Raw genomic sequence first — 288358 nt, 5'->3', positions numbered from 1 at the left:
TCTGTTGAGAAGACCCAGAGGCTGAAATGAGGATCATTAAAGAAAAGCAGTTTAGGTGGGCAGGATGAATTTGAGAAAAAGCTGGGATGCAAAAGGAATGGGCAGCTTCACCTCCCACCATTTTCACTGTTCAAAGGGCAGCCTTCAGTGACTGATCTTAAGGTGTTGTTTTTTAAGATAATACAGTGGTGCCTCGCAAGACAAAAAGAATTCGTTCCGCGAGTCTTTTCGTCTTGCGATGTTTTTCGTCTTGCGAAGCACGGCCCGTCGCAACTGCGCCTCTTCAAGCGGCTTTAAAAAAAAAAAGCGCAAGACGTTTTCGTCTTGCGAAGCAAGCCCATAGGGAAATTCGTCTAGCGAAGCAACGCAAAAACGCAAAACCCTTTCGTCTAGCAAGTTTTTCGCCTTGCGAGGCATTCGTCTTGCGGGGCACCACTGTAATAATAATAAAGCCCCAATAAATTAGTAAACCCCTTTTGTTTGTCCTGTATAAAGACTAGCTTGGCCTGAAGGCTTGCTAATTGTGCATCATATTGCATATTATTTTAATCACTCCTTTACCATTGCTGTTACAACTGATTTCCAATATTTTGCTGTGGGTCTCCCCCCCTCCCCCGGTCTGGGTATTTGGCTCTCAGTTAACTCTTAATCTTGTTCCATTGCATATAACCTCTCCGAAGCGTACACAATGTCAAAACATTGCTGGGCAGCCAATATTCTGAGCTCTAATTAAAAAGAACTTTGTGGAAGAAAAAGTCAAAAATGAGTTCCTGGATGCCCTAGTGCATTCCCCTTGATGCTTCATGTCAGGTCTTTTCAAATTATTGCGGTGTGCTTTTTGGAAAAGGAACCAGTGCTAATTGTGTTTATAGCTCTCATTTTGGTCCTAACCATGGGAAATTAATGTGCTCAAATACACTATAAAAAGTTATACTAATATTATGGTGCAATTGACAGGCAGCTCTGTATTCCAGTACCATCAAAATGGTACTTCAAAAGAAAACTTGTGCATTGTAACAAAAACACCAATTATAATTTATTTAGCTCATTAAGAGTTCAAAGGGCTTCACATACTTTATCTTGTTGGCATCTTTGCCAGAGTCTTTTTGTCTCTGAAAGACTGGCTTGCCTAAGTTGACAGCAAATAGAACTATAATACAGTGGTACCTCAGGTTACATATGCTTCAGGTTACATACACTTCAGGTTACAGACTAAGCTAACCCAGAAATAGTGCTTCAGGTTAAGAACTTTGCTTCAGGATGAGAACAGAAATTGTGCTCCGGCAGCGCGGCAGCAGCAGGAGGCCCCATTAGCTAAAGTGGTGCTTCAGGTTAAGAACAATTTCAGGTTAAGAACAGACCTCCAGAACGAATTAAGTACTTAACCTGAGGTACCCATCTAATACTTGAAAGGCACACAGCCTAACCACCAAAACTCACCTCAACGGCACCCTCCACTTACCTGAGACATTGTCTGTGGCTTTTTTGGACATGTCTCCAACTCTCTCATAGGTCTGTACCATGTTGAAATGCATGGGTTCAGTCTTTGTCATCTTCAGTGAAAATGGGTTTCAGATAGCACAGCTAAGAACTAGCTGAGCTGCAAACCAGTCAAGGCAGACAATATGGTGCTAGCGTGATAATGATCTGGCTTGGTGCAAGAAAATTCATTAGAGCCTTCGCCATCAAGTCATCAATGGTCTTGAATTGGTAAGGACAGGAGCAAACCCAGCAAATTTTGCTACGCAGTTCACCAACTGCCGTGTGCATACAAATGAACACAACACACAAAAATACATTACATTACTGAAAATTATTTCCAAAAATGTGTACATAAGTCAAAAGTGTGTGTAAAAATGTGTTTATTAGGAGAAATTTGCAACAAAGCACTGATGAATTTCCATGAGGATTTTTTTAAAAAGTAACAATAATCACAAATTGCTGCAAAATTTGTAGAACTGAATTTAAGATAGGAAGAATCAGAAACCAGGAGAGCCAAAATGGACAGCTCCTTCCATACCTACCACGTGAGAATCTGTCACCAGAATAAGGGGTTGTCTAATAGTAATATATTAAATATATATCGGATCAGTCTCATGACCCCTCTCCTCCAAACAAGAACCTGCTCAAGTGGAGAAGGCCTTGAGCGGCATTCCCCAACCTGGTGTCCTTCCAGATATTCTTGGACTCCCAGCTCAAGGTCAGGGGTGGTGGAATTCGGAATCCAAAATATTTGGAGGACACCAGGTTAAGGAAGGCTTGCTTAGAAGAACACGAAAAATTAATGGATAATAATAATAATAATAATAATAATAATAATAATAATAATAATAATAATAATAATTTATTTATTTATACCCCACCCATCCGGCTGGGCCTCCCCAGCCACTCTGGGCGGCTTCCATGGAAACCAAAAATACCGTAAAATATCACACATTAAAAACTTCCCTGAACAGGGCTGCCTTAAGATGTCTTCTGAATGTCAGGTAGTTGTTTATCGCTTTGACATCTGATGGGAGGGCGTTCCACAGGGCGGGCGCCACTACTGAGAAGGCCCTCTGCCTGGTTCCCTGTAGCTTTGCTTCTCGCAATGAGGGAACCGCCAGAAGGCCCTTGCCGCTGGACCTCAGCGTTCGGGCAGAACAATGGGGTTAGAGACGCTCCTTCAGATATACTGGACCAAGGCCGTTTAGGGCTTTAAAGGTCAGCACCAACACTTTGAATTGTGATTGGAAACGTACTGGGAGCCAATGTAGGTCTTTCAAGACCGGTGTTATATGGTCTCGGCGGCCGCCCCCAGTCACCAGTCTAGCTGCTGCATTCTGGATTAGTTGTAGTTTCCGAGTCACCTTCAAAGGTAGCCCCACGTAGAGCGCGTTGCAGTAGTCCAAGCGGGAGATAACCAGAGTGGGGTCCATTTGTTGCTCCATTTAGAACATCCCATTGAAATATTCCCACAGTCCTTACTCCTCCTAATGAATAGCGTTAGAAGGTTTGCTTATATGTCCACAAAAGGGAGATCTTTCATTAGATCTCATTATTGTTACTACGTATACTTTAGTGTATACAGTGACGCAGATGGGAATAGTGGAGGAATAATATCCAGCCCTGTAAAAGGCCTTTTCAAGTTGTAGAATGTAAAGCCCCTGCCAAAATCCATAAACCATGGCTGTTTCTTCTGGACTAAAACAGCCCTGTTTATACAAGGTGCGATTAGAGAGTGGTACCATACACCGCAGTATAAACAGCTTCATAAATACCGGCTGTATTATTAGGATTAAACAAAGTAGACCATATGCAAATCAGCGCATACTTTGATTCTGGGGAAGCGTACATCTGAGATAAAGGACCAAAATTGGTTGATAAAGAAAGAAAGAAAGAAGAGAGAGAGAGAGAGAGAGAGAGAGAGAGAGAGAAAGAAAGAAAGAAAGAAAGAAAGAAAGAAAGAAAGAAAGAAAGAAAGAAAGAGAGAGAGAGAGAGAGAGAAAGAAAGAATCAGTTCTGGGGAAAGGTGCAGAAGGGAAGTGGATGATATTTCTCTGAGGGCCAGAAAGAAGACAGCTGTTCATCGCTGCCCAGTGTGCATTTGGGGTGAGGGGTAAAGATTTAAGCACACCATGTTTTTCTCCCTGGATAGGTTAATATAAAAATCCCTCTCATCAGTGCCATGTTTCAGTTAATATTACAGCAACTAACTAAACATAACCTAAGTGCTTTATGGTGTTTGTAGAAGACTGAAAAATGACTTCTTCGCTGGCACTGTAGTACTTTATAGCCCTTTGTTTATTGCCTCTGGAGATGACTGAACACCGCACAATCCAGTTGATGGCTATTTTCCCACATAAACAGGATTCAGCGAGGGCTAGCAATAGATATTGCGAAACCCAGTATGTTGCTGAAATCACTTAGATCTTAAAGGGAAGATTAATGGATCTAACTTAGTCATGTTCATCAATTTCAGTGGATCTACTTTGAGCAAAATTTCACTAAAAGCAAAGATTTCTATGGAGTCTGTGCCAAATCCAGATGGAAAGCACAACAACATGGCTGAATCCAAATTGTGTGCAAATCTCTGACTGGATTTCTATGTAAGGAACATGTCTCCTTCCTTTTGCAGCCCCTGCTCTGGAGCATGAGGGTACCCTCTAATACATTGGTGGAATACAAGAGGAAGGGGAATACACAAAAATCCCCTTATCCCCTCTTCTGCCAGTGGAATCCCCACTAGAGCCAATCCAAATCCAAAGTGTTGGACCAATGCATTATGTATATAGTTCTATCCTAAGTGTTTCACATGTATTATCTCAGGAATATTTGCAACACAAGCCAAGCAATGGCCCAATACATCTGAGAACTAATTTCTCCATGTTGGCGACTGGTATGCTTGAACACACACACACCTTGCATGTAGAAAACTAGTATGTGATGGCATATGTGAGTTGCAGTCACCTGGGGGGCACCAGGTTGCAGAAGGATTCTTTTATAGGAAGATCACCATTTCATTTTCAATCCAGAATGTGAGTCAAGAACAGAAATCAAAATCTCTGTTTCCTTTAATCACATGCCAGGTAGATTCAGAATCCCTTTAGAAGTGGCACACCAGGGACCATGAGGGAGCCACACTTGTTTGCTTCCTAATTGTGCAGCAAAATGAGTAAGACAAAGATTCACACATCTTCCCACCCCTGGGGGAAATGGCGAGCCTTTCCTAGAAAGACTAAAGGTAAAGGTAAAGGGACCCCTGACCAGTAGGTCCAGTCGCGGACGACTCTGGGGTTGTGGTGCTCATTTCGCTTTATTGGCCGAGGGAGCCGAGGTACAGCTTCTGGGTCACATGACCAACATGACTATGCTGCTTCTGGCGAACCAGAGCAGTGCACGGAAATGCCGTTTACCTTCCCGCCAGAGCGGTACCTATTTATCTACTTGCACTTGACGTGCTTGCGAACTGCTAGGTTGGCAGAAGCTGGGACTGAGCAATGGGAGCTCACCCCGTCGCGGGGATTCAAACCCCCGACCTTCTGATCAGCAAGCCCTAGGCTCTGTGGTTTAAACCACAGCACCACCCACGTCCCAAGGTTAGAAAGATTAGCTAAGTGATATTAGTTGGGGGGGGGTGTACTCTGCTTGCCTTGATTCAGATTAGGACTGAATCAAGTAGAGAAGAAACAGAATCAGCACAACATATTATTGTTTTTGTCTTATTGCTACCCCCTGGGTCACCAACACCCTTGGCCTAGTGCTCGTCCAGGATGCTTCCAAACTGTCACTACTTTTAGGCGGCATTCAGTCACATCCCAGCAAGTTCAGGTTGAACAATTACAGGTGATTGGAAGGACTTGAGCAGCAAAGCCATTTCCTCAGAAGATCCGACTTTTTGAGACGTGGCAAGTGGCAGGAAAATGTGCTGCAAAGTGGGAGGGTGCCTGCTTTGATGCAATGTCATCTAACTTCCCCACAAGCTAATAAGAAGAAATGCACATTAAACAGTAAGCATGGTCTAATCTCCCTCCAAATAAGTCTGAATGAATGCTCAGTAAGCAAGCAAGTGTTCCCCTTTCCCTGTATTCCAGGTTTCAGGGAGGGTGAGGAAGGATAAACAGAGGAGGAAGAGTGAGAAATAGAAATAGGAAAGAAGGAGTCCAGCCTCTGGCTTGGCCTTCCTGTTCTTCTCCTGCCATCAATGAAGCAGCATCAGCAGCCAATGGTGGGGTACCAGCCAGCCAGGAAGAGAAAACTTCTCCAGCTTGGATTTAAATCTGAGCCGGAGAAGAACTGGGAATTGTGTGATGCTCATTTCACTTGTAAGGCAAACATAATAAATTTCTGCGGATTGTAATCCAAGGCAAGGAATTATGAAGCTCAGCCATATCCCTAGAGTTCATCTCCTGCCGTTAAAACCTTGGCCAGTTGATTTCTCTGGATCAAGCATAACAGCAGGCCAGGAGAAGCTGGCTTTCTTGTTTTACTGTTTTGATCAGATGACAGCCCTTGGTAGTTGTTGAAAACACCCTAATGGCTGCCTTTTGCTTACGTTACTCTATAAATCACCACATATACTGATGAGAACAGCATCAATTTAAACAGGAAATTCACAAATTAAGTTTTGCTTAGGGTGGGTTGTCTTTTTAAAAAATAAATGAATGGGTGGGGCAGAGACGACTCTCACATGGATCCAAGAGCCTTGTCTGCAACCCGTATTGTTGAAGAGCATGCACCAGAAGGCTTTGCATTTCTCATGCAAGCAATAAATCTTTCCCTTTCTCGAAATCTATGTTTTCTCTAATGTTGAAAGGTGTAGTCAAGAAAAAACCTGCATTCTGCAACCTTCCCTTGCTTAACCGGAGGAATTATATCCTGATCTCTTTCCTGATGCAAAATGTTAACCTTTGCCAAGTACATTATATAGTAATTAAAGGCAGGCCTAGATCCTTTATCAATCAAGATTTCAAAAGATATTATAGAGGACAGATGCTATTTCAAGCTAAGATGAAAGCTTTGCATTATCGTGGTCACAATTTATGCGCTCTAAGGTTCTATAAGCACAGTTAAACACAAGGAGGCTTTTTTAAAAAAGAAAAAGAAAAAGTGGAGTTGTTTGAAAAAGGAGAACTTGTTCCCTGCTTGCAATTAGTAGGTGAAAAGCCAGCAAAAGAATTTCACCAGTGCATGCCTCTTTGAAAAGGGACCTTACATGTGCACTTGATAGGTCCAGAAGTGAATTGAAGCGTCCCTCAGAGAGGATGAAGAGTAGCTGCCATTGAAAAATGATCATTATTTCTCTAGGGACTGAATTGCTCTTAAAACTTACTTAAAAACTGAATGACAAATAGGAAGCAGCAGTCAGAAATCCAGATTTAAGAGAAGAAAAACAAGCAACTCAGACTGCATGACCTTTTAATTTAAACCAAAAATAAACGAAGGACAAAAGAATACTCTTCAGCTACAAAACAAACTTTGGTTTTTTTTTTTTGGGGGGGGGAATAGAAACCAGTTGGTTACAATGTTCTGAAAGAAAGTGGTAATCCTTGCATTTCTAGCTATTTAATTAATAAAATACCATGGAAAGTGACTCTAGAAAAGGAACTTTCATTTAATTACTGGCTTTTCAGAAGAGTTGACAGTGTTATGTAGCCCAGTTTTTATAACTGCTTCTTAAACATGGCATTTGCCTTCATTCTAATGACCTCCAGACTGGGGGGCAATTTCTGCTGGGAGGCCATAGTGATGTTTTTAAAATCCCTTATATAATTGAAAGTTTCATTGGCTCGTTTGTTGTAAAATAATGGTCATGGACACAACAAAAGAACTTTATTTCTTACTGTGCATCCCTATGCATGTCTACTAAGGTGTAAACTCCATTGAGTTTAATGGGACTTACTCCCAGGTAAGGGAGCACACAATGACTGTTATCTGCTAAGGCAATCAAAGCCACTACAGTTATAAGATCTGAAAGAGTGTTGTGTAAGAAGAGAAGTTTGTTTGAATTCTGGTTTAGAGAAAATGAGCTACAGAACACGTGAGAGCTATGAAGCACTTTGGGTTTTCTCTGTGCTCTGGAAACTTCCAGATGGGATTGATTGTTGCAACATGTTCCACAAAGGGCTGCCCACGAAGACGATCCAGAACTTACAATTCCCATCATCCCTGACCATTGGTCCTGCTAGCTAGGGATGATGGGAGTTGTAGTTCAGAAACAACTAGAGGTCCAAGTTTGGAAAACTCTGCTCTATAGCATCGTCCCTGAACTCTCACTGCTCAGTGTAGCGGGAACATTGAGAGCAGGGAAAACCAGTGTGACCCTGCTCTGCCCCCGAATGTGTTTTCAGCCAAAATTATTTCCAACCATTTGAAAATGGTTTGAATCAGTTGTGGCATACATATCTCATGCCTGGAAAGATGCCTTTTGTTTATACAGCCAGCATAGTGGATAGATGTGACTGAAAGGATGTTTTTTTTAAAAAAAAACAACAACAACACCAATTTTAAAATTTATTTTTATCATTGTATGAAAACACTTATGTAATGTTACATGGTGTCAGAGCTGCTTCAAGATCCTAGCTCACAGAGGATCACGCTAGCCAGCGGTCATTAAGTAAAAGTCTTTATTGAATTACAGTTTCCATTCTCACGCTGCTGTCTGCAACTCTACGTCTACTAGCTAGATCGGCGAGGCTCCGTCTGAGTCTCCGCCCCGTGCGCACCAACTTAATATCCTAGCCTTGCTCCACCTTTTCCTCCTGACTGTCCTCCTCTGGGTCCCTCTACCCCCCGGGGCTTCTTCCTTCCGGGATTCTTCTGACGCTGACCCGGACCCTTCTGCCTCCTTGCGCCGGGCTTTAGGACCTGGTTCCCTTTCGGGGCTGCTCACTGCGCCGCCTTCCTCTGCATTTGAACTAGGCGCGCGCGCCCAACCTTCCACTTTCCTCTTAACCGTTTCTTCGCTCCCCGATGGAGGTGTGGCCACTCCTGACTCCTGCCCTCCCTCCTGTGGTGAGCTGCCAGCGCTTCCCCCCTGGCTCCTTTCCTCTTCCCTGCTTCCTGGCGGTGACGCTGGTCCCGATTTCCAGCTGCTCCCCCCTGAGTCTCCTCTGGCTCTATCTTCCTGGGGTGCCTCCCTAGACTCCCCCCTTGCCCTGGCCACTGGTGCTCCTTTCTGTGAATCCTCTGATTCACTGGAAAGACTGGGAGATCTCGGGTCGTCGTCATCACTCATCCTTTCCTCTGTCTCCTCCCCTTCGCTCTCTGTTTCCTCCCTTGCCCGTGCCTCTGCACCTAAACCCCTGACATCCATCCCCCCCTCGAAGCCCCCCAGTCCCCCCTCCCCTCCTTCCGGTGCTGGAGCTGGGGGCTGCTGTTGCAAAGGGACGAACGTCGGATATCGGTCGCTTCCCGTGGCAGGCCTCCATCGGAACTCTTCCGGGTCTTCCTCTCTGCTCTCGTTGACGACAGTCACCTCCTCTTCCATCTCTGTGCCGCCGTGCTCGAAACCAGGGTCGTCCCCGAAAATGTCCATGTCCGTCTCTCCCGCACTTCCTCCAGGCGGCGTTGCTCGGCCGGAACAGTCCAGCCACTTCCTGCGGAACTGCTCCTCCGGCCTATCGTCCCACCAATACGAGGGTTCTGAGACAGATCCCGAGGGTGACCCCTCCGGGGAACGGACGTCTCGTGTTGGTTCCTCGTCCGAGTCGAACCCCCTGAACGTGCTGTCCGAAAGCGTGGGCGTGAAAAGCCAGTCGTCGAAAAAGTCTGCTGGCATAGGTCTATGTGGGAAGAGGGCATGAAACTCGTCTTTGAGCAGAGGTTCGTCTAAAGCGTAGCCCGGCACCCAGCTGTTCGCACTGGCCGGGGTGCCCTCCCTGGCGAGAAAGTATTCTACTCCCTCTTCCCCCCATCTGGAGTCCAAAATCTCCGTGACTTCGTTGATGCGCTCCTCCTGTGCCACTCCCGCGTGCCCCGTTCCTTCTCTGAGCGGACTCGGCGCCGTTCCGGGTTCCTGGAACCTGTGCGGTGCCTTGTAGGGAGTGAGCACCGATCTGTGGAACACCGGATGCATTCTGGAACCCTCCGGAAGCGCCAGCCTGAAAGCCACCGGGTTGACCTGCTCTTCGACTTGGTATGGCCCCAGTTGTTTATGCCCTAGTTTCTTCTTGGCCAACGACCTGGCCGGCACTGCGTGGGCTGCTAACCAGACCCAGTCTCCCACGTGGAGCTCTTCGCCAACCCTTCTGTGTTTGTCCGCTTGTACCTTGTATGCGTGTTTAGCCAGCTCCAGGTGGCGCCGCAGCTGATCGTGGACTTCCTGCAGCTCCGACGCGAACGCATCTGCTGACTGCGGCTCCCCTTCTCCCCTGCATTCCAGTCCCGGGAAGGTTCTAGGGTGCCGCCCGTTGTTGGCGAAGAACGGCGTGACGCCCGTGGACACGTGCTTCGTGTTGTTGTAGGCAAACTCTGCAAGCGGCAGGTAATCCACCCACGTCGCAGGCTGTTGGTTTGCATAACATCTCAGGTACTGCTGCATGATGGCATTGGCTCGCTCCGCTTGCCCGTTGGTCTGCGGGTGTCTCGCCGACGCCAGATTGATCTTGACGTTTAGGAAGCCCATCAGCTTCTGCCAGAAGTTCGAGATGAACTGCCGCCCGCGGTCGGACAGAATAGACCGTGGCAGACCGTGAACCTTGAACACGTGGTCTATGAACAGTTTGGCGGTTTGCTCTGCCGTGGCCACCTTAGCACACGGAATGAAATGCGCCATCTTGGAGAACAGGTCCACAACCACCAACACTGCCGTCTTGCCCCTTGAGCTGGGCAGATCCGTGACAAAGTCCAGAGCCACCCTTTCCCAAGGTTCGACCGGAGTTTGCAGCGGCTCCAACAGTCCAGCCGGCGGTTTGTGCACCGGCTTTGCCCTCTGGCAGGTGTCACACCTCGCCACGTAGTCTGCGACCTCCCCTCTCATTCCAGGCCACCAGAAATCCCTGGCTACTAATTCCACCGTCTTCTCCTTGCCAAAGTGCCCGGCCGTGGGTGCGTCGTGCAGCTGCTGTAGCACCTTGGCTCGAAGTTCGTCACCCGGCACGTAGATGGCCCCTTTACGGATGAGCAATCCATCTCGTAGCTGGAAACCGTCGGCCGCTGCCTTGCCCCCTCGCACCTCTGCCATCTTCGTTTGTGCGAAGGAGTCCCCCTGCAACGCTCGCCGCACCGCCTCTAGGTCCACGGTCGCCGCGGCGCACGCCCACACTGTCGGTGCAAAGATGTGCATGGCGGCCGCTGGTGTTGCGTCCTCCAGATACTGTGGCTTGCGGGAGAGAGCGTCTGCCATGATGTTGGTGTCCCCCGGGACATACTCTATTCGGAAGTCGAAGTCCGCAAAGAACTCAGCCCAACGTATCTGCCTCTGGTTCAGGAACTGTGCCGTGCGCCAGTGTTCCAGATTCTTGTGGTCCGTGCAAACCTGCACCGTGTGCTTGGCGCCGATCAGAAAGTGCCTCCACGCCTTGAACGCTGCATGAATGGCCAGCAACTCCCTGTCCCATATGGTGTAGTTCTGCTCGGACTTGCTGAGCTTCCTGGAGTAAAACGCTCCCGGCCGCCACACGCCCTGCGGGTCCTTCTGCAGCAGGACCGCCCCCACTGCTCTGTCCGAAGCGTCTGTCTCCACCCTCATCGGCATGCTGGGGTTGACATGAAGCAACTGCTCTTCCGACGCGAAGAGACGCTTGAGGGCCTGAAAGGACTGCTCCGCCTGCTCTGTCCAGATGAACTTCTTCTTCTTGGAGCTAAGGGTGTCAGTGATGGCCGCCGTCTGCATCGCGAAGACCTTGATAAACTTGCGATAGAAGTTCGCAAAGCCGACAAACCGTTGGACCTCCTTCCGGTTGCGTGGGCTCTTCCAATCCAACACTGCTCGAACCTTGGCGCTGTCCATGGCGAGCCCCTTGTCAGACAGCTTGTAGCCCAGAAAATCCACCTCCGGCACGTCAAATTGGCACTTCTCCAGCTTGGCGTAGAGCCTGTGTTGCTTTAGCCTGCCCAGCACTTCCTTGACGTGCTTGTCATGTTCTTGCTGCGACTCCGAAAAGATCAGGATGTCATCCAAGAAACAGACGCACGTCTTGTAGAGAAGTCCCGCCAACACGTGATGCATAAATGCTTGAAAAACGTGAGCGCCATTTTGCAGTCCAAAAGGCATAACTCTGTATTCGTAGGTACCCAGTGGCGTGAACATGGCTGTCTTCCACTCATCACCCTCCCGCATGCGAATGAGGTTGTACGCCCCCCGCAGGTCCAACTTGGTGAACACCTTTCCCTTCCGTACCTTCGCCAGGAGGTCGTCGATGCGGGGCATGGGGAAGTCCGACGGCTTGGTCACACTGTTCAAAATCCTGTAATCCACTACGAGTCTTTTTTGGGGCGTGTCTCGCTTCTTAACAAAGAATACAGGACTGCCCCCCGCTGCCTTAGACTCCCGGATGAAACCGCGCTCCAAATTATGATCGATGAAGTCTTTGAGTTCCTGCAGTTCGTCCTCAGACATGGAATACAGCTTCCCTTTAGGCAGCGCCGCCCCCGGCAGCAGGTCGATTTTGCAGTCATATGGTCTGTGAGGGGGTAGCCTGTCCGCCTCCTTCTCGCAGAAAACTTCCAGAAATTCTGCGTACTTGTGGGGAATCGCTTGCAGCGTGCCTAGCAGCAGCTGTGACTCCTCTTCCTCTCCTTCCTGCCTGGGTACGATGCAGTGTTCAGCACAAAAGGAAGAGCCGAAGACCAGCTGCCTCTGGAACCAAGCCATCGTTGGGCTGTGCTTGTCCAGCCAACTCATGCCCAATACAATGGGCGTGTCAGACAGTTGAGTGACGTTGAAGCTGATGACTTCCCTGTGATTCCCAAGTCGCATCACCATTGGTGGCGTCTGCTTCACCACTTGCCCCCCTAGCAGCTCCCTGCCATCCACCGTGACAACCTGCAGGGGCAGTGTGGCCGGCAGCAACTGCACAGCGTGCCTGTCGACAAATTCCTGCCCTATAAAGTCCGCGTTGCTGCCGGAGTCGATGGTGATTGGCACGTCCATGGTGATTCCATTGGGCAGCTGGAGAGATGCTGTGAGCCTCACTACTGGTTTGGGCGGGAGGGGGTTCACTGGCTGTAAAATTTCTGGGGACTGCGTCACTAACACGTCTGGCTGGGCCCCAGTGCCTCTTCCTCCAGCCAGACATCGTCGTTTCCCTGCTGTGGTCCTCCCTGCTGCGTTGCTGCAGTCACCATTGCTGAGGCTGCAGTAAGCTTGTGGGGCCTCTGGGGACACTCTTTCGCCATATGCCCTGGCTGCTCACAGACGTAACACTTCCTGGTCCCTCTAGGAGGCTTCGCCTTCACTGCTGCCGGTGCTAGGGCTCTGGTTGCTGACTGAGCCCTTGCACCTCCAACCTCCATAGGTTCGGCTCCTCCTCCTGGCGGAGGCGTGGATTGCGCCCGCGCTGCTTCTCTGGGAAAGAAGGAGGGGCCCCCGGCTGGTTCGCGCCCTCCACGTCCTTCGTCCTTGCTCCACGGACGTCCTTCCAGCCTCACCCCCACTGCCAGTGCCCTCTGAACGACCTCCTGGGTGGTTCGGGGTCTCTCCCCCCTCGCTATCTCATCTTTAATCGAGTTGTGCAGTCCCTCCCAAAAGAGGTCTCTTACAGGAGCCGAATCTCTGTCCCATTCCAGGGCGCTGACCAAGGCGAAAAAGCGGGCATGATACTGTCTGACGCTGGCCCTCCCTTGTCTCAGCCCATGCACCTCCTTCCGTGCAAGATCAATGTCAATACTTGATAAGAAACACCCATCCATCGCTTTAATAAAGGCATCCGCATTCTGGAGCGCCGGATCGTTATCTCTCCATAAATTGCGCAACCATGCTTTCGCCTCCCCATGCAGATGGGACATGATGAACCCCACTCTCTCCTGTTCATCTCTAAAGTCTTTATGCAACAGTTGCAGTGCGCACAGTACGTCGGCTCTAAAGTTGGGATACTGTTGCAGGTTCCCATCGAAGTGAGAGAGCAGCCCGCCTGTCCGTCTCGCCAACCCAATTCCCTCCTGCCTGGGTGTTTGCTTTGCCAGTACGTCTAACCTGACCTGGAGATCCCTGCAGGCGGCAGCTGCCTCGTCCTCTCTCTTCCTGGATGCGAGAACCTCGGCGTTCAGTTGTGCCACTGCTTTTCTGAGGTCCTCTATCTGCTGCTCAGCCGTCATGTCTCCTGCCGTTCGTGAGCTCGCTAGTGGGCGCCTGTTTCTCTCCCCTCCTCAAGGCTGCAGATGCCCACAATGTAGAGACGGAGCCTACTGTCAAAGCTGCTTCAAGATCCTAGCTCACAGAGGATCACGCTAGCCAGCGGTCATTAAGTAAAAGTCTTTATTGAATTACAGTTTCCATTCTCACGCTGCTGTCTGCAACTCTACGTCTACTAGCTAGATCGGCGAGGCTCCGTCTGAGTCTCCGCCCCGTGCGCACCAACTTAATATCCTAGCCTTGCTCCACCTTTTCCTCCTGACTGTCCTCCTCTGGGTCCCTCTACCCCCCGGGGCTTCTTCCTTCCGGGATTCTTCTGACGCTGACCCGGACCCTTCTGCCTCCTTGCGCCGGGCTTTAGGACCTGGTTCCCTTTCGGGGCTGCTCACTGCGCCGCCTTCCTCTGCATTTGAACTAGGCGCGCGCGCCCAACCTTCCACTTTCCTCTTAACCGTTTCTTCGCTCCCCGATGGAGGTGTGGCCACTCCTGACTCCTGCCCTCCCTCCTGTGGTGAGCTGCCAGCGCTTCCCCCCTGGCTCCTTTCCTCTTCCCTGCTTCCTGGCGGTGACGCTGGTCCCGATTTCCAGCTGCTCCCCCCTGAGTCTCCTCTGGCTCTATCTTCCTGGGGTGCCTCCCTAGACTCCCCCCTTGCCCTGGCCACTGGTGCTCCTTTCTGTGAATCCTCTGATTCACTGGAAAGACTGGGAGATCTCGGGTCGTCGTCATCACTCATCCTTTCCTCTGTCTCCTCCCCTTCGCTCTCTGTTTCCTCCCTTGCCCGTGCCTCTGCACCTAAACCCCTGACACATGGTAACATTACAATTATTCCTAATGGATTTTAGCAGTGCCAGAATAAGTGCTACCATGGACTCGGGCAATGTGCTAGCAAGTGAAATGTCTCATGTCTGCAGCAAAAGCAGATGCCCATACACATTGTGATGCTCATCTGGGAAAAGGGACGGAGGTGGCGCTGTGGTCTAAACCACTGAGCCGCTTGAAGGTTGACGGTTCGAATCCCTGCGACGGGGTGAGCTCCCGTTGTTCTGTCCCGGCTCCTGCCAACCTAGCAGTCTGAAAACACACCAAAAGTGCAAGTAGATAAATAGGTACCGCTGTGGTGGGAAGGTAAACGGCATTTCCATGTGCTCTGGTTTCCATCAAGGGTGTTCTGTTGCGCCAGAAGCAGTTTAGTCCTGCTGGCCACATGACCTGGAAAGATGTCTGTGGTCAAACGCCAGCTCTCTCGGCCTGAAAGCAAGATGAGCGCCGCAACCCCATAGTCGCCTTTGACTGGACTTAAGTGTCCAGGGGTCCTTTACCTTTTTTTTTTTTAAAAAAAACCTACCTTATCTGGGCCTCATATGTATCTGCTGATGTGACTGGGAAAACACTCTTTGCATGAAACACATAGCATATATTGGTCAATATACTTGACACCACCCTCACTTTTCCCGTTGTTCTAATTTTGTTTTCCACTTCTGTTTTATATTTAAACAAGGGTGTTGTGACTCCTTGATGTATTTATCATGGCATAATGCCACAATAGGCATCTTGGTTTTTAATGAATCACATTACTCTTTGGTCTTTTGTTATTAACAGACTGACACAGCTACACCTCTGTAATTTGTTCTGTTCTTAATTGTTGATGTTCATATTCCTCTGTCCTTTGTAAAAAAAAAAAACCAAAAAAAACTTATTGATATCATGACTTTGCCAGGAATATCTCTCCAGGAATGTGTTCAGCCACACCAGTGCTTGAAATGGTGGCAAGGCTTTTTTTGCTGAAGGAAACAAAGAAGAAAACCGTTCTCCCAACTCATAGATAATCCAACAATCATTTTTTAAATTCACCTGCAGTCTTGGGGAGACATTTCCCCCTGGGACACCCATAAGCTTATGAAATTTGCCTGAACTGGAACAGTGCTAGCTCTGCTGCACACCAGAATGATTAAAAGCTATACCTAAAATGTAGTAGCTTTATATCAATACTCTATATTTCACACCATGTTTGTAAACGACACAGAGACAATTATTGTCTTATGTGCTCTGGGGAATATCTGTTTCATGGCTATAGTCAAGGCTGGCTCTATTTATGGTTTTGTACCACTGCTGTTGCTGCTTCTTGTTGCTGCTGCTAAAATCATTTTTATCCAACTTCGTTTGTAGATCCTTCCTGACCATGTTCCTGTTGCCTACATTAGCAGAACAGCTTTCTGCAGGGTCCACACAGGAACAGCCACAGTGAAGCTCAAGTAACATAACAATTGGCCCACAATGAATTGCTATTGAAAGGCAAAAACAGCTCTTTCAGGCTGTGGCTTTCCATGAATAGAAGCCCTGTCCAATGTCTGTCTTCTGGATCATGGTCTTAGGCTCTGTTCCAACCATTTACTCATCAAGCCACACCCTTTCAAATGGGACCATGTGCTATCAGTGACAACTCCTGCCCTGTTTGTCATCCATGCAGCTTTCAAATGTTCAAAAACATTTCAGATGTTTAAAGCCCACATGTTCTCATTCGTAGAGCAAAGCTGTCTAAACGCCTGGTGCCATAAGCCTTAGATTACAAGACCTTTCAAGGAGCTATTCTATCCATCTAGCATCTTCCCTCGCAGATCAGCGCAGACAGCCCAGACCGCAGTGGGCCACATACTTTCAAAAGATGCTTGCGGAGCAAATAGCTCCAGACGACTCACTGTGGTACCCATTAACATAATGTTCAAGGTCCACATCAGTTAGCGGGTCTTGCTTGACAGCTCCCCCTTGTGAGGTTCAGAAGTGCCATTATCCTCATTTTCCACCAAGGCGAGTCATAAGTGGTTTCGCTAAAGGTCATACAAGAAGATTGCTAGCAAAGAAGGTAATTGGAAATTTGTTCTCCATACCCCCAGGCTGAAAACGTAGCTATTAGTCTCTTCCTCCACCTGTCAGTTTGTTCTACCAAAGGTATGGGTGAAACCCATGCCTTTGTTTCTATAGATATTTATGCCTTTCCATGTACTGGCAATGAATATTTGGGACATCTACAAAGCAATATTGTACATTGTCTATATGGGTGTAAGGCCCAGTGAGCTCAATTTATTCCCAAGTAAATGCGGGTGGTGCTGTGGGTTAAACCACAGAGCCTAGGACTTGCTAATCAGAAGGTCGGCGGTTCGAATCCCTGCGACGGGGTGAGCTCCTGTTGCTCGGTCCCTGCTCCTGCCAACCTAGCAGTTCGAAAGCACATCAAAGTGCAAGTAGATAAATAGGTACCGCTCTGGCAGGAAGGTAAATGGCATTTCCGTGCACTGCTCTGGTTCGCCAGAAGTGGCTTAGTCATGCTGGCCACATGACCCAGAAGCTGTACGCCAGCTCCCTCGGCCAATAAAGCGAGATGAGCGCCGCAACCCCAGAGTCGGCCACAACTGGACCTTTACCTTTTCAAATGTGTGTGAGACTTCCACTTTAGTTGCAAAAATGGAGCTAAATTGCTTTTGAACATCACTGCATACCACCCAGAGCTGGCTTAGTTGTGATTCAGGCCTGCCATTTAAACATACAAGTCTCTACACAGTATAATACAGAGCTAGCAGTGAAAATCTAGGCATGAGTTCAGTGAGACTAATTTCTTGTAATGGTATATAGGGTTGCAGCCTTAGCATTGTATCCAAATATGTTCTACTCAGTGTAGACCCATTGAAATGAATGGACCTAAGGATGTCGTGTCCAGGGAATCTAGCCTGAGTATGGCTAACATGGACTACAACCCATAGTCTTTGCTTAAAACCACATTTACATAATAGTAATAAGACCTGTAATAATTAATTTGCTTTTTGCTTTCTTTGTACTCTTCATTGTTGTAATTTTGGAAATGGCCTCGAAATTGACAACAAACAGTGTAGTGTATAGAGGAGTACAATAAATAAAATGAACTGTTACAATAGTTTCAGGGATGAACAGCTACTGAAGCAAACTGTGCATCATCTTACAAGTTCAGTAACTGCAGATCCAATGTGAATTTTCTTAAGGCTGCTGCCTGTTTGTGCCACATCTGCCACACTGACTATGGCATTTTCACATCAGGGATGGAAAATTAGGGATATTTGCGGCATCCTTAATGTAGCGTTCTTTAAACATCTCATTACTGCACTTAAGAATTAGTACCTTCAGTACTTTCACATTACATTCAATGTACACTGTGCCAAATGCTATGCAAGTTTTGCTATATGCTAAATATTATGGCTTCTGGTTCATTAACATGTTTTCTGTGAATTTAAAAGCTAGAGAAGGAAATTACGGCCTCCATCTCTAGAGACAATGGAGCCAACAAAGAACTACAAAGATTAATTCTAGCCAGAAGTCTTTCACCTTCACAAGAATATGCATCAGGTTCAGTGAGTTGAGTGACAACATGCTTAATGTATTGTAACGAGAGGCTAATTTTTCAAAAATTATATTTGGAGCATGAGGTCAAAGCAGCAGAGCAATGTCAATGAAAATGCCACAATGGTGACATCACATCCAGAATACTAAAGATTACCACCTACTGACATCCCTAAGGCAGGGGCTGAAGAGTAAACTTCACAGATTTAGTACCAAGTTCATGTTACAGAATGCAACCATATGTCGGAAATTCAGAATATTGTCAATGGAGAACCAATATATACAGAGCACTAGAGCTTCATCTGACAGACAAGATGCAAATAATTATACTTCATATTCTTATACACACTTTGCTAACAAATAACCTCTTGGAAGGCAAAATAGATTCCCCCCTGAATCTATAAAGAACACTTAAACAGGCATATTTCCCCCCTCTTAAGTCTTACAAGAATGTATTTCTTAGAAACAGAGTGAGAAAGAAAAATGTAATTGACTTTAATTGCTCTAAGCTTAGCATGAAGCTTATTGTTTACCTGAAAAAGCAAAGATAATTATTTGTGGCCAAAAAACTGCTGACAGTAAATTAAATGCATGCATATTCCAAGTACCTAAGGGGACAAAGAATTACTCTATTCTTTCTCTCTCTCTCACGCACACACACAAATACTTGACCTAGGGATTACATTCAAAAATTGGGGTCAAATGTGCACCAGCTGAGTTAATTTATAAAGGCCTTGTTTGTCAGAAGGTAGAGTAAGAAATCCAAGAAACCAATAAAAAGGAAAGAAACTCATCTTGGAAAAATCCCAGAGTGGTTACAATAGCTTCAGGTGTAAACAACAGCTGCTAAAGCAAGATAGAACACCACTTCTTTGACCTACGAACGCAACTTAAATGGGAAATGGAATAAACACATTTTAGATCATTTTGGGCTCACTTAAAAACTCTAGTGTGAAATTTCTTAATGAAACCGAAATGTAATGGGTTTTACATGCCATTACTGCAGTTGCCAAAGATGTTCTCTGACAGCTGTTTTTGCTGCTGCTTGTGAACAGTCAATCAAGACACATGTACAAGGGGCGGGGGGAGGGAATGATGAGAATTTCCAAATGGACATGTTACTGCAGAAATAAATTTCTGTTACAGCATCAACAAGTAACCCAATGTGCTATCCTCAAAACGCCTATATTTTGCAGTGCAAGCCTGGAACTTAGAACTCTTCCTGGGCAGTTGCTACAGTCATCCTATGTGAGCTTTGAGCTCAAATTGGCCCTTTGTGTAAATACGCTTTGCATCCATCTTGTGATGAGGCTGCTCAACACCTCAATGCAAACTGTAGGAGGCCCCATGCCTCAATGCAGAGGAGAACTGAGATGTTGACCTTTCTTCCCACATGACATACGGAAACAGCTACTGATCATTTGAGTTCAGCAAAGAGTGCTTAGGGTGAGTTGCAAGGACACATGTATATAGAAACATTTGCTGTGACAGGAGAAAACCACTTCATTGATTCACAAGACCCAGGAGGCTTATCTGACCTAAATAGCCCTTTAAATCAGGCTTCCTCAAACTCAGCCCTCCAGGTGTTTTTGGCCTACAACTCCCATGATCCCTAGCTAGCAGGACCAGTGGTCAGGGATGATGGGAACTGTAGTCTCAAAACATCTGGAGGGCCAAGGTTGAGGAAGCCTGCTTTAAATGTTCAGGGTGATGAAGATGAAAATGTTTCAGGTCATCCAATTGAGGACAGCACAGAATAGGGCAACACCTGCAATGGGCAGAGAGGCAGCTAAAAGTTCACTGGGAAAATGCACTCGTGGATGTTCTATGTTTATGATAATATTTTAGTTTCTTGCTAATTGTGCTGTTTTGAATGTGCATTTTATATTTGGCTTCCTTCAGTAATTAAAAAAAAGTTAATTTTTTTAAACTTTGCAATGTTAAATGTGCATTCTGCAGTTGACCTCATTTACTTTGTTTTTAATTTGAGTTTATTAAAAGATTTTCATGGTTAACAAAGGTACCTAAGTTTATCTCCTTTGTAATGTTTTATTTTGAAATCTTTAATCTTTTAGTTTCCTGATATTTATGCTGCTTTGAATGTATAATTTATATTTGACTTTTGTCTGCCATGTCTTATTCTGGATTGTTTTATCTGATGGTTTAATGTGGGTTGCAAACTGCTTTCAGATCCCCCCCCCTTAATAATATAAATCAGTATCAGAATGAATTATAATAAAAATCCCTTCCTTTCATTTCCCACCTTTCTTCCTGCGCAGAACTCAATGTGGTGTGCAAATGGATCCATGATGCATAAGTATTGAAGTACTGACCAAGCCCAATTGACAAAGAGGAGGTAAAATATCTAGCTATTGTAATTGATTTTACTACAGAGTAATTAGTCATGGAAGTGTTCTGGACTTAGACCAAACTGGTGCCCAACAGCTGCATAGTTGAAGAAGAATTGCTAAACCAAATGGTCAACTGTCTCCACGGTGCCATAACATTCAACCACCTGGGCTGTGAGACCTGGAAGTCCTGCTCCCTGCCTTGCAGGCCTTTTCTCACCTGACCTTGACTGTCTCCAGCTACAAAAGCTGAGGCCGCTGAAGAGGCCAGAGGCCAGAGGCCAAGCTTGTATCCCACCCCCCAGGAGGGGTTTCCTTGAGTTCACTGCTGTGTGGGTTTTTTACAACCACGTTGCAAACAACAGGAAGTCTTGGGCCTCAGTTCCATCTCTACTTCCTCCAATCTTCAGCCCCACCTCAGTTTAATTTGAACCACATGACCCCTGGTGATCTGAGACATTTGGTGAACCATTTCATTTGGAAGACTTTGAATCCTGCCATCTCATCAGTAAAATAAGTTATATTTCTTATTCACTCATCATCATTAGCCATATGGATAATTATCGTAAGCCTTTACAATTTGGGGGATATTCTGAGAAAATAGGAGACTAAGGCCAATGAGGTTTGGTGAGGCTTTGTGGGAGGCAGATGTGACCGACAGAGTCTAGCAATGAAGCCGAGCTCTCCTCCTTATTAAACGGCACTATGGTATGTCCTCAATCACGATGCAACAAATTGATTTCCAAATGCCGTTACAATGATTCTTTGGAAATGCATGCTCCAAACTGCGGTGCTCCACGCTTGCCAGTTAATCAGAACGAGACCCTTTGATCCCGATGTTCCTTCTCTTAAACGCAGCAAATAACGAACCTGTCATATGAGCCCGTAGCCTGATCGGTAAAGCCGCAAGACCATTCCATATGTTTCTGGCATACCCCAGAGATAGTTATGATGAATGGCTTTTTTACAGCATTATTGAAGCCAGACTTCATTTTGTCAAATCCACAGCAGACATCGTAGATTTTCTTTTGTGTGAGCAGTATCAATTAAACTCCTTATGTTCCTCATCAGCTATAATTTTATCAAAACTCATTGTATTTTTCCAAGTTACTCTGCAGTTGGTGCCCACAAATCCTACTGCAGATGGTAAGTGAGAGAAGAGACTGCCTCATTCCAAGACTTTCCAAGGTCCTGGTGTACTTCTTAATTTGAACCACCAAGTTAAATGTATAAAAAAATGACTGTGAAGCTCTTTGACACTCAAGCCGTAGCTTGAAACAGAGGAGAGTTAGTTTGTACTTAAACAGTTTCAGTTGTCTGTTTTCAATGCTGGAACTAGGCAGCACCATGGAGTTAGGAGGCTTATCTCATACTGCCAGACACATGGTGCAACATCATCATGTATAACATCTCTTTGTAGGAACCAAATTGCAAGTTGCGTTGACTGCACAACAGGTAAATAGGCTCCCTCGCCCGTTAATTAATTTCTGGCATTGCAGAGCCTTATCTGGAAGGGAGGGGGACTTATTTACATCAGTGGGAATCTCCCCCCTGTAAGGTTCCTAACCAAGTAAGAGATGGTGATTTATGGTCCAATCACAGCAGGGGGAGTGAAAGGCAATATTCTGCTCTGTGCAGCCTTCACAGGAAGAACCGCCACCCTCTGTGCTGGCAATTAATTAAAGAAAAGGAGAATGCACAGTTGCATGCTATAGACTAAGCAAGCGTCTAGTGTGACCCCTTCATTTCCTTGCCTATCACAGCGAGTAAGCAGGGAAGTGGAGCGGCACTGGGAAAATTCTGAGCATGGTGACACTGAGTCGTAGTCAACCAAGTCAGAGCAGCAGGCTCAATGAAATCAATGGACTTGGCTACCTGGGATCTACTCTGAGTATGACTTGGCTGGATACAACACAATGGTAGGGCTCAAGTCAGCCATCTCTTGAAATCAACCATTAGCACCTGGCTTGGACCTGGAGGCAAAGCACTCTGGGTAGTGGATGGGGCACACAGGAGATCCATGTACAGATGTGGAAGCTATGGTCAATCCCTGCTTCTGGGCTGTATGATTGTAGAGGTTGAAATACACATTTGTTGCATGTGCAATGTTATTCTTAGAATTATTCCCCATCGTTGCCAGGGGCCAGAATTAGAATTATTCCCCATTGTTGCCAGGGGCCAGAAAGTTGCTTGGGTGAAGCCAGCTTCAGTCAGCAGGTCACCAGCTCACAATTAGCAGACAATTAAGGAAGGACTAAGGTTGAAGGTGGAGTTTTTCTACAACCAGCTTTGCACAGTTCACAACTACTGAGGTGTGCAGCTTTACACCTTCTGTGGCTCTGGTGTGATGCAGATTGATTAAAAATTGTGGGGACAAAACTCAAATTCTAACAATTGTGCTATATAACGAGGGACACATTTTCTGGCCTTAAACCCTGTTTAAAAAAAAGGCAAAGTACCCCTGACAGTTAAGTCCAGTTGCAAACAATTCTGGGGTTGCAGCGCTCATCTCGCTTTACTGGCCGAGGGAGCTGACCTTTGTCTGCAGACAGTTTTTTCAGGTCATGTGGCCAGCATGACTAAGCTGCTTCTGGTGCAACGGAACACCGAAACCAGAGCAGTGTATGGAAACACGGTTTACCTTCCCACCGGAGCAGTACCTATTTATCTACTTGCACTTTGATGTCCTTTCGAACTGCTAGGTTGGGAGGAGCAGGGACCGAGCAACGGGAGCACACCCCGTCACGGGGATTCGAACCACCAACCTTCCGATCGGCAAGCTTTAGGCTCAGTGGTTTACAAACCCCGTCTAAATAAGTTGTGTCATTGGGTGGATGGAGGTGGAGAGATTTTGTTGACTGCCTAATCCTCCATGTATCACACCAGACTAGTGCACAGCCATTCGGAAAAGCTACTGAAGATTCAAGATCGTACCCTAAGTGACTGTAGCATAACCTCAAAAAGTTACGAGGGTTTGGGGAGTGGAAATTGGTCATAACTTTGCAAAGCTCTCTCCCAGACCTTCTCCGGATTCGTATCTGCGAGGTTCTACTGTAATTCCCATTGTTCTCCCCGCTATGAAAACTGAGAAAAGGCAAATAAAACCCTCACACCTGCATTGTTGAATTGAGCTGTCTTTTGTGAGAAACCAGGGGGAGGACAGACAGCAGCTGTAAAGCTGGAAGCCTCCCCTTCAATTACACAATAAATTAAAGGAAACGCCAGAAAGGGGAGGCAGACAGCACCATTCAAGAGGCACACTTGAGACAAGACAATTCACGAATAAAGATGTTCGGTTCACATCTAAAGCGGGGGGAACTTAACACCTAGGGTAAAGGAAGGAAGTCGTCAGATTCATTCCACCCACTATTACTTATTCCTTCAAAATTGCAGGTTTTGTGTTAAAAGGATTTTCTTTAAAACACACACACAGAGAGAGAGAGAAAGAGAGCAGTCTTAGTTGATCTCAGACAGGGTGGGGCAAGAATTGCAGCAGCTGAATACGTGATTACAGAAGCGCCAGGCAAACTATCCCACAAGCCATTGTAATGTCCCAGACAGTTATTTGCTCCTGGAAATATAACTATTATCCAAGACACCCTAAATTAATTCTGCCCACATTCTCATAGCATTTCTTAGGGATTCTTAATATCTAGGATCATTTGGCTAAAACAAGATGTAGATTTGTGTGTGTGTGTGTGTGTGAACGGATGTTTGAAATTCAAGAAAGCAGATTAAGTCTGTCTTGATTCAAAGCTGTCAAGAAGGGCAAAAAGCAAGAATGGTGGTGGCTAGGAAGGTGCGGTTCAATGAGGAAAGATCAGAATGCATCCTGGCGGATGGAAAGAAGAGTGGGCATACACACATTTCCTTTGGCCTCCTCATTAACTTCAGTTCAAACCTCAAAACTGCCATTCTTCCTCTACTCCAGCCTTTCTCAATTGCCAGCTGTTTTGCCACCATCCCTGAGGGTCATCTAGTCCAATCCCCTGCAATGCAGGTATAATAATAATATTATAATAATTTATTATTTATCGCCCACCCATCTGGCTGGGTTTCCCCAACCACTCTGGACAGCTCCATCCCTTTCGGTGTGAGACAAGGTCTAAGAGCTACCTTTGAGAGAGGACACTGAGAGAGGACACTGCCTTTTATTTTCTGTTCCTTTTTCAGTTTCTGTTTTTATTTGGATTAGTTTCTTTTGTCTTATTGTATCAAGAAGAAGCTTTCATAAAATCATATCTATCTATCATCTATCTATCATCTATCTATATCTATCATCTATCTATCTATCTATCTATCTATCTATCTATCTATCTATCTATCTATCATCTATCTATCTATCTATCATCTATCTATCTACCGGTATCTACCGGTATCTACCGGTATCTATCTATCTATCTATCTATCTATCTATCTATCTATCTATCTATCTATCATCTATCTATCATCTATCTATCTATCTATCTATCTATCTATCTATCTATCTATCATCTATCTATCTATCTATCATCCATCCATCTATCTATCTATCTATCTATCTATCTATCTATCTATCATCTATCATTATCTATCATCTAACTATCTATCTATCTATCTATCTATCTATCTATCTATCTATCTATCTATCTAATCTATCATCTATCTACCATCTATCTATCCCAGAGTAGGTTTAAGAAGGATGGTTATGTTGGCTATCTACCGACACTGGAATTTCAGCTGTAAGACCAAGCGACACTCACTCTGGTGAGCATTTATACATTTTTTGAATTTACTGCGCCTTCTTGCATGACTAAGGTTTCGGCGTACACAGACCCTAAATTCACAACATATTCTCACTCTACCTAAGCCCCCTCTTTTGTCAGATTCCTTGCCCCCAGCCAACGCACAGAGTATCTGTTTCCTATTTCTTGACACCAGAGTCCTTCTCACCATCTGACACACATCATAAGGTTTATGCATGCGCATTAGACGGAGTCACACTTCTCACATCACAGGTCTGATGATCACATTGTGCGGCATGTCATCCCGAACATGCAGCTGAATCAGCAACGCTTCCGCTAAAGGAAGCTTATCAAAGGATTTCATTCTTCAAACACAGGATGATGATGCCGTGCATCACGAAAACTAATCTTTACAATGTTATGAGGAGTAATTTTCCTTATAATCCTTGTCAAGACAGAAGAATACAATGAGGTGTTAAGGGATATAAACAGGGCGATTTGGAGCATTTAGAGCAATACACAATATGATTTGAAGTTCTGCCTTGTTTTAGAGGTGAAAAACCTTGGAGTCAATTCTTTGGGAAGGTTTTGAGCACACAGCAAATCATCACCAAACACTGTATCTTCTCTAACTTTGAGTTTCTGATCAACCCATTGACCCCTTTCTTTACTTGACTAGAGAGTGGTCGAAGGGAGGAATATGTTTCACAGTGTTTCTGTGCCTTGAAGTAAAGCGATGTAATATAATGTGAAAATAACATTGGGGGAAAGTTTCATACACCATAAAAACTGCTCACAAAGACCCAATTCAAATGCTAACAAAATAAGGATTTTATTTGTAAGAAGCAACCCAGTGTGCTTTGGCCTGCTGTTATTAAAGACCTCCTTCAAGGGTAAAAATGAAAGAAAGAAATAATCAGCCTACAGAGACCCCTGTTAACTGCATCTCACATTAACGGCAAATGGAGCTGATCTGCTTCTTCCAGGCTAACAGGTATAGCAGAGCATATTTATCATTTGGGCTCTTCGCTGCTCCAAATTTTGCAATATAGTTTCTTGGCACAGAAAAAAAAGTAACATTATAAAATAAGGTGGTTCTTTGCTGTGGAACTACAGCTTCTTCTTAAGCTGGCGAGATGGTGTGTTGTGGATCGAGGGCCCGACCCCGCTATGTGAAATAAATACACAAGGACACGTGATATAAGGTTAATGGGCAAGAAAAGGCCACAACTTTATTGATTACAGCAGTGAAAAGGTATTGGCTTAGGCATTGGATGACTATAGGTGGTGGGTTTATTCAACAGTAGGTGGAGTCTGTTGATGCTCATCCAACTATAGGCTCACCCCCTGATGTCACCGAGGGTCGTGCCATGGCCTCCCGCCAAGCAGGCATCGGACGGAATACACGACCGCCAGATTCCTTTAACAGAATAACCCACGGTAGATAGCATAGGCGATGGCCACACCTAGCCCTTGACACAGCACAACACATGAATCCAATGCCTAACCTACCCACCAATACCACAAAAGCTGTGACGATTGCTACGAGGTAGGCGAAACAACCAAAAGGCCTAATGCCAAATGGAAAAATTCCTACCAGGCCCCCCAGCCAACCAGGGCGACCAACCTAAGGTCCATAGCAAGGCCAAAAACCTATACCCTGAGCTAAATGGGAGTGGAGGGTGGGTGACTCGCTGAGGGACGACGATGAATGAGGAGGAGGCGGAGCTGGCACCACAGCATTAAGCTGCTACACACGCCCCCCGGAGGCACCTGGTTGGCCACCTCCGGTGGGGGTGGGCGCCAGCCAGGTAGGAGGGGAGGGGGCTAATGCCCCCTACCAGGGGCGGAGCTCGGTCTCCCGCCCACAACCACTCCCCTCTCTTCCAGGGAGGAGAGTCTTTAAAGGAATCTGAAAGCAGAGAATATAAAAAGAACTGTATTATATAACATACATGAAGCTACTAACAGCTACAGTTCTGAGCAGTAAGTTGTTGCAATACTTATTTCTTAGCACATCAGGAAAGAGGTAGCCCAAAGGTTGATCTGAGATGTGATACTGGGTGGAATTAAATTGCTTGGAGTTACCTAGGCTCAGAATGCCATTCGAACTGGGCTCTCAAGCACATTTGCAGCAGCAACATGGCAACACAGTACCCATCACAACCATAACACAGCAAAGCTCTATGCCTGGCAGAGGGATGGCCAATGGGGTGCTCACAGGTGTTGCTGAATGGCAATTGCCACAGTCCTCCTGACCATTAGCCAGGCTGGCTGGCACTGATGGGAGCTGGAGTTAAACAATCCCTTATTGGCCATCCCTGGTTTAGCAGATGAGAACACCATCAGTGAGAACATGAAGGTGTGATGATGTACAGGTAAAGAATCATAGAATCATAGAATCATACAAGAGTTGGAAGAGACCACAAGGGCCATCGAGTCCAACCCCCTGCCAAGCAGGAAACACCATCAGAGCACTCCTGACATATGGTTGTCAAGCCTCTGCTTAAAGACCTCCAAAGTAGGAGACTCCACCACACTCCTTGGCAGCAAATTCCACTGTCAAACAGCTCTTACTGTCAGGAAGTTCTTCCTAATGTTTAGGTGGAATCTTCTTTCTTGTAGTTTGGATCCATTGCTCTGTGTCCGCTTCTCTGGAGCAGCAGAAAACAACCTTTCTCCCTCCTCTATGTGACATCCTTTTATATATTTGAACATGGCTATCATATCACCCCTTAACCTCCTCTTCTCCAGGCTAAACATGCCCAGCTCCCTTAGCCGTTCCTCATAAGGCATCGTTTCCAGGCCTTTGACCATTTTGGTTGCCCTCCTCTGGACACGTTCCAGTTTGTCAGTGTCCTTCTTGAACTGTGGTGCCCAGAACCAGAATTGCAGCCTGCTCAGCAACATGCTCAAATGGGACCCATGGTAGGAACCAAGCGGGAAAACGAATAGCTCAGTAAGTTGCCACTTTGGACCATTGGCTGCAATATTCTCATGTGTTGCAAAGAGGTTTCTGTTTTGGAAAATCGAACACAAGGAATGTTACATACAGTAATTTATGGGCAGTTGCCACAACGAAGCAGAACAAGTGAAAAAGAATTGAAAACCCCATCTATATCCAACAGTGTTGTTAAGCCTTACTTTTTCCCCCAACATGAGTGCAACACAATGAAGCATGACCAATTCATGCTGTTTACCAAAAAATAAAATAAAATAAAATAAGTACAGTACTGTATTAGGAACATAGGAAAGAAAGAAATATCCCCAATGGGAAGCTTTGTAATCCCCAGTCATAGCCCAGCGCATCCCATTTATTCAATTCAGAAGCCAAAATAAATAAATCAAGAGTCAGATTGTCAATTGTTATAAATCTGTAACAGCTTTATCCCAAGTTGTGTCACTATTTTTAAAGCTATTCTTTATATTTAATGTTCTAGTTATTCATGGTTCTACTATAATTGCTGCAAAACATTTTATGCTTTTCTGTTGCTGGCATATGTTTCAGTTTTCAGTAAAAGTCCCCCATTGAAAATATCAAGTTTTGGCTTAAATGAGAATAGTTTCTTTTATACAGTGGAAGCAGCAGGTGACCCTTGTGCTCTTTGTTAAACCAAACAAGTTACCGGTACTTCTTATCGAAGTCTCCATGCAAATTGCTGACCAGCTTGCTCCGTCTTGTCTTCTCAGACTAGGCTATTGCAAAAGGCTGTCAAGGGACATGGATGTGGATATACCCAGGTGCTTAACACCTAAATCATGGGTCAACAACCTTTTTCAGCAGGGGGCTGGTCCACCAACCCTCAGACCATGTGGTTGGCCAGACTATATTTTTTTGGGGGGGGGGGGAATGAATTCCTATGCCCCACAAATAACCCAGAGATGCATTTTAAATTTTTTGCACCATAACACTCACTTTTTTCCTCCTAGAAAGTAAGGGGAAATGTCTGTGCGTGTTATGGAGCGAATGCCTATGGGTGGCGGGGAGGATCTGTTGCAGTCGTGAGCAGAGGATCCATGGTTCCCCTTCCTTCCTTCCTCCGTGGTTACAAAGCATGGATCCACATGGATCCTCAGGATTTTTGCATTGGGCTACTCCAAACTCACTGTCAGATCACATGTCTGTGGCCACAGCATGAACCACAAAAATCATATATCCACTATTTCGTTTAGAATATTTTTTTCTTGTTTTCCTCCTCTAAAAACTACGTGCGTGTTATGGTCGGGTGCGTGTTACAGAGCGAAAAATATGGTAAAAGCACACATCCTACTCATGTAAAAACACCAGGCAGGCCCCACAAATAACCCAGAGGTGCATTTTAAATAAAAGGACACATTCTACTTATGTAAAAATACGCTGATTCCCGGACCGTCCGTGGGCCGGATTGAGAAGGTGAATGGGCTGCATCCGGCCCGCAGGCCTACCCCTGACCTAACTGCTGCTTCATTGCTGGCAGAATGCATGGGAAATACAGCTCAATTCCATTTCCCAGTGGCAAAGAGAGCCCTCATCTTTCCAGTTGCAGATAGGTAGCCGTGTTGGTCTGCCATAGTCAAAATAAAAAAAATCCTTCCAGTAGCACCTTAAAGACCAACTAAGTTAGTTCTTGGTATGAGCTTTCGTGTGCATGCACACTTCTTCAGATACACTGAAACAGAAGTTGCCAGATCCTTCTAAAGAAGTGTGCATGCACACGAAAGCTCATACCAAGAACTAACTTAGTTGGTCTTTAAGGTGCTACTGGAAGGAATTTTTTTATTACCTCATCTTTCCAGTTTGGGAAAGTGGTGGCTGGTGGCACGGCTAACTGGCTAGAGAGTGGGCAACTGTCAGGTATAGGGCTAATGCAGCAATTAGCCATTCTAAACTGGGCACAAACTTGGTTGCATGTGTTTCTGGGTCCAGGCGGGGGGGGGGGGGGCTGGATGGGAACAACCACCAAGAACAAGACAAAAAAAATCTAGAGGTGTGTGACACTATTCCAGGGCATACCCTGAAGGCACAGGCTGTAGCAATCCTAACTATATCCGATTCCTTCCTGTTAGTAGGCTCTAAAGATTTTTCCAGCTTTTTTCGAATTTTACAATTCTGAAAATATTGAGGGTTCCCCCCGACCTTGTATTTGATCTCAGTCTGTTCTGTTGCATATTAGTGAGTAGATTTTTGCAGCTACAAATGTCTTTTACAGAAGACATAACTTTGATATTTAAAAAGGGTTATAACCATGAGTAACTCATTCTACCACAACAGTCAATGGCTGAATCTTAGGTTTGACTAAGTAAAACTTCATGAAGTTCAGAAGAGGTTGGGTGGACAGTTGTTTTGTGATGGTTGGTTCTTGCCTTCTTAAGATGCTAAAGAAAAATTGCTAACAGCTTTGAAACATGTTGAATTGTCTTTTTCAATGATAAGCCTACCATCAGGACATAAACAGAAAGTGAAGTTGCTATTCTACTATTCATGAGCTACATGTGTGGCTCTTAATGCTATGAAGAATGTAGGAGACAACATTCTGCTACTCTGTCTACTAACATATTTTACGTCACAACATATTTTATCTGACAAAAGTAGTAGACCTTTGTCTACTACTTTGGTTTTATAGGTTGGGGGGGGCCCCTAAACCCTAGAAATTAATAAATGGTAGGGTTTTCATTATTTAGGATATGAAGGGAATATACTGTATTTTTCGCCCCATAGGACGCACCGGCCCATAGCACGCACCAAGTTTTTTGGGGGGGAAATAAAGAAAAAAAATTATTTCCCCCCCCCCAGGCGCTTCCGGGGCGGCAGCAGGGAGAAGTGCTCTTCTCCCCACCGCCAGCCTTCAGACCAGGTCCAGAGACAGCGGGAAGATGCGCTGCGCCTCCCCGCTGTCCCCCGATCTTGCAGGGCTGGCGGCGGGGAGAAGCACGCATTTCCCCGCCGTCAGCCTCCAAACCACATCGGGAGACAGCGGGATGGCGGTGTTCCGCCTCCCCGCTGTCCCCCGACCTTGTGGGGCTGGCGCTGGGGCTCTCCTGAAGCCTGGAGAGCGAGAGGGGTCGGTGTGCACCGACCCCTCTCACTCTCCAGGCTTCAGCGACAGCCTGCATTTGCCCCATAGGATGCACACACATTTCCCCTTCATTTTGGAGGGGGAAAAGTGCGTCCTATAGGGCGAAAAATACGGTCCAAAGTTTTGCAATTGTTTTGCAGCATTTTGCAGTGAAAACCCCACATTTTGCAGTCCCCATCAAACCAAGGAATTGCTCAGTAATTGCAGGAGCATAATGTGTGATGAGTGAATGTTTTCAACAATCTGGGGAATGCGTGAGCTTTAAAAGCTTTAAGATTAAAACACCATTTATAAATTGTAATATGTGGTAAAACAGAATCTTTGGCTAAGGCTGGTCATCCTTTGTCAAATGTCTCAAACAGACCTTTTGATGACATCCATTAAGGAGTGATTTAAATTTTAAAGGCAGCAAGATTTAAATATTGTCATCTTTACAGAGCTAAGAGGAACTCAATCTATGTATTTCCTGAATGCCTTCAGGAGATGTTTTAGTGACAGTGTGGAAACTGGGATCAAGAAAGTTCTTCATGGAAGGTCACCTGTAGGATTTGAATTATGTCAAGAAAAATGGAGAAGGGGCTACTACCAAGAATGTGAATTTATCAAATAGATTTTCGTCTTGCTTAGCGGTTATGCAACCAGTGTGATATATGCATTGAAAAACAAAGTTGAGGAAGAGTAAGTCTCGTATGGCCCCACCCCACATTGGATAAGGCATTTACCCACTTTGGAGTACGTGACAAAATGTGGAAGTATCGATACAAAAACTTTGCACAGCAATAGAAAACTCTGGCATTAACTTGGAACCACAGCTTTAAGTATTCCTTGATGTGCTTCCTACAAAACGATTGCCAGACTTTGAGTTGCAATTACTCAGTTTGTGGCGCACAGCAAAACAAGAACTTTCACTGCAAAATACTGCAAAACTGTTGCCAGACTTTGGCACTGGCTTGGAGGAGATTCCAAATTTTGGGGTCCAAAGTTAACGTTAAGTACGGACCCATGTTTGATGTCCACACCTCTCTTTCTGCCTCCAACTGACCACAGAGGGGCTTATGAAGAATTATGTTGCCCTGAGGGGAGGGCAACCCTTTCAGAAAAAAGGATTTCCACTCCAGGTGTCTTTTTGTTTTTGTTTTATTGTTACTGATGTGCATTGCTACAAAAACCACTTTGTGAGGTTTACCTGAAAAGAAGCACACCTTTGGTGGCATAGGGAGGGCTGTGTGGTTCGTCCCAAGTGTCATCATTGAGGGGGGTGAACGCAGGGCCTGGCTGGCAGTGCGCCTGAGCCACACGTCTCTCCTGGGGAGCAACGTGGGGTTTGTGGACTCCGTGGAGGTTCTGCGCAGTTGCTCTGCCCCGGCTTGCCCCACCCCTGGGTGCAGGGCATTTGTGCCGCCCCGGGCACCTGAGCAGATAGCTACGCCGCAGCACACCTTTACATGGGAAGTAATAGTACCACTGTATTCTGCTCTGGTCAGACCTCACCTGGAGTACTGTGTCCAGTTCTGGGCACCACAGTTCAAGAAGGACACTGACAAACTGGAACGTGTCCAGAGGAGGGCAACCAAAATGGTCAAAGGCCTGGAAACGATGCCTTATGAGGAACGGCTAAGGGAGCTGGGCATGTTTAGCCTGGAGAAGAGGAGGTTAAGGGGTGATATGATAGCCATGTTCAAATATATAAAAGGATGTCACATGGAGGAGGGAGAAAGGTTGTTTTCTGCTGCTCCAGAGAAGCGGACACGGAGCAATGGATCCAAACTACAAGAAAGAAGATTCCACCTAAACATTAGGAAGAACTTCCTGACAGTAAGAGCTGTTCGACAGTGGAATTTGCTGCCAAGGAGTGTGGTGGAGTCTCCTACTTTGGAGGTCTTTAAGCAGAGGCTTGACAGCCATATGTCAGGAGTGCTCTGATGGTGTTTCCTGCTTGGCAGGGGGTTGGACTCGATGGCCCTTGTGGTCTCTTCCAACTCTATGATTCTATGATTCTATGATTCTATGAGTACAGATAGAAGCAGCCAAAACAGTGGAATAAATGCATAAGTCATTCTATCCAATCATCGATTCAGTGGAACAAATTGGCTCCACACAGCTGTTCGCTCATTCATACACCTCCAAATGCATCATCAAGAAGCATCTCCCAGGCCCCATGATGCCAACTTCTAGCTGCTTGTATTACACAGAGTTGCCGAAAGCGCAAAGGAACTCTGCATGGATTGCCTTACTGCAGGCTGCTGCAAGGCTTCAGAGCAGCATGTGAGAAGTCAATGTGTGCCAATATCAGCACACGTTTTCTGTGTGAATTTTGGCATGCATTGTGAGCAAAATCTGTGGCACCAGAGACCCTTGTGAGAATCGGCTCCCTCTCTAATTGGCATTAGCTTCTCAAGTGCCCAGTCGTTGCAGGTCAAAGTGCACTAGGCATGCTAGTTACGATGATAAAAGGAAGCTACAAGAAATGCAGGCTGTCACATGGGATGCTGGGAAATGTAGTCCTCACAAAGGCATGTAATAATATAGTCACTTTGACAGTTTTAGCACAATACGCAGAAATTTGCAGCCGATTCCTTGGATGTAGTCAGAGTTTGTTGACACTAAGAAGAGGGAATCAGGCTTTCATCAAAATGCTGATAGAAACATTAATGGTGTTTCTGGTCCTGTTCCAAATAGTTCAAAATTTGGTTTGGATGCCCCAGATGTTGGCAGTACGTTTTTGCATCTACAATATCCTCTTTTCAAAAGAAAAAATTAAAAAGTCCCCTTTCAAAATATCCATGCCTGCAGCAACATGCTAAATAGCCATTTTCAAGAGAGCTTACAAATTCAAACGATATATTGGAGGCACTTTGTTCAATTCTGTAAATATCTCCTTGATGGCTGGTTTAGGTTTTTTTACTCAGGTGACAGAAGCACCAAGATTCCTTTCTCCAATCTAAGAATCCCCTAAATGAAACCCCATTTGCCCAGCCGTCCGACTTCAAGACTACAGCAGCTGGCAGACTAGTATTTTTATTCCCATTTGAACTGACCTTCATACAGATGGATATTTCATGTCCGGTTAGGTACAGACCTTATTGCAATACATAGAGCATAACTTGCGATCCTCTGCTGCCCTTGCATAAAGGTAAACGTAAAGGGACCCCTGACCCAGTCGTGACTGACTCTGGGGTTGCGGCGCTCATCCCGCTTTATTGGCCAAGGGAGCCGGTGTACAGCTTCCGGGTCATGCGGCCAGCATGACTAAGCTGCTTCTGGCGAACCAGAGCAGTGCATGGAAATGGCATTTACCTTCCCGCCAGAGCGGTACCTATTTATCTACTTGAACTTTGATGTCCTTTCGAACTGCTAGGTTGGCAGGAGCAGGGACCAAGCAACGGGAGCTCACCCCGTCGTGGGGATTCGAACCGCGACCTTTTGATCGGCAAGTCCTAGGATCTGTGGCTTAACCCACAGTGCCACCCGCGTCCATAATACAATGCCTTAAAAAGGCTAGCATATTATAGGACTACAGCAGTGCAAGGCTGATACTTCCAGAAAACTCCTATGAAGGCAATCCTATGATTCTTTTGGCATATATTGGGTTTATCCACCCTTGAGACTCAGCATGCTGTTCCTCCCCCTGCCCTGTTCATGGACATTTGGTTGCCAGGAATGATGTCATGCTCTTCATCTCATATCTCACAATAACACTTTCCGAGAGTAAACCTTAATCTCTTAAATCCAGCATACAGTGGCTGTCCAAACAGAATAGGTCTCTCTCTCCTTCTCTCCTTTAATAAAAACCAGGTGATAAATTAAGTGTTTCTGATAAATGAGGGCCCCTGTAGTTCTGAAGACCCAGGCCAACGAGGGAGAAAGAAATATTTAAACCAGACATAATCAGTTTCGAATGAAATAAACTCTCTGTCAGAAGGACACCCCTAACTCTGACTGCGTGCTGCCAATATTTTATCTATAGAGCAGGCATAGGCAAACGCGGCCCTCCTGATGTTTTGGGACTACAACTCCCATCATTACTCGCTAACAGGATCAGTGGTCAGGGATGATGGGAATTGTAGTCTCAAAACATCTGGAGGGCCGAGTTTGCCTATGGCTGCTATAGAGCTTAGGAGGTGGGGGATTAATAACTTTTCTGCCATATGAAAAGGAATCCTGGGTAATATATTTTCCCTTCTCTATCTTGACAGCTATTGGGGGGGGGGGAATTGCTGGCATTTTTGCCACCATTGAAGGTAGCTGTATATTGTAGCAAAGGAAAGTTGCTGTCCCTGCTTAGCCCTTGCTCGTTGCTGGTCCTTGTCCTTTCTCTCTCAAGAAGCCAGGAAGTGCATGTCAATAAACGGTGCCAGAAGTAAGCGGCACAGATCCAGGACTTCAAGAAGACATTCACGTGAGAGTGTGGGAAGAGCCAGAGGTGGCCAAGGCCTGGTAGAAAGCAGGTCATTGGAGTGACCTTGGTCCAGTCACTGCCTCTCAGCCTAACCCACCTCACAAGGTTGCTGTTGTGACGTATCTGAAGAAGTGTGCATGCACACGAAAGCTCATACCAAGAACTAACTTAGTTGGTCTTTAAGATGCTACTGGAAGGAATTTTTTTATTTCCACCTCACAAGGTTGCTGTTGTGATGTTCAAATTAGGAGGAGAACCATATTATAGGCCACCTTGAGCTCCTTGGGGGGTGGAAGGGATATGAAAGAAAGAAAGAAAGAAAGAAAGAAAGAAAGAAAGAAAGAAAGAAAGAAAGAAAGAAAGAAAGAAAGAAAGAAAGACCCCCCCCCAAAGCATCTCCAAAAACTAAAATAAAAACTGCCTCAAAATAGGAACTAAACAATTTAATCCCTGTTTTGCAAACAATAGTCATTAATATCTAAGGCAACACGATGACCAAATACAATGATACATTGCTTCTTTCAGAGACATGCATAGTCTTCAAAGACTTTCAGAGACTTATAAGACTTATGTTTATTTGGTTTTATGTTTTCAAGAGAATCCATTAAGAGTGCATTTTTAGTGACTTTCAGAGATTCATAAGTTTTCCGTTTATGTGATTTCATATATTCCATATTATATAAAGGGTGTATATTGATATCGTATTGCCTTGGATATTACTTACTCAAAATACGAAATGTCACTGGTAAACAGAGATGTACTATTTGGAGATATTTGTTTCTAATATTATTTGGTGTTAAAATGCTTAGTGTTATAAGTGTTTCCTTCCAGTATAAGCAGTGACTGCGCTGGGATTTTTTTTTTTTGGTCAGGATCAGAGTTAGGGACAAATAATTAAACTCTTCCCTTATTTGAAAGGCAATTGTAATCAACAGATTACGCTAGTAGGACTGCAAGAAGTTTTGTAAGGACTGTGTGAAATATTGCAGAGAAAAGCATGAAGAGAATTATTAGTGAAGGACTATTAAAAGTAACGTGGGTGGCACTGTGGGTAAAACCACAGTGCCTAGGACTTGCCGATCGTATGGTCGGCGGTTCGAATCCCCGCAGCGGGGTGAGCTCCCATCTTTCGGTCCCAGCTCCTGCCCACCTAGCAGTTCGAAAGCACCCCTAAGTGCAAGTAGATAAATAGGTACCGCTTTATAGCAGGAAGGTAAACGGCATTCCGTGAGCTGCGCTGGCTCGCCAGAGCAGCTATGTCACGCTGGCCACGTGACCCGGAAGTGTCTGCGGACGGCCCCGGCTCCCGGCCTCTAGAGTGAGATGAGCGCACAACCCTAGAGTCTGACAAGACTGGCCCGTACGGGCAGGGGTACCTTTACCTTTATTTTATTAAAAGTAATAGTGAAAATAATGAAGTGCAGATTAAGTGATAAAGACTGAAAAATCTTCAGATGTGGTTGATGGAAGTCCAAAACATTGTACAAGATAAGAAAATATATTGTATGTTTTTTGGAAACTTTATGTAAAAATTAATAATAATATATTTTTTAAAAATAATAATAATTAAACTCTTCACTGCCTGCTGCAATCCCCACCCCCCTCGGGACCCACCGCTGCTTCTATTGACATACAAAAGAAGCATATTAATGCAAAAGCACATGTACTGCTAAGTTAAATCTGGCCCACAGGAAGCTATATCATACCTATTTAGGCCACTGGACTATTTAGTTCAATGTACTTTACATTATAGGCTCTACACTGGAGGTGACCCTCTCTATCTAGCCCTCACTGGGCCTGCTCTGGGCTGTGGTCAAAGTGTTTTTGCCTGGCTACAGGTTAGGCTGAGAGGCAATCTTGGTCCCCTATTGAAAGTTCCAGCACCAAGAGGAGAAGAGGAAAAAACACAACAAGAAAACAATATTCACACATTTAACATCAATAGCATTACATTCTATGAATAGACTTTGAATTTAAATAATGTTTGCTATTATAACCCAAGCTGCCAATATCCAGAAATAGGAAAAGGAAATAAGAAAAGGAAAAGGAAATAATGTACTTGATATGTGGAATATAGTTAATAGGAGGAAGGTATTTAATGAACTGCTTTGTTAATTTATAGGTTTATAATCTGTGGTTCAAGAAGATCATGTTCATTTGTTCTCTTAAAAGTACAAAAGGATTATAACTAACCCTCTTCTGTCTGTTGTTCCAAAGTTCTTTAAACATTGCCCAATGTTTGGAAGTGCCTTTTAAAACCTCACACATCTGCATGGTAGTCCTGTCTGCCATTCGTCCTACAGCTCTCCATCCAGACAATGTCTGCTGCCAAATGAGTTTGAGCTGCAACTATCATGTCATATTTCCTTTCTCCTTATTCATCTTTCCCTTACCAACCCAACTAGTTTCCCAAGGCAGGTTACAAAAGTAACGGCAAGCCAAGTACCATTTAAAACCAATAACCACATTTCCATCACCTCGAAACCCCACTCAAAAACCTCCCAGCGAGACAGAAATGACACATGCCAGATCTATGGCCAGATTGAACCTTCCAGTCAACTTCTGAAAATCCTCCTGGAAAAGAAGAGTTCTGATGCACAACTCAGTCCCAGCAAGCAACTGCAGAGTAAATGGATCCAGAAGGCAGCAGGTGGAGAAGAGCCATTGGAAATGTGTACAAGCTGAAGAGAAAGCAGATTTGTGGGAGAGATTCTTGGTGGATGGGTTAGTACAAAGTGCATCTGAGTGTTCCTATTGTCACCTAGGAGATGTTGGACAATATGTATTCCTTTTTAGATCTCCACATTTCCACATCTGTGTTTTGGTTTGTTTCCAAAGTCCTCATGAAAAATTATCATTATATCAGTACGTTTAGCTCACACATTTTGCCTAATATACCCAATTCGGTTAAGAAAAAATGAGAACATTGCTAGGATCTAGCTAATGTGCAAAATATCTGTGCAGATAAACCCATCTTCGCAAAAGAAATCTGTTATTGTGGGCAATGTTCCTAAATATGTGATGTCACTTTTACTAAGATGGAAATATCTGCAGAATAGGAATGTCTGGAACGTTCCTTATTAATCAAAGCTATTATGACTTTGGAAGATAGCATAAGATGTGGTCTAGTATCTTTACTATAGCCAGGAAGAACTTTACAGGCTGATCTTCCCAAGAACTGGAAAACAGCTCTAGGGCTTTTATTTCCATCAAATTAAGTTTTCCATACTTTCATGTTCCTTTCTTCACAAATGTGAAAGAGATTGAAAAGTGTTTTCTTACTCACGGGGCCCAAGTTAGGGTTGGAATTGGAAAGGGTTCCATTTCAATCAGGTACAAGATCATGAAAACAGCACCATAGACCAGCATTTGGAAACAGCATATTTGAAGATGATGTAATCAAGTTCAGTGTGATGTCTATATACAGTGATTTTAGGCGATTTATGTTAGGAATCCAGGAGCACGATAGACTGATTATATTCAGATGGTTTGCTTTAAGTTCTGTAAAAGCTGTTCCAAAATTAAGTATCCCAAGTCAAGATTGGTTTATGATGAGCGTAGGCTCTCACATATTTCAAAAGCTATGATTTTCTCACTTTTTTACTTTATGATATTTTTACAGACCTGTTTGCAGAAGACTCCATGGATAATATATCTAGTTTGTAGAACTCTAACCCCACATCTTGACTGCAACATCCAGCAATGGTTTGCATGTGCTATCAGGCCATCACAGATTTTAACATAACTTCAAAATGCAAAGCTTTTTACTGAATTCAGTTCATACATTCAGCTGCTTATAATCAAGTGCACAATGATGAAGTAATGAAAAACCACGTAATGTGTATGCATTTGTGAATGAATGTGAATCTTGCCAGTAATGCAAATGCTAACTCAAAAATTGTTGCCCCAAATAGTCCCTTATGAACTTCCTAGTCAAAAATAAAAAGTATTAAATTAATATAAAAGACAGAACACATTATCCAGATCTCAGAGGTGTGTGTTTTTTTTATTACAGTGGTACCTCGGGTTACATACGCTTCAGGTTACATACGCTTCAGGTTACACACTCCACTAAGCCAGAAATAGTGCTTCAGGTTAAGAACTTTGCTTCAGGATAAGAACAGAAATTGGGCTCCGGCGGTGCAGCGGCCCCATTAGCTAAAGTGGTGCTTCAACTTAAGAACAGTTTCAGGTTAAGTATGGACCTCCGGAAGGAATTAAGTATTTAACCCGAGGTACCACTGTATTAGCCTCATAATTTCAATTGGCAATAGAAACTGCTAAATCATACAATTCAAGGCAATGTGTGGTGTGTGTGTGTTTTTCACATAGGGAGATGTGGGAGATAATTGTTTTGCTTTGAATTTTAATGCGACCCTATCTATTTGCAATTCCCAAAACAATATGCAGGACAAAATGCAGTTGTCCTTCAAATTGTGCAGCTTTCAGACTCTTGTGGGGCAACTCTCCAACACAAAAAATATACAAAGATGCGTCCATTAGTGGAGTGTCTACAAAATGTGCATATAATACTGAAGAAAACATATGGAATGTAGGTGTATATTAGGAGATGTGTGCACTAAAATATTGACAATTTTTAATTTGTCCTTTTTTTAAGTGCTAGTTGATACAGAAATATGGTAAGCTGAATGTAAGGTTAGAAAAAAGAAAACTGAGAGAAACCGGAATTGATATCTACCCCTAGTTTCACATATTCACCCCTGCTTTAGTTTTCCGAGAATAAGTCAATCTATAGGCGGTAGCTATATGGTGCTTTGTTGGGTCTAAATAAATGCATAATGATCCCCCAGGCCAGATGCCTGCTGGAATAGCTTGCCATTCCCTCTTCAAAGCAGTGGCCTCAGATTTACCTGGCGAACAGGTAAATGGGGCCTGGACTGTCAGAGTCCCGGCTTGAGCTGCAGCACCAGGCGTCTGAGTGACTCTCTGTCCAGAATTGGCTGTTAAAGTGAAATAATTGAGAAGCGTACTTATGACCTCTATTTCACAGTGTAAATCTGTTGTTCATTTGTACTAAGTAAGTACTCTTTTTTATCATCATAAATTTCTCTTTGCATTAAGCATCCTTCTTTTCACGTCTTTTGGAGAGGAGCCCAGAAGGTATGTTCCATATTTGGTTTTGGCACTTTGGTCATCTTCCCCAGTGACTCAAAAAGAATAACACTAACAGACCAAGGGTCTGGCAGATGGTTATACTTTCTGGACAAATTATTTATTTGAACTTTAAAACACTCAGTTCTTATTGCTTTAAAAAAAAACACACCACCACCCAACCCTACATTTTAAGACTTCATTAATCAACAAGAAGCAACCAGTCTACAACTAGAATAATTAATTGATTAATATGCTCATTTCAAGCAAGACTGTGAACAATCAATATGTTCATGGTGGGAATGGCAAGAAGATGCAACTTTAGCCAAATGTCTGCCATATGTATTAGGGTTCGTATGCCTTCCCTGAAAGTAGGACTGGCCATTGGAGATGGGAGATAAAGCTCTCAAAGCAAAATGGGCATGAGCTCCTTGTATAGGTTTTCCCTCCCCCTTTTCAAAGACTCATGGGACAGCTTTTCCCCATCAGCCTATCACACAGACAAGATACTGGGCAAAAACCTGCCCAGTATTTTGCTATGGGCCCTAGCGCTGCTGGGTAAAGGCATCCCACACTTATTGGGCAAGGAATGAGGCTTACGAGGGCAAAATTCCACTAATTTTTGGGTGGATTGAAGCAGTCATTAGGAGATCTCCTTTTGCAACTTAAATGATGGAAGTTTATCAGATTTACCAGCTTACAAATAAAAAGCAGCAAGTGTCTTTATGCAAAGAGGTATGATTGATGAAACTTCAAGCCACAGTCTAAATAAGCTTGAACTGGGCACCTCATATATGCCCAACATTTCCTTTATGCCTTAGAGAGTCTGAACAAGTTGAAGGAAGGCCTTGAATGGCCAGAGTGTCTAAAGTTCAAATCCTGATAGCCTTAGTTACACAAAAGCGCCTCAGCTACTCTAGATTACAGATGCAAAACATTCTAAACAAGATGAATGATTGCAAAACACATCAGGTGGTCTTCATTTGAAGGCATTTAGTGGACGTCTTGAGGAATTGGAGTCAACAATGGAACGAATTGAGGAATATCATCAAAAAGACCACCTGACTGGGTCTTGCATTGTGGTAACATACCTATCCTTTATCTCAATGAGCTACAGAGGGCAAAGTGGGTTGTTAGTGGCCAGGTAAATTTGACAGAAACATACTGCATCTAGTTATTGCCTTTCAGTGTTCCAGCTTATAAACACTTTCCTGTTTTTAAAGACAAGTACTGTTTAAAGTTCTTGTCTCTTAATGAAGTAGACGTTGTTTTTCTTGGTATCTGCCGAGATACAATTCCACATTTCCTAAGCGCTGCTCCCACTTCTAAGGCTTCAATATTTTAATGTGACTTTATTATTTTCATAAGCATGAGCCTCGCTGTGTGTCTGGCTATATTTTATAATCCATTAGCATGCCAGCTGGCTGAGGGAATCAGATAAACGATACTTGCCTTAAACCGCATAAATGTATGTCTTCCATCTTTTTGCCCCAATCCTTCTCCTTTCCCATTTAGTGTGGGGTGAAGTTTCAAAAGGGTTAAACTGAGCTTTCAGTCCAGCAATTTCCAGCTAGGCTTCTTGCCTCTTCTTTGGAAGAATTACAACCCTTTTGCCACATCTAATGGCCATTCTATGGGAAAGTCATGAAAACCTCATTGTAAATAAATAAAATGGCTTAAGTATGCTAGAGAGAGGTTTCTTATAAGCAAACAGTTCCAGTCTTCTGGTTCTCTCTAAGAAACCTCTTCCTGCCCTTTTTAGCTGCCAGCATGCGGCGTTCCTAAAGAGAAAATGATGACCAATAAACACTTTCTTGCCAGGAATCACTGGAGGGCACAATTGTCTTCCCTTGTTCCAAGGAAAGCTCACAAAGCGAGGGATCTACCACACACACTGTGCCAAAGTAACGCCCTTCGTCGTTTGGGAAGGATATCCCTCAGACAGAAAATATAAAAGCAGTTGAAACGAGATTTCATGGACCTCAATTCCCACAGCCTATTCTGGGCAACAAGCTTGATTACCCTTATAAAACATTCTGCACTAAATAGCTAAGACACTTTTTGTTTTGTTTTGTTTTAAAACCCAACACTTTTTACTTCTGTGTGATTTAGAAAGAAGAAGAAATCAGTTTTTTCAAGAGATGTTTGGATGAAGCTGGACAGCTTTTCAATCAATTTTCCACCATAGCAAGAAAGGCCATTGTTGCCTTCTTCTTTGTTGCTGTCCATAGTTCTCTCATTGATGCACTTACTGCGTCAATTTTCTGAGATGAAAAGAAAGAGAAACGTTTGAATTGAAACCGATGTAGCAGAACAAGGGGCACGATAAAAATTACAAATTAATTTATGAGAGAGAGCTACATAAAAACCGTTAAAGTCACATTAGATTGCATTCTTAATTCAAATACAGATATCCCTTTCCTGATCAAAAATGACACCACCTGAAAGCAACATTGATTGATGGGGAAGTGAAAGCTTTCAAAGATCTCTCATCTCTCATATCTATCTATCATCTATCTATCTATCTATCTATCTATCTATCTATCTATCTATCTATCATCTATCTATCTATCACTAAGAACACAGCACAAGAACCTGAGCAGATCCCTCCTGGGTCAGGCCAATGGCCCATTTTAGGCAGCATCCTGCTTTCACAGTGGCCAGAACAAACACAAACCCCTGTGTTGCAAAATGTGACAATCTACAAAAATGCAAACGCAACACGCTGGCTAATAACTGTTAGTAAATATATAATTGGTATGGTGTCATTCAAAATATACAAATAAGCCACTTAAAAATAATATATATATCATACAACACATCTCACAAAATATACAAGTACCTGCAAGTTGTTATATGTATCAGAGTCAAACAAAGGTTGAAACAACCAATGAATAGCGAGGAACGCCAAACAGTTTCTCAAAGGAAGACATCTCTCCGAAGTCTCAAAGGAAGACGTTTCTCCAGTCTCAAAAGGACAGTGTATCCGGAATAGTTCAACTGTTTCAGAATAAAGTCTTCATCAGCAAATAATTATCTTCTTTTTAAATATATTTTTTATTAAGTTTTCCATATTTTATTACATTTCAGTATCAAAAAATAACTTAAGACATTGCTTAAATAAAGCATCAACCTCCTTCCTTCCCTCTAACAGACTTCCATATCTCATTACCAATTTCTCCATATTCCTAAATTCACTTTTTTTAACTTAAATCAATCTTTTAACAATCACCTACAGTACTTATAAGTAAATCAGCTCCTTAATTCCCCATTACCAAACATTTCAACTTAAACCTACAAACGGATTCAACTGTTTGAAATTTCCTTTCATACAGAGTATAAATTTGCCCCAGTCCTTTTGGAACAAATCATCACAGCGATTCCGAATCTTCCCCGTCAGCTTTGCCAGCTCCACGTATTCGGCCATCTTTACTTTACTTCATCAGCAAATAATTATCAATGAAATATACATACTAGTGAAGATCATAGTAGTGGATCAGTGCACTTCCTTTGAGACTTGTGTGAGACGTGATATATATATTATTTTGAAGTGGCTTACTCATATATTTTGAATGACATCATACCGATTATATATTTACTAACAGTTATTAGCCAGCGTGTTGCGTTCACAGTGGCCAAGCAGATACCTGAGGGAAGCTCCTGAACAGGACCCTGGCACAGCGGCGTAGCGTGAGTTGTCAGCACCCGGGGCAACGCAAGTAATTTGCGCCCCCTAACCCGGGGCAAGGCAAGTAATTTGCGCCCCCCCAACCCCTAACCTGCGAGTTGCCGCGCAAACAACGCTGCTTGCCCGGAGGAGGATGGAGGCAGAAGCAGCCGCCGCCTGTGGCTGGGCCGAGGGGATGGCGGCGGCGGCAGGGTGCAGAGGCTGCCCGTGCCCGGCCAGGCATCGGTGGCGGCGTCGGCGCTGCTGCAGCGGCTGCTCCTCCTGCGAGCAGTGAGCGGAGCGCAGCCACAGCGACGGCGGGGGGCGCGCGCGCTAGGGCGCAAGGCTGGCGGTGGCGGCGGGGAGCCCAGCGGAGGAAGGAACTTGTCCCTTCCCTCTGGACTCGCGCCCCCCCCAGATGTTGCGCCCGGTGCGGTCGGCATCCCTGGCACCCCCCACGCTACGCCACTGCCCTGGCACAAGAAGCTTCTGCCCACCTGCTATTCCCAACATCCAACTGTGGAGGGAGAATATGCCAGGCAGTCAGGGGCAGCCTTATCCCCCATGATCTCGTCTAATCCGCTTTGCTTCCACAAGGCTGGTGGTCCGCAATATGTGTTAGGTTTGCTCACCTCCCAAGAAGGGGGGGGGGCACAAGGGACCTGCAAGTGTAGTGGCTTTGCTAAAAAGATACTTGGTTTATTGAAAGAATAACATCCTCAAGAGAGAGGGATTTGCAAGTGTCAGGGGTTTAGGAGCAGAGGCACGGGCAAGGGAGGAGACAGAGAGCGAAGGGGAGGAGGCAGAAGAAAAGATGAGTGATGACGACGACCCGAGATCTCCCAGTCTTTCCAGTGAATCAGAGGATTCACAGAAAGGAGCACCAGTGGCCAGGGCAAGGGGGGAGTCTAGGGGGGCACCCCAGGAAGATAGAGCCAGAGGGGACTCAGGGGGGAGCAGCTGGAAATCGGGACCAGCGTCACCGCCAGGAAGCAGGGAAGAGGAAGGGAGCCAGGGGGGAAACGCTGGCAGCTCACCACAGGAGGGAGGGCATGAGTCAGGAGTGGCCACGCCTCCATCGGGGAGCGAAGAAACGGTTAAGAGGAAAGTGGAAGGTTGGGCGCGCGCGCCAAGTTCAAATGCAGAGGAAGGCGGCGCAGTAAGCAGCCCCGAAAGGGAACCAGGTCCTAAAGCCCGGCGCAAGGAGGCAGGAGGGTCCGGGTCAGCGTCAGAAGAATCCCGGAAGGAAGAAGCCCCGGGGGGTAGAGGGACCCAGAGGAGGTCAGGCGGAAAAGGTGGAGCAAGGCTAGGATATTAAGTTGGTGCACACGGGGCGGAGACTCAGACGGAGCTTCGCCGATCTAGCTACTAGACGTAGAGTTTGCGCGCAGCAGCGTGAGAATGGAAACTGTAATTCAATAAAGACTTTTACTTAATGATCGCTGGCTAGCGTGATCCTCTGTGAGCTAGGATCTTCAAGCAGCTCTGACAGTAAGCTCCGTCTCCTCATTGTGGGCATCTACAGCCTCGAGGAGGGGAGAGAAACAGGTGCCTACTAGCGAGCTCACGAACGGCAGACGACATGACGGCTGAGCAGCAGATAGAGGACCTCAGAAAAGCAGTGGCACAACTGAACGCCGAGGTTCTCGCATCCAGGAAGAGAGAGGAGGAGGCAGCTGCCGCCTGCAGGGATCTCCAGGTCAGGTTAGACGTGCTGACAAAGCAGACACCCCAGCAGGAGGGAATTGGGTTGGCGAGACGGGCAGGCGGGCTAGTCTCTCACTTCGATGGGAACCTGCAACAGTATCCCAACTTTAGAGCCGACGTACTGTGCGCACTGCAACTGCTGCATAAAGACTTTAGAGATGAACAAGAGAGAGTGGGGTTCATCATGTCCCATCTGCATGGGGATGCGAAAGCATGGCTACGCAATTTATGGAGAGATAAGGATCCGGCGCTCCAGAATGCGGATGCCTTTATTAAAGCGATGGATGGGTGCTTTTTATCAAGTATTGACGTGGATCTTGCACGGAAGGAGGTGCATGGGCTGAGACAAGGGAGGGCCAGCGTCAGGCAGTATCATGCCCGCTTTTTCGCCTTGGTCAGTGCCCTGGAATGGGACAGAGATTCGGCTCCTGTAAGAGACCTCTTTTGGGAGGGGCTGCACAACTCGATTAAAGATGAGATCGCGAGGGGGGAGAGACCCCGAACCACCCAGGAGGTCGTTCAGAGGGCACTGGCAGTGGGGGTGAGGCTGGAAGGACGTCCGTGGAGCAGGGACGAAGGGCGTGGAGGGCGCGAACCAGCCGGGGGCCCCTCCTTCCTTCCCAGAGAAGCAGCGCGGGCACAATCCACGCCTCCGCCAGGAGGAGGAGCCGAACCTATGGAGGTTGGAGGTGCAAGGGCTCAGTCAGCAACCAGAGCCCTAGCACCGGCAGCAGTGAAAGCGAAGCCTCCTAGAGGGAACAGGAAGTGTTACGTCTGTGAGGAACCAGGGCATATGGCAAAAGAGTGTCCCCAGAGGCCCCACAAGCTCACTGCAGCCTCAGCAATGGTGACTGCAGCAACGCAGCAAGGAGGACCACAGCAGGGAAACGACGCAGTCTGGCTGGAGGAAGAGGCACTGGGGCCCAGCCAGACGTGTTAGTGACGCAGTCCCCAGAAATTTTGCAGCCCGTGAACCCCCTCCCGCCCAAACCAGTAGTGCGGCTCACAGCATCTCTCCAGCTGCCCAATGGAATCACCATAGACGTGCCAATCACCATCGACTCAGGCAGCAATGCGGACTTTATAGGGCAGGACTTTGTCGACAGGCACGCTGTGCAGTTGCTGCCAGCCACACTGCCCCTGCAGGTTGTCACGGTGGATGGCAGGGAGCTGCTCGGGGGGCAAGTGGTGAAGCAGACGCCACCAATGGTGATGCGACTTGGGAATCACAGAGAAATCATCAGCTTCAACGTCACTCAACTATCTGACACGCCCGTTGTATTGGGCATGAGTTGGCTGGACAAGCACAGCCCAACGATGGCTTGGTACCAGAGGCAGCTGACCTTCGGCTCTTCCTTTTGTGCTGAACACTGCATCGTGCCCAGGCAGGAAGGAGAGGAAGAGGAGTCACAGCTGCTGCTAGGCACGCTGCAAGCGATTCCCCACAAGTACGCAGAATTTTTGGAAGTTTTCTGCGAGAAGGAGGCAGACAGGCTACCCCCTCACAGACCATATGACTGCAAAATTGACCTGCTGCCGGGGGCGGCGCTGCCTAAAGGGAAACTGTATTCCATGTCAGAGGACGAACTGCAAGAACTCAAGGAGTTCATTGATCATAATTTGCAGCGCGGCTTCATCCGGGAGTCCAAGGCAGTGAGGGGCAGTCCCGTATTCTTTGTTAAGAAGCGGGACACGCCCCAAAAGAGACTCGTAGTGGATTACAGGATTTTGAACAGTGTGACTAGGCCATCGGACTTCCCCATGCCCCGAATTGACGACCTCCTCGCGAAGGTACGGAAGGGCAGAGTGTTCACCAAGTTGGACCTGCGGGGGGCGTACAACCTCATTCGCATGCGGGAGGGTGATGAGTGGAAGACAGCCATGTTCACGCCCCTGGGGACCTACGAATATAGAGTTATGCCTTTTGGATTGCAAAATGGCTCCCACGTTTTTCAAGCATTTATGCATCACGTGTTGGCGGGACTTCTCTACAAGACGTGCGTCTGTTTCTTAGATGACATCCTGATCTTTTCGGAGTCGCAGCAGGAGCATGACAAGCACGTCAAGGAAGTGCTGAGCAGGCTAAAGCAACATAGGCTCTACGCCAAGCTGGAGAAGTGCCAATTTGACGTGACGGAGGTGGATTTTCTGGGCTACAAGCTGTCTGACAAGGGGCTCGCCATGGACAGCGCCAAGGTTCGAGCGGTGTTGGATTGGAAGAGCCCGCGCAACCGGAAGGAGGTCCAACGGTTTGTCGGCTTTGCGAACTTCTATCGCAAGTTTATCAAGGGCTTCGCGATGCAGACGGCGGCCATCACTGACACGCTTAGCTCCAAGAAAAAGAAGTTCATTTGGACAGAGCAGGCGGAGCAGTCCTTTCAGGCACTCAAGCGTCTCTTCGCGTCGGAAGAGCAGCTGCTTCATGTCAACCCCAGCAAGCCGATGAGGGTGGAGACAGACGCTTCGGACAGAGCCGTGGGGGCGGTCCTGCTGCAGAAAGACCCGCAGGGGGTGTGGCGACCGGGAGCGTTTTACTCCAGGAAGCTCAGCAAGTCCGAGCAGAACTACACCATATGGGACAGGGAGTTGCTGGCCATTCATGCAGCGTTCAAGGCGTGGAGGCACTTTCTGATCGGCGCCAAGCACACGGTGCAGGTTTGCACGGACCACAAGAATCTAGAGCACTGGCGCACGGCACAGTTCCTGAACCAGAGGCAGATACGTTGGGCTGAGTTCTTTGCGAACTTCGACTTCCGAATAGAGTATGTCCCGGGGGACACCAACATCATGGCAGACGCTCTCTCCCGTAAGCCACAGTATCTGGAGGACGCAACACCAGCGGCCGCCATGCACATCTTCGCACCGACAGTGTGGGCGTGCGCCGCGGCGACCGTGGACCTAGAGGCGGTGCGGCGAGCGTTGCAGGGGGACTCCTTCGCACAAGCAAAGATGGCAGAGGTGCAAAGGGGCAAGGCAGCGGCCGACGGTTTCCAGCTAAGAGATGGATTGCTCATCCGTAAAGGGGCCATCTACGTGCCGGGAGACGAACTTCGAGCCAAGGTGCTGCAGCAGCTGCACGACGCGCCCACGGCCGGGCACTTTGGCAAGGAGAAGACGGTGGAATTAGTAGCCAGGGATTTCTGGTGGCCTGGAATGAGAGGGGAGGTCGCAGACTACGTGGCGAGGTGTGACACCTGCCAGAGGGCCAAACCAGTGCACAAACCGCCGGCCGGACTGTTGGAACCGCTGCAAACTCCGGTCGAACCTTGGGAAAGGGTGGCCCTGGACTTTGTCACGGATCTGCCCAGCTCAAGGGGCAAGACGGCAGTGCTGGTGGTGGTGGACCTGTTTTCCAAGATGGCGCATTTCATTCCGTGTGCTAAGGTGGCCACGGCGGAGCAAACCGCCAAACTGTTCATAGACCACGTGTTCAAGGTTCACGGTCTGCCACGGTCTATTCTGTCCGACCGCGGGCGGCAGTTCATCTCGAACTTCTGGCAGAAGCTGATGGGCTTCCTGAACGTCAAGATCAACCTGGCGTCGGCGAGACACCCGCAGACCAACGGGCAAGCGGAGCGGGTCAATGCCATCATGCAGCAGTACCTGAGATGTTATGCAAATCAACAGCCTGCGACGTGGGTGGATTACCTGCCGCTTGCAGAGTTCGCCTACAACAACACGAAGCACGTATCCACGGGGGTCACGCCGTTCTTCGCCAACAACGGGAGGCACCCCAGAACCTTCCCGGGACTGGAAAGAATGGGGGAGGGGGAGCCGCAGACAGCAGATGCGTTCGCGTCGGAGCTGCAGGAAGTCCATGATCAGCTGAGGCGCCACCTGGAGCTGGCCAAGCACGCATACAAGGTACAAGCAGACAAGCACAGAAGGGTTGGAGAAGAGCTCCACGTGGGAGACTGGGTTTGGTTAGCGGCCCACGCAGTGCCGGCCAGGTCGTTGGCCAAGAAGAAACTAGGGCATAAACAACTGGGGCCCTACCAAGTCGAAGAGCAGGTCAACCCGGTAGCTTTCAGACTGGCACTTCCGGAGGGTTCCAGAATGCATCCGGTATTCCACAGATCGGTGCTCACTCCCTACAAGGCACCGCACAGGTTCCAGGAACCCGGAACGGCGCCGAGTCCGGCCAGAGACAGAACAGGGCACGCGGGAGCGGCACAGAAGGAGCGCATCAACGAAGTCACGGAGATTTTGGACTCCAGATGGGGGGAAGAGGGGGTAGAATACTTTCTCGCCAAGGAGGGCACCCCGGCCAGTGCGAACAGCTGGGTGCCGGGCTACGCCTTAGACGAACCTCTGCTCAAAGACGAGTTTCATGCCCTCTTCCCACATAGACCTATGCCAGCAGACTTTTTCGACGACTGGCTTTTCACGCCCACGCTTTCGGCCAGCACGTTCCGGGGGTTCGACTCGGACGAGGAACCAACACGAGACGTCCGTTCCCCGGAGGGGTCACCCTCGGGATCTGTCTCAGAACCTTCGTATTGGTGGGACGATAGGCCAGAGGAGCAGTTCCGCAGAAAGTGGCTGGACTGCTCAGGACGAGCAACGCCGCCAGGAGGAAGTGAGGGAGAGACGGACATGGACATTTTCGGGGACGACCCTGGTTTCGAGCACGGCGGCACAGAGATGGAAGCGGAGGTGACCGGCGTCGACGAGAGCAGGGAGGAAGACCCGGAAGAGTTCAGATGGAGGCCCGCCACGGGAAGCGACCGATATCCGACGTTCGTCCCTTTGCAACAGCAGCCCCCAGCTCCAGCACCGGAAGGAGGGGAGGGGGGACTGGGGGGCTTCGAGGGGGGGATGGATGTCAGGGGTTTAGGAGCAGAGGCACGGGCAAGGGAGGAGACAGAGAGCGAAGGGGAGGAGGCAGAAGAAAAGATGAGTGATGACGACGACCCGAGATCTCCCAGTCTTTCCAGTGAATCAGAGGATTCACAGAAAGGAGCACCAGTGGCCAGGGCAAGGGGGGAGTCTAGGGGGGCACCCCAGGAAGATAGAGCCAGAGGGGACTCAGGGGGGAGCAGCTGGAAATCGGGACCAGCGTCACCGCCAGGAAGCAGGGAAGAGGAAGGGAGCCAGGGGGGAAACGCTGGCAGCTCACCACAGGAGGGAGGGCATGAGTCAGGAGTGGCCACGCCTCCATCGGGGAGCGAAGAAACGGTTAAGAGGAAAGTGGAAGGTTGGGCGCGCGCGCCAAGTTCAAATGCAGAGGAAGGCGGCGCAGTAAGCAGCCCCGAAAGGGAACCAGGTCCTAAAGCCCGGCGCAAGGAGGCAGGAGGGTCCGGGTCAGCGTCAGAAGAATCCCGGAAGGAAGAAGCCCCGGGGGGTAGAGGGACCCAGAGGAGGACAGTCAGGCGGAAAAGGTGGAGCAAGGCTAGGATATTAAGTTGGTGCACACGGGGCGGAGACTCAGACGGAGCTTCGCCGATCTAGCTACTAGACGTAGAGTTTGCGCGCAGCAGCGTGAGAATGGAAACTGTAATTCAATAAAGACTTTTACTTAATGATCGCTGGGTAGCGTGATCCTCTGTGAGCTAGGATCTTCAAGCAGCTCTGACAGCAAGAGTTGCAGAACTCCAGAACTATGAAACTTACAGCAGGCAGTGAGGAATTAGCTGACTAGAATTCTGCACGCAGGGAAGCAGGATAACTTCACCAGCAAGTTTCACATGGTTATTAGTAGGGTTGCCATATTTCAAACAATGAAAATCTGGACAGAAAAGGGACAAATTTGCCGGGGGTTTTGAGCTATGTTTATGGAAATATGGGCTGCTATACATCTGGATTTCCCCAGACATTTAATACCGATTTCCGCCCGGATACTGCTGCTAAATGAAGTTTTCCAGATATGTCCGGGAAATTCCAGACATATGGCAACCCTATTAGATGCCCTTCAATTACATAATAGTTCCCAGTTAGTGACCCTCAGGAGGCAACAGAATTAAAACCCCATTGCTTTTGCAACACTTGGCAACCATTTCTTGACTATGTGGAAACAGAAGGCCATGAAAAACCACCACCTCACTCTCATTTGAGCTTATGGGATGATTTATTCAACTGAGCCAAGATAGACATTTGGGACACTCATAACTTTTATTCTCGTAGGCAGTTGTAACGACCAACGTCTTGTGATATTCTTTGTTGCTTGTATAGTTCAGTGGACCTGAAGATGAATAAAAATATTTATATTTTTAAAAAATCAAAACTTGTTTCCTACTACTATTACTTCACTTTAAAACTTGAATGAATTAGTAGCTAGCACCTAACTTATTAAATGAAAAGTAGGAAACAAAGCTGAGTTTCAAAAAGGGTCTTATAGAAATATAGTGAGCATCACAGCAAAATACACTGGAAAAAAGTAAAGAAGAAGCTATTATACTTTCATCACAATCCTCATAATTGCAGCATAAACCCATTCTCCACCCTCTTCCAATAAATCTGCTCCACTGAGCAACAGGCTATAATTGTAATAGTTTAACAAAGACACTATCAGATGTTGCTTCCTGAACTATATTTGCTTTGAACCAATGTCTTCAGGCAGAGGTGAGCCACCCACCTTCCACCCAGTGAAAGTTTACCTGGATGAAAGAGAGAGAGAGAGAGAGAGGAAGAGAAGGATATTTCCAAGGCTATTTATCTGAGCAGGCATCTATATTTATCAGACACCTATACTTAAGGCAAACAGAGAGGTCTTCAAAATCACACAAAGTAATCAAACAGTGACAGATCTTATTTGCACTGCTGAACTTGCTGACAACTTAATTGTTCTTCTCCCTATGATATTTCAGTCATGGGTCTCAAGAAAACCCTGTAAAAGCAAGCAAGTCAGACAGGTGCGTGTCTGTTCATATGTATGTTCTCCTGCATTTAGAAAGCAGTGTGTGCCTGTTTGATGATTTCTCTGGTTTGGATCAAGACAAATCCTTGACATATCTCTGGTGTGGGGTATAAGGTAAACGGAGCCAATTGCAGAATACTTATGGGGTTTCTGTGCCTTTGACAGTTATATGCATATGGGTCAGTTTGGATTCTGTCTGGCCAATCTTTTCATATAATGGAGTGAGCACATGCCCCTTAAAGTAATCCCAGACTTATAAGGGTCCAGTTGATACTGTTCCTTCCTCTCAAGCAACTCAGATGTGCAGGCCAGCACCTTAAAGGCTGACAAAGGTCTGTATAGTTAAAGGTATGGTTTTTACCAGTAGTGATGTATGGAAGTGAGAGCTGGACCATAAAGAAGGCTGATCGCCAAGGAATTGATGCTTTTGAATTCTGGTGCTGGAGGAGACTCTTGAGAGTCCCATGGACTGCAAGAAGATCAAACCTCTCCATTCTGAAGGAAATCAGCCCTGAGTGCTCACTGGAAGGACAGATCCTGAAGCTGAGGCTCCAGTACTTTGGCCACCTCATGAGAAGAGAAGACTCCCTGGAAAAGACCCTCATGCTGGGAAAGATGGAGGGCACAAGGAGAAGGGGACGACAGAGGACGAGATGGCTGGACAGTGTTCTCGAAGCTACCAGCATGAGTTTGACCAAACTGCGGGAGGCAGTGGAAGACAGGAGTGCCTGGCGTGCTCTGGTCCATGGGGTCACGAAGAGTCGGACACGACTAAACAGCTAAACAACAATGTTAGAATAATTACAAAGGACTAAAATACCAATTATTTTAACTGCCTTCCTCAGTCCAAATTGGAGAGTCATATTTAAGTATTCTGGACAGAAAGCCTTGAAGCAGTGAAGAAAGAAATTAACAGAGGATGCAAAGCTGCGCATACAATCCGGATTTAACACAACCTGTTCTAAGTTGCTTCCAAAGCTACCCACTTTCCTTATCATAGGAAGAGACAACACATTCAGTAAATTCAAAATGGTTTACTAACAAACTCTTCAAAGGTCAGATTACTGTGCTTTTCAATACAGCAGCAAGAAAAGACAGACAGTACAACTTAGTTTCAAAATTGGTAAGAGTTTCTAAATTATTTGTATAGAAACACAAAGATGGTTTGCTAAAGCCACATGGTCTAAGCCTGGAGCAGCCAGCTTAGTTTCCCTTATTAGTAGGTGCTAATGCTGTCAACCCCTCCATCAGAAATTCAGGTTGTATATATGTATAAATAAACCATATACTATAAAGACACCACAGTCTCTGCTGAACCTTATCCCAAAGGAAACTCAAACAGCTGTGTATTGTTGCATACCACCCCAATCTCTGAGCGGGGCAGCACAGGCACGGCTGCCTTACTGATTGGGATTGCCAGTGGTGCTGCCAGGTACCAGGGGGAGGAGAGGCAAGGGAGCAGGGAACGTAGCGTGGTGCAAATGGTGGCAGGAGCAGTGGGTTGGCTTTGCTGCTGTGCTTGCACTGCGCTGGGTTCCCTGCTGCCTTGCACCTCTCTCTCTCTCTCTCTCTCTCTCTCTCTCTCTCTCTCTCTCTCTCTCTCTCTCTGCATGTGTGTGTTTCTACATTTGTTTTCCCAGTGAAAGGGAGCTAATTCCACTTCACAGCGTAGCTCCGACTCCCCCAACCCCACTTTGCTTGTCAGTTTGTGAATTCAATCTTCAGTAAATCGGAGGAGCACAGAAGGTGACAGGCACAGAGGCCAGGACAGATAACAAGTCGGGAGGATCTGAGGATTAACCAATTGCTCCCTGATGTCAGGATGGGAATCCGTGGAAATAATCATTTTGGCATCCGCCAGGAAAGGCCAAAGGTCAGGGTTTAGTGCCGTCACAGTTTCTTGACATCATCTAAACAGGTGCCTAATGAGGCGTGGTAGGTCTTTTTTAAACTGCTCTTAGGGGTTGGGAAGAAGCTATGTCCTGAAGATGCTATGGGAGACGGTAAGGCTGTTTGGGAAGTAATGATATATTATAAATGGAAGGTCTGCCTAAAGGCACCAGGATTTGCTCTGCTGTTGTTGCTTTATGGGAAATCTATCTGCAGGTTATTCATGGGAAATGGGAAAAAACCAAAACCCTTGAAACCATGCCCCTTGGTATCGTTGGCCAATTGACATACCCTGTGCTTTAAATGTGATCCTTCTGACTGCAGCCAGAATACGGAAGCTCAATCCAGATAAGACAGAGGAACTTTTAATTGATAGTTCCCAGGACCAGAGAGGTTGCCTGCTCTTGAGGGGTTTACACTGCCTCTTAAGGAGCAGGTACAGACCTTACGTAGACCAGTACAGGAAAGACATCTTTTATTGCAGCTGGGGCAGATGAAGGCATCAGGTTGTGCTGCTATGAATGCACCATGGCTTACCCTGCCTTGTTTGATTCACTGCTGTGGAGCCCCCTCTGTGGGCCAGATCGTGGGATCATGTGCAATTTCAGGTGTCTGCGTCTGTGCATACACAATTTCCAGCATCTGCATCTGTGCAGACACGATTTCTGGTACCACGAAAGCGAGTCCTCGCGCTGTGCTGCACTGGTTTCACGCAGCGCCCGGGGACTCGCTGAGCAGGTGACTCGATTCAGGGGCAGCTCATGGGTCGGTAAAATGACCCCCATGGGCAGCTTGTGGCCCATGGGCCTTAGGTTGCTGACCCCTACACCATGGTGTTTTTTATTTCTGTGTTCCTCCCAGTGGTCATTCCTCCTCTGGTCACTGCTATGGATGCACAAACTGCATGTCTCCAGGCACTGCGGTCGCCTGCAAGTGATTCCCACATAGCACGGTTGTTGTTGCCAGCCTTCATGTCATGCTTGCAGACATCTTTACAATGTGAGTTGGCCTCCCCGTAGAGCACGTCCTTGGGGACCCTGCCATCTTCCATTCTGTGGGCACGGCCGAGCCAGTGTAGATGTCTTTGAGACAGGAGTGCACACTCAATAATCCTACACAATTTGGAGAAAATTGCAGCTCTGTGGTATTTTGCAAGGCCACATGTTTCACTAGAGCAGCAGTTCTCAACCTGCAGGTCCCCAAATGTTGTTGGACTATAACTCCCATCTTCCCTGAGCTCTGGCCTTGCTAGCTAGGCGTGATGGGAGTTGTAGTTCAACAACATCTGGAAACCCACAGGTTGAGAAAGGCTGCACTAGAGGGACAGAGCTGTGACAGTCCATGATAAACTAAAGATGGGAGAGACAGAGAGGAGCAGACTCACCCACTTTCTTGGAAGTAACTAACACATAGATCAATATGCCTTACTGCTGATAAATAGGCATTGTCTATTGTCCTATTCCATGTGCAGAGAAGCAGGTTTTGCGGTTTCCAGTAGATATTTGGGTTGGTATTTTCTTATGTCTAATATTTTCTGATAGTTCCAAAACCCCCTGACCTTTGGCTATATAATCACCTTGGTGACAGGAGCCTCCGTCCTGTCAATTTCAAGCAGAAACCCTGAGCTACAGATCTATGCATCGAAGAACATAATTCATGCCCAGACACACCATATGCTCAGATGGAGGCTGTGATCTAACACAGTGACAGTTGGATCTAATCTTTATTAGTTTTACCTTTGCAAAGGTTAAATGCATGAATGAAACCCGCATGAACAGACTTAACTCTGATGCTACAGGATGATCGGAACAGGGTGGCAAGGAGAATTTTAAAGCAGCGCAGAGCGGTGCCTCCCGTGACCTGGGTTTTGATGTGATTCAACACAGAAGCACATGTGGCCTTTCAAGGTCTCCGTGGTGTTTTCATAAGGGGCTCCTGTTGAAGATACTCACAAATTACTGTAATACGGAGCAGTTGGCAAAAGGGCCCAGCAATGATATCTAATAAAGAGGGAATGTAATGTAGGCCACGATGCTCCTCAACTAGTACAAACCATCTGTTTCTACAAGATATCTGCATTGCAGAGTTGGAAAACAGTGGGGGGGGGGGGGAGAATGAGTTTGATGAGACAAATATCTTCAGATCTAATAAATCTCCAATCATTAACAAATCTGTTAATACTGACACCTTGGAAAGTCACAGAAAGTTTATGGCATGGGTTTGGACCACTTTTTCTCATCAGTTTCTAATTGTCTTATTCTGATGTTCAAACCAGATGAAAGTCAGAACGAGTTTGTCTAAAGTGGGGCTCCCAAAGAGAAACACATGGGGAAAATATTTCAAGCTAAGTTTCCCTTTGATTGGCAGAGTTAAGTGTTTGGCCATTCCGTTCCACAAAGTTAAAAAAAAAAGGCACCAGTCGGGATTGGTTGACGTGGCTGAAGCTGGAAGAGCAACAAGATATTTGCTTCCTGGAGAACAAAACACCCCAAACCAGGGTGCCTGACCCCCCAAAGGGAGCGTGGGAAACCCAGAGAAGGAATCCAAGACATGGGGACCAGGGGGAGAAAAACTACAGCTGTAGGGTGCCTTTGCAATTCTGCACACTTTGCTAGAGGGACATGGATGTGATAGCCAGTGGTGACCTAATTATGGAAGACAGGGAGATGAGTAGATGCTGGTTGAATTTGCAGGAGAATGTGGTGTTGAGCAGTGGCAGATTTATGGGCTGTGGAGCCTTGCCTGCACCAATTTTGAGGTGCTCTATTCATTAACCTTGGGACACGGGTGGCACTGTGGTCTAAACCACAGAGCCTAGGACTTGCCGATCAGAAGGTCGGGGGTTTGAATCCCCACGATGGGGTGAGCTCCCGTTGCTCGATCCCTGCTCCTGCCAACCTAGCAGTTCAAAAGCACGAAGCGCAAGTAGATAAATAGGTACCACTCCAGCGGAAAGGTAAACGGTGTTTCCGTGCACTGCTCTGGTTCGCCAGAAGTGGCTTAGCCATGCTGGCCACATAACCCGGAAGCTGTACGCAGGCTCCCTCGGCCAATAAAGCGAGATGAGCGCCGCAACCCCAGAGTTGGCTACAACTGGACCTAATGGTCAGGGGTCCCTTTACCTTTTAAGGCATGAAAATAAGCAGGAGATGTTATTGCATAACAAACCAGAAAAGGAAGTTGAGTGAAGTCTCCCGGGGGGGGGGGGCTGTATTTCTTTTTCTGTTTCAGACAATGTTTTTGTGATGAACACAAAACTGCAAAACTTAATGAAAATTATTTTTAAAAAGAAAAAGGAAATAAAGACATTTGCACCCACTGTAGTAATGCCGCAGGGGACTTTTTAATGTGTTCTTATGACCAACAAGTGGTCGCATTCCGCTGAGTGAGCCTGTCCCTAGCTATAGTACTGGCTTTAGCCCACTCACTGGTCAGAGCTGAAGGAGCTAATGGGCAGAGGGATTAGGGGAGGGAGGCTGGGGGAGATGAAACAGGTTTGAAAAGGCAGCAAACCAGCTTAGGTAAGATCACTTTTCAAAACTATTGGGATTTTTTTAATAGAGTAAATGAAGGGATTTCCCTCTGCTGAAATTCATCATTTACAACTTTAAAAAGGGACACAGGTAATTTTCACCTGCGATCTCTGCTGTGGTTGATTTCAAATACTGCACACATATATCTTAATCAGGTATTTGTCCCTAAAAAGCATTAGCAGAGGCACTAAATTTTAAACTGAAAGGAAACCAAAGGAAAATAGAAGATCGATGAAGACTTAATCCTAATAAAACAGGGACAGTAAATTGTAGACAGATGGCGGACCCTGAGAAAGTCCCCACCCCAAAACGAGTTTAGCTAAGCAAAATTTAAACTGAATACTCAGAAAAATACCAAGATGGAGATGTTAAAGAGAATCAAGAAAATTAACCGGAAAAGCCAAGAGAAAATGAAGGTGAATGAAGGGATGTGAAGCGGGCGGAATCAAGTTTTATTTACCTTTCAAACTAATTAGTCTTTGGATGAAAAGAAGGAGCACATGGATATGAAGCCTGCTTAAAGCAGAGAGAAAATGACTAGGGAAATTAAAGGCATTTCTTTTAAAAGGCATCTAGAGAAGTCATTTCATGAAGAGAAAGTTGGGGGTTTTGTTGCTGAAGCTAGAAATGTGCATGTGGAGGGGGGGAGCAAAGAAGACAGGGAGAGGACAACACTGCTCCTTCTAATTTGATGTCGGCTCAGGTTGCCTTGGAAGGAGAGAAAGACAGGTAAGTTAAAAACTTGCTGAAAAGTTCGCGAGGGGCGAAGGAAGGAAGAATGAGGCCGGGGGAAGGCTGGCGCTGCAGCAAAATGCTGCTGAACACGCCCCCACCGTGGCCCCCGGTTGGATGGCCACCGAGGGGGCGTGAGCGCCAGCCAGGTGAGTGGGCAGCAGGGGGCCATGCCCCCTGCTAGCCGGAGCTCGAGCCCCGACCACAACCCCTCCCCTCCCCTTCGGGGAGGAGAGTCTTTGCTGAAAAGGCGAAGAAAGCATTTTGAGGATGAACCTGCTGATGGTGATTGGAGTGACTGTTCAGGGACATGGCAAGTCCAGGATCTCATGGGAAAGTGCTTTCTCTGAAGGAAGTTACTGAGAGAGTGGAGTGGCTAAAGTGGTGTATTAGGAACTGGGAGATTTGAGTTCGAATCCTCACTAAGCCATGAAACTCTCTATCTCTCAGCCTAACCCACCTCCCAGGGTTGATGTGAGGATCAAATGAGGAAGCAGACTAGAACCTCAACTCCACTAAGCCTTTCCAGCAGAACCTGCAAGATTACGAAAAGATATGGGAAATGGAGCTCAAAAGGTTAACTATGGAACAGGCCAGGCAAAATGATCCCTGATGCATAACATGGCTCTCTGGTGATAATAAACAAGGTTTTGCGAATTTATTTTATTTTTGCTAAGCATCTTCTTGGAACAGCTATTTAGCACGTAGCTCAGACAACACAAAGTGTTGACTTTATATAAACAAAAATATACAAACTTTTCACTTTGAAGTGACCATCACAGTGAAAGGAAGTTACTATCAAGTACTCTTGTATTTACAAAGGCGATGTCAGGCTCAGGTACCTCACAAGTAAACCCTAAACGCTACATAGAATCACAGAATCATAGAGTTGGAAGAGACCACAAGGGCCATCGAGTCCAACCCCCTGCCAAGCAGGAAACACCATCAGAGCACTCCTGACATATGGTTGTCAAGCCTCTGCTTAAAGACCTCCAAAGGTGGAGACTCCACAATGACATCACAATGACAGCAGCAATATACTTGTATACATTATGCCTGAAGGACATCTAAGTGAGTATCCCTTGCTTGGCTGGGAAGAAAATTTATGTTGTGTTCCTTCTGCAACTCTTTGTGCTAAGACTCTTTCAGGTTGTGGTGACGGAGTTGTCAGAAGAGGCCATATTCTGTGTCGCCACAATGAGGCTCACCTGCAGGTAGGAGACCACTTCTTCTTTTCTTCCAGCTCTTCTTTCCTACAGGCTTCCCACAGTTCACTGTACCTGAGGGGAGAGTCGCCTGCATTTGGACTGTGCTGCTTTAGGTGAGTTCACATTCCACCACTCAGTGGTCTTTTTTTCAAGACAATTATTTTGTACTGGTGTCTCCTTTTTCTCATTTTCTTTTCTGCTGGTCTTTTCACAGGTCTCTCCAAAGAGCTCTCAACCCGCAAATGAGGCCAGCGCTTCCAGCAGAGTCCCAGAAGTCATGGTGGTAAGAAAAGCAATTTTTTATAAATAAATAAAAACTCGTTTTCTGTAGGATTGGTGGAAGGTGACTGGGGGCAAACTAGTGACTCTAGATGGCAGACCAAAGAAGGGGGACCCGCAAGACACAAAGTCACCCTCAGATAGACAAGTGAAAGGGTGAACAATCTTCCTTCTTTCCACACTAAATCTGAATCTCATCTCTCTGTTGTGCCCCTGTAGATCAATGGCTCACCCAGCTTCAAACAAAAATGGCGGTCAAAATGGTATTGTATGATTGAAGGACATTTAGGTGAGTATCCCTTGCTTGGCTAGGGAGAAAATCTCTATTGTGTTCCGTCTGCAACTCTTTTTTTTTTATAAGATATTTATTAAAGTTTCACAAGTTATATAGACAAACACAACAATACAAACAAACACAAACAAAAAAAGAACAAGTATAATTTCAAACCCTTATTTTCTTATAACTTACTTCTCCGACCTCCTCATACCTCCCCTTTCTGCGTTCCAATTTCAAATTTTAATTCAGCAAATCCTCACCCTTAAATTTATCTAATTTTTAACCTTTCTTTTCTTTTAACTTAATCCTTACAACTGTAATCCACTTAATTTCTAAACCAGCATCATTCTAACATTCATTAATTTTGAAATGTTTCTTAAGATAGTTCTTAAATTTCTTCCAATCTTCTTCCGCCGTCTCTTTTCCCTGGTCTCGGGTTCTGCCCCATCTGCAACTCTTTGTGCTAAGACTCTTTCAGGTTGTGGTGACGGAGTTGTCAAAAGAGACCATATTCTGTGTCGCCACTATGAGCCTCACCTGCAGGTAGGAGACCACTTCTTCTTTTCTTCCAGCTCTTCTTTCCTACAGGCTTCCCACTGTTCACTGTACCTGAGGGAAGAATCACCTGCATTTGGACTGTGCTGCTTTAGGTAAGTTCACATTCCACCACTCAGTGGTCTTTTTTTCAAGACATTTTTTTTGTACTGGTGTCTCCTTTTTCTCATTTTCTTTTCTGCTGGTCTTTTCACAGGTCACTCCAAAGAGCTCTTCTGAACATCTTATGGGGTTTTTTCCCCCCTGAGAGAACATTTGCACTAATGTTCTCTCCGGTTTTGCTTTTTACCTTGTTGCATTGCTCAAAAAAAAAAAGCAAAAGACACTGGTGGTCGGCGCTCCTGGTTCCCAGGACGGGGTTCAAGTCCCTGTGGTGTCCATGCTAACTTCCAATGCAACAATCATGCCCCTCTTTTTTCCCCCTATAGCCCTCACTTCCCAATGTATTAGCATGGGAGGATTTTGGGATAGTGATTTCAGTGAATAAGCTTGGTTCTGAACTCCGCCAAGGCATCTAAGGACCAATTCAAGCAACATTTGCACTGTGCCTGCTGCTCTAATGATGCTTCCCTGATTCATCACCGGCTAGATCATGTGGGTGCTTCCTATCCTAGCATCCCAGGTATGTATGCATGTATGTATGTATGTACCGTATTTTTCGCCCCATTAGACGCACCGCCCCATAGGACGCACCTAGTTTTTATGGGGGGGAAATAAAGAAAAAAAAATTATTCCCCCCCAGGCTTCCCCCGACCCCAGCCCCCAGAACAGCCTGCTATCCGCAAGCCTAGGGAGACACGCCCCAGGCTTCCAAATGCAGGCAGCTCTGCGCGACCCCCGGGAGCGCAGGCAGCTCTGCGTGACCCTATGGAGCCCGGCGCTTGCTGCTGCTGTCATGCACGCATGCCATCAATCAGTCAGATTGTTTGTAGCCAATGACGTTAGGATACAAAACACCAACTGGGTTGGACATAGGGGCAATCCTTTGTTGTGGATGGAGAGGAGGTTGTAGTCTCTGCCTGCACCTCCAAATGCTGGGGTATCCCATTAAAGGGATCCAGGGGGAGTGGTCATGTCTGAGTGCCCAGGTGGGGCAAGGGGCAAAGGCACTCCCCCACATGGTGGTCCCTGCGGGGGTCACCCTATTGGATGCAAGTCTTCAGAACCTCCGCCTGGATTGACCTACGCATCACTTTCGGTGGGTGGGCTGGAATTATTTTGATTGCCCCATGACCAAGCCAAACCTCTTTCATCTGTATTCAATGAAGTTGTGGCCTCTTTTGATCCAAACCCGTCTTAGTGGTCTTTTATTTATCTGGGTTGGGGACTGGGGAGCATGGCACCAGGACCTGCAAGTGAGTTAAACCATATCTATCGTACGGTGTACGCTCAGGTTGCGAATGTGATCCATGCGGGAAGCACGTTCAAAACCTGCAGCGTCCGCAACCCACAGCGCCATGTCTGCGAACACGCGGGTTGCAATTCGGCACTTCTGCGCATGCGCAAAGTGCGATTTAGTGCTTCTGTAACCCGTTCCAGTACTTCCGGGTTCGGCATGGTGCTCAACCCGAAATTGTGCAACCTGAAGCGTCTGTAACCCGAGGTATGACTGTATCTATTTTCACCCCGTGAATTATCAAAACTTCCTCAAATCATGTAAATGAACAAATCCCCTTGGCCATTGACACTGGGGTCGAAAACATAGCCTGTGAGTTTTTCACTGTGGGCAGGAGAGAGAGAGATAGAGAGAGAGACAGACAGAGAGAGAGAGAGAGAGAGAGAGAGAGAGAGAGAGAGAGAGAGAGAGGTGCTGCTGCTGCTACAGCAACAACAACAACAATGAAGTCCTGTGTATCCATGTGAGTACATGAAGGCAAGAGGCCAGCAGGAACACATTGAGTAGCCGTGGAGAAATCCCAAGCCCTGGGTTCCTGGGAGAGAGGCCATGACAAGTCTCAGGACGCTGGCTTAGTGAAGTGGCAACTCCTCCTCCTCATTTTCAGGGCTATAGAAAGAGAAAGTATTAACAAGATCCAGTAGCAGGGAAGGTGTTGATCCTTTCTCTAAGCAGGTGGAGTCAGGTTTCCCCTCTTTCCTGTGACCCTTGGAGATACTGCTATATCACTCCCTCAAACGAAAAGTTCTTGAAGTAGGCATTAGCCATACCCAAGCTTCACGCACACTTGTATAAATTGGAAGGAGCGTTACTGAAGTCAGTGTGGAATGTTAACTCTAATCTTGCTAATAAAGATAAAAAAATTCCTTCCATTAGCACCTTAAAGACCAACTAAGTTAGTTCTTGGTATGAGCTTTCGTGTGCATGCACACTTCTTCAGATACCACTTCTTCTATCTGAAGAAGTGTGCCTGCACACGAAAGCTCATCCCAAGAACTAACTTAGTTGGTCTTTAAGGTGCTACTGGAAGGAATTTTTTTATTTTGACTATGGCAGACCAACACGGCTACCTATCTGTAACTTGCTAAGAAAGCTGAGCGAAACCGGTTTGGAGATCAACTCTTTCAGTCAGCTTTGCAAGAGCAGCCAAAACGGTTTCAACAAGGTTACTTACGTAGCAGAATAGTGCTCCTCCTAATGTACCCTGTAGTGTTATAACACCAATTTTTACTTCATGTGCTTGACACCACATATTTTAGCTGGGTCCAGGCAATTCTAACTCCAGCTGACATGCTTTTGGAGCACACCGTCAACCTTTTCCTTGCTTTAAAGGTGCGGTCAGCATATATATATATATAGAGCCAATATATCGCTCCCCTGAAACTGCAGCAAAACTCCAGTTTGAAATGTGGCAGTTGTTAGACCTAAGTTCTTTGGGAATCACTGTGAGCTTAGGCCTAATGTGAAATAGGGTGAAAGGCCAATCCTAAAAGTACTCCACAAAATGGTAAAATCAACTGAGTCTTAATGTTATTTATTGATTTAAAAAGGAGTGTGTGTGTCAGCCCTGCAGGGACAGGGAGAAATTCAGTTCAGTTGGCTTAATTCCTACTTACCCAAACAATGTTCAAACCATGAGAGTCACACTGAATTTTTTGATGCAGTTGTCTGTCCCACCCTAAATATGTACAATGATGCATATTTTAAGGGAAAGTATGCATAAAGAGAAATATATTGGTGAAAACAAGCAGAAAAATTAATTGCGTTTTGGAAAATAACGTGTCTGTCAGTAGAGAAATGCTGATGGTTTTTTGTGAGGACTTCAAAATATTTTTGACTGAGGTAACCAAGTGCCATACAATCATAGATTTGTAGAGTCGGAAGAGACCCAAGGGTCATTTAGTCTAACCCCATGCAATGCAGGAATCTCAACTAAAGCATCCATGACAGATGGCTATCCGGTGTCCACCACCTCTCATGGGAGTCCGTTCCGCTGTCAAACAGCTCTTACTGTCAGAAAGTTCTTCCTGATATTTAGTTCAAATCTCCTTTCTTGTAACTTGAAGCTATTGGTTTGAGTCCTACCCTCCAGAGCAGGAGAAAACATGTTTGTTCCCTCTTCCATGTGACTGCTCTTGAGATATTTGAAATTGGCTATCCTATCTCCTCTCAGTCTCCTCTTTTCTTGGCTAAACAGATCCAGCTCCCTCAACCATTCCTCATAAGGCCTGGTTTCCAGACCCTTTATAATTTGGGTCGCCTTCCTCTACGCACGTTTGAGCTTTATGACCTTGGACATGGTTTTAATGAATCAAATTGCACACTCAAAATTTGTTCAGCCGCGTGAAATTAATCATGCCAGCTGAACCCCAAAAGTGAAAGATCTAAGCATGCCTAATAACCAGATAAGCTTTAGGAGGTGAAACAGGCTTCTGTAGGGAAGACAGCTTCTGTTCCCAGGATACATTCACTAATTGTGCATGCATGAAATCCAGTGGCGTAGCATGGTGGTGCAGTGGGGACCGGCCGCACTGGGCGCAACATCTGGGGGTTAGGGGGCGCAAATTACTTGCCTTGCCCCGGGTGCTGACAACCCACGCTACGCCACTGATAAAATCTGAAAACTGATGATCTTGGGTTTCATTTGAAAGACACTCCACTAGTTCTCATGGAGGCCCTGTTAAAAACAGGTGAGTAGAATCTGAGGAAATCCCAGAAGCCATAGGAAACATTTCGGAATAACAGTTGTGGGACAGCTCTCTTCTCTCAGTCAACACCACTTCTGTGGTTAATGGCTATTGCTTATGTAGCACCATCTGCTTTACAGCATGCAATGCACAAAATAGACAATTGTTTGCCACATTGAGCTTCCAGTCTCAACAACTGCTCACATACACCCACTACAAGTGCCTCCCTCTCCCTTCTTGCATTCTGGCACCTCCATTCTCCATTTTGGGGTTTTGTTTTTCTTAAAAAAAATTACTTGAAATTTGAACCACCCCCCAAAAAAGTACACAAAATATTTTTGGTTTGTAGAGTTTATTTTCAACTTGGAACAGGGTTTCCTTGGCAAACAACTGATTTCTCTTTGGTGGTAACTTCCTTCTGAAGTGAATGTCTTGTTCAAGTATTCGGCTGCAGGCATACACCTCTATGACAGCAAATCCGAAGGAAAATTTCTTCCCATTTGTAGGCAGCTGGTTACCATATTCCACTGAAAACAATCCTTCAAGCAACATGAATGGTGTAGTTTGCCTGAAAACCTTATATGCCTGCCTGCCTTCCTTCCTTCCTTTCTTTCTTTCTTTCTTTCTTTCTTTCTTTCTTTCTTTCTTTCTTTCTTTCTTTCTTTCTTTCTTTCTTTCTTTTTGCAATAAAAATACTCTCCATGTAGTTTAATGTCTGTGGCCTGTAAAATAATCTTTCCGAAACTTCTTTGAAAGCAGAACCTGGTGTTCCAAAACATGCTTTTATTGAGAGGATGGAATTCCTTCAACAATCCACAGAATGCTCAGCCTTCAGGCAAATATGCTGTGGGTGAGTGTTTCGTTTCACATTTCTGACAAAAAGAGACAGCGCTTTCTACCAATAATCTGAACCAGAGAGGAGGGAGAGACGCTTGCGTTTCCAAAGTGCTCCTGATTTGGGAATGGGGTGGGGGGTTGATTTTCCTTTTCCCTGTATCGTAGGATGCTCACTAAGATTGAAACTGGCTTGGGGACTATGGCTCTTCCAGGGTGTGAGGTGCAGGTGGAAGTGAGGGAAACAGAGACGACTTGGCAAAAGAGTTGCATTCCCAATGGACTTCCGTGTAGGATTTCATGCAGGTTGGCATTGAATGCTGTTGACCTTCTGCCTTTTGCTGTTCTCCAGATGAAATTAGCTGTGAGGACTGCACCAGGCATTTTGGTTGACATATTTCCATTTCTTCTTTTTACAGGGGCGGCTAACCGGGCAAATATTTGTGTTGCAGCACGAGGCTAATGGTCATGATGCCGGGCTGATGAGAGATCAGGGGAGGGGAGACTGGGACATTTCTTTTTATATACATAAATGCAACAACAGCAGCAGCAACAACAACAACAGTAATGTGAGGTATCAATTCTCATGGATCCCGGAAGCAATGGATGGATTGGAGCCTAAAGGACAAAGCCTTCTGAGCCTGGCAGTCGGGAAAGAGCCGGTTGGGGATGACGTCTTTAGGATCTGGATGCAAATGTTAATGGAATTCTGTTGTTGTTGTTGTTTAGTCGTTTAGTTGTGTCTGACTTCGTGACCCCATGGACCAGAGCACGCCAGGCACTCCTGTCTTCCACTGCCTCCTGCAGTTTGGTCAAACTCATGCTGGCAGCTTCAAGAACACTATCCAACCATCTCGTCCTCTGTCGTCCTCTTCTCCTTGTGCCCTCAATCTTTCCCAACATCAGGGTCTTTTCCAGGGAGTCTTCTCTGCTCATGAGGTGGCCAAAGTATTGGAGCCTCAGCTTCAGGACCTGTCCTTCCAGTGAGCACTCAGGGCTGATTTCCTTCAGAATGGAGAGATTTGATCTTGCAGTCCATGGGACTCTCAAGAGTCTCCTCCAGCCCCCAGTAATCATGGACTCTGTGAAAGGATCCTTGCATTCCCATTCAGAACTGCATGGCAGCGAGTACACCCAGTGGCGTAGCATGGGTTGTCAGCACCCGGGGCAAGGCAAGTAATTTGCGCCCCCTAACCCGTGGATTTGCACCCCCTAACCCGTGGATTTGCGCCCCCTAACCCTAACCCCCAGATGTTGCACCCGGTGCGGCCGGCCCCCCCTGCACCCCCCACGCTACGCCACTGAGTACACCATCCAGTTGCATTTGAGTAACAATGGATGGCAAGGCACAACGTTGAAACATCCTTCCCCCATCTCATGCCCGCCTTTCTTCCATCACTACTTGCTTGGGGAAGGGTTTCTTTTCCCCGCTGGGCCAAGAACTCATCTTTTCAGTGTAACTTCTCATAAGAAGTTTCTCCTGTTCCAGAATCCGGTCCAAAACACACCAGTTTTACAGGATTTTCTCTGTTTGTATGAGTTCATCTAGTTCTGCAGAAAGGCTCATCATTAAAGAAGGCCCGGAACAACAGATATTTCACTAATTGTTTTTAATGCTTGACCCCTTTAAACCTTTTCTGACAGAATGAAATATTTCAGCTTAATTGGCTTCCCTGGTGCCAGATCGCAATTTGAGTCCTGCCCCCGCCATATTTATTAGATGCGTTTCTCTCCCCCCTCCCCCTCCCTGATTCTCTGTTTACCACACTTTGTAGTGATCTGCATTTATTAGCAGCCTGGCATTCATCTGTCAAAACTTTGCTTGACATGGATGTAATAGAAAGGGGAAAGCTTCACCCGTTGGATTTCTGCCTGTCAAGGCACAAGAGCAGAGCTGGTTTTAAAAAAGCACATCTCTCCCCAGTGTTTGATTTCATTCATCTGGAGTTTCCCTCCACTTGTGCTCAAGATGTCTCCCAGCTCAATTCGTTGCGCTGAGGTCTGGTGTGTACCCAGGGATGGCCTGAGGTTTTTTGGAACCTGAGATGAAACATTCCCTCTGCCGCCCCCCACAATGGAGGTGCAAACTCTGCAAGGTATCCTCTCTGAATCCCCCCTCCTGCCCGAAAGCAGGATTTTTCATTGGCTCTCCCACACAAATTGGATATTACATGATGTCCTTGAGCAATACATGCAATATCCATTTGTGCACATGGTTCCAAACCCAGTAAGAGATGTATACTATTGAAGCCTCCTGTGTGCACATCATTCTAAATGGATCAGGGTTTTATAAGCCCCCGTGCAACTTGAAAACCCAGTAGGTGACCTTGAGTAAGTGTCTCCATCTCTTAATCTCACCTAGCCAGCCTATTAGGCGCATAAACTGAAAATGAATTGAAAAGCACCACAGTCACAAAATATGGATTCAGAAATATCCAGGGCTAAATGGATCACCATAATGACCGCATGGAAATGGATGACAAATGTCCAATAAACAAGATTTGGTACCACACAAATCCTGTTGTGGATGTTAAATATGCACCAGGATTTAAGCAGAAGCTTGTTATGAAGGTGAACAACATCTGGCTCCGTGGGCAAAATTGCAGCTGACAGTGGAATGGGCGAGAGGAGATTGAAATTAAACTTCGACCTATTGACAGAGTCACGTCCCTTAGTTTTGCTGCTGTAGGAATAATTTGCATTTTGAACACCTCTATGAAGCTGTCTGTCCTGATGGCAAAATATTTACACATAAAGTGAAGAGTCCTTCGGAATTTACTGTTTGCTAGAGTACAATCAATATGTACATTTAAGAGCTCACTGCCATCTTGGATGCAAAACTAGAATCCATATTAACAGTAAAGTAAAAAACAAACAAACACACCACTCATTAGCAGTGTGCTAATTATTACTTTTCACAAGTAGCAGTTTATTTTTATTTATTTTTTGCAAGTAGACCTTTTGGTACTATCTTAAAGGGGGAGATGATTATGAGGTTGAAAAACACTGCAACAGAATAAAATAATATGGGCCCCTGTTTTTAAAACATCTAACTGTACCCTCTAATCTGAATATCCTTGACTAATCCTCTCAAATCTACACTGAATTTGTTCTGTGGTATTGAACTGTTTGCAGCAACCTGATCATTCCTACACATGACTATCTATCTATCTATCTATCTATCTATCTATCTATCTATCTATCTATCATCTATCTATCGATCATCTATCTATCTATCTATCTATCTATCTATGTATTATTCAGAACTTTCTGTTACAAAATTATACATACATAAATCACAAAACATGACACGACTGACAAAAATAGGCCACTAAGGGGTAATATTATTCCATTTTAAATAAATTTAAATTATTTCATTTTAAATCCATAATTACACTATTTTTATAGATCCAGACGTTGAGAGAAAATGTCCAAATGGCTTTTTAAACTGACCTTGAAACGTCAATTTCTTTAACAGTTTCTAGAATAACCATACAAAATAGCCCCAAAAAGAGAGAGAGGTCTGTCTTAGGGGTGGTGTGGGGGTGGTGTAACTGGCCAAATTTATACATTTTATTTCTAAGTGGGTTTTAAATAAAAGTAGTATGAAGGATTGAGGAATCTCTTCCAACTGTGTGGGTCAGATTCATAGGAATATAGTTGCGGACCATTTTATGAGACATAAAACTGGGACTTAATTCAGAGTAAAGTTGGGAGGTGACTGGCGAGGGAATCAGAGCTACTCTCCCGTCACCATTAATCCCGTTTCAACATTCTGATTCATTTTAAGATACCATAAAAACTGAGGTGAGTCCATTTGAGTCCAACCTAAAAATCATTTCATGGTGTGTGAAAGTAAAGTTATAGGCCATAATCTTAAGGGGTACGAACTCCATATGTGCGGAATAGGGATTTGGGGAGAAATCTAATTCGTTTCTCATATAAAGGCAAACCTACCTAAGTATTACTTTCTGAAATGGTACACTAATCAAAACAGAGCTGTCCCTTGAAACCTACGCTCCCCTGAATTATTATGCAATGCAGTTTACCAGGCAAATAATGGATACCCAAATGTACGTATTATTGAAAACAGCATTAGAAAAAAGCTTTATAGTAGGGGAAATTACTCTGCAAAAATGTGTGTGTTGGGAAAAATTGCACACAAATATGTATATTTTAGGGGAAATCTGCAGTAAAATGCTGATGAATTTTCGTAAGGATTTTTTTATATATATAATTACAAACTGAAGAATTGAGGACTGGAAAACTGAGAAACTAGGACAAACCAAAATTAAACCATTTGCCCATCCCTGGTGTGAAGTTCAGCTTCTGAGGCCTCCCTCTCTGAAATGTGTCACCTAACATTGCCTGGAAAGCAGTTCCTAAAACATGGGAGAAACTTCAGAAGCTGGTGGAACATCCCTGTATGTATCTGAGGACCTCGCAGGATTACAACTCTGGTAACGGACAGACTCTGGAGCATCTAGATCAAGGGAAGTAATAGTGCCACTGTATTCTGCTCTGGTCAGACCTCACCTGGAGTACTGTGTCCAGTTCTGGGCACCACAGTTCAAGAAGGACACTGACAAACTGGAACGTGTCCAGAGGAGGGCAACCAAAATGGTCAAAGGCCTGGAAATGATGCCTTATGAGGAACGGCTAAGGGAGCTGGGCATGTTTAGCCTGGAGAAGAGGAGGTTAAGGGGTGATATGATAGCCATGTTCAAATATATAAAAGGATGTCACATAGAGGAGGGAGAAAGGTTGTTTTCTGCTGCTCCAGAGAAGCGGACACGGAGCAATGGATCCAAACTACAAGAAAGAAGATTCCACCTAAACATGAGGAAGAACTTCCTGACAGTAAGAGCTGTTCGACAGTGGAATTTGCTGCCAAGGCGTGTGGTGGAGTCTCCTGCTTTGGAGGTCTTTAAGCAGAGGCTTGACAACCATATGTCAGGAGTGCTCTGATGGTGTTTCCTGCTTGGCAGGGGGTTGGACTCGATGACCCTTGTGGTCTCTTCCAACTCTATGATTCTATGATTCTATGATTTGTAGCATCCAGTTCCCTGTGTTTGCTGAGTGTTCACAAGTCCCATTAGGGATCCAATTCCCGTTAAGGTTTGTGCACTGCAGACATGATACTACCAATATCAAAATATAGGATGGGGGGCACCTGGCTTACTAGCAGGACATGTGAAAAGGACCTATGGGTCTTGGGGGACCACAAGCTTAATATGAGTCAACAGTGTGATGCAGCAGCAAAAAAGGCTAATGCTAGTCTAGGCTGCATCAACAGAAGTATAGTGTCCACATCAAGGGAAGTAATAGTCCCACTCTGTTCTGCCTTGGTCAGACCACACCTGGAATACTGTGTCCAATTCTGGGCACCACAATTGAAGAAGGATGTTGAAGGCATCTCCTTCTACCGGCCAACAATAGAAAGTGTTCTTTCATACTGCATCATGGTGTGGTACGCTGGTTTGACATCAACTGATAGGAAGTGCCTACAGAGGGTGGTGAATACAGCACAAAATATTATGGGGTGTCCCGTGAATCCACTGGATGAAATAGCGGAAGAATGTTGCCTTAGAAGAGTGAGGAAAATTCTCAGGGATGATTCACACCCTGGATGGCACTCTCTTGATCTCCTGCCCTCAGGCAGAAGATATAGAAGCATGATTAGTCGCACCAACAGGGCAAAGAACAGCTTCTGTCTGTGGGCTGTTAGGCTGCTGAATGAAAAGATAACAACAGGGCAACTGACTTTTGGGTTTGTTGGGTGTGCATCAGTAAACAAGGGGAATTAAGACTAAGAGAGCTGAGTGGGGGGTACTTGTGTAATCTCACAAGTTGTACAAGTGACAATAAAGTATTTCAATTTCAAAACAAGCTGGAATGTGTGCGGAGGAGGGCAGCCAAGATGATCAAGGTTATGGAAACCAAGCCTTGTGAGGAATGGTTGAAGGAGTTGAATATATTTAACCTGGAAAAGAGAAGACTGAGGGAAGAGATGAGAGCCATCATGAAATATCTCAAGGGCGATCACATGGAAGATGAAGCAAGCTTGTTTTCTCCTCTGGAGGGTGAGACTCAAACCAATGGCTTCAAGGAGATTTCAACTAAACATCAAGAAAAACTTTCTGATGGTAAGAGTTGTTTGACAGTGGAAGGGTTTCCCTTGGGAGGTTGTGGATCCTCCTTCATTGGAGACGGTTGGAAGGCCATCTGTCATGGATGCTTTAGAGGAGATTCCTGTATTGTGGGGGTTTGGACTAGATGACCCTTATGTACCCTTTCAACTCTATGATTCTATGAATATCCAGATCAAAATCTGTCTGTTTGGTATTTTAATTTTTTAAAGAACCAACACAAAATGTTTCTAGTTGGATGCAGTCCACACAGCAGCAGCATAGCAAGAAAAGTGGTTAGTACTAGCAGAGGCCAAGGTGTGTGGATATGAAACACCACCCAATTGAAGACTTGTCTGGACCTTTTTCCAATATTATGACTTGTCTATGATTTTCTTGGCTTGCCTAGGCAAAGCTATTAACTAGCAAAGCACAGCGGTAATAAAAGGCACCAGGAGCACTTTTTCTGCTTCTTACATCACTCCGGCAGCTAAAGAAACAAACATTCTCTACCCTTGTAAAGGCCTGCATACATTAGAATGCAACTTTCTTTAAAATCTCCAAATGCTTATTTTATTTGAACTTTTGTCTGAGGGAGAACCTGAGTGAAAATGGAACAGAATTATTTATCTAGTTACTCAAGGCAACGTTATCTAATGCGCCACCAAGCTGCAAGAGAGCTTGGCTTCAACTTGAAAGCAGCCTCACAAATGAGTTCATGAAAGTTATTGCCTTCCAAAACTTTTTACTAGCCCTCCTCAACTCTTGGCCTATGATGCCCCTTTGCCTTTCCATAGGGCCTGAAATAAGAAAAGTGCCAGGTTGTATAAATATAAATTTAGCTACTCTAGCCGCTTTGAGATTTAAATCAGGCCACCAAGCGAAGAAGTGATCCGCTTTAAATGAGGAAAAAATGTGAGCTTTTGAGGGGAAAGGAAGAGCAGGATAATAAAGAGAAAATCTCCACCAATCTTGGGTTAATGTATAAAAATATATTATATATTTCACTGCACAATATAGTTTTAAACACTCTGCATGTTATATAAAGACATTAAAACTATAGTATTGCACTAGATCCTTCATTCCCCTTAAGGTCTCTATGGGCAATGTTCTATATTAACATTGAGAGCATAGGGGTTTGCTATTTAAAAAACGAAATAGGGTAAAGCCTAGCCAATGGATGAAGAACGCTCCCAAACAATTCACAATAAGGAGGTAAAGGAACCAGCCTTATTACACATGAAAGGAAAAGACCAGCTTCATTGCAACACCTTGGCGATCTTTCCTAAGCTGTGCAACTTTTGTTTTTTAACTACTTTCAAATAAACCCAGAAATGAACGGATTTCACACCTTGGCTAAACTATACCAGCTTATTGCAGAGGAATATTAGCCACACAAGGTAAAAATTAATAATAAAAATGGAATAGAAAAGATTAAAAAGCCATATGGTATCGATTTTCTTCTACAAGTGTGATTCCTTTGTCCTCAAATGATTTACACCTGTATTTACACTTGCAATATCATTCACCAGGTGATGTTTTTGGAATAATTTGCTTTTTAAAAAGGTCTCTTGGTTCCAGTTAAATCGTCGATGGCAAGGTGAGATGAAGTGGCCAATGAAATATTTTCAAATCTGCTATGTATATATTTACATTAAATACATGCTATAACTTTGCCTTGCCAGAGAACTGGAATAACATATACAAGGCTCAACAGACCATTCACACTTCTCATGCGTAATGCTGTAACAGGGAAGGTTATGTCATTCCTAAACATTCTTTTTTCTGATCTTGCGCTCTAAACAACAAAAGAAAAGGAAACAATTTCTGGATCTGGTAACACTAAACTTACCTATATATTATCTTAAAAAATTCCTATTGATGGATCCAGGTCAACGACCACATTGTTGCTCATTTTCTTCTTGAAATGAGATTCAGAAACAGCATTCTAGACGATTGCTTGCATGTGTGAATGAGTTACACCAGAGGAAACACCAGAGACAGAAACTTCCTTTTGTCTCAAAAATGTTTTGTGTGTGTGCAATGGAGACACTGAAGCTGTGAATTACAAAATGTTGAATAAGCGAGATGTATGTGCGTGTATTGGGCTGTGATATCCAATGTGGGTCCCTTTGGATGAAGCAGGGACTACAACTCCCCTCAGCCTTTACCAATGGGCCATGCTAGCGAGGTGGGATGGCACTGATGGGACTGATGGGCACTGGAGTCTGGAGTCTGAAACATTTGGAGGTCACTGATTGGTTCAAAATTGGGAAAGGCGTATGACAAAATTGGGAAAGGCGTGTCTCCCTGCTTATTTAACTTATATGCAGAATTCATCATGCGAAACGCTGGGCTGGATGAATCCCAAACCAGAATTAGATTGCCGGAAGAAATATCAACAACCTCAGATATGCAGATGACACAACCATGATGACAGAAAGTGAAGAGGAATTAAAGAACCTTTTAATGAAGGTGAAAGAGGAGTGCGCAAAATATGGTCTGAAGCTCAATATCAAAAGAAGAAGAAGATCATGGCCACTGGGCCCATCACCTCCTGGCAAATAGAAGGGGAAGAAATGGAGGCAGTGAGAGATTTTACTTTATTGGGTTCCATGATCACTGCAGATGGTGACAGCAGTCACAAAATTAAAAGACGCCTGCTTCTTGGGAGAAAAGCAAGGGCAAACCTAGACAGCATCTTAAAAAGCAGAGACATCACCTTGCCAACAAAAGTCCGTATAGTAAAACTATGGTTTTCCCAGTAGTGATGTATGGAAGTGAGAGCTGGACCATAAAGAAGGCTGATCACCGAAGAATTGATGCTTTTGAATTATGGTGCTGGAGGAGACTCTTGAGAGTCCCATGGACCGCAAGAAGATGAAACCTCTCCATTCTGAAGGAAATCACCCCTGAGTGCTCACTGGAAGGACAGGTCCTGAAGCTGAGGCTCCTATACTTTGGCCACCTCATGAGAAGAGAAGACTCCCTGGAAAAGACCCTGATGTTGGGAAAGATGGAGGGCACAAGGAGACGGGGACGACAGAGGACGAGATGGTTGGACAGTGTTCTCGAAACTACCTGCATGCGTTTGACCAACTGGAGGACGCAGTGGAAGACAGGAGTGCCTGGCGTGCTCTGGTCCATGGGGTCACGAAGAGTCGGGCACGCCTAAATGACTAAACAACAACAACAACAACATGTTCTATCCCCCTGGAACTTCTAGATTTTTTTGATAACAGTTTGAGGCAGATCACAGCTCAAACTAACAGTAATTCCACATTCCACCACTACCTTTGAAATCAAAGGAGGAGAATCATATATAACAAAAGAAGCCATTTATTACTCACAGGATCTGCTATGTTTTAAAGGGCGTTACTAGAGGAAGAATTTAAAAGAAGTGTTCAATATATGTGGAAACGTATACGGTAATTTGTATATTTCAAGAGATGTACATTTCTCCACCGCACTCCCCAAACAAAATTGATTTGTTTTGTAAAATACAACAACAACAACCCATTATTAATTTTTTCACAAAATTCCTGCAAATATTTTGTTTGTACATGATTCCCTTGCGCCCACATATCAAATTATGATTTAGGAAGATTTCTACGTGAATAACCTTTGCAAGTGATATTAAAAACCTTCATGGTTTTCCCCAGAGTTATTTGTTGTGTGTTGTCATTGCCAGGATGGCCAATATTGTTTTTGCTTTGGTTTAACATAATTAAAGAAACTTGCACAGCACTTTTGTGGTTGCGACGTACGGTAGAAATTATTGTATGACATAATTAGCATGTTTGGGGCATTTATTATAGCCATTTATTTTTTCAGTTGCATTGAAATTGCTCAAATTCCTGTGTTCATTCTGTTTCCCTTGAGGTCCTTCCCAAGATCTACAGTCCTTTGGCCTGACCTTCATTGCCGACTGAATAACAAGCAAATGGCTTTTTAAAAGACCTTCTTCCTCAATATCCTTTGCTTTGTCTAACTCCTTCAGTGGCCTCCAGTGCCCCTTGAAATGTTTGATCCTGTTAAAACCAGCTGTGTCTATATATATATTCATGCACATTTTGATTGTGTGTTGTTCTTTTTTTAAAAATCCTATTTTGTAAAAAATAAATAAATTACTAAATTGATATGAGAATCAAAGTCCTGCTAATATCTAAAATGCTGAACATTTGTACTAAAAATATTGATTTGCTGTGGAGCCAAAAGCATATAGCGAAGGTACAAAGAATTTGTAATAGCCCCATTATCACAGGTTCCTTCTATCTTTCTCAGAGATTCCACCCACCCTCCATTCAACTGAAACTTGCACAGAATACCAAACGCAACACTTGCCTTGCCCCGGGCACTGGCAACCCACACTATGCCACTGCTATAAAGCAGCGGCTATATTGCTAAATTAGAGTGTCCATCATGTTGGGGTCATTAATTAACTTGATTATGCACCACCATGTTAATAGGGGGTCTAAATGACCCAATGCTCATTTAATGAAATCTTTTTTTTTTTAAAGAAAACCACCCTGGGGAAAAACCCCAACACCCCATATTGCAATCATGGTTCAAAATGCCCCTGTACAACCAAACCTTTAAGGAGCCTATATGAGCTATAGTGCAGCACAACTTAGGGGGAACAGGTGCAAAGCCCTTTAAGATCAGTTAGGAGCAGGAGCCCAGCATGGTTTAATTTTCTAATGGGAATTATGACGATGCGAATCATTAACATCCATATTTTCCATACGCGTATCCCTTTATCCAAAAAACAAATGCAAAACACAAAGCATCTGTACAATTATTAACCAGAAGGAATGTAGGTACATATACAGAGCAACAGACGATAACTACTGCTATTTTTTTCCAGAGCTGAGAGTCAATGCTTTAATGAATTTGCTTTAATGACTGGCATGCCAATTACATGGCTTTCCCATAGACTTTGCTCCCAAGATGAGTAGAATGCATGAGAAACAAGGAAAGTCTGTCGTTTTTTGGTATCCATCAAAGCTTTCTTCCATGTGAGGAAGTAGCTAATTTGTCATTTCACACCCAAAAAGGCGTGAAAAGCGAAAAGGGTGGGTGGGGGGGGCAGCAGAAAGGAGGAAAACTGGTAATAAGGCACTTCAGTGTAGGGGCAAGCCTTGAGATGATGAGATGCAACTCTTGTTTGATCTCAATTTGGGCATTATAAACCAGCTCCACTGATGCCAAACGACTACATGGCCACAGGGCTCTCCTGGAGGAAAAACTGAATTCTGTCAGGAAAACGGAATCTACCAAACAACAGAAAAGTTAAAAACAAACTAGGAATATTTTACAAAATTACAAAGCTGCCCAACTCTAACTTGTGCGTTATTTACACATGGACGTTGTTTTCATTTCATTTTAATAAAAATATAAAGCATTAGTTTCCCCAATGCACCCCTGTCTCTAAAATGCACAGGACCTTTACAAAAAGAATACACAGCTAAGGACAAAGGCTGCTTCTGCTAGGTTGGGCTGGCAAATGGCATTTTCCTTGGTGGATATATTTGGGCTGCCATTTGCATCAAAGAAGCAAATGCAAACCAACAAAGGAGTCTAAAGTAGCAGAGGTGATGTGATGGGTAAAAACGTCTTAAGAGACAGACAGGAGAGATGCTGGCAAAAATCCCATTACCAGCTAATAGGATTTGTGTGCATAACTCCCATTCGCTTCTTAAGGAATTTTACTCTCGAGCATGTTTGCTGGCAGGTCCAATTTGAGTCAACAGGTCACCTCAGCAGATGGCCTTCAAACTGGTTGCTACTTACACTCTAGGGAATGAAGCTCTACATGTCTTCTGAAAAAGCGAGGATTACATTTGTTTGCATGTGCTATGACCCGTCCTGTCCACCCAGACAAAAAATACCAAAGTGGACCTATGTGCCCTCAGACCCCGTGTGGTAAAGGTCCTGGGAGGGACATTCCTTGAGGGATGACCAAGAAGCTGTCCAAGAAGCTACAACTTACCAGGCTACAAGTTTAGGCCTAGGAAGGAACAGAAAGGGCCCAATTTTGTCAGCTGTGTGGATGAACCCCTCACACGCTGCTGCCAATGGAGTCTGGTGTCCATTTCTATGTGCCAATGCCTCCACGGACAGGGTCAATGTGCTGGATCCTGCCCTGGGAAGGGTTGGTGTGCTCAGCCCAAGAGGTCTGATCTAAGCCAAAGGAGTTATGGTGCAGGGTGAGGCCTATCTAGGATGGATCTTTTCAACAGACCCGTACACTTTAACCAGCCTGCTGTGAAATGGCGCGGTGAAACCTAGCGGCTGTTCAATCAGCCCATTGTCCATGTTTTTAAACAGAAAACAACAGAGCAGCCATTTGGTACGTCACATAAATTAACTCTCCGGAGCCTGAGATGCAAAGGAAGTCATCTCAGTTGAAACCAGGGGAAATCAGAACAGCACACAAGTCCTGAAGAAGTCTCTCCCGCATTGCTAGTGTATTCTTCTATGGGGGGGGGTCTCATATACATTAACGACTAGGCATGGACTGGTCTCTCTGAGAGAAGCAACATCGAAAGGGAGGGCCCAGAAAACTAACAAAATTGTTCTCATTTGCAAAAAAAAAGTCATTTCTTTAAATAAAATATGCAGACTATGTGGACGTGGGTGCAGTGTGTGGGGTGGCCGGCTGGTGATGCCTGCGGTTCCTTTTCTTTTTGATCTCCTGGATGTGCTTCCACTTGGGTCCTCCTTTGTTCCGCTGGCGCTTCTTTTCCCGGTGCCACATCTGCTCACAGTACTCATCCAGGCTGAAACTGGGGCTGCTGAGAAGCTGGATGTAATCCTTGTACCGCAGCCGGGACTCCGCTAGCAGATCCCTCCCTCGCCCTTCTTCATCCTCCGTCTTCTGGGAGCTTTCCATCTGCCCATTCTCGATGACATTTAAACTCAACTTCACAACGGTTCGCACGAAGGTGTGCTCCTGAGCATTGCAATAGTAAGCCCCCGTGTCCTTTTTCTGCAAGCTGCGAATCAACAGCCCATATTCCGTCTTGATGATCCTTTCATCCGGTTTCAGCTGTGGGTGGAAAGAAACAAATACTGTTGTCAGTGGCAGAAATGACTGGCAGAATTTGAGATCAGGGGGAAGAGACGGTGAAAGAAGATTGGAAGAAATTTAAAGACTATTTACAGAAATATTGTAAAATTAATGAATGTCAAAATGATGTTGGATTGAGGTGGTGGTTTCTAGCTGTAAAGGTTAAAAGAATATGAAAAAAATGGTTTTTTAATAGATCAAAATTCAAGGTTATTATAATATATATTTAGATTAAAGATCAGGATGTAAGAAGGAGGGTAAGAAATTGCTGAATGAAATAAATTTGAATTGGAATACAAAAAAGGGAGGTATGAGGAGGTCCGGGAAACAAGTTAATGAAAGATAAGTGACAAAAAGATCGAATTGTTTTTAACATCTTTTTATTTTGTATTTTTTGTATTTTGTTTTTCCCCCTCTTTTTCTTTTTCATTCTGTAATAATGTGAAAAGCTTAATAAATATTTATATATATAAAAAAGAAACAAATACTGTTGTCAGGCTTACGAAAACAAAAAGAAAGTTTTCTGTAAGTTGAAGTGAATGCCAAAGGTGGAGAAGGAACAGCTGGCAAAGAGATCTGGTCACAGAACAGGGAGCCAATGAGGTCTAAGTTCAGTTTTCCTCGCTCATCTTCAGTTCTAACCACCACACACCTTATCTAAACTAGTTCACCTTGTGGTTGGCATCTTGTTTAAAGCAGGTTGCTATGCCTAAAAGTTCAGCTTTCGTACACTAGAGATTTTTGGCCCAGGTGGACACTGTGCTGGCATTATTGAACACCCTTCTAAAGCCTATCCCATATAGAAAACATTTTCTTCATTTGGCTGCTAAGGTACCAAATACACATTTGACAATATAACTGTCTACTTTTGCACCAAAAGGGGGGAAAGGATAAATTTGACTACTGCCTATACAGAGAAGGTGGGGAGAGGTGAGAAAATGGAGGAACAGAAAGCAATGGACACTGCAAGGAAACGGGAAGTGTAATATCTCAAATAGTCCACTGTGCCTGCATCTGGGACAAGAGTGTGTGTTTTGTTGGTGTTTGTGCTGCAAACAGGATTCATAGGGGTTAATAGAGACCAGGTTCATGAACAGATTAAAGGTAAAGGGTAAAGGGATCCCTGACCATTAGGTCCAGTCATGGCCGACTGGGGTTGTGGTCTCATCTCGCTTTATTGGCTGAGGGAGCTAGTGTACAGCCGGTGAGCAGCGCACGGAAACGCCGTTTACCTTCCCGCCAGAGTGGTACCTATTTATCTACTTGCACTTTGACGTGCTTTCAAACTGCTAGGTTGGCAGAAGCAGGGACCGAGCAATGGGAGCTCACCCCGTTGTGGGGATTTGAACCGTCGACCTTCTGATTGGCAAGTCCTAGACTCTGTGGTTTACTTTGGTTTACTTTGCTTCAAACTGCTAGGTGGCATTCAGAAGCGATGGTTGTGTTTTTGGGTTTTTGTTTTTTTGTTTTTAAATGTAGTTTTCCAAAATCATGCTATGAATTCATATTGAACCCTTGTCCTTTCAAATTCCAATTGGTGTCCGGGGTGTGTGTGTGTGTGTGTGGTATTTTTCGTATTAACCATTTCATATGTTTCAGTCACTGAGGTATTAAACAGTTGTCTTCAAGTCTGCTAATAACGCAGAATACACAGTATTAAAAATAACGGGAAAACCACAACCATCTTGTAATCGACATAAGTGCAGTAAACATTTCCTGATGTGAAAGCCAGCATTTGATTTCCTGACATTTTAACATTTAAGTAATAATTATAGTGGTTACATGACAAAAATGTCAGAATTTGTTACTGAAAAGGTAGGCAATTGTCAGTGAATGAAGACAAGGATGAAACGATATAATCTTGCCAAATCAGAAATGCTTAACTTGAGCAGGTCGATTCAAGCTGGTGGTCCTGATCTGGAGCAGGAAGATTGGAACAGTTTTTTTGCAGCTGGGAAGCAGCTTCAACCCACTGCAATGTAAACTGCTTTAGATGAGATCCTATAAAAAGCAATAGGATGTATGCAATTCCTACAATGGTTTTCACAAATCATACACAAGAAGAGCAAACCAAACCCTTGATCTGCTTTGCCAGAGGAGGTTTGGAACAATTGGAGCTGCCTCTACCAGCCTCTCCCCAAGCTACTGCTGGGACTATCCCTGCTGGTGGTAGCCTCAGAAACGGTGTGGTTCATGGGCAGAGAGGGGCGAATCCTGTGAAGGCCCATGTCCTGTGACACCACAGCAGCCACAACCAGCGCTCCTTTGCTGTGCTAGCCTGGCAGCTGACAGAGAAGAGGAATTTTCCTTGCCCTCCCCACACTTCTACCCTGGTCAGTGAGAGTAGCAAGGCGGTTGCTGCAGCCATGGCTGACCGCTCAGTTCAACCCTGCCAGCACTCTCAGCCACAGAGGGTTGAATGGCAACTTACTCACACACTCCAAAGCAACTACTCTATTCCGAACTTAAAAATGGAAAGCATAATGCTGGTGGTCAACAAAAGAGGTTTAAAGACTGTCTCAAGGCAAATCTAAAAAAATGTAGTATAAACACTGACAACTGGGAAACACTGACCTGGGAGCGCTCCGGTTGGAGAACAGCTTTACCAAAAGTGTCATGGACTTTGAAGACACTCAAACTCAGGATGAAAGGGAGAAACGCGCTAAGAGGAAGGCACGCTTGGCAAATCCACACCGTGATCAACTCCCGCCCGGAAACCCATGTCCCCAATGTGGAAGGGCGTGTGGATCCAGAATTGGCCTCCACAGTCACTTACGGATTCATTGTTGAAACCGTGTTTATGGAAGACAATCTTACAAGTGATCACCAAAGAAAAAGTAGACGACTCACACTTTATATAGTGCTTTTCTTAAATGCTCAAAAAGATTCCCCATGGATGATCTCTGTAAGGTTGCTCAGCACAGTCCCTCCCAAATTGCAAATAGAGGGCTAAGGAAGATTGGCTTGGTGACCAAGGGAATATCTGAACCAGGGATTTCTGTCCTGGCTCACGGCTCACAAAGATGCTCCTTTGGAAGTCTCAGTGTGTCTAGGGGAAAAAGTGGCCTGCAGAAGGCAGCGCAGCGTTCTTCTACTGCCACACTGAGGCCCACGGGGTGAAAAGCAGGGAGGAAGAAAGTTCAGCCTGATTCTGTAGCATGCAGCAGCAGGGACCCTTCAGAAATCTCAGCACCATGCTTGTTGTACAAGGGGACTATTCAGAGACACAGGGCTGTTGCGAAAGCTTTGCTCTTTTAAAAAAAATTGAGGGCGTATGGGGAAAAGAGAGAGAGAAAGAGAAGTGAAGCTGGAAAACTGCCCGAAGCGCACATGTGCCTTTCTAGCAAACTTCAGAAGGAATATAGTCAGGAGGCATGAAGATGGCTAAATTAAATTTATTCACACTGGGCAGACTGTACACTGTTTCTTTATGTGAAAAATATGTGGACAATTCCCCCTCTCCCTCCACAATATGCATACCTACGCAGCCTGGCTTGCTACCATGCAAACTGAACCATGGCTTGAGAGAGATCTGTGCAGCTGTCTGGATGCCACCCTCCCAACCCATTGACTGCATCACAGACCAATAGACAGCTGCTGGAAAAGGATGTGTGTATGATCCAGTAACCAAGCATAGAGCCGGTGGCCAGGGAGGGCTTCCGGCTTCAGTTTTGTCCTGCCCCTCACTTGCAATGTGGCTTTGGGCAATGAGATCCAGACAGGGTCGGATCCAGACCTTTAGAGGCTCTAAGCACTTAAATGATTTTGGTGCCCCCATAAATATCTACTTCAAAATAGAAACAATAATAAACTGTAAAATAAAATTGGCTTTTTGGAAACAAAACCTACAGTAAGATGGAAATTAATGTTTATTTTCGTATACTTCCACTTTATTTATATTTTTTAAAAAATCTCCAACTTTTTCTAATTGCAGAATCTTTGATCAGATCCTCAAAACTAATCTTGCGCCACACATCTGCTTGCTCCTATACATAGCAGAGATAAGACGCCCAGCCTGCCTTGCTGCCAAGTTGTTCTGTTGGGATTTTTAATATTCTTCACCTGAGAAAATGGAAGCTCAGCTGAGCAATTTGAGTCCATTAATGTTAAAAATATACAAAAGAAAATGTCTTCATTTGGAAAGGCACTCAATATTGTCTTCTACAATTATTTTGTAAAGTTCAGCATCACTGAATCCTATTTTTCACATTTTTTGTGGCACTGAACTTATGATGCACATATGAGTGGAAGTGCTGAAGCTTAGCTGAGAAATCAGTGTTCAAGTCTTCTGGGGAAGCATCAATCAGTGTCATCAGGACTCGAACCCATATCGCAGCTTGTGGATACAGACTGTGAGGCCTCCTTGTGTCATGTGATGAAATGAACTTAGTCACTGCCCACCACCACATGAGAAAACAACAACTCTGTCCTAATAAACTTAACAGAATCACACTATTATATACATGGCAATCAACTGTCATTAACTTTTTACATGATGCCTTAGAATTGGTAATAAACAAAATGAAACTCTAGGGTGATTCCTTTATCAGTTATCCCAAACAACATAGCATGTTGCATCCGAATAAATGATGTGTAAGTTCATGCTTAATTTCATCGTAAATTGACATCAGTTGCCTCCAAAATCTTTGCTGTTAATATTTTGCTCCCCGCCAGAAAACAAAGAAACGTTATCTCCAAAATTCTTGCCAAGGCCTTTAAAAAACCTCCACATTTGGAGTAATGCCGTCCCAAAATCTGGCAACTGAGCGCTGCTACATTCACTCTCAGTGGACGTCTGAATGATCCCATGAGCCTCAGGAGAACCATGGGGAAATTTACCAGTTACCAAATTCTAATTTTGTTAACCCTTAATCTCTATAACTACATCATCATCATCATCATTATTATTATTATTATTATTGAGGCGCAGCGCGTCTTCCCGCTGTCCCCGGACCTGGTCTGAAGGCGGGCGGCAGGGAGAAGAGTGCTTCTCCGCACTGCCTGCCCCGCAAGCTCTGGGGACAGTGGGGAGGTGCAGCGTGTCTTCCCGCTGTCCCCGGACCTGGTCTGAAGGCGGGCTGCGGGGAGAAGAGCGCTTCTCCCCGCTGCCTGCCCCACAAGCTCCGGGGACAGCTGGGAGGCGCAGCGCATCTTCCCGCTGTCCCCGGACCTGGTCTGAAGGCGGGCGGCAGGGAGAAGAGCGCTTCTCCGCACTGCCTGCCCCGCAAGCTCCGGGGACAGTGGGGAGGTGCAGCGCGTCTTCCCGCTGTCCCCGGACCTGGTCTGAAGGTGGGCTGCAGAGAAAAGAGCACTTCTCCCCGCTGCCGGCCCCACAAGCACCTGGGGGGGGGGAAATAATTTTTTTTTCTTTATTCCCCCCCCAAAAAAAAACTTGGTGCGTCCTATGGGCCGGTGCGTCCTATGGGGCGAAAAATACGGTAAATTTTCTGTGGTGCCCCACCCCCAATCCTTTGATGCCCTAAGCCAGGGGTCAGACCCTTTTCCAGCCATGGGCTGGTCCACTGTCCCTCAGACCACGTGGTGGGCTGGACTATATATTATTTTTTTTCCGGGGGGGATGAACGAATTCCTATGCTCCACAAATAACCCAGAGATGCATTTTAGATAAAAGCACATATTCTCCTCATGTCCCAGACCGTCCGTGGGCTGGATTGAGAAGGCGATTGGGCCGCATCCGGCCCACAGGCCTTAGGTTGCCTGCCCATGCCCTAAGCACTTAAAATTATTAGCCAGTGGCCACACAAGAGAGTTGGGGGAGAGTTATGTAGCTGCATAGTTCTCTCCAGCTGAAGTTCGTGGGTCTTGAGAATGCTTGCCTTTGCCTGGATTTTACCCAAACTGTGTGGAAAGGGAAGTTTTGAAGAGGACGTACCTCTTCAAATAAACTAGAGAGCATTATTGATCTGTCAAATATTGTGGCTCCTATCTGTATCTTCTTCCACTAAGCTTAAGCCAAGTAATGCAATTCAATGTTAAGAAGGAAACATCTTAAGGGATATTTTTGTGTGCAATTTCTTCTTGTGGGGCAGCTCATCTAATTTAGTGATCTGTTGCTTATTATCCTTTCTTCTCTTTCCTTGGTTAAATTCCTCTCCCTGGTTTCTCATTTATCCATTTTGTAGGATTGTAAATCAGTAGCGTTCTGGGCTGAACATGACCAGGGAGCGATTGAATTTGTATATGCATCCCAGAAATGAAATTAAGACATTATAGCTAAGGAACTATTTTAGTCTGGAAAAGGAGGCTTACAAAACTCTGCAGTAGCACTGGTAAAGTGAATGCTACCTTTTGTGTGTGTTTTTCCCCTAAGGAAGAATCGTGACACATTGATGCATCATCTAATAACAAAGGAAGAATGTTAACTCCATCCAAATAGACATTTATGCTGCTCTATCTGATTAAAACTCATACAGGTAAGTGGCCAAGATTTATTTAATTGAGTGACAGCCCTAAAGGAAACTAATGAATCAATAATGATTGCACTGTTGCCTCAGCTAATATTTACAAGCATTTCAGTGAAAAGAGGAATAGAAAGAGATTAGCATTTGATCTAGTGGGTTGGAAGAATCCAAGGGACAGCCTGAGTGAGATAAACACAGGACCAAGAAATCTGGACTTGACAGTCATTTGATGTATGAAGGTAGCATGGATGATAACATTAAGGCAAGTGGGAAATAATTAACAGAAGAGGGTCCTGCTGGATGAGACCAAGACCACTGAGTCTAGCACCCTTCTTCCAATCAGCCAGAAGTTTTTGGGAAGTCATCAAGGAATGAAGATTCTTGGGCGTTAAGAGATCTGATGAACATGGAATGTCTATTAAGCTCCTATTGTTATTGGCTGTTGATAGGCCGACCCTGCATGAACTTGTTTCATCTTACAAAGCCAGCTTTTGGCAATGAATTCCACAGGTCAAATATATGTTACTAGGGGCTGTGACCCTATTCACTCTGCTTCTCAACCACCCTATCATTCCTCACACATTAACCCCCTACAGCACCCCCCCCCCGCTACTATTCAACTACTATATTTATATGCGATAACTCCCCATCTCATTTTTCGCTTACGATGGATAAAACAGTCTTGGTTACACCCTGTTTTGGAGGCCTTTTCACAGACTGCAGAGGAAAATCCAGGTTTATCTACAAGCATACACTTAAGAGAGAACTGCAACTGATGAAACACATGTGATGCAGTCCCATTTTAGAATAAAAAGAAGACTACTGTGTTAAATGGTCCTGAATTGTAGTTGCCCTATCATCTATCTCTATCTATCTATCTATCTATCTATCTATCTATCTATCTATCTATATCTCCTGACAGAATGAAATGATGACTGATTTGGGCAACGCTTCACTGCTGTCTTCCTCTCCCGCCTTTATTTATTTCGTATCCTGCTTGCCCAGAGGTTCAGCCCTCATTCTGCCTTTCCTCTTTATTTTACACCCTCTCAGGACTCTGGAGTTTCATAAACACCTGACATTTCATTACTTGCTACTAGATCTTTAACCTTTCACACAGATGCTTAATTTGTACCAGTTTCTGGGAGGCAGATGAAAAATGGCCCCTTAAATTCAGAGAACAGACAAAAAAAGGTGGATACAAAGACAATTGCATCACATTATTGGTTTTGTTTTGTTTGGATGGCTTTCATTCCCTTTGTATATCAGTTCCAGTGTTATAATTGAGCTGTTTAAAGACTATATAGGGCACTCTTCATTTTATAGAGATTTAGTTTTCAGTCTTATATGCACTTACCTGGGAGTAAGCACCGTTGAATTCAGTGAGGCATATGAATAGGCATTTATAGGATTTCACTGCTTGCCATATTGAACTAACTGGATCCAAAGCTGGTGGAACTTACAGCCATGTTTGGTGGAACGTGGCTGAAAAAGCCCACTTCATGTATATACATAGTTTCATATACATATTGGGTGCAATCAAGTCATGAAGAAGGGCCAATCCGAACAATCATTTTTACCTAAAGATGCTTCCCAGGCAGCCCCAGGGACAAATTCCCGCAGAGAACCTTTTCCCTGAAATGAGGGCTCCAAGATACAGGTGCGACTTTTGGGAGGAGATTCCTGAAACGGACCCTTTCCAGCTCCCATGATCATGAGCCCCACACCAAGAAATGAGAGCTCAAACACTATTGCTGGAACAAGACATTCTCTGAACTGAGACATCCTTGGGGACCATTGCAGAGAGAGCAGGAAACCATAGGGGCCCAGCCACTGCACTGTTGGATCTGTCTTAGGCCAGTTTTCTGTCTCCAATAATGGAAATAATAATAGAGAATCATAGAACTATATAATTGTAGAGTTGGAAGGGACCCCAAGGGTCATCTAGCCCAAAATAATAATAATATATACAGGGCAGTAAGCCAACAATGCTGCTCTGTTACATATTTCTAGTCCCTAGTATTTAGTTGTAAACTGCACCTACGCTTGCATGCTCTCTTTAATAATTGCAGCTGCAGACTGTTTGTAGACCTACAATCGATTTACCTTTTTTGGGGGGGGGGAATCTTATTTACTGGCCACCACTATTCCTTGAGGGAATATGTTTACTAATTCCTAATTTGTCTTCCCTGAACCTTGCAACTGCCAATCATTTTTGAGATTGGAATGCATAAATTAAGTATGCCTTATGTCCAGCTCTCACTTCCATACATCACTACTGGTTTTCCCAGTAGTGATGTATGGAAGTGAGAGCTGGACCATAAAGAAGGCTGATCGCCGGAGAATTGATGCTTTTGAATTATGGTGCTGGAGGAGACTCTTGAGAGTCCCATGGACTGCAAGAAGATCAAACCTCTCCATTCTGAAGGAAATCAGCCCTGAGTGCTCACTGGAAGGACAGGTCCTGAAGCTGAGGCTCCAATACTTTGGCCACCTCATGAGAAGAGAAGACTCCCTGGAAAAGACCCTGATGTTGGGAAAGATTGAGGGCACAAGGAGAAGGGGATGACAGAGGACGAGATGGTTGGACAGTGTTCTCAAAGCTACTAACAAGTGCCTGGCGTCTCTGGTCAATGGGGTCACAAAGAGTTGGACACGACTAAACAGCTAAACAACAATGTTAGAATAATTACAAAGGACTAAAATACCATTTATTTTAACTGCCTTCCTCAGTCCAAATTGGAGAGTCATATTTAAGTGTTCTGGACAGAAAGCCTTGAAGCAGTGAAGAAAGAAATTAACAGAGGATGCAAAACTGCGCATACAATCCGGCTAGGTCAATGCCACTTGCCCTTTGTGGATGGCGTGCTTTGAAAGCTCCCATCATTACAAACCGCAGCAGCTCTTCCACTGTTAAAATATTGCACCTGTCTGTGAGGAGAGAGTGGCTTCAAAGGCTGCTTTCCTTCATTAATCAACAAAAGTGCTGGAGGTAAAATAAAGGCTACAAGCAGGTTAAATGCAATGTGGAAACAAAAAGCAAGCATGCATTTTTGCTGGGGCAAACGGAGAATTATTTTTGGAAAACATTTTTGCTTTCATCTCTAAGGCCATTCTGAAACTCACCCTATCTTTTGAGGTCAAAAGTAGGTAGTTGTGTTGCTAATAACATTAATATGCATCATTTCTAAATCACTCAGACTTTTTCAAGCCCCTCATCCAACAATCTCAGGAATGTTTGTCATTATCACCAGCACTTCTTAATATAACCAATCAAATTTAACAATGCAGTGTGAACGTTTTTCAAGTTACACCGAACAGTTTTTGAGTTACACAAGGAACAAAAAAAAATGAAAAGGGAGAAAAATAATATTTATGTCATTTGGTTCTCTTGTTTCTGTACCAAACACATTTCTAAAATTAATCTCTAACCTTCCTGATAGACAAACACATTTTTTTATTTTCTTCTACTGTCTGCCGCAAAACGGACCTGTGAGTTCAATTAGCTTGCTGCTGGAGATGGAATAGAATAACTCTTGAGTTTTTGTTTTGTTTTTTTGTATGTTCAAAGGGAAATACAATGCCTTCTAATTAAGGGAGACTTTTCCATAAAAGCTCTGGGGTTGCCCTTGAAGACTGTCTGGAGGCTGCAGCTAGTGCACAATGTGGCTGCTAGGCTGGCAGGTTGGGCAACCCAATCGGATCATGTGCCATTGGTCCGAAAGCACGGCATTGGCTGCCAGGGAGCTGCTGGGCCTAATTCAAGGTAAAACATGCAAAACTCTAAAAGTACCTAAAAGAATGCCTTGCCCAGCATCAACCATCTTGGACTCTATGATCAACAGGTGAGGCCTTGGTGACCACCACCAGTTGGCACTGATTCATGACAAGGCCTTTTCAGTGGTAGTTGCCCATTTGAAAACAGTCCTGTTTATCTGGGCATTTGGTGGCTGGAGGACACTGTTCCTGGCGACCGTGAAATTATGGTATGAAAGAATGTTTATGACTGTAACTCTTTCTAGAATATTTTAACTGATTTTATAATACTTTAATTTTTAAAAAAGTGGATGTGTTTGACAGTTTGGGCTCCTTCGAGGGGAAGGGCAGGATATAAACTCAATTAATTAGGCCAACAAGGACTATCCATTACTACCCTGAAATGGATAGGTAGCCGTGTTGGTCTGCCATAGTCAAAATAAAAAAATTCCTTCCAGTAGCACCTTAATGACCAACTAAGTTAGTTCTTGGTATGAGCTTTCGTGTGCATGCACACTTCTTCAGATACACTGAAACAGAAGTTGCCAGATCCTTCTATATAGTGAGAAGGTGGGGAGGGGTAGGAGCTCATCTCAGCTATCTGCCAATCTCCCATTCCCACCACCCTTCTGAGTAATACCCCTCCCCACCTTCTCACCATATAGAAGGATCTGGCAACTTCTGTTTCAGTGTATCTGAAGAAGTGTGCATGCACACGAAAGCTCATACCAGGAACTAACTTAGTTGGTCTTTAAGGTGCTACTGGAAGGAATTTTTTTACCCTGAAATAATCTGTTGAAAGGCCTCAACACTGTGTCCTTGCTCATAGAAATTCTTGCACACATTGAGGTGTTTTCCCAAAGGACCCGTGGCACCAGTTGTAGACTACCATGATTTCATGTGACTATGATTCTTGCTGCTCCAATTCCTGTGTTTCCACATGGAGGTTGCACTGGCAGAGTAACTCCCAATATATTGGAAATGTTCTCTAGTTAGCTTGCTATTGTGAACAACACTGTCACCAGATGCATACAGGCCGCTCATAACTCTTGTAGTGCAAATTCCAGATGCTGTTTCAATCCTTGGAAACTAGGAATGTTGGCCACACCATTCACTGCAACTAGGAAACAGCCAAGAAGGTGGAATACTGGCCTAGAGGAATTGCCAGTCACATCTAATGCAACCATTTTGCTCATGTGATCCATGACTATTTCCACAAAATGTTCTAATTGAGTTTCCTGCTCAAGGCAGAAACGGTAAGTAACAAAATCCAGGAGGCCATTACCAAGTGAAAAATAGCAGATTACTGATGGAGCAGGTGAGAATAAAACTTGTTCTGATCCAGTTCCATCTGGCCAACTGTAAACGTGGAGGAATGGAAGGAGTAACAGGAACTCCCAGTTGTCATTTCAAGAATACGGCTTGTCGCATATCCTGGAAATGCACACGGCTATTTGGCAAAGCAAGAATCCCATGGGATTCTGCGTTGGGGCCAATCAAATGCAAGGGGAGCTCAGATTTTATATATTCACAAGAGGCCCTTTTGAAGAAACGAATAAAAAAAATCAGAGCTTCTTTTTTTGGCCTGCCACTCATCATGTGTGCAGAATAACCTAATGAGGAATAAATAAATAGAAGAGCATAAGATGCATTATAGCTTTATCATCATCATCATCATCATCATTTTATTTGTATGCTGCCTTTCCATAGTTAAAACAATGCTCAAGGCGGCTTACAACATGGCAAGATTTACATAATTACAAACATAACAAAAGTCATAAACAATAAATAAGGTAAAGGTAAAGGGACCTTTGGGTAAAAATTGAAATTGGGTAAAATGTATAAAGTCTGTAATAAATGTTGGAAGTGTCAGGAGACAGAAGGAACATTTTACCATATGTGGTGGGAATGTAAGAAGGTGAAAAGTTTCTGGGAGATGATTTATAATGAGTTAAAGAAAATGTTGAAATATACATTTGTTAAAAAACCAGAAGCTTTTCTATTGGGAATATTGGGTAATGAAATTAGTAAAAAAGATGTGAAATTAGTTTTGTATGCAGTGACAGCAGCCAGAATTTTGCTGGCACAGAGATGGAAACAGGAAGAAATGCCCACGAGAGAAGAATGGAGAATGAAACTGATGGAATATGCAGAAATGGATAGACTAACGGGGCGAATTAGGAATCAAAGAGACCAGAGATTCACCGAGGACTGGAAGAAATTTACAGAGTATATCAAAAATGTTTGTGATGAACAATTAACATTTGTTGGTTTTCAAGAAGCTCTGTAAAAAATATTGATAGAAATATTGCTTAAAAAACATGATATGATTAAGATTGTTAGAGTGCAATATAAAATTGAGAAATGTGAGATGAAGAGATAATACGGACAATTGTCAGACACACTGATGGAAGTCTAAAAGAATGATTAAGTGAGAATTGGATGTTTAATCTTGTACAAATTTATGTTGGAAAATTAATAAAAAATAATTTAAAATATTTTTTTTTTTTAAAAAAAAGGTAAAGGGACCCCTGACCATTAGGTCCAGTCGTGGCCGACTCTGGGGTTGCGGCACTCATCTCGCTTTACTGGCCGAGGGAGCCGGCGTACAGCTTCCGGGTCATGTGGCCAGCATGACTAAGCCGCTTCTGGCGAACAAGAGCAGCGTACGTAAACGCCGTTTACCTTCCCGCCGGAGCGGTACCTATTTATCTAGTTGCACTTTGACGTGCTTTCGAACTGCTGGGTTGGCAGGAACAGGGACCGAGCAACGGGAGCTCACCCCGTTGTAGGGATTCGAACTGCCAACCTTCTGATCGGCAAGTCCTAGGCTCTGTGGTTTAACCCACAGTGCCACCCGCGTCCCATAAACAATAAATAAAACACATTAAAAAGCACACAACAAAAGAGAAAAAAAAACCAATTTCCACATAAATCATAATATCTAAAACTAAGAATACAGCACTCTCTCACCTCTCCCACAACCTACATAGTTCCTGTGATAAGTCAGTGACTAACTTTCAAACCACAGGAACAAACACGCCCTTCATTTAACAACACTAGAATGAGAGTGCCAAGCAACTGACTCGTGACCCTTTTAAAAAAACTGCAGGGAGCTGGACTCCCACTGGCGATAGAATGACCTGGTGACAGCTCCGGGACCAGCGGAGATCCTGTTTGCTCCCCACACCCTGTTCTGACTGGAAGTGGGATTCCAAAGCATGACCTCAAAGGTGAAGACCAGGGAGGCATCCTGCTGGGCCAAATGCCTGCTAACCAAATCTGGATTTTGCCCTCTCCTTCCCCTCAGGAAACAGTATTGCATGTCACCATGAACAACACATGACCCTTCTGTTTCTGGAGTGACATTTACAAGATCCGCTGAAAGATCACAGCAGCTATTACAGCACTTCACTTGGTAGTATCCCAGGCACAATGTGCAAAATAGGTGGCATCATCATCCGGAAATATGGTAGCTTTTAAGATGATATATTTTAAAAAAGAAGCATGGTTACAAAAGGAGAGGGAAGTGTGGGAGAGGGAGAAAGGGATGAAGAAAGACTGAAAGCAGGAAAAGTTGTTCAAATAAATGGGAAGAAACTGTGACTTTACGAAGAGTAATGCTGAGTACACACCATACATTTAAAGCACATTTACAGCACATGACTTCCCTAAAGAATCTCAGGGCTTATCCACATCTATGTTTGCCCCTCCGTTGGCTCCCAGGAAACCTGTGCTCAGTCGGAACAAATGGCAATTGGGTTTTCCACAGACTGAGCTCTAAAGGGCAGGTTTTCTAAGGGGAAACCTTTTTTCTGGTTTTGCAGAAAGGCAAAACCCCTCAGACCTGTGCCTAGGAAGCATGGAAGAAGCGGAAAACTGATTGGATCCCTGCTTTCTAGGCATGAGACAAGCGGAAGTGTGGAAAAGTCCTAATTGTGGGTGCTCTTCAGCATTTCCCCAGCACTTAAAACTGCAGTACAGTGGTACCTTGGTTTGCATACGTCTTGGTTTGCATACATTTTGGATTACAAACACGTCAAACCTGGAAGTGTGTGTCCTGGTTTGCAAACTTTTTTTGAATTACAACCCATTTTTATTTTTTTGGATTACAAACAAATTTTTTGGGAGGCCCCATTGGCGAAAGCGCACCTTGGATTACAACCTGTTTTGGTTTACAAATGGACCTCCGTAACAGATTATGGTTGTAAACCAAGGTACTACTGTACTTTTAACCTTGGGGTAATGTATTTCTGGGGACGCGGGTGGCGCTGTGGTATAAACCACTGAGCCTTGGGCTTGCCGATCGGAAGGTCGGCGGTTCCAATCTCCGTGATAAGGTGAGCTCCCATTGCTCGGTCCCTGCTCCTGCCATCCTAGCAGTTTGAAAGCATGCCAAAAAGTGCAAGTAGATAAATAGGTACCACTGCTGCAGGAAGGTAAATTGCGTTTCTGTGCACTGCTCTGGTTTCGGTGTTCTGTTGCACCAGAAGCGGCTTAGTCATGCTGGCCACATGACCCGGAAAAACTGTCTGCGGACAAATGCCAGCTCCCGTGGCCTGTAAAGCGAGATGAGTGCCACAACCCCAGAGTTGTTCGCGACTGGACTTAACTGTCAGGGGTCCTTTACCTTTTTAATATATTTCTACAACTATAGGGATTAAGAGTGTTCAGCCAAACATTGTGAAAATGCCACAGTCTCCTGCTGGACAGCCCACTGCATCACAATTTACCAGCAATATGCTTTTATTTTATTTTTAAATTCTGATTTCAGGCATTGTTGTGTCCCCTATGACACACTGTAGTGCAGAAACTACCCATCAGTGCTTATTAAGTTCTAAAGACGGCTAGGCTCTTAGGAAGCAAAGTCCAGACCCAACTTTACTCCTTTTAAATTCCTTGATGGTTGTGCCATAACTCCACAGCAGAACACAGGTGGCAGGAGCTAAATCCCAGTTTGGATCACAGGCATCAACATTTAAAAAAGCAGAAAGCAGCATTAGGAAGCAGCATTAGGAAGTACTCCTACTTGAGAATTTGGAGAGGTGTGGGTAGCCAGGACAGATAATGCTGGGCCAGATGTATAATTAGTCTAGCTGGTAATGATTGTAATAAAGATTTGGTTGATTGATTGTTTGAATTAGTCGAGCTCAGTCTAAGACAGCTCCAGATGTGCAAACGATGCCTACTTCTCTACCCATTTGCTGTGCAATACCAATTATTAGAGTGCTTAGCCAACAGAATTAAAAAAGGGGGAGGAGCAAAGGATCCGTCTCTGCTGTACTTTCCATCCCATTCTATACATGGCAATAGAGTTTATTTTATGGAATTATGTTTATAAATTATTAAATGCATACACACACACACACACACACCTAGGAGCACACAAATGCACACTGGTGATTCAGGGTCTAAAGGTCTGAATACAGGTTCCATCATGATCCATCATAACTTCTAAGATCACCCAAGAACATCATCTGCACATTATTATTTTTTTGCAATGTACCACAGAGGAACACAGTAAAATACTCTTGATGGTTTCCCCTCAACTGTAAAACAAAACAAAACAAAACCCACTGCTGAACGCTTTGCCCTGAAGATCCCCCAAAGTCTGCCACTGCATGTTTTCCAAAAGCACCATGAGAATTTTTGATCTTTTGATAGGTTTACAGTAGGCAAGGACATGATTGTATGAATACTGAATACATGCTTTCTGTTATGAGATGGGCTTAGCGATGTTAAATTCTCGAGAATAATCTTTTGGAGAATATTCTCGAGACTATTCTCCAAAAGATTATTCTCGAGAATTTAACATCACTAAATGTTATGCTCATTGCGTAAAAAGTAAGCCAGGTTCCAACTGCTCAGAGTTTCAGAGGCTCCCCAGAGACCAGCAGTGAAAGCCGCAGGGGATCAAAAGCCTTTCTTTCAGCTTCTGTTGTTTATCTATGCTCATCTCTTGAGAGGTTAATTGTCTGTGCTTCTCCCCCTCCCAACCCCTGGGGAAAAGGAGTTTCCAGAGGAGATGTATACACAGATAAAGAATGAATGGAGAAAGGTGGCCAGCATCTCTGTGACCGTTTTCAGTCATCTCTGCATGATTTGTTTGAACATGACTTATACGTGGTTCCTGTGATGAGCCCAGCATTTAGCCTGGATGGAAGAATTGCAGTGCGTGCGAACATTACAGTGAATATCCAAAACTCCATGCGTAATGTTAAAAGGAAGGCTGCTAATTGCACAGGGATTGTCTTCTTGGTCTTGATATTCCATTGTGGTATTATTGGAGCATTCCCAAGTATGTGAGCTGAGGCAAGGGAGACCATATTTGTTCGTTCTATTAACCCCTGCCTTTGACCATGGAATTAGAAGTTCTCCAGAGGGAAAATACGTTCTTAATGATGGTAACTTACCTCTTCCTCGTGATCTTCTCCAGAGCGTTGAATGAACCACCTGATGGAAGCTTGCTGGGACTTTGGAATACATTCTAGGAACGTCGAATTAAATTCGATGCCAAAAATCACCTTTTCATCAGTGGTTTCATGACTAATGCCTGGAACGCAAACATGGTACAGAAGATTAACCCTGCCCTGATTTCTTAAAGTGAAGGGAAAACATAGCTGATGTAGAACAGATGGTAGAGCAGTGCATGGACTGTGAAGGGAAACAAGAGGCACCTCAAGTTTAGCACAACACACGATGGTTCAACCTGGTGTATAACAATGCTATTTAAGGCTGAATTGGTCACTTCCTTTCAATTAAACCACTGATGGAATCAGAATCTGATCTATAGCCCTTCTTAGAGGAATTCTTCTCTATTTAATGAGACTGGGAACCGTGAGGAGGATACAGTGACCTTGCTGGCAGGCAGCTAGCTCCAGGAAGAGGGTTAACAGAAGGAGTGCTACAGACTTCCTTAGAGGCAAAGTTCCCAGGGACATCATCTGGAACCTGAACTCTAAATTTGCCCCACCACTGAAAAGTAAGCATTTGGGGAATCCATCCCAGAACTAAGTTCCTTCCCTGGGAGAAATCTTAGACTTTCTGAAGCAGCTCACAAATAATAAATGCACTTCTTAACAAACATAACTAGAAAGATAACTAATAAATAAATGCAAACTTTTTTCAGCTTAAGTCATTCAAGGTTACCTGGAGGAGGAACAGTGGTACCTCAGGTTACAGATGCTTTAGGTTACAGACTCTGCTATCCCCGAAATAGCACCCTGGGTTAAGAACTTTGCTTCAGGATGAGAACAGAAATCGTGCAATGGTGGCACAGCAACAACGGGAGGCCCCATTAGCTAAAGTGGTACCTCAGGTTAAGAACAGTTTCAGGTTAAGAATGGACCTCCAGAACGAATTACGTTCTTAACCCAAGGTACCACTGTAAATCTATAAACACAGACCAGGAGTGTCTGGCAGAACTCTCCGAAGTGATGTATGATTCAACAACAAGCCTTAGATGGAAGAGGGACTCAGGGCCAGAATCTGTGGGGGGTTTTCTGCTCCGGGTGTGAATGCACACAGTCAGGACACTGGAGAGTGATTGGAAGCAGCTTTGAGTGCCACCTGACCTGAATCACAGGATATAGCAATGGATACGCTAAACATTTGGGATATCTCCCTGCTACCATTGTGGTGGAAGAAGCCCACCCTGGGCACAAGGCTTGACATGCCTTGTCTTCACCTTCCACCCTGTTCTTCCTTCAAGAACTCCCCGTGGTCACATGGTGTTGCAAGATTTTGAGTTTGTACAGGAGGATGTTAACAGATCCAGATGTTCTGCTGCAGACTTCCATTAACAGTCAGGGGCAAAGTTGCCAGAAGCATTTCTCTGTTAGGGATATTTCAGGCTGAGTAAGGCTAGGGAACAGTTTCCTTCTTCATCCTGATTCCATCCCTCCAACCACAGGGAACAGGCAAACTAAGCGAGGGTGGGAGAAAATGACATGTCTTTCTATCCCTCCATCAATGCTCTGCTTGCATAAATTCGTAAATAAACACAAATACTGCAAATTGCCATCAGCTTCCTGCGGCATCCTTCCAAATGAAACCAAGCTTGCATAAATACTTTTTGCCTGGAACTTCTCCCCATTTGGGAAGATGAGGAGGGAGTAAAAACCTGCTTCCTAAATGTCTCCCACTGAGGCAGCTTAGAGAGCCATACCTGCAGCTTCTATCTAAGCCATGTCTCTGGGCAAAGGCCAAGGTGAAAAGAACAGGCCCACATACAGCCATGAACAAAACCTGTACCATGCAGGTCAGAAGACGTTAAATGTGGCTCTTATATGAGGAATTCCATTCCCACAGTCCATAACTGCACGGTGCTTTATTTTGTATCAACTCCTATCAGTCTACAGGACAAAGTCAATTGGTTCATTCCAGAAAGAGAACTTATTGTTTCCTTGGGTCACTGCTTACACTCTTAAAGTAGCAGCACAGAAAGCTGCAGCCCTCAATCACCCTGTCTGTACTCGGGCCCATTTGATGGCCCTTAATTTTAGTTTACAACAGAGCTCTAAATGAAATAACTGAAGAGCAATTGAAAACAGTTGCGCTTCCTGGATCAAATAATAAACCAAATGTGTGTTCGGGCAGGGGACCCTATTGTTTTGTTTAAGAAAGGAAAACAAAATACCCTGTTGAACATTTGAAACGTTAAGTTACATTGTCACAGAAATTTCATCTTAACCACAAGACAGCAGTACCAGTTGCCAGGGGAGTAAGCCGGACCACTTGGCAAGCCCATCAGTGTCCATAGTGGTGGGAGACAGTAGGCCGTTGTTAAGAAGAGGATTGTTTAATTAGCAAGGAAGAATTAGAAGAAGGCCTGGATAGCTTGATAGCTGGAACTAAGATGCTAGATCTTTGCTCTGTGGAAATAAGCCAAGGGAATGGGAAAAAGTGTGCTTCCTCAGTTTTCCTTGGGGGAATTCTGCTTCTTTGGCTCACTTGCCTAAGCCGACCTCCTGCGTTGCTCTTGGAAAGCTGTAGCGTTCCTCTCACGTTCAGTTATAGTACTTACATAGACACCAATTAACTCTTCCATGGTCGTCATCTCCAGAACTATTCCTTTCTTTGTGTTTCTTGAAGGGTTGCAGAGAGTCCAACTAGCTCATTGTTGGTTCAGGTATACAGCAAGAACCAGCCAACCAGACCTGCTATTCTTTTTTTTTTTGGGGGGGTGGGCATATTTGTCCCAAGTTGCTTCCCAGACTTCCACAGACTTCCCTGTTAACTATTTCTACTCCTGATGAAGGCATAAGAAAGGAATACAGGCGACTCTCAACCTACACGGCATAGAGCCAAAATCGTCTCTAGTCAGAACAAGTTGGCTTCAATGGCAGGTGGGATTGCAAAAGTCTTTCTTTCCCAGACACCTGCCCTCTCAATTTTTGTGTGTGCACAGATTAAAAGTGTGCATAGTGCAAGTTACTTGTAATGAGTTCTCTGCCTGCAAGGGTACCCTCTGCTTTTTCTGTATTTCTGTTTTGCCTCCAGGTTGCATCACTTCACATGATGCAGCACATCTATGGACCCCGGTTTTGCCAACAGCAAGCTCACTATAGTCCTAGACTAACTCCCAAGAGGCTTGCTCGGTCTATTAGCACTGAGGGCGCTGCTTACAGATCTGCTTGTGCATGCCATCTATCAAGGAATGTAAGCCAGATGTTGTTTCCAATGCTCTAATTCAGCCCTTGAATTTAAGAAGTAAATGCCTTTTGGTCTACACAGAGTCACCACAGCCTGGCTACACTTCTGGTATCTGAGCATCATCTGCTCAGTAACCAGGCCTTGCAAGAGCTGAGCACATCATTTCATTAGGCCCCTCACCTATCTTTGTGGAGACAAAGATGCAGATACTTACTATCTTCTGTATCACCGCACTGGGTAGCTGGGTCTCCATATTTGACGTCTTGCCTCCTTGCACGCCTGGAAAAATAAAGGTTGTCATGACTTTGTGAAATTATGCCTGCTGTTCTTCGGATGTGGGATGGAGCTTAAGGGAAGTTGCTCACTTGCAGAAAGTAACATCAGATTACATATATGAATAAGGCATCACTGATATTATAGTCACAGTCAACTTTCCTTTTCTTTCTGGTGTTCAGGCTGCGAGCGCTGCTTCTTCCATAGCCAAATAAGCACCATGCACCCAAAAGAATCAGGCAGGTAGCAACAGGCCTTGGGGTACTCCGAGCTTGGCAGAAGTGCAAAAGTGAGTGGATGGGGGGAAGCCTATGGAAGAAGGAAACCTGGAAAACATTCCAGTGAGAACTGGGTGTGCTCCTGAATCCTGACCCACTTTTGTGGGGTGGGGTGAGGAATACCCAGAAATCTGGGGCAGAGGAAAGAGAAAATGGAATGGAATGGAGCTCCTGGAATCCCAAAGAGCAGCATCCCACACAGCAAAAGCTTGTTTCAGGTCCCAGATGTATCGCCCGATGCCAGGTTGAACACAAGACCTTTTAATGGCTGTGCACTGAGTAGCCCAGGACCTCTAGACACACGACCCAGGCTTGCACCCCAGGGAAGTCACTTTGGTGCTGCTAACACAGCAAAAAACAAGGCAGGAGGCAGCAGTTAAGCATTTCTAGCCTCTGCAGCCACATCAGGCGCTGTGATTCTCCAGATGCTTGACTTCAGCCCTGGAGGCACACTCCACTGTATCTTGAGACAGGTGCCAACAACCCTGGGACCTTAATTCCAAGGAAGTCAAGCCCAATATATGTACTGCAGTCCCTGAAATGTTTCCACAGTTCAGAGGTTAGGTAACACGTAACAGTATTCAAAGATTCCTCCTGCTGACATCATGGAAACATCTCTGTGTGTGTGGGGGGGGGGTATTTAAGTTTTACCCAGAGTACAGCTGTTGAAATCAATGAACATGACTAAAGGTAAAGGGACCCCTGACCATTAGGTCCAGTCGTGATCGACTCTGGGGTTGAGGCGTTCATCTCGCTTTATTGGCTGAGGGAGCCGGCATACAGCTTCCGGGTCATGTGGCCAGCATGACTAAGCCACTTCTGGCGAACCAGAGCAGTGCACAGAAACGCCGTTTACCTTCCCGCTGGAGCGGTACCTATTTACCTACTTACACTTTGACGTGCTTTCGAACTGCTAGGTGGGCAGGAGCAGGGACCGAGCGATGGGAGCTCACCCCGTCGCGGGGATTCGAACCACCGACCTTCTGATCGGCAAGTCCTAGGCTCTGTGGTTTAACCCACAGCGCCACGTGACTAAGTGAGGTCTATTAATTGCATTTGGTCTACTCTGAGTGAAGCTTAGTTAACCCTACCCAGATTACCTGTACATGAACTAGCAGAACAGATGGTACCAGAGGATCCATGGGGAAGCTCTGGTGTCCTCCACCGCCAATGCCAGCCTTGAACTCATCCCATAGAGCCCAGAGCTTCACAGGTTAACCCAGCAGTGTGGGAAGGAGTAGCTCTGCATTAAATCATGGGGATCACGTAAAAAGCTGCTCTTAGATGCTCGGTCAAAGCAGGAACGATATCACTCACCTTTTAGATGTTGGTGTGTATCTAGAGCATGAATTTCCATCCCAAGCACAATAGGGGTCTCTGGCAAGGCAACAGTCGGCACAAGCCTTGCCATATGTGTGACATCTGTGTAGCGAGAGCTGAGCCAATCCATCTCTGGAACCAATGTACAATTGTTGCTGAAAATCAGGCGAGGCAAATGAATTAGAAGCGTTCTTCAAGAAACCTCTTTTTCTTTTGGCCTTGATTTCCTTCTTAGCAATTTTTCATTTAAAAAAAATCTATTTTTATACAATCCTTACAAATTTATACAGCAAATGCAATTTATGTTCTGGTAATCAGTGAACAAACTCTGTTTGTCCAAGTAATCTCTCTGCGCAGTTAATCTCCAAGTTTTTAGAGCAGGGTCTATTTAGTTGGCTTTCCTCAGCCAGTCTGATATAGACGGCAATCATTGCTTCTCCAAGTAAGTTGCAAGAACAATCTGAGCTGAAATCAACCCAAGTAGACATAACATTGCCAGTCTTTTTATACTGGCTCTCAAGTCCACATCAAAGATCCAGTGCAGGTAGCATATTGAAAATGGTATAAAAGTTCTAAAACACATACTAGTATTGAATTCCATAATTCCATTCACAGAGAGATGTAAGCTATGAAGCTGACTACAATACTAGCTTAAAACCAGAGCTGTGTCAAAAAATCCCTTCCTTAAAAACAAAACAAAACCCTTTCAATTAATAAGTGAAATTGCATCTGAAAATTATCAGACTGGAGCAAAAAAAATTCATGGGTGGAATGTGGGGTTTTGTTGCGGTTACTTTACTTTTGAGATAGCTAAGGGGCATTTGTGAGTACTGTTTCATTCATGCTCCAAATCATTTCTCTGGTGGTCTTCACTCTGCCGCCTTCCTGGGTCTGCAAGCTTTGTGAAAACCCATGATGTCCTTCGCTACGCTCAGAGATGCCTAACACCTGCCTGACAGCTGTTTGTTGTCATTTTTTAAAAAAGGGAAGGCCTTTTACTTTGAAAGGAATCACTGCATGAAAGCTACATGTGTGGAAAGTTTTTTTTTGTTTTTAAAATAATAATAATAATAATAATAATAATAATAATAATAATAATAATAACTTATTTATTTATTTATTTATTCATTCATTCATTCATTCATTCATTCATTCATTCATTCATTCATTCCCCGCCCATCCAGCTGGGTTTCCCCAGCCACTGTGGGCGGCTCCCAACAGATTAAAAACAGAATAAAACATCACACATTAAAAACTTCACTAAACAGGGCTGCCTTCAGATGTCTTCTAAAAGTCAGATAGTTGTTTATTTCCTTGACATCTAACAGAAGGGTGTTCCACAGGGTGGGCACCACCACCGAGAAGACCCTCTGCCTGGTTCCCTGTAACCTCGCTTCTCGCACTTGGGAAATTGGAACACAGGTTTGGTACAATCTAATTAAAATACATCTTTGCCTGAGAAACCTATAGAAATGGGATTTTTTTTCATGAGCTCTATCAATATGGACTGGAGTAAGTTACCTAAATCAGAGGAAGGTCATTGTAGTTCTATTGAGGCTGTAATCCTTATTAAGGAGCAAGTCTGAATGAACACAATGAGATTTACTTCCAAGTAGAGTTGCACAGGACTGGAAAATCACTGACTAATTTAATTTCAGTGGTACTTCAGTGGTACTTCAGTGCAACTCATGCGTTTGGGAAATAAAAGAACAGAACAAACATTACTTCACCCCTCCCCCCTTTTATATTTTTTTCTTTTTCATAGATACAGGAATGTATTTCAGAACTAAATAAGTATTCTGATATTGAATGTGAGTGGTTAGAGAAGACTGGCTAGGGTGTGACTTTTTTTGTATGCTTCAAGAAAAAGAAAGAAATGGAAATATTAGGATAGAAAATGTTTAGATGCCCTCTTTGAAAAACAGGTATAGTTATCTCCAATAATGTACAACCAATTTGCAGGTGCTAAAATTGCTAATTATAAATTACCTGCTTTGGAGACATCTCCATAGTCAAGATGGGTGAGGGATGCTGAAAAGGAAATGGAAAAAAAACCCAATGAAAACCCTTCTTCTGCTTAGATTGAAGACTATCAAACATTTGTCGCTCCACCAGCAGGAGGCCAGTAGCCAAAACCCTTTTCAATTTTACTTAAGTGTTTGAAATAGTACTTCCCTAGAAACCAAAATATTCTGAGACTTTCAGCCTGGGATGAATTCACCTGTGACAGGAATGGAAACTCATTTGTTTTCCCCGAGAAGAAAATAGGGAGTATTTCTGGAAGTGTGCCCATTTTCCAGGTGTGTTAGTCACCCACTAGACTTTGGGAATCAGTGGGGATTTGGAGCTGTGTTTCCGTGTCTTAAGTCCAGCACTCCAAGCATCACACATTCCGAGCTCTAACATGTTGTTTAGTCGTGTCCAACTCTTTGTGACCCCATGGACCAGAGCACGCCAGGCACTCCTGTCTTCCACTGCCTCCCGCAGTTTGGTCAGACTCATGTTTGTAGCTTCGAGAACACCGTCCAACCATCTCGTCCTCGGTCGTCCCCTTCTTCTTGTGCCCTCCATCTTTCCCAACATCAGGGGCTTTTCCAGGGAGTCTTCTCTTCTCATGAGGTGGCCAAAGTATTGGAGTCTCAGCTTCAGGATCTGTCCTTCCAGTGAGCACTCAGGGCTGATTTCCTTCAGAATGGATCGGTTTGATCTTCTTGCAGTCCATGGGACTCTCAAGAGTCTCCTCCAGCACCACAATTCAAAAGCATCAATTCTTCGGCGATCAGCCTTCTTTATGGTCCAGCTCTCACTTCCATACATCACTACTGGGAAAACCATAGCTTTAACTCTAACATAGCCATTGCAAAGGATCAACTGCAGCTGTGAAGGCCAACCTTCTTGGAAAATGTGTTCAAAGAGAAGTATCTGAGCAGGGCTCCCTTGAACAGTACGCGATTCATACTGTACACAGCCCTCAGGTTCCTTCTGATCCGCTGAGGGAAAGCAGACAGGAATATAGTGCTGGAAAGACAGGAAAGAATGCACACATTCCACAGCCTCTTCTTCTCCTGTCCGGGGGTGCCAAAAATGTCAAATGCCTGTGCCCCTGTGGCACCCATCTCACAGATTTCCCACACATAAAGAGGGTGGGCATCCATACAGGGTGTTTCGGAACGTACGGATTCACTTGGCTCCTCTGTAAGTCACAGAGGTCATGGGCTGATTCGGGCCTCACACAGTCACTACAAGTGCGGGCCCCTAATGTATTTGCCATTTTTATGGTTTTCATTTGTCATATTTTATGGTATTTGTAAACTGCTTAGATTTTTCCTCTTAAAATGTTAAGCAGTATATAAGTTAAATAAACAAATACATGGGAAAAAATGTGAGCCAGCAACAAGATAAATTCCATGTGCTACATTCTAACTCATTATAAAGAGGTATTTTCCCTATGTACTGTCAAATGGAAGTGGGCAGGATCAGTGGCGTAGCGTGGGTTGTCAGCACCCGGGGCAAGGCAAGTAATTTGCGCCCCCTAACCCGTGGATTTGCGCCCCCTAACCCTAACCCCCAGATGTTGTGCCTGGTGCGGCCGGGCCCCCCTGCACCCCCCACGCTACACCACTGGGCAGGATGGCCTGAGTAGACAGACTCTTTGGTACAAGTCTTATATCTCTCCATCACTTGCTCATTATTTATTTGTCTCAATTGCATCATGGTCTTCCTTCAAAGGATAGTTCTCTACTCCAGCAACAATCTCATGAAGCAGATTAGGGCAAGGGACTGTGAAATGTTCCTGGTCAGTCAAGGAGCTTCACAACCCAGCCATAACTTGAGGTTCTCCTGACCAAGAATCTCAATTGAAGGGTTGCCAACTGAGCCCATGAGGGGCTTCCATGGAAAGCAACTGGGTGGCATGAGAGGTCAAACACTAGAATATTCTGCCCATTATGCTGGATCTGCAACCATCCCCTGATGCAGCCACTCTTCAGGGCTTGTGAGTGCTGCCTTGTGTTGAATGAGGCCAGGGAAGGGAGTAACTATTCCCTCAGGGCAAACCATATAGATGACTGCAGATGAGGCTGAAGGCAAGAAAGCACCCACCACCTGCAAAGTCGTCACAAGGGCTGGCTCTTGGAAACCCCAACATCCAATGACATCATTCTGGTGTGGCTTCTTAAACATGTAAATAAACTACAGTCCCTTCTCTCTTTCTATTTTTTTCCCCCGCATGAAAAAAATAAGAAGTGCATTTATAACATGGAGGAACATCTGCTGAGCAAATAGCGCTGTTTGGTATTAAATCTGATATGGCGCCTTTCCCTTTGACGTGATCTCGCAAGTATGCAGCAAATTGGTACATGCTCGGAAATTCCTGATTACTTGGCAGCCTGTTGAGCACTCTTGGCCTCCATGGCAGCAAAAAGATGACATTTAAAACAAGAAGTATTCCACCTCTGTAATCAAGGTACCAAGTGCACAGGGAGAGATTTACCTGGAGAAAATATTGTTTTCCACAGACATTTAAGGCAAGGGCATCAAGGATGATTTCAAAGCCACCAGACCATTGCAGGAAAGCCAAAGGTTGGACCTAAAGCCGACTCCCTAAGAATCATGGCAAATGAAGAACATCTAATTCCATCATAGTTATGGGCCAAGACCAAAAACTGCTATTTGGGGTTTGGGGTGTGTGCCTTTTCCTTCCTCACCTATCCTACCCCAGGCTGCAAAAAACCAATAAATTTTGCTAATCTGATATTGAAATCAATGCAGATGTTTTGCCCAAGCAGGAACCTCCAAATTCACCTCATATTTCACTTCACTTTCTGTGGCAATTCTGCTCTAAGCATTTAAGTTTCTTTTCACCATGATTCCTTAGTTTAAAAAAGCATACAGAATTCTTAATTAAACTTCAGCAGATCCTAGAATTTTCTTCAGGTGACTGGAGATGTGAGTGACTTATTCTTGAGGAACACAAAATGAAGATTTTATGCCGTCCCAAAATGATTCTTTTTGAAGAATGAAATCCACTGAGCTTTATTTTCCTTCAGTTGCCCTTCTGAAAGAGCTCAGTTGGCAGAGCATGAGATTCTTAATCTCAGCGTTGTGGGTTCAAGCCCCACCTTAGGCAAAAGATTCCTGCATTGCAGGGGGCTGGACTAAATGACCTTTGTGGTCTCTTCCAACCCTGCAATTCTGTAATTTTGTGAATTGTGTTCCAATGGATGAGGCTTGTAATCTTACCTTGAATATCTGCAGCTCTTCCAGAACCACTTCCTCCATGTCTCGCTTCTCCTTGGTTATACTCAGAACTTTCAGTACTGTTCCGACATCTGCAAGAAAGGGACACAGCCGAAAATCAGTGGCCATTTTTGGATTTTACATTAAGATTTTCCATCTTCTTTAGATATGGCACCTAACTGAGTGCAGACCTCCTCATTGGATTCTCTCTCTCATTTTTTTAAGCAGACACACATTATGATGCCTTTGCTCCATGAATCTCCCCAGTGCTTTTTTTCTAAAAAAAAAAAAGTTTAGGGTTTACTCTCACTTTCCTACTCATATTGAAATACTGCCCCTCAATGAGGCCAGACTTAGATTCACAAAATGTTTAGGGGTATGCGTCCCCCTGTGTCCCGCCCCCCCAGAAAAAAGCACCGAAACTCCCTTTCTTTTCACTATACGACTCTCTGCCACTGGCTAGAAAACAAGAAATGTACATCTTCCTAAGTGCCAAGGATGGAGACGAAGAGCTTGATATGGGATTGCCATTTCCTGCAGGAGCCCCATGCCAATGGTCATGTTGAATTGACCACCCTTAAATAGTCACAAGCTCTTGTAGCACATCCAATGTGGAAAAAACTGTATCTGGAATCCATAATAATTTCACCACGCAGCATCTATATAAGGTCCATGTTCGAATAAATGTATCCAAGTCAAATTCATGGCATCATGAAGTCATTGGTTTAGCATTTGGAAACTAATTCTACAATGGCTTTGTTTTCCCAAATTTGAAATGAGGACCGTGAACTATGACCTTAAACTACAAGAGTGTTGTAGCGTTGAGCACAAACAGAAAAGCAGTTGATTTAGTTCAGGTGTCACCAGATCTCATGTCTTGGAACTATTTAGTAGCTCTGAGCATGCACAAAGTATCTTTCCTGAGCACTGAGTAACCGCAGCCTCGCGGTCCTCATTGTGAAGCATTAAGCAAACAAACAGCAAAACCAATGCCATTGCAATCAATTGTCCTGCGTTATTTCCAAAAGAAAAGAAAAAAACCCCTTCTCATTTTGTTCTACTCCAAGGCTACACATGGGACATGCATATGGCAGTGATTAAACAAACAAAAGATCCTGGAATTGAGTGACTGGAAAACAAGGCTGGAAAAAGTCTTAGTGAGCTGAATCATTTGTTGCAACATGTTTAAAATACTGCAGAATTTTCTCTATTGACTAAACTAACTTTTCCCACAATCTTACTTATGGTGGGTAAACAGAAAAAGAGACTAACTATGCAATCCAATACACAGAAATAAGCAAGCAGTGAAGTCTGTCTTTAGCATGACTTTGTAAAAGGCAGGTTTTAAATTTGTAAAATAAAATAAAAATGTCATGCATCCCTTGGGAAGCTCAATTTTCAACAATTTAGATACTGCAGGCAGTACTCTTCTGTCTGCTGAAATTCTGGACTGCCATCTACTGACTACATTTTGTGCTATAACCTGCAAAAAAACTGTTTCAATGAAGAGCAACACTGAATAATGATAGTTTTTTCACACGTTGGCCTGGTGCAGACATAACGCTTTCAACCATCATTAGCACTAACCATGGTTGGTTGCCTTAACCCTGATTAAGGCCCCAAAGGTACTATGGTACATTGGTTTAACTTCCTGAGCAAAGTCCTGCCCCTGAAAAATATATATCAGGATATAGCAACATGACCTGTTTTATCATTTTGCAAGCAGAGAGACCAGGAAAGGGGGGGAAACTGACTTAACCACAATTTGCGTAATGCAGATATAAAAATTAACCATGCGTAATGCAAACAATGGTTTGCAAACCCACTTTCAGGCCTTGATTTCACATCCTGGTTGGTGGCCAGGCCTTAACCATGGCTAAAGAAAACAAAAGCATGGTTCATATTTTGACCACAGAGAGTTGCTGCTATGCAGTGAGGAAACAAGCAGAAATGTGGAAGTACAGTGATACCTCGGATTAAGAACTTAATTCATTCCGGAGGTCTGTTCTTAACCTGAAGCACCACTTTAGCTAACGGGGCCTCCTGCTGCCGCAGTGCCGCCACTGCACGATTTCTGTTCTCACCCTGAAGCAAAGTTCTTAACCTGAAGCACTATTTCTGGGTTAGCGGAGGCTGTAACCTGAAGCGTATGTAACCCGAGGTACCACTGTACTCAGCAGGCTTCAAATGGAGGGAGCAGCCTTGAACTTATCTGCAGATAGGCACCTGTTCCAAATGCCTTGGCATTTCTACAGGGGCAGAGGAAGGGGGGTGCGGTGGGTGCAGGACGCCCTGGGTGTCACCACTGAGGGGGTGACAACATGCCAGGCAGCACTCACCGCAGGGCCTGCAGTGCGTCCGAGCCATGCATCTCTCCTGGGCGTGTGCAGGCTCTGCGCTGACCAAATGGTCTGCCCGCTGCCTCCCCCCCAGCTGTAGGGTGGCTAAGCGGGAGGAGGCAGGAAGACTCCAGAGGCCCTGCAGTGCGCCCTGCCCCTATGGGCAACTGAGCGGCTTCCTCCGCCACTCCACGGTTAAGGGAGCTGGGCATGTTTAGCATGGAGAAGAGGAGGTTAAGGGGTGATATGATAGCCATGTTCAAATATATAAAAGGATGTCACATAGAGGAGGGAGAAAGGTTGTTTTCTGCTGCTCCAGAGAAGCGGACACGGAGCAATGGATCCAAACTACAAGAAAGAAGATTCCACCTAAACATTAGGAAGAACTTCCTGACAGTAAGAGCTGTTCAACAGTGGAATTTGCTGCCAAGGAGTGTGGTGGAGTCTCCTACTTTGGAGGTCTTTAAGCAGAGGCTTGACAACCATATGTCAGGAGTTCTCTGATGGTGTTTCCTGCTTGGCAGGGGGTTGGACTCGATGGCCCTTGTGGTCTCTTCCAACTCTATGATTCTATGATTCTATGATTCCATTTCTGCCTATCACCAGAAGGAGCTGATTTAGCCTCAGTGTAAACACTCTAGAATCTTTCCAGTGAGACAACTGGATCTGCAGTGAGGGTTTATGCATGACAACCATATCTCCTACTCCAAACCTGCTTCGGGTATTTTTCAGTTGCAGCCATCCTCATTATGAGACCAGTGCCGGATTTACGTATGAGCTAAACAAGCAATAGCTTAGGGCCCCGCTCTCTTGGGGGGGGGGGCAAAAAAATTAAAGAAAAAAACCACTGGATGTATATTTCCAAAATATAAGATAAAAAACAAATAAAATAAAACCTACATACAGCAACAGTGCTTTGTGTTGTGTAAAGGCAAAGGTAAAGGGACCCCTGACCATTAGGTCCAGTTGTGGATGATTCTGGGGTTGAAGCTCATCTCGCTGTGCTGGCTGGTCATGTGGTCAGCATGACTAAGCCACTTCTGGCGAACCAGAGCAGCGCACGGAAACGCCATTTTACCTTCTCGCCAGAGAGGTACCTATTTATCTACTTGCACTTTGACGTGCTTTCAAACTGCTAGGTTGGCAGGAGCTGGGACCCAGCAATGTTGCAGGGATTCGAACCACCGACCTTCTGATCGGCAAGCCCTAGGCTCTGTGGTTTAGACCACTGGGCCACCCATATCCCTTGTGTTGTGTAGGTTCATAAATTACCATATAGCATATATTCAACACGAAAAACAGCAACAATTTGTTGTTGATCCAGGACAGCTGGACATATAAAGGGCCCCATTACTTTCAGTAGCTTAGGGCCTCATCAAACCTAAATCTGGCCCTGTGTGAGACAGTGTACAGCCAATGGACTGGGTCCACAATCTGACTAAGGCACATACTCTGCCCTGAAGAGCAAATGTTCTTTCTCCAGGGTTAAGAAAGGAGGGCAAAGTCTTTCGCAATCCCAAAGCAATCCATATACGCAACATTGTTCCATGTGTGTGGAATAAATGCAAAGGGCATTTTGTAGGAAGAAATAAGTCTCTATGGGAAACAGAGGAGCCAACGTCGTGCATCTCACCTGTCCCTAAGAACATGACATCATACTGGCCATCTTCAGCCATGACACGATCCACCACAATCTGCGTCAGCCTGTAGTCCACATTGATTTGAGAAAACACCGGCGCTCCGGTTACTGGGTAGACTGATTTGTACATCACCGGATGGCGCTTTATGAAGCTAATGACATCGTCAGGAAAATCTCTGGTGGACTTGATGGATGGGTCGTACGTTTTGCTGGGGCACTGCACAATGAAGACACAAGAGAAAAGCTATGAGGTTCTTTTTCTTTGCCTGCCTGTAGACTTTGAAATTTCTCTTTGCCCGGTTGCCCATTGTGTGTAAAAAAATCACCTTTAGGCAAGCAGGGAGGGGAGGAAAAACAGAAAAAGATGGACAGAGTAGAAAAGAAAGGATTAGGGAAAAAAGACAGAGAGTTGGAACAATGTGAATGATCCACTAAGATCCCACCCACCCCCTTGAATTTTTGCTAGCATTTCAAGAATGTTACTTTGGTACTGAAGGTAGAAATTTTTAGGACTTGAGTGTTAAAACACAACCCATGTAAAATGCAATGCCATGACTATCTATTTAGACGTAAGTCCCACTGAGTTCAGCAGGGATTGGTCAAGACAGATGTTCAACATACTTATGAACTGTATTTCCCCCCCAATAGTTAATAGACACTGCCCCCTTGAGGCTACTCAGGAAAAGTAGTAATGTTCTGAGGAAGTGGAAACCAGTCTGCGAAAGCTTCTGCTGCAATAAATCTGTTAGTCTTTAAGGTGCCAGAAGACAGTTGCCTTTGCAGCAACAAAAGAGCAACATATTAAAACAATATTAAAACATATGCAGACACATTGCAATAAGTCTTGTTTGTTATCCAGGCTCCCGAGTGACATAAAATTGGTTTACAGTAGAAGAAGTCTAGCAGAAATTGTGACAATATGTACAATAAAATATAATACTAAAGTGGGCGGCCGGGGGGCTGTAGCCAGCATGTGAAAAAAACGATGAATTAATTTACTTATATTTCTTTTGGCCACAGACCATCCTAATAATAATAATATAGCACTGCTGCAAATTATATTAAAAAGCAGTTGCTTAGAGAAAACAGCAGAGAGAAAACGAGTGCAACACAGCTATAATCAAATTTACAGTCGAACACATGAAAATTGGAAAAGGCATTTAAGGGACGGGCAGCGGCTATGAGCTACTTTTCCATGACGTTTCCTGGTCTCTGTTACCAAGAAGATTGCTATTTTTTGCAGGCATTACACAGGTTTATCTTACCAATAACCAGCACTGGTTATACCTGCAAAGGTGGACTATCTACTCACTTTTAAATGGTGTTATATATGTGCGGGGTGTGTGTGTGTGTGTGTTAAGTTGTGGGTGAACATATCAGATGACACAGTGATTCTTCAAACAGCTCTTGTTTATTCAGAGGCTCAGTCAGCCTGCTTATATAGAGCTCCAGTACAACGTCACTGTAGCAACTTTCTAAAACTATCCAATCACTGAACGTCACTTCATTTGCATCTACAGTATCCCCCTGCTTGCCCAGGGTGAGAACTTCAGTACATAACAGGGGGCATTCAAGTTTCCGTTTAGATTAAAAATAAAATTAAAATCTAGAGGTTGGCCACTGTGAGAACAGGATTTATGCTGGACTAGATGGCTTTTGAGCCTGATCCACCAGATGCTCTTTTTGCGTTCTTATGTGATTTTATACAGAGACTATCAAGGGGAGGGAAGAATGCATTCTAGGATTGCCAGATAAAGCACTTACAGTCCTGCAACACAAGAAGTCCATCTTGGGTAGAGGGCTTGACAACAGTCACTTGCGCTCCAGAAAAAATAAATCAAAACTGGATGATGTCACCTATGTTCATGGTCCCATTTCAAAGATGTTCAAGTAAGGCTAAAAGACTGTCTCATGCCCCGTGTGCTAGTGGGATAAAGGGGCAGCAGGGATTTTGTCTGGGGTTTCCTGAGTAAATATATTTTTATTTTTAATATTGTTCACAATCCAAAAGTGTAGTAGCAGGGCATTACCTCATACCACAAAGAAAGCGAATAAGCAATAAATAATAAGAAAAGGAAATAGCAGGGTTCCCCTGAATATAAGTACATTTTATGCTATCGAATGCTTGGGCTCATATGATACCACAAAAGGAGGGCTTGATTTACGGCATGAAATTAACTGAGAGTTTTGCTATGCAGCTTTGGGGAACAGAGGAGAGAGCTCTCCAACATCCCACAATATGCATACCACAACCAGAGCTTCTCCTCCATCCAGCTGATGAGTACTATCTCTTTAAATAATCACTACAGCAAAACGATGTGCCATAATGCTGAAACTATTTCTCTGTGGTCTCAGTGGAGCTGCGTGTTTCCAGAATCTGAGCTGTAATCTTTTCATACTAACAAGATAATTCCCAAATTTCCTGCCAGGTGGAGCTACAACATAATCTGTGAAAGAGGAGCTGGTCCTATCTAGCAAACAGACCATTTTATAATGTGTTTAAGATGCTTCTTTTAAGTTTGCAGGCTCGCTCTGTGACACAGACCTTTTAAACAGAGAGAAAGAGGTAATTGTCTCTCAGCACATTCTTCCAATACCAAATATGCCATTTGGCAGATTGCTCCAACTTAAATTTTGTTAGGGCTTTGGACGAACTTCAGCACTTAAGATCTGGCGCTGCTCAGAGAGCGTTATGCATGCTGCGTACGAAGCCAGGAACTGGACCGAATCTTCCCAGTTATTTGTGTCCGTTTTTAATACCCAGATGACAGCGAGAGTTGCCTGGAGGCACTTAGGTAATTCGATGGCACGATGCCACTTCTCTAAGTACAAGCAGGGATTCAGTGCTTGATGGGTCAGAAAACGATCTCTGATAGGATCGGGAAATGGAATAAATTTCATCAGCGGCAGCTAGTATCTGTCAGATAACGTTTACAGTCACCTCATCTTTGAATTCCAACAACTATCCATTTCATTGGGGGAGAAATGGGATCATCTTAATAGATGTTCCTGGTTGTGGGCAGACCCTCAAACTGCCCCCCCCCCCGGCGTGGGTGGAGCTGTCACACTCACGCCGGGGTGGCACGACAATCACCCAGGGCTATTGCCCAATCATGTCAAAGGGTGATAGTGGGGGGAAGTATAAAAGCAGCCACGTGACGTGTGCCAGGCTCCTGCTTCATGCTGCTGAACACCCGCCCACCCTCCCTTTAATTTAGGTCCTTTGGCCTTGCTTTGGCCTTTGACTGGTTGCCCGGCTTGAGTCAGGGGCTGCATAGGAATTTTTTCCATTTGGCAAATTGGCACGGGCCACTTGGTTTTTGTCTACCTCTTAGCAATCGTCACAACTTTGTAAGGTTTGGCGGTTAGGCATTGGCTTATTGTGAATGGGGGAGGGCAGGTCGGCCATCGCCTGCCCCTCCAGTTTCAAGGGTATTCCGTTAAAGGAAGCTGGGGCCTGTCCGAAGTCCGCTTGAAGGGTGAGGGTCATGCCAGGCCTCTGGGAACACCAGGGGAGATGCAGGCAGGTTCCCCCGAAGCAATTTCCCTTTGGGTGGTTTACCCTTACAGACTTCCTGCAAAGGGGGCAGGAGTCAGATATAGTCTTGCCAATGCCTAAGCCAATACCGCTCTCATTCCTGTAATCAATAAAGTTGTGGCCAAATTTTTGCCCAAAAACTTTAAACAAAGTATCCGTGTCTGTGAATTTATTTATTCTAATGGGGGGTCGGCTTGAGGGTCTTGCCACACAACTAAGATGAACTAGGAGCCTGCGCTGGCTTGGACAATGTTCACATCAGTTATTTGGGATGGGCACAAGCATGTGACTTCTCCCTCTGCCCACTGGGCACATTTCCCCCACATGTGAGATGTCCAGCTATGGGTGAAAAGTTTGCACAGAGCAGATGGGCATCAATTGAAATTCACAACGGTCCAAATTGCACAACTGAATCTATTTGCGCTTTCGGTCTACATGGGTTGAGATTTTTAATATATAAGCTTATATACATGTTACACCCATACATTGAGAGGAGAACAGTCCTGCCCAATATGTAGGGTAAGAAGGTGCACTTTCGTGGGGCACAACTTTTCTCCAACAGGAAAACCATCCAAAGTAGTCCATAATGAAAGGTCATTGGAGAGCCAGGATTTGAACCCAAACTCTAATTCTAAACAACAACAACAATTTTATTATTTATACCTTGGCCCTCTGGCTGGGTTGCCCCAGCCACAGCGGGCAGCTTCCAACACATATAAAAACATAATAAAACATTAAAAGCTTCCCAATACAGGGCTGCCTTCAGATGTCTTCTAAAAGTTGTGTAGTTCTGTATCTCTCTGACTTCTGAAGGGAGGGCGTTCCACAGGGAGGGCGCCACTACCGAGAAGGCCCTCTGCCTGGTTCCCTGTAACTTGGCTTCTCTCAGCGAGGGAACCACCAGAAGGCCCTCGGCGCTGGACCTCAGTGTCCGGGCAGAACGATGGGGGTGGAGACACTCCTTCAGATATACAAGTATACAGCTATACTTCAAAATAAGCCTCACTTGCAGAAATGAAATGGATTTTCAAATTAGTTTTAGAACGGAAGTGTGAGACTCCCAAGCTGAAACCCAACATTCAGTTATCTTATAGGGCAGGCATCCCCAAACTCGGCCTGCCAGCTGTTTTGGGACTACAACTCCCATCATCCCTAGCTAACAGGACCAGTGGTCAGGGATGATGGGAAATGTAGTCCCAAAACAACTGGAGGGCTGAGTTTGGCCATCACTGGCTTAGGCAATGCCTCCAAAGAGACCGTCAGCACAATCGACAAAAATACAGACTGATGAGTATAGTGCACACCACTACAAACTGGTTTTGGACTTCCTAGTTGAAAGCATGATTACACATGGGTTCCACCCATAGCCCACCCTGATCATATTTTTGTTTCATGGCGATTTCCATGGAGAGAGACCATTTTATTTTTATTTTCCAGAGTACTAGCTTATTCATTCAGCTGAGGTTACTAGCGAAACAGCATGCCTGTTCCCCTCCCTTTGAACTTGGTAAAGTTTTGGAATTGACCCTGCAATGTAAACACACTCAAGTATGAAAAGTGGGGCTATTAAGTCAAAATAGAATCGTCTGTAAACAGACTCATGCTTCTCCCTTCTCGATTCAGAGAAGCGAAAATGGGACAGATTTGAATATTTTTAACACTTAACTAACCCCAAAACAAGGGACACGGGTGGCGCTGTGGGTTAAACCACAGAGCCTAGGACTTGCCGATCAGAAGGTTGGCGGTTTGAATCCCCGCGGTGGGGTGAGCTCCCGTTGCTCGGTCCCTGCTCCTGCCCACCTAGCAGTTCGAAAGCACGTCAAAGTGCAAGTAGATAAATAGGTACCGCTCTGGCAGGAAGGTAAACGGCATTTCCGTGCGCTGCTCTGGTTTGCCAGAAGCGGCTTAGTCATGCTGTACGCCGGCTCCCTCGGCCAATAAAGCGAGATGAGCACCGCAACCCCAGAGTCGGCCATAACTGGACCTAATGGTCAGGGGCCCCTTTACCTTTTTAACCCTGAAACAAAACTCACTACCTGAAATGTCCCTCCCCACCATTGCACATTGCTGCCCGAAAACTCTTCAGTATCCTTAAAGTAAATCAAAACAAAAAACCTTTAGAACATTTAATACAGTAATTAATATTACAATGGATATAATTGCAATATTAATTGATATAATTGAGATTTCTGCATTGCAGGGGGTTGGACTAGATGACCCACGGGGGCCCCTTCCCACTCTAAATTCTATTATTCTATGAACATAAGTGTGGGATATTTACAATGCAGTCAAGCCAACAACTGATGCTTTGCTAAAAAGGCACATGATGAGAGCTGAAGCTCCCAGAGTTTTTCAGTGAGAGACACTCCCACTGTGCCCTGACAGGTGAAGGGCATAACTATAGATATTATCTTGCCTGCTTGGGCACATCCTCTCCCTTTCTTCTCTTCCTCTTCATCTCATCACCAAGACATAAATGTGAAGGACATCTGCATGTCTGAGCTCCAATGCTCAGACAGCATTTTAAGCTAGTCCTAAGTATGTCTTTGTAACTGAATTACCATTTTAAGTCTGCCTGAACAAAGCTACTGTATCTGTTACTCTTCAACAAGTTTTCTGGGTGAGTAAATGCTATTTTTACCCTTTACAGGACTGTTTGTGTGATCATTGTCTTAAAGGGGGGGGGGGGAATACCAGGAGAATCCAGTCTACCTGAAACTATCATAGAATCATAGAGTTGGAATAGACCACAAGGGCCATCGAGTCCAACCCCCTGCCAAGCAGGAATGAAAAGGGATGCACTCTGCTGAAGTTGCAAACATGAGGAAGGAAGGAAGGATAATATCTAATACAGTGGTACCTCGGCTTAAGAACCTAATTCGTTCTGGAGGTTCGTTCTTAACCTGAAACTGTTCTTAACCTGAGGCACCACTTTAGCTGATGGGGCCTCCCTCTGCCGCCGCGCCGCTTCCACCCCCCCCCCCCCGGATTTCTGTTCTCTTTCCTGAAGCAAAGTTCTTAACCCAAGGTACTATTTCTGGGTTAGCGGAGTCTGTAATCTGAAGTGTCTGTAACCTGAAGCATCAGTAACCCTAGGTACCACTGCAAATATGTCCTCTCCTAGCATCTATCCACATCCCTACAGTAAGAAGGGTCTTCTGGATCAAGCCAATGGCCTGTCTCATCCATCATCCCTGGGATAGTTTTATTGTTGCATATTGTTTCTAAATTTATTGTTGTACATTGTTTTAATTGTCTGTTTTAAACATATTTGCACATCAGTTTCTAATGCTGTGAGTGTCATCTATTTCAGAGGCTTCTACTCTGCAGCCTCTTATAGCTGTTTTAACTGCGAGTCTTTTAGTTCTTACGTTCTTACAGTTGTTTTAACTGCATGTTTTCATTTGTTTTTAGTTCTTATCTGTTTTAATTATCAGTTTTTATCCATCCATTATCCGTGTTTAATCTTGTATTTTAGTCAGATGTTTTATCCTATGCTTGTTTCTTTGTCCTTATTTGCTCCAATATTTATCAGTTTAAAATAAATAAATCCTAACTGCTATTTTATTTATATGTTGTTGTTGTTTTATCCTGGTCTGTGACCGTAATAAAGTTCATTCATTCACCCATCATCCTATTCTCATAATGGCCCACCAGATGACCCATTGGGAAAATGGCAAGCAGGACTCGAGCTAGCCAGACCCAAACCACTAGGGATTCCAAGAAACAGGTATTCAGAGACACGTTGTCTGGTATCGCATAAAACAAAATGGATGCAAACCTAGCATCTTCAGCAGCATTCATTACCTGTAGGGGCAACTGGGTGAAAGTATGGAAGGGAAGCAGTATACTAGCATTGTGTGTCCTGGGTTGGGCAACCTGTACCGTTTTAGACATTGCTGGGCTCCCACTGCCAGCAGCCCCAGGCAGTATTGCCAGGGATTAGGGGCAACCACTTCTTGAACTCACATTTAACTTCTGGAGACTTGTGAGACAGAGATGAAACTTGAAGACCTGCTGCATGCATGTGTGGACCCCCTCAACAGTTCTCCAAAGCAGATACCAGAAAATAGAGGCTGCCACTGGTAAATACGGAGTGTAGGAGAGGTCTTTGGACCAGGATCAGGAAAATGTAACTGCTGGGAACAATTGTGCTGTTATAGTTGGCAAGGCTGTTCCTTTCAACAGCCATCTCTTGACAGTCACACAGTTTATCCAGAGCAAAGGAATGAAATGTGGAGTATCTTTCTTCGCCACCCAAGGAACTGCTGACTTTCCAGTCGCTAAGTACCAGCTGTTGAAACCAATTCTGTCCACCCAGAGTGACTGAATGGCCCTTTCTGATGTCTTTGGGTGGTGCAGACGTAGGTGGCCAGAACGCAAGTGAACAAGGCTGCCTTTCAGCAGACTCTGAGTTCATGTCCTGCCAAATGTCAGGGGCAAATGCAGGAGTCTCCTCCCAGTCTCTGGTGGGCTTTAGTGTGCATCCAAAATGCCAAATGTTGACCTCAGAGGAGAACAGGGAAGCTTGCCCAGTACTATGAACATCAACTATGATGAACCGCAGGAAGGAGAAGGGGCAGAGGAACACAAGAAGAGCCCTGCTGATAAACGCAAGATATATCTAGTCCAGTATTTAGCTTCCAACAGAGGCCAGTCAGATGCCACCTCGAAGTCCTCAAGCAGGATGTGAAAGCAAATCCCCTCCCTTCCTGTCTGCTTCCCATCAGCAGATATTCAGAGGAATAAGGTCTCTGAAGCTGGTAGTTTCATTTTAGTGCATACCCACAGACAGACATATCTTCCAAAAAGCCATATAACCCCTTTACAAGCCGCATTCTCTTGGGAGAGCAAAATTCTTAACTATGGTTCTAGATTCAGGTAGGTAGCTGTGTTGGTCTGACGCAGTCGAAATATATATTAAAAAAATAAAAATATTGTCCAGTAGCACCTTAAAGGTAAAGGTGAAGGGGCCCCTGACCATTAGGTCCAGTCGTGACCGACTCTCGGGTTGCGGTGCTCATCTTGCTTTATTGGCCGAGGGAGCCGGTGTACAGCTTCCGGGTCATGTGGCCAGCATGACTAAGCTGCTTTTGGCGAACCAGAGCGGCGCATGGAAATGCCGTTTACCTTCCCGTCGGAGCGGTACCTATTTATCTACTTGCACTTTGACGTGCTTTCGAACTGCTAGGCTGGCAGGAGCAGGGACCGAGCAATGGGAGCTCACCCTGTCGTGGGGATTTGAACTGCCGGCCTTCTGATTGGCAAGTCCTAGGCTCTGTGGTTTAACCCACAGCATCCCCCGCGTCCCAGTAGCACCTTAGAGACCAACTAAGTTGGTTCTGGGTAGAAGCTTTCGTGTGCATGCACACTTCTTCAGATACACTGAAATGTAGGACCATGGAAGGCACCACATTGAGCCGCATGACTAGAATCCTTAACTATGGGTTTGTGAAGAAGTCTTTTCTCTCACCTGTCCATCCATTTGGTTGGATCAGGGCTGGCATGATGCTTGAGAGAGGGCAGCAGCAGCTGCGCTGTGGCAACAAACAACATGGCTGTCTGTCACTAGAAAGAGCAGAAGCTGCAGAGAGGCATTCTGGGAAGTTGAGATGATGGGAAGTTGAGATGAAGGCAGCTGAAGCCACATCAGCTGATACTTCTCTTGAGAGAGCTGGGGTGTAGGTGATCTGGCACTGTAATATGCACAATATTGAAATGCTTTTTTAAAACGTGTGTGTGTGTGTAATGACAAAATGTGGCTTATTCTGCCTCTGAGTCGCTTCTGCCCTTCACAAACCACTGGCTGGTTGGGCTTGACAAATGGCATCAGGAGTTGTTGCCTTGATGGAAGTCTCCGAGGTCACACCTGGTGCTATTGTGGTATCCCACACCACAGGCAAATATTTTACCATCCTGGCATTCCAAACTCCACCCACAGTTTCACCACTGCTGAAAAGACATTAGGGATGTGGGTTTGTCACCACTAATTGCTTCGAATCAACCTCTAATTATGCATTGGCATAAAACCAGATGTGCTCTGAACACAAGCCATTTCCAACCACCAGAGATCACCAGCTGGACATCTGAAATATGTCCCTTGATGATCTTAAGCTAGTTTGGGTTTGGACTTGCCCATAGATTGAACTGAAGAAGCTTCCACCTGAAACCATTTTGTCTTGACAGAGAATGAAGCTTTTCTGTGATTTGAACCTAGAAAAATACGTGCAAGCTCTCAAAATGTGACCTTCACAGATGCTCCTTCTCAAATTCTTTTTTGTTTTCCATACAGGCACAGATTTTTCATAAAGGCACAAATGCTATCAGTTACAAGCTGAAAGTGAATCCTGGCAAAGCAGGAATTGATAGATATGGAAGTTTCAAGGAACAGTATATAGTCCAGATATTACAAGTCAGGTGAAGATTTACGCAGGTATCTAAGGGACAAGTCTATTCAGTTGTTATAGTCCTCACATGGAGATGGTCCAAAGTCATCACCATGGGATGGCAACTCCATGTGAAGGTCCTAAAGTTTGACCGTTATTTACCATGTGGTTCAATAAAATTTTGAGGCAAGAGTCAGAAGGTAGCAGTGCATGAAAATGTTCTTTAAAATGACTGTACCAGACAGATTTCTGTTTCCTGTATTGCATTTATTTCCCACCACTTTTCCAAGGCAGGCTTCTTCCAAGCCTAGATTCCTCAGCATCTAAGCATTGACCAGAACTGCATAGCTCCAGCAAAGCATTTGTCTTGTGTGTCTACAGACACACAACCAATCATCCCCAGAATCTGTGGCAACGTGAACAATTGTTGTCATTTAAGGAACCCTCAAAGGGTTTTGCAGGAGAAAAACCAATCTCTATAAGACTGAAAACTGACAGAGAGAAGCTTCACCACTGATCACTGCACTTAAACCCATCTCTTATCTCAATCTCTTTCCTTGCAATTACCCATAAATTCATTTGCTAAGGAAGAGAGACACCAAATTTACTTGTTCGTTCTAGGTAAAATTTCAGTGGGAACTTGAATGTCGTCTTCTTCTTCTTCTTCTTCTTCTTCTTCTTCTTCTTCTTCTTGTTTTTTAAAAAATTCTGATTTTTAATTCTGAGTGCCTCACCTTTCATCTTGAAGTGTTGCCTACTCTTTTGGAGAGAATGCTGTGGTGCCCTGATCATCTTGGCTTCTAAGTTGCTCAGGGAAGCTACACAAGTAGAGGAATACATCTTTTTATTATGCATTTTGTGGGGTTTTTTATTATACCGGCTGGAGAGGTGGCGCGCGGCTATGGCAGAAGAAGAAGAAGAAGAAGAAGAAGAAGAAGGAGGAGGAGGAGGAGGAGGAGGAGGAGGAGGAGGAGGAGGAGGAGGAGGAGGAGGAGAGGAAGAAGAAGATGAAGAAGAGGAGGAGGAGGAGGAGGAAGAAGAAGAAGAAGAAGAAGAAGAAGAAGAAGAAGAAGAAGAGGAGGAGGAGGAGGAGGAGGAGGAGGAAGAAGAAGAAGAAGAAGAAGAAGAAGAAGAAGAGGAGGAGGAGGAGGAGGAGGAGGAAGAAGAAGAAGAAGAAGAAGAAGAAGAAGAAGAAGAAGAAGAAGAAGAAGAGGAGGAGGAGGAGGAAGAAGAAGAAGAAGAAGAAGAGGAGGAGGAGGAGGAGGAGGAGGAGGAGGAGGAGGAGGAGGAGGAAGAAGAAGAAGAAGAAGAAGAAGAAGAAGAAGAAGAAGAGGAGGAGGAGGAGGAGGAGGAGGAGGAGGAAGATGAAGAAGAAGAGGAGGAGGAGGAGGAGGAACCAATGATGAAGAAGCAAACACCAGGGATGCAGATAAGGGTGAGGGCCCATGGTTCCATTTGCACTGTCAGGTGAGTCTGGGGTGTCTGAGGAGGGATAACATTAACCTGTAAAAGCTATCTGCGGCCTGTGGCACTTCATATTTTCATGGGGAGAGGTCCATGTTTGACTGCATGCTCACCAAAACCAAACTTCCCTGCACAAAGAAAAATAGTGCGTTGTCAATAAGGCCCAGGTGAAGTGCTCCCCCAGATACCCTCGCTTTTTTAGTGCAAGCTTCTACTACAGTGATGAAGTCCAGGGAAGGTTCTTGATTCTGCTGAATGTATATATTTGCTGTGTTGAAAAAACAGGGCGGGTGCAACCGAGAGAATCAGAGGAATGTAAGAAAATCAAACTTGCACTAACTCTGCTGATTTTCAGTCACAAGAGGGATGGTAATACTCATATGGAAAACAGTCAGGAAGCAAACTGGTCAAGGACCAAACTCGCCCCCCCCCCATCGCTGCCCCCGACAAAAAGAAATATTTTCATAAAAGAGGGTTGGCCTCTCCTGGCTGATGCCTGATCCGGAGCTGAGCCAAACTGTTAGTTCAGGTGGCAAGTGGAATCAGCTAGAACTCTGTTTGACGTTTGCTCTGCACCCTCTGCTACGGTTTGCCGTATCATTTTCCCTCCAACGCATTTGGGCTGTTGACAGTAAGAAAAACTAGGAAAGAGAATTTGGAGAATTACAGGGACGGAGAGAAGAAAAGAAGGTTGTTAAATGACCTCCCCTTGGCATCACTTGCTAAATAACTAGCAAGCATGAAATGCGACAAGATTTACAATGTTCGGAAAACCTGCTATGTAATCAGCAATGATTCATATTGTAGAAAAATAGAAACAGAGAATGAATTTGGGCTGGGCAAAGAGGAGGCTTGTTCAAGAAAAACACACAAACAGGGAAACATTTTTCTCAACTGAGACAAGCCGATTACACTGAGAAGATCAGGGGAACATCTAAGTGGAGACACAAGCAAGATATTAACTGAGACCGGATAGAGCAACAACAAAATTAGTCAAAAAGGAGAAACCAACCACTTACGGAGAACTGGAAGTGCAAATGGTCTAAAAAAAATTATAGCAGCCGCAAAAGCAGCTGGAATGGAGAAATGTGGGAGGTCTCTTTCTCCTCTATCTCACCTTCTGACACATCAAAGGGTATAAAAAGAAAGCTGAGTCAGAGAGACAGAGATGGTGCTAAATTATCCGTCAGAGAGACATGCAAAAAATGAATCAGAAGCCTTGTGCAGATGGTCATGTTTATGGAGTGTAGAGATGGATATTGGCAGGGAGGGAGTGGGGGACATATCAGGGCTGGACCTCCTGTTCTAGGGCTCATGTGCAAATTGGCTGATACAGAATCGATGCACATTTTGCATAGAATAGGAAGCTGTGCACATGGGGTCTTAAGCATGTGGTGCCAGGTGGCATGATCCACAGGCGGCAGGTCCATGCATGCTCAGGTGCAAGGAGCACTGTAGAGACTACAGTCAGAAGTCACTATAGGCCGGGCAGAGAAAATTCACCAGTCTTTTGATTGATTCTACTACCCTACACATATCTGTATGCAATTTTTGCGTAATGTACACATAGAGAGTGATTTTTTGCATGTTCTTTTCACCTGTATATAAATGCTAATGCCCACTTTACATTTTATATGCATTTTTGTGCACGCTACTTGGCTGAGAACAGGACCGCACCATTTGGAGAAGGGCAAATTCTGAAGGATACTTGTGTTTCGATTTGTGTGCTCTTCCGGAAAGTGTGACTGCGATAGGTTTGCCTTTAAATGTGAAAACTGGCTTCTCCTCCATCCATAATTGTAACTTGGAAATCCAGAGTGAGGGGACTGAGAGTCAGTTGGTGGGAAGGGAAGTGGCTCCTAAATTTCGCACCCTGATCTGCATTAACGAAACATTTTTATTTTATTTTTTGGATGCAGGCAGAACACAGCATCCCTTGGTTATTTGCAAGACTAAATTTTGGATGTGAATATTGTTGTCCACTGATGTAAACAATGATCATGAACCATTCTTATGGCTGGTTTGATCAGCTTCACTAACTCTTGAACGAACGTAAGCAAAGAGAAGAGAAAAAGACATGAGCATCATGTTGTGCACTGGAACCCTTTGCCAGTGGCGCTTTATTTTCAGTGGGATCCACATTCCCATGGAAGAGGGGGCCACAAGTGGCTCCCCAAAACCAATGAGCTTGCCCCCTCCCCCCATTGCTGGACTCCTGTCATTGACATATAGTTTTTCCCCAGAGAATAATAATAATAATTTATTATTTATACCCCACCCATCTGGCTGAGTTCCCACAGCCACTCTGGGCGGCTTCCAATCAAGTGTTAAAATACAGCATTAAATATTAAAAATTTCCCTAAACAGGGCTGCCTTCAGATGTCTTTTAAAAAGAAGATAGCTGCTTATTTCCTTCACATCTGAAGGGAGGGCGTTCCACAGGGCGGGCGCCACTACCAAGAAGGCCCTCTGTCTGGTTCCCTGTAACCTCACTTCTCGCAATGAGGGAACCGCCAGAAGGCCCTCAAAGCTGGAGCTCAGTGTCCGGGCTGAATGATGGGGGTGGAGATGCTCCTTAGAAATATACATTGCCTCCTCCATGCCCCCCTCCACACAATCCCAGCCAGCGGTACAGAAATTGGTCGTCTTCCACATACCAGTCCATATAGTTCATGTTATTTTGCACAACAGCTGTTTGGGGAGCCTGAAAGAATCTTAAGAAATTCTTCTTCCAGAGCTCAGCTCCAAAGAGGAAAATATGCATTTGCACCGAAAGCAGCGAAGCCAGCTCAAAGTCAGCCCTGAAGAACAGGCAGGTTTTCAGTCGTTTCCATTGGCTGTGGTCTCTTAAGTAGTACCAGAGGGCAGACAAGTGATGCTCAGGGAGCAACTGAGAGGCTGAGCAGTGCGCTTGCGCCATTTGGCACCATGCTGGCTGTCCATTTCCAGGCTATGTTAGCAGGAGTTTGTCTCTGACACAAAGTGCCACATATTTAGTCATAGCTGCAATTTCAGAGTGCTCTCCCACAGCACATGTACTTTGCGACATTGTTTACTTGGGAGAAGAAGCCCGCTGAACAGAACATTAAAAATCCGCCTGCTTATGTGTAAAAGAGTGCTAAGAAATGCCTCAAGGAAGTGAATTTCATCTCTGGCAATGAGACATGAAAGAAAATGTATTTCACAGCAAATTAGTTTGTTGTGCATAATATGCTACAAGATGCTTAGGAACTTTAAACAAAGAAGGACTTTCTTCCTTTCTGGGTAGTTTCAACACTCTCAATAAAGCAGCTTTTGGTTTTTGCTGAGGTTGTTGCAGTGGCGTAGCGTGGGGGGTGCAGGGGGGGCCGGCCGCACCGGGTGCAATATCTGGGGGTTAGGGTTAGGGGGCACAAATCCACAGGTTAGGGGGCACAAATCCACGGGTTAGGGGGCGCAAATTACTTGCCTTGCCCCGGGTGCTGACAACCCATGCTACACCACTGGGTTGTTGTTGTTGTTGTTTTTACACAGCCAAGTCAACAAATCCAGCGTCATACCATCCCTAGGAAACTTGAATGCACACACAAATATAAGTTTGATGGGATACAATATTGACATCTGGGATAGCTCAGTCAGTAGAACATGAGGCTCTTATTCTCAAGGTCATGGGTTCATCACAATAGTCCTGTATTGCAGGGGTTGATTACTTCCCATTTTAAATAGCTACATCTGTACCTATCCTTTCATGTAGTAACTCCCCACCTGCCCACTCCTGTACTTTACCAATTATTTATTTTATTAAAAATAAATAAAAAATACTTCAAGTATTAGGGATAAATTTAGATTACTGATCAGGGTCCTGGACAGTGAATAGCAGGTACCCATCATAGCAGCAGGTGGCAATGTGGTCTAAACCACCAAGCCTCTTCGGCTTGCCGGTCGGAAGGTCAGCAGTTTGAATCCCCGTAACGGGGTGAGCTCCCGTTGCTCTGTCCCAGCTCCTGCCAACCTAACAGTTTGAAAGCACACCAGTGCAGGTAGATAAATAGGTACTGCTGAGATGGGAAGGTAAACAGTGTTGCTGTGTGCTCTGGTTTCTGCCATGGTGTTCCATTGCGCCAGAGGTGGTTTAGTCATGCTGGCCACTTGACCCGGAAAGCTGTCTGCGGATAAACGCCAGCTCCCTTGGCCTGAAAAGCGAAATGAGGGCCGCAACCCCATAGTCACCTTTGACTGGACTTAACCATCCGGGGTCCTTTACCTTTTACATATCTCTTATATCTCTTACCAGCCTGGAGGCTGGAGGCTTGTTTCAAGCAATTAAAGCTTGAAGCCATATAAAATCCTTTGTCCAGAAGCTATGGGGCAACATGAACATGTTTAGGATGGACAAGGAAAGTTATTCAGTTCCCCTGTTAACCATGCAAAGCGTGTTCTCCAATAAATGAGAGCACGTGTTGCGGTGTGGGCCACCGGGCCAGGCCTCTTGTTGCCAGGCAGGTTAATAGTTGTTGCCTGGCATCATGATTGGGTAACCGGGTTGCTGGGGCAAATTGTATGCTGCAAATTGGGTGGGTGGGACCATAGTCTTTAAATATCAGTGCACTCTGGTTTCTCTTTCTCTTTGCAGAGTGCATCGGATCACCCGCCCGCCCGCCCTCTTTTCTGGTTGACCTTGCTTTGCCTGTCATGGGGTCGTCTGCCTTGGCGCAGGGGCCTAGTAGGAATTTTGCCATTTGGTGATTGGCTGTGCCATTTGGTTTTTGCCTTCTACTCAGCAATTCATCACAACTTGTAAGGTTGCGGTTAGGCATTGGTTATAATATGCTGGTGGTGGAGGGGTCAGGATAGGCTGTGCCTGCCCCTCCTATTGCGCTGAAGGGAATTCCATTAAAGGAATCCTGGGGCTTGCCACGATTTCGTCCAATCCCTGTTATGGGACCAGGGCCGCCCAATCCCTGTTATGGGAATCCTTGTCATAGGACCGGGCAGGCAAGCTTTCGGGGAGCTGCTGGGGTGAGCGGCGTGGGTCCGACGCTTAGCTCAAATGACCCCCAAGTTTGACTTTCCCTTCTACTGGCTACCAATCGGACCTTGGGATGTCAGTTCTGTCCCAGGCGGGGGGACAGATAGTCATAACCAATGTCTAAACAACCACTCACTGATTTTGTATTTTAATAAAGTTGTGGCCAAAATAGTGCCCAAAACCCAAAACTAAAATTACGTGTTATGTGTGAAGTTATTTAAGGGGTGGCCTGGGGACCTACACACGCAACATTTGCATCCAGGAGACTGTCTCCCAATCAGTGAATTTAGAATGGATTTGGGGTGTCTGTGTGTGTAGGGGTTAGAGTGTTGGACTCGGACTTGGGAGACGAGGGTTCAAATATCCCCCCAGCCATAAAGCTCAGTGGGCGGAACTTTGACCAGGCACTGCCTCCTCTCAGACTGACCTACCTCACAGGGTTGTTGTGGGGATTAAATGAAGGGGGAACCATGTGACCATGTTGAGCGTCTTGGAGAAGAAGGTGGAATAGAAATGGAACAAGGTAAAGGTACCCCTGACCGTTAAGTCCAGTCACGGATGACTCTGGGGTTGTGGCGCTCGTCTCACCTTACTGGCTGAGGGAGCCGACGTTTGTCCACAGACAGCTTCTGGATCATGTGGCCAGCATGACTAAGCCACTTCTGGCGAACCAGAGCAGCACACGGAAACGCCATTTACCTTCCCGCCAGAGTGGTACCTATTTATCTACTTGCACTTTGATGTACTTTTGAGCTGCTAGGTTGGCAGGAGCAGGGACCAAACAATGGGAGCTCGCCCCGTCACGGGGATTCGAAGCATCGACCTTCCCATCGGCAAGCCCTAGGCTCTGTGGTTCAGACCACAGCGCCACCCGCGTCCCAATGCAACAAATGAATGACAATGTCTACATCCTTACTAGATATGTCACACACACACACACACACACACACACACACACACACACACACACACATATAAATAAATCAAAAGGAGGCCATCATAAAAGCAGGAACTTCTGAGTGCACCTGAGTAGTGAGATGCCTTGGCGGCCGGCCATCTTCTTCCCCTGCCTGATGAGAAGCCGGAACTGACCCAAGACAGGGACTCCACATTCCCCCAAAGGAGGACTAAATGTCCCAGCACACCTGTGACATTAATCATGTCCACTCCTGCCAAGGTGAAAGGGTTGTGAGTCACACCATGTTCCCACCCGGCAGGCTGGGACACGCATTCCCTTGGGTGTCCTGAATACGTGTGTGATGCTCCACCAAGGAAGTGGGGCAATCCTTTGCTCCCATCAGCTCCCTCTTCTGCTCCAGAGAAGTCTAGGGACCTCGCAGCCGGCTGGTGGGGAGAAGCAGTGATGAGAAGTGCTTTGGGTTTTGTTTTGTTTGTGCACAAAGCACTGATCCTTTATACATACAGGCATCCACACATCCCTTTCAAGGGTGAACAAAATGATGTGTTTTTGTTTTGTTTTTTCATTTCCAAGGTAAGCTTTGCAACTAAGTCACAATGTGTTTAATGAGCCTTTGTCCAAAGTAACGGTGAACGGCCTGAGCCTTTGAAATAGCTGTCAGCTGTACACAAATGCAGAGCTTTTAACAACTCAATATCTAGAGGTTTTCCTTGCACTAAGCATAACTCTTTTCTTCCCATTACTGACATATTCATTACCATATCTTTAAAAAAGCCAGCCACTATTTACTTACGATGTTCTGAAACAATTTATACCAAAAGGGGTCAAATTTAATGGCCACATCTAAAGAAAATATCATAAATAGAGACAGTAAAAACAAAACAGAACCGCAAGATTTAAGACACATACGCTCATAATTTAATGTTTGACAAAGCAAAGCATTATTCCAGGGCATGAGCCGCTGATGGTTCAGAGACAATCCCTGCCGACTCACGGAAATGCAGCCAAAGATTAGAAAAGCAGAGTTTGAGAGACAATCAGGAAATAAGCAGTTTGGCAACAGCTGTCTCAGAAAAACGGAAGACGGGCATATTCAAAAGAAAAAGAGGAAAAAAGATAGCAACAGAAACTGTCAACATGAGGAAAGGGATGAATGGAGAATTGAAAGCATCCTGGAAGGAAAATATATCTGTTGGAAGCTACCCAGAGTGGCATGGTATAATAATAATAATAATAATAATAATAATAATAATAATAATAATAATAATAACAACAACAACAACAACAACAACAACAACAACAACAACAATACGTTATTTGTCCAGGCATATAAAATAAGCCAAATTGGAAAACACGACACCTACCGTCCCAGGCCTGGGATATGGAATCCTCCCATCGTATTGCACCCAGCGGTGGTCCACACTCTCCTTGTGCGCATAATGTCCGTTGAAAACAGCTCGGATATCGGCCATGCTGTACACACAAACAGCAGAGCCCTTGAATACAGAGCTGCAAAAACAGAAGCAAGTCGTGAGTGCAGCGTATTCAGCTCAGCACCTGAAAACAACCGCTGACTTCAAGATCAATTTACGTATCAAACTTTCAAAGTGAATAATTGCTTCTTCTTCTTTGCTTGATAACAACAAATCCCCCCATAAGTATACCGGGCACTTTTTGGTGGGTGAAAATTACATGCTCCGTCATTTGCATATAATAGGAAATGAACCAGATCAAACTGGTCAAATTCAATATACTCAACGATATTTACAAGGTTTCGAAAAATCACCACTGCTTTCAAAGACAATCTAGATACACATGTGAAAGACTTTCCTGTTTGCTTTTACTGAAAAGGGAGGCAGAATCTTGAAGAACAAACTAAGTTTTCTTCCATCCTCCCCAAACCTCTGCAACATGCAGTACATTTGTGGCAGGAAGAACATAAGGTTCCTTGATAGATAAATTGACATGGCAAGGCTTCCCAGAGGGTAGGAAGCTACAAATCATTAACTGAAAAGTATTATAGTGCAGAATCCACTGACTGTCTCTAGATTATCATGTATAGTGGACTTCATAATTAGAATTATAAAATTGAAACAAGGCTCAGGAACTAGCAGGCCCTGGGCTAAATCTACCTGTTTCCATTCCCTATTGTCAATTCTAAAGAGAAAAGAGGGGCAGGGATGAAATGCTGTGGAAAACCTCCATTTCGCACCAAGTCTTTTGTCAAAGTCCCTCAAAAATAGTTGCTGATCAGCAGTTTGAAATAATAATCTACCAAACACAGTTCCCATTGAAGTTGGAATCCATCTTATACGAGTTTATGAGAGGGTGGGCTCTGATGAAGGCCTGACATACTGGCTTGTAACCCTTGCAGAGTTTTGTTTAAACCTTGAAGAACAGAAGGGATTCCATGCTAAATGGAACGCTGGGCTTGGGTGTCAGCCATATGTTATGTTTGTATCTTGCCTTCCCCGCAAGAGCTCAAAAGTGCATTTTCACCTCAAAGCATGACAGTGAGATCTGTCAGGCAAAGAGAACGTGCTTTGGCCAAGTCTAATAGCTGGATCTTAGACTTGAACCTTGATCTCCCACATCTGAGCCCAGCGCTTCATCTGCCACACCAACTGGCTCTCACTGGGGGGCACTGAGAAAACCACAATTTCCCTGCCTGCGCTTACCTCCTAAGGTGGTTGTAAAAAGGCAAAATAATATTTACTGTAATCCAATCTGAGGCCTAGTATTGCATTATAAACCAGCCATAGACGCTCCATTTTAGTTTGTGCACAGGTTTGGTCTCCAGAAGTAAAGCGTACCTGGTGGTAGTGAAGACACCATAAACCATAGGATTTCTTTCATCTCTCGTAGAAAGTAAGAACACGTCTTCTGCAATGGAGAATATGTTGCTTTTAAAGTTAAGTATGTAGGTATTTTCTTACTTATATGCATTTTTCAAATTTTCAAACTTTTGTCTAACCCCTGAAAATAAAGCAATGGCTCTCACTTTTTAGTTTCTATTGCTGCGTAGGCAAATAATTTACTATTTCCCAGACCCTAATTATTAGTATGCCTCACTAATACACTCCAAACCCATAACTGCAAATACTGTACATGTGGTAAGCCTCTGTGCCTGCCCCTCACTGTATACAGAATATAACATGTGGCAAGATGTTGCACGTGGATGTGCAATTTCTGCAATCTCCTCTTGTCAAAAAGGAGAGTATGGGAGCAAGTAGCTACATGCAGAGTGTTTCTCTTGTGCTACCCTACATTACACAAATATTGGGCAGAGCATGTGTGGGCCCATGGCCACGTGTCCAGACACAGGCTGTGTCAACCAGTCTGCAAAAGCAGAACAAAAACAAAACAAAAGCCTGAAATAAAAGCTATCAAATTTGTAAATATCAGTCCGTGTCTGAAGTCCTGTTCAAATATATAAAAGGATGTCACACAGAGGAGGGAGAAAGGTTGTTTTCTGCTGCTCCAGAGAAGCGGACAAGGAGCAATGGATCCAAACTACAAGAAAGAAGATTCCACCTAAACATTAGGAAGAACTTCCTGACAGTAAGAGCTGTTCGACAGTGGAATTTGCTGCCAAGGAGTGTGGTGGAGTCTCCTTTTTTGGAGGTCTTTAAGCAGAGGCTTGACAACCATATGTCAGGAGTGCTCTGATGGTGTTTCCTGCTTGGCAGAGGGTTGGACTCGATGGCCCTTGTGGTCTCTTCCAACTCTATGATTCTATGATTCTATGATTCCTGAAAGGGCTCCATGCCTATGCTTGTACCGGCACAGCCACCCAGCTTAAGCCATTTAAGCCACTGTTACTCTGTGTGATGGAATGTTGTGATTCAGAGTTATTTTAAATTCCAGCTCATTCTCTCCACTTTGGGACTGAAAAGCTTGTAGACACAGAATGGCCAGGTAGACATGAGGACCTGACGCAGGAACATCTATAGTGGTACCTCAGTTTAAGAGCAGCCCTGTTTAAGAATGATTCGGTTTACAAATTCCACAAAACCAGAAGTAGTGTCCCGGTTTGCGAACTTTACTTTGGTCTAAGAAAGGAATGGGACGCGGGTGGTGCTGTGGGTTAAACCACAGAGCCTAGGACTTGCCAATCAGAAGGTTTGAATCCCCGCAACGGGGTGAGCTCCCGTTGCTCGGTCCCTGCTCCTGCCAACCTAGCAGTTCGAAAGCATGTCAAAGGGCAAGTAGATAAATAGGTACCGCTCTGGCGGGAAGGTAAATGGCGTTTCCGTGCACTGCTCTGATTCACCAGAAGCAGCTTAGTCATGCTGGCCACATGACCCGGAAGCTGTACACCAGCTCCCTCGGCCAATAAAGCGAGATGAGTGCCGCAACTCCAGAGTCGGTCACGACTGGACCTAATGGTCAGGGGTCCCTTTACCTTTTAAGAAAGGAATCCGAACGGTGGAAGGGCACCGGCAGGGGCGAACGAAGGCATTGTGACATCTGGGGCGGGGTGCCGCTACGTCCGACGCATGCGCCATACATAGCGACGCCACACATGCGCTGTACACAGTGGTTTGCCAGTGGTGGTGCTCCAGTGCCATTCAGTGCTGGCACCCTCTGCTCACAGCTGCAGCTGCGGACAGAGGATCCTCTACATACTGCTGTAGCGGCGATGGAGGGATCCCACTGCCGTCCGTATGGCGCTCAAGCAACACTGGCAGCAAACCGGTTTGCCGCCGGCCTCGGGATCCTTTGGTCGTGGCTGCAGCCACGAACAGAGGATCTTGCCATGGTGGGGCGAGCTCCCGCGGGGTGCCTTCTTGTCACCCCCCCCCAGACATGGCACCCAGGGCGCAATGCCCCCCCCTCCCCGTTGCGACGCCACTGGGCACTGGTGGCCGTTTAAGAATGGTTTCGGTTTAAGAACGGACTTCCAGAATGGATTAAGTTCATAAACCGAGGTACCACTGTGTTTTCCTTCTTTTGCACTGAGCCACACCCGCGAGACGCATAAACATGATACATTTTCCAGTGAAGGCCCAGCTCTGCTTCACTAAAGTGGTTGACAAAGTCTACAATTTCAGGCATGGGGTAGATGTTGGAATGCTCCCCCGCAGCACTCCCCTCCCTTCAGATAGAAAGCTAGCATATAAGGGGAAAGGGTTCTAGCCTAGCCTTTCCCTTTGCATCCTATTATTCTGTGTGCAAGGTTTTCGTTTATTAAAATGCAAATGTATTCACTCATGTGAGCCCCCACCTGCCGTCTAGATTGCCACAGAACACGAGGTGACCAGCTCAGTTTCTAAGCACAAGTCATAAACAAATATATTCTCTGGGTTTGTCGTGTGCTGCTTGCTTTTCCTGTACAAAGCAATACAGACGCCAAGGCTCCGTTTACCTGTCCAGGCATGGTTGCCACCACTTGGCTATTACTCACATGCTGTTGCAATTAGTAGGAGTAAAAGTGTTTGCTCACTGTAATGGGATGATTAGCTGCTTGTGCGTAAAATCGTGCTCCCTCAGAGTTTGTGCGGCTCCACAAACCTCTGTGTGTGACAGAGCTCCTCAAACATGTCTGCTCTAGTCACTCGTAGAGTCTGACAGTGGCTGTCTGCGGAAGCGTTTCCAGCAAAGAAGCTCCTTAACGGAAACGCGTCTCCTGGACTCACGGCGTGACAGTTTCCGGCGAGGCGTGGGTCTCCCAATGGGAGCCTCAGATACCTCCCCACTGTTCTCGCTGGAAGCGTCTCTGAGCCCTCCCTCCTGCTCGCATTCCCTCAGAGATCCACTCCTCCCCCTGCTGGTTCCTGCTTCAGCTGTTGAGTCTCTTTCTTCCTCCCTGAGCCCCTCCACCACCTGTTCCTCCGATGGCAGTTCCCTGACATCCACCCACAGGATTCTTGTTTGCAGAGCTTTGTATAACATGTTATGCAGGTGTCCCAAAGGACTGCTCTTACTTGGCTGTCACGAGGAACCACATGGGTGGAAATCTTTGCATTTAGTAAGATTGGTGTGCAAAGAGCAGCAGAAGAGGCGGCCAATACAGGACCTGGAGGCATGTCTAAAGGGAGGCCAGAACTTTGGCTAGAGATATTGGGTCCTCCCTTAAAGGGGGCACGTATTGTGGTGAGACCTGGACAACCAACACCCTGTGTTGTGGGTGGGTACAATTGGTCAGCCACAACACCCGAGTGGTAGGTCCCTCAAAGCTGGGTGCAATCTGGCCAATGGAACGCAGTCCAAATGGTTTGAGGGACCTATTTATGCCCATGCACGTGACCCAGAGCTTCCTCTTTCAGCGTGTGCATTCGGAACACCTGCCCACCTCCCCCTACTTTTAGGGTTTTGCGCTTGACCTTGCTATGCCATCGTGTGTTGTCTGTTGTTGGGACAGGGGTACGGCAGGAATTTCCCCCACTTGGCTGATTGGCTGTTGCTGTTTGGGTTTCGCCTGCCGCATAGCAAATCGTCACAACTTGTAAGGTTGCAGATAGGCTCTGGTTCAGGTGATAGGGATGGGAGAACGCTCTCGCCATCCCTATGTGAAGGGTATTCCATTAAAGGAATCCAGGGACTCGATGGTTTAGTCAACCCCTGAGAGGGTGCATGAATCCAGGGGGACATTTGGGTGGCAGAGACAGCCTGTTCCCGCCTTTCCGCTTATCCAGGGGTTCACCCTTGGCTGACCTATGCTGGAACCCTGGGTCAGTGCTACTTGCATGGCAGGGAGCTAGTCGAACCAGAGCCTATGCAACCAGTCACTTTCTGTAATCAATAAAGTTGTGGCCCAAACTCTGCCCAAAACCAAAATTTGAGTCGTGTGTGAATTTATTTAGGGGGGAGGTTTCTGGGTCTGAACAAGCAAATTTTATGACAACAAAACCTGCTTACAGGGATCGCCTTGGATACTGTGCCACAAAAAGTCCCCTAAACACCAGGGGGCTGTTAGTTGACCTCTACAGAGAAAGATTACACTGTACACATTTTTGTTCCATATTGTGTGTCTACCTTACAGCTGAGCCCATTTGGGGGGCAATTTGGGAAGTGAGGGTTTAAAGAAATTTCCCATGCCCCCAGTAGCAGCTACTTTCAAATGAAGAAAATGGGTTTATAGAGTCTTTATCTTCTGTGATTAAAGAAGGGATGGGGGAGAGAGACAACCACTAAAGCTGAAATTCACTTACGTAGCTCGTCAAAATGTGTAGCTGCTCCCTCTGGACCTGGGATCGAGCAAACGAGCCTGGCTTTCAAGAAGGTGGTCCACTTGTTTATCAGACTGCGTTGGCCCCCCATGTCGTTCTGATGGAAAAGAAATAATGTAAGTTAATTTCTGCTGGAAAGAAAGGAAGACTTTTACCTAAACAGCTTGAAAAGGTGTAACATGCCTGTTTTTCAGAAAGAAAACTTTTTCAGGGGAGGGGGGAATTATGAAAATGAAGAGATAATACAGCATTTTCTACACTCAATGGGAGCAGAATACTTAGCCAGTGGCGTAGCGTGAGGTGCAGGGGGGCCGGCCGCACCGGGCGCAACATCTGGGGGTTAGGGTTAGGGGGCGCAAATCCACGGGTTAGAGGGCGCAAATTACTTGCCTTGCCCCGGGTGCTGACAACCCACGCTACGCCACTGTACTTAGCTGCAGGAGATTTTAACAAGGTGAGCAGCCATTTGTGGACGAGTGGGATCACTGTCGTCCAGCACAAGCACCTCACCTTTCTCTGGGCCTGACATAGACAGGTGAACTTCTTTTTCCATATGTAGGCTCCAGTCTAACACAGGCAGACTCAACTCATACAACTAACATGTCTCATAAAATCCTGGTAGCACCTATGCAATGAATCCTTGGATGGTTTTTGAGTAGAGTCTGGGTGGCCATCTTTCATGAATGCTTGAGCCGAGATTGCTGCACTGAAGGGGTTGGACTAGATGACCCCCCCAAGGATCCCTTCCAACTCTATGAGTCTATGAATAGCAGCACCAGAAAAGAATATCTGAGGAGCAGGGGGCGAGAAGGGGCAAACAATATATCTGATTGAAGGAGAGCTTTGTATCAACAGGATCAACTGGATCTCAGGCATTCCTGGTGATAGTACCTCTCTTTGGAATGACCTTCTCAGAGAAGGGCACCTGGCTGATAGCCTTGCAACTTTTTATATATCGGAGTCCAACAATTTATTGGAGTCCAACAATAACTGGAGGACCACAGGTAAGCACACCAGCTCCAGGCAATTGAACACAGATGCTGAACAACTGCACATTGTACGAAAAAGAGTTGTCTGGGATATGATTTTCATAGTTTCATTTTTCATCTCAGTTCTGTTCTTTAATTCTTCCCCTTTCCAATCAATGGTGTCTATGCCCTGGACACAGCTGATGGAAAACAGAAGGTTCTCAATCGAATGACACCAAACTGGGAGGAGTGGCTAACACCCCAGAGGACAGGATCACACTTCAAAACGACCTTGACAGATTAGAGAACTGGGCCAAATCAAACAAGATGAACTTTAACAGGGAGAAATTTAAAGTATTGCACTTGGGCAAAAAAAATGAGAGGCACAAATACAAGATGGGTGACACCTGGCTTGAGAGCAGTACATGTGAAAAGGATCTAGGAGTCTTGGTTGACCACAAACTTGACATGAGCCAACAGTGTGACGCGGCAGCTAAAAAAGCCAGTGCAATTCTGGGCTGCATCAATAGGAGTATAGCATCTAGATCAAGAGAAGTAATAGTGCCACTGTATTCTGCTCTGGTCAGACCTCACCTGGAGTACTGTGTCCAGTTCGTCCAGTTCTGGGCACCATAGTTCAAGAGGGACACTGACAAACTGGAACGTGTCCAGAGGAGGGCAACCAAAATGGTCAAAGACCTGGAAACAATGCCTTATGAGGAACAGCTAAGGGAGCTGGGCATGTTTAGCCTGGAGAAGAGGAGGTTAAGGGGTGATATGATAGCCATGTTCAAATATATACCGGTAAAAGGATTTCACATAGACGAGGGAGAAAGGTTGTTTTCTGCTGCTCCAGAGAAGCGGACACGGAGCAATGGATCCAAACTACAAGAAAGAAGATTCCACCTAAACATTAGGAAGAACTTCCTGACAGTAAGAGCTGTTCGACAGTGGAATTTGCTGCCAAGGAGTGTGGTGGAGTCTCCTTCTTTGGAGGTCTTTAAGCAGAGGCTTGACAACCATATGTCAGGAGTGCTCTGATGGTGTTTCCTGCCTGGCAGGGGGTTGGACTCGATGGCCCTTGTGGTCTCTTCCAACTCTATGATTCTATGATTCTATGAATGCAGGGAATAACATTGGGCTGATGAATTGATAATCTGCCTTTGTGCACCTTCTACAAAAAGTACATTTGGGCACAATGAATTCAGACTATAGGGTGCCACAGGGCTCTTAGCTGTCTTTACAATAAACCTCATTATATTGCTAGATAAAGCTCTTAAGGGTTTTCATTTCACTATGAATAACAACTTAATTATCACCTTTGCTTAGTAGTCTCTTAAACTGTAAGGAGATCCCAGCGCTCCGCCTGCAAGTGACTCCTTCCAAGGAACAAGAAAGTACCTATCAAAAGTCTGCTATTCACTTGTGCCTGGGTGTCAGAAGCACGTACAGGAAGGCTGCCAAATGTGAGGGAGATATTTAACCCTGGTCAATTACAGTAAAACTATAGTCACATGGAAAATCTGAACTGACTTTTTCGGGAGGGGAAGGAAAAGGTACTAAGAAATTCAGGGCAATTATATGCTAGGGAGACAATGTAACTATCTTGTAGACCATCATGAACAGTTCACCACTTCTCAGATCACGATCATATTTGGCAAGAAGAACTGGAATAATGGCACAGAGCTGCCTAAGAAAAGCACACCGCTTTCAGAAACATCCTATTTTAATGTTTTAACAGTCAGGCGCAAGCTGAAGCAAGTATTGCATCCATCAGCACCTTCAATGAAATTTAGAATCACATGGTTGGAAAGAGAAGCACATGTGGCTGGAATTCCTTGTTTCTTTATATCTGGTTATCATAAATTTGGGGTGAGGGCCTTTTCCAGCCTTTGGCCACATTCGATTCCCCCATGGGCAAAATGTGTGGCACTGGTGGGCCAGACGGGGAAAGGGGGGAGGAGACAAAAGGGGGCAGAACAATGGATGGCATGACTCTGACTTTCATAGAGAAGGCTAGATTCCAGCCATGTGAAAGCAAGATACAGGTTAAGAACAAGGTTGAGGCTTGGCGAAAGCACTTGAGGAGGCCCCAATGGGGGCTGTGGCCTGTGAATCCACAGAGAGGACTGGACAGAGAAATCTTTATGCATTTTCTTTTTTCATGAAACCAGCAAAACTTCCTCAAACAGGAGTTTTCTGTATGTGGGAATATGTGGGAATATGTGTGCTATACATTTAAAGCAGCGTCACACCACTTTAAACAGTCATGGCTTCCCCCAAAGAGTCCTGGGAACTGAGAGCTGTGAGCAGTGGCGTAGCGTGGGTTGTCAGCACCCGGGGCAAGGCAAGTAATTTGTGCCCCCTAACCTGTGGATTTGCACCCCCTAACCCGTGGATTTGCGCCCCCTAACCCGTGGATTTGCACCCCCTAACCCTAACCCCCAGATGTTGCACCCGGTGCGGCCGGCCCCCCCTGCACCCCCCACACTACGCCACTGGCTGTGAGGAGACCCCTATTCCCCCTTCACAGAGTTCCCTAGGAAAAGGGAAGGGCTGTTAAATCATTAGTTCATCTGCCCTCTGGACAAGAGAATGTCTGCCTGTCAGGAAGTGGTACAGGCAGGGTCAGCCCAATACATTTTGGCACCTGAAACAAACCAGAAAACGGTGTCTCCCTCCTGCCTGCCTGGAGAGAGCTTTCCACAAATGGGGAGACACTGTGGAAATGGCCTGTCCTTGCGTTGCCACCCTCTGGACTTCTTGCTGAGGAAGCACGCGAAGAAGGGTTTCAGAGGATGATTGCAGGATCCTGGTCAGTTCCTTTGAGGAGAGCCAGTCCTTGATGTACTGCGGTCCTGAACCATTACATGCTGATGCCAGGTCAATATGGGTGTTCGGGGCAGTTTGTTTTCAAAGACCTTGACACTCAAAAGGAAAGATGAGCATGCTCAGGGAGGTACCTAATTCAGCACTAGAAATGGAGACGGCTTTGCTAATCCCCCTTCCCAGCAGGAATCACACTTTGAGCAACAGCTGCTCCTGAGGAAATGAAAGCAAATTGCGATGGCTTCAGCCATTTGTTGCCCTCCAAGATGGAGTCTGGGGTTCCACATATAACATGAAGGATGTGCTGATGCCATGCTTGGCTAGACTAGCTTGACCTATTACAGTCGTTAAGAGTTGTCAACAGGCTCATCTCAGCTATCTGCCAATCTCCCATTCCCACCACCCTTCTGAGTAATACCCCTCCCCACCTTCTCACTATATAGAAGGGTCTGGCAACTTCTGTTTCAGTGTATCTGAAGAAGTGTGCATGCACACGAAAGCTCATACCAAGAACTAACTTAGTTGGTCTTTAAGGTGCTACTGGAAGGATTTATTTTTTTTTATTTTGAGGAGAAAGAAAGATATCAGAGAATGCCAATGGGAGGCCTACTAGTCAATTATCAATATGAAACAGGTGCTTTCCATGTTAATCTTAGACATTCATTTGAATCTTCCACTCGGTACTTTTTGAACTGGGAGGCACATTCCGTAGAAGCAGTGAGAGAGGAGCAATAGACATTTTCTCTCCTCCTGTGTGCCCCATGGCAATATGTGCATTGTACAGGGATACATCACACACCTGCCAGTGGGAGATATGTGTGTCTCTCCCCCTTGAGTATGATCTACAAACGTAGGTAGAGGAAAAGCCAACGTATTTTGCTTCATCTTCATTGAGGCTCATGCAGTCCACACCATCCAGGTACCATAAGTAAGCTGTACTGCACAGAACACAGCATGCAGACTTTGCAAATCACAACCACGGAAGAGAACAGATGCCAAGGGGGAAATTAAGAGAACATCTGCAGTTTGCCATTCCTAAATCTTACTGTAAGTCAAAATGACACACATCAAGAAAGAACAGCTGAATGCATAGGAAGTTTTCTGGACATCAATCAAGCTGGAGGACATTGAGAAATGCAAATGCATTGCAGTTTAAAAGTAATAATTACAGAAAGCAGCTGTGTAAGTCAAACCAGACAACATGTGGAATTTGAAGAAGTTGCTTATTAATTAGTGCCTGCAGCAAGTTATGCAAAAGCATCTATCAAAGGAAATTCCTGGCAAGAACAGCAGGAAATAAACGAAAATCAAAAAGAAAAAAGCTCTTGAGTTCTCCTTGCATACGTAAGGAGAGAGTTGATATTACTGGCAAAAAGAAATACACACACACACAGCTACAGTAGGTTGCATTAGAGAAAATTCTCTGGTCACATTTAATAAATTCCCTGAGCTATTATATCCTGAAATGGACAAAGATGTTCTAATTTTCTTAGCTCCATAAGCTTATTTACTTTAAATGCACCATTACACTTGTGGTTTCCCAGTAACAGTACTTTGCCTCAGTAAATCCATCATTGCTCACAATGCTTGCCTGTAGAAAACCAAGTCCCTGCCACAAGGTTCAAGTGTGAATTGTGCGTTGTGAACAGGATGAGCTGTTTAAATAGTTGCTGTTATTACAATATTGACCAGCAGCAAGAGACCATTTTGTGCAGATATAAACACAATATTTAAAGAGAGTCATTGACCACAATAAGCTGTGACATGGGAATCTATTTACCCAGAGTTCATTATGGGATTGACTACTCCACCAGGACAAATTGCAGATTCTTTTGGACATTTCCTAAAAACTTAGCAGCCTAGGATAAGATGAACCTGGCCAACATCCAGAGACATAAAAATTGAGAGAACTGCTGTGCTCTTCCTAATACATTGTTAGACTGCCATCCTTTTGTTGAACCAGAAGAGTGTGCAATTCTAACTGTATTACCAACACAGGAAAAAGCACCATTACTCTAATGTTACTGTAAACATGTACTTTAATGCGGAGTGGTATTAATATGTTTCTGTATGGACATGTGGCAGGGAATACCAGGATACTGCCTCAATTTTGACAATTTTGTGGTCATGGGGGGCGGGCAGGGCCAGCCCACCCATAAAGTGGACTGAAGCAACCACCTCAGGCAGCAGAATCCCACAGGGGATGCACAGAGAGATCTTGTGAAAGTTCAGTGAGATCTTATGCAATCTTGTTAGAAGCTGCTGCCATGTGACCGTGGTAAGCGAGGCTTTGATGGTAGGGCTGGCCCATTCCCAACTTTGCCTCAGGTGGTGAAACAAGACAGGCCACCCCTGGAGGGTGGTAATTTTTGGGTGGAGCAACTGAAGTCTAGGTACTTGGTCTCCATCCTCCTTCTTGACCCCTCCACTCCTCAGAAGTGCCTGCTTCCTTATTTGCTGGGCTCCCAGTTCAACAGTGCTGTTGCACAGCTCCAGGTCAATCCAAAATTAGACCATGCTCATCCATTTCTTTATTATGGGTGAGGGGCAGGTACCACTGACATCTGGGTGGGTGATCTAGGTGAAACTGACTTAACTCTGGAATGCCTGACTAGATCCTCAATGTAGAACAAGGCAAGACTGCAGGGTCAGGCAGGGGGTGTCACCATAGACCTCAGGAGTTCCACTCCTTCAAAAGAAAACCTGTTGACCCCAGGGTGGGCTTAGAGGGTTTGCATTCGGTGTTGGGTAAGAGAGAGAAATAGAAATGCTGTTGGACTACTCACCACCACATGGGAGCCAATGAGAGCCAACAATTCTCGACCCAGGAGCAATGTCCATGGGGCTGCCTCAACAGGAGACCCAGTCTAACACATTGAGCGGGGCATACTCTTGATGTAGCCTTTTGACATGAATGATGTGAGGGGTGACCTGAAGACAAGAGGGTACAGTGCCCCCCTTCATCATGGTCTGGACTGGTGGGAGTCATTCCCATTTGGTGGGTGTTAAGACCATTTGTAGGCTTCTTTTAGCTCTTCATTTCATTGGACTTAATCAAGGAGCCTGGTGGATTCAGTCTTATATTCTGGTAAAATGCCTCCCTTCTCTTACTTTCTCCATTTCACTATCACTCACAGAAATTGTACTAGAGACAATTCTAAATTGCGTGCTTGGACTTCCTAATTTGAAATCTCTCCAAAAATAATTCAGGGGAGGAAAACTTCCGGATATGATGTGAAAATATTTTCGAACTCAGGAGTCAGGTTTTCCGCAGCTAACCCCATAATTCGGCACATCTGATGTGAGAAAATTACAGCTCTAAAAAAGTAATGGGAAGTCTGCAAGGCTGGCCAGCAATGGGAGCTAAAATAATCTCTCACACATATTTCAAACAAAAGCTGTTTCCAGAGCTGATGTGGTTCACTCATTCAACATTCCTTTCCCTCCACTTGCTGTTTCCACTGCTGTAAAAGGATGATGATTGCAAGCAAAAATTATGTGATATGTATTTGTTTTTATACAATTTTATTTCAATTTATATTTTTTTAATGTGCAGATGGTACAATTCCTTGAAGTTTGAACCAGTTTTGCCTTCTGGTTTAACCACCAACACCTTGCTCTAACAGGTCTCTAGTATGAGGATTTAAGAAGGCAGTAAATTATAGAACTGGTTCAATAAACGTGTGTGTCCTTATTTCTCTGGAATCACCCTTCTCCCTTATGACCCATCATGGCCCACGCATATGTCAACAAAGAGGATAAATTAGGTTCCAAATTGCATAAAATTTGCATAGAGGAATACTGAAAGTATAGATGTGAATTTAGGGGGGGGGATAATTTCTATGAGTTCTATCCAACCATTTCCTGCCCCACATCACCCCACAGATCTACTCCAGCAGATTCGTGGGGAGGAGAGCTTCTGGCATCCCTGAGCAGGCTCAGGCAAGCTCAGAATACATCTGAAAGACTCCGTAATTGAGATCCGTTGCTGAAGCACAGTAACTGCAGATTTTGGCACCATCCCTCTGTGCCATCAAAAGAGTCCTCAGAAACATTATTGCATATAATCCATACAGGTAAATCCATCTGCTGCAGTTGCTTGTGTTTAATCCTCCTTGAATGTGTACCTCCAGCAACGTGGCTGCTGCTGGATCCACAGTTGCTCTCAAGCTGGTCCAGATAAGTGCAAAAGGGTCTGCCAACATGCCACACCCAACCCCTCACAACTATGGGATGGCAGCAACTGCCAAGGCAGCATCAGCCATGCAGGTAAAAGGACCAAACCAAGTATTTTAAAGGTGTCTTAGGCAAGGATAGGCCCATCCATCAGTTCTGGCTTCTTTCTGTTTCTCATTTTTCCAATCTACAGTTCTCCTCATTTCTACATTGATAGTTTATTGTTTCTTTTTAAAAGTCCTCATCAAAATTCAGCAGCAGCTTAGGGCAATTTTCTCCTAATAGCCACATTTTGTTTCATGCAATTTTGCCTAAAAGACACAATTTTGCTAAGTACCCCCCCATATAATGCATTCTTTATGTTGGTTTCAATATATGCTCCCATCCCTAACCTTAGGCCTCATCTACCCATATGGCAGTATGTGCTGGTGGCAGGCCTGGCCCTCCTAGAAGGCAAGGGGAGGCAACCACCTCAGATGGCAGGGTCTACAAAGGCAGTAGACCCCAAGGTAGATCTTTATCCCTTGTTCCTGATGTTCATCTTTGCTCTCCCTTCCCTCCCCACCCAGGAAGAGAGCGCGATATTGTGGTTCACCTAGGGTGCCAAAATTTCTTGGGCTGCCCCTGACTGCCGGAACTGTAAGTTGAGTGTAGCTTTTTTAGACTATATGTGGCGGTATGACTTTTGAAAGCTGCCTCACATCTGTGCAGGTAAAAATCAAGCATACTGTAAAGGAAAGTTCTAGCCGAGCCAACTGCCTCTTGTGCCAGATTCCTGTTTTCAGTGGAGCACTTAAAAAATGTCATTTGTCTCCTGCATTCTGAAGAGGAACAGTTCATTCAGTACCTCTGAAGTCTACCACCATCTCTTTTATTTTATCATTTCTTTATATATTATTACTTCTTTATATATACTGCCTTCTTCTCCAAGGATCTCAAAGCATACATGGTTGTCTCCGTCCTCATTTAACCCCCCACAACAGCCCTGTGAGGTTGGGCTGTGCTGAGAGACTGTGACTGGCCGAAGGTCACGCAAGGAGCATCATGGCTATGTGAGGATTTGAACCCTGGTCTCCCAGGCCATGGACGTGGGTGGCGCTGTGGGTTAAACCACAGAGCCCAGGACTTGCCGATCAGAAGGTCAGTGGTTCGAATCCCCACGATGGGGTGAGCTCCCGTTGCTCGGTCCCTGCTCCTGCCAACCTAGCAGTTCGAAAGCACGTCCAAGTGCAAGTAGATAAATAGGTACCATTGCAGCGGGAAGGCAAATGGCATTTCCGTGTGCTGCTCTGGCTCACCAGAAGCAGCTTAGTCATGCTGGCCACATGACCCGGAAGCTGTCTGCGGACAAATGTCGGCTCCCTCAGCCAGTAAAGCGAGATGAGCGCCGCAACCCCAGAGTCGGTCACGAGTGGACCTAATGGTCAGGGGTCCCTTTACCTTCACCTTATTCCCAGGCCACAGTTCAACATTCTAACCACTATGCCATACTAATGTTTCTGGGGCATATATAGAACAGGTGTTAGGATTACAAGCATGCTGGTGAAAATAGCCCACTTTCAGCAAGGCTCCTGTTCCCAACTGACATTTCCCTCCGTGAACTAAGTGCATTTATGCCTGGAGATTTAAGCCTGCAAGTCCATTTCCCCTTTTAGGACCCATGGGACTTGACAGCGCTTCTCTATGTCTGGATTGCATCCAGAGGGATAGGAACTGACTCCTCATCCATGAGCGTTAGAAACAAGCCTGCCACAAGATTTACCAGATATTGCTGTGTACAGATTCTGCCCGGAGACTCTGCCCTCCAGAAATCCATGATGGGAAAAGCAGAGCAAAGCATCCACGCCAAGTTCTTAACATCTGGCAAATCAGCGCAAAATGTTTCCTGCTTTGGCTGTTTATGGGACAGTCGACACGGAAATGAGATCACTCCAATGTCCACCTGCTTTTTTGCATTTTTTTTTAAATGCCATCTTTTGAAGTTCTTAAATGATAGAAAGCACTAATTTACAAGTCTGAAAGTCCTTGTGACAATGTCTGCAAAAGACTGTGGGAAAGTCCAGTTTGAGAAAGGTGCTTATTTGGCAAACCCACACAAACGTTCTCTCGCACAGGGCATTCCGGTTCTGGATCACCGAGCAGAGAGCAAAAATAACTAAAAATTATGCTCCCGTCTGCATATTCAGCAACATGTCTGGGCAAAAAGTCCAGGAAGCAGAATGGCTTAAATGCTGGGAGGAATGACCAGATGCGTAAGGGGATTAAGGTTTCTAGAACCTGGAAATTACTGTGGGGGCAACGTGTGTAAATCAGCAATTACTACTGCCTGCCTAGAATTGAGGACTTGTGATTTTACAAATACCTAGTTGGAGCCTGATGGGATTCTGGCACATTGAGAAACAGACTGCTGGGTATGGGATCAAAGGGGTGGGGGAAAATGTGTGTGTCCATAGTGTGTTGGTATTTTTAATAGTGCAATCATAAATAAAATTTTATATATTTTTTCCTCTTTGTATCCTCCCCCCATCCCCAGCACCTACAAAAGAATAGAAAAGAAGATTTTGGAGCAGTGGTGTTGAAAATTAATAGATTGCTACCATTATGTTATCCCAGTAGCGATGTATGGAAGTGAGAGCTGGACCATAACGAAGGCTGATCGCCGAAGAATTGATGCTTTTGAATTATGGTGCTGGAGGAGACTCTTGAGAGTCCCATGGACTGCAAGAAGATCAAACCTCTCCATTCTGAAGGAAATCAGCCCTGAGTGCTCACTGGAAGGACAGATACTGAAGCTGAGGCTCCAATACTTTGGCCACCTCGTGAGAAGAGAAAACTCTGTTTGATGTTGGGAAAGATGGAGGGCACAAGGAGAAGGGGACGACAGAGGACGAGATGGTTGGACAGTGTTCTCTAAGCTACCAGCATGAGTTTGACCAAACTGTGGGAGGCAGTGGAAGACAGGAGTGCCTGGCGTGCTCTGGTCCAGGGGGTCACGAAGAGCCGGACATGACTAAACGACTAAACAACAACAACAACCATTATGTTTAATGATATTGAAGGGAAAATGTGGCTAGGAAAGTGGGCCAAGTTAAATCACAAACAGACCCCCAGCTAGAAGGTACCAGTATAATAGCCTAAGGAAGGCAAAGCAAAATGTTCTCATGCGTGTGTTCTAATCATCAAGGCCAGGACTGTTAGAAATGTAGTGATGGGCTGCAATGTTACGATCATGGTCTGTGAAGTGCACCCCAGGGGAGAGGGGATTAGGTTTGGGTCTTTGTGTTTTTAACTAAGCTCCAATTAAGGGGGGAAATGGGGTGCACCTACTTGCTTAGCTACCTGCTCCCAAACAGTACTAAAGTCTAACCGAGAATGTATGTGATCCTTTTCCTTGCAAAGCCTCACAGTGAAGTTCTGAGAACCAATCACCAAGCAGCACTTTAAACCCTGCTATTTTGAAATGATGCTTTATTTGAATAATTGCATGGTGCACGGCAATACTGGAATGTCTTTGATTGACGCCAACAAGGGTATCAATATACCCTTAACAATATCAATATCTCGTAGGATGTGACTTTGCCACGAATGCTATGGGATCATGTTTTATGTCATGATTATCTGAGAAGACAGTTGATGTGAAGTATAATTGTTTAATTGACACATAAATGGAAAATGCCTAAATATGTATTACTCGGGTTACAGATGCTTCGGGTAACAAACTCTGCTAACCAGGAAGTGGTTGCTCCAGGTTAAGAACTTTGCCCCAGGATAAGAACGGAAATCACGTGCCAGCGGCGCAGTGGCAGCAGGAGGCCCCATTAGCGAAAGCCCGCCTCAGGTTAAGAACTGTTTCAGGTTAAGAACGGACCTCTGGAATGAATTAAGTTCTTAACCCGAGGTACCACTGTACTGCTAACTCTGGAGAAATTCCACTGCAGTATTCTAAGGGTTTCTGAGCTCTAGCTGAGGTGGTAATTAACTGCTGTTGTTTTCTGCTAGCTAACACATGAATGTTTAACCTTAGATCACAAGAGAGGTATTGAATTGCAAATTCACCATTTTGAAGGGAAGTGCCTTGTTTTCTTTGTTCCCAGGCTCTGTGAAATTAAGGATGTGTAAACAGCTGTCCACGTAAACAGCCTCAGGCAGGGTGCAAGCTGGAATGCAAGGCTGCGGGGAGAGACAGACATCTGCTTCCAGGTCTGTTGAAATTATTTCATATTTTGTAAGATGCTGAGTCTATGCCTTGGACTGGCACGTGTCTTATGGAATTGTTTGGATGTATCAATTGATGTTTTCATTTTGTTTTGAAGACAGTTCTGCAAGTAAAGTTTTAATTAAATGCATGGGCCTTAATAATGTTTCATTTCCAAAAAGGAGTCAGTTTTCATGCATTCAACTGTACTTCAAACTGCACAATATTAATACAATGGTACCTCTGATTACGTACTTAATTCGTTCTGGAGGTCCGTTCTTTTTTTTTTTTTTAAAGATATTTATTAAAATTTTCAAGATTTTACAAAAAGAAAAAAGAAAAATACAAAATAAAAAAACGGTTAAAAACAACTCAATCTTTCCATTACTTATTTTTCATTAGCTTGCTTCCCGGACCTCCTCACGCCTCCCTTTTTTGTATTCCAGTTCAGTTTGTTAGTTCAGCAAATCCTTCCCCTCTTTATTTATCCTAATCTTTAATCTTAAAATATTGTGACATTAAATTTTGACCTATTAGTAATCCATTTTTCAAATTCCCTTATAGTATTACAGCTAAAAACCACTTAATTTCTATCCAACATCATTCTAACATTCATTAATTTTACAATATTTCTGTAAATAGTCTTTAAACTTTATTGGAGGTCCGTTCTTAACCTGAAACTGTTCTTAACCTGAAGCACCACTTTAGCTAATGGGGCCTCCCGCTGCTGCCGCGCCGCCATCGCACGATTTCTGTTCTCATCCTGAAGCAAAGTTCTTAAACTGAGGTATTATTTCTGGGTTAGCGGAGTCTGTAACCTGAAGCGTATGTAACCTGAGGTACCACTGTATCTGCAATAGTCATTTCTGCAGGCAAAGCGATAGACCCAATCTATTTGGAATTTAGTAAAGCCCTGCTTGGCAACTGGTTTTAAATAGGGTCCCTCATGTGTAGAATGACTAAAAGAGTGAACAGAGCTGGCTCTCCACTGACATTTCCATGTGATCCAAGAAGAGCAACAGAGAAGTAGGCTGAGCTCTTCCCCTATGAATCCAAGTTGGTCCCTCCCATTGGCCTGTGCCTCGGCTTAAACATGAGTGTGAGTAGATAAGAGAGAGGTTTTACCAGACCCTTGGTCACTGTTCCTGACTGGTAAAATCAGTCTCTCCATTTGCCTCAGCGTGAGTGAAGTGAACGGGGACAGGGTGAGAACAGAGAAGAACATGGAAGCACCTGCCAGGATCAGAGCTTGGCTGAGAGCCAGGAAGAGGTGGAGTCTCCACCTCCTTGATAAGCAGCTGTCAGTCTGAAGCAACAGCTCCTCTTCCAAACTCCATCCTTCCTGGCCTGGGGAAATGGGCAGAAAGTGGCAATAAACAGAAGAAGCTTGGACTTAGATGACCCTCAGGGTCCCCGTCGACTCTATGGTTCTGTGATTCTACGATTCCATGAGTCACCTACCCTTATTTAAATGTGCAAACACTGTTCACAGGTTATGGCACCAGCTCTCTATTTGCCAGTTAAACTTGTTTTGTATTTTCTACGCTTAATCCTACCAGGAGGGGAAAACACAAAACAAAGCCAAGGCATTGGCTGCACTTCATTTGATATTAGTGGGAACATTCTAGTTTTCCCCCAAGCAGACGAAGAAATGCCAGCTACTGCAGATAAGCGGCTGATAACGTCTTTAAGAAAAGAAAAGCAAAATATCAGAAATGCCACTTGTCATGACAAATTATGCATTTCAGTCCGACCGTGGACGTTGAAAGAACTTCCTCGCAATTTATAACACTATCCCCTAGGTGATATGCAGAATGAAAAATGATGCAACCAAAATCAGGGGGGCGGGAGAGGTTTGATGGTTCTTTTTTAAAAAGCAAAGAAAGAAGCATGAGTCAAAATAATACAAATTAAAAAATATTTTTTCTCAAAATTAGAAATGGTGAAAGAAACCCACGCAATACTACAGGACATCTGAATCCTCTAATCACCGGGTAAGATGAAAACGTTGACAGATGTTTGACCCAGAGAGACAGCATCCGTAAAGCCCTGATGTCAACTTGGTTACGCCGTTTAACCCTTTCCCCTCAATGGTTGTGCTCAGCTCTGTCCATTCTCAGACCAGGGAGCTGCCTCCCACCCACACAACCGCAAATGATCCCCCAATCTGTTCAGCTAGAGAGATTCGAGGCAGGCAGGCCTCACTCTCAAGCTAAGAGTGACAGGGTCTAAAGAAGCAGAGTGATTGCAGCTGTACACACACCAGAAATAAATTCATTCCAACCATCCCTAGATATGGTTTTAAAAAATCCAGAAAACATCCAGAGAGGTCTCCTTCTTAATTTTTTGAAAAGGGGGGGGGGCAACAAAGAGTCTTGTAATAAAGCTGCCTTATGCAGAGTCAAACCCAGGGTTTTTTTTTCTGGGGGGGACCCCTAAACATTTTGTGAATCTAAGTTTGGCCTCATTGAGGGGCAATATTTCAATATGAGTAGGAAAATGAGAGCACCTCTAAACATTTCTTTAAGAAAAAAAGCACTGGTCAAACCTATCTTGATCCACCTATCCTAGTACAGTGGTGCCCCGCAAGACGAATGCCTCGCAAGACGGAAAACTCGCTAGACGAAAGAGTTTTCCGTTTTGGAGGTGCTTCGCAAAACGAATTTCCTATGGGCTTGCTTCGCAAGACAAAAATGTCTTGTGAGTTCCTGCGGTTTTTTCCCCTTCCCCCCCTTTTTCTAAGCCGCTAAGCCGCTTATCAGCTGATCCGATAAGCCGATAAGCTGCTAAAAGCCGCTAAAAGCGCTAATAGCGCTAATCTGCTAATCCGTCAATGGGCTTGCTTCGCAAGACGAAAAAACCGCTAGACGAAGAGAATCACAGAACGGATTCTTTTCGTCTTGCGAGGCACCACTGTATTATCTACTCTGACTGGCAATAGTTTTCTAGACGTTCATGCAGAGATCTCTCCCATCCTCCGCTACTTGGTCCTTTGAGGTTGCCTGGGAGGGAACCTTGGCCCGTCGGCAATCCTCAGCCCTGGATATCTGGCTCTTCCCACAGCACTTTAAAAGCAAACAGGATGCTCAGCAACACACACTCGTTAGCCAACACTCTGTCCTTTGCCCTGGTTCTCACAGAGGTTGCAGACCTGGGTCTTAGCTGCGCCACTTCAGAAAGCAGGCAAAGGACCACGCGACTGAATGCTCAGCCACGCAGACCATATCGCTCCACATAAGAAACTGGATGTCAGAGAGAAGGGGTCCAGTTGTGGCTTCTTATGGGCAGGGATTTTTTTCATTTTTATTTGATAGAGAAGCAGCTCATTGTGTGACACCCCACCCTTTTCTCTCTACTCTTTTGCAGGCCTTTTCAGGACTCACACTGTATGTAATTTTATCCAGAACCCCTTTCAGGTGTTCATTCTAGGGCAGATACATTGGGGGAGGGGGTGTCTTAGTGATGTTGGTGGTGATGGAGGTTCTGTGGCCATCCAGGACCACAACTGTCCCTTGGGAGAGTTGGACAGAAATTATGCACTATAAAGACCCCAGGGCCTGCCGTTCCTTGAGTCAGATCAGAAGCCTAACCAGACCAGCGCTGGACTGTGCCTCAGGGGTAGATGATAATCCTTTGGCCTTTCTCTCTGGCTCTTGGGATGCTCCCCAGGCTACACCTTCTTCTTCTTGGTTCTGATCAACACCCACCTCAAGTGCCCTTGCCTGACTAGATTGTATCCTTAAACAACGGCAATGCCTCCTGATGGCTCGAATGGAGAGACCATGTGTTTGTCAGAGGGCAGAAACTCCTAACCTTTCCATGGCAGGAATGTAGCCTCCTAACTGTACAAACTGTAAGAATCACATCCATTGCCAAACTCTGATTTCCTATAGCATGCCCACCACTTGCAGGCGCCCCATCCCAAGGTTTTCCACAGACGGATGTTTCCCCCTGGGATGAAAAATGTTTCCCACTCTGGAGAGTCTATAGTCAATCTCTTCCCCATATCTTGAGCTTCTTTAGCTGAACTAGATATCCTACAAATGCAAAGCATACACTTTGTAGCTGAGCTATAGTCTCAGCAGTCAGATCCTGGCACGGAATTGAATATGTTATTAAAATCCGTGTGACAAATTCTGTACAATCCTTATCTTGCTTTATCTTCATAAAACTACCACTAAGGTACCCACCCCCTTTTTTCTGGCAGAGATCCTGCATCTTTAAAAGGTCACAAAGACAGACATGGAATTGGCGAAGCGTTTCCCATCACTGCTCTTTCATAGAAGGAAGGAGGTGCCAGTTAAACTTTCACCTGCCGCAAGGAGAAAAATTCCATCCGATGAAAGTGCTGACCTTAAGCTGATCTGTTCGGACAGTATCTGGGCTGGTTTGGACACAAAGAAAACCCCTCATTTTGGCTTATGAGACTGAGCCTTTGCCAGCCTTGTGCCAGTACAATTTCCCTTCCTCTCTAACACCTCCACGAGGAGGCTGGGTGCTTTTGTTTTGACTTCAGGTGAACCACAACTTATTGTGTTGTTCAAAACTTGGCAAATGGTGGTTAACGATGGCCAATAATAAACCTCACCTCAGTTTATGAACAGTGGGCTTATGTTTTGGATGACATAATAAACTATGGTTAATTATCAGTGGGAGTTTCTGGTGTCCTCTTGGTCACCCTGGGGCACTAGAGGAGGGAGTGCAGGAGCTCAAGGCTTGCTGTGAGTGGACTTAGGTACCCCTGCCCGTACAGGCCAGTCGTGTCCGACTCCAGGGTTGTGCGCCCATCTCACTTAAGAGGCCGGGGGCCAGCACTGTCCGGAGACACTTCCGGATCAAGTGGCCAGCGTGACGAAGCTGCTCTGGCGAGCCGGCACCAGCGCAGCACACGGAAATGCCGTTTACCTTCCCGCTATAAAGCGGTACCTATTTATCTACTTGCACTTAGGGGTGCTTTCGAACTGCTAGGTGGGCAGGAGCTGGGACCGAAAGACAGGAGCTCACCCCGCCACGGGGATTCGAACCGCCGACCATACGATCGGCAAGTCCTAGGCACTGAGGTTTTACCCACAGTGCCACCCGCGTCTTGGGAGTGGGTGAGTGGACTTGGCTGGTAACAATCCTGGAAGTTCTTTCCAGAAAAGAGCAAAGGAAGTTAGAGGACTGTACAGCAGTCAGTCGCCTCTCTCTTACATTGTGAAACTGATAGCCACCTTTCTCCTCGCTTTATTTATCTATGTTTGGCCTGTGTTTCCTTTAGCAACATGTTTATTCCAAGGAGTTGAGAGGGGAAGCAGCAAGACAATGATGAAAGAACAACACTTTATTTGCCACGGAACACTGCCCTGGCAAGGTGCTGTGAAACATGTTCCCAAAGGACACCCACCTGATATTAATAATAATAATAATAATAATAATAATAATAATAATAATGAATTTTATTTATACCCTGCCCTTCCTGGTTCAAAAACCGGGCTCAAGGCGGCTAACAACAAATTTAAAACACTTAATTGTAAAAGCAGCATAAAATACAGTATAAAAACATGAATAACAATAAAATTCAAAATTCAGAAATCAATTTAGGGGAAATAAGCATTAGATAATCCCCAGGGCTAGCTGGCCGAATTGGTCCTACTTGGGTCAGTGAGGAGGCCAGGGGAGAATTAGCTGTGGGATCTCAGAGCGGTTCATAAAAGGGGAAGGGGAGGAAAGAGAAGGGAAATAAAAGATCAGGCTGAATTCAAATTAAAGGCCAGGCGGAATAGCTCTGCCTTACAGGCTGACGGAAGGAGGTTAAATCCTGAAGGGCCCTTGTCTCATTAGACAGAGCATTCCACCAGGTCGGAGCCATCACTGAAAAGGCCCTGGCCCTGGTGGAGGATAGTCTGGCTTCCTTAGGGCCCGGGACCTTTAAGCTATTATTCATGGACCTTAAGGTCCTCTGCGGGGCAGACCAGGAGAGGCGGTCCCATAAAAATGAGGGCCCTAAGCCACAAAGGGCTGATGACTTCCTTGGTCTGCAAGCAATCTTTCTCCTTTTTAAAAAATGTTTTAATTAGTGGTCAAAAGGGTATTTCATTGATGGCTGCTGAGATTTCTACCTGGGACGCTTATTGATTGACTACTGTTGTCACTGACTGTTGACTATAAACTGATTTTACAGTGCTTGGTCATATTTGCGTTTTGCAGTTCTTTTGTTCCGGGATACCTGTTGTGCATGAAAGCTCATACCTTGGCTTGGGTCCCTTCGGGCAGAGCATGCAATGTATAAATATTGGCTGGGATTCAAAGCGCTATTTCAGGCACACCCTAAAGCTTGAACATACCCAGGTTTTTAAACAGCTGACCCTCCCCGCAATGCTATCTCCTTCGGAAATTCCCTCCAGTTTCAAAACTGGTTTCTCATGTGATGGTGGCAGTGGTTTGCTGCTTGAGAAACACAAGCCCAGAGCCCTGGGATTCTAGTCATAATAAATAACGTGGATGGAACCAGAAAGTGTGAGAGTACCACAAACCTGCAGGCCAGGTTGTTTCAGGCAAGGAAAATATAAGAGCAGCCCCGCACAGCCCTTTGAATTCTGGGAAATAATATACTGGAGCAGAAGGTGATGAATGGGTGAAAGAACACAGACCAAATGCTATTGGGGGGGGGGAGAGCAATAGCGAATACATACTGGAAAACTAAAAAAAAACAGGAGTGGATTAGTTTGTTTGGGTTAGCGGTGATTTGTGAATGTAGAATGAGAGTCTCACTATTCAGAGGCAGGTAATTAAACTGGCTACTATTTAACTTCATTATCAACTGTGAAAATATAAGAATTCCAAACTCACAGCTGGCTTATCAAACCAACAGTGCAGGACCAGTTGAGAGAATTTGAGACTCCATTAGTAATCCATATTATTGTAGGTAGCCTAGACAGTACTTTGAGGAAAGTTATTTCCTCCCTTGGGCAATTAATATTTATCGAGGAAACAAAACTAGAGAGTGAGTTTTGCATATATTCTCATTGCTCACCTTACAGACTCGGCCAACTCGGGAAAGGATGGTTTTGTCAGAGGTGCTGCTATCTTGAGAAACTTCTCGGAAAAAGAAATAGATTTTGTCATCGTCTGGATTATATGTGTCCGGGATAGGGAAGAGTCCAATAAACTTTGCTCCTAAAAGACACCCAAAATACCAAACATTGTAACTGCATTGATCTGTGTTTTCTAACTCCTATGAGATGACACAAGACACTGAGGCGGGTGCAGAAGGAAGACTTCCTACCCTGAACCACAATGGGGCCTCCAGATCTTTGATGGACCAGCAGCCAGCATCAGCTGGCACTGATGGAGCAGTTGGAATCCATCCAACATCTGGAAGGCCACAGTTTTCTCCATCCCTGGGATTGTGTGTTCTTCACCTCTTCTTTCTCTGAAGTCAAGTCTGGTGAACCTCTGGCCCTTTGGACATTGCTGAACTAAAAGTCTCATCACCCCTGGCCATTGGCCAAGACTGCTGGAGCTGATGGAATCTGTAGTTCAGCAACAGCAGCAGAACCTAAAGTTTCCCCACACTTGTCCTAGGTGAATTCCTCATTGAACAATCAGAATTCGTCTTACACTTCTGATTCTAATGCAATGTCGGCCATGACACAAAACAATGGAAGTCAAAGGTAACATTGCCATACTGTTAACCACCAGGACCATTCAGTCATCCTGGCTTGCTACCACAGGAAACCACTCATTCATCTGCAAGCATTTTGTCATTTAGGCCAGATTCACTCCTGTTTGCATGAACTGGACCAGCATGCATGCATACTATGTCAATATTATTTGTCATCCAGAGCATGGTGTGGACATGACTTTTGGTGTGCATTTAAACTCACTGCCAATGTGTCTGTGTGAACGGGGCCCTCACACATTCTTGGCTTCTTTTCCATGGCATCAAGCTCCCTCCTTTTAAAAGCTCTTGAGCAAGAGTCCTAAGACCACGCTTAAATACAGTTTTTTAAATGAATCAGTGTTGGCAATGCACATCACTTTTAAAGAAAGGGCTAATGTAAGCTCCACTACATCTCTGTACAAATCAGGGGGAGGAGGCAAAGCCAAGACAGAGACTGACTCATGCAGAGGCACAACAGGCAGCCACCTGTAACATCAATTCTGCTGCAATCTGCAATAGGAGAAACGCATTACTCAGTATCACTCCCAGCAGAAAGTGGTCTGGAGGAGTAAGATTAGAGCAGGGAGGCTGCAATGTTATACACACTTACATGGGAGTAAGTAAGTTTCATGGAACTCAGTAGGACTTGAGTCTAAGTATACAGGCTTGCATAGGTAAAAGGTAAAGGTACCCCTGCCCGTACGGGCCAGTCGTGTCTGACTCTAGGGTTGTGCGCCCATCTCACTTAAGAGGCCGGGGGCCAGCGCTGTCCGCAGACACTTCCGGGTCACGTGGCCAGCGTGACGAAGCTGCATCTGGTTAGCCAGCACCAGCGCAGCACACAGAAACGCCGTTTACCTTCCCGCTAGAAATCGGTCCCTATTTATCTACTTGCACTTAGGGGTGCTTTCGAACTGCTAGGTGGGCAGGAGCTGGGACCAAACGACGAGAGCTCACCCCGCCGTGGGGATTCGAACCGCCGACCATATGATTGGCAAGTCCTAGGCACTGAGGTTTTACCCACAGCGCCACCCGCGTCCCGTGCATAGACCAATAAGGCAGGGTGCTCTGAGAGTGTAGACTCTGAACTCTCAGAATTCCTTGGTGTTTTCATTATCCTGCACAGGGACACTTTATAGGTCACAAGCATCACTTACTGTGAAGAAGCTTGCACAGTCTTCCATTTTAGTTCCACCGCAGCCCCATAACAGAGTTTTGGAACACAAAAATTATGTCTTGTACCAGACATGACTCTTAATCTCAGGGTTGTGAGTTTGAGCACACTTCGCTCCCACACAGCCATCTGTCTGATGACTACGACATCTTTTCAAGTCCCAGAAGGATATGAGGCAGAGCTCAGGCAAGGGAGGTAGGCCTGGCTGTTCTCTCTCCCTCCCCCAACACAGAAATGCAATAATACAATAATATAAATATAGCAGGTGAAGCATCCACCATTGCATTTTTATTGCTTTGACTTCCTGGAATTCCAACATTTCTTTGTTTGTATGCGCTTTTATACAACTGTTTTACTGGGTTTGTGCGGCATTTTTGTTTTACTGATGAAGTTTATTGCTTTTATGTTGTTCAGAGATTTTAAAATAGTAAGCCGCTTATAAACACCTTTAAATAAATAAAATAACAGGGCCTCAGCATCTTTTAAAAGCCTGGGAAAGGACTGGTCCTTCTGAGACCTGCCACTATAAGCAAGAAGTTCTTGCCCTAAGATATTCCCCTCTGCTGATTCAGATCATTGCTCAGCAAGGTCAGTTCTGGGATAAGTCTCTGACCTATTGCCTGTTACTTAGGATCCTTTTAATTGGAAATGCTGGTTAACTGAACTTAGGAGTTTTTGTTCTCTACCACTAAGCTGTGGACTTTTCCTTGCAGTGAAGTGAACTATTCAGCTAAGAGAACAAAATATAGTTGAAAAAGGGGGAAATCTGTCTCATTCCTATATAAGCAATTTAATACTAATTGCACAATTACTTAAGTGTGCACCATTTTTCATGGAAGGCCAAAACAAGAATGGGTGGTTTAATCTTTAGTGTGTGTGTATATTTATGTGTCTGTGTTTTCTTTAATTGTAATACTATCATCAGCCAATTTCTTGACACCAGAACACCCAGAAAATACAAACTTTACGTCAATTTTAATAGTGGTCTTTTTGTTGGAGTGAAACATGATTACATTGAGAAAGCAATTTTGGGAATCTCTTGAACTTTAGCAGAATAACACAAATTCTAAAAGCATTCGACTTAAGACATTATGTCAGATTTCAGACACACTAACAGACACAGAACAGAAGAGAACAGAACAGGCCAGTGGGCTTAGAGACTGAGACCTGGGTTCAAATTTAAAATCCTTTAAAAAAGAAAAAGTAATTCGACTCAGCTGTGAAGTTCAGTGGGTAAGATCCTTGGATGAGATCCTATTCCTTTGTCTAACCTACCTCACTGGATTGTTATGAGGGATAAAATACGATTCCCACTGCCACCACATACACGTGAAACTCGGAAAATTAGAATATCGTGGGAAAATTCATTTATTTCAGTAATTCAACTTAAGTAGACCATCCTCAATCATCTCTTTGAAGAAAGGAAGCCTGAACTACAATATACTAATGAAACATTCATTTATTCTGTGAAAAGTCTTCATGGCACCATACGAATGTTTTGGCATTCAAGCCAGGAGTGGTGCCCTCTGCCCGATGTTGGACTCCAACTCCAATCATCCCCGTCCAGTAGGAACAATGGTCAAGGGTAAAGGAGCTCTAACAATGTCCAGTGGGTTCCCAATCTTTCTCTAAGCGGATGTGTTCCTTTCAAATGCAATTAGAGCCAATTAATATGGTTCCCTTTGCAGTGTGGTTCCCCAAAGGCTGGCTCCTGCATCTGTGCAATACGTGGATGTCTGCCTCAGCTCAATAGGGTGACCCAGAGAGATGTGGCCCATAAGAATCCCACAACCAGGCAGTCCAACAGGATCGAGAACTCTATCAGAGCCAAGGCCAGGTTTCTCATGCAGCCTTCCTGTGCCGAAACCACAAGCAACAAGCTGCAAAGCAACACTGGATGAAAGCACCTGCTCTGGCCCTAAAGGTCCGTGTTCAAAAATACTAAATGGTGAAGCCAGGGAACATCTCCGCATTCCCAACGGCCAACGAGAAATACGTATCGCACGATGTAACAGTTCCCCTGCTAGTGCTTCCCCTCCGAAGGGACTTCTGAAGTGACGTCCCCCCTCTCCATGGTCTTGGTGTGACCCAAGAGGCAGTCAAGGCGAGCAGCTTTGCAATCGCATCTGTGTCACAACTATATCTGCTTTAGACTGTGCGCCTGCCGCAGTAAAGGTAAAAAGGTAAAAGACGCCTGGATGGTTAAGTCCAGTCAAAGGTGACTATGGGGTTACGGCACTCAACTCGCTAGCATTTGTCCACGGACAGCTTTCCGGGTCATGTGGCCAGCATGACTAAACCGTTTCTGGTGCAACGGGACATTGTGACAAAAACCAGAGTGCACAGAAACACCATTTACCTTCCCGCCTCAGTGGTATCTATTTATCTACTTGCACTGGCATGCTTTCAAAGTGCTAGATTGGCAAGAGCTAGGACAGAGCGATGGGAGCTCATTCCATTTCAGGGATTCGAACCGCTGACCTTTTGATCAGCAAGCCCAAGAGGCTCACTCCAGCACCACCGTGAAAGAGAGGGAGGCTGGGGAGGAAACATTGTTTCAGCTGCTCCATCTAGTTGTTGCTATGATGCATCCCCGTGTCCTCAAAGGTTGTCCTTAACCTCTTCCCTGACTCTTTCTTCATTCCAGGGCAGACATACAGATAGTCTCGCCTTCAGTTCTCTCTTCTGCTACCTTTCTCCAAAAGCTCCAAAGCTGCTTCCAATTCCCATTTCTCTTCACTTGCTTGCATAGCGCCATTTCTCAGGCAAGTATTACTGTGACCTTTCAGGGAGGCTATTCCTACCATCCCCTTCTGACTACTTAGGCCAGCAGCACAGCCACCATGGGCCTGCTATGGCAGGGGGCTTCTGCACTCAGAGCCACTTCCATTGATTTCTATCAGATTTGTGCAAGAAAAGAGCTCAGTGACAAAAAGATGGGACACCTCCAGGGGCGGCTTCATATCTTGCCATTAAGGAGGGCATAGGATACAGGATCAGTGCACAGAAATACAATGAAGGTTGCCAGGGAATGAGAATTCAAAAAGCAGGGCATTGTTTTTCTGAAGGCTGCAAGGCATACAATGGCACTTCTGTGCATTGCTGGGAAGTCACCATGTTCTTTTGGTCAGGAGATCTCTGCTTTGCAAGTCATCCATCACAACCGCACAGTAACCCTGAATTATGGGAAGCCAGGTCCTCCATGGAAGAGACAATTAATGGCCAAAAGAAACACATTTAAATATTTGGTTGACGGACTGTGTATAAAATGTGTCTTTAAATCTGTGTCTGTGGTTTGGGGTATTGCTCGAGAGTGTGTGTATATGTGTGTGTGTGTGCATGTGATGATTTTTAAAAGCGTTCACTAGCGTTTAAAAATTATCTTATTAGGAAAGGAAAAGCAGTACTTCCATTTAGGAAGCTCTTTTAATGTTCCCCTTAGTGGTATTTAAACTGCTTTTTGCAGGCATGAAATGTACCTTTATGGTCCAAAAAAGAGATGTTCCTATCTAAGGAGATTGGATTTCAACCTCAGTGTTTCAGAGAGATACAGATAACTGGTTTTGATCGAAAATTAACTGTTTAAAAGACATACATGAAGGCTGCATTCCTAAATTGGGTGGGTGGTGCCAGTAAAAAGTGAAGCCAGATCAACCACTTTACCCAAAGCCCTGCTGGGCTCCTGCAGGAAAAGGAGAAGGGAGAAGGGAGCAACATTCTTGCTCTCCTCCATTACATACATTAATGACAAAAATGCTACTGCAGCTACTACTTCACAGATCTTGCGAAGAACCTCATTATCATTTTTGCAGAAGCCTTATACAAGCAAGGCAAATAAATATCACTCTTGCTGAAGACTTCAGGATTAACTTTTTTTAAAAAAAAATGCAATTTGAAATTGCAACACCCCACCCCCAACAACACAAGCTTCCATCTCACCCATTGTGAGGCATGATAATTGAGGCCGGTAGTGTTTGCTCTTGCAGTTTCTGTTTTCGTTTGCTTGTTTTCGTTTCAATTAGATGTGCGGGTATAAAACATCTGCATGCATACCCGGAATGGAAAATTGAGGAGGAATGGTTGGGTGTAAGAACAGAGAAGTACCGCCAAGCCCCACCTGCTGGTGTGGAGCTCGCATCTGGAAGCCTGTAGCCAGGTTTATTTGGAAAACTCCAGATTAGAACACACATGTCTAACTTTGCTGCACATTCTGTTTTCCTGGGGTACCTGCCTGCCTAGGCAAAACTGGAAGATAAGAAGCTGTCTTATTTTGGGGCAGACCATCGCTCCATGTTGCTCAGCAATTGTGTAACCAGTGACTAACAACAGTTCTCCAGGGTTGCAGGAAGGGAATATTCCCAGCCCTAACTGGAGATGCCAGGGCTACTCTGCCAATGAGCATCAATTCTGCCTTAGATCAAGGATATCTAATGAAGTGTGAGCTTTGCATTCCAAGCTGCTCTCCTAGGCCAGGATTTTATGGCTTCTTGATATTTCTGCAGAGCTAGAGCTGTGGGTTAAACCACAGAGCCTAGGACTTGCCGATCGGAAGGTCGGCGGTTCGAATCCCCGCAATGACGGGGTGAGCTCCCGTTGCTCGGTCCCTGCTCCTGCCAACCTAGCAGTTTAAAAGCACATCAAAGCGCAAGTAGATAAATAGGTACCACTCCGGCGGGAAGGTAAACGGCGTTTCCGTGTGCTGCTCTGGTTTGCCGGAAGCGGCTTAGTCATGCTGGCCACATGACCCAGAAGCTGTACGCTGGCTCCCTCGGCCAATAAAGCAAGATGAGTGTCGCAACCCCAGAGTCATCTGCGACTGGACCTAATGGTCAGGGGTCCCTTTACCTTTAGAGATGTAAACTTCAATGGTAATTTGTTGGCTGCAGTGGCACAAACAGTTACGCATATACACATATCTATTCCATACATGGAACTGCCCTGTACAGAAGTTCCAGGTGTTCATCAGAGCACCTGCAGAGGGTTGGGTTGAGGCCTTGAACCCAACAGAAGGAAATACATCAGGATGTCTGCGTCTGCAGTTGTACTATAGATGACAACTAGGCTGTGCAGTAAAACAGGTTTCTGGGCTCAGAAACAGAGACTGTGCGTTCCCTAGTGACACATGCTTAGTTCTCTTACCACTGAGCCAGTAATGTTCTGAAATATCAGTCCGGATGTAATGGTGGTCTTGTGATGAACCCAGAGAACGTGTTAAAGCAGTGTCTTTGCCAAGGAAATCAGAGGCCGTTCCAGAATACAGATATTCATCTACAAATGGAAAACAAACAGAAACACATTATTTAGGATTAAGGTATGCAGACAGTGGTTGCTCTTATTTTGTAGACAATCTCAAAAGAGGCATGTAGGCCTGTGATCTCAGAACCATTGCAAATGTTGTTGTTTTTTCTCCTCCCTGGAGCCAAAAACTTTACTTTCATTTTTAAGAAACCAACCTGCCTAGATTGCTCAGTTACTCCAGCATTCCAGTGGGCAGCCAAATGCTCACAGTTGGGAGAGTGGAGGGGATGGCCTCCCATTGTAGGTCCCTTGAATCTGAAATTCAGAGGAGCAAGTGGGAGCTGCAACAAAATGTAGCAGTGTGCCATTCCGTCAGCCATGCCCCTTCTCCATTCCAGTCTGCTTTGCACCCCACATCTCCCCAAAACCCAGCCACATTCTGCACTCTGTGGCAGCTAGGCACACTCGGATCACACTATTGGGATGTTTCGGGAGTTTCTCCCACTTAATAGACTTTTTAAAAAAAGATTTGCAGAAGCATGTAAGATTTACATGCTTTTGCGAATCTCAGGGCTCAACCTGTGGGTGCTTTGTTCACGTGTGTGGTGCTGTTTTGTTCCAGCCTTTCTAAACCTGTGGGTCCCCAGATGTTGTTGAGCTACAACTGACATCACCCATAGCTGGCAAGGCCAGAGCTCAGGGAAGATGGGAGTTGTAGTCCAACAACATCTGGGGGAAATCAAGGGCAAATCAGACATTGAGGGAACGATGCCATTTCCGTATCCAGAGGTTCTGTTCAGACAGCATTCCGAATCCATCTACAAATTCACTTGCATCAGCTGATACTGCAAACCAGGAGCAGCACTTTAAAGCAGAAGACTTGTGAGGTGTTTAATTATTGCATCAAGTGACAGGAAGACAGACAGCCCTCCGTTCAATAACTGTGAGCTTGTTACACTATCCAAAACATGATTTGCATGCAGTATCCCTACCAAGCAAATCCTCTGTCTCTGCTTATTTTTCTATATCCATTTGACCCCATTGTTTTCAAATTATTCCAACACCGTTTGTCATCTGTGGACACCTGAGCTTACCAACTTCCGTACGCACCGTCTATAATGGCTGAACGAACAACTTCAAAACACTTTTAAAAAGAAATCTAGTGTGAAAATGTCCAAATCCTTGATTTAGGGCCAAACCAGATGTGATTGTAAACATGTGGCTGACATACAAAGCACTAGCTGTGCATTTTATCTCCCCGCCCCCATGCAACATTTAGCAAAACTTATCCGGTCCTGTACTCTTCTCTGCAACTGGCAGCCGATGATATGGAGAGGGGAGGAAGAATGCAGAATGTCAGAGCCCAAGGCAAACTCTTCCAGATAGTATAGAAAGAAGAGGGGGGAAGATCCCCAGAGGCTGTTTTCAGCATCAGTCATGGTTTTAGTATTACATCTAATGGTGTGTATAGAAATTTGATAAAACAAAGTATGCTTTATGTGTATACAGTCTGCTTATTATTATTATTATTATTATTATTATTATTATTATTATTATTAAAAACAAACAGAAGAGTGTGTTTTTTTAATTTCCCCATTTTCAGATGACACAAGTCCTTTGTGCAGTGATCACAACACATTCTGAAAGGTAGGAGTCGTAATGAAGAATGAATGGTGTAATTAATGTCTGCTAACTGACAGACATGCTCAGTGACTGATAAAAGGGTTAAAAGAAACAGCCCATCTTGCTTTAACCTCTGGTGACAAGGACCTTTCAGCACTTGGCTTGTTCTTTGATCTCCTGCATGCCTGTTAGCTCCTATGAAGAGCATGGAGATCGTGGATTGTTAGAAGACAGAGAACACAGAACAGTGAAATAACAGTGGCACACGTAAGAAGCGATGTGCTTGCGTGCATCAGTTAAGTCGTTTGGGTGCACTTTGTCAAGCGGGTTTCCAAAAAAAGGATAACGTTCATTTAAGTCATTTCCAGATTTATTTCCATTTTGCATCATTACAGTGTCCTTCCCTTTCAAACGTTGGCTCACACATCAGCTTTTCTCCGTGTGATTCTTCCAAAGGATTCCCAGGTTCCATTGCTGCCAAACTTCCCCTAAAGGGCATCTGAAGTGAATGCAGGAGTTCAGTCTCAGATAAAACAGCTCAGGGCACTCCAAGGAAAGCCCAAAGAGATTCATCAAAAGAGAAAAGTTTCTTTCTTTCTTTCTTTCTTTCTTTCTTTCTTTCTTTCTTTCTTTCTTTCTTTCTTTCTTTCTTTCTTTCTCTCTCTCTCTCTCTCTCTCTCTCTCTCTCTCTCTCTCTCTCTCTCTCTCTCTCTCAGTGTGTGTAGGGAGCAGGGAGCAGGAAGAAGACCCTCTCTAGCTGCAGATTTCACAGAGAAACATATACAATCAACAACAGTTGGAAGCCATTTCTACAGTCCTGCTGTCACATCCACCACGTTCATCGGGGAAAAACTGAAGGTACCATTAATAGCTGTATAGAAGATGGAATTTGAGGAGATGCAGTTTGTCTTAGAATCATAGACTTGTAGAGCTGGGACTCCAATCCCGTCCAATGCTGGAATCTCAGCTAAAGCAGACATGACAGATGGCCATCCAACCTCTGCTTATAAACCTCCAAGGAAGAAGAGTCCACAACCTCCCAAGCGAGTCTGTTCCACTGTCAAACAGCTCTTACTGTCAGAAAGTTCTTCCTGATGTTTGCTGGAATCTCCTTTCTTGTAACTTGAAGCCATTGGTCTGAGTCCTACCCTCCATAGCAACAAGCTTACTCCCTCTTCCACGTGAGAGCCCTTGAGATATTTGAAGCTGCCTATCATATCTCTTCTCAGTCTCCTCCAGGGCTGTCTTTAGCAGATATCCACCCAGCGCCCCCAAATTACCACGGTTAGTGGGGGTGGGGTGGGCAAGCTGTGCGCTGCCAGCCATATAGTTGGCAGAGCGCAGCTTCCATCCTAAGCCTCTGCAGGGATCACTCTCCTCCCGTGGAGGCTTGGGAAGTAAGCTGCATGCCCGCCAGTCATATGGTTGGTGGGGCACAGCTGGTGGGCGTGCAGGGAAAGGGGAGGCCGCCGGCAAAGCTGCGCAGCTCCCCCACTCGCTGAGGCACCCCTGAAGGGCTGACACCCTGGCGCAATGCACCACTAAGTCCTATGGGAAAGACGGCTCTGGTCTCCACTCTTCCAGGCTACACACTCCCAATCATTCCTCATAAGGCTTGGTTTCCAGACCCTTGGTCATGTTGGTTGCCCTCCTTTGCACACGTTCCAGCTTGTCAACATCCTCGTGGCGCCCAGAACAGGTGTGGTCTGACCAAGGCAGAATATTACTTCCCTTGATTGGGACACTACATTTCTGTTGATACAGCCACTGTTCCTTGGGATTCCATCTTCTTCCATGAAGTCTCTAAGAAGGGGACACATTGCTGACTGTCTCCCTGTGTTCTCCATCCTTCAAATCTTCAGAAAGGGTAGGGATCCTTGCCCATGACAATCCACCCGTTCCCCTTTGCATCTGGCCCCTGCAAGCTGTGCCCATGCGTGTGCCTCAGAAGAGCGGGCATGATGAATGAAGACAGCAAACACAGGAACCAGCCCATTCACCCTGGGCCCTGCCTCCAAACAATGTATTTGCCAAGGAGCCTGTCTTGATCTTGCCACTCCTGCGGTAAGCTTTCCCACATAGAAAGAGCTGGAGATTAAAGGCTGCCTTTGCTTTTTGGCACTGCCACATTGGCGTCTGCTTTAAGTTGCTCCAAGTCTAAGTGGTGGCAGAAAGCTGCTGTACCAATTCCATCTAATGTATGAGAGTCTGCCTTTCCAAATGTTTGTGGCGATGTGGAGAAAGCAGAGCAAACCACACCATGAGCCACTGCACAATAATAAAACAGTTGCCATGCAGGGAGCTTTTGATTTCAGCTGGCCTGGCCTAGGATATGATGATTCTGTACCCAAATCCTGGCACAAAATGAGCACTGTTTTCCACCCTTTGCTGGTGGTACAGAAGCAGTGGATTTTCAATGACTCCTGAGCGGAAGCTTGAACTGAAAGCTGTCAGTTTCCCTGGCCAACCCCAAAGTGTTCAGACCACCTGCCAATCAAGGGAGAGGGAGCAGATGTTACACTGCAATTCTCATCTGACCTGAAGGGGGCTAAAGCCTTACCATGGCTGTGCACAGAAGGTGGACAGAAGATCATACAGGATTTCTGGATCTCAATTATCCAGTAACAAAAAGACCACAGTACCAGGAATTCCAATGAGGAAGAATGCTGTTGCTCTGAAGTTCTGCCTGCGGTCTTCCCATAGGCATCTGATAGGGTCCTATGTAAACCGGATGCTAGGGATGATGCGCCGTTGGCCTGATTCAACAGGGCTCTTATGTTCTCATGCCTATTTTTAATTGACTGATCAATGGACAAGTTGCATATCTCTGAGCCTTGATGTTCCCCTGCTCTAAAATGAAACTTTATGCTTAAGAGTGCTGGCGCAACTTGTTCATTAAGACTGTTTATCATTATCTAGTTATCTCATGCTTGGACTACTGCAATGCGCTCTACGTGGGGCTACCTTTGAAGGTGACCCGGAAACTGCAATTAATCCAGAATGCGGCAGCTAGACTGGTGACTGGGAGTGGCCGCCGGGACCACATAACACCGGTTCTGAGAGATCTGCATTGGCTCCCAGTACGTTTCCGAGCACGATTCAAAGTGTTGGTGCTGACCTTTAAAGCCCTAAACGGCCTCGGTCCTGTATACCTGAAGGAGCGTCTCCACCCCCATCATTCAGCCCGGACACTGAGATCCAGCGCCGAGGGCCTTCTGGCGGTTCCCTCATTGCGAGAAGTGAGGCTACAGGGAACCAGACAGAGGGCCTTCTCGGTAGTGGCGCCCGCCCTGTGGAACGCCCTCCCACCAGATGTCAAAGAGATAAATAATTACATGACATTCAGAAGACATCTTAAGGCAGCCCTGTTCAGGGAAGTTTTTAATATGTAACGCTGTACTGTTTTTAACACTGATTGGGAGCCGCCCAGAGTGGCTGGGGAAACTCAGCCAGATGGGCGGGGTATAAATAATAAGTTGTTGTTGTTGTTGTTGTTGTTGTTGTTGTTGTTGTTGTTGTTGTTGTTGTTGTAATTATTATTATCTCTTGGCTGCCTTTGGGAAAATGGTTTCTCTCTCAACTGCAGTGATTCTCACCTGTAAAATATCTGCATTAATGGTTGCCTTTGACCAGGTTGTTGTGCATTCCTCCTGCCTATTTTTCACATTTTGTTTGGATCCCTTCCCTGCTGTAACTCAGATGTAGATTTGTACTGATATAGGAAGGTGATCCCAGGGTATGGCTCATGGGGTGCCTGACATAGTTGGTTCAGTTCTCTAAACTGCCAGTTTCCATCTGGCTCCACCTCCCTTCTCTTAAATCTTGCCTTGGTTGGTAAGGTAAAGGTAAAGGTAAAGGTACCCCTGCCCGTACGGGCCAGTCGTGTCCGACTCCAGGGTTGTGCGCCCATCTCACTTAAGAGGCCAAGGGCCAGCGCTGTCCGGAGACACTTCCGGGTCACGTGGCTAGCGTGACGAAGCTGCCGCTGGCGAGCCAGCACCAGCGCAGCACACGGAAACGCCGTATACCTTCCCGCTATAAAGTGGTACCTATTTATTTACTTGCACTTAAGGGTGCTTTCGAACTGCTAGTTGGGCAGGAGCTGGGACCGAAAGACGGAAGCTCACCCCGCCGCAGGGATTCGAACCGCCGACCATACGATCAGCAAGTCCTAGGCACTGAGGTTTTACCCACAGCGCCACCCACGTCCCTTGGTTGGTAGGTGTCCTTAAAAACCCACCTCCCTGGAGTCTCTGGCCGCAGGGTTTGCAATTTGAGCCCTGGACACTTGGACACATCCTAAAAGTGGACTCTGTTCGTAAAACAGATTCATTGTTAGATATATTATGCTTCCACCAACTGAGCTATTGATGCATCCTCTCCTTATGACATTTCAAAGGTGCAGCAATGTTTCTTAGAACATTGCTTAATTCTGTAATAAATCATTGCCTTTGTATCAAAGAAAGGGAGACTAGGGGAATTTTCCAAGCTGTCTTTAAAGAATGCTTTAGGGTCATTTAAAAGAGGTAAAACATTCCAAGACAGACAAGTCCTATTGTTGCTGTTTTTTAATAATGGAAGTCTGGGACCTCAGCAGGGTCAGGCAATAGGAATCATCAATCTCGTTATCCGAGAATAAAGGGTGAACATTAGTCATATTCTTTTTATAAATACACTGTGACCAATCCTTCAAAGAAACTTCTCTTTTGGCACAAGTAAGAATGCCAGGGTGGATCTCTCTTATCTTCTGTAAGGCATACAACTTGATGGACAAGTAATGAAAATGTGGAGGTGCTCAGAAACAATAACTGTGACAAAGATAGCCAAAGTACATGCAGAAACAGAGGAATTAGTCTTACAGTGCATGACAGCGAGTCTCTGACTCTACTCAAAGCTACGATTCAAAGGCCGGAAGAAGACTGGGCGGTATTGTACATTCATGTCATGTCTTACAGTGCAAGTTTAATCACATCTACTCAGAAGTAGGTCCTATTCATTTCAGTGACTTCATTACTTTCAGGTAAGTGGGGCTAGGTTAGCAGCCATTTTTGGAAACATGGTTGTGTTGAAATTTCTCAGAAAAACGATTTTCTGACCAAATCCTTCATTTCACAATATGAGCTAACAAGGCTTTCTTTCTACATTGAGCCAAAATACCTCAGAGGAAGAAAATATCAGCCCCCCCCCCATCTATTTGACAAATTCCCACCCACCCTAATTGTGCCACCTACAAATAGAGTAGAGAATTTGGGGGAGTTGTTTTCACTCAGCCCTAGTAAGAAACAGGTCTTTATGCAAGTGAATGTGTGTCCCTTAGGGCTTGTCCACACTTTACTTTTGCTAGCTTCCAGGCACAGGTCCATGCTTTGAAGCTCCGAGTAATTTTTATTTTCTTTCTTTCTTTTTTGCCCTGGAGCTTTTCTCATGAAAACCCTCTCTTTAAAGCTGGAGTGCGACAAATGGCAATTCTGGTTTTCCTTGGATTGCTGGTTGCTCCAGTTCAGCTTTGAAGAGCGGGTTTTCATGGAGACTGCTCTGGGGGCGGAAAAGAGTACTCAGAAATGGAGCTTTACAGCATGGCCTGTGCCTGAAAAGTGATGAGGAAAGGTCAGTGTGGAGAAGCCCAGAGAGAAATGCATACACAAATACGACATAAATGAAGGAGCTTGGAAAAACTGGCTGTGTTGATTATGACAGGCATGTACTTAAAATACATTCAAATACACGGGACAGGGGGTGGCACTGTGGTCTAAACCACTGAGCCTCTTGGGCTTGCCGATCGGAAAGTCAGCGGTTCGAATCCCCAAGATGGGGTGAGCTCATATTGCTCTGTCCCAGCTTCTGCCAACCTAGCAGTTCGAAAGCACACCAGTGCAAGTAGATAAATAGGTACCACTATGGCAGGAAGGTAAACAGCATTTCCATGCACTCTGGCTTCTGTAACAGTGTCCTGTTGCACCAAAAGCGTTTTAGTCATACTGGCCACATGACCCAGAAAAGCTGTCTGAAGACAAAAACTAGTTCCCTCAGCCTGAAGCAAGATAAGCACCGCATCCCATTGACTGGACTTAACCATCCAGGGGTCCTTTACCTGTTACCTTTTTTTTTTTTTTACTTCAAATAAATTGGGTAAGTATTCCATATGAAGCTGCATAGTATTGCTCTAGCTCAGAGATGACTGGAAGCAGCTCATAATAACCATAGAAGAGTGTGGGACATCGAGGCTAATATAACCAACATGCTTAACTCTAATTAATGTGTAAGGGGTTAAGACCATAGAGTAAGCTGTCCTGCCAGGCTAGGTCACCCTCCTTACCTTGGGAGGAAGGGTTACCAAGCTCTTGGTTCTCCCAGTGCACCATGTGAACCCTACCAGCAAGGAGGTCTAAACTGGAGTGCACGGCTTAAGTAAGCCATTTTTATATTTCAATACAAATAATTTAAAAACTCTCGCTACTTTGGAATGTACGTTTTACTGCCCGTCTTTTCTGAATGCTGTGTGAAAAAGCACATTGAAATATACTCAGAGTCGCAAAGTGATTTCATGCTCTTTATTCAGCTCATAGTGGTGAGGAGGAATGAATGAAAGTCCCCTCAAAGTATCTGCTTTATATACATTATTTACACAATGGGCTGCACATGATTGGTTAATTCTGGAATTCTACTGTAAGCCAATCAGGTTGTGGATTCACTTCTATCTGGAGCAGGATTGGGTGGTTCCTGCCAACCAATCATATTGCTGCATTGTTCTAGGACCAATCAGACTGCTGCAATTTGGATCCTATTGTTCTAGGACCAATCAGACTGCTGCATTCTGAATCCTATTGTTCTAGGACCAATCAGACTGCTGCAATTTGGATCCTATTGTTCTAGGACCAATCAGACTGCTGCAGTTTGGATCCTATTCAACTCAGTACATAACACACATGTATCTGAGCTTTGAAGAGTTTGTAAGAGGTTTTAACTTACCAAACATGTGGCCCCTTTCTATGCTAAGGGAAGCGGGAAGCAACTTATATTTCAAAGCTCTAACAGTCTATATTCCTGCATTGTATTTTGCTGCATATTTTGTGATTTCAAATCTCTGCTAGGGCTCTCTCACCAAAGAGCAGTTGTTCCAAACCTGGATCTTAATCATCCAAGGAATTATCCTTTTAATTTTACCTAGTATTTTTCACCAAAATACTAAAAACCAATAAAAAGCTTGCTAGATCGTGCCAGTGGCTTATCTAGTCCATGACTCCCATTCCTCCTGCAGTTTCTAGCAACTGGTATTCAGAGGTATATTTCTTCATGTAGGTATTTTGGCATTTATTTATAGACAGCTTTCAAGTGTTTGCCTTATACAGTGGTGCCTCGCAAGACGAAAAGAATCCGTTCTGTGATTCTCTTCGTCTAGCGGTTTTTTCGTCTTGCAAAGCAAGCCCTTTGAAGGATTAGCGGATTAGCGCTATTAGCGGCGTTTAGCGGCTTTTAGCGGCTTATCTGCTGATCGGATCAGCTGATAAGTGGCTTAGCGGCTTAGAAAAAAGGGGGGAGAGGGAAAAAAACCCAGCAGGAACTCGCAAGACATTGTCTTCTTGCGAAGCAAGCCCATAGGAAATTTGTTTTGCGAAGCACCTCCAAAACGGAAAACTCTTTCATCTAGCGAGTTTTCCGTCTTGCGAGGCATTCGTCTTGCGGGGCACCACTGTATGCAGCTTTCAAGTGCATGCATCGTAATCCTTACGACAACCTTGGAAAGGAAGGTTGCCATTATTAGCCTAATGCTGGAGACAGAAGAGGGGGAAAGTGGACTGGGCCTTAGTGTGCCATATAACAGGTTCATTACAGGAAAGGGATCTGCATCAGGGACTTCCTGGTTCATAAGAGCCACTCAGCCAATATGCAACACCAGCTTTTAAGCTGAATGTTCTTATAATATAATGAGCAGGAAATTATTGCTTCTGCTAAACTCTTACCTGCCATGACAGATGCAAACGGCTGCTGAGGATCAAAAGGACATTTCAGTCTGCCAGACTCCAAGTTGTGAGCATCAAATCTGAATGCCACATCCTGCGTATAAAGGATATTTTCATTAGTCCAAGAGCGGTCTGATTTCTAACGTAAAAGCCCATATAGGAAAAGGCAGCAAACTGAATTATATGGCTCAGATTTTCTTTGCCGCTTTCTATAGCTGCCTAATATTGCCCTTTCATGTGCTGATTTATGTTCTTGTCTCTGAAAAGCAAAGCATTAAACTGGTGATGCCGTATATCTTACAAGTCAGCCTAGTTTGGGCAAGGGGAGAGCTGTGTCAAGCTGCGTAGCAATGGGATGCTCAGCAATAGCTCTGCTCATTCACAGTACAAGGTTTACACCCTGCTCAATGGAGCCACAGCCCGGTCACAACATCTATGTGTACTGACATGTTTATCTTCCTAAAGGCAAAGGCAGGCATAGCGTAACAGGACAACTCACAAAAAAGTTTCCCCACAACTTTGCAGCTGAACTGACAGGCTGGTCTTGTACTTTCCACCCCCTTCAACTCAACTGCCTGACTACTACTCCTGCCTCTGCAGTGAGGGAAAGTGAAGAAGGCATCCCACCAGTCACAGAAGTGAAAGGACCGCCCATTCCTCCATTTGCATCCTCTCACTTTGTGCTGGGATCCAAGGAAGGGAAGGATGGAAGGGCACCACCTCTTCCTGGGCCCATGCAAAAAACCCAGGACATTCTCTACAGCTGTCTCTGGCTGGAGAAGGTGGCAGCTGCTGCAGGAGAAGGAAAGGCAGAGTCTCTGGAGAATGGAGGTGTTGGTGCTTAGGGAGAAGACGTGACACCTGAACTCAGAGTTCGTATCTGCCGGTTCAGTTGTGAATTGAGGCTGCTCCTTTTCTTCACGACTCTCTTCACCTGAACGGTGCCAAGAGACTGCTTTGAAAGACTAACATGCTATAATGAAAGACTAACAGGGTAATGAACTCTTCAAACCTTTTACATGCAAGAAAGCCTGATTAAAAATGTGTGGGATGACTGGTGAATGATAACATAACCTTGCAAGGCCAAAACCTGAAGGGTTTTGGGTGTCCTGGAGGGCAAGGCAGTTGGTGGCAATAGCAAGATGAAACTGCCATGTTCCAAAGAAGTATACCCGTTAAGATCAGCTGCAGGGACGGAACAGCCAGGGATAGCTGCACTCTTCCTACCCACTTTGTAAGCTCCCCGGGGGCCTCTGGCTAAAACTCTAGTCTGATTCAGCAGGGTAGGTCTCACATCTGTAAGTTGTATGATAGCCAAAGGCACGGCCATCTTGCTTCCATGAAATTAGACTTGGCATCGACTGCAATGGCAGAAGGCCTAGATTTTTTTAATCTCCTTGTGCTGAACTCTCTAACCCTTCTGGAGAGAGCCTTGCATAGTTTAAAACCAGGTTGTAAGCCACCTGATCACCAGCCAGACATTTATCTTTCTACAGAATGGCCCAGGACGGCAGGTAGCTGGCAGGTCTCAAAGGCTGACCAGCAGGCATGAAAAGCTCATTAGAGGAAGGAAGAACATCTTGAGATTTTTGCTTCCACAACAGGAGATTAGAGTCTCCATTTGCAACAAATCGCAAGTGTGTTGTTTGATAATTACAAAGATTAGTATAATGGTCATCTGGCCCTTTGAAGCTACAGAATTAGATAGAAAGAACTTGGCACCACGGCACAGCTTGGCTTTTGTATAGAGGAAGCCTACACTCAGCTTTGAGGCTCTTGCAAAGATAAATTCCTTCTCTCCCACTTTCCCCCCTTTTGTTTTTGTCTCGATGGGGTGCTGACTATGTGTCTCAGAGTCATTCCCACCATCAGAGGCAGCCTTCATTTATCTATCTATTTATTTATTTACACATTAAAAGCTTTCAGAATCTGCCCTTCAGCTAAAGGTCCCGAGGCGGAGGACCGTAAACATTCAAAATAAAGCATTAGCAACATGATGCGAAAGCAGAAACAAAATGCAACACCGTTTCATTAAATGTGCAATCAATCTCTAAACAAAAACCACACAGTGGTGGAGAACTCTCAGTCCCCATGGAGGCATGATACGCCTTGCCATTCCTTTACTTAATATTATTATTGCTCAATTTCTGTAGCATCCGTGTATAATGTACTTTGGAATGCTCCTTCCATGTATCCTCTAACGAGCTCTGGGCCACATTCAGCTAAAGAGTTGTGCCAGTGGTGGCTAGTGCAATGAGCCCCCAAAGTGCAGCAAGACTCTCTCTCCCCAATGGAACAATCAACACAAGACTGGCTTCCACTCTAAGGATGGAGAGAGGTCCAGAGAGAAACATGTTTTAGCAGGGACTTGGACTGGAGTTGCCAACATCCAAATCCAGCTCTCTAGCCTGCCCATTTAAATGGGCCTAGTGTGCTTCCTTTCTCTGGCTACCATTCCCTGCTGGGGAAGGTCGCACAAGCCATCTGGGTTCAATGGGCCCGTTGCACCATTAATCACCCAGAAAAGCCAGCCTGTGCAGAATGATATTAATCACCTTGTTTGAGCGCAGAGGTTTGCTAACGTGCAATATGCACACATCAAAAATGTGAGAACATGAGTTCTTACACGACTGGCAAAAACTTAACATTGACCTATTGTTTGTATAAAGGGCTGTCAGATCATTTTTTATATGGCCATAGACTGTATTTTCAAGGGAATGATGGATGCGAGGGAAAGTTAGAGCCATTCCTTGTCATGCACCATTTGGGAGTGGATTAAATTACCTCTTTGTGTGTTCCAAGCTCTATGTAGCCACAGACCGGGTGGAAAGCTCCCGTACCGCAGACATAAACATGGGTCTTGTTGTAAGGCTGTAGGACTCTGATGAAGTTGGCACATTCTGTCTATTGTGGAAAGAAGGGCAGAAATTATTCATCATCATTAGCTATGCAATATTCCATTCCATTCCATTGCCAGGCCACTATACTGCATGATGCTGAGGAAGGTTTGAAACAACTTGGAGAAATGTCTGGCAGAAAGCCGGCAAACAGGGTTTATTGTTTTAAAACTAAACATTGCATAACACCCAGCTTTCACACCAAACCATAGTTAAGGAAGCTGAACTGTGGCTTGGCGTCTGAATTGACAAACCATGATTTGTGATTGGGGAGTATACCAGAATCACAAATCATCGTCTGAAGTGGGTTTGCAAACCGTAGTTTGAGCTAAATATAGTCTGGTGGGACATGCAAACCAATAAATCACTGCACTACTTGATGGAAGCAATGGATTTGCAGAGATGGAGCGGGAAGAGAAAGCCAACGAACAGCTCAGAACAATTGTTTGAGCACTGCACATCTAAAGGCTCAAATCATGGAACCATGGAGTGGTTCCATCTCCTCCTTGCTGAGGTCTCCACTGGCCATTTAGGGGTCCTCTCTCTCTCTCTTCCCAGTCCTCAAAACCACCCAGAAGCAAGTGGAAACTGCTGGTCTGGAGCCTTGCTCTTGCCACAGTTTGCAAGTAAGCAGGCAGAGATGTCAAGGAGGCTCTGGGGATCAACGGTGTGCCCCCCAAAAGAAGGGGTCCTCAGCAGCTGCCCAACAAAGCCTCCCATTACCCAATGGTTTGGTATGATGTCCAAACTAAGCTACTGGAGAAGAAAATGGTCTGGTTTGGACAGGTGGGGAGAAATGGAGAAATTAAGAACAGTTGTGCCCAGAGGATTGTGGGGCTTTAGCTCAGCACAGTGTGTGTTTGGCATTCAGGAGATCCATTGTTCAATTCTCATCTTCTTTATTGAAGCAACTCAGGCAAGAGCACGTTTATCTGTCTGTGACTTCTGACTGTTAGAGACCACAGCACTGGGCTTGAGGGACCAATGGTCTTCTCTTGCATAGGCCAGCAGCATGGGTTGGTTAAAAAATAATAATATTCTGCCATCAACTAATTACTGTAATATTAACGCACAAGTCTGCTTCTGTTAATATGCTGTGTTCAAGCTGTTCTCTGCACGTTCCTAGCAGAAACTGGCTTTTTCAACAGGCGTAAATGAAAATGGAGTAAATCCACATAATTTACAACTCTCACGGATTTCAAAGGGCTTATGCTGAATGATGGAAACCTACAAGCTCCATTCTGTAATGAATACTCCCCCTTCAATAGGGAGCATTGCCACAGTTCCACTTCAGTCAACGTTGTCCTTGAAGCGCCTTTATTATGCATTGTTGTGATGGATCAGAGCATCTATTATGAAATACGCATTCAAAAAAGAGAATGGAAGGAAACCCTGCCTTACCAAGGCTTGACTCTTGTGCATCAATCACCCTATATCAGTTGGCCTCACTTTTATAACATCCCATCACACTTGAACATGACTAAGGAACTAGAGCTGAGCTGAGGTTTGGGGTTCCGCCCCCCCCCTGCCTTTATCAAAAAATAATAATTGAAGGAGGCACTGGGGTAAAAGGGAGGATGAAAAAAAGAAATCATTTTGGAGTGAGGTACATATATCTATATAGATCCCAGAGGGTGATAAACAATTGGTGACCTTTTACTTGATTCCTTTTTTAGAATTATCATCTATGCCAGGCATAGGCAAACTCCAGCCCTCCAGATGTTCGGGACTACAATTCCCATCATCCCTGACCACTGGTCTTGTTAGCTAGGGATGATGGGAACTGTAGTCCCAAACATCTGGAGAGCCAGAGTTTGCCTATGCCTGATCTATGCTGCCACTTTCACCAACGGAAATACAACTGGTGACCCACTGGGTCACTCATCTTCTCGATGCGTCTCTGTTTGAAGGTCACGGCGTCAGAATGTAGGCTTGTCCCACAGGGAGTGCTGGCATTAAAGAAGGTGACTCCACCACCTTTCTCTTCCAAACAATGCCTCACATTGCATTCAGTGGGGTTTACTCCAAGGTAACTGGGGATAAGACTGCAGCAGAAACCAACAAACAGATTTTAAACAGTGCCCACACAACTGAAGGCAGTTTCCATCTGCATGTACTGTACTTACCTGTGCATCTTTTCCAGCTAGTTTGCATAAATCCACCTTGTCCTTTGTTGCTGGCCAATATATCTGCAATCAATTTAGAACAGGTGTTTTAGTATCAGAAGATTTCACAATTTATATAGGTAAGGGTTTTGGTGGTGGTGTTGTTTTGCATATCTGCATTCCTGTTCTTCCTTCAAGGAACTCAAAGAAAGGTTGGGGCAAAAAAATCATTTCCAGAACTCCCTCCTTGCAGGCACAGATCTCCATGCAGAAAGGAACTCACATTAAGCTGAGCAGATACTCTTTCCCCCAGTTTGCAACTGGCCTTGTAACTCATGCAAAGCAGCATGCAGGCTGTGACCCATTCTTCCTGTTCTTCTCAGGGTCATGTCCCACAAGGTGCTCACAACTGCAGCTGACTTCAGGACCCTCTTTTTACTTGACTATCAGGATTTATCGTGCTTCAAGCTGTACATGTTTCAGGAACCCTCAGTGAACATGAGCAGGGTTCTTCATTTTTATCCTCACAATCCCCACCCCACCCCCAACGCAGGTGAAACAAAATCTCTTGTTCGAGGCAGCACAGTGAATCTGTTCTTGAAATCTAATTCCAGTAATTTTCCATAAGCCATATTTGGAGGAAAATACAGATTACACTGACCTCACCTCTCTACCTCACTACTGAGGTGATGTTAATGATGGAAAAGCTCTTATTAAGAATTTTTTTACAATGCTCAGATCAGAAATGAGCCTTTCCAAATGTCAAAACATACAAGACCATTCTTTAGCTTGATTCTTTAAAAGGATTTAATAGCAATGCAGTGATAACTGATTATTCAGTAGGATAATGTCCATTGGTATTAGCTAATGTCCAGTATCATGGGAATCATCCATTAGCATTCTCCCAGGATGACCATGTGGAAGAACATCTAAACTGACAACTTAGAGAAACCCAATCCATGTCAAATAAACAATTAATCTACATTTTTAACAGCAATCTCACATATTGGAATCTTCTAACTGCTTTAAACCATCAACTGAAACTAGAAGCACATTAACAGTGTAATCAGAAATGGGATTCAGAGGAGGAGAAAGGCATCAAATCTACAACCACATACCGTATTTTTCACACTATAAGACGCACCTTTTTCCTCCTAAAAAGTAAGGGGAAATGTGTGTGTGTCTTATGGAGCGAATGCAAGCTGCACAGCTATTGCTGAAGCCAGCAGGGCAAGAGGGAGAGCTGCGCAGCACCTCTTGTTGTGATGCCTTCACAGTGATGCACGATGAGGGACGGTTTAGTCCCTCCTCCTTCCTCTTCAACAATATTAGATTCCTCCTCTAAAAACTAGGTGCGTCTTATGGTCGGGTGCATCTTATAGAGCGAAAAATACGGTATATTTGAAAGAGGACTCCATGTGTGTTCGGAGTGGGGAAGTCTCATAACTTCTTATTGCTCTAGCTTCAGGGTTCTGTTGTAAAGCGGCCAAGAATCATGCCTCTTAGGAGAGCTGCAGGGTTTGGATCCCAAAGATCCTAAACTGCTCCCACCCTGCCCCCAAATGCCCCATTTCAGGATTTTCTGCTTGATGGAAAAACCAGCAGCAGTAGCTTTCTGTCTGCCTTGGGCAAAGCTGGACAGAACCCCCATAACTGTTGGTGCTTTTTTCTGCCAGCAGAGATCACTGGAGAGACAAGTATGTGCAATGCCAATCTCCTCCACCCATCACCATTGGGTTTTAAGATTGCACTATGTTGTATAAGGCCAAATCCTGCAGTCACTTAGACGCAAATCCAATTAAAGTCAAAGGGCCCTATAGCTGAGTAGACATTTATAGGCTTCCAGTGTTAATTAGTGAGATTTGATTATTCTTTTAAATTCTGTGTAGGGAGCCAGGGAAAGTACCTCACGAGCATTTGACACCGTAACATTGTTTTGTACTTTTCTAAACTACTAGGTGGGACGTGGGTGGTGCTGTGGTCTAAACCACAGAGCCTAGGACTTGCTGATCAGAAGGTTCAAATCCCCGTGATGGGGTGAGCTCCCATTGCTTGGTCCCAGCTCCTGCCAACCTAGCAGTTTGAAAGAACGTCAAAGTGCAAGTAGATAAATAGGTACCGCTCCGGCGGGAAGGTAAACGGCATTTCTGTGCGCTGCTCTGGTTTTGCCAGAAGTGGCTTAGTCATGCTGGCCACATGACCCGGAAAAACTGTCTGCGGACAAACGTCGGCTCCCTCGGCCAGTAAAGCGAGATGAGCACCGCAACACCAGAGTCATCCACAACTGGACTTAATGGTCAGGGGTCCCTTTACCTTTACCTTTTAAAACTACTAGGACTTTATATAATCCCTAGTAAATTGTTTGCATGAAGAAAATTTTAGAGATTGTTCTGAAAAACGCTTCCTTGCCAGCAGCACAGCTCCGAAGAAGTTACACAATATTCTTGTTTAAAGCACAATTTCCTGTCCCCAAACAAACGTTTCTGACCCACAATGCTCCAAAGAGCAATACTTTGTGATATATCCTCTCTCTGTTTCAGGTGGGAGGCCAAAGCAGTTGATGCACGAGAGAGTTCTGGGGAAATGTCTCCTCCATTTATCTCTGTGGCCAGATGTGGCTGAGGCTCCCGGAACACACAGAGCTGAGCATTGGCAGCTGGTCAAAAGTTTGTTGCTCCTTGATAGCACACTCATTACAGCAGACGTCATGGGTGGATCCCGCAAACAGTTCCACAGCAATAATCAGAACGCCTCCTATCCTTGCTTAGCCTCCTGAGCAGTGCGGTGTCTCATGCAACTATCTCAAGATAAATATTTCAAATGCTCTTAGATTATTATTATTTTCACATGATACTTAGGAAATATCCTAACCATGCTCCACCATGTCATTGTGGTAATGTCATTAACTTTGGGGAGCAATTTTGTGGGTAAGCTAGAAGTTACACAACCCACAATACGGATAGGGGGAAACCACCTCAGGCACGGACGATATTTGTCCTTTTTAAATTGCTCTTAAAAGCACAGCATTTCAATATTGTACAATAAATGATGTTGGTTTAGACACCGGGTTGGTCAATACTTTTCCGGGCAAACCCTCTAACTGCCTCTATACGCATGCCTCTTTCCAATAGAAACAGAAGACTCTGTATAATTTAGATTTATTTGCAGGGACTTAAACAATAAAAATCCGTTTATTTGTTCAGCAGACCTAATTCCCACTTCAGATCACGGGATCCATCTTAAATATCATATGGCAGCGTTTCCAAGTCATTTAACACTCGTATCATTTGCAGGAAGGCATTTAATATTCCAATTTACTGCTTTGGTCCCCAGAGGCTACCTGTAACGGAACGTATTTTGTCAGATGACTCTGAATTCCGAGGCACACAAAGGACACGCTTGAAGCCCACACAGCTCCCCGTGTGTGCGGAGGAAAGCCTGGAGCAAGGCCGGGTGGCACCCAGCCAAGGCAAACCGCGGTCAGTCTAAACACAGCGCAGCACAAACACCACATTCTGACACTTATTTGCTACTGGGGAGTACCTTTCAAGCGCTGAAGTCTTTCAAGTGAGTTTGATATACACCAAGCCCAGCAGGAATGGTACATGTATCGTGACCAGGGGTGCAACTACAAAGAGCAATTAAAGAGGAAGGCGGACAGGCAGAGATTCCTTCGAGACCGTCATTCCAAAAGCCAGACCTATAAATCTGCCCTGGGGGACTTAAATAGGTAGGGTGGCTGCCAAAAGACCGGGGCACCCACAGATCCCATGGGGATCGCTAGGGAGCAAAGGAGCTCAGAATAGCAGTTTACCTTTTATAGTAATTAAAATATGCTGCTCCGTAGCGATAGCCCATAATGATAAGCCTGGGAGAGAAGCTTATCAGAAACAGGCAGACTCTTCTGCAAAACCGTAAACAGAACCTGCAATTTATCCCTGCGCGTCACTAACCACAGCCCAAGGAGGACCAGGGCTTGCCAAAGCTGATCGGAGGATATGCTCCTATGTTTGTTTACTTACTCGAAAAAGCGGCAAGTGTTTGTGCAGAAGGAGAAGCCGCAGGAATGAAATTAGTGTTCCTCTTCGGCAGCTTTGACATGTAATGCGGAGCATCGTTCTTACAGCATTTACTGTGCGCCAAATGTTTTGCTATAGAGGCTGTGGTTCAAATCTCACCTCTGCCATGAGCTAGAGGTTCAGCGGGTGCAGGGCTGCTTCTGAGAACATCGGCCACGCACCTTCTTTTGTGATCCAAAATATCATGCCATGACACCAATTCCCAGCCCTGCAAACACTGCACTTTGTGAAGTGGATTGAGGATTGAGGAACTATGAGCAGGATGACCTCCTGTACTGCTAGATGCTATCAGGCAGTGATGGTCAAACTTGGCCCTCCAGCAGCTGTTTTGGGACTACAATTCCCATCATCCCTGACCACTAGTCCTGTTAGCTAGGTATGATGGGAGTTGTAGTCCCAAAACAGCTGGAGGGCCAAGTTTGGCCATCACTGCTATAGGGCAAGAGAGGCCCTCAGATATTGTAGGATTCCAGCTCCCATCATCCCTGGCAAGATCTGGAGGGCCACAAAGGATGGGATAAGCTTCAGAACTGCTACTTAGGACCAGTAGCCATGATGGGTGGACCCACACCATACCCAAATGTAGTGCACATGGCTTTACCCAAAGAATCCTGGGCATTGTAGTTTGCTAAGGGTGCTGGGCATTGTGGCCCTGCTACACTTCCCAGGATTTTTTCAGGGAAGTCATATGCTTTTAATGTGTAATGAATATGTGGTGTGGATCTGCCCAATAACTGCTATGTTATTTAGTTCCAGCCTTAACTAGAGATGCTGACTTCTCTGTCTCTGCTGAGCCACAATATAGAGAAAATAATGCTGATTTACCTTACAGGATCATTGTGAAAATACGGAGAAAGTTTGTACTCTCACTTCACTCACTCTAAAAGTGCAATGCTAAGCAAGAACAAAGAGGCACATAAGCAAACTGCACTGGCTTGGATGGTCAACAGCTTCAGCCATGGGAAAACTAGGCTGCCTGTAGATTAATTTATTGGAAGTCCAGCCTTAGTGGGTGATTTAAATGTTCTTTCCCACCTCCCATCAAATAACTTAACATCCATTGTCTGGGATAGCCATCAATACATGAACCAATATGCTTTTGAATTATTATGCTTGTGGAAAAAGTAGAAATCGATGATAGAGGGACAAAAAATATATATTTTAATTACATCAAAATATAATTATAGTCTCAGTTACTGCAATGTAATATATTCAAATCAAAAGTTTTCTCACGCAAGCATCTGGTTCCCATATTGCACGGTTTCAGGCTGTTGACAGCTAAGTAAGGAGATTGCCATCACCACAGATACCCATGAGTTCAGTTTTCTGTTAGGCATTGTTGAGAAAGTTGCATCTCATCAGAGCGTTACGGCTTTTGTACGTACGGAACATTATTCAAGCTTCTAAGATTAAGGCTGCAATGATATGCATGGGAGAAAATCCTACCGCTCTCAATGGGACCTACCTCTGAGTTGACATGCATACGATTGTGCTGCAAGGCTGTGATCCTCTACACACTTAAGCCCCATTAAGTGGAATGGGATGTATCTCTCAGTCAACCTGCACAGGCCGGGGGTGTGGCAATCATTTGGGGCTGAGCTCCTCGGGGTTTAGAACAGGACCTGATGCTTATATTATGACAAATGGTATTCAGTGGACACCTAATGGTGGAGGGGGAAATCTACATGAACATTAGAGCCAGAGATGAAAAGCATCCACTGTTCACTTATTTTGAGGGAAGGGATCACCTTGAAAGGGACCAAAAAAGTAATTAATCCTCAAAGTGTGGCTCTCAATAAGATTTATTTGCCTTCTGTGACTTCATCAATTGCTGATTGGCTAGGATACTCTATGTGGTCAATCTAAGAAGCGTTGCCTTCACTCTAAATGCCTTCAGTGATGTCTGCATGTAGATAAATATGAATGTTCCTTATGTGTCCTCCTTACAGAGGGCACATGTTGTGGTGAGATCAACGTGTTGTGGGGTTGTTTGGATGGCCAAAATGCCCGATTGGTGTTCCCTCATTGCTGGGTTCAATTTGGCCAATGGGAAAGAAGGCAAACAGTTCGAGGGACCTATTTATACCCATGCACGTGTCGTAGAGCTTCCTCTTTTTGCTTGTGCATCAGAACACGCACCCACCTCCCCCTATATTTAGGGTTTTTTCAGCAATTGACCTTGCTATGCTGTCAAGTGTCGTCTGTCGTTGGGACAGGGGCACGGCAGGAATTTCCCCACTTGGCTGACTGGCTGTTGCCATTTGGGTTTCGCCTGCTGCGTAGCAAATCATCACAACTTGTAAGGTTGCGGATAGGCACTGGTTCAAGGTGGATAGGGATGCGGAGCTGTGCCGATCCCTATGTGAAGGGTATGCCATTAAAGGAATCCAAGGACTCAACTTGGTTTGGTCAACCCCTGAAAAGGGGTTGTGCCCGTCTGTGCCTGAGTCTTGGGGAGTGGACAGAGTCTGTTCCCTGGCTTTTCACCTTCCTCAGGTGTTCACCCTTGGCTGACCTATGATGGAGCTCTGGGTCAGTGCTGCCTGCAAGGGTGCAGGGAGCTAGTCGAACCAGAGCCTATGCAACCACTCACTTATCTGTAATCAAAAAAGTTGTGGCCTAAATTCTGCCAAAAACCAAAACTAAAATTTGAATTGATGTGTCTTTATTTATTGGGGAGGTCTCTGGATCTGAACACGCAACTGATTTGATCACTCTATGAAGGAGGGGGAAAACTCTAATCGATTAGGAGTATTACACTGGGGATATTTGCAAATTCTGCATGTGTGCCTGTGTGCTTGTGTATTAATTTTGTCACAAAGTGAAAAAAACATAGATTATATCACAAAATGTGTATTTAAATAGTATTTTAGCTCAATGCACGCATTTCTAACTATATCTTATTTGAAAATGTGTCTTGTGGAGGACTGCATGCAAGATACAACATCTGCACATGTATTCATCTTGCAAGACAACACTTCATGTTTGCTAATTTTTTTAAAATTTCTCAATAAAGTTTTGTTTTGTTTTTAAAAAAGTACCTTGTAAATGTAAAAGTACCTTTCACTTTGTTTTTTTAAATGAGAACTGTGTGAAATCTAAAGGATAATTATGTTCCAATCTACTCATGAATCTGGGAGGTGAGACTGAGGCCACCCTGCCTTGGAACTCACAGAAATATTATTCCACAAACACCCTTGTACAGTAAGGTACTTGTACAAACCAGGGCTTTCAATTTGGGCCAAAGGGAAGCAATGGCGCTAAGAGTATCTTTTAAATATATTCCAGCTTCTGCTATATGAAAGGTTATGCTTCAGGAGCCTTAGTTTTGATTATTGACTGTGGGAGGTTCATCATTAAAAACTTTGAGAAGACGGAGCTCTGGGAATAGACGATGCAGGAAACACTCCCAGGGTGTGAGCATGAACGCACACATGTTGGCAATGTTTCTAAATTGTTTCTGTAAAACTCTTGAGAGCCTACTGTAGAGGGTCAAACTTTTTGGCTGAAAAAAACCTGCACACAGGTCAACAGGTATAATTGGGATGAGAACTTGGGCTAAGGGAAGACTGCCTTTGCTTGGACGTGGTTGTCATAACACAAGATGGAAGAAGAGATGTTGCCATTTGCTTACATTCCAGCTAGATGGGGGGCAGAAGTCCAATCGATATTTGTCATGTTATATTACTGTACAAGAGGCCATGCGTGCTGACAAATCCAGTTTATTAAAAGCAAGCCACGTTAACAGTGGGAGGGGAAGCTATTAAATCCTTGTGATGGTGCATGACAAACAATGTTCGCTCTTTGTCCAACGAAAGCAGGAACAGAGCGGCTAAAAATGAATTTATCAGCTGAAACGAACACACATATATCCTCTTATAAACTGACCTTCTTTACATTTTTGTTTAAATCAACTAGGCTGAGCAGAAAAATGTGGTCCTTAGCGCCGAGAAGCAGCCGGCCCCTTTCCTCGTCCAGCAGCACAGTTCGGACGTCCAGCCCCTCCGCCGAGCCCAGGAATGGAACACAGCTGTTAGAACGCAGCAAGTCTGTGAGGGAACGAAGAAAACCTTTATCACCAAAAATGTATACACACGGCTCATTGGTGTCTTCTGTAAATATATGCACCCAACACGCTCTTCACTGGTTAAGATAACAGCAGCATGCAACATTTCTTGCTATAGGACAGTGGGGTGGAGGGTAGCACACCAGAGCTGTGTGCTTCTCTTCCTCTATCTGGGGCTCCTGAACTAAGTTCAAGGTGATGAACAGCCTGGTACCAGTGGGCTTGTGGAATTATCCTACCCCAATGTGAGCCCACCTGACTGCTCTGATGGGTGCAATTGGCACTGGTGTATCTGCCACATGATATTCGTTCCACATCTGTAAGAAATTAATATCAAGATATCATCAAGATATCATCAATATATCAATATTGAAATGAGGCAGGGACTTTTGTTCTACTCTTTCTAGCTCCCTCCCGCTAAGAATATTTTTGTTTAAACAAGCCTATCCAGACACGTGGAAATTACATGCTTTTAGAATTTGTTTTTTAGCTTGCAGTTGATATGAATTAGTTTTTGAATGCTTCTCAAATACCTGCTTTAACAATATTTTATTGATAATTTTAATGTTTTCTTTTATTGTAAACCCCTTTTAGGTTTCATTACCATCAATATATATATATATAATAATGTAGATTAGGATGTAGACTGTGGATTTGAGCAACCTGAGAGGGAACTCAGTGCTGCAACTACCCAGCCAACTGCATAGTTTTGGATTAATTTCCTTTCCTGAATGTTACATTCCTTGCATGAGCCATCAAATGTCCATGAGTGTAGCAAATGATGCAACTGTTTGATTCATGAAGGCAACAATTTTTAAAAACATATTGAGCAATGGTCATGTTTCAGTGAACTATACACCCGAACACCATGTACACATGTAAATCTTTTATACCTTTCCAATACAGAGATCTCCCTGGCCTTGCTCCTTATCCCAGCATTGTGTTAATCAACACAAGAACTAAGGGTTTTTTTGGTGGTAGCACCCTAGAGGGTTGTGAGAGGCCAATGAGAACTCTTTTATTCCAGTGGGCATTGCATTTCTGTAGTTCTACTTGAGATTTTTCTGGGAGCAACCTTGTTAGTTCCTTGTTTTGAGAGTTACTTGCTTTTTCTCCTTGCAACTGTATCTTATCTATTATTGTTAGTGACTGTAATGGGTTTTTATGAATGTTTGCAGCCACATCCTAAATTCATGGCAGAGTGACAGGCTATTATTTACTTTTTACAGGGTCAAACACAATCCAAACATTAACTCTTGTGCTCTGCAATAAATCTTTTGATTAATTTATTAATTAGAATTATTTTTTAAATGGACATTTACCATTTATATTTTTGAATCTATAACTGTGTATGATAATGCTGATATTGTTTGGAATGTTCTATGTGTGACTTTATATACGAGATGTCAAAAGTAAACAAAAGTAAACATCTCCTTTAAATGAAGTTGTGCTTAATGTAAGCCAACTTGAACAGTTTCTAGAGTCATGCTTCTGGGACGTGTTTTTGTTTTAATAAACAAATATACAAGCAAATTCATAAATAAGACAAACTGGGAACAAAATGCAAATGCTTTGGACAAAATGTACGTGTGCGTTAGTGTCCTCACAAGTCTTTCTCAGCCAATTTTGCCCACAACAGCAGAGAACCCCAGTACAACTGAGGACCTGTAAGAACCGGCCGTAATCCAATGCAGTCAAAGGGCCTCCTCTCATGTGTAACAAAATAAAAAAATTCCTTCCAGTAGCACCTTAGAGGCCAACTAAGTTTGTTATTGGTATGAGTTTTTGTGTGTATGCACACTTCTTCTCTCATGTGTAGTTTACCTGTCCTCTCCACAAATCATTCTGTCTCTGTCTCAAACTCTGCCCTGATCCCCCTACTTTGCCTCCAGAGCAAAGGCAGCCACAGAGCTGGGGGAAAATCCAGGGCTGACATTGGAGTGCGCACTTTTCTGCCAGAAATCTCCGTCGTAAACAGCGCCCCAGCAGAAGACCAGAAGCTGGCACTGAGGAGACAAATCTCTCAGGTCTCTGGTTTCTTGCTGGGCATAGCTGTCAACTTTGGATTTGAAAATAAGGGATCAGCAGCCTCACCTGTCCCAGAGGCAGTCTACAGGATATCTAACAATCCGGGATAGCAGCGGGAAGCAGCGGGAAACGGCGCTGAAATAAGGGGATTTCCCACACACAAAAAAGGGAAGGTTGACAGCTATTGCTACTGGGCTAACAGTTTTCTACAGAGCTCCACCGAGTCAGCTCCAACACTAGGGCCATCTATTATTATTATTATTTCCAAAACAAATAACAATACTGTTTACAAAGAAATAAAAGCCGTCAACAAATTAAAAAGAATGAATCCAATTATAAAAAACAGACCTACCTGTAATACACAGCAATACAGAGTGAAACAACTACATGAAAACATCCATATTTTAAATATATAGTAAATAAGTCCATTGGAACACCATAACAATTGAGAAAGAGTGGGAAACTCAAGTCAAGACATCGGTAAATGCTTGTCTAAGCCGTGTTACTTCCAAGAGCTGGTTGAATGCTAATAGTGATGGCACTTTTCATATTTGAGCAGGAGGATCAACTCCCCTATGAGTGCCCCCCATGGAAAAGCTTGCTTCCATCTTACTACAAGTTGATAACCATCAGGCCAGGACAAAGTCAAACAAGTTAGCTAACATTCAGTTGTCAGCCCTAAAGTGGTTGGGACCAATGACAGTAATTTACAGAGCTGGCCGGTGTGAAGGCCAGCTCAGAGTCCTGACGTTTAAAACAAATCTGGTTGTTTTGTTTTGTTTTAAGCAATGCGAAACTAATGTCGAGTTGGCAGACAGTGCAGTAGAGAGAGGAGGGACATGGTTAACAGCGCTAGGATTTCAATGCTGTTATCAGGTATAATTTGCAGCGGTTTGGTTTGAGCACAGGAAAAGATTAATGAACCTCTACAGGGTAGTGTATTTCAACAACCCCATTGCTGTTTTAGCCTCCAGTCGTTCTCCTGGGCACAGACGCTGATTCGTATCAAATCATGTCAGGCTCTGTGATGTAGACAAATGAGGATGGGAAAGAAACCAACTCATTTTCACTTACAAACTAAAACGTAATAGTTGAATCTTGGCATGGGGTGGATCGTCTGTGGGTCCAGATTTCATACTTCTCGAAATGACCCAAAGCCTACTATTTCCTTCTCATCCACAATATTTGGAATGAATGAGCAGTATACACATTATTGGAATACAGCTATTTCAGGCTTACAAGAAATGGAAGGAAATGCCTTTCAGACATGCATTCCAGAAGACTCTTGCATTGCTTTGTCTTTAGACAGACAATGCAAATGCCAAGGAATAGTGCACAGTTGAAATGAATGAGCTGAATGATGAAGGAATAATGTGCAGATCCATGTTTCCTTCTGCTCAGTACAATCATCCCAAAGACCTTTGAGCAGCACATAGCAGTTCTGCTTGGTTGTGACCTGAAGTCCACAGTCATGGCGATCATGAAAAGACAAATCAGAAAGGTGGCATGCAATATTTTGTAACCAGCCAAGTGAAGAGCGATGCCTTTGGTTTAACTTGCCATTTTGGGATATCCTCTTTCTTTGTATGTTGGATTGTTTAGCCTAGTTCCCTCAAACACCCAAATATGGTTGTGTCTCTTTTTAGAACATAGCTCTACATCCAGGATCCAAAGGATCTATAGATATGCACCAGGGCTTACCCATGTTCCTTTGAATGAATGCATCCCCCGCCCATTTGAACAGCAAAGCTCCATGTCACATCACAAACTGCTGTGGAAACTCCTTTCAGATTCCAAAGTGGTTTGTTATATGGCACCCGGTGAGGCAGAACAGCTGTTAGCACAAGCTAATATTCACTTTGGGCGCACACAGCTAGTTGTGTGCTTTGTTGTAACCCAGACAATGTTCGATGTTTCCAGACAAAACTGCAGCTCACTGAAACTTGGGTATATGTATAGATTTAAGACCCAATCATCCATTTCAAGTTTGAAGAACACATTCTCTCTCCCTCTCTCTCTCTCACACACACACACACACACACACACACACACACTTTTAAGGAAAGATGCCAAATACACCTTCACAAGATATCTGAAGCATCATCTATTGAACACAATGATTTAGTCATTTAATTTTTAGGAGACACCTGTGATTGAAACAGCTTGAAAATTTAGACAGCCCAGTACTGATTGGATTTAAAAAAAAAAACCTGGGTCAGCACAACACATTACATTTTGGGGAAATATCATGGATAGTTTTTGCCCCCTGTTACTCTGACTAATCATTCTTACTAAAAAGAAGGCAGCTTCGTGGAATCATGTTTCCTCTTAAAGTCCAATCTTTTCAGAGAATTTAGAATGAGCTCATAATGACCCAAGTTATCAGGAGATGATTAAGGTCCACTGACATCCAAGGGAAATTGTTGCCTCTTTGGGAAAGCTTGGGCCATTTGCAAAGCATGAGCACCGTCATGTAAGAAATAGAGGGGAGAGCAGAGACCCCCTCGCCTGCTTTAAACAGTCCTTGTTCTGCTGGTTTCAAACAAATAAATGTGAGCAGAACACAACTTCGTCTTGTTTCCTTGGCTGCTTGTTTCATCAGCAACCTTCAACCTCCGTAACTCCTCAAGTCAACCCCCAACATGGAGCCCAGTTGCTGTTCCTTCTCTTGCAGGGAAACTGGAATCACAGTCACAGAGGGAGGTAAAGATCTCTAGCTATGGCACATCACAGCTTTGCTTTGTTTTTAAGTATGTAACTTATAGCTATCTATTTGTTATTGGACTTAAAACCCACCTTTCCCCTCACAACAACAAGGTACGTAGCTTAGGCTGAAAGTTGGTGACAAGTTACCTCATTGAGCTTCATTACCAAGTGGGGTTTTGAAGCTGTGTCTCTCCAGTCTTAACCCAACACCTCAACTGCTGTGCCCCCACTCACACCCTGCATTCAGCAGACTTTATTTTATAATAATAATAATAATAATAATAATAATAATAATAATAATAATAATAATAATAATAATAATAAATTATTTATACCCCGCCCATCTGGCTGGGTTTCCCCAGCCACTCTGGGCGGCTTCCAACTGAATATTAAAAACAGTACAGCTTCAAACATTAAAAACTTCCCTAAAGAGGGATGCCTTCAGATGCCTTTTAAAAGTAAAATAGTTGTTTATTGCTTTGACATCTGCTGGGAGGGCGTTCCACAGGGCAGGCGCCACTACCGAGAAGGCCCTCCGCCTGGTTCCCTGTAACCTTACTTCTCGCAATGAGGGAACCGCCAGAAGGCCCTCGGTGCTGGATCTCAGTGTCCGGGCTGAACGGTGGGGGTGGAGACGCTCCTTCAGGTATACTGGACCGAGGCCATTTAGGGCTTTAAAGGTCAGCACCAACACTTTGAATTGTGCTCGGAAACGTACTGGGAGCCAATGTAGGTCTTTCAAGACCGGTGTTATATGGTCCCGGCGGCTGCCCCCAGTCACCAGTCTAGCTGCCGCATTCTGGATTAATTGCAGTTTCCGGGTCACCTTCAAAGGTAGCCCCACGTAGAGCGCGTTGTAGTAGTCCAAGCGGGAGATAACTATTGTATTTTAATACAATAGCAAGATTTAATCATAGGAAAACATGGCTCAAAGATTCCTCCCTCCTTCAACTAGTTAAATATCCCACTCTAATTTTCCTGCTTGTTTGAACAAGCCTAATTGCCATGATTTAAAGAGCTTCATCTCCATGAACATGTTCATGGAGATGAAGCTCTTTAAATCGACAGATCCTGAAGCTGAAACTCCAATACTTTGGCCACCTCATGAGAAGAGAAAACTCCCTGGAAAAGACCCTGATGCTGGGAAAGATGGAGGGCACAAGGAGAAGGGGACAACAGAGGACGAGATGGTTGGACAGTGTTCTCATAGTTACCAGCATGAGTTTGACCAACTGCAGGAGGCCGTGGAAGACAGGAGTGCCTGGAGTGCTCTGGTCCATGGGGTCACAAAGAGTCGGACATGACTAAACGACTAAACAACAACAACTGCCATGATGAAAAAGTGATGTCATTCAAGAAAGGCATTGGGACCACTATCCAAACCCTTCTCTGTGACTGTGGGATCCATGGTCAGCTTCCCTGTGGTAGGGAAAGTGGTGGTGTTGACAGACAGGGGGCTGTCATTGCTGATGAAAGCTTGTCAGTAACAGCAATGTTGCATTTTGGGCAAGGCCCTCTGTAAATAATATGAAGGTTTGATGTAGCAGAGTACACACAAGAAACAGACTCACAGGATGGTTACAAAGGGCCTATAAATTCATCTATATCCCAACATGCCCTGCTGTAATGCACACCTGTAATTATATTGCTGAAGGCCCCGGTAACTAAAATCAAAATGAGCATTTTGACCCACGAGGCTGGCAGGACCCACCTGCCCTCCACATCAGGTAAGTAAAGTAAGTAAGTTAGAGTTTTATTTATACCCCGCCCTCCCCGGTCAAGACCACACTCAGGGCGGCTAACATCAAATATCAAATACATTAAAACACAATCAAACAACTGATTAAAATACAGCTTAAAAATTAGAATCAGGATAGAATTAAATGATTGGCCACGAATTACAACCATAGGGGTTGAGAACCTCAATTATTCATCAGGGCCAGCTATTTATGTTGGTCCCACATGAGCAGATAAAAGAGCCAAAGAGGGAACTTACAGGGTCCCATAGAAGGGGGTCAAACTGGGCCCGGACCGAAGGCCAGGCGGAACAACTCCGTCTTGCAGGTGCTACAAAAAGATGTCAAGTCCTGCAGGGCCCTGGTCTCCTGCGACAGAGTGTTCCACCAGGCTGGGGCAAAGCCAAAAAGGTAGCTGGGTCTGTGAGGCTTGGCTTTTATTTCCCACAATGCCCTGGATGGAAACTATGCTGGGAAATTAAAATGGCACTGCTGCCAGTGTGCTGCTGCCATGCCAAACTGTCCAGTAAGCCTGCAAGGGGTCCATAAATGTAAGAAGGGGGCGCCAGGCCAATTTGCCAAGACCCCTGCCCACCTGGCTCCCCATCAAATCTGGGACGGACAAACAATTACTCACTGGCTAACAGAAAAAGTAATTGTTCCTGGAAGACAAAAACGAAAGAGTACAGTGGTACCTCGGGATGAGAACAGAAATTGTGCTCCAGCGGTGTGGCAGCAGCAGGAGGCCCCATTAGCTAAAGTGGTGCTTCAGGTTAAGAACAGTTTCAGGTTAAGTACGGACCTCCGGAACGAATTAAGTTCTTAACCCGAGGTATCACTGTAGTGCCAGTAACAGAGCGATTGTTTTACCACATCCATCAGAGATTCTCCACGCAAGAGGATCACAACCCTTTCACCTCCCAGCCTCTGCTGGGCCCACAATAATTAACTCTTTTGATCAGAGCTGAGCAGAACAGAGTCTGATGACCTTCCACAAAAGTGAACTTTAGACCTCTCAGAAAGGAGAGGTTTCATTAAAAATAAAAGCAGTTCTCTATACAGTCATAAAGTCCACTCTCCTGAAAGCTCTGCGGGTTGTCTCAAGTTCAAAACAGTTCCTCCTGACCATTTATGGCCAGCTCTTTAATGCTGGATATTTTTGAACAAACTCTGAGCAAAGACACAGCTGCACAAAGAAGAGGGAGCTCTTTTTCAAGTATTGTTGTTGTTGTTGTTACAGAGATGATGAAATGCTCTTCTGTGACTTCGCATTATTGGTGAAAAAGTCACAGGCCCAGTTCAGAAAACATCACACAGCCAAGTTAAATAATTAATCCTGAAACATCGCAAATGGAAATGTATCCAGCTTGAAGCATTTGTTATTACAAAGAGGACCTCGGGCCGTGGACACGCACAGGTTGCCTTGTTCCTAAGCAGCTTATCTTTCTTGTGTGACTGCCAAATAAAGCAAAGCCATCCTTGTTACTGAAGCAATTAAAAATGGAAGAGTATTTTTTTTTAAGGAAAAGGAAACTGTCCACATGAAAGGTTTCAAGTTGAGCTCCTGATCCCATGCAAACTCTTCCCAATATTTCAAAATATGAGAGATGATCTGGTTCAACATTACATCAACCTTTACCCAAGAAGGGTCAAAGTCAACATAGAAGATGAACCCCATGTGTCACAGAACCTTGGAATACAAAGAACTGAACCAGCTATGGATCCCTCTCTATGAAATTTTATTTATTTATTTATTCATTCATTCATACATACATACAAACATACATACATACATACATGCATGCATACATGCATACATGCATATATGCATACATGCATACATGCATACCCACCCTGCCCATCTGGCTGGGTTTCCCCAGCTACTCTGGGCAACTCCCAACAGATTAAAAACAGAATAAAACATCAAATATTAAAAACTTCCCTAAATAGGGCTGCCTTCAGATGTTCTCTAAAAGTCAGGGGGTGCCACCTGCAGCAAGTGTCCCAGGGGTGCCGCCTACAGTGAGTGTCCCAGGGGGGCGGGGTGGCAATGTCACCCGCACTTAGGGATGACACCCGGGGTGGACCACCCCCACCGCACCCCCTTCCTCTGCCACTGGATGGTGGGAGGGGAAGTAAAAATGACCACCAGTTTTTTACCAGGTTTCTTGGCCACAACCTAGATACACCTGGTGGGATTGCCATGCACAAGGTGACGCTACATGGCTTATGGGCTGCACTGGGGTTAGCGAATTATAAACTGAGCAGACCTTCAGCAATCAAAATGGAAATGTTGTTCCCCTAGATTTTTAATTAGTTTACCTTGTAACAGATATGCTGGCTGTGCAATCTTGCAATCAGAAGATTATTTCCTCCCTTATCAAGAAAGTAACCTGTTGAGTGAGATGCTAAGCAGGGCTGGGAAAATGTCTTAAATTCCTAGGCACCAACATCACATTGAGAAGAAAGAATCCAGAGGCAGCATCAAATTCAACAACATCCTCCGTATGTACAGCTGACAGTGAGATTCTCAGTTCCTAGCCACCTGCATGAAATATTTAGGCATTCAGTCAACCTGGTGCCTGGTTTCTTTTCCCCTTCTCAGCCTTGATTATAACAAACACAGCAGCATACCTTCCCACATATCACAGATGAAATGAGGGGCAATCTTGTACCCTTGAGTTGTAACACTCCCATTGTCACATAATGCATTGCTACTCTGGGCACATTTAGTCATTGGCTCGGCAGTTAAATAGACTGTCCACTTCTCAGGCAAGATGCCTAGAACTGCTTACAAGAGTGCAAAATGTTTAACCCCACAATAGATATCCTTCTAATAGGGGATTTCTACCAATCAGTACCTGCTTCTTGGGAGAAAAGCAATGACAAACCTAGACAGCATCTTAAAAAGCAGAGACATTACCTTGGCGACAAAGGTCCGTATAGTTAAAGCTATGGTTTTCCCAGTAGTGATGTATGGAAGTGAGAGCTGGACCATCAAGAAGGCTGATCGCCGGAGAATTGATGCTTTTGAATTATGGTGCTGGAGGAGACTCTTGAGAGTCCCATGGACTGCAAGAAGATCAGACCTATCCATTCTGAAGGAAATCAGCCCTGAGTGCTCACTGGAAGGACAGATCCTGAAGCTGAGGCTCCAATACTTTGGCCACCTCATGAGAAGAGAGGACTCCCTGGAAAAGACCCTGATGTTGGGAAAGATGGAGGGCACAAGGAGAAGGGGGTGACAGAGGACGAGATGGTTGGACAGGTCACGAAGAGTCGGACACGACTAAACGACTAAACAACAACAACGAATCAGTATCTGGAAAATGATTTTGCTGTAATAGATACACCTGGTGGGATACAGCTGCTGATGGCTGAGGATTTGTGTTCTCTCCTAAGCCTTTGGGTTTTAAAATTTACCACCACTGTTTAAGTGTGTGTGTGTGTGTGTCATTGCCAAAGCAATCAGCACTTTGGGGAGTTCTAGGAAAACATGCCGGACATTTCGCTGAAAAGTTATTTAGAAGGGAAGCTGCACTGTTTGCAAGCAAGAAAAAGGAAATCCTTTCTGCCAAAGGCAAATCAGTTTAATGATGCCAAGTGGGAATATTCCAGAGTTCTTTCTGGTTACCCACAGGGCAAGCAGCCATGTTATTCTGCCTGATGGGCAGTGGCACCTTGCGTAAACAAAAGATTCTGTCCACCTTCCTAAAGGAGGCAACATTTTTTTACCATGCATGCATGCCATAAAGTAGTCATTTTCCTGCATGATTCAGCAACTGTGCACTCAAGAATCTTGCAAGTTAGCTGTAACAAGCTAACTTAAAGTTGGGGTAATGGGAAGATCAGTCCTAGGCAGGTGTTGGTAACTGCCTGCAGCACAGCAAATAAGGAGTATTTTAATCGTAATAAGCAACCAACAGAAAGCAACCAGGTTGGGAATGGTGCAGCCACTCAATGACAGAGCTGGGTTCAAAACGCAGGACAAAAGAAAGGCAAGCATGGAGGAAGGAGACAGCAGAGGTCAAATGGTAGAATTCTGGAGCAGAGCTGGCCCACACATTACACAGAAGGAGGTGGTATTGCTGGCGCCCTTCCTGCCTCATCGCTGGGGGTCTTCCACAGGTTTGCTTCCAGCGTCAATTCCTGCACTTTTCTTAAAGATTTGGCCCACACTTGAAATGATTCAGATGTGTCTTTAGGTAATCCATCAGAGCAGACCTCTGCTAAACCTCTCTCCCCTATCTGACCCGAATGCCCAAACAGGACCACAGCAATTGCCCAAGAGCTGCTTATTATCCCATGTCAAAATGTCGCCTCAGTTGCGCTGCTATTCTCCATTTACAGCACAACTGTACATCACTGGGGATGTGAGGCTGCCACTGACCCAGATCTTTCGGTAACATCTTGTGTTTAGCATTGCTGAATCTCATGGTATCGTGTCAGAAGTTTCATTTTATAGACATTACTGGGGAGGTACAGGTCAGCGGCAGCTGAGAGTCTCCGGTTAGGCTTTTGGAAAGGAGCAAGCCCCACAGGGGTGACCACACCCACAGTTGTTCGCAGCCTCATCCTTTTTCAACTGCCTGCCTCCATCCCCCCACACACACCATGTCCTATCTCTGCTTCTGGGATTAAGCCAGATCAGCTTGAAGAATTACTGGATAGTATCTTGTGTAGAAAAAAATGTCCCCCTTCTTCCTCCCAAAGACCCTTTTCAAATACACAAGTTCATAACTGTTTACAAAGTGGATATGGGTCTGTTCTCCAAGGTTATTCTTAGTTTGGCTGCTGTGTAAACAACTGATGTCTATGTGGAGGCTGCCCTGCAGGAGACAATGGGCTGGATAATTACAAGAAAAAGAGTGCAACAGGCACTAAAAATGCATCTTCCATATTTAGTGTCTAAAAGTGGGATAAAAGAAAACACAACATGATGAAAACTATTTATTATCCAGCTATGCTCAGCTTCTCCCCTTCCCCTCCTGCCTTGCAGTTGTTTCCTGGTGTTTGGGAACCTACATTGGCAGAGACAACCTCAATCAAACCATTTTGGGGCTTCCTTCAGAATACCTCAGATGTTTGTCCCTGAGTGGAAACCCTCAAATTTGTTTCTGTTTTGGTTTTAGGCAAAATATCAGGGCCAACACTGCTCCACAGAGATTTCCCCAGGACATTTTGCTGCCTGAGACAAAAAGTTAACCTGGTACAGCTGCCTCCGGCACCCTGCCCATTCCACGTGCAGAAGGTGACTAGACCATCAGGTGAATCCTGATATGATGCTCAAGACAACACCATATCCTTCCCTACACCTGAGGTCAGGTCACAATTTTGCCCTTCAACATCTTACTGCAGCTTTCCAGGATCAGCTGCAGGAAGCAGAAGGCTCACTCTGCCTAAGGATAGGACCGAGGCTGCATCTCACTGTATTGCCGTGTACACATTCAAACAAATTGCATGTCCATTTCTAGGTGCAATTAAAATGTGCAATTAGGTAAAGTTAAAGGGACCCCGACCATTAGGTCCAGTCGTGGCCGACTCTGGGGTTGCGCCGCTCATCTCACTTTATTGGCCAAGGGAGCCGGTGTACAGCTTCTTTTTTAAAAAAAATAATGTTTATTGAGAATTTTAAAATTACAAAAAAGACAAAGAGAAAAAGAAGGAAAAAACAAGAAACAAATAGCAATTAAACAATACAAATCGATAAAAATGAAAATCAAACAGCAAAAACAAAACACATAACACATCAAAATCAGAAAGCAAAAATAGGCCACAAAATTTAAAAAAAAAACAGATCCAATATTCCCAAATCCTTAACTGTCATTACCTTATTTCATTGACCTCCTCACACCTCCCTTTTTTGTATTCTAGTTGCTGATTGTCACAGCAAATCCTTTCCATTTTTCATAATATTCTGTCATTGATTACCTTAATCTATTTTAACTTTATCTTACCATAAAGAACCCTAAAACTTAAAACTTAAATCTTATTTATACCAGTTTCTCATAACCATAGCATATTCTTACATAGTTCTTTTTAAGATTTCTGCTAAAGCCAAATAATTTCGTTCCAACATTTTTCTAATACTCATTAATTTTAGAAACATTCCTAAGTAGAATTTTTTAAAACTTTCTTCCAATCTTTATCCAACGTCTCTTCCTCCTGGTCTCGGGTTTTGTCAGTCCTTTCTATCTCATCCACCTAGTTCATTAACCTGGTAACCCTATATCCGAGGCCCTTAAGTCTCTTCCATGTCCCTTCCGCAGATCTTCTTCATATTTATACCTGTATTTTACTTTGTCTTCTGTTCCTTTCACTCGTGGAGACTCTAGCTTGGCAGTATTTTTGTCCCTTCTCGACAGATCAGCCCCTTTTCCATAGTCCACACTGAACTCCATGTGGTATTTAAAAGCATGTTTCAAGATCCCTCCAAAATTGAGGGTCCCCACAACTACAAACTCCTCCCGGCCCAACGCCAGACTTGAAGAGTCAAAACATCCCTGCATAGGGGGGTCTATCCAGCCCCCCATCTCCAAGCCAAACAAGACTCTATCTCTCCAAATCTGGCTTTTTCCAGGTTCATTCGTCAGGTCCAACAGCTCATGTTCCTGCTGGGCCTCAGTTCCCTCCATCTCTGCCTCCCGGGGTCCAGCCGAAACCTCCTCCCTCATCTGATCTGTCAGAGCACACTCCTGAATTGATTCCTGAGTGGGTTCTATATAGATACCCACTACCTGCCCAGAATTTCTGATCGCAACAGTCATCAAATCCGTCTTCTCATGTAACTGTTCCAATAAGGCACTTGTCTTGCAGAAAGTACGCACCAGAGCCTCCGAATACATTGTTGTACAAGGTCAAAGTCTGATCCCACGATCTTAATCTATTGCAGCTGCATAACTCCCCAGTTCAGATTTAATAACAGTTTCACAAGCTCCCTCTAGGGGAAGAACTTCTATTTGTATCCATCTCTCTTTTTTTAAAAAAAGCAGATCTAACAACAAAGTTTCCTTTTTCAGATATTTTGTCAATTTTTCCCCCCTTTTAACTGCGAAGGAGAACAATGGAATCACTATGTTTCTCTTCTTTTAACTGTCTGTCAAAAACGTTTGCTATAGTCAATGAACTCCGAAAACGTCTGTCCTGACGCCCCGCTCCCAGGTTCAAGACGGTGGAAAATTGCTTTTCTTTACACACTCTTCTGCAGGTTTAAGCAGTCCAGAAAAAAACCCCCCTCTTCTCCAGCTTCCAAAGGGGGTTAGTAATTTTAGATGATGAAAGTTGATCCTTTACAAACGGTTTTCTAAACTCTAGCTTGCCATGTCTTTGCTTTAATCTTTCTACGAAAAGCGGAAGGCTGACTTCCTGTTTAGACCTTCCCGCTTCGGTGCCAAATTTTAAAAAAAATCTTAGTCCAATTTTCCGTTCTACTCACGGGTTGTTATTAGAGTCCAATTGTCCAAATTTAACCTACTCAAGGGTAGTTGTTTTGTAGCCAGATTGTCACAGGAAAAAGGCAGCGCTCTCCGGCAACGGCTATGTGGCTTCGCTCCACGGAAGTAGCAGTTGACTCTCAGCACCGCGCCACTTGCCCCGCTTCGCTCCGGAGCCCGTAACTGAGTTCCTTTGCAAATTGGGGGGCGCGAAAGGTGCCCGCTGAGTCCCACGGTCACAGGCTTCACCCGCCTATGATTTTTTAAAGGGTCCCCGCTTCGCCGTAGCGGAAGAGACCCGATTTCCGTGGAGCCAGTCCCTCCGGATCAGAGGGAGTCCGCCATTACCGATGGCGCCACCCCGGAAGTCCTTTCTCCACCATTCAACACTGACAGTTATGACACCAGTAAGTTTAGTAATTTTAGAGAAGTGTCATTATGATAAAATAGTTCACAGGTTAAAACTTATGTCCTTAAAAAATCATCTGCAAAAGTTGTGGGAGGGTTGTTGTTTTCTTAGGTCTGCCTCAAAAGTTGAATTTCAAAAGGAAAAAGGTTAAATGTTCAAAATTCCAAAGTCAGATTTGAATTCTGAAATTTCCCAATTTTAAAACTGGTACAATAATTTGTTTTCGAATTATTTAATTCTGGAAATAATATTAGGAAAACATCCCAGACCAGGCACAACCACAAGAGCAAGAATTCCAGGGTATGGTCTGATCAGCACTTTGGATGGGAAACTACTTGGGAACCACAAGTTTGCTGCCATGGGTGTCATCATGGAAGAAAGTAAGGATGCAAATGTCAGAAAATAAAAGCAAAAACAAAAAGCAGGATGAAGTTTTGAAATATATTTTCCAGCCAGACTTTTCCTTCTTAAAAATAGTGGCAAAAAGAAGCTAAACTAAACAATTGGGTTATGCCAGTGCCATAGAGGATTCTCAATATATTACCAAATTTTAAAGGCATTTATTCAGTGAAGAAATTGGGACCTTTTCTTACCAATCAGAAGAGACTGACTTATTCTCTTGCTCCCATTTTTCTTGCCATGTTTTTCGCATTAAAGAATGCAATGCACTCTTATTTACCATGTAAACAACTTATTGTTTTTAATCATTTTTTATCAGCTAGAGAGTCATAAAACTAATCTGAATGTCTTCATTTCTTTGCCAGACTTTTCCACTCAACCACCACCCTCACAAACATACAAACATTATTACTCAAAGTTTTGTTTTGGTCTAGATTGTTTAAAATATCTTATGTTGCTATTTACCATTTTCCAAAAGAATGACAACAACTGAGTTACTCTTCTGGGGTGGGGGGGACCTGAATAACTGAAAATATTTGTTGGCAATGCTACAACAAAGCAGGAATAATAACACTGAAAAGTCACTTAAAATGTTTACCTTTATAGGAGAGTTTAAGTCTTGGGACATTTTGTTTAGATGTTACGGACAATGGCAAGAGTATCATTCCCAAGCAGAACATCATACGAAGATGTTGGGTTTTGAGAGATATTGTTCCAATCATTTCTCCGGAATTTTTTCTTGCACTTCTCATTTCTTTCAACAATCCAAAAGAAATCTGTAAAGAAAAATAAAATGTCATTGTCTTTGGTAAAGTAAGATTTGTTTTCTTTCGTTTTTAAATGAAGGATGGCTAAAAGCATTCTTCTCAACGGAAAATATTTTATGATATACTCGAAAAAAATTCAGATGGACACAAAGGAGCCAGACATGCTTGCTCATGGGTAGGCATACTAAGACCCAGGGGCTGGATCCGGCCCAATCGCCTTCTAAATCCTGCCCACAGATGGTCCGGGAATCAGCGTGTTTTTAGTGTGTTTTTACATGAGTAGAATGTGTCCTTTTATTTAAAATGCATCTCTGGGTTATTTGTGAGGCATAGGAATTCGTTTATTATTTTTTCCAAAATATAGTCTGCCCCCCCACAAGGTGTGAGGGACAGCGGACCGGCCCCCTGCTGAAAAAGTTTGCTGACCCCTGGGCTTGCTGAAGCAGATTGTTCATTGGAGTCCCTGGGATATTTTCCCCCGCTCTAAACAGCAGGCTGGGGTTGGGGTCTGAGCTACCCGCTCCCCACAATCCCAGTCTGGATTCTGCCCATCAGCCTCCCCATGTCTGTGATGTATTTTAGACAGCCCATTCAGGCAAATGCTGGCTGCATCACTGATGCCATTTCTAGCTTAGTCCTAAGGTTGCCGTCCCAGGCTTACCCTCAAATGGGGGCTGGGAAGGAAATAAACCTCACTGAACACTATTATTAGTATTATTATTTATTAAATTTGTATCCCACCCTTCATCCAAAGATTACAAGGCAGTTCACAACATAAAACCACAAAGTGGGAACACAAAATACATAATACAGTGGTACCTTGGTACTTAAACAGCTTGGCTCCCGAACAAATTGGCTCCCAAATGCTGCAAACCCGGAAGTAAATGTTCTGGTTTGTGAACATTTTTTGGAAGCCAAACATCCAACATTTGGCTGCTCCTGCAGCCAACTGGAAGCCGTGCCTTGGTTTTTGAATGGTTTCGGGAGTCGAATGGACTCCCAGAACGGATTATATTCGAGAACCAAGGTACCAATGTAAAAAATAAACAAAGCAAGCCAATTCCACCACCTCTAACACATTTAGAAGGACATAGTCAGTCAGTCAAAGGTCTGGTTAAAGAGGAATGTTTTCGCCTGCTGCCTAAAGATGTATAATGAAGGTGTCAGGAAAACCTTCTTTGGGAGAGCATTCCACAAAGGGGAACCACCAGAGAAAAGGCTTGTTCTCATAGAATCATAGAGTTGGAAGAGACCACAAGGGCCATCGAGTCCAACCCCCTGCCAAGCAGGAAACACCATCAAAGCACTCCTGACATATGGTTGTCAAGCCTCTGCTTAAAGACCTCCAAAGAAGGAGACTCCACCACACTCCTTGGCAGCAAATCCCACTGTCAAACAGCTCTTACTGTCAGGAAGTTCTTCCTAATGTTTAGGTGGAATCTTCTTTCTTGTAGTTTGGATCCATTGCTCCGTGTCCGCTTCTCTGGAGCAGCAGAAAACAACCTTCCCGTGGAGTAAGCACATGAAGAATGATGGTTGCAGGGTCCGCGTTGGTTCATATGGGGAGTGACGTACATAGTTCCTTACCTCAATGCCTATGACCAAACCTTCACATAAAGTCATGGCCTTATTTGATCCCAAACCAATATGTTGCGTGCTGTCTAGTTATATGCCCCTTAGGGAACAGGGTGGTTACGGGGCCTCGACACGCAAGTGGAAAAAGGTAAGCATGCAATCCTTTCCTAATCTTTTTATTTCAATTCTTTTAAGATGATGCTTCTGAAACGGGATAGAAGGTCTCCCCTCCCAGAATGAGGGCAGGGGTGGGCAGGAGCCACCTAGAAACAGGGGAAAGTTTCAGGGGGAGAGATGCAGCCTCCAAAACTGCTGGCAGAAGCTGCAGAGCAGCAGGAATCTCTCTGATGATTCTGAGTAGAGCAAGTTCTCCTCTACCTGTGCCTCTTTCTCAAGCTGGAGAATTCCAATCAGGGATTTCAAGAGGTTTGTGTTCTTTCAGTGCCCTTTGAGCGCCAGCAAAAAAAATAGCGCCCACAAATCCTTACATTAGTTGCACGTCTGCAGCTGCAGGTGCCAGGAGGGGTTGCCAAAGAGATGCCTGCAAAGGGCTGGAAAACTTGTGAATGGAGTGGGGGGGGGGCGGTGTTTAAGCTTAAAAGTTCAGCAAGGAACTGCACATGTTCCAGTACATAACTGATAGTGTGTGCATTTTTGTCATTTGAATACTCATCGATTAATGGCTCATCCCTTGGTAACTTTCAGCCAGACATGCAAGTTGCTTAGGCATTTTCAGAAGTCCCCCCCCCCACCGCATGTTCTCTGTTGTGCACACAACCAGCCCCCACAAGTTCGGCAAATGTTTGGCATGCACCCGTGCAAGAGGTGAACACGGTATTTCTCCTTCTATGTGTTCAGCAAACATCGAGCGGGCACACTTCTGAAGCAGACTGTTTTCTCCATGGAAAACCATTGTCCTTGAGCTGACCCTGAGCAATAGGAACGTTTCATGGATAGCAATTAGCCAGTGATGGGTATTTGCACATGCAAGCTACCATATGATGCTGCAGCCCAACCAATGATGGCATTGCTTTTGTATCCAGCCCACCTACTTTACGGGTCCTAAGATGTGACGTTCCAGCTGGCTGCTGGACATCTGCACAAAATCCCTTAGACAGAACCACTCAGTCAAGAAATCTCCCCACCCCCTGGCAATGGACGACTGTGAAGATATGCAGGACAGGAAGGAAAGGGGGAAATGAGCTTGAGATGAGCACATCTCGGCAGGCTCAGCTGAGCAAGAGCCTTTGAACGGGAGGAAGAGGAAGTACCTTCAAGTACATGAGGAAAATGTGAACCAGCAAATAAATAAATAAATCCAAAGATGCACTTGCCTGCTTTCGGCAAATGCTGAAAATAGCTACAGAATGAACATTTCTTCCTCTGTTGAGCAATTTTTGTTTACTGAAGACATTTGTCCTTTGTGTGCATCTCCCGTTTGTCTATTTATTTAAAAATACAATCTCCTTAGAACACAACACACTAGGCCTCCTTTATACACAAGGCAGCTGCTCAGCAACATCGAGGCCATCTGAGTCTCCCTCTTTATTCATTGAGGACTTGGCTGCTGCTGGAGTTGGATCCCCATCAGATTCCAATTTGTTGCTCCATCTCCTAAAAGCAGAAGGGAGACCTCGAGAGCTTCTCTTAAGAGACTGGTGGTTGTTTTGTCAATGGTGCCCAAGGGACATCAAGCCATAGGAAATTCCTGCTCCCTCCATCATCAAGGGTTAATGAGATCCATGCTCTGAGCGAAAAGGAGCCACTGTTTTCTGTATGGACCAACTCATTCACATTCTTTATCAGACACAACTCATAAAGGGGCTTCTGCTTTTGGTTTAAGTCTATAGTATTTCTGTTAAGCGTTTTTCTAAGAATCCCTTTTGGAGAGATCATGAAAAACACAGCAAAGATATGGCGGGGGGGGGGGGGCAATGCTTAACAAGGGTGGAGGGAGGGCCTTTTTCACCCTGAGGACCACACTCCCTCGTGTGGGCTGCGTGCCAATGGTGGGGAGTCAGAGGCAAAAAGTGGCCAGAGCAATGGATGTGAGCCTCCCCTTTGTATAGTGGGCTACATTCCATCCATGCAAGAGCCAGAGGTTTCACATACACACAAACAGACACCCAATCTCCCCCTTCACCACCCCGGCAAATGAGGCATCATCACAGGTCAAGGACATGTTCCAACTAGGCGAAAGCACTCGATATCACAGCACAGGGGCAGCAGAGCCTAGTCCATTAGGGCAAGTGGGACCGGGCCATCTTAAGCATATCCAGCGCCGTGGTGCAAAGATCCCTCTGGCACCCCCCCCCCAGCAACTCCAAAACAAGGGAGGGGGCGGTGGAAAATGTCCTCTGCCTCCCATACCACCCTGATCCCCAGCGTGGTGGCGGTGATCAAGCAGGAAGGCTGTGCCCCCTTTTGCCAGGAAACAGGAGAATGACGACGACCGGGAGCAGTCTCTGCAGGGATTGCTCTCCGCCCGCGGAGGCTTGGGAAGGAAGCTGCACACCTGCCAGCCATATAGTTGGCGGGATGCAGCTGGAGGGCGTGCAGGGAAAGGGGAGGCTGCCAGCAAAGCCGCGCAGCTCCCCCATTTGCTGGGGCGCCCTTGAGAGGCCGGCGCCCTGGCGCAACGAACCACTAAGCCCTATGGGAAAGACAGCTTTGAGTGGGACACTACCCTACCAGCCTTCAGCCAGCACCTACCATCCAGGGAGTGGCACGGCCTGTCAGCTCCCTTCTCATTAGTCTTGGCATTGCCATTGTAGAAGGCAAGAAGATGGGGGGGGGACTAGAATCAGTCAGTTAACTCTATGTGCTATTGGCTCTGGCTCCACCGACTCTTGGGCTCCCTGCTTTCTGCTCCACCAATCCCAGGGAGCACCAGTCTCCACTGGAGCAGCAGCAGCAGGAAGGAGCAGGTCTTGGGAAAGTCCGGAGCAGCCTTTGACTAAGTCAGGTTCCCCACCTGACTTAGAAGGCAAGGTTTAGTCAGTCCCTTTAAAGCAGACATTTCAGACATATTCAAGCTGCCCATGACTCCTATCACAGCCGAATCACCTTCAAGGCTAGGGTGTTCCCCATAACAGGCAAAGGGGCTAACTCTGCCATGCATTCTCGCATGCCACAGCAAAGTACTTACAGGTTTACAGTGGTGCCTCGCAAGACGAAAAGAATCCGTTCTGTGATTCTCTTCGTCTAACGGTTTTTTCGTCTTGCGAAGCAAGCCCATTGACGAATTAGCGCTATTAGCGGCTTTTAGCGGCTTATCGGCTTATCGGATCAGCTGATAAGCGGCTTGGCGGCTTAGAAAAGGGGGGGAGGGGAAAAAACCCGCAGGAACTCGCAAGACATTTTCGTCTTGCGAAGCAAGCCCATAGGAGATTCGTTTTGCGAAGCACCTCCAAAACGGAAAACTCTTTCGTCTAGTGAGTTTTCCGTCTTGCGAGGCATTCGTCTTGCGGGGCACCACTGTATTCTGATCACACAATATTCTTTGTTGCCGTATGGAAATGAGGAAAAATTCCAGTTTTAGTGTCAAAGAGTGCAATCCTATGCATGCCTATCTGGAAATAAGTCACTTGTGCTTACTTCCGAGAAGACATAAGCCCATTTATTTCAATGGCTTTACACCGAGTGTGACTATCGCTGGATATCACCCATAGGATTGGGGCTGTCTTTGACGTTGAATGGTCACTTCCATTCAACTCCTCTCCACAGCCATGTTAATGGAGACATCACCCTTGCTACTATGTTGCATAAAGGGAGAAAAAGAAACAGCACACACCCCAATCTCTGATGAAGAGCCACACTACATAGTTTCACATTTGCCCTGCTTCATGTCTTGACAGATATCTGAAAAAGAAACTGTTCATTTCCCCAACAGCAGTCAGATTTACAGGGTGATCATCGGCATGTTGCGAAGCCCACAGTGTTCAGTGGGACCTACTCCCTAGTAAACACAGTGCACAACCATATCAAGTCCCACTGAAGTCAATGTCTTTGGCATCAGTGAGCAAGTTTAGGACCACAGCCTTCAAAGACCAACTTAGTTAACATCAATAACTGCAATGATACCACAAAACTGTGGAGCTGGAGCCAATTGATGGATGGTTAATTTATTCCAGGCTCTCACAGCAGCCAATAGGAGTCAGTGTAACTATATGAGACTTCATAGGCCACTCTGTTCAATACGATATCCAAATGCAACTTATAGCACTTGGGGAAGGTTTTGCGGTTTAGCCACAGAGTCTTAACGCAAAAGGGTTGTGACTCACCCATAAATTCAGCCTGTCAGCCTTGACTGACATAATACCCATGTTATTATTCTTAAACTACATTAACTGGATCCAGAGAGAGTTTTAAAGGAGCCATTAATGAGACGGTTCCAGGAACAACGTTGAGTATGCGTGTATAGAAAGACGTATCAGGTGCAGTGCACTGCAGTGGGATTTGTTTAAGAATAAAAAAGTTGAACATGATGTGCTAACAATGGAATGTCAACCTGCCTTTTCATTGCAAGGCTTAAGTTGACGATTGTGAAATAACCTTTAGAGTTATCACATTGCTTATTGTAATACTGCGTGCCTGAGGGCTGGGAGTTCAATATCAGGTAAAATTGAGGTCATACCCTTTGGTCTCTACCAAGCACTGTGATGAATGAAATCACAGCAATCGCTGCTATCCTCAGTTATTGTTACCAACAGCAGTTATTTTCTGTCTTGGGACTGTAGCATAATGGTAGAGTGAACTCTGGCATCTCCAGGTTTAGCAAATGATGATGGGAAAGAGCTGTAAAACCCTGGACTTTCTGTGATGTCTACTTTAGGCTTTTGTCAAGGTGGGCTTTGTGCTGCATTTTGGATCTTTTATTATTAATGGAATTGGCTGTGCCTTCTCCCTGCTTCCATTGATTTAAAAATGGGACACTATCAGGAGAACTTCTCCAGTGGATTGTGTCCAATATAAAAAGCTATTCACTGTGGCTTATGCCCAAAGGCAGGTGTTAACAGGAGCTTGGAAGAGAGATGGATACGTCATTCTCAAGGGCCAGGCAGGATTCCATAGGGGAGGGGGGGAGAATATCAGTTGAACAAAGCACTTAAAAAGCACTTATCAAGGGTCAAGCTAACCTCAAAGATATTTGGTAGAAAAGTCACTGATTCCAAAGGTGAGATCTAAGGGGGAAAAATGCATACCATGATGGCTTTTACTGGACCACCATCAACAAGAACCTGCAAGTTGCCTCCAGAAAGAAAGAAAAATTCAGTCCAACGCCAACTTGTTCTTGTGCTACAGCTTAAGCCCGTCTTAACTACATACTGAATGCAAATGTTAAGAGGAAATCTCAGCTTGGGGAAAGGCTCATTAGTTTCAGATACAGAGAAGATGCTCAAGCAGTAACTTCAGGGCAAATGCAAGAACAGAATCACCCACATCTGAAAGAGAGAGAAAGCAGTGTATCAGACTGTTTCCAGTGCAGTTAAAAGATGGGCTCTGTAGCGTTTTCCATCTTGCTGGAATCAATCACAGATCAGTTCTGTCTGCTCCATCCCTTTGCATGCCGTGTTTTGTTTGCATTTTGTGGACATTTTCACTTCGTAATGCCTTCATTAGCAAATTATACCCAGTCACCCTAATGCATAACCTTTGAGCAGAGGCATAGCTATTTCATCCAGTACCCGGAGTGGTGGGGATGGGGTGACCCACCCACGGGGCAGAGCAACCTGCCCACAAGGCCGCTGCCCCGATCCTCGCATGGGCAGTGCCACCGCCATGATCTGCAATGGGGCCGCCGCTCGCTGTAGGCTTTGGAGTCCCGGGCGGGCGGGGGGTGGAATGTCACCCCGTCAGGATGGCACCCGGAGCACGCCACACCTGTCTTGCTCTGCCTCTGCTTTGCAGAGAGCAGGAGAGGTAGAATGCAACCTTGCTGCCCCTCCTTGATCACTCTGCATCAGGGGCAGCATCTCATGCAGGCTGAGCCCTATTGTACATCCACCCAGCCAATGTCCCCAAAAATCAGGCTTAGAAGAGGCTGAGCGCAGAGCCAAGCATGACATGGCTTCAGTGGCCAGCTCCCTCTCCTCCTGCTGCTGCTGTGGAGGGTGGAAGCAGCCCCCCATTGGTGGCAGAGAGGAGGAGGAGGCGCCAGCCACTATAGCTGCACTGCCACCGTGTTCAGCTCCGGTCAGCCCCCACGATCACCCTTGCAAGCTGGCACCTCTACTCTGCAGCTTTCGATACCATCCTCCTGGATTGGGAACTGAGGAGGTGTGTCACAGTGGTTCTGGTTCTACCTAGAATCATAGAATCATAGAGTTGGAAGAGACCACAAGGGCCATCGAGTCCAACCCCCTGCCAAGCAGGAAACACCATCAGAGCACTCCTGACATATGGTTGCCAAGCCTCTGCTTAAAGACCTCCAAAGAAGGAGACTCCACCACACTCCTTGGCAGCAAATTCCACTGTCAAACAGCTCTTACTGTCAGGAAGTTCTTCCTAATGTTGAGGTGGAATCTTCTTTCTTGTAGTTTGGATCCATTGCTCCGTGTCCGCTTCTCTGGAGCAGCAGAAAACAACCTTTCTCCCTCCTCTATGTGACATCCTTTTATATATTTGAACATGGCTATCATATCACCCCTTAACCTCCTCTTCTCCAGGCTAAACATGCCCAGCTCCCTTAGCCGTTCCTCATAAGGCATCGTTTCCAGGCCTTTGACCATTGGTACCTATGGGACCCAATTGAGAGAGGGTGCTTTATTGGTGCCGGGCAGTTATGCTATGGACTGAAACTGGGCACTTTTATCTTGAGTGTTTTTTAATGCCTATATGAAGTTGCTGCGACTGCTCCTTATGAGTTTGGGGGGCAAGTCACCACCAATATACCAATGACGCTCAGCTCTGTTTCACCATAACATCAGGAGCCTTGGACTGGTGCCTGGATGCAGTGGTGAGTTGGAGGAAGGAAAATGAGCTGAGCTTGGATCTTTACAAGACAGGTGGTGTGGACGAGTGGTTCCTGTGTTCAAAAAATCGAGTAATTGCTTGCTCTGGGCAGGGTTGCCCTCTCCCTGAAGAAGCAGGTTCATTATATGGGGTGTTTCTGGGTCAAGTTTTGTCCCTGGGGGGCTAGAAGCGCCTTTTGCCACCCACCCTTGGGGTGGCAGCTGCTACCATTTCTGAACTGGGAGACCTCAATTGTTCAGGCACTGGTGACTTCAAGACTGAATTACTGCATTGCACCCTGTGAGGAGCTTCCCTTGAGCTTGACCCAGAAACTGTTGTTAGTGTAACATAGTGCTGCAACATGGCTCCTGGCAGGAGTGACATCCGTCAGCATGCAGCATGCTCAGAGATGTGGAGTGGCTGTCAATTCGTTACTGTGCCAAGTTCAAGGAAGTAAAAAAGGTAAAGGTAAAGGACCCCTGACAGTTAAGTCCAGTCACGGATGACTCTGGAGTTGTGGTGCTCATCTCGCTTTACGGGCCAAGGGAGCTGGCATTTGTCTGCAGACAGTTTTTCTGGGTCATGCGGCCAGCATGAGTTAGCCACTTCTGGCGCAACGGAACACTGAAAGCAGAACAGCACATGGAAACACCGTTTACCTTCCCACCGGAGCGGTACCTATTTATCTACTTGCACTTTTTTTTGGGGGGGGGGCGTGCTTTTGAACTGCTAGGTTGGCAGGAGCTGGGACCGAGCAACAAAAGCTCATCACGGGGATTCAAACCGCGACCTTCTGATCAGCAAGCCCAAGAGGCTCAGTGATTTAGACCACAGCGCCACCCGCGTCCCCCAAGGTACTACTATTAGTATATAAAGCCCTTAGTGGCTTAGATATCTACATGTTTTAATCCTTTTTTTGCTGTTAATTTTAATTATCTTGAAATGTTTTTAATTGTTTTTAAATGATATCGTTGATAATTGTAATACTTCTTCTAAACCACGTAGAGGTTTCACTACCATCAAATGGTAAATAAATTTTATTAGATATACACTTTTAAATTCATCCACCAGTAAGATGTGCATTTTATATGCATCTCTTATGTTAAGCATGTATTTTTGTGCAAACATTTTGTGCACTGAAATTTCAGAGCAAAATTCATAAAAGTGAACATTCCAACTGGGACCTGTGTTCTGATCCTCGAGCAAGTTTGGGAGTACCAGACTGGGCCAGTCTGCTGTGAGAGGCAAACCAAATGAATTCCTCCCCCAAGCCTAGTCCAAAGCTCACAGTTCCCAGCAGACAGGTCTTCTGAAGCTTGCACCAGCTTTTCCAACTCATCTCTTGGACCATAAGCCAAGTTAACACACACTGAAGGATTGATCAAAGCCTTGCTTTGGTCTGCGTCTCCAGTTCCTAAGAGATCATCTTGGACTCGGTTGATAAGAGCTGCGCTTGAAATGCGTAGGGCCCAGAATGTCTGCTTATATCCACAAAAACCCCTTAGCTCTTCTGTATCAGGATAGCACTCCTTGAGTTGCTTGTGTGCAATTCTACTGTGACAAAGTAGACCACAGAAGGGACAACTCTTATCTCTCTAGCAGGGAGGAAGGGTGGTGGAGTTTGATCATAGCCAGCGAAAGAGAAAGAAATGTGGTTTGGCTAGCAAAAAGGAAGAGGAATATGGGAGGGGAGACAACTGCATAACTGCTCTTGCTTTGGTAAACTGGGGCTACATTGAATATTAGCACTTGCTGCCTGGACCTCTGCCTGCGGTACATAAACGATTCTTGCAGGAACACCCAGTTCTCCAGTATTCTCTCCTCACAAGGGAACTAACCTTGTAAAAAGAACAAAAAACACCTTCCCTTGAAACTTATTCCCCACTTGGGAAGGTGGGGTGAGCGAAACATCCCTGTTCTTACCATGTCATCACCACTGTATACGTCTCTTAGCTCCTAATACTAGGAGGTGCTATTGAGAAAGAAGTGCGTTCAGCTAATAGGAATGCTTTCAGAGACGTTCTGCTTTCTCCAACTAGGTTTTGGATTCGCATTTTTATAGTCAGTTGATGCAATCCAGAAAAAAGCTCTCAGGCCTCAGCCCCGTCAGTTCCAGTGGAATGTGTTGCTCACACATAACGGACTTTTGCTGGATTTTGCCCAGAGGGTAAGAGGAGAATACATGCAGGAAAAGTGCAGAGCACGGTACCCATTTCTATGTGCACTCAAGCATATTCCCAAATGGAATTAATTCCACACACACACCCCTACAAATGTGCCTGGATTTTACAGAAATAGAATTTGTGAGTCAAAATGCTTATGCAGCACTTAGAATTGATTATCTTATGCAGAGCAAGTAATTCAATTTCAACATAGCCTAAAGTTATGGATTTCAATGGGCTTTTGCTGTCGTCATTTTACCAACTCATCACACTCAGTTCTCATTTGTCTAGGCTGATATTGGGGGGAAAGTAGCTTAAGATAACCCAGAGTGGGCTACATGCAAAGAAAAAGAAGGAAGATTGAGCTCTTAGGACCTCTCCCTTTCCCCGTGAATACAGCACTACATTTGCCCTTCTGCATTGATTCTTGCCATACCTGACCCAGAGCAGAACTGAGTTACAAATTGGCTAAAGAAGAACAAAACGCTTAATGGAATACAACCCATGAAGGTACTGCAGGATGACTGTGAAGACCTAGTCCAGGAATACTCATGCTTACGTGTAACTGTAGATGCTTCAGAAAAGAACTGTACATCACCTTGAAAGGTAGGCTGTGCGTCTGCTTTCTGGATGTGCTTATAGTTTTTGGTCCAGATCTGTGCATGTATCACTTTCCCTGGATTGGGGGGGGGGCGGGGACCATAGAAGCAGAATCCTAGGGGCTGAGTTCCCTTCACACATCCCTAAAATATTTGAGGGGTGCGCCATCCCCAAACTTGATGGGTATTGCCATTCAAATGGTGGGTGCATGCCACATCATGTGATCCATTAGGCAGGGTGGGGCCTACTCCCCCCAAATAATAATAATAATAATAATAATAATAATATTATATTCAAGTTGGCAGTCCTGGGTGGAACTGTTCATTGATCAAGCACTGAAGGGAAAACCTGTATTGATTGCATTAGGAGTTGTGTTAGCATCTCAGTTTGCAATGATTTTAGTATGTGGCGAAGAACCCTGAGGACTACGTAGTGTAAGAATAATTATCCTAGGCATTTTATTTGTAGCAGGAACCCCCCACCCCAATCATTCAGTTTGTACAAACTTCACACACTCACACTCACACACTACATATGCCACACTTCTGTTATAAATTCATAGAAAAATCAACCATACATCGGATTTGCACTGTTCCATTTTTGTTTTACTCCATATGACAAGGACTATCAAAGGGGGGGGGCTTGGTTCTGGTCAGCCATAATCCCTTCACCATCCCAGCACACCCACAGGAGCCCTGCCCAGTTGCTATGCCAACCCTGATGGTCCTAGACAGAAGACCATCAAGATCACAAATAACTTGCATATGGGAGTGGATTCAGCATGGACTGAAACAAAGGACAATGATCAGATCTTCCCTCTGGGGGCAGGAAACTGCCAACTCCCCTTTGTCTCCTGGAAGTGACTCATGGGGAGGGGGAAAGGAGGAACCAGCCAGGTGACAGGACACTCAGGTTACCACCACAACTCCTCCCTCAACCCCTCCTTTCTGTAATGTATGCATGATGTTTCTGGGGGTGGGCTTGACCTAGAGGATGGGAATTTCAAAAGTTTTTATAAGGTCTTGCAGACCATCTTTCTGGGTCTTTCCTCTCTCCTGCGAGTGAGGGGAACACCCTGTTGCAACAGTTCAATAAAGGCCAAGCCTACAGGCTGCTGTTTTGCTCCAAGTTATCCTGGTTGGTGTCTTTGTTTTTGTCCAAGGGAGCCCTCGGATTTTTCCAGTAACATATCAAACATACATGCAATTGAGAAGGGTTTGCACTTAAACATGCAATTAAGATGCCTGCCTTGCAGTATCAGTGCCAATATAAAGAGTTAGAAATGAGCTAACAGCAACTCAACATGGCTCCTGAACTTCAGGTGACAGCTGGCAGGACCAACTGCCCCCTGTCTGCCAGTCGTGAATGAATGCACCCTTGCTCTGACTACCAAGGATCAGTCTGCATTGGTTCTTGGGAACGGATCACTACTGTTCAAGGGTAGCCTCTCCATGAGGGATGGGCAAATATGTCAACTTCAGGGTCTCTCTGTTCCTCAGTTTCCCCATCTTAGGTGGAATTCTCCACATTTCTACACCAGTTTGTGATTAAATAAACATATCAGTATTTTAGAGCCATTTCTCCATACACATTTTTGCAAGCGATTTTCCATAATAATATTCTCTCCTTTTTGGTATGTTACTACCATCAATGTATGCATTCTTCTTCATCCACCCAAGGTGTTCTGGTCTTCACTCTCCCTGCCTGCCCAATCTATAGCTACCAGCTGTACCAACAAGAACATAGCCAATTGGCCAAAATTAACAGTCTTTAAATTATTTCACCTGATCTCAAGAATTAATTTCAGATTTCACTCCTCAGAATGTGTAGAGTGTTATATTTCTTTCCTTTTATGGGTCTGAGCTTGAAAATATATTACAGTTGCTATTTACAAAATATTTTTGAAAGACAATGCATGGTTATTACAGCTGCTTTGTTCAGGTTGCTCAAAACACTTTCAGAGGCTGAGTGCTTTGCAATGTTGTTTCTGCTCACCTGAAAGTTCTCTAAATTGCACCACCCATTCCAGGTGGCCACCAAGGCAAAAAAGGACAAGTAAGCAAATTTCAAATGTTGCAGCTTCACTGTCTTATTGAATTTGGTGATTATAACATTTCAGCCAGTCTTAAATAACAGTTTTTTTAAAATAATAATAATAATAATGCGTAGATGTCAGGGGTTTAGGTGCAGAGGCACGGGCAAGGGAGGAAACAGAGAGCGAAGGGGAGGAGACAGAGGAAAGGATGAGTGATGACGACGACCCGAGATCTCCCAGTCTTTCCAGTGAATCAGAGGATTCACAGAAAGGAGCACCAGTGGCCAGGGCAAGGGGGGAGTCTAGGGAGGCACCCCAGGAAGATAGAGCCAGAGGAGACTCAGGGGGGAGCAGCTGGAAATCGGGACCAGCGTCACCGCCAGGAAGCAGGGAAGAGGAAAGGAGCCAGGGGGGAAGCGCTGGCAGCTCACCACAGGAGGGAGGGCAGGAGTCAGGAGTGGCCACACCTCCATCGGGGAGCGAAGAAACGGTTAAGAGGAAAGTGGAAGGTTGGGCGCGCGCGCCAAGTTCAAATGCAGAGGAAGGCGGCGCAGTGAGCAGCCCCGAAAGGGAACCAGGTCCTAAAGCCCGGCGCAAGGAGGCAGAAGGGTCCGGGTCAGCGTCAGAAGAATCCCGGAAGGAAGAAGCCCCGGGGGGTAGAGGGACCCAGAGGAGGACAGTCAGGAGGAAAAGGTGGAGCAAGGCTAGGATATTAAGTTGGTGCGCACGGGGCGGAGACTCAGACGGAGCCTCGCCGATCTAGCTAGTAGACGTAGAGTTGCAGACAGCAGCGTGAGAATGGAAACTGTAATTCAATAAAGACTTTTACTTAATGACCGCTGGCTAGCGTGATCCTCTGTGAGCTAGGATCTTGAAGCAGCTCTGACAGTAGGCTCCGTCTCCACATTGTGGGCATCTGCAGCCTCGAGGAGGGGAGAGAAACAGGCGCCCACTAGCGAGCTCACGAATGGCAGGAGACATGACGGCTGAACAGCAGATAGAGGACCTCAGAAAAGCAGTGGCACAACTGAACGCCGAGGTTCTCGCATCCAGGAAGAGAGAGGACGAGGCAGCTGCCGCCTGCAGGGATCTCCAGGTCAGGTTAGACGTACTGGCAAAGCAAACACCCCGGCAGGAGGGAATTGGGTTGGCGAGACGGACAGGCGGGCTACTCTCTCACTTCGATGGGAACCTGCAACAGTATCCCAACTTTAGAGCCGACGTACTGTGCGCACTGCAACTGTTGCATAAAGACTTTAGAGATGAACAGGAGAGAGTGGGGTTCATCATGTCCCATCTGCATGGGGAGGCGAAAGCATGGTTGCGCAATTTATGGAGAGATAACGATCCGGCGCTCCAGAATGCGGATGCCTTTCTTAAAGCGATGGATGGGTGTTTCTTATCAAGTATTGACATTGATCTTGCACGGAAGGAGGTGCATGGGCTGAGACAAGGGAGGGCCAGCGTCAGACAGTATCATGCCCGCTTTTTCGCCTTGGTCAGCGCCCTGGAATGGGACAGAGATTCGGCTCCTGTAAGAGACCTCTTTTGGGAGGGACTGCACAACTCGATTAAAGATGAGATAGCGAGGGGGGAGAGACCCCGAACCACCCAGGAGGTCGTTCAGAGGGCACTGGCAGTGGGGGTGAGGCTGGAAGGATGTCCGTGGAGCAAGGACGAAGGACGTGGAGGGCGCGAACCAGCCGGGGGCCCCTCCTTCTTTCCCAGAGAAGCAGCGCGGGCGCAATCCACGCCTCCGCCAGGAGGAGGAGCCGAACCTATGGAGGTTGGAGGTGCAAGGGCTCAGTCAGCAACCAGAGCCTTAGCATCGGCAGCAGTGAAGGCGAAGCCTCCTAGAGGGACCAGGAAGTGTTACGTCTGTGAGCAGCCAGGGCATATGGCGAAAGAGTGTCCCCAGAGGCCCCACAAGCTTACTGCAGCCTCAGCAATGGTGACTGCAGCAACGCAGCAGGGAGGACCACAGCAGGGAAACGACGATGTCTGGCTGGAGGAAGAGGCACTGGGGCCCAGCCAGACGTGTTAGTGACGCAGTCCCCAGAAATTTTACAGCCAGTGAACCCCCTCCCGCCCAAACCAGTAGTGAGGCTCACAGCATCTCTCCAGCTGCCCAATGGAATCACCATGGACGTGCCAATCACCATCGACTCCGGCAGCAACGCGGACTTTATAGGGCAGGAATTTGTCGACAGGCACGCTGTGCAGTTGCTGCCGGCCACACTGCCCCTGCAGGTTGTCACGGTGGATGGCAGGGAGCTGCTAGGGGGGCAAGTGGTGAAGCAGACGCCACCAATGGTGATGCGACTTGGCAATCACAGGGAAGTCATCAGCTTCAACGTCACTCAACTGTCTGACACGCCCATTGTATTGGGCATGAGTTGGCTGGACAAGCACAGCCCAACGATGGCTTGGTTCCAGAGGCAGCTGGTCTTCGGCTCTTCCTTTTGTGCTGAACACTGCATCGTACCCAGGCAGGAAGGAGAGGAAGAGGAGTCACAGCTGCTGCTAGGCACGCTGCAAGCGATTCCCCACAAGTACGCAGAATTTCTGGAAGTTTTCTGCGAGAAGGAGGCGGACCGGCTACCCCCTCACAGACCATATGACTGCAAAATCGACCTGCTGCCGGGGGCGGCGCTGCCTAAAGGGAAGCTGTATTCCATGTCTGAGGACGAACTGCAGGAACTCAAAGACTTCATCGATCATAATTTGGAGCGCGGTTTCATCCGGGAGTCTAAGGCAGCGGGGGGCAGTCCTGTATTCTTTGTTAAGAAGCGAGACACGCCCCAAAAAAGACTCGTAGTGGATTACAGGATTTTGAACAGTGTGACCAAGCCGTCGGACTTCCCCATGCCCCGCATCGACGACCTCCTGGCGAAGGTACGGAAGGGAAAGGTGTTCACCAAGTTGGACCTGCGGGGGGCGTACAACCTCATTCGCATGCGGGAGGGTGATGAGTGGAAGACAGCCATGTTCACGCCACTGGGTACCTACGAATACAGAGTTATGCCTTTTGGACTGCAAAATGGCGCTCACGTTTTTCAAGCATTTATGCATCACGTGTTGGCGGGACTTCTCTACAAGACGTGCGTCTGTTTCTTGGATGACATCCTGATCTTTTCGGAGTCGCAGCAAGAACATGACAAGCACGTCAAGGAAGTGCTGGGCAGGCTAAAGCAACACAGGCTCTACGCCAAGCTGGAGAAGTGCCAATTTGACGTGCCGGAGGTGGATTTTCTGGGCTACAAGCTGTCTGACAAGGGGCTCGCCATGGACAGCGCCAAGGTTCGAGCAGTGTTGGATTGGAAGAGCCCACGCAACCGGAAGGAGGTCCAACGGTTTGTCGGCTTTGCGAACTTCTATCGCAAGTTTATCAAGGGCTTCGCGATGCAGACGGCGGCCATCACTGACACCCTTAGCTCCAAGAAGAAGAAGTTCATCTGGACAGAGCAGGCGGAGCAGTCCTTTCAGGCCCTCAAGCGTCTCTTCGCGTCGGAAGAGCAGTTGCTTCATGTCAACCCCAGCATGCCGATGAGGGTGGAGACAGACGCTTCGGACAGAGCAGTGGGGGCGGTCCTGCTGCAGAAGGACCCGCAGGGCGTGTGGCGGCCGGGAGCGTTTTACTCCAGGAAGCTCAGCAAGTCCGAGCAGAACTACACCATATGGGACAGGGAGTTGCTGGCCATTCATGCAGCGTTCAAGGCGTGGAGGCACTTTCTGATCGGCGCCAAGCACACGGTGCAGGTTTGCACGGACCACAAGAATCTGGAACACTGGCGCACGGCACAGTTCCTGAACCAGAGGCAGATACGTTGGGCTGAGTTCTTTGCGGACTTCGACTTCCGAATAGAGTATGTCCCGGGGGACACCAACATCATGGCAGACGCTCTCTCCCGCAAGCCACAGTATCTGGAGGACGCAACACCAGCGGCCGCCATGCACATCTTTGCACCGACAGTGTGGGCGTGCGCCGCGGCGACCGTGGACCTAGAGGCGGTGCGGCGAGCGTTGCAGGGGGACTCCTTCGCACAAACGAAGATGGCAGAGGTGCGAGGGGGCAAGGCAGCGGCCGACGGTTTCCAGCTACGAGATGGATTGCTCATCCGTAAAGGGGCCATCTACGTGCCGGGTGACGAACTTCGAGCCAAGGTGCTACAGCAGCTGCACGACGCACCCACGGCCGGGCACTTTGGCAAGGAGAAGACGGTGGAATTAGTAGCCAGGGATTTCTGGTGGCCTGGAATGAGAGGGGAGGTCGCAGACTACGTGGCGAGGTGTGACACCTGCCAGAGGGCAAAGCCGGTGCACAAACCGCCGGCTGGACTGTTGGAGCCGCTGCAAACTCCGGTCGAACCTTGGGAAAGGGTGGCTCTGGACTTTGTCACGGATCTGCCCAGCTCAAGGGGCAAGACGGCAGTGTTGGTGGTTGTGGACCTGTTCTCCAAGATGGCGCATTTCATTCCGTGTGCTAAGGTAGCCACGGCAGAGCAAACCGCCAAACTGTTCATAGACCACGTGTTCAAGGTTCACGGTCTGCCACGGTCTATTCTGTCCGACCGCGGGCGGCAGTTCATCTCGAACTTCTGGCAGAAGCTGATGGGCTTCCTAAACGTCAAGATCAATCTGGCGTCGGCGAGACACCCGCAGACCAACGGGCAAGCGGAGCGAGCCAATGCCATCATGCAGCAGTACCTGAGATGTTATGCAAACCAACAGCCTGCGACGTGGGTGGATTACCTGCCGCTTGCAGAGTTTGCCTACAACAACACGAAGCACGTATCCACGGGCGTCACGCCGTTCTTCGCCAACAACGGGCGGCACCCTAGAACCTTCCCGGGACTGGAATGCAGGGGAGAAGGGGAGCCGCAGTCAGCAGATGCGTTCGCGTCGGAGCTGCAGGAAGTCCACGATCAGCTGAGGCGCCACCTGGAGCTGGCTAAACACGCATACAAGGTACAAGCGGACAAACACAGAAGGGTTGGCGAAGAGCTCCACGTGGGAGACTGGGTCTGGTTAGCAGCCCACGCAGTGCCGGCCAGGTCGTTGGCCAAGAAGAAACTAGGGCATAAACAACTGGGGCCATACCAAGTCGAAGAGCAGGTCAACCCGGTGGCTTTCAGGCTGGCGCTTCCGGAGGGTTCCAGAATGCATCCGGTGTTCCACAGATCGGTGCTCACTCCCTACAAGGCACCGCACAGGTTCCAGGAACCCGGAACGGCGCCGAGTCCGCTCAGAGAAGGAACGGGGCACGCGGGAGTGGCACAGGAGGAGCGCATCAACGAAGTCACGGAGATTTTGGACTCCAGATGGGGGGAAGAGGGAGTAGAATACTTTCTCGCCAGGGAAGGCACCCCGGCCAGTGCGAACAGCTGGGTGCCGGGCTACGCTTTAGACGAACCTCTGCTCAAAGAAGAGTTTCATGCCCTCTTCCCACATAGACCTATGCCAGCAGACTTTTTCGACGACTGGCTTTTCACGCCCACGCTTTCGGACAGCACGTTCAGGGGGTTCGACTCGGACGAGGAACCAACACGAGACGTCCGTTCCCCGGAGGGGTCACCCTCGGGATCTGTCTCAGAACCCTCGTATTGGTGGGACGATAGGCCGGAGGAGCAGTTCCGCAGGAAGTGGCTGGACTGTTCCGGCCGAGCAACGCCGCCTGGAGGAAGTGCGGGAGAGACGGACATGGACATTTTCGGGGACGACCCTGGTTTCGAGCACGGCGGCACAGAGATGGAAGAGGAGGTGACTGTCGTCAACGAGAGCAGAGAGGAAGACCCGGAAGAGTTCCGATGGAGGCCTGCCACGGGAAGCGACCGATATCCGACGTTCGTTCCTTTGCAACAGCAGCCCCCAGCTCCAGCACCGGAAGGAGGGGAGGGGGGACTGGGGGGCTTCGAGGGGGGGATGGATGTCAGGGGTTTAGGTGCAGAGGCACGGGCAAGGGAGGAAACAGAGAGCGAAGGGGAGGAGACAGAGGAAAGGATGAGTGATGACGACGACCCGAGATCTCCCAGTCTTTCCAGTGAATCAGAGGATTCACAGAAAGGAGCACCAGTGGCCAGGGCAAGGGGGGAGTCTAGGGAGGCACCCCAGGAAGATAGAGCCAGAGGAGACTCAGGGGGGAGCAGCTGGAAATCGGGACCAGCGTCACCGCCAGGAAGCAGGGAAGAGGAAAGGAGCCAGGGGGGAAGCGCTGGCAGCTCACCACAGGAGGGAGGGCAGGAGTCAGGAGTGGCCACACCTCCATCGGGGAGCGAAGAAACGGTTAAGAGGAAAGTGGAAGGTTGGGCGCGCGCGCCAAGTTCAAATGCAGAGGAAGGCGGCGCAGTGAGCAGCCCCGAAAGGGAACCAGGTCCTAAAGCCCGGCGCAAGGAGGCAGAAGGGTCCGGGTCAGCGTCAGAAGAATCCCGGAAGGAAGAAGCCCCGGGGGGTAGAGGGACCCAGAGGAGGACAGTCAGGAGGAAAAGGTGGAGCAAGGCTAGGATATTAAGTTGGTGCGCACGGGGCGGAGACTCAGACGGAGCCTCGCCGATCTAGCTAGTAGACGTAGAGTTGCAGACAGCAGCGTGAGAATGGAAACTGTAATTCAATAAAGACTTTTACTTAATGACCGCTGGCTAGCGTGATCCTCTGTGAGCTAGGATCTTGAAGCAGCTCTGACAGTAGTAAAAACAACAACAATTATCTCAAATTGCTCGTTTCTCCTGCCCCTGAAATCAAATCATCCTGTTTTTGCAATCAGTTCCACAACCTCTAATTAAAACTTTTAAACCTTGATCATGAAAAAGAGTTCATAAGACGAATCACAAAACACTATATGGAGCTCAAATGTATCGTATTAATAATCCAACTATCTTTCAAATGGATGACCGTTATTAATATTAATCAAATATTAATCATTTGTTAATAATAATAATAATAATAATAATAATAATAATAATAATAATAATAATAATAATAATAATTTATTATATATACCCCACCCATCTGGCTGGGTTTCCCCAGCCACTCTGGGTGCCTTCCAACAAAATATTAAAATACATTAGTTGTTAAACATTAAAAGCTTCCCTAAACATGGCTGCCTTCATATGTCTTCTAAAAGTCATATAGTTGTCTATTTCCTTGACATCTGATGGGAGGGCGTTCCACTGGGTGAGCGCCACTACTGAGAAGGCCCTAGGCCTGGTTCCCTGTAACCTCACTTCTCGAAGTGAGGGAACTTCCAGAAGGCCCTCAGCGCTGGACCTCAGTGTCCGGGCAGAAAGATGGGGGTGAAGACACTCCTTCAGGACGGAACCACCATAAAATACACCACAGCAGAACACACAACCATTGCTCCCATCCAAGCAAAACCTTTGACTGAATCTAGAGGCAAAAAAAAAAAAAAGCTTCAAAAACTTCAAAGCTTATCCAAGCTAAACATGGTGAAGAAGGTGTGACCTATAGAATGCGTTTTATTCAGAAGTTATGCTTCTATAAGCCAGCAATGCACTTTGATTTCCAAATAGCCACCTGAGATGATGGATAAAAAAACAAGCCAAACTGGCTTGGAAGGGTGTATACCTTATTCATGAATGCCAAATGGAGGGCTGTCCATCCCAAAGCTTGCAAACTTTGACATGCCGTGTAAACTGGCATACAGAACGTTTACAAAAAAACCCATTATGACATGTTTTGAAATACTCCAAACTTCAAGAAACCCCTTCCACATCAATTTACGGCCCCACATCTGGGGGAGCTTACCCAATAACACATGCAAACATGGCATCTAGAACGGCTTCCCACACATCTGGAATCATCTTCCCTGCAACTGCACCCCTCCCCTCTTGTTTTTTGGTTTGTGATTGTGTACGGGGGTGGGGGGGAACTATGTTGGGAGATGGAGCCTCCATAAGGCTGTATTTCAAGTGGAGCTGTGTAACTTTACAAATTGTGCCCAGAAAATCTAAATAAAGAACATCTTGCCTTTGTGTCATACTTGTATTTCAGCTCATTAAACTTATCTTCAAATGCCCTGTGGCTCTTCTGCAGCTTTCTTGGGTTCTGTTTATTATAGTCTGAGGTAAATATGGATGGTTATATATTAAAATTCCTTCCTACTTTGTTGGATTGTCTGTGGCTGTTAATTAATTCAATAGCAGAACACAAATGTTTGATTTCATCTGGCGGGTTTTACAAGCTCCCGTCATTATTAACTCCGGTCTATTTCTGGTTGCTACATGTTGCAGAAAAGCAATTACAATGGTTAAGAGAAGGCCATGGCAGCAAAAGGTTCAAGAGGTTGTAGCTCTAAATATAGGCGGGAAATAATAATTGGGGACACAGCAGAGGTTCATGAAATCAAAAACAGTGGGTCAGATACACTGTCCCTGTCCCCCCACTACATGAACTAAAGGTTCCTCAGTGAGGTTGGCTGGCAGAAAATTCATCGCTGACAAATGAAAGCATGTTGGATCAGAGGAGCCAACTCCTAGGGGCCAAGCTACCTTTGCACCCCCATAAAATATTTGAGGGGGCTGCCCCCCACCCAAAGTTGATGGGCATTGCCATTCAAATAGTGTGTGTGTGCCACAACATATGATCAATTATGCCAGGCGGGGCTTACCTGTTTGCCTCCCCCTCCATATTTTATTCAAGTTGGTACCCCTGTTTTGGATAAAGTGTTTTGAAAAGCCAGTAACTTTCATTAATATCTGGGTAAGAATTTGAATCCATGTTATTGTTTAAGGATGCCTCAGTAACAATTGGGACGCGGGTGGTGCTGTGGGTTAAACCACAGAGCCTAGGACTTGCCGATCAGAAGGTCGGCGGTTCGAATCCCCGCAACAGGGTGAGCTCCCGTTGCTCGGTCCCTGCTCCTGCCAACCTAGCAGTTCGAAAGCATGTCAAAGTGCAAGTAGATAAATAGGTACCACTCCGGTGGGAAGGTAAACGGTGTTTCCGTGCGCTGCTCTGGTTCACCAGAAGCGGCTTAGTCATGCTGGCCTCATGACCCGGAAGCTGTACGCCGGCTCCCTCAGCCAATAAAGCGAGATGAGCGCCGCAACCCCAGAGCCGGTCACGACTGGACCTAACAGTCAGGGGTCCCTTTACCTTTTTACAGTCACAATTATTTGACACCAGCCTACAAAATGTTCACTGGAACTGAGTAGCCCATTTAAGGTGTAATCCAAACCGCCTTGGGATAGGGCTAAGGTGTCCCTCTGCCCAGCCTTGAATGCCTGCATTGGCCACCATGTGGGGCTCCCCCTTCCAGCTCCTGATTGGGTTGCTCAAAGTACCACGGGCAGGATCCTTTCTGATGACAACCAGCAAACCCCCTAAAATGAAGCATCCCAGTGTCAGAGATGGGCTGAGCCAGCCCAGGATACATGGGACACTGAGCTGGTGATGAGGTTGGGCCAGATCTGTATCCAAATGCTATGCTAGTACCAGGCTTGCACAGCAATTTTCCTGTCCCCCGCCCCACCACTGGCTCTGGCCGGCATGTGTGGCAGGCTTGAGGATATGGCATTGGCTCTACTCTTCTACTAAGCCCTGCCAGCCAGCAGCCAAGTTTAGGAGAGTAGCCATCGTCATTTAAATGCTGCAGTTACAATTGTGTGGAGTGGGTCCACCCCTGCCACCCCTCCACCTCCTGTTGCACCCCCTTCAGTCTTGCCACCTGCTGTCCGTGAATGGAGGAAGTCTGAAGAGCAGAGCTCGGCCACCTTCAGACCTTTTCTCCAAGGTCTGAACAGCAGTGGATGGACCCAGGGATGGAGTGGCCAAGCAAGGGACTGCGCTATAGTATTTGTTTACTTGAATATCAGCCCTATATTAGGTAGCAATATATTAGGTAGGTGGTAAATAGCTTTGAATTTGTGGAGGGATAAAAAGATTATCGGTCCAATGTAGCCTTCCAAACCACAAGCAACCATCTTTGTTTCAGAACACTTTGCTCTTCACTGCTCCAAGAAATACGGACAAAACAATCCAGGGCAACCTCTCCACTCTTGTCTTCATCCATTAGTAATAATAAGAAAGCCAGAAAAAACAAAACTGAATGGATCTATTAGAGGTTCAGGAACTCCTCAATGAGTACTAACTCCCAATTATCTGTATTTTTGTTGGCAAAATGGTGCTTTTCTCACAAAAGACCTTCTGATGTCAAAGCACGGCAGCTACAATATCAAAATTCCTCCAAAAACACAAAACAAAAAAACTTCTTATCTCCACTGCCACAGTGGCTTCTGAACAGATGATACCCTTGGTAGATGTTACATTCCCAAAGGAGCACAAATCTCCCCGTAGGTCAAACAAAAAATGCATCGTCTCAGGCCAATAGAAATAACGTTTCTTGCATTATTGGATTGATTTGGCACAGTAGTTTTTGCAAACTTTGCCTGTTGAGATATGGTCCATTATGCTAGTTGCATGTTTTTACATCCTCTCATGCTCTTAATCAGTGGAAAGTGAACCGTATAAAAACCAATTTGAAGGACTTTCGACCTGGAAATGAATGTTACTGTCCCTTGAGCACAGCCAATTAATTTCTCGTCTCTCTCATGAACATCAAGGAAAATGTTAACGAGGCAAGGCAACTGAAAATCAATGTGTTATCAAGAGAAAAGGAGATAAAAGAAACAGGAAGCTGGCAGCTGGGGGGAGTGCAGTTGTGCATGATAGTTTTTCATTTAAAACAAGAGAACCTAGCCTTTTTCAGACCAAAAGGCACAAGAAAGAGACTGGCCACAATGGTCAAGGCACACACATAGAGGCCACTCCCTACACATTCAGGCAGACACACATTGCTCTTCTCCTAAGTCAGTGCCGCAAGGGACTATTATTTGCAATTTTCACAAACATAGGCACACAGATCTGTGTCTATTTCAAGAGAGCAACAGATATGTACCGTATTTTTTGCCCTATAGGACGCACTTTTTCCCCTCCAGACATCCGCAGCGTGGGGAGCCCTGCAGGAGTTCCCCGCAGGGCTCCCCACGCTGCGGATAGCAGCCTGCCGCCCGGCGCGAGGGGCGCCCTGAAGCAGAGCGCCCCTCGTGCCGGGCAGACATCTGCAGCATGGGGAGCCCTGCAGGAGTTCCCCGCAGGGCTCCCCACGCTGCGGAAAGTAGCCTGCTGCCCAGCGGGCGAGGCGCGCTGAAGCAGAGCGCCCCTCACGCCGGGCAGACATCGGCCAGCCCCACAAGCTCGGGGGACAGCAGGGAGGTGCAGCGCCGCCATCCTGCTGTTCCTTGACCTGGTTCGGTTTCCACGACCTGGTTTTGGGGGGGGGAATAAAGGGGGGAAATTTCCTTCATTTCCCCCCCCCCAAAAAAAACTAGGTATGTCCTATGGGACGGAGCGTCCTATGGGACGAAAAATACGGTAGCTTGCAGAATATTTCAGAACGGACTTCTCAAGAAGGAAACCAAATCTATGAGCTATGCATGTCCGGAGATGCCTTTGCTATTAAAACAGAAGGTGAATGTTAACTCCGCACGGGGGAAGAGATGGGTCTGCAGGAGACCAACTAAGTCCTGAGGAAAGCAGAGAAACATAAATCTGTACATACAACCTTTTGAGGGCCACAGTTAACCGGCTCAGGCTACTACATTGCAGGCTCCCTCAACCTGCCCCTTCCATCAATGGGTCTCAGCTCCATTTTGAGGATGCATCAGTACCAATGTCAACTGCAGCTGATACCAAACTTTTAAACTTGAAGCCTAGGGATGGATGCGTAAGCATATTTCCATTCCATGCCAGTTTTCCTTGCACTCAAGCAGAGGTTCATTCCATCCTGGGCTTTGGTAGATCTCCACACCACCCAGGCACGAACAATCCATGTTTAATTTATATACCGTACTTTTCAGTGTATAAGATGACCTTTTTTAATTAAAAAATTATGCTAAGAATTGGGGGTCATCTTATACACGGATAGTGCATAGGAGGGACATGTGATTGGGTACTTTGTGGGCGATTGGCAGCTTCTGCCGGTGGGTGGACAGATGATAGTTGGCTTTTGCGTCACGTGCGTTTTTCAACAATTCCCCCTAAAAAGACCCCAACAACTGTGGGCCGCCACCCCCCAAAAGCTCAACAATTCAGGGCAATCTCCCCCCATGTTCTTAACTTTCCACCCTCCAAAATAGGGGGTGTCTTATATACACGGGAAAATACGATACATTTTATGAGCTTTTTACACGGAGAAAAATGCAAGCTGCCTCTACTACCTTGATGGGTGTTGGAGTGGGAACAATTTAGCGCCTTTCCAAGTGCCCATGAATATTCACTGAGCTAAACACAAGCTGCACTGGCCATGTTTGGTGGTGTATCAGGGGCTCCATAAATAAACACGTTTCTGCTGGTTGTTTCTGCTGGTTGTCTGCAAACAACAACAAGCAAAACTTGAAATGGCTCACCAAGCAGAGAACACCCCCACTTGAGTTGTTCAGACCTGATTTAGTGGAATTGCACCCAAATTAGACAGGGATATAATTCCTGGTATTTACTCTATGGAATGAGAGGATGAAATGAAATAACCTCTCATCTACTAAGTTCATTCCATTTATTTATAAACACCCAAGTAATAAAAGAGCAATATTTTAATATGCCGCACACCCTAATTTATAGGTACATCTGTGTTTCCTTTGATTGTGGTCCAAATTCCTCAAATTATAACTTTTATTGTTTCCCTTCTAGCTTGGCAGCAATTTAGGGAAATTTGCTCATTTCTTCCACACCTCTGAGGTGAACATGGATCCAAACATGCCCTTATCTCTTTAGCAGAAGTTCCAGTTATCTGGTTTCTGTGAAATCTGGCTCTCAGTTAACACTGCGATGATGGAGATGAATGCCTGACAGAGTCACAAGAGGGAATTTTCAGAAACAGGGTATCAGAATTTTTAAAAATAACATGCTGGAACTTTTTAAAAAGTTAAATAAGCACAGAAAAAAAAGATTGAGCCACAAGACCCAGCGTCAGTGCTAAGATGTAACTGAACTGTTGGCACACAGCCCTTGAATTACTTTACTGAACCTTTCTCCCTGCCTCTACTTTATTGAGTACACTAAGATGACATTGCTGGGAGTTACTCTGTGTATCTGTGTAGGGTTGATGGTGATACTTCAAGAATTAACCATTTTAAATCCTCTTTTATGATGGTCTGGCAAGGGTTTACAGTTTCTGCATCCTCCTTCTGCTGAAGTTTTTGCCTGCTATTTCTTCTCTCTGTTTTATTTCTCCTCAAATGGCCCTAGACAATCAGGGATCAGGCACTAGGCAGGATGATGCCTGAACCAATAAGGTTTAACTATGTTCTGACATCAAGAGGGGCAAGTGTAGCCCATTGGAGTGACGGCAGCGATTCTTGATTGGTCCACATGGGTGATGCTAGCCAGTTAAGGACAACTATCAGGATTAAATAGTTTCTCGGTCCTTAGCAATAACTCCACAAATTGCTAATGTGATGGCCCTCCTGGGAAACCGGTTAAGAAAACAAGTCCCAATTTCATTTTAGCGCTACTCCAGACTGTGGGATGTAATCCATTGGAGCAGTCAAATACAACATTCCTTGTTTCCCTAGAGTGGACACAGGCAGGGGGATGTTACTCCAGCCACTATAACTTCCTGTGCCACTGGTCTGAAGTGTCCTCCCCCTACATGTGACCAGGCAGATGGCCATGACCCTGGCTGACTCTATAAAAGAGCCGAGTCACGCAGCCATCTCTCTCTTGATGCCATTTTCTTCTCTGGATGCTGTTCTCTTAATGTATTTTGCTGTCTGCTGGTTCTCAGCAAGACAGGGGCGCGGGTGGCGCTGTGGTCTAAACCACAGAGCCTAGGGCTTGCCGATCAGAAGGTCGGCAGTTCGAATCCCCGCGACGGGGTGAGCTCCCATTGCTCGGTCCCAGCTCCTGCCAACCTAGCAGTTCGAAAGCACGTCAAAGTGCGAGTAGATAAATAGGTACCACTCCAGCGGGAAGGTAAATGGTGTTTCCATGTACTGCTCTGGTTCGCCAGAAGTGGCTTAGTCATGCTGGCCACATGACCCGGAAGCTGTACGCTGGCTCCCTCAGCCAATAAAGTGAGATGAGCGCTGCAACCCCAGAGTCGGTCACGACTGGACCTAATGGTCAGGGGTCCCTTTACCTTTAGCTCTCAGCCAGCAGCACATGGGCTCAATCCCCATATGGGATGAATTCACACTTTTTTTTGCAACTACTAGCTAAAGCCTGCCTTCAGGGATCATACTGTGAACTGAATGTGAGTAAACTTCTTGTTACTTTTAAGGGAAAACTGTTGTGTCTTTATTCTTTTAAGAGGGATCAAAGGGGGCTTACTAGGAATAATTCAATCTGGGCAAGCCAGACTGAGTTGCTTAACTAAAGAGATTCAAATGAAGCAAACTAGCTTCCTGCTGTATTGAGGGGAATTTGCTCTGCTACATGACTTACTAGCATAAGTGAAGGAAGAATAATATTGAATCAATATATCCTCTCCTACTATCCTTAACATTCCCTCACAGACTCTAGGCAAGGGGCACTCCAAACTATGGGAAACATCAGGAAAATTGTCTGGGAAGACCCACATCAGAGTTCTGCAACTGCCTGCTTAGAAGGGAGGAGTGGCTCTAACCACAACCAGGCCCCGATTTTGGCATGAAATGCAAGATTTTGCTCAAACAATACCAGCTTGATTGGCTATGCGGGGATTTTACATTTACATCCTTAAGCAATGCTATCCATTGAACAGCATTGCCTTTCTTAGAACATTTGAAATAATGTTCAGCCATGATCACCATTGATGGATGCAACATTTCTTTTCCCAAAAAAATGCAGGATAGCCTTTCCAGGAGCGCAAAGCAACAGTCTTGCAACAGGAAAGTACGGCAGAGTTTGAATGGGATTGGGCCAAATGTTGGAGAAAGAAAAACTAGCATCTGTCAGATTGTATTCACTATGTTCCCTTCTTAATTAAAAAAGAAACACTACAATCTTCTTTGTTCCACAAATGTGCCATTTGTTGTCAAATCAACACTTCATTGTGCTTCTCTTAAAACTGAGAATCTACCCAAATGGAGAATCATGGGCAAAACGCGAATGTCAACACAGATTAAGGATAAAAACAAGCCAACATTGGCAATATTATTGAGTAATGTCTCCAGAGGAATGCACAATATTGAACTCTTGCCCAAATGTTGGCTGGCCTGCTTTTACTTTGGCCCAGCGTTCAAGGGACAATTATTATTGGCGATGGGTAAGAAACATTTATTTAGCAGACCTTTTCATCTTCCTATAAGAGCAATCTTTCACTTCAGATTAGCGAGTACCAACATTCCTCCCCACTGAGAGTGAGCGCTTCAAGGCCCCTGGTGTCATTCTCTCAACAGTTCATCATTTAGTAGGGGTTGAGTATCACTCTCAAACATACACACTTTGTCTCGATTCAGCCTCTTTGATAAAGGCTCATCAACATTCAGAGATGTGCCTGGCGAGACAGAGAGGTTACTGGTTATTGCTTCTCATTGTTACAAAGCCCTATTCACCACCAGTCCAAATTATTGACTCAGGAACTGTTTAAAGTTTGCTCAGGGAGAAAGCAAAGATGAAGACAAATAAGTGAACACTAAAACTTGAGAGAAGATTTAGCAAACAGCTTCCAAACCACCTAATGGCTTTTTCAGAGCAAATTTCCACACACACCACTCCACTGCCCATTTTAGATGGACATCTCTGAGAGGCAAAAATTACCTTTATCAAGTCAGAAAAAAAATGCCCAACCCAAGAGACTGGTCCCCATCAGACTGAACTACCGTATCTTGCATGAGATCTTTTTCCTAGCCTTAGACTGAATTCCAGTACACACATACCTGGGAACAAGTCCCATTGAACTCACTGGGGCTTCCTTCACAATATGATAAATCAATATGAATAGGAAGACTTCTGTTTAAATGAATATACATGTTGATAAATAAGGCTTTTTAACTCATTTACAAATATGGGGGATTCATTTATGTATGTTTCTCTGGAGGTAAACCCTATTGGCTTCAGTGGGACATACACCCAGGTAAGTGTATACAGTGGTACCTCAGTTTACGAACTTAATCCGTTCTGGAAGTCCATTCTTAAACTGAAAATGTTCTTAAACCGAGGCGCACTTTCCCTAGTGAGGCCTCCCACTGCTGGTGCCCTTCCACCATTTGGATTCCATTCTTAGAGTGAGGTAAAGTTCTCAAACCAAGACACTGTTTCCAGTTTTGTGGAGTTTGTACACCAAATCGTTCTTAAACCAGTCTGTTCTTAAAGTGAGGTACCACTGTATAGGATTTCATTTATTATTACATTTATATCTGACTTTTCCTCAAAGAAGTTTAAGTTGGTGCACAATGCAACTGATTGCCCCCCTCCATGGTAACATCTCTAGGTAGGATAGGCTGAGAGACATTGACCAGCCAATGAGATTCCTGGCTGAATGCAGGCCTGAGATTTGGTCTCCCAGGTCCTAGTTCAACAATGTAGCTCAGGGATAGGCAACCTAAGGCCGGGGGCCAGATGCGACCCAATCGTCTTCTCAATCCGGCCTGTGAATGGTACGGGAATCAGCATGTTTTTACACAAGTAGAATGTGTCATTTTATTTAAAATGCACCTCTGGGTTATTTGTGGGGCATAGGAATTCACCCCCCCAAAAAAAATAATAATCTGGCCCCCCCACGTAGACTGAGGGACGGTGGACTAGCCCACGGCTCAAAAAGGTTGCTAAAGAATCATGGCAAGAAAAATTGACGGACAATGCAGAACTGGCAAAACTGACATATAAGCTACGGGACAAGGATGTGACTTTAAGGATGAATGGGACTTTAAGAATGTGACTTTAAGGATGAATGGGAACCCTTTACAAAGTATCTGAAGACGCAACAAAGCGAACTGGACTCCTTGGCAGGTTTTGAATAAACATTCACAAACTTTTTATTGATAATAATCAGCTAAATAGTTTGAGGATCTATACAACTTTGTAACATGCAGAAAACAGTAGTCCCAGAGAAACCAAAGACTGGAACTGAGGGAAGTCGGGGGGTGGGGGTGGGTGGGTTTTGTGTAAGGGGGGAGGGAGGAAAAATGGGGGGGGGAAACAAGGATGATATGTTTTTGGATAATATGTCTTGTTTTAATTTTGAATAAAAAAACCTTTTTTTAAAAAAAAGGTTGCTGACCCCTGCTCTATACCACTCTGGCTTTTACACCACACTTCATATCACTAATGACGCACTCTTACACATGTTTACTCAGAGCTGAGGGCCATAGCTCAGTGGAAGAGAACGCCAAAGATCCCAGGTTCAGGTCTGACTGGGGAAATTCCTGCCTGAAAGCCTAGAGGGCCACTGCCAGCCAGTGTAGACAGGATGGAGTTAGATGGAACAATACATTTACTTGGTCCAAGGCAGCTTCCCTTGTTCCCATTGAGTCTAGTAAGGTTGCACTGGGTTTTTCTGATATATATTTTTAATAGCATTCTCCCACTCTGTGTGTCACACACTGGGTCCAGATTGTACGCAAAGGACGGCAGACTGCAGGTGTGGAAATTATGTTAAATTCATACACTTGAAAAAAACAAACTGATTCTGCAAGTCAGAAAGCAGACGGGAGAGGGCAAAGCCAGTTTTCTAGTCAAAGGGAGGCTTGGGTTGCGATTTGTTTCCTTTTTCTAGGTGGGGAACATTCAGAGATGTAATCCCCCACCTGTCCTCTGAATAAGGATGATTTGGTTTCTGGCTTTTTCTGCTCCATGTATAAATCAAGCTTCAGATGTGACACATTGGAGAATAAAAGGTGCTCTTTGCGGCATTTCTGAAAACATTCTCAATCAAAACAAGGGGGGCACACAGGTGAGCAGTAAAAGATCTTTAGAAACAAAGCATGATATATGCCTTTGTCCCTCACTTCCAGTCAGTTAAACAATTTAGCACTGTGCCAGAACATGTCTCCCCATCTCTCAGAAGTTTTCCTCCCCTGTGAAAGATGCTTCCATTTTTCTGCCTGAGTCTCAGGGTGCTTTAGAATTTCTTTTTATTTTTGGGTGGGTGATGGGTTTTGAGCTTCCCTTATTGGTACAGTGGTACTTCAGGTTAAGTACTTAATTCATTCCGGAGGTCTGTACTTAACCTAAAACTGTTCTTAACCTGAAGCACCACTTTAGCTAATGGGGCCTCCTGCTGCCGAAGCACAATTTCTGTTCTCATCCTGAAGCAAAGTTCTTAACCTGAAGCACTATTTCTGGGTTAGTGGAGTCTGTAACCTGAAGCTTATGTAACCTGAAGCGTATGTAACCTGAGGTACCACTGTCTTTTTTTTCTGTATATGTGTGCACATATCTCCAGCATCCTGCAGCCTCCCTGGCTGTTCCTGCTGCCTGGCCAGCAAAGACCACATGGGAGGGGTTCCCTCATGTCATCGTCCCTTCAGTTGAAGCGCAGGCAACCCAGGGAGGCTGCAGAGTGCAGGTCACTGGATGAGATGATTTGTGGGATGAACAAAATGACTCTCACAAACACTCCTCGGCCACCTCAAAATGAAGGCAAGCACAATGAAGACCCTCTGTCCCACTCATGAGAATGTCACCATTTTTATACAGTATTTTATAACGTTCAAATGCAGTTAGGTGTGTGTGTTTTTCATCAGCTGATGGACAGCGGTCAAAAAACAAAGGAGAATTTTACAAAACTGCACCGAAACAAACCCATCTCTGACTCCTGTCAATCAGTTTCCGGAGTTAAACCTGGGTTTAGTGTAAAGAAAGAAGGAGAAAAACTTCCCTCTATCAGCTTTCTCCACAACATGCATAACTTTGTAAATTTGTCATGCTCTCCTTTGACTTGCCTGTTTTCTACATTAAATATTTGTCATCCATTACTCAAGTCAACACCCCATCTGACCCGATCCTTCCAATACCTCAAAGCTGGCAAAGCAAAAACAAAACTATGATAAAACCCAGTGATAACTATTAAGACAAATTGGTTAGAAAGGAAACAGCAGAGAACCTCGGGTGTGAGAGCCAACAGAAACCTTCACTGGAACCTCTGGAGTTTGAAGTTTTGTTTTGTTTTCTAAGAAGGTCGACCCTGGGCTAAAACTCTGTCACTGACTCTGGCTGCCCTTCAAAGGAAGGAGTTCCCGGGAAGTGCTGACAGATTTTGAAACACAGCCCAAGAGACAGGTGAGACAGTGAAAACAAATAGCCCTTAATCACTAGGTGTGTCCACAATTGCCAGGGCAGGGAATGATCTGATGAGTTCAAGGTGGATCCCATCTTAAGATGTTATTGGACTGAAGACAGCAACAAGATGGTGTTTTGCATTTGGTCCAGCAAAGCTTGCCTTGACTTTAGTGGCAGCAGCAGGTCAGGGTGCTAGAGTGATCCCTCTCCCAACCGAGATGCGATGGACTGATTATTTGTTTAACCTTTCTCTGAAAGGTTCCCGTTTGTCAGTCCTGTATAGTAAAAGGCTTCAAGGAGCTTTGGATGGTGTCGGCTTGTCACCATCCACCTATTTAATTATCACACTGTCATAATGGTGGAGTTTTCTGTGTTCTACCTTTTCTATTCTCAGTGAAAATCATTGCCTGTTCCAGGAACATCTCCACATGTAACGTGGGTGGCATGATTCTTCTCTTCCCTCCCTTTACCTCTTCACTTCTTTAGCTATCCCCATATCAGAAACTCTATAGTACAGTGGTACCTCAGGTTACAGACGCTTCAGGTTACAGACTCTGCTAACCCAGAAATAGTACCTCGGGTTAAGAACTTTGCTTCAGGATGAGAACAGAAATTGTGCTCCGGCAGTGTGGTAGCAGCAGGAGGCCCCATTAGCTAAAGTGGTGCTTCAGGTTAAGAACAGTTTCAGGTTAAGAACAGACCTCCAGAACGAATTAAGTTCTTAACCAGAGGTACCACTGCATCAGTAAGCATCAAGCAGGAGGTTGTTGTTGTTGTTTAGTCGTTTAGTCGTGTCCGACTCTTCTTGACCCCATGGACCAGAGCACACCAGGCACTCCTGTCTTCCACTGCCTCCTGCAGTTTGGTCAGACTCATGCTGGTAGCTTCGAGAACACTGTCCCACCATCTCGTCCTCTGTCGTCCCCTTCTCCTTGTGCCCTCCATCTTTCCCAACATCAGGGTCTTTTCCAGGGAGTCTTCTCTTCTCATGATGTGGCCAAAGTATTAAGCAGGAGGTTAAGTTTACTTAAATGCTTGATATGATTAAGTAGAACTGAACCAAAAATGACCAGTCCAGCTTTAAGGATGGGGAAAATGGGAGGTAACAGAGGATACGGCACCTTGAAGAGTATTTTGGAAATGGAAGAGAATCTTCTCTTTGGAATGCTGTGTTGCGCCCTCCTGAGAAATATGCCCCCGGGGCCACGGCTCCACGGCCAGTCAGGCGCCACCTCTTATCAAGAGTGAGGGCCTGCCTGCTCAGGAGGTGAGCTGAGGCAGCCAACTTGCCCACCCTGCTGCCTCCATCCTGGGCTTCTGAGATTTATGCTTCACTACGACCACTCGTTTTAAGTTTCTCTCTGCAGTCACAAGGACTAGAAACTTACCTCAAACTTCTCAAGATGCCGATTTGCTCGCATCCCCTTTGAAGCCACAAAGACTAAAAACTTAACTCTGTTTTTAAAAGGTACCCTTGGGGTGTTGAATTCATCAGACACCACAACCATATGTTAACCTTGTAGGCGCACTGAATTTGCACAGGCTAGCCAGTAGTCTAAATAACTGAGCTAACCACAGTTAATTTCCCTTTTCATAATGGCGAAGAAGATAAAATGAATCATGATAAAGTTACTTAGCTGGATGGGGTTCCTGGCAAGGACACTGATGAATATTCAGCCAGTTAAAGAAAGACACTTGTGTTTGCTGGCTTGAAGTGCTTACAGAGAAATGCATTGCAGATTACTCACTGCAGGAAGTCAAAGATACCTTTCAGAACATTCTGTACACCTGCCTCAAAATCTGCCACACGAATTGCTTTGGGTTAGCAAATGTAGGCAGGAAAATGATATTTAAAACTGCCAAGAGAAATCTATTCAGAATTGCAGCCCTAAAAATTTCCAAGGGCTAAGTTTCATAATATTTAGCTGCTGCAAAAATATGTCCAGGGCTCTATGAGCAGCAGCAATAACAAAAATGGAAGGTTTGGCCGATTTTTTCCTTGCTATAGTGGCCACACCTGTACAACCAAAAAGGGAGATGCAAATTTGCATAACATTTGTGCATGCTAACCTATATGTACAGTTGCAGGTTTAGAAATAATTTCTAACCATAGTTCAGGGCCTCTTTCTTCTTATCTAGGATTCTTGAATGCAGCTGATTTTCTAAATCCAATTCATTTTGGGGTTAGGGCTGGTTTTGGCAGAGAAATGGACTTGCTCACCCTGTCAGATAGGGCAAGTGTGTCCCTGTCAATTCTCCTTGATCCTTCAGTGGCTTTCAGTGCCATTGACCATGGTCTGTGTTTTCTTTCTGGGGATACTCAATGGTACGTAGTACCGGTACATTTTTTCTCGAAGAAAAGCACGGACCACGGTATTTTTCCGAAGAGGCTATCTGAACTGGTGGCAGGTGTCACTGCTCTGCAGTGGTCCTGATCCAACTTGGATGGTCATTTTCAGAGGGTGGTGCTGGAGGAATATTATTCAGCCTCATGGGGCCTTTAGTGTGGTTTTTTTTTTTTGCAAGGTTCGGTTTTTATACCCCTGGTGTTTGACATCTACATGAAACAAATGAGTGGGGTTATCCAGCATTTTGTTTGTTTTTTTAAAAAAAGATATTTATTAGACATTTTCAGACAATAGAAAGTTACAAAATTATAGATAAAAAAAATAAAAAGCATAACAATACTAAAAGACAAAAACAATACAAAAAAAAAGAAAAATATACAAAGACAGAGCACATAAAAAGTAAAGAAGAAAGTTTAAAAAAAGAAAAATAATCAATATTTTCATGTCTTATATTTCATTTACTTATTTCCTGACCTCCTCACACCTCCCTCTTCTGTACTCCAGTTCACATAGTTAGTTCAGCATATCCTTACCCTCTAACATTTATCTTTACTTATTGTCTTAACCTATTATAACTATATATTTCCAGCCACTGTCAATCCGCATTTACATATTCTTATTCATCTTTTTACCAATACCTCTTATTTTCAATCCAACATCCCTTCAACATTCATTAATTTTACAGTATTTCTGCAAATAGTCTTTAAACTTCTTCCAGTCTTCTTCCATATCCAGCATTTTGGAATGTGCTGTTGGCAATATATTGATGACACAGAGCCATGCTTCTCCTTTACATCTGCTGGTGCAGCATCAGAAATGCTAGACTGGTGTCTTGCCTCAGTAATGGCCTGGAGGGTTTGGGACAACTGCACAAGAACTACACTATTCAATTGATTCTGTCAGATTCCAACTCTGCTGGCCAGTGAAAAAGTTCTCATGTTGCTTGGCGATGGAAATGCATTGCCAATAATACAGAGGACATCAATAATCCCATCTTGTTTCTTGTTAGAACACATTGTGAGATGCATCCATAAGTTAGCAGCCTAACAGTGCAATCTTATATCAACACACTCAGAAATAAGCCCCATTGCATTCAATAGGACTTACTTCTAGGTTCTAGCTTATTCTGGTCTTCTTACCTGAAGAAAGCTGCATGAAAAAGAAGAAGCAGCCAATGCAAAACTCACTATAACAATTTGAGAGTTATGGGAAAACACTTTCATAGAATCAGAGTTGGAAGGGACCCCAAGGGTCATCTAGTCCAACCCCCTGCAATGCTGGAATCTCAGCTCTAAGGCATCCCAGGCAGATGGCCTTCCAACCTCCACTTAAAAACCTCCAAGGAGGGAGAGTCCACCACCTCCCGAGGGAGATGGTTCCTCTGTCGAACAGATCTTACTGTCCGAAGTTATTCCTGATGTTTGCTGTTGTTAAGCATCAATCCTGGACAGCTTCCAAAACAAACCTGATAAGATTAGAGTCATCACATTACAAGAGAGGTATTCACTCTCATATTATAAATCACCTCTGGAGTACTTCCTCCATCTGCGCGCACAGAGATTCCTTTCACTGCCTTCACTTTGTCCAAAATATGCTAAGAATATCTGCCCCAAATTTCCAGCTTCCAGAACGCCTGGCCTGGCAAGGATATATGACTCTCGGAAAGCATTTGGGAGTCTCTCTGTTCAAACAGAATGCAGAGCTGCAGTAGAGTGGAAGAGCACAGCATTGAATGTACAGGCTTAAAAAGGAAAGAAAGAAAAACTTGTCTACCTGCACAGACAGCCAAACAAGGGTTCATAAAATACAAAGAATCAGGTGCCAAATAAATCACTATTTCCCATTTATGTTAAATGGGGGGGGGGCTCAGTCTTAGTTTGAAACACACGTCAGTGCTCTGTTATTAAAGCAGAACTGATCTCTTATGGCAGAGACGGTGGACATGCTTGCATTTTGGAAAAGACTAAAGTAGGTCCAATGATTTATTATTATTTTTCATTTGAAGTAAACGAGCATTGTTTATTGATCATACATGTACCTACCCCAAGTTAAGTAGAAAGACTCTCTAATGCAAGACTAGTTAAAACTCTTGCCTGTGTAACCAGTTCTTGTGTAGAAGTCACAGCATCCTACATGGCATTCAATGTTATTTGAAGAAAACTTTCTTTAAGTGTTCAAAGCACTAGTGCAGTGGACACTCGGATTGCGAATGTGATCCATGTGGGAGGCACGTTCGCAAATCGCAGCTCCGCGTCTGCACATACATGGGTTGCAATTCAGCGCTTCTGCACATGCGCAAAGCACAATTTAGTGTTCCTGCGCATGCAAAAGAGCCGAAACCCAGAAGTAACCCATTTCGGTACTTCCTGGTTTGAGCACATCCGTAAAGCAAAAACACACAACCCGAAGCGTCTGTAACCCAAGGTATGACTATATTGTTATTTATGCTTTCCCTTTTCTATGCCATACATCCGTCTCTCTTATGTGAAGCTGCAATGCAACACACACTAACTTGGGAGTAAGTCTTGTTGGACTCAGTGAGACTTCTAAGGAGACAAACACAAGATTGCACTCCCCATCATTCAAGTACCCTTCCATGAAAACTTACTTCCTAATTAACATGCATGTTTGACATTATTATTTTTGCATGCGGTACACGGCAAGGTTGATCAACAGGAAGGAAGGGGAAAATCTGACTTCAGGAGCAAGGCCTTTACTTCTGAGGCTGCCTAATGTTGTAAACCGCCCTGTGAACAACAAATGAAGGACAGTATATAGATTTAATCAGTGCTTTTTTCTGGGGGTACTTTTGTCAATTTACTGTATTTTTTCTGATTTGAACTATAAAATAGTGATTTTCTTGAGTCAAAATGAGAGTACCCCTAAACATTTTTTTAGAAAAAAGCACTGGATTTAATAAATAATAATAGTAATAAATATATATATATACCAGCCAGGCTCAAGTCAATAAAGTTCATTTCAGTTAAAATGCTTACAATATGCTTCTTGTATAAATGAGTTTCATTTATACCATCTAGTTGAGATTTAAAGGGGGGGGGGATCAACATGTTTGTTGATTGTCGCTATGCTTTGAGAACAAGCTAATATTCCTTTCCAGAAAGCTTTTCATTAAAAAAGGGGGGAAGAACTGTAACGTAGGAAGTGAGTTTCATTCGGTTCAGGCCTTAGAGTCACGTCTTTGCGTGAGATCCCAAACAAACCACACGGGTAATATTCATACATCTGGATCATGTGAGAGGGACATTTCATGCACCCAGACCCGACTCAGTGAGGTTTACTTACAATTTGGCTGATAGCCTTTAATTTGAAACAAATCTCGCCCTGTAAAGTATTAACTTTCATGAATATCTGTGGCGTAAAACCATTTCTTCTTTCAGCTGCTTCGCTGTCACGCTAAACAGATTCTGCATATTTGAACAAGAGATGCATCAAGCTGCCGCCACCTCGAGAAGATTCCTCGGCAGGGCTAGCAGGCTTCGGCGGCCACGACTGAGGTGGGTTTGTGCAAATGAAGAGGCCCCCAGAACAGATTTCTGGGGCACATGGAAGGAGGAGGAGAGGAAAAGGAAGCTCCATTGCTTGAGTGGATTTCATTGGATACAACCCAACATGTATTGTGCTGCTTGGGGATGATGGGAGCTGTAGTCCACAACATCTGGACTAGAGGACAATACATTGGCTGCCTCTACATTAGCATCTTTATTCCCAAGTCCTCTCACTGCACAGCACTTTTCATCGCATCTCTCTTTTTTAAAACCCATTTCAAGAATCACGTCCCTTTCATAAAATTCTGTGTTGAAAGTTCTTTGCAGGGGACGTTGCAATCACTATCCTTTGGGGAAGGGGCTTCAGTGGTCTTTTGGTTCCGCTTGGTCCTCTGGTTGCGGACAAGTGTGGAGAATTCTATCGCTATGAGAACACAACATTTATCTCGATAGCGCTCTCCCCAACAGTCAACATTTTGAAATCACTTCCTCACATTTGATTCCAATGCAACGCAGAATGTCTTGGCGTGCATTTTATCTCCAACAGCTGGTAAATAAGAACAATTCTCTGCAATTAGATTGATGGCATTGCACAGTTATGACATTAGCAACATAGTAAAGTTTGATATATTTTCCATAACACGAACACCACCTTACTTCCAAGTATGCTGACTAGAACCAAGTGGCGCCGGGCGTTTATGTTCCACATGTGAGATCTGTACATGCAAAACTGAATACTCTATTTATGCTACGTGGGAAACTGGGATTCACACAACCATGAGTATGTTGGGTATACATGTGGAGTGGATTTTGAGTGGCTCTCACTGGGTGATTTGAAGAGACACAGGACTCCTCAGATTGCATTTTTAATATATGCCTATTTTGTGGGGGGCGGGGGAGTCCAGGACTCAGCAAAAATGGCTTCCAAAAAAATCTCCATGGTATTTATGATGGGCAAAAGGGGGGGGGTCAGTTCACCGAAGTGGCTGACCGGGTGGGGGGCAAGCTGCTGTGCCTGTTAGATTACAGCAGGGCAGCTGCTGACCAGAAGGCAGAGGGCCAATGGGGCAGGGAGGAGGTCAGGGCAGTCCAAATGACCAGGTGGAGGTCATTCTGCACTCCAGCTGGGGCATCCACAATGTGCTGGCCCACGTGTTCCCTCGCCCCTCACCTTTCCCTCCCAGTGTTAGTCTTCAGCTTACAAAATGGAAAGTGTAAACCATTTGCAGAAGGAGGTTTGAAGCTTCAGGAGAAGCCTGTGCGGTTTAGAGAACAGCAGCTTTGCTTGGCAAGTGTTCCAGATACCTCGGGAGCCGCTTGGGTTCCATATTTTGAGCTCTGTCTGAAGTGGATGCACAAGACTTTGCGTGTTCTTCCATGGCTCACTCCCGCCCACACACTTCTTTGAAGACTCATAGCACCTTAGCATTATTTTCCCACATGGTTTAAACAGTGTGTAGATGTCGTGGTTATGGCGGCAGTGAGCAGCTGATCTCATAAGCAGAATTCTCATTGCAAAGCATTGGAAGACACAAGACTTACCCACCTTGGAAGAATGGCAGATGCAACTAATAGACTATATGGAAATGGCGGAAATGACTGGCAGAATCCGAGACCAGGGAGAAGAGTCGGTGGAAGAAGAATGGAGGAAATTTAAAACTTATTTACAGAAATATTGTAAAATTTTTGAATGCTGATGACATTGAAATGAATTGAAGGGGTTCTAGCAACAAGGTAAAATGTAAGATGGGATTGATAATAGATAAACTAAATAGGATATGAATTTGCTGAACCAATTCTTAAAAGGGATACAAAAAAGGGAGGCGTGAGGAAGTCAAGAAAATAAGTTAACTAAAGACGAGAAATCAAGAAAGAGGGAGTTTTGTTTTCTTTTATATGTGTTTTTTCTTCTTCTTTTTTGTGTTTAATGTTTGTATTTTTGTATTTTGTAATTTGTATTTTTCTGTTTTTGTATTTTTCTGAACTTTTCTATTGATAAAACTTAATAAAATATTAATAAAAAATAAAAAAATAAACAGTGTGTAGATGTCGTGGTTATGGCTGCAGTGAGCAGCTGATCTCATAAGCAGAGCTAGGGTAAAATAATTGGGATAGGTGGATCACCAGCACAAACATCTGCTCATGATCTTGCTAAGGGCATAAGAAGCTATCCAACATAGGGGTCCATTCAGTCTAGCACTGTCTGTTTCTACTGGCAGAAGACCTCAGGCTGGCAGATTTCCCAACTTTGCCTCAGAGATGGTTTAACTCATGAGTGGGAGACCTGTAGTCCTCCAGATGTTATTAGACACCAACTTCCACCAGCCCTATTCTTCATACATGTCCATTTGAGGATCCTAAGAATTCACATACTCTCATCAAACTTGGTCCTCAAACTACTATGACATTCTCCATGCTGTAAAGATGACTTGTTATTTGACTCTGTTTTCCTACCTCTTTGCTATAAAAAGTGTCAGTACTTGGCAGAAAAAACTGCAATTAAAAAAAGAAGTCATTTCTGTACACATGGCAACTTTACAGAAGGTTAGAATAAACAATTGAGGAAGTGGGAAGGCAGCTTGTGGAAATTAGAAAGTTAAGGAGGTGGGTTTGGGGAATCTCATTGTAACTGAGACAGCATGTTGCCCATAAAAATAGTTTGCAGGACACAAATACTAAAAATAATGAGAGAGTATTCTTCAGCTGTCCAATAACTCGTATGAGAAATCAAGCGACTGACTCATATGTTTTTAGCAGGTTGGACCAATTAGTCCCAGTTTTCTTTGAAGAGAAAATGAATGCTCCTACTGAGGTCTTTAAGAGGGAATTTCCTGGGTTGTCCATTGTCCCCTGTATTGTTACTAGGAAGCCTTTCTTCATTACTCTTATTTTCAAAAGAGCCCACTCTGTGAAGCTGTTCTGCACATGGACCCCCCAGCCACTGAGAGGAGCTGGTTATTGCAGTTGGTCAATTTCCATCTGTTTTTCCTTAGTCATTAGAATGGGGTGCCCATAATTGAATTCAGCATTGCAGATCAGCATTACGCACCATTGACCCGTCAATGGCAGCCAGCGAGGTAAGGCCCACAAACAAGGAAGCCCATCATTTCCCAGGTAAGTTTCATAAGCCTTGCCAAAGCTTGAGCCATTGGAAAGAGATGTTCACTCACAGTCAGAACAGCATTTTTCGGAGAATGCACTTCCGATATTTGCATTTTGCCCCAGATTTAGCAGAACACTTAAGGAGAGGAAGAAAATGTGTTCCATGCTTTCTCTCACTACTCTACTCAGAGATGGGAGCGGCAGCAAGCTCCAAACACTGACATCACCAAATCCCAAATTTCATGGCGAAGCAAACAAGTGTATCATGAGAAGCACAGCCATAATGAATGGATCTGGCTGGCTGGCCAGCCACAAAGGAGGCTGTCCAATGCATCTCCACATGATTCATGGTTCGAGCCTTTCCTCCTCATAATCAGCCTCTGTTGAGGAATAATAATAATCTTTATTATTTATTATTTATTATCTTGGCAACGGGGTGAGCTCCCGTTGCTCAGTCCCAATTCCTGCCAACCTAGCAGTTTGAAAGCACGCCAGTGCAAGTAGATAAATAGGTACCACTCCAGCGGGAAGGTAAACGATGTTTCCGTGCGCTCTGGTTTCCGTTATGGTGTCCTGTTGCACCAGAAGCAGTTTAGTCATGCAGGCCACATGACCCGGAAAGCTATCTGTGGACAAATGCCGGCTGCAACCTCATAGTCGCCTTTGACTGAACTTAACCGTCTAGGGGTCCTTTAACTTTTACATATAAAGCTACTTCTTTCAATAACCCTCAACAACAGAATTGTACCACACATGCTAGAACCCTGATGTTTACCAACTAGAGCATACAAAGTTTTATAAAGATATGCAACAGGCATACCTTAAAAAAAATTAAAAAAAAAAATTGAACCCAGAAATTTTTTTTGAGTACCGGAACTGAACACAGCTCACAGTCCATCCATACAAAAACCCCTGACAGCCACCTCATTACTTGCGTTCTTCATTTCAGAATTATAGTTTTTTTTTGGGGGGGAGGGAAGTTTATTTTGTTATTCAAGCACCAGGAAATCCTTGTTGATCTGCTGGAAATCACCGATAAATCTACCAGTAGCTCCCCATCTACCTTCTTCCCACCCCTGAACTACACGGGTTCAGAACTCAAATATTAAATTCGCTGGGCTCCTGCAAACAGGATTCCAGACTACTGTGAACTGGGTTATTAATCTTCTCTTTCATCCACCTCATCCTCCTATTATTCTGACCTTGTACCTTGATTTACTGCCCTGGCATCTCACATTCCTTCACAATATTTATACTCTATAAATATATAACTATGGATGTCTCTTGCCTCCCCCACCTTTTGGCTAAGTGGAAACCATGAAAGTTCTAGTTTATTTGAGCCCATCAACATAAATCAGTCCAGAAATCAACCCATCCCTAGTTCTGTTATTCTTTTTATTTATAAGCTCTTTGGAAATAAAAATGCTAGTCCAACAGGCCTCTGACTTTTGGCTAAATATAAAAAGCCCCAATGCAAAACGAAAACAAAAAACACCCGCATGGGAAGATTCCTGGCAGACATGTCCGATAATGTGACTAGGTAATAAAAGCTGATAGCTTGGGCCCACTTTGATTCTAGAGCCAGGATGTCCAGAAGCAGAAATCTTCTGCATGCAATGGGTCTCGTTGCTGCATCTTTGCAGTAATCCTTGGACTCAATGGATGGTCCAGTTCCTTCCAGCTATCACTGGTCTTTTTACTGAGATCACCAGAAACAGAATCTGGATATAAAGATGCATGCGCACAAAATCAACTCAATAAAATAAAAATGTTGTTTTTCATATGTTGAGCTCCGCTCGTCCCCTTTCCCATGTCTATTGTCTCCACTCCAGCCTCTTTGCATTAAATCCAGCCTTGAAGTGGTGAAAATATTTGGAAGGAAAACCCAAAAGAGCTGTTGCCCTTGAGAAATATTTACCTCCCAGGTGGACCAAAGAGCTCAGATTTGCTGAAGGACTCATCCTATATATCTAGCCTTGTAATCGCTATGACCCAACTTCATATCTCTTGCACTGAGACATACGCAACTCTTGGCTTCCCTGCTGGCCTTGATCATCAGGAACCCCAAAACAAGAGAATATTTTCCCCAGAAAGCAAATGCAAAACCTGTACCAGATATAATTTTCAAAAAACCACAGCAATGCTTTTTCAATAAGGAGGGGGGAAATAGCATGCTCGCTAATAAAGAGAATATCATCATATGTGAAAACGTAATAGAAAGCATGTGTCTTGGAAAAACCAACATGCAAGATCAGATGCTTCCATGAGGACCCTTCCAACGTTAAAGACCAGCTGCTATGATTTACTACCTACCAATAGCAGACAGAAAGACACCAGTGAGCTATATTACATTGTTATTTTCGACTGCAATCACAATTTTCAGTGTACAGCAGTTGCAACAAATCATTCTTCCTGTTCAAAATAATGTCTTTGGGGGGGGGATGTTTGCTGTACACCTTGTGCATCCACAAAATCTAGCCCCTGTTTTGGCAATGTTTCAACTTCTGCTGCTGCCCCCTCACTGGTCCTCCCCAGTCATGGCAGCAAGATTAATGTGAGTTGCCCATGGCCAAAGTTATAGTGTGAGCTCTGAAAGGCACCTGCTATTCCCAAGATTGTACACCACCATGATATTTTTAATCAGCTGGTGGCTTATAAATGGGATGCAGGTGGCACTGTGAGCCTAGGCTTGCTGATCAGAAGGTCGGCGGTTTGAATCCAAGTGACAGGGTGAGCTCCCGTTGCTCGGTCCCTGCTCCTGCCAACCTAGCAGTTCAAAAGCACGTCAAAGTGCAAATAGATAAATAGGTACTGCTCTGGCGGGAAGGTAAACGGCGTTTCTGTGCGCTGCTCTGGTTTCACCAGAAGCAACTTAGTCATGCTGGCCACATGACCCAGAAAAACTGTCTGCGGACAAACACTAGCTCCCTCAGCCAGTAAAGCGAGATAAGCGCCACAACCCCAGAGTCGTTCGCGGCTGGACTTAACTGTCAGGGGTCCTTTACCTTTACCTTTTTTTTAGCTTATAAATACTTTCTAAATAAAAAGCATTCCATATAATATCCCTATATTACACGAGCTGCAAGGGATGCGGGTGGCACTATGGGTTAAACCACAGAGCCTAGGACTTGCCGATCAGAAGGTCGGGGGTTTGAATCCCCGCGACAGAGTGAGCTCCCATTGCTTGGTCCCTGCTACTGTCAACCTAGCGGTTCAAAAGCACGTCAAAGTGCAAGTAGACAAATAGGTACTGTACTGCTCTGGCAGGAAGGTAAAGGGCATTTCCATGCGCTGCTCTGGTTTGCCAGAAGCGGCTTAGCCATTCTGGCCACATGACCCAGAAGCTGTACGCCGGCTCCCTCGGCCAATAAAGTGAGATGAGCGCCGCAACCCCAGAGTCGGTCACGACAGGACCTAATGGTCAGGGGTCCCTTTACCTTTACCTACACAGGCTGCAGGAAATAGAGGGGATGTAAACAGATTTGTTGGGATTTGTGCAAATGTTCAAAACCGCAGAGATGTTCCCTTCAGTGTCATCATTCACTGCAGTATATCTGAGGGTTTAAACAAGATATTAAGTGTACAATTTATTGAGTGCACATTATTCGGGGGGGAATAGCCAGTGTGGGTGCTGCAATCCAGTTTGGTGGGGGAGAGGGGGGCTTTAGCCCTTTAGGTTTGATCCCCAACTCTTCACGCTTGCAATTTGCATTACAGAGGGCAGTAGCAGCCCATGTGGTAACTCCCAGTCCAAGTCAACAATGACCATTAATCAAGATTGATGGAAGTTGTAGTCTGGCAAGATCTGGATGGCAGCACTTTGGCTACCCCTACATAAGGGTGATTGAGAGGTCATACCCCCCCCCTCCAAAAAATATTCCAGATCCAAAACTGTAGCATGCAGGGAGCACCTCATTCAAGAGTAAACAACTTGATTTACATTGCATGCTGCTTGGCACCGAAAAGAAGGTAAACCAAATGTGTGTCTGTTTTCAGGTATATTCACAAGATGCATCTGAGGTTGTTGGCATTCACACCAAACAGATGTGTGGGTGTGCACACATGCATGTGCATGATGCCGGAGGTCATGGTGGCTGGGCAGCAATGAGGGTGGACTTTAGACTTCTAGAGTCAGCTGACAATGAGGATGGAGTTTTCAGAATGAGAGTTTCTAGCTTCTTCAGTTTGGGTGCCATATCTGCAGTTGAAAACAGCAGAGCAGAAACCTCCCCTTTTATTTCTGGGCACACAGAAAAACTTGACAAACTCCAGTCTCTCTTTCAATCCAAGGAAAAGGCATGTATCAAAGACAAAATTCAAACATTTCCTTTGAATTACTTAGGTGTAGCCAGTTATCTCCCCTTAGATCAAAGTAATGGGAAAAACAAAAGCTTCCATGCATGTACTTTATAGAGTGCTCCTAAAAGCCATAATAAATGGCAAGAATTGAAACATCTTGAGGAAAAAAGATCTATCAGAACAATAAAAGTATTTTTCCATTTTATGATGAGATCTTAACATGCCTTTAATAACTTGCTATCATAAACATAACTAGAGAGAGAATACGCAGCATTTTTGCTGCAAGAGGTCCAGTATCATTCCACAAAGTTTTGCCAAATGTTTGCTTATCAAAATTAAATATCCATGGGAAAGAATAGGAGTTTTATATGACTGGCCGGCTGCTCCCATCGACAACCTGGTCACCACATTCTCCATTAGTGGCAACTTTGTATTTTTATGCTGCAAACTGCCCTAAGATCTTTGGGTGAAGGTGGTATGCAAATTTAATAAATAAAATAAGTATTTAAAAATTCCAGGTTGTCTTCCTGGGTAAAAGGTAAAGGTAAAGGGAGCCCTGACCATTAGGTCCAGTCTTGACCGACTCTGGGGTTGCGGCGCTCATCTCGCTTTATTGGCCGAGGGAGCCGGGGTAGAGCTTCCGGGTCATGTGGCCAGCATGACTAAGCCGCTTCTGGCAAACCAGAGAAGCACACGGAAACGCTGTTTACCTTCCCGCTGGAGCGGTACCTATTTATCTACTTGCACTTTTGACGTGCTTTCGAACTGCTAGGTTGGCAGGAGCTGGGACCGAGCAACGGGAGCTCACCCCATTGCGGGGATTCGAACCGCCAACCTTCTGATCGGCAAGTCCTAGGCTCTGTGGTTTAACCCACAGCACCACCCATGTCCCATCTTCCTGGGTAGCCCCACATAAATTGACAACCTAATGCAGGGTGGGAAGTTTGTGGCCCTCCCCAATGTTTTTGGACTCCAACTCCCGTCAGCCTCAGCAACCGTGACCAATGGTAAAAGATGATGGAGTTGTAATCTGACAACATCTGGAAGCTGACAGGTTCTCCATCCCTGCCTAAAAGGAATACAACCCAGACAATGCAATGTATTTTCACATGAACCTGCTAGCTTAGAAGTTACACAGAAATAATCACCAAGACAATTGTTGATGGCATCTGCCTATCTTGAGAGACAATGGAGTCTGCATCTCTGGAAAGTGGCAGGAGCTCAGCCACGCAGCCTCAATGAGAGAGCCTGTCGTGGGGGCCCCTCTCAGAATTTTGCGTCCTGGGCCACCACCACCCCATGCTACGCCACTGGCAGAGTGTGAATCAGGGTGGTTCACTTAGAAATGCAGACCCAAACGAAATCCATGAGCATCCCTGGTATGGACACATCTCTCTGTGCACATGACAGCTTTGAAATGAACTGGGAAGACACATTCAGGTATCATTTCAGCACCAGATGTGCATATGTCCCGGAAGCCCTACAAAGAAGCTTTGGACTGGGGCAATTGGCCCAGTTACTAACAGCAATAAAGAGGGCGGTCAGTAGCAAGAGGGCCAACTCCACAGGCCAATTCTTGCATCATATTGATCGTATGGGAAATCATATGGAAGCCATTTGTACGAAAGCCATTCTGTCTCCCCCACCCCTCGCATGCACATGTCACACAGTTTGTGTGATCTTAAACATACAGCTGAACAAGAAGGATTTTGCTGGTATGGTTAAGATCACACAGACCAAGCAGGAAGCTGTTTGGGCAAAAAGGCTTCTTTGTGTGTTGTTTGGTAAGCAATTCCAGGAGCAACCACACAGCTACTTTCTGCAAGGTAGGCTAACCTATAGCTGTCAACCTTCCCTTTTGTTGTGGGAAATTCCCGTATTCCAGCACCATTTCCCACTGCTTCCCACTGCTATCCTGGATTGTTAGATATCCCATAGACTGTCCCCAGGACAGGTGAGGCTGCTGATCCCTTATTTTCAAATCTGAAAGTTGACAGCTATGGGTTAACCCACAAATCAACCAAGGCCGGTAGGGTGAATTCGTTCCAAATTACTCGTCCAAACGGGCCCAGAGTTAGTTTGCCACCTGAATTATAGAAATGTGGGTTACAATGAGGGACCTTTTTGCATCCTGTCATTATAACATCTGAAAATTCTATTTACCATTTTAAAAAAAAAATAATCAAGGCAACTTATTCTATTAATAATAGTAAGTTTCAGGTTGGAAATCTACCTTGTGAGAGCAGATTATAATCTTGTAATGTTTAAGGAAATTATTGTGAAGAACGGTTGAATTATTATTTATGTAAAGCATTTTTACCACACTCCTCACCCCTGGCCTCTCCAGACCTTCAGATGCCAGGGGTTGATGTGAGACCTTCTGCCTGCAAAGTTGTTGGGCTCCAGCCCACCCCCACTGGCAACTGTACAGTTACAGAGCGGTCCCTTCCCACTCTACAGTCATATGATTCTACGTGTAACCAGCTTCCACGTAGTTTCCCAGTTGTTCCTCCTCCAGGTAAGGAAGAAAGCAGAGCCACGTCCCCCAGCAAAGCAGATCGGGAGCAAGAGGAGACCCACCTCCCCCCTTGCTCAGTGCATCACAAGCCTGAGAGGTGGTCACAAAGGTGTAGGCTTGGCCTTGGGACTTCAGTTCTTGTTGTGTGTGCCCCTCCCCACCCCACCCCCCAAAAAATGGGTGCAGATACACAGCAGGCTGGAGTTGCCTGCTTTCCCTGCTAACAAAAGCCCTTCCACCTTCCAAAGTTGCTGGCTAGGCAGAAATAGGTTTTCCAGTCACTTCTTTCCCAGGAAAAGCTTCACTTGGTAGATTAAGGCATGGGTAGGCAAACTAAGGCCTGGGGGCCAGATCCGGCCCAATTGCCTTCTCAATCTGGCCTGCGGATGGTCCAGGAATCGGTGAGTAGAATCTGTCCTTTTATTTAAAATGTATCTCTGGGTTATTTGTGGGGCATAGGAATTCATTCATTTTTTTCCCTTCAAAATATTGTCCGGCCCCCCGCAAGGTCTGAGGGACAGTGGACCGGCCCCCTGCTGAAAAAGTTTGCTGGCCCCTGGATTAAGGCTTCATCCAGCAGCTTTTAAAGGCACAAGGAAAAAAGTTGGCAGGGTTATCACAAGCAAAAGGTGTGCACTATTTCAGCCAGTTAAAAGACCTTGAATTGGGGTATTCCTCGTGTAGTTTTTAAAGACACAAGATCTTTGCTAAGGGGGGAAAAGGGTTGGCCACCCTACTGCAGACAGAAGGTGTGTAAAGTTAGGTATACATGCATGTCCTGCCCCACATGAGTGATCATGTTCATGTGTGACTGTGACATCACAGGCAGGACGCCACAGAATTTTGTCAGCTCCCACCCCAACTCCATTCATACCTCTGCTGCCAGTCATGAAATGAAGAGATGAACACACGTGTCAACTAACGAGCAACTTCAGCTACTAAAAACAGAAAGTGGCCTCTTCTCGATGCAGTCATATACATTTATCAGCTCAACGCTGTTGTCACAACTCAGGAATGCTATTCAGGGACAGAAGAAAACCATATTGCTTTAAACGCTGAAGCGCCTCTAGCTACGGTTCCATAGGATGGATGTGGCCTTTGCAAAATACTGGCCACTCCTGGGATGATCGATATATGGTTTGCACAATCTAAAACAAAGGCAAAACAAAACTGTAAACTTGAATATTCCAGGAAATTCAACCATTTCCCCTCTTTGGTATAAATCACAGTCCATCCCCCTCCACCCCCACCAGTGAATCATAAATAAATATTCTAAAGGCCTGGCTATTTTGGCAAAACATCTGCTTCCTGAAGTAATCCTCAGGCATTTACCAAGTAGGTTGGAAGCAATCGAACTGCTTGCTGTTTTAAAGATTGGAGACACATGCATGTGTATTCAGAGGGAATAGACGCATATTTACGGAAAAGATGAGAACAGTTGGTTTCCTCGCCAATGCTTGGTGGAACCCTGTGGTGCTTCAATTAGAGGTCAGGCTAAGAGAACCAAGAAAAGTTTGCCCACCAAACAAGTGCGCCTGTGTGACTGGGACCAGGCTGGGAAGTCCTTTCTATCCTGTTTCGGTCTCCCTGGTAATCCAGCATAGGTGCAAGCTACTTCCCTATGTGCCGTCCCACCCTCCTGCGTACGTTTTGTACATGCTTTTGTGGGGAAATTCAGTCATTTTACACAAACCACCCACCTTTCAATGTTTGTGTTTTTCTCACCAGGCAAATACACATTCGGAATGCGCCTTTTTGTGTAAAAGATGCATTTCTGTGCACATTTTTTATCCATCAAAAATTCATTGCAAAAATCTGTTCCAATCCGTAAACAAGTTGGGATGTTTCAGATTGGATCCATGGAAGAAACGAGAACCAAATGAATTTCTCCTCCATGCTTAGCAGAGAAGGAGCGTTGGGTTCATTCTAGGTCACACCCACAGGGGTGACAAGAAGGTAGGGATGGATGAAATTGTCAATTTCAGTCTCTCCCTCTCTCTCTGCCAGACTGCTCCCTGCCTTGCTGGCCTTTCCCCACCTGGCCTTGTGACACTCTGTGTGTGTGTGTGTGTGTGTGTGTGTGTGTGTGTGTGTGTGTGTGTGTGTATGCCCGCAAACTGACTCCAGCTACAAAAGCTGAGGCTGCTGAACAGACTCTTGAGCTGGGGTGCTGTTTGGAGGGTTTTGTTTGACGGGTGAGTTTGGGTGGGTGGGTGTGATGCTGCTGTTGCTGTTAATTTTTTGCATCTTTATTTTGGACATTATGATTTATGTGGAAATGGTGCAATTTGGTTGTGCACTTTCTGGTGCTTCGCTTATTGTTTACGCTTTTCTTACGTTTGCAGCTATGCAACATTTTATATGTTGTAAGCCGCCTTGAGGTTGGTTTTAACTTTGGAAAGGTGGCATAGGAATCAAGTGAGTGATTGAAAAGCAGGTGAGTTACAGCTCTTAATCTTGGATTTCAAAGTTCGTGAAGAGTAAATACATACAGAAAGGATGCATTTAGCTGAAACACTGATGGATGTGGAAAGAGAGAAGACGAGTGAGCAGAAGAGGAAACGAAAAGGGTGTATTCCAGGGCTATTTTAAGCCCTGGCATTGTTAGGTTTACAGTATGACATCCAGACAAAGATGTCAGCTTTTGCTGAAGTACGTCTGAGGTGCAACACTATTAAAAAGGTAAAAATAGCTCAGCGGAGGAGTTAAAGGCTGCTTCACATGAATTAAATGGAGCCCTTGCTCTTCACGGTTTCAAATGCCTTGCAGGCATCTCTCTTCCAAAGCTTGGGGTTTTTATGTGGCTCATCCCCAGCCCAGGCAAATTCCACGAAAACAAGGAAGCAAATGAGTAACACATTGACAGTACTTGTGTGTTTCCATTCAACACCACCTACTGCTGCCACTGGATTCTGCCTGTTTGGCAGAGATCCAGAAGAGAAAGGGGCTGCCTTCATCTCTAAAAGACCAAGGCTGGGCAGGGTGAGGGGAGGGGGCTGCTTTGCTTTGGAGCACCTTGTTACCTGAGAGGCGTTGTCCCCAGGCAGAGTACTGCCAGGTGGGATCACACTAATGCAGAGATTTCTCATAATAAAAAGCAGGAAAGCAGGAAAGATGGGGGGGGGAGTATTCCCACTGCCTATGCCTTTCCCTTTTTTTAAAAAAAAAAAGATATTTATTAAAATTTTCAAAATATTACAAAATGAAAAAAGAAGAAAGAAAAATACAAAGTAAAAAAACACACAGTTAAAAACAACTCAATCTTTCCATTACTTATTTTTCATTAGCTTGTTTCTCAGACCTCCTCACGCCTCCCTTTTTTGTATTCCAGTTCAATTTGTTAGTTCAGCAAATCCTTCCCCTCTTTATTTATCCTAATCTTTAATCTTAAAATATTGTAACATTAAATTTTAAAGCCTATGCCTTTCCTATCCCAATAATCCCTTGGAGTTATACAGGGCTGTCTTTAGCATATGTGCCACCGGGGTGCAAAGATCCACCCAGCACCCCCAAATTTAGTTAATTTTGCGTGCACGGCACCGTTCAGAATGACAAGCGCCGTCATTGAGTCTGACAAGCGCTGCAGCTGGCGTGGCATGTCTTTGGTAAATGAGCGCACAAAGTCGAAAGTCCTTTAGTGAAACAGTAGGTATCCCATTCAGTAATACCTAGGTATATATGTATTTTGTTTTTCTAGCTTGATCAAAATTATTTATTATTTCATAACAGAGAAATAGTTAAGAGCTTAAGCAGCTTCAGTGGCGGGTGCCTGGCGCCCCCCAGAATTCGGCACCCGGGTGCCCCACACCCCTTGCACCCCCAGGTAAAGACGGCCCTGGAGTTATTCATCAGAGCTCATCAGACTTCAGAATTACTGGATCTTTCAGTGTTTTCTACTGAAAACCAGAGGAGCATGCAATAAGGAGGAGATTGAGAGAAGGTGTGATAGCCATTTTCAAATATCGTAAGGGCTGTCACACAGAAGATGGGAAATGCTTCTTTTCTCCTGTTCCAAAGGGAAGGACCCAAACCCAATGGCTTCAAAATCAAGTTACAAGAAAGGAGATACCAACTCAACATCAGGAAGAACTTTCTGAGAGTGAGAGCTGTTCAACTGTGGAACAGATTCCCTCGGGTGATTATGGACTCTCCTTCCTCAAAGGTTTTAAAGCAGAGGTTGTATGGTCATCTGTCATGGGTGCTTCTAGACCTTGGGGTCCCTTCTAACTCTACAATTCTATGATTCCAATTCCCATCAGCCCAAGCAGCACAGCCAAGGAGTATCTCCACCTCCATCGTTCAGCCTGGACACTGAGATCCAGCTCTGAGGGCCTTCTGGAGTTTACCATATTGCAAGATGTGAAGTTATAGGGAACCAGGCAGAGGGCCTTCTCAGTAGTGGCGCCCGCACTATGGAATGCCCTACCAGAAGATGTCAAACAGATAAACAGCTATTTTATTTTTAGAAGATCTCTGAAGGCAGCCCTGTTCAGAGAAGCTTTTAATGGTTGATGTTTTACTGTGTTTTTAATATTTTGTGGAGAGCCACCCAGATTGGCTGGGGTAACCCAGCGAGATGGGTAACATATAAATAATAAATTATTATTATTAATGATCAAGGATGATGGAGCCAGAACCCAGCAACTTCTCCAAGGCCACAGTTTCCCCATTCCATTCTATAAAAAAAAATATAAAAATGGGTCAGGGCTTTAAGCTGCAATCCTATGCACAATTAACAGGGAATAAATTTGACTGAAAAACAGTCTGAGAAGACATGTACACACTGTAAGGAATTAATTCCATGGAAGCTCTGCGAGCTACAGGCACATTTTAACAAAAAAAAAAAATGCTTCAGAGCGGAAGCATAAAACTAAAAAATGTCTCCATACAACTAAAGTACACTCTAAATGCAAAAGAACAGGGATGTATTTATTCAGAAAAGAGCAAGCAAACCTAAAATACAGGGGAAATAATTCAGAGTTATTGTAAAATTTCACCTACATTGCAACCAAAAGTTCACAATATGGTATATTAGCTCTCAACCTACACAGAACTCTTACCGAGCCTGAGGAATCCTGTGTAATACAAAAGCTTGCACATCAAGTTTTTAAATTAAGGTTGTTTATATTAATGGACCAACACTGCATATTTTTCAAATGTAAATGCATCATGCCTTTTCATAAAACACACGCACTCACACACACAAAGAGCAAAAGCAGAAACCTGGAAGTATAAAAATGCAAAAGGTAGAAGGAATAATACTGGCTGCTTTATAAAGGCTAACGGTAATGCAAAAGGCTGGAGCAAGAATGCTGGGAGACAAAGCATCCCTGTTTTTAAACAGCTACACTGGCTGTTTTCCAAGCCCAGTTCAAGGTGCTCATTTAGATGGTTAAACCCCATGCTCTAAAATGAGCAGATGAAACCCTCCAGGCACTTCCTACATGGGATGAGGTACATGGTGTGAGGGTTTGGAAAAGGGCCTTTCCATACAGAATTCTCTCCCTACGGAGGTGCTTGGTCTCCTCTTATAGCTTCCGATGGCGCATCAAGATGCATCTTTTGTGGGGGGTGGGCAGGTGGAGGAGAGACCTCATTGCTGCTACTGTTACTGCTGATGGTCTAACTGTCATTTGTTGTTGTGTGATTTTAATAGATAGTGGGTTGGCTTTTTTAAAGGGTGGTATATATATTTCTGTTTTTTAAAAAAACAAAGCAAAACAGAGACATCACCTTGCCAACAAAGGTCCGTATAGTTAAAGCCATGGGTTTCCCAGAAGTGATGTATGGAAGTGAGAGCTGAACCATAAAGAAGGCTGATCACCGAAGAACTGATGCTTTTGAATTCTGGTGCTGGAGGAGACTCTTGAGAGTCCCATGGACTGCAAGAAGATCAAACCTCTCCATTCTGAAGGAAATCAGCCCTGAGTGCTCACTGGAAGGACAGATCCTGAAGCTGAGGCTCCAAGACTTTGGCCACCTCATGAGAAGAGAAGACTCCCTGGAAAAGACCCTGATGTTGGGAAAGATGGAGGGCACAAGGAGAAGGGGACGACAGAGGGCGAGGTGGTTGGACAGTGTTCTCGTAGCTACCAGCATGAGTTTGACCAACTGTGGGAGGCAGTGGAAGACAGGAGGGCCTGACGTGCTCTGGTCCATGGGGTCACAAAGAGTCGGACACAACTAAACGACTAAACAACAATATACAAAACCAGAGACATCACCTTGCCAACAAAGGTCTGTATAGTTATACCATGGTTTTCCCAGTAGTGATGTATGGAAGTGAGAGCTGGACCATCAAGAAGGCTGATCGCCAAGGAATTGATGCTTTTGACTTATGGTGCTGGAAGAGACTCTGGAGAGTCCCATGGACTGCAAGAAGATCAAACCTATCCATTCTGAAAGAAATCAGCCCTGAGTGCTCACTGGAAGGACAGATCCTGAAGCTGAGGCTCCAGTACTTTGGCCACCTCATGAGAAGAGAAGACTCCCTGGAAAAGACCCTGATGCTGGGAAAGATGGAGGGTACAAGGAGAAGGGGATGACAGAGGACGAGATGGTTGGACAGTGTTCTCGAAGCTACCAGCATGAATTTGACCAAACTGCAGGAGGCAGTGGAAGACAGGAGGGCCTGGCGTGCTCTGGTCCATGGGGTCACGAAGAGTCGGACACGACTAAACAACAATATACATAATCTAAATAAAATATTTTTAAAAATCTCTTCGATGATTTTGCTGCAAGAGACAATGGCTGTGTTCCCTTGCCCATTTACTGAGCACTGACTACAGTTCCAGTTCCGGTTGTTTTGTTAATTGATTTGACATGAAGATTTGTACCAACTAACACATAAACATGTAAACAATAACAGAACCATGCATGGAGCATATTCAGTATAAAAACAAAACAAATTGCAGGTACATATAGCAAAGTTTTAAAAACCTAGCTACTGGGTTTTCAATGTTATCCAGACAATGTTGTCCAAAATGCACATGTATCCTGCACTTTGTTATAAAATACTACTGCATGATGCATTGTTTCTCAAACCAGATTCACACTGATTGAAGTCCTTAAGTCATTCCAAGAAAGTATCTGTGAACACCTTTGCATAGGCTAAAGACATCCCCCCCCCTCAAGGCCCCCTGGTGGGAACACAAACAGAAATGAATCTGGCACTAAACAAGTCATGCTGATGTGAACATTTTCAGGGTTGGGGGGAGGCTGGAGCTGAGGCATGCCTGGAGGGGAAATAACACTAAGGCATTAGTGTGGCAACAGCCTACTGTTGCCACCCATTTGGAAATAGTTTGTGCTGGTCCTGGGGGTTAACCGAGAGGCGAGGTCCGAGTCCAGTCCGAGGTCAATGGTGTGGTATGGAGGCTGTCCGTCAAAGCTGTAGCTGGGTCCAAGGCAGGGAGTCAGGTGGGGTCAGGAACTCCAGCAGAAGAGCAGGACAAGGTGCAGGCAGGAACAGGCTAGCAACAACGTTGCTCCCGCAACCTGGGACTGGGGCTGGCTGGCTTTTATCTCCTCCAAGGCATAGGGCTGCCCCGGTCCACAGGTGACTGGCCTCTCCTGGCCTGGAGGCGAGCACTCCTCCTGTGGGAACTTAGTTCCCTCCGCCTCTCTGCCCTGAGCCTCTGCAGCTCAGGAGAGGCTGGAGGGTTACCGGACCCAGAGGCAACCTCAGCTTCCTCTGACGGGGCTGAGAGTGGAGCACCTGCAGGCAATGGGTCCTCCATCACCTCAGGGGCCAGAGCAGACTCAGCTGACGCCTGCACCTGAGGATCCAGCCCAGGTGAGGACCCTTCAGGCTCAGGCCCCAGCCCCAGCTCAGCTGGTCCTGGAGGCGGGGACTCCTGTGCAGGCTGGGATTCCTCAGGTTCAGCCTCTGAGTCTGAATCCCAGGCCATCACATAGTTGTTGAAAATAGTCATTCTTCAGCAATGATCTGAATTGTACACAAGGGATTTTATTAGCTTTAGTAAGTTCGTAGCTTACTAAATACGCCAAAGGTAATAGATGGCCTAGAAAAAAACCTAGCAAGCTAAATACAGATTTAAAGGGGTTTGGGTTTTTTTTAGATCTTTATTTTTTTTTAAAATGCTATTTATTAAAGTTTCATAGAAAAACAATAACTTCAAAATTTAAACATAAAATACAAAAGCCAATAAAGATAACAAAATTAGAAAAGATACAAAACAAAACACATACAAGATACACAATAAAAAAGAGTTAACATAATAACAGAGAAAAAGAAAATAAAAAGCCCTCAAAAGCAACGGAGTAAAAAAAAGATTAATATTTTCTTATCTTATCTTTCATTCACTAGTTTCTTGACCTCCTCACACCTCCCTTTTTGTATTCCGGTTCAGATATTTAGTTCAGCAAATCCTTTCCCTCTATCACTTAACCTTACTCAACATCTTAACCTATAGTAAAAATACATTTTCCATCATTATCAATCCATATTTACATATTCTTATTAATCTTTTTGCCAACACCGCTTATTTTCCATCCAACATCCGTTTAACATTCATAAGTTTTACAGTATTTCTGTAAGTAGTCTTTAAACTTTTTCCAATCTTCTTCTTTTTTTAGATCTTTAATGCAGTGTTCCACCACAAGCCCAAACCCACTTAATTTCAAGTCTATCTCACTTATTGCAGTGAAACAGATCCCATGGGAAATGTCTCTCACTGCTGTCAATTGCCAGAAAGAGATTTGTTGACCACTGGTTTTGGAAGCAGGGAAGGAATTTTGCAGACTCTCAAATCCATCCCCTGATCCCTTAATGATAGCCAAAGACTTCCTACAAAGACGACACCAGCATTTAGCCCTTTAGTCAAGAGGGATCGCAGCAGGCAGTCAAGTGGGCTCCAGACCAAGGTGGAATCAATGCTCAGCTCAAATTCTCTCACCATCACCACATGAGAAATGATTCGCCCACGATTCTTACCCTTAGTCTATTATTATTTTAAAAATATTATTAATAATAATACCCACCCTTAGGTCCCAGGGTGAGTTGCAACATTAAAGCACAATATCAAATATATAGCATTTAAAAAAAAGAAGAAGTCCGCCATGTGGAAGAAAAGATTGACTGTAATCAACCTCAGCTGGTCCAAATTATGAAAACTTTACGAAATCAAACTACTGGCATAGAAGAAACAACTTTAAATTCGTTCCTTAATTTAAATTTGATAGTTAGTTCTAACAGCACAGTCCTAATCATGTCTACTCAGAGGGAGTCTCATTGAGTTCAAATGGGCTCCTCCCCAGTAAATCTCAGAGCATCTTACAGGAATTCCACATTTACATTAAGGAAGCATGGCTGACAGTGAGGTTCAGAAGATGAAATTTATGATAGCAAAATATTGGGCTTTTGAATCCTATGGATTCAGTGAATGGGGTGGTAATGAGCAGAGAGAACACAAGAAAGAATCTGCAGGGTCCGGCCAATGGCCCAAGTAGTCCAGGATCCTGTTCTCACAGTGACCAGCCTGAAGCCTCTTTAGGGAAAACCGCAAACAGGACCAGAGGCCTCTCCCATCTCCTGCGCTTTCCTGAGAATGGTGCTCCGAAGCTAAGTGCCTTTGACCACTTCCATCTTCTCTCCAATGGAAAGCAATCTCTTCACAGGTTTTGGACAAGGGAAGGGGGAAATGGAGGGGTGCTTCTCATTTTCTCTTGGTAGGTAACCCCATTGAAGGTGAATTCCTGACTAGGTGCAGCTCACCTGAAGAAGGCGAGGAAGAGGAAACTGTGGAAGGGCCAGTCCATTTTGACAGGCGAAACAAAACGCTCTGGGACCTTTTATAAAGCAGCAACTGCTGGCTTGCCTCTTTGTTTCTAACATTTGCCTGAGTACTTTTCAGCACAGAACTGCTGAATAACTTGAATAAGGTGCATGTTGCTCGTAACTCTGTGTGTCAGGAAAGGATTAACGCAGAAACTTCTAAAGAAACCTGCCGTTTCCATCACCAGAATCAGAAGAGAAACGGAGTTATGATCCGTCTGTTCACAAGGAGGAGTAGAAACTCACACGGGAGGCAGAGAAACAAGCTAACAGATCTGTGAGCTTAGAAGGATGAGCTATTGGAATTGGGGAGTGTCCTTGGCGGTTATTGAGCCCAACTCTTCTCAGTGGAGGGATCCCGAAGCTGGAGCATCCCTGAAAGAGGGCAGTTCTTGCCATTTGAAAGTTTTGTGCAATTTGCCATTGGTTGCCAGCTCATTTCCAGACCCAGCTCTCTCAGCTCTCTGCCCCTACCCGGCTCACTCACTCTCTCTCACTGCAGTGCTGGCTGTGCGAATCCGAGCCGAGCCGCTGGGTCGCCGCCCACTGTGGAGGGGGGGTGCCAGGCGTGCGGTGTGGAGAGAGAGCGAGGGACTATCTGGGGGAGGGACAGTGCAGCGGCCGCCCAGCGCAGCACTGAGCGCGGGAGAGAACCACACCAGACCAGCCCAGGCAGCAGCAAGAAGAAGCTGGCAGCGGCGGCAGGTATGGGGTTAGGGGGCGCAAATTACTTGCCTTGCCCCGGGTGCTGACAACCCACGCTACGCCACTGCATCCGGCACCTGCATTATGCAGCTTCCGGAGGATGCTGAAGATTGGATTAAGTATGTAAGTAAGTAAGTAGTAAATAGTTCTCATTCACACATAGGAAATCACAGCCTCTTTACTCTGACTTTTGAGATGTATATTTTTTAGAATGCACCTCAATATTTATTATTCTAAGTTGTATTAAACTGTCTTCAAATTTGCATTCTAATGTTGTAACCACATTAGGACCTTAGAGGGAAGGGCAGGTAATGAATAAATAAAAACGTAATATTCAAATAATCTTCCTTCTCTCTTGGATCAGGTTCCCCCTTGGTTTAGGGTCTCCTGTCTTCTCCGCTTGCCATAAAGAGGAAGTGTCCTGCTCGGCCTCCTGTCAGGGCACGGAGGGCAGGGGAAGCAATATGGTGGCTGGACTGTACCTCCTCCCATCGCTGGTCATTGGCCAAGCTGGCTGAGGCTGATGGAACTGAAGGCCACTAAAGACGCCCGCTTCTTGGGAGAAAAGCGATGGCAAACCTAGACAGCATATTAAAAAGCAGAGACATCACCTTGCCGACAAAGGTCCGTATAGTTAGAGCCATGGTTATCCCAGTCATGATGTATGGAAGTGAGAGCTGAACCATAAAGAAGGCTGATCGCCGAAGAATTTATGCTTTTGAATTCTGGTGCTGGAGGAGACTCTTGAGAGTCCCATGGACTGCAAGAAGATCAAACCTCTCCATTCTTAAGGAAATCAGCCCTGAGTGCTCACTGGAAGGACAAATCGTAATGCTGAGGCTCCAATACTTTGGCCACCTCCTGAGAAGAGAAGACTCCCTGGAAAAGACCCTAATGTTGGGAAAGATGGAGGGCACAAGGAGAAGGGGGTGACAGAGGACGAGATGGTTGGATAGTGTTTTCGAGGTTACCAGCATGAGTCTGACCAAACTGCAGGAGGCAGTGGAAGACAGGAGTGCCTGGCGTTCTCTGGTCCATGGGGTCACGAAGAGTCAGACATGACTAAACGACTCAACAACAACAACCCTTGGAGACCTCTGCTCTGGCTACACCTGCATTAGAGATACATTGCCAGAGGAGGTGCTGCCAGGTGTTTCTGGAGCCAGCAAGGGAGAAGCTGGAGAGCACATCTGCTGATCAAAGCCGAGAACTTGCTGCTCCCCATCATTTGGGGGCAGGAGGCACCCTGCTCCTCCAGAACTTCACAGAGCATGATACTGAATGCTACCACTGCAGAGTGAGGATTCAAAATCTTCCCCAAAAGGCTGGGCACTAATCAAAACCATTTTTTTTTTTAAATTTCAAACTCCTGCTGCTCCGAATGAAGTTTGCAATGGGAATGCTAGAAAAGAGGCTAGTCAGGGATCCTTGTTTGAGCACAGCGGCCAGAGGCAATTATATTACACTCCCTGAATGACAATACTTATTCCTACACCTCACAGCCAATACTTGCAAAAGAAGCAGTTGTTTTAAAACAGGCCCCGACCTGGTGTCATCCAGATGTTTTGAGCTACCATCTCCCCCACTCCCCGCCAGAACAGCAGCGCTTGGCAGGAGCTGATCACAGCTGGAATCTCAAACATCTGGAGGGCACCGGGTTGGGGAAGGCTGTTTTAAAGCCTTAACTGCATCCCCCTTGATAGACTGGTCTCTGGTTTCTGGCACCATCCTAAGCAACTCTTAGGTGCTGGGGGGGGGGGCAATTGAAAAGTGAACTTACACAGTTACATAGTAAATAGTTGTTACAGATATGTTTACCTAAATATAAATGCAACTGATAAGGCCAATCAGTCCAAACACAACTCTAAGTGTTTACTACGTGATTTGGAGGGACTTACTAGTACCTCTGGACCTTAGAACTTATTTAAGTGCACCCACCAGAAAGGTTAGACACAGTGGCATAGCGTGGGTTGTCAGCAGCCGGGGCAAGGCAAGTAATTTGTGCCCCCTAACCCGTGGATTTGCGCACCCTAACCCTAACCCCCAGATGCTGCGCCTGGTGCGGCCGCCCCCCTGCACCCCCCACGCTATGCCACTGGTTAGACAGTTAACATCTGAGTGCCATGAAATTAACAGGAGGACGAGGGAGAATTGCCTTAATGGAGAAGTTATACTCCACCATCCACAAGTCCTCCATTCCAGTGTTAATCATCATTGGCCCTGATCTGTCCGGGATGGGGGTCAAAAGACTTGTGTCTGCAATGTTGCTACCCAACTAACACACCTGCGCTCTTGGAAGAGAAAACACCACTTGCAGTTCAACCTGTCAAAAGCTCCCAAGGAGAGGATTGCAAGGGAAAGATTATGAGAAAAGATCTGTGAGTTGGGAATCCTTTCTCCCTCTACGCTTTTGGATGTGTGTGGGGGGGTGAGTTTTGGTTTGACATTATGCTGCTCCAGCTCCTTCCAAAGCTCCTGCTTGGATTTATTAGACACCCTCAACTAGAAAGCACCCACTGAGCAGCCGGACATGCTTTTCAGGCAAACATGTTCAGAAGTCACAGTAAGAACGCACCAAGTTTAATCTCCGAATAAAACTGCAATCAGCTGCAATCCTAGACACATGTGGTTAACCCTCTTGGGTTAAATGAGGCTTACTCCCAGCAGCTAAGAGGTGCATAAGATTTCAGCCTTAGGATCATGCTGCAAAGAAGCAGCGGCAGGTGGGATATGCCGGCGACAGGCATCCTTGGAAAATAGCGAGCGGCCAAGAGCCCAGACCGCGTTTGGCCAAAACCGAATCGCAGTGGAAAATACAAATGATTTATTGTTCTCATTATTCTTATTGCTTTCCTATTGCAGAGAGCTGTGCTCGGGCAAGCATTTTTTTAATAAAACAAAATAAAGGATTTCCCTACTTTTTAAAAAAAATAATAATTGAAAGCTGACACGTCCCAGTTTGTTTGCAGCAGCCACGCCGCTTTTAAGCACATTAGCGCAACGGCACAATTGCTCAGCCAATTTGTCAGCCGCAAGAAGCAATCCTTGCCCTGGAATAAGACAGCTGGGGTAGCTGTTGGTAGAGCCAGTGGCATACCTACATTTCGGGGGTCCTGAACTGTCATGGGGGCCCCCTTTCAACCAGCAACAAGGTCTGGGTAACAACCCCTGTTCTCTTCTTCAATGGGGCCGTTCCAGGACAGATCATCACACCTTGACAACATCTGTGCTACATAATCAATTTGAGTCGTGGCACTCAAATGGGGACCCAAAATAAGCAATGCGGACGGGGGTTCGAGCCCCAGTGTTGAGTGAAGGATTTCTGCCTGGCAGCGGGTTGGATCCTGCCGATCCTTTCCAACTTACACTTCTGTAATAATACTGTAAGTAAGCAAGCAAGCAAACAAACGAACAGGCAAAGGGGCAACGGAGAAGAGGACCCGCGCGCGCCCCCAGGTTGCCCAGTCGGTCCTTACCTGTTCCAGGCTTAAACTCGCTCTCTCGGCTGCGCGAAAAGACGAGCGCTGTGCGCGCTGCGGAGTCTCGCCTGGCCGGGATGCTGCCCAAGCGACTCCTGCTCAAAGCCGGCTGTGCGTGGATCTGGGCGCCGGAGAGCAGAGGGCGCGGCTGCTGCTGCTGCTGCCGGGCGCCGCCTCCTGCCTCGCAGCGCGCTCCTCTCGCTCGGGGAAACTTGGGACAGCCAAGACTTCTCCGCCGCCTCCTCCTATTGCGCTGCTGGCGGCTCTGCGCTTCTCCTCTCCGGCTCCCGAGCTGCCCGTTTCCCCCTCCCGGCAGCCGGCGGCTCAGCGCAGCCACGTGCGGCGGCAGGAGGGAGGCGGTCGGTGCTCTCCGCCAGGCGGCTGCCCCGGGGCCGGATCCAGCCAGGCGAGCGTCGGCAGCGTCGGGGGTCTCCGGCTCAAGGTCGCCCCACAGGCCGGGCGCTTTCGGCGGCGGCGCGGAGTTGGCGGGTTGCTGCGCCAAGAAGGAGCCTTGCGCTCCTCCGACTCGGCAGCGCGGGATCCGTCGGGGGCTGAGCGGCGGAGAGAGGGGCGCTCGGCTCGGCTGCGGGGATTTTGTGTGTTTATTTATTTTGTAAGAGTCTCTTTATGCGCAGGTGGGGCTCCGAACTGTGCCCGGGGAAGACCCTCCCCACCCCCACCCTGAGCTCCGAAGTGAAGCCTGTCAAAGTCCGGAGCAAAGGGCTGGCCTGACTTGCGCGTTTGTTTCTGCTCTGTTTCAGGAAATCTCCAACTGATCTTCCGTGCAGCCTTTGATTTACTTAGAAGATTTCGCTCAGGCGCGCGCTCTCTCTCTCTCTCTCTCACAAACACACACACACACACACGGTTTTCAATTTGTAGAATCTGCCTGTTTTCCGATGTCTATGATAACTAGCCTCCCTCCCCACAGACGGCCAGTATTTTGCAGAAGGGATTTAGGTTTGCACCATAGGAGTCAACTCCTGGCGCCAAGGACCTTTCACCCCCACTCCCACCCGCAAGAAAATATTTGAGCCCTCACCCCATAGAAAGGCATTGCCATTCCAATGACTTGCTTGTGCAACATAGTGATTATGCAGAGCGCGGCTTACCTTCCCGTCCCCCAGGGTTTTATTCAGGTTTGTACCGCTGGTTTGCACAGCTTAAGTGAATTAAAGCGATCTGTCACTCAGGTGCTTTTTGTCACTCTTTGTTGCTGTTGGTGCAACTGGCTCTCCTTCCGAAAGAAAGGCAGGGTACACAGATAGTTAATAATAATACTCTTTTGGAAATGGACTGGTGTTGTTGGTCTGGGGCCCTGCCTCGTCGCCTCCCCCTCAGAAGGAGAGGGAAAGAGATGCATGAGAAAGATGCTAATAGCTGAGAGCGGAAGACAGGTGTGGAGACTCTGTGGCCCTCCAGATGTTGCTGGACTACAACTCCCATCATCCCTGGCCGTTGGCCCTGTTGGTCTGAAGCATGGAGAGCCCAGGGAGGTCATAGCCTTCCAACATAAAGGAAGAATGCAGGCTTCCCCAGCCAGATGCTTCCAGATGTATTGCACTACAACTCCCAGCAGTCCCAGTCCCTGTGGATGTGCTGGCTGAAGGTAGTTGTAGCCCAAAAGTTCTGAAGATACCAGATTGTGATAGTCTGAGATAAGACTATAGTCCTGGGGGGTTAAACCTTAGCAGGAGAGAAAGTGCTGCTCACTCCAGTTCTCTAGTTTCCGGCTCTTTGGCTTGAAATTCACTTATGTCTGAACCATGAAATCTAGCAAAACAAAAACCAAAAACGCCCCCCCCCATTTAATCACACTTTTCATGACAATTTCTTGTGCAAATTTGGACCACACCAGCCATACCTCTTCCCACCTGGTTGCACATAGATTGTGCGGACACTGCATATTCCCAGCCTTCAGTGTTTTGCATGTGGAAACACACAATCCTTGCCCTTTTGTAGCCCTGTTTACCTGTATATTGCTATGTGGTTGGACATATGTGGTGCATGGACGGCTAGCAGGGATTGTCAGGAAGCTGGCACTATGGGTGCAACAGATGCTCCGTCTCAGTCCTGTTCATGCTTCACAGTTTCAGAGTTGCCTGGATTGCAAAGCTGTCAAAGCTTCCGTTTAGCTCTTTGTTTGCGCTAAGTCCTCAAAGGATGGAGTGTTATGTGCTGAACGTGAATGTGTGACTCATTCCATATTGTAAAAGTCCCCTCTGGAGCTGGGGTTGCAGGAACACAATGACCACTCAGTACTGCGATGATAGTAAATCAACAGCAACAGGAACTTCCAAACATAAGATGTACAAGTAGGAAGTATGAGAAGGAATGAGGGAGGAAGCCTCACAAAGTGATCATCAGCCGCAGGGAGATTAAACTTAGAAAGAGTTTCCTTTCTATCTGAGCCTGTTGTTCCCCCCTCCAGGGACAGAAAGAGACATTCTTCCTTCATCACAGACACCAACAAGAGGATAAGAGCATGAAAAGAGGCTTGCCCAAGGCCTCTGCATCCTTCCTCCCACAGAAGTTCACCATCTGTCTCTCTGAAAACCCCACAAGTGAGCCAGGAGGGATTCTCAGGGTACAGCTTCTGTGGCTGCTTCCCAGCAATGGCTGCCCCAGATCCTGGAGGCACCATCAGTGGCGTAGCGTGGGTTGTCAGCACCCGGGGCAAGGCAAGTAATTTGCGCCCCCTAACCCGTGGATTTGCGCCCCCTAACCCGTGGATTTGCGCCCCCTAACCCTAACCCCCAGATGTTGCGCCCGGTGCGGCCGGCCCCCCCCTGCACCCCCACGCTACACCACTGGGCACCATGTAGCCATCATGACTCCCAAAGTCTGGGAGCACCCACCAAGAAGGCCCTCTCCCAACAGCCCATAAAAAATGGGCAGCCAGACTGAAAGAAGGGCCTCACCAAAATATATTGGAGCCTGGGCAGGTTCATACAGGAGAACACAGTCCTTCAGATATCCTGGGCCTAAGCCCAAAGAGTTTTACACGGAGTAAACTCATCAAATAATCATGCACATTATTGTCAATGAGTTTGTTCTCACTACTGTTGGACACTATCCATAGTTTTAGTATGTATATTATCCAAATCACAATTCACAGTTTGAAATTCAAACAGCTGCTCAGCCTATTTGCAAAGGAGGGTAAGGAAAATGCAGACTATACTATAATGCAATCTATGCCTTGGAGTTTGAGATATCAGAATGGAAGTTGCTGTGCATAGTCAAAATACCATCCAGTGTTTCATTTTCAAAACCCACTTAAATCTCCACACACATTTTATGTTAAGGCAGGAAAGATGCAACACGGAAGTTCCATTGGAAAGATCAAAATGAAACTTGGTATGCAATATTATTAGGCCATAGGGACGTTCTCTCACTGACATTTCATTTGAGCACAGCCTTTTATGGAGGGAATTAAAGGCAAAATGTAAAATATATTGCCTTGAAATATGTGAAGTGAGATCTCTCACACATGGAGCTTCACTTGTGCTACTGATTTAATTTAACCAGATTTAAAAAATATTTATTATACAGTGTTTACCACACTTATGTTGTGGACAATATGGTTATGATATTTACTTCTTTGATACATTTTTTCTTAATTTGACACCCACATAAAGAACATGCTTCTCAGTCAGAAGATGCTGGCCATCTTTTGGCCAGTTGCCGTTTATAATGCAATTTCATATTCCCAAGTGGCATATGAGAGAAATTGATAAACAGCAGTGAATCTTACATTGGAATTGGATGAAGGGCAGATCTAGACAGATGTGGCCTGAGGCAAGGGATGAAATCTCTCTTCGAAGTTCTAAATATGCAGGACGGTGGAGTCATTTCACCCTTTGCCTCAGGCAACAAGCATCTCAGACCCACCTTGTCCAAATCTGTCCTCTTGTGCCAATGTAATTAACTAGACTAATGGAGGGCCTGCCCTTTCCGCACTTAATCTATGTGTTTCACGTCAGCAAGATAAACACATTATTTCAAGTTTAAAGGTAAAGGAAAAGGACCCCTGACAGTTAAGTCCAGTTGTGAACGACTCTGGGGTCATCTCGCTTTACTGGCTGAGGGAGCCGACGTTTGCCCACAGGCAGGTTTTCCGGGTCATGCAGCAAGCATGACTAAGTTGCTACTGACACAACGGAACACTGAAACCAGAGCAGCGCATGGAAACACCGTTTACCTTCCCGCCAGAGTGGTACCTATTTATCTACTTGCGCTTTGACATGCTTTTGAACTGCTAGGTTGGCAGGAGCAGGGACCGAGCAACGGGAGTTCACCCCATCATGGGGATTCGAACCGCCGACCTTTTGATCAGCAAGCCCAAGGCTTAGTGGTTCACACCACAGCACCACCCACGTCCCCCTTTCAAGTTTAAGAAAGTGCAATAGACCCTTTTAGAAAGGCTAAATGAAACCAGTCAGTCCTTTCCAAAGTGACCAACAATCTACCAAACAAAACAAAACTAAACCCCAAGAAACAAAAATAAATGGAGAAGGACTATGGGTGGGATGTTAAAATTAGCATAGTTCAAATAACAATATTATTATTTAAACTTTGACTCATGCTGCATGCATTGTTTGTACAAATGCTAGGCATACCACAGTAATCCACCAGGTTTGATTTCTGATGCAGATTTATTCTGCTGACAGAGACAAGTATCCCAGACCTTCCATATATCCAATTTTATCTATTTTTTGAAGTGGAAAGAAATGCATGAGCAGCTGGAGTCGTGGACTCTTCTGCTTGCGACTTAGGTGGGGGAATGGGTTGGATATGTAACATCTTGCACAAGCTTGGAGGATTGTGTATAAAAGCTGTAAAAAGAAGCCGTGAAACTGATAAGCTTTCCCTGCCCACCCGCCCTCTAGCAGCATGCCAGAGAAGTCCTTTTCCTGTAAACTGACAATGTGTTTGAAACCATGTGCCAAGCCCATCTTAGCAGAAATTTATGGCCCAGTGGGTTGGTTTTTTAAATTATTATCATCAGAATTTCTGTTTCTCATTTTTCCAGTTCCCCACATTTCCACATAAGTTTGTGGAAGGACCCCAGTCTCACAAAGCAGGGAGGGCTGTCGTGGTTCAGCAGTTTCTGTTCACCCTCTGCACCCCCCCATGGAAACATTTCTTGCAAAGCCACTCAGGAAGGGCACATGAGAAGGATGCAACAGGGATCGAAACCTGGGCACACAGCTGTTGCAGCCATCTCATTCTGCCCTCCCAAGCGACTGGTGTGTCATTTCAGTCCAAAGAGACAGCTAGGTGATTCCGCTTTGTGTGAAAGGGTACCCAGTTGGCTCACAGGAGAAGGCAAGCTGGCCAATAAAGCAATTTTTGAGTCAAGTCCAGCTCCCACTCTGGGTTCTGTAGAAATTTTCTAATGTAGTTTCAAAAACGAAGGTGGAAGAAGTGGAATCCCTTTGGAATAACACTGGATTTTGCTTTCTTTAAGGCTCCTTACTAATCTGAAGGAAACAATAAACACTAAAGTGGTTCCTTAGTTCTCAAACGACTTGGAACCGAAACACTGCAAACCCAGAAGTAAGTGTTCTGGTTTGCTAACTTTTTTTGGAAGCTGAACGTGCTTCGTTTTGAGTGTTACACTCCCAATTTGAGTGCCACACTTCTGTTTTGAGCGTTATGCTGATGTCTGTCTGTTTTTGCTGCTTATTTGGGATTTTTGTTTTTGCAGCTCTTTTTTGTTTGTTTTCGTGACTGTGTGGAACTCAGTTCAGCTACTGATTGATTGTGTGACTGCAGCACATTGTTTATTGTTTTCATTTTATGGATCAGTGATCTCATTAGATAGTAAAATCCATGTTAAATGACTGTTTTAGGGGTTGTTTTTAGAAGTCTGGAATGTATTAATCCATTTTGCATTACTTTCTATGGGAAAGCGCATCTTGGTTTTGGAACACTTTGCTTTTGGAATGGACTTCCGGAATGGATTAAGTTTGAGAACCAAGGTACCACTGTACTGGGAAACAAGGAGATGAAGACAGAGAGGCAAGGGTCAGGAACTTCATGGGGCTGACGAAAAAGCCTTGCTGCCACAGAGCTTCTCAGGGTCAGAGCACGCTGGAAGAAGAGATGTGCGAGAGGCGAGTCCAGTGAGATAAGCATCCCAGAACAGAACCAAGTGGGGACTGAGGGCTGTCCAGTAGACCTAGGGCAAAGGCATTAGCTCCAAGACCAATAATGAACAGAAGGGGCATTAAAGGGCAAAAGGTAATGGTGACTTAGATGTCGGCGGGCCTTACAGTACAATTTCCTGCTAAAATTGCTGGAATGCCACAAAGGATCTCTGGCCAATCAGAAACCACGGGCAGCCAACACAGGTGTCCCCACAAGTGTGGGGAAAGTTAAAAGGGACCCCTGACCATTAGGTCCAGTTGCGGATGACTCTGGGGTTGCAGCGCTCATCTTGCTTTACTGGCTGAGGGAGCCGGCGTACAGCTTCCGGGTCATGTGGCCAGCATGACTAAGCCGCTTCTGGGAAAACCAGAGCAGCACACAGAAACGCCGTTGACCTTCCCGCCAGAGTGGTACCTATTTATCTACTTGCACTTTGTCGTGCTTTTGAACTGCTAGGTTGGCAGAAGCAGGGACTTAGCAACGGGAGCTCACCCCATCATGGGGATTCGAACCGCCGACCTTCTGATCAGCAAGCCCTAGGCTCCGCGCCACCCGCATCCCTGTGGGGGCAGTTAGGTAGGGGCATTTCTCAGAAAATGTAACTTTAAAGCTAATCCAATACGAGCAGAAGATGCTTGCTGGAGGATGGTTTTGATTACTTTCCGGGAGGTAATTAATAGCTAAAGAAAGATGCCCACTTGCATTAGATATGGCAAAGGTTCTGGGCACTGATTAGGTTTGCACTGCTGTTATAGTTTATCCCACACTTGACAGCCGCTGTGGCATGAAATTTGGCAGGAACCACTCTGGCTTTCTTCGATTCCTTGGCAATGGCACTATGCTCATTGCCCAGTGCAAAGCAAGTGTGGGCACATGGTTCCAGGGCATGTGCAGAGTTCCAGATGAACTGAGCTTCACAATAAGAACACCCTTAAAACTAGAATGTCATGACTATGAGAGAAATGCGAGTGAGGTGAGAGAGAAATGTGAGGTTAAAGAGAAATACATTGTGCCTGTTGAACTGATTGTATCAAACCAAGGGACACTTGGCTAGAACTTGCTACAATATAAATTTGCAGCCACTTTTTTGGTGTCTGTTAAAACCAGCATTGAGGAAACAGGGCTACAGAATACAACTCCTCCAGTGGCCTTCATCAATCCATTTTTGCTGCAGTTTTAACTCCTGTTGGCAATAGTTTCTGGAAGTCTGAAGGAAGAATTCCCTTGGCATATAGATAGATAGATAGATAGATAGATAGATAGATAGATAGATAGATAGATAGATGATAGATAGATAGATATCTGCAGAACATTCTCTGCTATGAATTTTTATTCACATTTCTGATATCAAATGATACGATATCACCAAAACCTGGACAACAGCTATTCCTTGGTAGTTCAGTAAGTAAAATTCATTAAAACAAAATAAAATAATAGGGTTTTTTTTAGTATTCTTATAACTAGCCATTTGTTGCAGGCAGGAATCCAAGAAAAAAGATGCCCTCTGGTGGCTACTTGTCAGATATTTCCAGTGATGCATAGGAGCTTATAAGAGCTAATAATACCCTTAGTAAATTGTGAAGAATGAGCTACGTGCCTCCTCCCTAAAAAATTAGAAATGCCATTGGGAAGTTACTGAGGATCAGGCGCTAGTGCCAAGCTGAAAAGGCAAATTTGTTGTGTTTGCAGTTTCTGCTTTTCTATTCAGCCTGGACAAAATGTTCTGCCCGGTTTAATGTGGTATTTTAAATCATCGCTGATCATGACATTCCACTGCAGTTGCACATGGGTGCATATAATGTATTGATAGTTCCTCCCAGTTGGAGGAAATATAACCAGAAGTAAGAACCAGGGCCGTCTTAAGCATATCCGGTGCCCTGGTGCAAAGAGCCAGCACCCCAGCAACTCCAAAACAAGGGAGGGGGGGGTGGAAAATGTCCTCTGCCTCCCCCACCACCCTGATCCCGGTGTGGTGGCAGTGATCAAGCAGGAAAACATGCTGGTGGACATGCTCTCCAGCATTGGGGCACCCGAGAAGGCAGCCCAGGAAGGCTGGGCGCCGCCTTTCACCAGGAAACAGGAGGAGGACAACGACCGGGAGCAGGGCTGTCTTTAGCAGATACAGAGGCTTGGGAGGGAAGCTGCGTGACTCTGCAGGGATTGCTCTCCTCCTGTGGAGGCTTGGGAAGGAAGCTGCACACCCGCTAGCCGTATAGTTGGCGGGGCACAGCTGGCGGGCGTGCAGGGAAAGGGAAGACAGCTGGCAAAGCCGTGCAGCTTCCCCACTCACTAGGGCACCCCTGAGAGGCTGGCGCCCTGGCGTAATGAACCACTAAGACCAATGGGAAAGACGGCTCTGGTAAGAAGATCATAGAATCATAGAATCATAGAGTTGGAAGAGACCACCAGGGCCATCGAGTCCAACCCCCTGCCAAGCAGGAAACACCATCAGAGCACTCCTGACATATGGTTGTCAAGCCTCTGCTTAAAGACCTCCAAAGCAGGAGACTCCACCACACTCCTTGGCAGCAAATTCCACTGTCGAACAGCTCTTACTGTCAGGAAGTTCTTCCTAATGTTTAGGTGGAATCTTCTTTCTTGTAGTTTGGATCCATTGCTCCGTGTCCGCTTCTCTGGAGCAGCAGAAAACAACCTTTCTCCCTCCTCGATGTGACATCCTTTTATATATTTGAACATGGCTATCATATCACCCCTTAACCTCCTCTTCTCCAGGCTAAACATGCCCAGCTCCCTTAGCCGTTCCTTATAAGGCATCGTTTCCAGGCCTTTGACCATTTTGGTTGCCCTCCTCTGGACACGTTCCAGTTTGTCAGTGTCCTTCTTGAACTGTGGTGCCCAGTACTGGACACAGTACTCCAGGTGAGGTCTGACCAGAGCAGAATACAGTGGCACTATTACTTCCCTTGATCTAGATGCTATACTCCTATTGATGCAGCCCAGAATTGCATTGGCTTTTTTAGCTGCCGCGTCACACTGTTGGCTCATGTCAAGTTTGTGGTCAACCAAGACTCCTAGATCCTTTTCACATGTACTGCTCTCAAGCCAGGTGCCCCCATCTTGTATTTGTGCCTCTCCACTGGGCATCCTGTGGCATCTGATGCTCAGCTGCAGTAGGTGGTGATACATGTGATATTCTTGACAGTAATTTATTCTGATCCAGTGCAGAAACTTCAGGTCTGTTTTCTTTTGCCATGAATGTCCTTTGTAATCCTGGATGTAACATTTTTAATAATAAAAAGATGTGGCTGAGGCAAGGCCAAATAAACAACTAAGCAACAGGGGAAGTTGGTGAAAAGCTCTTTGTGGCTTTCAAATGACTAGTTCACCTCTTATTGATTATTTATTTCTCTGTTACTATTATTTGTTTAGTGTGCATAACCTCCTACCCTGATTAAGGTCCTTATAACTTGGTCCCTTTTCAAGGGAAATATCTGCTATAGTAAGCCACGTGCCCTAACAGTTTAGACCAGTGTTCTTGATGTTCTTTGCAACTTTTCATATTCTCCACATCTTTTTTATATATAAAAAATGAACACTAATTTGCAAGAATAGGTAACATAGAAGTTTCCCCCTGGAACGGTTCATTTCAGGCTAGAACCAAACCACAATCCTGTGTATATGAACATTAAATAAATGTGTGATTTTGTTTATAAAAGTATGCTGTACCACATTTAAGAATAATTTTAGCATTTGTATGTAATCATTTTAACAATTGCAAAAAATATGGGTGTCAAGTGCCTTGTGAACTCTTTAGATGTGAAAATGAATTTATCAAATAAATAAAATAAATAATGTTGTGTTGTTTAGTGATCATATGAATTTATAGCCATTTTTATACTTCACTGTTTAATCTGCATTCCTATATTCAACAATTTTACCGCTTTGCCTACAGTTCTTTCCCCATTATGCTTTGAGAGCACACTGGGCATTCAAAAATGTTAGTTTAAAAATAGAAACTGACAGGGATGGTTTATTGGTCTAAGGATGAGGTTCAGAATAACGAACTTCCTTAAAATAGCAGAGTCAGCTAATCTTTGCTGGTGATTTTTTTAAAAAAGTGCCTTGCAGCATTGTGTGTCCAAAACAAAGCTCCCTTTTTAATATATAAATAGAATTTCATCTTTTCTGTGTGAGTATAACCTAGAGCCATACAAAAGATTCACTGGCAAGTTACCAAGACGAAGTGGGTTACTCAGTCCCTCCTGGCATTCCTTGACACCTTCACCTGGTATTCTCCATTCCCCTAGGATTGGTTTAATTTGCACAGTTCTTTCTTTTGATTTGTCTTCTGCCAATATATATATATTTATGCTTTTTAAACTGAAGTGCACAATAGGCACACATATCTCAGCCATCCACAGGTACTGTATTTCCAAATCAGTTACCACCCCTGTGTGTTCCCTTTCATAAAATCATAGAATTTTAGGGTTGGAAGGGACTCCAAGGTCTCTAGACCAACGCCCTGAAATGCAGGAATCCCAGCTGAAACATCCATGACAGATGGCCATCCAACCTCTGCTTAAACACCTCCAAGGAAGGAGAGTCCACAACCTCCCAAGGGAGATAGTTCTACTGTCGAACAGCTTTTCCTGGAAAGAAATCTGTTTCCAGTGGATTCTCTGCTATCTGTAGTGCTACTATTGCAGGTGTGAGGAATCCTTCGCCTTTCAGATGTTGCTGAACCACAGCTTCTATCTACCCTGGCAAGCAGATGATGGTAGTTGTAGCTGGCAACATTTGGAAGGTTAAATGTTCCTGACCCCTTTGGTATTGGAACATCCCATGTGATTCCTCCAGCCTCTGTGTTTACCCAAATTAGATCTGAGATTCAGCCACAAAGGAGTGGCCACTATGCCTCAGACTAAGTAAAGAGTAGGATGTCTGGTTTAGTCATCTCTTAGGTACAAATCTGGAATTTCTTTCATAGGCAGAATCCAGCAAAGCAATGGAAATCAGCATCAGATTGCAAGAAAGGAGGAGGTTAAGGGGTGATATGATAGCCATGTTCAAATATATAAAAGGATGTCACATAGAGGAGGGAGAAAGGTTGTTTTCTGCTGCTCCAGAGAAGCGGACACGGAGCAATGGATCCAAACTACAAGAAAGAAGATTCCACCTAAACATTAGGAAGAACTTCCTGACAGTAAGAGCTGTTCGACAGTGGAATTTGCTGCCAAGGAGTGTGGTGGAGTCTCCTGCTTTGGAGGTCTTTAAGCAGAGGCTTGACAACCATATGTCAGGAGTGCTCTGATGGTGTTTCCTGCTTGGCAGGGGGTTGGACTCGATGGCCCTTGTGGTCTCTTCCAACTCTATGATTCTATGATTCTATGAAAGGTGCGGTCTGTGTAGCCAACATCTTTCCTCCATGTCTCCTGGTAACATTTGTGATGTGATGTCATGATGCTTCCTGATTCCCTGCCCTCATTCCATATGGTCATCATGGCTTTCAGTCAAGTTAACTTAGACAATTTCCTCCTTGGCCACAGCAATTCATACGGGCTTAATTCCTGGCGTTGTTCTTACACATTTTTTTTCATTTTTACTAGCACTGTTTTATTTGAAAGTTGTATGGATCTTTTTACTTCTGTATACTGCTTGGGGGGACTTGACAAAAGGTTTTAAAAGGCAAATCAATCCATATTGCACACAACCGACTGCCTTGTTAAAAACACATAATGTGACAACACTTACAGTACAATTGTGTACCCCAAAGAAAGCCCCATTGAGTTCAATGGAGCTTACGCCCATTAGGTTCAGGACTGCAGTATTAGTTGGGACTTCCACTGGACTGGATTTTTAAATTCTTAGGTTTCACCCGTATTTTGTCTTTGGAAAGAATTTTGCAATGCAAGTTGCTACAGAAACTTGAGTTTCTATACACAAAACAAGCCTCACCACAATGCACTCATTTTGACTATTGGTCAGATGTTTTAATATTAATGAAAGTTTATACCCTAATCCGAAAGCAAACATTCTCAATTCAAGATACACAAACTACAGTTCTAATTCATGTTGTTTATTGCTTTTTCCAGTACAAGCAGTTTTTTGCTGGGCACTCGCTTTAATACAGTTTCCTTCAACAACATGTCTAGAATGTGGCTAATGCTTGGCTGCCTTTCAGACTTTTGGGATAAAGTTTTAAAATGCATAATTTATTACGCTTAGTTTCATTGGAACCATCTGCATTTATGTTAAACTGCCCACCTGCATTCAGTGTCAGTCAATTGCAAGTGTGGCCAAAATTCAGTATTTTTCTTTTCAGATAACTGTTCTGAAACATTATGAAATAGTGGCAAAGCACCTTTCATTATGTTGATCAGGTTCTTTCTGGTGGGAGGGTTGGTAGATTGCAATACCACTTACAGCAGGGATACTGGTTTTGTTGGACCCCAATTCCTATCACCCCTGGACAACATGGCCAATGGTCAGAAATGATGGAAGTCCAACCACACCTAGAAAGCACCACACTGGCTACTTAGGCTGAGTGGGCAGATTTTGCCACCATTGACTTATATGTCTCCAAATGCCATGCTTTCTTTTCTTCTATATGGCTGTGAGTTTGGGAATTGGGGGTGGGGGGGGGGTGAAGATATGGAACATTACAGGGAGGAAACTGGCCAAGGAAAGTCCTCCTGGCCTTGTCTTTCCAAACATTTTGGAGTGCACTTGGTATGATCTCAATGTTTTCTGAAAGTTCTCCAGTAAAGCTTGGAACATTCACATTAATTGTGAGACTAGTTTAGTGGAATTTACTCACTATGGTGAGTAGGAAAATAAGAGTACCCCTAAACATTTTTTTTAGAAAAAAAGCACTGGATGAAACTCTCACTGAGAAGGTAAACTTTTGTCAAAATTTTATAGCTTCAGGTTGCAGTTGATGACACTGGGGGTTTACCTCATTGAATATTACTCTGTAAAAAAAAATACTCTGCAGGTAGAAAGCTGACAAGTCAGGAAAGGTTTCTAGCATAGTTTTTGACATGCTTGCTTTATATTACAGGGTTTTTCTGTATGAAAGAGCATTCTAATAAGGTAAGCTCCTACTGGTACAGCCCAGACACAGGAAGGGCACCTCAGTAAGAACTAGGCCTGGAACACCGTTGAGGTGAAAATGTCTAACCTACCCTCCTGGCTGGTGCTCCAGAAGAGAGCTCATTTTGCCCCATAAGAGACAGGGGCGGGTGATGAATTCCATTTGCTGTATCAAGACATTTTCAGCTCCTTTCCAAATCCCCAGATGTTTGCTTAACCCCAGCACAAACCACTCCATTCAGTTTGATGTCAACTCTAGGTACCAAACGAAAAGGATGTTGTGGTCAGGATGCCATCTTGGGTTTCATTTGTAGGAGTGGGCAAGATTCTCAGTGAGGGTTTACAGGCCTGCTTTTGAATCTCTTCAAGATGAAATTCAAGAGAGAGGGGGAAAAGAACGGCATTTTTGGTTGTGGTTGCTTTTATGCCTTATAATATCTTCAACAATGTTTTCAAGAATGGCTGAAGAGTTTCCACGCTCCTCTTTACATTTTTTAACACTTAATGGATATGTGCATTTGGCATACATACTTAGTAAATAGGACCATACAATTCTAACAATATAGGCGCTCCCTGTCTAGAAATAATTGGTTGGCCATCTGTGTAGGTGCTGCTGATCTTTGCTTACATGTGGTCTGTATATGTACTCCCACCCAAGCCTATTAAATGATGTCACTTTTCACAAATTTCATATTTTGTGTTTCTTTTTTTTGGGGGGGGGCATTCCAGTGGCAGAATAATGGTCTCAGCTGAGAAATATGTCTGAACACAACACTGTGTATTTCTTTCTTTCTTAGTGAACGCATAGCTCTGTTAACTGGAGCTGGGTGCCAGATTCTCTTTGATTTCACATCAGAAACAGCATAATGTCACTTATTTAAGTGGAGGCATATTGATTTCCCTGAGTTTTGGCAACCCTCAGACAATAAAAGAACTTCTCCTTGCCAAAGATGGTTGACAGAATTGTGGATTTACAGCTCAGCTGTTTAGAAGGTTATGAGGGATAGCCTCACTTGAAAATGGTGGCTTGTTTGATTTAAAACAAAGGATATTGTGCTTGAGGGTGATGAGATTGATTCAGATATAACCGAGTGTGTGTGGAGCAGCCACATTTAGACCTATTTTTAAAAGCTGAAATCCAGCCAACTGGCTGTTTAGTGTAAATAGAAATGTGTGTGTGTGTGTTCATAAATCTAGCTCTTGGCTTATCCTCCTGAACAGCTGACTGGTGGCATTTCAATTTTTACAAAAAGTCTGTGCATGTTGGAATGGTAATCTGGGTGTTGGCTTGGAAGGAGAAGCATATATAAAGCCCTGGGTTACATACGGTTGCCCATTTAGCTACAAATGTTGTATAAGGCTTCTAATTCATTCAGGGCATGAGTGTTCACTGTCCACGACTCATCCCTTCCCCTGCCCTTTTGTCTTCATATCATGTACATCATTTGGTCCACAAAGCCCTTTCTGGTGGTCCTGTCTTATATACTTGGACCAGTTTTGCTATTCATCAGCATGTTTTGTTTTGTTTTGAAAAGTTGCTGGCTGTTTAAAACACTAGAATCTGTTTCTTCTGGCAATCTGACTTTGGAGCCTCCGTCCAACATAAATGAATCTTGAGGGTTCTCCCCACTTGGGCACATATAACTAAGCATTTCAGGTTTGGAAAAATCCAGCAAATTTATGTTGCAGGTGCAAGCTATCAAAACTTGTGGTTCTCTCATTTCAAGCCACAGAGGCAAGACTATCTCTGTAGTTTGTGAAACCAGTTTTACATTCTGATTGTAAATTACATGGTCCCTGCTTCCTTGATGGCTTTTTAAATTCTAGCTCTCGGAGCAAGCAAACCCCCCAAAACACCCTACGAAGTGGGAGGAAGCTTGGCGTGCATTTAGATGGTTTCTGGAGAAATCGAAGTCAACATATTTCCAGAATTTGCGGTGGACACAGGCAATAAAAGGTTCAGTCTAAGGCTGCAAGCCCGGGGCGCACGCTAATCCTCTAGCATGAGAAGACTTTCCTTCGCCCTGGCCCTCCAATTTTTGGAGATCTTATATTATTTTACCTGCTGTTTGTTTTAAGGCGTTGTGCTGTACTTTGCACACACACAAAGAGAGAGAGTAATTGCATGCGGAGGCAGTGTGCCTCTTGTTAATAACAAGTAGGGAGAGTTTTGCTGCATTCAAGTCCACATCCATGTGCTCAGCCACTATGGTAAGAGCAGCAGAACCCAGCAGAACTCTTCTTATGTACAACAACAACAACAACAACAACAACAACAACAACAACAACAACTGAGTAAAGTAAGACTTAAAGGTAAAGGTAAAGGGGACCCCTGACCATTAGGTCCAGTTGTGACCGACTCTGGGGTTGCGGCGCTCATCTCAATTTATTGACCGAGGGAGCCAGCGTACAGCTTCCGGGTCATGTGGCCAGCATGACTAAGCCGTTTCTGGCGAACCAGAGCAGCACACGGAAACGCTGTTTACTGTACCTTACTGCCAGAGCGGTACCTATTTATCTACTTGCACTTTTGACGTGCTTTTGAACTGCTAGGTTGGCAGGAGCAGGGACTGAACAACGGGAGCTCACCCCGTCACGGGGATTCGAACCGCCGACCTTCTGATCGGCAAGTCCTAGGCTCTGTGGTTTAACCCACAGCGCCACCCACGTCCCTAAAGTAAGACTTACTTCTCAATAAACAGCATGCATTGAATTGAATGACATACGTACAAAGAGATTCCTCCCTATCCCCTGGGTCAATCCAATACATTTTGCTTCCTGAGGCAAAGGACAAGACGTACAGAATTTCATGTAGAGAATCTCACCAGCCTGGCAGCTGAATTGAGGGAGAAGCCGCTGCATTCAGGTGGACTTCTTTCTTTCCTTTTCAAAGCTGGCATGATTGTTTGGTTTACTGTAGAGTTTCAAATCTAAGGCTAGTTTACCCATTTATATTCTGGAAGAAATGGGGGGGGGAGAGGGCTATAAATGATTTCTTGCAACAGTGTATAAATGACTGAGGCTGCAGTCCTAATTTCCTAGTGCTCTCCGGCATAAAGCGTGTTCTTCTTCATGGAGAGCACGTGTTGCGGCGGGGTCTGCCGAGCCACCCCTCTGTTACCAGGCAGGGTCTCTAAAGATGGCCTGGGGCAGTGATTGGTTCACTGGGTTGCTGGGGTAAAAGTTATGTTGCAATTTTGGTGGGAGGGGTAAAATGTTTAAGTACTCTGCACGCAGCCTGGAGCTTTCTCTTTGCTGCGTGCATTGACCTTGCTATGCCTGTCATGGGGTCGTCTGCCATTGGGGCAGGGGCCTGGTAGGAATTTTGTCCATCTGGCTGATTGGCTGGGCCATTTGGTTTTTGCCTACTGCGTAGCAAATCGTCACAACTTGTAAGGTTGCGGTTAGGCATTGGTTATAAATTGGTGGAGGAGGGGTTAGGATAGGCTGGGCCTGCCCCTCCATGGTTGCTGCGGAAAGGGAATTCCGTTAAAGGACTCCTGGGGCTTGCCATCTTTTCGTCCAATCCCTGGAATGGGACTAGGGCAGGCAAGCCTTCGGGGAGCATGCGGATGAGAATTGAGGGTCTGTGACTCAGCTCCATTTCTCCCCGACTTGCTTTCCCCCGCACTGTCTTTCGGTGGTGCCCGGAAGTCAGTTCTGTCCCCAGGCGGGGGGACAGATAGTCTTAACCAATGCCTAAACAACCACTCACGGTTTTGTATTTAAATAAAGTTGTGACCAAAATTATGCGAAAAACCTTAAACAAAAATTAAGTGTGCGTTGTGAGTTATTTGGGGGGTGGCTTGGGGACCTCGACACGCAAATAGGTTTTACAGCCTATTCTGGAAGCCATCAATGAGCCTTCTTCTGGAAAGGGCCACCACTGAGAAAGTCTTGCTCAAATGTGCCCCAAAGGTAACTGGTAGTCTGCAGAAACACTGTAAGATTTTGTTTCTGTTCTCCACATACAGTGGTACCTCGGGTTAAGTACTTAATTCGTTCCCAAGGTCTGTTCTTAACCTGAAACTGTTCTTAACCTGAAGCACCACTTTAGCTAATGGGGCCTCCTGCTGCCGCCGCGCTACCAGAGCACGATTTCTGTTCTCATCCCAAAGCAAAGTTCTTAACCTGAAGCACTATTTCTGGGTTAGTGGAGTCTGTAACGTGAAGTGTATGTAACCTGAAGTGTATGTAACCCGAGGTACCACTGTACTCCAGAAGACAAGGAGCATACCGTAGTTTAGCATCAGCTAAAGCTTGTGAGTTTTCTTCAGGGTAGTCACACTTAGAAAGCACTGCACAGGTCAATCCAGTGATATGGATGAGGATGGTAAGATTCTTCATCTTTAAGAGTGCACACAGCCTACATAAGAAAGTCACTCATAAATGCTGTTAGTCATAACCACTAATTGTTCTTCTAGACAAAGTACTGGCCCCCAGATCACCTCCATGAACCGGTTCTGGTAAGTCAATACCCTGATAAGCCCAGGTGAATCGTCTCTCAGAGAGCATTTCATCTGCCATGAACATAAAAACTCCTTATCTAAATTCAACATCAGTCTGTTCAGCTTCATGCATCACCACCAGCTACAAAAACTAGTTTAGTACTGAAACAGCAGCTACTTACTTAACAAAATAAAAAATATAAGGAGACCCCTGACCGTTAAGTCCGGTCGCGGATGACTCTGGGGTTGTGGTGCTCATCTCGCTTTACTGGCCAAGGGAGCTGGAGTTTGACCGCAGACAGCTTCCAGGTCATGTGGCCAGATTGACTAAGCTGCTTCTGGCGAACCGGAGCAGCACACGGAAACGCCGTTTACCTTCCCGCTAGAGCGGTACCTCTTTATCTACTTGCACTTTGATGTGCTTTCGAACTGTTAGGTTGGCAGGAGCAGGGACTGAGCAACGGGAGCTCACCCCATCGCAGGGATTCGAACCGCTGACCTTCTGATCGGCAAGCCCTAGGCTCTGTGGTTTAGATCACAGCACCACCCTTACTTAACAAAATAGAGAGCACTTATTTCTCTAGTTTGAGGCTACCACTCTGCATTTCTAAGTATGGGCTGGTTTTCACTGAGATGGTTTTCTGTATCTGGGTTACATCATTTCAGGTGAGGGTTTGCTCAGTTGAATGCTCCTCTGTACAAAAGGATTCCCTCTACAAAGGGAGAGAGGGCGGAAGGGAGATCAGAGGAAGAGGCAAGGCTAGAATCCTTCTTCTTCTTCCTGTATAGAGAGGCAGGTTTCCCCCCAGTGTTTTTGATACACAGAAATATTCCACCATCTGAGACACTGCCACTGGAAGCGAGGCAGTGCCTATCAGGAAGTCCCTTTCAATTGACCTTGCAGAAGCCTCCAAGGGTTTCATACAAGAAGCAAGACAGGATTGAAAAAAGTCACACAAAGTCAACTCAGCTGCTGACTTCACAGCTATATATTTGAAGACGATGGCTAAATAAACTTCATTTTAAATTTTCTCACATTGGTACAACGCAGTTTATTGCCTAGTAACATCCTATGAAAAATAAATAGATGGATTAAAGAAATATGAATCGCTCTGCTTTATAACACTCCAGAGTCGCAGCTCAGCTCAAAGAATCAGCTGGCAGAACTTGGTCCCTCTCCAGACATTTCATAAGGACTCAGCCAAACATATACCAGCTGAAAAGTTGGCCTCTGATATCCCCATCTGGGCCATATTCTTTCCCCAGTCCTTTTATACAAATGCAAATTGTCTTATGCATACAAAATCTTTGTTCTATCCTAAGCAATATCCCACAGCTAAGCCAAGCGATGTACAATGTTTGCTCAAGTGATAACTGATATATATTCTACATATGCACATAATTTTCTAATGTGAATGGTTATTATTGCCCCTGAAAGATTCCATTATTTGGAATTCATGATGCACTCATTTTAAGAAGAACAATAAGAATGATGCAAAGAAGGAGGGAAGTCATCTGTTTTGGAATACTTTGAATTAATGTGTGCATGCTCATTATTCAACAGTGAGGCAACATTTTGGACTAAGTTCTAGGAGAGGCTGAAGAAGAGTGAAGCTCCTCCTTCTCCACTCCTGCTGTAGACTAAGGTCACTCCTGTTCTGAAACACAGGAAGCTCCTTATACCTAGCCAGACCACTGAATCACCTAGCTCAGCAGAAGCATCTCACCAGGTGGGGAGGGGACGCTACACTTGGGTACCAACAGGAGAGTCACTGTTGCTTATTGGGAGGGGTGAGGTGGTGGGGAGGTTGGCATGATGCAAACACATTGGCAGGAACCTCGGACTGGCTCCAGAGGTGCGGCTACACCACACCCAACTCCCTAGTTGCAGCAGATCAGCTGGGCTCTTGGCCTATTTAGCAAAGCCTTTGGCCAATGAAGGTGTTTGACTGTTGGGGACGCTCCGCTAGATCTTTTTAATAGGGTTTCATACCAAGAAACAAAGGAAATAAAACAGACCCAGGACTTTCTGTAGAATGTGCTCTGTCACTAAGGCCCCTCAGCTGTTCACTGCGGTTTTTGATTCCTGATCAGCATGGGGGCCAGGATGAGTGCACCTGCTACTGTCTATGCCTGCACTCAACTGTACATTATAAAATGAATATATCTGTGATGTGCTATTAGCTAACAGACTTGGCAATGTACTTTATTTCTTTAAAAGTAAGAGATTTACCAAAAATGAGTTGAATTATTGTTGAGGAGTCTGCTATTTTAAATGGTGTGGATTACTTTGCATTTACACCAAGAGATAGTCTTCGAAAACTGTCACCCATTATCTTTAATGCAATTTATCAAAAACTTGTGAACAGACTTAACGATTCTCAGATTATTTTACCCTTTGGGTGACCCTGATCCAGACTTCAACTCAGCCAACTAATTCCTTGCCTCGTTCATTAAGATTAGGGTTGAAAACGGGAAAAAAATCATTAAGTGTCTGTGCAATGAGAGCAGGACAATTTCTTGGCTTGCTAACAGTAAGAGATCCAAATTAATTCCATACAGAAAGAAAGAAAGAAAGAAAGAAAGAAAGAAAGAAAGAAAGAAAGAAAGAATTCAAAGCTGCGTGTTCCATAAGAAAATGTGGCAATGGCAACTACTTTTCAAAAGACAGATTAGTGGAGCATAGGTCTAGCAATGGTTATAAGCAATAATGGCTAAATGGAACTTCATGAACAGTAGCAGTATACCCATATACATTGGGAGCTAGCAGGCAATGGGCTGCTTATGAACTTCCAGGAGCATCTTCCTCACCCTTTCTGGAAGCAGAAAGCAGAATGTTCAATGGGAAGGGTTTTGATCTGATCCAGCAAGGCAATTTCACTGTCCTGGTTATGGAATTACATGTTGTTTCTGTTGGAGAGACGGGTTTCGAAACAAGATCCTCTTACTCTCTCATAGCAGAGATTGCTATGGTGATTGCCACAATGGTGATTGCTACCAAGCACATTAAAACTTGTTTAGATTTACATCTGCCCTCACCCACCTTTAAACAAGTGTTCTCCATGAAAATACTCAGGCTAGAATAAATCACAGAAACTTAGCTTGCAAATAAGTGAATGTTCCTTAATGCAACACACTTTTGTACACATTGGCTGATTGGAGTAATGCATTGCAAATTTAGAAAACTGTTAACTTCAAATGATAGTTGTCTTTCCGTGTATATTGCTCTGAGATGTGTGAATTAGGTAAAGGTAAAGGTAAAGGTACCCTTGCCTGTACGGGCCAGTCTTGACAGACTCTAGGATTGTGCGCACATCTCACTCTAGAGGCCGGGAGCCAGCAGACACTTCCGGGTCACGTGGCCAGCGTGACGAAGCTGCTCTGGCGAACCGGCACCAGAGCAGCACACGGAAACGCCGTTTACCTTCCCGCTAGAAAGCGGTACCTATTTATCTACTTGCACTTAAGGGTGCTTTCGAACTGCTAGGTGGGCAGGAGCTGGGACCGAATGACGGGAGCTCACCCCACCGTGGGGATTCGACCCGCCGACCAGGCGATCGGCAAGTCCTAGGCACTGAGGTTTTACCCACAGCGCCACCCGCGTCCCTTGTGAATTAGGTAGTTTTACATTAAAGTGCAAAATGCAAAAACCAAAACTTACTACTGTGTCAGAGAGAAGGGCCTGACAGGCATGCGTCTTCCCCCCTCCCCCCAAGTAAAAAGAGATTGTGTGGCTTTTTTCTTCTTTTAGTTGGTATTTGTACTGTATTTGCTAGAAATTGTATTTTACAAAAAATAAACTGTTTAAGGGGGAAAGAAAACATATGCAGTGTAACAGCGGCAAAGCAGTTTGGCTGGTTCCCACCTCCCCCCGGTGGAAATAATGACACATGATGCAAGTATTTAGGTTAATGGGCTAAAAATGGCCACAACTTTATTGGTTACAGGTGATGAGCGGTATTGGCTTAGGCATTGGTCCTAGAATAGAATAGAATAGACTTCCGGTCGGTGCCAGCGCTTAATGGCGGTCCTAGCTCCGAGCTCCGGAGAAGGACTGCTTCGCAAGTTCGGGTCTTACCCGCTACGGCAAGCGGGGGACCCCTAAAATCCCAGGCGCTGAAGCCTGAGAACAAGGAGACTCGGTGGGCACCTTTGCGCCCCCCGGTACCGTGAAAGAGCCTTTTTAAAGGCTACGGATCGACATCGGGAGTGAGCGCGGTGCTGAGAGTCGCTACCCAGCCTGCGAAGTGAAGCCGCGTCGCCATAAGCGGAGAGCGCCGATTCCTTCCTGAAAAGAAATTCGGACTGATTCCCCGTGAGTAAGAACTGAAAAATAACCGGGACTCTTTTATTTTTAAAAATTGGGCTAAAAACGGGGGAGATTTAATCAAAGGAAGTCTGCCTCCCCCCGACTGCATGAAAGCGAAAGCAACGGAACTTTAAACCTGCATCCGTTTAAATCTGTCCTTTGATCAGCTAAACCGGACATTTAAACCTTTGATCTCCCCTCTAGCAAGCAGGGCAGAGGGGAGGCGAATCTGACCATTAACTGCATGACTTATTTGGAGGGAAAAAAAACATCTGCTGTCTCATCTGTTTGATTGTACGAAACGGTCTGCCTTCTTAGTACACTGAACTGACTTTTCCCTGTGAAGTGATACTTTGATACAAAGTTTCTACACTGCCTGACTATTGTATATCACAAGAAGAAACAGTATAAATTGGGCAACTGTGGCAATTTGAAGTTATAAGTATTTAGTAACATTGGCTTGGACTGTGTTAATTTCCCTTTTTCTTACTTTTTGGACTGTCTCCTTGTTTTGATACTTGGAAATTTTGTTCTATGGCCATTTTGATTTGCTCCCTCTAGAGGATAAAGTAAAGTTCGGCACGGCTTAAGACAGTGGAATTTTCCAAGGGAGAACAAATCCCGTGGGAATTGACCTTGACATGAGTGGCCCACAAGAAGAGATAGTCACAAGAGCCAAGATCAAGCAACAACAGCAACAACAACAGCTGCAGCTGCAACAGGCAAAGAAAAGAGGTTCAATTTCAGGCGCAACAGCCGGATCAGCAGGAACAACAGGTCAAGACAAAGGAGCAGCCGTCTCTATGGAAGCTGTGACAGAGGCCTTGCTCAAGATAAACCAAACCCTGGAGTCTTTGACAAAACAGACTTCAGAGAACACACAAAAATTAACAGAAATATCAGCAAGATTAAATCAGAATACAGAATCTATAAATAGATTGGTAGAGGAGAACGCCACCACGCGCCAAATTGCCGAGGAGGCCAAAGCCACTGCCGGAGAGACACAGGAGAAGCTAGAGCCCCTTGCCAAGAAGGTCTATGAGCATGATGCAACATTGGCCTTGTGGGAGTTACAGAGGAAAGAGAGAAATTTAAAATTAAGACTGATTCCGGAGAACGAAAGAGACAGCCTTGTGGAATACTTGACACGGGAGTTTGTGGATTGTTGGGACCTTGAGGAAGACGAATTTAAAATCACGACTGCCTTCAGATTGGGTAAAAAGCAAGATAGAAAGACACCGAGAGACTGTTTGATTACACTCAGATCCAAGGAGGAAAGAGACAAAATATTAGGATTACACTTCGAAAAGGCCCTGCAAATTGGAAATTCAGCTGTACAGATCTTTAAAGACATCCCAAAATACATTTTGGACTTAAGAAACTTTTACAAGGACTTGGTTCTCTTGCTAAAGAAGAACACTATTCGCTTTAGGTGGGAGTTCCCACAAGGACTGTCATTTGACTACAAGGCAAAGAAAGTGAAAATAAAGACAATTCAAGACAAAGACAAATTTTTGGCAAGATACCAGGAGGATTTACAGAAGGGGACTGTGGACGTACTTGCAGAACAGAGGAGAGCATTGGACATCTTGAATCTCTTGCCTGGACAAAAATCATTACCATCAGAAGAAGAGCAACAACTTGGAGCTGTTGGAGGAGTCTTAAGAAAATAACAAGATGGCTCTGCAATTCCTTAGTTGGAATTGTAATGGGCTCAATGGGCCTTTGAAGAGAAGACAAGTATTTCATATATTGAATAAAGAACAATTGGACTTGATATGCTTACAAGAAACTCACATAACCAGAGCCCATAGGAGATTACTTTCAAATAAAAGGCTAGGACAAGAATTTATTTCATCAGATAAAGTTAAGAAGAGAGGAGTTGTAATATATGTGAAGGAGAAATGGGCTCCAAAAATGATATTCAAAGATGAACAAGGGAGATATCTGGCTGTGGAGATACAAGTACATGGAGAAAAATTCTTAGTTGTTGGAATTTATGCACCAAATGAAGGCAAATCTGACTTCTTTAAGAGACTTCATGAAACCTTGACGGACTATTTGGATTACAATATGATAATTATGGGAGACATGAATGGCGTGGTCTCCACTAATATGGACAAGGCACAAAGACTAACAGTCACTAAAGAAGGGAGACTCCCTAAGACTTTTTTCGAAATGACAGAAAATATGGACTTGATAGACATTTGGAGAACAAGGAACCCTCTGGAGAGAGAGGGAACCTTTTTCTCCCAAGCAATGATGACCTGGACCAGAATTGACCAAATCTGGGTTACTAGTGGACTGGCTCCAAAGATTAAGAAAGTGGAAATCTGCCCAAAAACTTGCTCCGACCATAACGCCGTGAAGATGGAGATGAAACCCACAATAACTGGTCAATTTAGATGGAGAATGAATGACACCCTCTTTCGAGATAAGGAGATTCTCACGAAGGCCCAAAAGACCCTAAAAGACTACTTTGAAATAAATTTGAGGACCGACGTCGAGAAAAGAGTGATCTGGGATGCAAGTAAAGCGGTTATGAGAGGATTTTTGATTCAACAAAACTCAATAAAGAGGAAAAAACAAAATGAGAAAAAAGAGAAGATCTTGGAAATGATAAAGGAAGGAGAGAGGAAATTAAGAACAAAACCAAAGTCTCAGGACATTTTAAGAGAGATCAAGTTATATCAAACCCAATATATGGAATTGATGAACCAAGAGATTGAATGGAAGATAAAGCAAATGAAGCAAAAAACTTTTGAATCAGCAAATAAATGTGGTAAACTTTTGGCATGGCAATTGAAGAAAAGGCAGAAACTAAATACAGTTACAAGTCTAGAGGTGGATGGAAAGAACATATCTAAACCCAATGAAATTAGAAATTGCTTTTTAAGTTATTTCAAAAAACTCTATACTCAAGGCCCGCAAAATGAAGAAGATATAGACAAATTCCTTGGAAGATATGGATTACAAAACATCTCTCAGCAAAGTAAGATGGACTTGAACCAGAGAATCTCAGAACAAGAGATAGAGGCTGCCATTCAGAATATGCAACTGGGCAAATCTCCGGGACCAGATGGATTGACTTCTAGATACTACAAATCGCTGAAGGAATGGTTGATTCAACCATTAAGAGAAGTTTGTAATGAGATCCTTGAAGGAAAAAGGGCACCTGAATCGTGGAAAGAGGCATACATTTCACTCATACCAAAGTCAGAGACTGAAAAGACCCAACTCAAGAACTACCGCCCAATATCATTGCTCAACGTGGATTACAAAATTTTTGCAGACATTTTGGCAAAAAGACTCAAAAGAGTTTTGATGGAGATTATTCATAAGGACCAAGCAGGCTTTCTCCCTAAAAGACACCTGGCGGACAATGTAAGGAATGTTATAGACATTCTGGAAAAGCTAGAGGTGAATATAAACACTAAAGCAGTATTGATATTTGTGGACGCGGAGAAAGCCTTTGACAATATTTCTTGGAGTTTTATGAAGAAGAATCTGCATAGGATGGGGGTAGGTCGGGGTTTTGAGAATGGTATGGCTGCAATATACTCTGAACAAAAGGCCAAACTGATTGTAAATAATGTGGTGACTGAGGAGCTTAAGATAGAAAAAGGAACACGACAGGGGTGCCCGATTTCCCCATTACTCTTTATTACAGTTCTGGAGGTCTTGCTGAATATGATAAGAAATGACCAGCAGGTTAAAGGTGTGCAGGTCGGACCTAAACATTACAAGTTAAGAGCGTTCGCAGATGACTTAGTATTGACTTTGCAAGAGCCAAACACTAGTACGAAAAAGGTATTAGAAATAATACAACAGTTTGGCCAGGTAGCTGGATTTAAGTTGAACAAGCTAAAAACCAAAGTTTTAGGGAAAAACCTAACAGATATGGAAAAGGAGAAATTTCAAGAGGAAACAGGTTTGACTGTGGTCAAAAAGGTCAAATATCTAGGGGTTTATCTAACATCCAAGAATCAGAATTTGTATAAGGACAACTATGAGAAATGTTGGTCAGAAATTAAAAAAGACTTAGAAATATGGTCAAATTTGAAACTGTCAATGTTAGGCCGAATTGCAGTAATTAAAATGAATGTATTGCCTAGAATGCTATTTTTGTTTCAGACCTTGCAGATTATTGACAAGATGGAATGTTTTAAGAGGTGGCATAAAGATATTTCGAAATTTGTCTGGCAGGGCAAAAAGCCCCGAATTAAATTTAAAATACTGACAGATGCTAAAGAAAGAGGGGGTTTTGCCCTGCCGGACCTAAAATTGTATTATGAGGCAGCAGCTTTTTGCTGGCTCAAAGAATGGATGCTCCTCGAGAATACAGACATCTTGGATCTGGAAGGTTTCAATAACGCTTTTGGTTGGCATGCATATCTTTGGTATGATAAAGTTAACAGTGCCTTCAAAAATCACATTGTTAGAAAAGCATTGTTTAATGTTTGGATAAGATATAAAGATCTATTGGAAAATAAAACCCCTAGATGGGTGTCACCAGTGGAGGCTAATGCTGTGAAAAAACTCAATATGGAGGTCGGATGGCCGAAGTATTGGGAAATCTTAGAACAGGATGGAGATAAGTTTAAATTACAAAGCCAGGAGAAATTGAAACATAAAGTGGAAAATTGGTTTCAATACCGTCA

At 45.0% G+C, this 288358-nt stretch overlaps 1 protein-coding gene and 1 long non-coding RNA gene across 2 annotated transcripts in view; both read right to left on the bottom strand.

Moving 5' to 3' along the window:
* Positions 1–77265: 77265 nt before the first annotated feature.
* Positions 77266–262093, bottom strand: SEMA3D (semaphorin 3D). The gene is made up of 18 exons (XM_081191628.1): positions 261732–262093; positions 199272–199449; positions 183785–183945; positions 175839–175901; positions 173600–173719; positions 170816–170909; positions 161133–161261; positions 154190–154332; positions 134989–135103; positions 130648–130717; positions 129199–129343; positions 110514–110736; positions 106545–106633; positions 103293–103334; positions 101301–101458; positions 99647–99711; positions 96192–96331; positions 77266–79579 (listed from the first exon to the last, which is right to left on the bottom strand). Exons 2-18 carry the CDS (start codon positions 199423–199425, stop codon positions 79154–79156), a joined length of 2337 nt encoding a protein of 778 aa, XP_081047754.1. The 5' UTR covers positions 199426–199449; positions 261732–262093; the 3' UTR covers positions 77266–79153.
* A 21197-nt stretch (positions 262094–283290) lies between these two features.
* Positions 283291–288358, bottom strand: part of LOC308585887 — a 7324-nt gene continuing 2256 nt past the window's right edge. The window contains exon 2 of the long non-coding RNA XR_014007669.1: positions 283291–283366. This is a non-coding gene — a long non-coding RNA (uncharacterized lncRNA). The remainder of the gene's footprint in view (positions 283367–288358) is intronic.

The sequence above is a fragment of the Podarcis bocagei genome (genome assembly GCF_964188305.1).
Source record: "Podarcis bocagei genome assembly, chromosome: 4".
Taxonomy (NCBI): domain Eukaryota; kingdom Metazoa; phylum Chordata; class Lepidosauria; order Squamata; family Lacertidae; genus Podarcis; species Podarcis bocagei.
Note: the sequence above shows the minus strand (reverse complement) of the source record. Positions and strands in the feature narration are given on the sequence as shown.

Coding starts and splice junctions, on each gene's coding strand:
- SEMA3D (XM_081191628.1), bottom strand. CDS start 199,425: ATGAGAAGTGCAAGAAAAAATTCCGGAGAAATGATTGGAACAATATCT. Junction 161,262..170,815: donor GTTTGCATCTGTCATGGCAG/GTAAGAGTTTAG, acceptor TTCCATTTGTAG/ATGAATATCTGTATTCTGGA. Junction 101,459..103,292: donor TGGAGATGTCTCCAAAGCAG/GTAATTTATAAT, acceptor CCTGATTTTCAG/CAACAATTGTACATTGGTTC.